Source organism: Phocoena phocoena, chromosome 5, assembly GCF_963924675.1.
Source record: "Phocoena phocoena chromosome 5, mPhoPho1.1, whole genome shotgun sequence".
Taxonomy (NCBI): domain Eukaryota; kingdom Metazoa; phylum Chordata; class Mammalia; order Artiodactyla; family Phocoenidae; genus Phocoena; species Phocoena phocoena.
The window spans coordinates 7404284-7692641 of record NC_089223.1 but is presented as its reverse complement, the minus strand read 5'-3'; the positions used below and the strand labels follow the sequence as shown (position 1 = coordinate 7692641).

The window sequence follows — 288358 nt, the reverse complement described above, 5'->3', positions numbered from 1 at the left end:
TATGGTTCTGTATTTGTTGGAAAGAAAGTCAGGTAAAGTTAACATCTTGGCAGAAGTACTAAGAGAAAGGCGTAGATTTTCTTTGCTTTTAGTAAAATGGATGTGTGAAAACCCATTACCAAACTGAAAAATCCCTACGTGCAAAAATATTCACAGCAAAGCGCAAAATGCTGGGCCAGGCTTCCTTTCTAACAGGTGGGGAATAGTTAGGAAAATTACAGTATGTTTGTCAATACAATATTGTGCAGGATCAAATAATTATAAATAAACAATCATACACACAGGAGATCACGAAACAGCATGGAAAACGAATACAGTATAACGTTAGGTAAGAAAAGCAGGATCTGAGCAGTGCACCCAGCGGCCCCGCGTATCTGTCTCTTGCGTCAATAGTGTTTGGACGGAACAGACCCAGGGACCACGCCCTTGCTCCAGCCTCTGAGCACCCTCAAACCTTTCCTCCGGTCACAACCTTCTGAATCAGCCACTCAGCGGTCCTCGGCCACTGGTCACAACCTTCTGAATCAGCCACTCAGCGGTCCTCGGCCACTGGGACCAGACAACAGCATTTTTTTTTTTTTTAATTGGTACGCGGGCCTCTCACTGTTGTGGCCTCTCCCGCTGCGGAGCACAGACACCGGACGCGCAGGCTCAGCGGCCATGGCTCACGGGCCCAGCCGCTCCACGGCACGTGGGATCTTCCCGGACCGGGGCACGAACCCGTGTCCCCTGCATCGGCAGGCGGACTCTCAACCACTGCGCCACCAGGGAAGCCCCCAACACCATTTTTTGAGACTAACTCCTTACCACCGATCAACCACAAGCTCCTAGATTCATCAAAATTATTCCAAGGTGGAGGCCACTGCCCCAGCGTGGTCAACATGCATCTGTAAGCTTCTGACACCTACCTCGCTCTGGGCTTCTATTTCAACCTCGACGATGTGGCTCCGGAGGGCTTGGGCCGCTTTTTCCGTGAATAGGCTGAGGAGAAGTGCTAGGGCCTAAGTGTCTCTTGAAAATGCAAAACCAGCATGGCGGCTGTGCCCTCTTCCAGGACGTGCAGAAGCCGTCTCAAGATGAATGGGGTAAAACCCAGGACGCTGTGGAGGCTGCCATTCTCGGGGAGAAGAACCTGAACCAGGCCCTTTCGCACCTGCAGGCCCTGGGTTCTGCCCCTGCAGATCCCACCTCTGTGACTTCCTGGAGAGCCGCTTCCTAGAAGAGCAGGTAAAGCTCATCAAGAAGATGGGCAAGGGCTTCCCTGGCGGCGCAGTGGTTGAGTGTCTGCCTGCCGATGCAGGGGACACGGGTTCTGTGCCCCGGTCCGGGAAGATCCCACATGCCGCGGAGCGGCTGGGCCCGTGAGCCATGGCCGCTGAGCCTGCGCGTCCGGAGCCTGTGCTCCGCAACGGGAGAGGCCACAACAGTGAGAGGCCCGCGTACCGCAAAAAAAAAAAAAAAAAAAAAAAAAAAAAAAAAAGAAGATGGGCAAGCACCTCTGCAGGCTGGCTGGTCCCCAGGCTGGGCTGGGCCAGCGTCTTTGAAAGGCTCACCCTCAAGCACGACTAGGCGCTTCCAGAGCCCAGCGGCCTCTGCAGAGATCCTCTGGTGTCAGGGCTTCTGCCTGAAGCCCCTCTCTGCAGCCGCTAGACAGCTTTTTAAACATCCTGGAGCCCTCTCCCAAGTCTTGGACCAATGGAAGCAATAAAGCTTTTTGCAGAAAAAAAAAAAAAAAGCAGGATTTCAAGTTTTATAATACTCTGCTCACAATTTTTAAAAAATGTATGAAAAAAATCTTGAATGAAATTACCAAAAATTAAAATAGTTTTATGAAGGTGGTAAAACAATGGATGGTGATCCTTCTTATTTTCCAAGTTTTCTGTAATGTATGATCACATTAATTTAAAAAACTTTATTCAGTATTGTTACATCAAATACTTAAATATGTTTCATTTTTTTTATTTAAAAAATTTGTTTATTTATTTTGGCCACGCCAAGCGGCTTGGAGGATCTTAGTTCCCCGACCAGGGATCAAACCCATGCCCCCTACAGTGGAAGTGCAGAGTCCTAACCACTGGACAGCCAGGGAATTCCCTGTTTCATTTATTTTAATTACAAGTTAAATATATTATTTTAAAATGCAATAAAAGTTGTACCTTATGGAGGGCTGAAATTTTTCTACATCTTCATCTGGATGGAGGTTACCTGAGTGTATACCTAATAAAAATACTTGTGTTATTTATGACTGACACAAGTTATGCATATTTATATATGTACATGTATATATGTTATACCTCAGTAAAAGAGTTTTTAAAATTGTAATCCACAGCACGTTATCTAAGGTATACTGGATAAATGAGGCTGACTGTAATTCTTTCTATATTTACCTTCATTTTATCAATACGACACAGTATGATATTCCTTATTTATTTTTTTTTTTTGCGGTACGCGGGCCTCTCACCGTTGTGGCCTCTCCCGCTGCGGAGCACAGGCTCCGGACGCGCAGGCTCAGCGGCCATGGCTCACGGGCCCAGCCGCTCCGCGGCATGTGGGATCTTCCCGGACCGGGGCACGAACACGCGTCCCCTGCATCGGCAGGCGGACTCTCAACCACTGCGCCACCAGGGAAGCCTGATATTCCTGATTTTTAACCTCAAAGACAAGACAAAAAAAAAAAAAAAAAAAAAAAATCTTACAGCATTCCTACCTATCATTGCCTGTTTACTGGAAAACCCTTGTCTCTGGAAATAGTACCAAGCTGTCTTGACTGAGAAATTGGAAGTCATGACAACAGGATGGCAGGTAATCCCTCAGCCCGTAAGATTTCTAGTAATAATAATAGAAATAAAGAGAGAAAAGACAGATTGAGACTGGGGATGAACTGCTATTTGAAAACATAAGAAAAATGATCTCTATTCATATTACCACTTGTCATTTTCTTGGTACTTTTTATTCGGAAATTCCTCACAGTGAGAACCTATAGGACACAGACACAAAATGCAGTAAGGTCAAATCTTTGTCAGAAGTGGTGCTGGGAAAACTGGACAGCTACGTGTAAAAGAATGAAACTAGAACATTCTCTAACACCATACACAAAAATAAACTCAAAATCGATTAAAGACCTAAATGTAAAACCGGACACTATAAAACTCTTAAAGGAAAGCATAGGCAGAACACTCTTTGACATAAATTGCAGCAGTATCTTTTTTGACCCACCTCCTAGAGTAATGAAAATAGAAACAAAAATAAACAAAAGGGACCTAATTAAGCTCAAAAACTTTTGCACAGCAAAGGAAACCGTAAACAAAACAAAAAGACAACCCACAGAATGGGAAAAAACATTTGCAAACAAAACGACCGACAAGGGATTAACCTCCAAAATATACAAACAGCTCATGAAGCTCAATGTCAAAAAAACAAACAACCCAATCAAAAAATGGGCAGAAGATCTAAATAGACATTTCTCCAAAGAAGATATACAGATGGCCAAAAAGGACATGAAAAGATGCTCAACATCACTAATTATTAGAGAAGTTCAAATCAAAACTACAATGAGGTAACCTCACACCACTCAGAACGGCCATCATCAAAAAGTCTACAAACAGTAAATGCTGGAGACGGTTCGAAGAAAAGGGAACAATGCTACACTGTTGGTGGGAATGTAAATTGGTATAGCCACTGTGGAGAACAGTATGGAGATTCCTAAAAAACTAAAAATAGAGCTACCATATGATCCAGCAATCCCACTCCTGGGCATATATCCAGAGAAAACCAAAATTTGAGAAGATACATGCACCCCAATGTTCACTGCAGCACTGTTTACAATAACCAAGACATGGAAGCAACCTAAATGTCCATCAACAGAGGAATGGATAAGGAAGATGTGGTACATATGTATAATGAATATTACTCAGCCATAAAAAAGAATGAAATAACGCCATTTTCAGCAGCATGGATGGACATAGAGATTATCATACTAAGTGAAGTAAGTCAGACAGAGAAAGACAAATGTATGATATCACTTATATGTGGAATCTAAAAAAATGATACAAATGAAGTTATTTATAAACAGAAACAGACTCACAGACGTAGAAAACAAACTTATGCTTTCCAAAGGGGAATGCTAGGGGGAGGGATAAATTCGGAGTTTGGAATTAACATATATATGCTACTATACATAAAATAGATAATCAACAAGGACCTACTGTATAGCACAGGGAACTCTACTCAATAATCTGTAATAAACTATATGGCAAAAAGAATCTGAAAAAGAATGGATATATGTATAACTGAATCACTTTGCTGTACACCTGAAAATAACACAACATTGTAAATCAACTATACTCTAATATAAACTAAAAATTAAATTTAAAAAATCTTTGTCAGAAATTAGCAATCAGAGCCAGAGCTAGAACATGAGAGTTTTCGAAACACAGTCCTGAGATTCAGATGTGCTAGCTATTCTGTGCTTCTTTAAAAGGCCAGATCCCAAGAATATCAGTCTTCTCAGTGGAAGCTGTCTTTTTATTAAAGTTGGGGTCCATTTAAATGTAAATTTTTGAGTTATTACTAGAAAGAGTATATCTAATATCTCAGACTGTAGGTAGCAGTCTCTCCCCAAAGCTACCTGACTGGAGATACTTCCTGATGAACAGGGATATCCTAATTCAAACAAATTGTAAATTTCAGGAACTGTTTTCAGGAAACGCTTAGCTTACTCTCTGTGACCTGGAACAATGCCCATTTGGAGATGTCAGCATAAAATGAGAAGTATTATATCACTTTCCCCTGTACCTCTGGCTCCTGTATGCACATGACTTTTTCACTATAAGCCTGTAAAGAAGGTCACTTACTTTCCCGTGTTTCTCATTCTTCACAATTATCACATAAGATGCTTGAAAATATTAAGTAATAATATTATTTGAAGACTCTAAATGCCAAGTGCCCAAATTTACCCTATTTCTTTTTTCCCCCAGCTTTATTGAGATATTATTGACATATAAGCTTAAGATATACAACATGATGATTTGATACCTGTATAAATTGCAAAATGTTTATCACACTAAGGTTGGCTAACACTTCTGTACCCTCCCATAATTACCATTTTTTTGTGTGTGATCCCTGATTTTTTATTTTTTAAATTATTTTATTATTTTTATTTTATTTTATTTTATTTTATTTTTTGCTAGCAGAGTTGCAGTCCTTTCAGGAGGCTCCAGCAGAGAATCTGTTCCCTTGCCTTTTCAGCTTCAGAAAAGAGCTTACTGGAATCAAGTGCAAGGACGGACTCCCCTGTCTCAGCTTGGATTGTATGCACACCTATGAACAAATCATTGTACCCAGGAGAAACTGTTACTCTTCCAAGGCTGGCATGCCTAACGTTTCTACTTCTGGAGCCGGTGAGTAGCTTTAACTCCATCTGAACTACATAATGTAATTCTTGAAGGGACTAGTCCTCCAGCACAAACAAGGAAAATGAGGTGCTTTTAGCAGTAGTAGGACTAAGCACTGGTCACGCAAAAACAAGCAAACACAAAAAACCAGTTGTCAGATTCACAGAGATTAAGAGAAAACACATTCACATTTTTGCTATACAGTCAACCAGGCTGCTCCATCCAAGGGTTACTGAGTACTGAGCACTGGGTGTTGCGAAAGATGCAAAGATAAGCGAGACAAAGCCCTACTCTCTAGGAGCAATCGTCCAAAGCTTTGCTTTCAAACTTTAGTGGGAATAAGGTTCCTTAGGGAACTTGTTTAAAATGCAGGTTCTGGGCTCTCTTCCAGACTTGTTAAATGAATTTTTGGCCCTGGGTTCTGAGAATCTTCATTGTCTTAAAGCAGGTGATTCTAATACAGGTGATCTCTGAACAATACTTTGAGAAACACGTGTATAGGAGGTGTCAGCACATACACATACACACAAAAACTGATGATACAAGGAAGAAGTGGAAATTCTCGAGAGTTTCAAATTGTGTGCTCCAAGGGTAAAGCAAGCAGGGCGTAGTCTCAGCTGTGAGAGATGAATGAAGATTTGGTGGCCATAAAGAGATACATTTTGGTTTTTAATAAGCAGATGAAAGAGCAAGGCGTTCTAAGTGAAGCAGTGTGAGTCAAAGCACAGACCCCTAGGGCCCTCAGTCATCCTTTTTAGAGAGTGGTCTGAATAGGATAAAAATTGCATTCTTGGTAGTAGGCTATAAAATAACTTAATGCCACCGAATCTGTATACTTAGAAATGGTTAAATGGTAAATTTTGTTATGTATATTTTACTTTTTTTTTTTTTTTTAAGTAACTTAAGACCTATTGGTGGACGGATTCTATCTATATGATAGAAATTCGGCCTGCGTCTGGAAGCCCTGATGGTTGGAATCCTCTCAACACTTAAAACACAGCAAATGATCTGGCCTTTTTTTGTTGTTTTTAAGTATTAATTTATTTATTTGGCTGCGCCAGGTCTTAGTTGCGGCATGCAGGTTCTTCAATGCAGCATGTGGGATCTAGTTCCCTGACCAGGGATCGAACCCAGACCCCCTGCATTGGGAGCACGGAGTCTTAACCGCTGGGCCACCAGGGAAGTCCCCAGGGTCGTGGTCTTTATCAGCAGGAACGTTGTGCAAATATTTCCTCCCTGCTTAGGCTCAGTCATCAGAAAGGATGGGGAGCCCTGGCACTGGGGCAGGATTCTGGAGGCTCCTGCTCTGCCAGCTGCAGACCTTCTGGCAGGGGTCCCGGGGGAGGGGCAGGGCATCCAGGGCAGTGAAAGGCACTTGGGGGTTCAGGGAAGCAACTGCTTTACCAACTGAAATGGAAGTGTTTCAATATTTTCAGAACTGGTCTGACTGTATCAGTGTAAACCGGCTGAACACCAACAATACTCCTGGGTGTTTGGGGCATTGTGTTCTATTTCCAGCACCTGTTGAGCTGCAGGAACGCTTAAAAAGAAGGCTGGATTTGTCTTTTCCTAGCATATCTTACCGAAATGGATCCTCCTCTACAGTTTCACTTTTCCTCTTCTCCAACCTTTCTACCTGCAGTGATCCCCATACACACACTCCCAGGCGCCCAGTTCCCAAGAGTATACCTCAACACCAACACCTGAATGTGTTTCAGGTGCTTCCCAAGTCCCCAGATCAGTCCTTCAGCACCTCCCTTACACACCTACCCCAGCTCTTCCCTTATATCAACTTGCCTGACAACCCACCCAAGAAACAGACTTGATAAATCAAGATGAAGACTTGTACTTCTAATGATGACCTGTGAAGGCCTCTGTTGTCCAGAGTGGTAGACACACCCCTGTTGCTGTAATTTCCAGGAGAATGGTTGCTGGGGTTAGGAGCTATTTTTGAGAATAGAGTCGTGTGACATCGCTCATCTCTTAAAGCACATCGTGAGGATTTCCACTCGCAGATGACATTTAGTACAGCCGCCCCTCAAATATCTTTGCCCAAAGGAGGCAGGATGACTAAGTCAAATGACATTCACCAAGAATCCCAGAACTCCAGTGACTGCAACCTCATTTTACATGATCTCAAATGTGTCAGTACGTGTTCTGTCTCTAACCCCTTTCCTTTCCCACACTCTCTCTTAGGCAATGAAACAATGGAATTAAAAAGGTGAAGTAGGGCTTCCCTGGTGGCGCAGTGGTTTAGAGTTCGCCCGCCGATGCAGGGGACGTGGGTTCGTGCCCCGGTCCGGGAAGATCCCACATGCCGTGGAGCGGCTGGGCCCGTGAGCCATGGCTGCTGAGCCTGCGCGTCCGGAGCCTGTGCTCCGCAAAGGGAGAGGCGACAACAGTGAGAGGCCTGCGTACCGCCAAAAAAAAAAAAAAAAAAAAAAGTAACCCTGTAGAATTTGAGGTACTGTTTCAAGTTGGGTGACACGGCCCACCCAGTCTCCTGACCACTCCTTGCTCCCAACCTTAAGGAACCCTGTAGAATTTGAGCTACTGTTTCAGGTTGGGTGGCACGGCCGCCCAGTCTGCTGACCACTCCTTGCTCCCAACCTTAAGCAGCACCAAGTGCTGTCGCTCCATCTTTGATTGATTGATTGATTTTTAAAGTCTTTATTGAATTTGTTACAACATTGCTTCTGTTTTGTGTTTTGGTTTTTTGGCCATGAGGCATGTGGGATCTCAGCTCCCCGACCAGGGATCAGATCGAACCCACACCCCCTGCATTGCAAGGTGAAGTCTTAACCACTGAACAACCAAGGAAGTCCCGCTCCATCTTTTAAAATGTCTCCATCCTCTCCTCTCCAATGCCTTAAGTGATTCATTGACTCTTGCTTAGATGGCTGCAATAGCTACCAACTTGTTCTTCCTTTTCTCAGGACCTTCTAACCTTGATATCCTTCAAAATGGTGCTAGAGATTCTCTAGAATACAGATCTGTACGCATCATCCCCCAGCTTAAACCCCTCTGAGCATGTCAGCAGTCACTGTTTTCGACTCAACCTCTGATCCTTAAGTCCTGCTATTTTCCACCCACCTACGTCATCATTGTCAGTAAACATTTTGCACTAGCGTGACTCCAGGCTTTTCCATGTGTTCTCTCTTTTCTATGGATTGATCTTCCTATTATTCTGTAACTAATAAGTTGCTATTTACCTTCAAGACACTAATAAAAAATTTCCCTTCTGTGTATAATCTTTCTCAGCAACCCTAGGCAAAACTCGTCATTTCTTCGTCTCTGCTTCCATTTCACTTGGTACATAGCCCTGCCTTTGCACTTAGCCGGTTGTGCTGGAATTGTGTGTTTATGGTCCTGTCTTTCTCAGTGGAATGTGATCCTCTCAGTGACAGAGACAGTGACTAATTCCTTGTTGGCCAGAACCGTGCCCACATGCCTGGCACATCAAAGATGTTTAATAACAGTGTGATGAGTGGATAAATGAATAAATGAGTGGATCAGGTGACATCTACATTGGTAGGAGAGTAAATACAGTTAAAAAAAGAAAAGGTAGCAAGTAGTATACAGGATCCACCAATAGCCTTGTGACTTTGGGTAAATTTCTTATTCCTTGTGCCTCAGTTTCCTCATCTACAAAATGGCGACAATAAACCTTCACGGTTGTGTGATGATTAAATTCATTAATAAACATAAAGTGCTTAGAAGAGTGCCTCTATGTGCATTAGCTGCTGTTGTTTTTTTTTTTCGTTTATGGAGAGAGAATTATTGTAAACTCCATGAGAGAGAGGCACTACGTCCTGACTTATCATTTAATTCCTAACATCTGCTACAATGCTTCATATAGAACAGGAACTCAATAAAGATTTGTGAATAAATATCAAAATAATTTTTAAAAGAACAAAAGAGAAAGGAATGAAAAAACAACCAACCAAACAAACAAACCAAAAAGGGCAAATGGGAATGCATTTGGCACAAAGTACAAAGATGCTAAGTCACTTCAGTTCTTCACCACTGGGCTAGATGATAAGGTGTACTTGGAGTCCCTGAATCTTTCCTTTAACCCTCATGAGAACTTTGACTCTGTCCACCTCAGTCAAGAGTGTTTTTTTAAAAGACAGTGATGGGGAGGGACTTCCCTGGAGGTCTAGTGGTTAAGACCCGGAGCTTCCACTGCAGGGAGTATGGGTTCAACCCCTGGTCGGGGAACTAAGATCCCTCATGCCCCTAGGTACAGCCAAAAACAACCCAAGAAAACCCCACAGAAAGACAGTGAGAGGGAAAAGGATACTGCATACAGGGAATGATTTAACACAAGACATTAAGAGCCAGGACAGCCTGTGTTTTCTTCTGCAGCCCACGGAATCATGACCTGCTGAAGCCACATGTTCTGATCCTCAGCTTGATCTATAAAAATCAAACTCTAGGGCTTCCCTGGTGGCGCAGTGGTTGGGGGTCTGCCTGCCGATGCAGGGGACACGGGTTCGTGCCCCGGTCCGGGAAGATCCCACATGCTGCGGAGCGGCTGGGCTCGTGAGCCATGGCCGCTGAGCCTGCGCATCCGGAGCCTGTGCGCCGCAACGGGAGAGGCCACAGCGGTGAGAGGCCCGCGTACCGCAAAAAAAAAAAAAAAAAAAAAAAAATCAAACTCTAAGTACGTGCATGCCTGCCTGCAACCAGGCTATGCGATCATGACTTCAACAATCACTTGTCACCTGCATCGCAGGAACAAAGTCAAAATGTAAGGGTATTGTCTCAGTTCACACTACTATACCAAATCACCATGGACTGGGTGGTTTAACAACAGAAGTTTCTAGAGGCTGGAACAGTTCTAGAGGCTGGAAGTCTGAGATCAGCCCAGCATGGTTAGGTTCCGGTGAGAACCCTCTTCTGGGTTACAGACTGTTGTCTTTTCATCATATCTTCATATGGCCGGAAGAGAGCCAGCTGGCCTCTTCTTATATAAGAAGAGCCTTCATCATGAGGGCTCCACCCTTATGACCTAATTACATCCCAAAGGCCCTACCTCCAAAACTATCACATTGTTATCAGGGTTTCAATATATGAGTTGGGGTGGGAGGTAGATGTAAATGTTCAGTCCACTGAAGGTGATTTGTTTCTTTATGTGTGGAGAGGAGGGGCAAAACTTCATCTCTCCCCATCTTAGGTTCTTAGGTTTTCGGCTGGGGTTCTTTAGCAAAAAGACAGATTAATAAGGGAAAAACAGTTTATTCATGGGTGCAGTACTCATCATGTGGGGAAAAACTTAACGTGAAGAGTAACTCGAAGTGGTGGCTGAGAAGTCTGGCTTTTATATGACATATTCAACAAAGAACAGTACATTTGTAGCAAAGTCACAGGACAAAGGAACATAGTTTTAGGCTTCCAAGTACAGCAAACTGTGGGGACGTAAATATATGGGAGGAAACTGATGAAGTCAGGTTTGTCTGTGGATTTCCCTGCTGCCGTCTCTGGGCTCGTAGAATTTATCTCCAGGAAAAGGAGAATTTATATCTTGCCTATAGGCGGAAAAGCGAGCAACTAGGGAGAGCCTTTCCTGTGTTCATTGCTCCTCAACTGCCTTAAGCTCAAAATAAAGTTTAGGTCAAAGAGGTTTATTTTGTGGTGATGTATTCTGGTCTCCTTCATTTACTACCCAAAAAGGCCAGGAGAAGGAGAAAAATAAATGGGAAGAATTACTCTGTCTCAGTCTACTAGTTTGAACCCCAAACTAGAAAAAGAAAGCCAAGGGAGAAAGTATAACCAGAGTATAAACTCCATGAGGAGACCGTCAAAGTATAAGTTTCAAAAAGTTAAAAATACCATTTTCATAAAAATATATAATGAACATATGTCAAAGATTTTATTCAACTAATTAATAGGGAGTCAGCAAGACGGTTAAGACTGATTCCTACTTAATGAAAGAATGTTAGAATAAGATTGCTACACTAGATATAAAACTGGTTAATGTTCTTCAAGGCAATTAATTGTAGCGTTTGGAGTTATCTTTTCTAATGGACAAAAATTATTTGCATCTTTATGGGAAAAAACATGTAACTTCACTATGATTGGGCCCTTTAATCAAGAGTAAACAGTGGACTTCCCTGGTGGTGCAGTGGTTAAGAATCCCCCTGCCAATGCAGGGGACACGGGTTTGAGCCATGGTCCGGGGCCGCAGAGCAACTAAGCCCACGAGCCACAACTACTGAAGCCCACGTGCCTAGAGCCGTGCTCCGCAACAAGAGAAGCCACCGCGATGAGAAGCCCGCGTGGCAATGAAGAGTAGCCCCTGCGCACAGCAACTAGAGAAAGCCTACATGCAGCAACAAAGGCCCAACGCAGCCAAAAATAAATAAATTAACTTAAAAAAAGTAAACAGTGATTTGAACAAGGTATATTCCCCCTAGATTATGAAATATTCCTTGGGTGTGCCTGATAAACAATGCCCTCCCATGACATTCAAAGTACGCTCATGTTTTTGCTTTATTTCCAAGGTTTAAATAATGTTTCTTGATAGAAAGGATTTTATTCTATTTTCTTCACTGCTGTGTTACTAGCCCCTAGAAGTAGTGCTCATAGAAAGGAATGAAATAATGCCATTTGCAGCAACATGGATGGACATGGAGATGATCATACTAAGCGAAGTAAGTCAAAAAGAGAAAGATAAATACCATGTGATATCACTTCTATGTGGAAGCTAAAATATGACACAAATGAACTTATCTACAAAACAGAAACAGACTCAGAGTCATAGAGAACAGACTCGTGGTTGCCAAGGGGGAGGGTTGGGGGAGGGTTGGACTGGGAGCTTGGGATTAGCAGATGCAAGCTATTATATATAGAATGGATAAACAACAAGGTCCTATTGTATAGCACCGGCAATTGTATTCAATATCCTGCAATAAACCGTACTGCAAAAGAATATGAAAAAGAATATGTATACATATATATAACTGAATCACTTTGCTGTTCACCAGAAACTAACACACCATTGTAAATCAACTCTACTTCAATAAAAAACAAACAAAAAAAAAGAAACTAGTAGGCTCTTGATAAATAGTCGTTGAATGAATGGTCTAAGAAAGCTTTTGTTAGTTGGTTGCTTATAACTCAGAATGCATTTTCCTCTAACGTAATGTTAGAGATTATGGTGGTTAGGTCTCTGGTCAGCCCACGAATCTTTCTATCCTGCAATGGCGCCAAGAGAGCCTGCTGCCAAGGGCAGGAATGTTTTCATGAGAAATACATTCATCTATTCAAAAGGGAGAAACAGGGAGTTACCTGGCCGTCCAGTGGTTAGGAGTCCACGCTTCTACTGCAGGGGGCACAGATTCGATCCCATGTCTGGGAACTGAGATCCCACAGACCACGCGGAACAGCCAAAAAATTGAGAACCATGGCCACATCTCTCCCACCTCCACACTTACATCCCCTCCAGCCCACCCACCAATCCCTACCCCAGAGACCTTTCTGAGACCTCAAGGTCTCTGTTGCTGGACAATGGTACGGGGAATTTCCCCAGCGATGCTGGCCGCTTTGTGCGTGGGCCTGCAGCAGGCTGTGGTTGAAGGAAAAGAAGGAGCGGGGAGCAGGTGGCCTTGGCTTTGAGGATGAGGTGCTGTGAGGCCTGGAACTCTGATTGTGTGACTCCCAGTATTGCTCTCGGTCATATGCTTTTAACTACCTTTCTTTTCTTCTGTAGGTTCCAACATGGACTTGCCTGCTTCCCTTTTACTATCACCATCTTATGTTCTGACCAGAGTCTATCTCTTCTGTGAACCACTGAAGGACAGAATGAGGTAAGGGGGTGGGCCTCAAAGTTCCAACCCTCTAATGACGCCTTGGTCTTTATGGCGATCAGCCCCCATCCTGAATCCACCAAGAGTGGCCTCATGGATTTAGAAACTGTGTACCAGGAACCAAGGACAAAGACCAAGTACCTATTTATCAGATACCCAGCTTCAACACATGAGAATTCATCTGCTTCATCTATACCTCCGCCCACTTTTCCCCAGCCCTCACCAGACTATTTTGAAGCCATCCATATTATAGAATTTCATTCATAATATTTCAATGTTTGGGACTTCCCTGGTGGTGCAGTGGTTAAGAGTCCGCCTGCCAATGCGGGGGACACGGGTTCGAGCCCTGGTCCAGGAAGATCCCACATGCCGCGGAGCGACTCAGCCTTGGCGCCACAACTACTGAGCCTGCGCTCTAGATCCCGCGAGCCACAACCACTGAGCCCGCGTGCTGCAACTGCTGAAGCCCGTGTGCCCTAGAGCCCGTGCTCCGCAACGAGAAGCCACCGCAACGAGAAGCCCGTGCACCGCAACGAAGAGTAGCCCCCACTCTCCACGACTAGAGAAAGCCTGCGTGCAGCAACGAAGACCCAACACGGCCAAAAATAAATAAAATAAATTTATTTTTAAAAAATTTCAATGTTTTTCTTTAGAAGATAAGAACTATAACAATAATACTATTACCACAGGTTTTGAAAGGTTAAAAATAATCCAAAAGTTCTGTACAGATTTGTAACTTGTTACATATTGCTAACTTGCCCTCTTAGAAGGGTGCAAAGGGGACTTCCCTGGTGGGCCAGTGGTTAAGAATCTGCCTTCCAATGCAGGAGATGCGGGTTTGATCCCTAGTCGGGGAACTAAGATCCCACATGCCACGGGGCAACTAAGCCCGAGTGCTGCAACTCCTGAGCCCACGTGCTCAGAAGCCGAGCACACAACTAGAGAGAAGTCCGCGTGCCGCAGTGAAGATCCTGCATGCCGCAACTAAGGTCTGATGCAGCTAAATAAATATAAATAAATAAATAAATACATGAAAAGCTCAATGAAGGTGACCAGATATAAAATAAATATTAAAAAAAAAAAAGAAGAAGGGTGCAAAGATTTACCCTTCCACCCCCAGTTTACAGCAGGGCCAGTCCCGATATTATCAATCTTTTTCATCTCCACCGACCTATGTCTCTTGAAAAGGATGCCTTTTTCTAAATCTCATTTCTTTGATTGTTAACGCGATTGAGCAACTTCTCATTTCGTACTGTCCGTTTATATTTCTTCTTTTATAAAATGACTATTCATGTCGTCTGTTGATTTTTCTATGCATCAATCTTATATTGATTGATAAGTTAAAATAGCAAGGATTTTAACACACATTGCAACATCTGTATTGTATATAGTAGAAAAAATTTTCAAATGAACTTCATTTTCAAATAATTGTTTAAACTATTCATGGCAGATCATACCATGGTACTCCATGTGGCCGTTAAAAAGTATATATTTGTCAAAACCCACAGAACGTACAACACCAAGAGTGAACTGTAATGTAAATCATGGACTTTGAGCGACAGCGATGTGTCAAGTCGGTTGTGACAAATCGATTGTGACAAATGTAACACTCTGGTGGGGAGATGTTGATAGTGAAGGGGCTGTGCATGGGCGACGGGGGCAGGGATATGGGAGAACTCTCTTACCTCCTACTCAATGCTGAGAACCTGAAACTGTTCTACAAAGTAAAGTCTACTTTTTTTTTTTTTTTTTTTTTTGCGGTACATGGGCCTCTCTCCATTGCGGCCTCTCCCGTTGCGGAGCAGAGACTCCGGACGCGCAGGCTCAGCGGCCATGGCTCACGGGCCCAGCCGCTCTGCGGCACGTGGGATCTTCCCGGACCGGGGCACGAACCCATGTCCCCTGCATCGGCAGGTGGACTCTCAACCACTGCGCCACCAGGGAAGCCCTAAAGTCTACTTTTTTTAAAGTATATATTGGTATGGACAGCTATTACCTAAAATTATGTATTAAATATTCATCTTGAGATCATTTCTCTCACTGAGTACACTATCTAAATACGAAAATATTACTTTGCACATACAATCCAACATAGTACAATCCTAGATTCAATAACGACTAACCACGAAATTCTATTAACATGCATTTTAAACTCCTCAATCATTTTGTTGAATCAACTTTTAAGTTTTTTTTAAAAAATAGGCTATTATTAAGAGCAGGGCTTGGTGCATCACAAAATTGAGTGGAAGGTACAGAGATTTCCCTTTTACCCCCTGCCCTACCACATTCATGACAGCCATTAACTTTATCTATATTGACATGGAGAGCCATTCATTATATATATGCGTGTGTGTGTGCGTGTGTATATGTGTATATATATATATATATATATATGTAAAGTAAAAACAAAATTAACAGAAGAATATGCATAATAAATAGGATACAATTTGAGCTTCAATATGTATATTTGTAATTGCATAGGAAATACTTAAGATAGCTAGCATATTTTATTGTTATCTCTTTTTCATGTAGAAAAACAGAAGCTCTGAGAAGTTAAATGACTTAACTAGGAACAATCAGCCATAAAGAATGATGCCAGGAGAGAAAACCAAGTCTTTCTGGCATGGAACCTGGCTTAGTCCATTTCAACATTAGGCAGGATGGTCTGAGGGAATGCCAGGAGCCACTGGCAGAATGATGCAAAAACTGGGGTTGTGGGTACATTTGTTTTAAGGAAAGTTTAAGGAAACCATGTGCATAGCTGGGCTAGTAGGAAAGCTGAGGGACATACCAAGAGCCATTGTGGAATCAATGGTTCAACCTCAGTTTAGAGCAAAACCAACCATTTTCCATTTCAGAGAGCCAAGGTTTAAATCCTGTTTTGGAGGAACCACCCCTGGCTACTGACCCTTAAAACAGTCAAGAAATTAGGTTGTCTCAGGATTCAGCCATAATCTTGCAACCTCTGTTATCTTATTGATAGAATTGTTTTGGCTTATCTAGCTCTAGGCCATCTGATACAGTCTCCTTATCCAAGGCAGAAATCCCTCCTACAGACTTATGATGGATACTTTTTCATCTTTACTAGCTCTATAAATTCTGACCTTTTTTTTTTTGGCCAGGCTGTGTGGCATGTGGGATCTTAGTTCCCCGACCAGATATTGGCCGTGCCCCCTGCAGTGGAAGCACGGAGACCTAACCACTGGACCGCCAGTGAATTCCCTGTGTGCACATTTTTATTGTATGGAAACAGTATTAAATATCTCCATCCAGTGTTTATATTTTTCCACTCAGCACTATATATTTAAGAGTCATCCATGCAGCTTTGCCCACATCTAACCTGATGCTACCCACAGAGCCGTTAGACTCCAGCACGTGCATCACATTTAACCTGTCTACTCACCCAGGAATGACCACCCACATAGACTCCAACCCCTTTCACCCTGGGCTGTGATGCCAGGAACATCGTCACACATGTTCCCACACAGACCCGTGTGAAAATTTCTTTGGAATATATACCAGGAGCAGAATTGCTGGGCCACAGAATACGTGTCTTCTTCACAAGACTAAATTATGACAGATTATTTCTCCAGAATGGCTGCGCTAGGTTAGATGCCCCCCAGCAGGGGAGGAGAGTATGTTCCTCTTTTCCCACGTCTCTTCCAACCCTCGACAGGATCCACATTTCTGATTTTTTGTCAGCCTGAAAGGTGTGAAGTGATATCCTTGTGAGTGTTTCAGTTTGCATTTCTCTGACTACTAGTGATTCTTGTTTGTATTAAGCGACTAACCCATGGTAAAGTCCGTGAACTGAGAAGGGTCAGATCGAACCTGCCATTCCAGGTGCATACGTTGTGCTGTTCCCGGGGGAAGGCCGACACCAGTTTTTAAACAGCCTGATTGCGATATAATTCACATACCACATAATTCGTCCGTTTAAAGGGCATGATTCAGAGTTGTGCAACCATCACCACCGTCACTTTTAGAGCACTTTTATCACCCCAAAGAAACCCTGTACCCATTAGCATTCATTCTCCATTGCTCCCCCAAACTCTCACGGCCCTCAGCTTTTGCAACCATGAAGCTACTTGTCTATACAGATCTACCTCTTCTGAACATTTCATATAAATGAATCACACAATATGTGGTATTTCGAGACTGGCTTCTCTCACCAAGCATAATGTTTTCGAGGTTCATCTGTGTCATAGCATGTATCCGTACTTCATTTCTTCTTACTGCTAAATAACACCCCGTTGTATGGATGTACCACATTTTCTTTATCTACTCATCAGCTGATGGACACTTGGGTTATCCCCGCTTTTTGGCTATTATGAGAAATGCTTCTGTGTACATGCCTGCACATACTTTTGTGTGTTGTGTCTTTTTTTTTTTTTTCTGTGTCTGTGTCTTAATTTCTCTTGGGTATATACTAGGAACTGCCGGGTCCAATGGTAACTCCATGTCTGACGCTTCTAGAAATTGCCATATTGCTTTCCACAGTAGCTGCACAATTTTATGTTCTCACCAGCAATGTATGAAGGTGCAAAGTTCTCCACATCCTTGTCTATAATACTTGTTATTGCCTATCTTTTTTTATTATAACCATCCTCACGGGTGGGAAGTAGCATTTTATTGTGGCTTTGATTTGCATTTCCCTAATGACTAATGACGTTGGGCATCTTTTCATGTGCTTGTGGACTATTTGTATATCTTCTTTGGAGAAATACATATTCAAATCTTTTGCCCACTTTTAAATTGGGTTGTCTTCTTATTACTGAGTTGCAAGAGTTCTTTATATATTCTGAATGCAAAAGATCCAGCAGTTCCTAGGTATATATACCCAAGAGTTTGTTCCCACAATACTTCTGACACCGAATGTGAGGGCTTTTTTTCCCCCACACCAACCAATTCTCCAACTCTCTGGACACCAAACAGGTGTCCCACACTTCAATTCAATTCTGATACTAATAATTACCTGGTGTAAGTGCAGTCTCACTTCAGGTTGTCACCTGTACTCCTAACCCACTAGCTATAAATCAAAGTTCCCATGACCCACCCTCCCAGGTTTGGTAATTTGTTAGAATGGCTCCTGGAACCCAGGAAAGTAGTTTAGTTACTGCTATTGATTTATTATAAGGATACAACTCAGGAACAGCCAAATAGAAAAGATGCATAGAGCAAGCCAGGGGGGATGGAGTGCAGAGCTTTTTCGCCCTCTCTGGATTATGCCACCCTCCCAGCACCTCCATGTGTTCACCAACCCAGAAGCTCCCGGAACCTTATCGTTTAGGGGTGTTCGTGGAAGTTTCATTATGCAGGCATGACTGATTAAGTCATGGTCATTGGTGATGAGCTCAATCTCCAGCCCCTCTCCCTTCCCTGGAGGTTGGAAGTAGGACTCAAAGTTGTAAACCTCTGATCAAGCCTTGGTCTTTCTGGCAACCAGCCCCCATCGTGAAGCTATCTAGAGGCCCAGCAAGAGTCACCTCATCAGAACAGAAGACGTTCCTCTCACTCGGGAAATTCCAAGGGATTTAGGAGCTCTGTGTCAGGAACTGGGGACAAAGACCCAATATGTGTTTATTTTTGTGCCACAGGTCGACGTAGATTGGATTGAAGAGGAGTAAAAGAAAGAAATCAAATTCCAGGTTGGTTATCAATTCAGTTTAATTCATTTCCCACATTAATAAACCTTACCTATGTGTAAGCTATTCTGATCCCTTCAAGAAGCTTACAATCGTAGCACAAACGAATGGACTGGAGACTCTTAAAACTGCGAAATACCAGAAGCAAGAACCGTTTGATAATTTCGGTGTCTCCAAGGCTTAGCAAGCGTCCTGCACAGTAGCTACTCCACAAACATTTGTTCAATATAACTGAACTGAGATAAGGAAGTAACTAAAAGATGTGGCAGAAAATATTAAGCGACACAAAAGTACAGGCCTCTCCCGGTACAGCTGTCTACACTAGTCTTGGAGTTTAAATAGGAGCAGAAGACGGAAAAAGCGGGGACAAATGTGAAAGAAATGAAGAGAGATGAAAGGAAGGACTTTAAAAACAGATCAACGACACCAGTGGTCAGATGAAGCAAATACGGAGGGGAAAGCCGGGTGGACCCTTGCCCTCAGGGACTCAGGACTTTTAAAAGGACTCTTGTAGAGATAATCAGGCTGAGCTCTATCTGCACCAGTAATGAAGGCTTCTGCCGATCTCCGGTGTTTTTAAGCAGCCCTACTGTTCTGTGCCACGCAGGTGTGAAGTAAACAACAGCAAACACTGAAGGGTATAAAAGGCCAAAATTGCTGAAGAGGAAGGCAGCAGAAACCATGTCACGAAGTGAGAACAGGGGTTAATTTTATGTTCTGTTTTCTTTTCTGCTTCCACGACTCACATGTGAACTGACTAATGGCCCTTGGAATTTTCTGACAGTGGCCAACTTCACATGGTATTTGTTTGATGCAGTTCCCCACAGGACAGTCCTCGATGCAGCAAAGGCTTTGCAAGGTAGACACACAGACGGCCAAAAGGCACATGAAAAGATGCTCAACATTGTTGGTTATTAGAGACATGCAAATCAAAACTACAATGAGGTATCACCTCATACCAGTCAGAGTGGCCATATCAAAAAGTCTACAAATAACAAATGCTGGAGAGGGTGGGGAGGAAAGGGAACCCTCCCGCACTGTTGGTGGGAATGTAAATTGATACAGCCACTATGGAGAACAGTATGGAGGCTCCTTAAAAAACTAAAAATAGAATTACCATATGACCCAGCAATCCCACTCCTGGGCATATACCCTGAGAATACCATAATTCAAAGAGTCATGTACCACAATGTTCATTGCAGCTCTATTTACAATAGCCAGGACACGGAAGCAACCTAAGTGTCCATGGACAGATGAATGGATAAAGAAGATGTGGTATATATACACAGTGGAATACTACTCAGCTATAAAAAAAGAATGAAGTAACGCCATTTGTAACAACATGGATGGACCCAGAGATTATCATACTAAGTATACTAAGTGAAGTACGTCAGACAGAGAAAGACAAATATCGTATGATATCGCTTGTATGCGGAATCTAAAAAAATGATACAAATGAACTTACTTACAAAAGAGAAATCAACTCACAGACTTTGAAAACAAACTTTTGATTACCAAAGGGGAAAGGTCAGGGGAGGGATAAATTAGGAGTTTGGGATTAAAAGGTACACCTTACTATACATAAAATAGATAACCAACAAGGACCTGCTGTATAGCACAGGGAACTCTACTCGATATCTTGTAATAAGTTATAATGGAAGATGATGTAAAGAAAAGAATATATATATACACATATATGTATGTATAATTGAATCACTTTGTTGTACATCTGAAACTAACACAACAGTGTAAATCAACTATATTTCAATAAAATTTTTTTTAAAAGAAAAAAAGGCTTTGCAAGGAATGGAAGGATTTATTCGTTCATTCATTCACCCATTCATTTAATAAATATACTTTGAGCAGTGGGCTCTGTTTTGATGTGGGGGATATTACAATTTAAATGAATATCCACTTCTCACAGAGCTCACAGTCTGGGGAGTGACAGACACAAATAAATGAATGAACGAGTAAACATCTGAGGTGCTGATAAACGCTCTGAACGTGGGGATCGGCAAGGGGATAGATGGTGAGGGACAGGTATTTTAGGTAGGTGATCAAGGAAGACCCCTCTAATACACTGCTGAGTGATCAGACAGCTGACGAGGTGAGAGAGTGGTCCGTTGAGCTGTCTCCTGTGGAGGGCCAGGGTGGCAGAACAGAGGTGCCCTGGGGAGAGGGGAAGATGGGCTCAGATCGGGAGCCAGGAATAAGTATATGACATCATTTATATTAACACACACACTCTATATTCCTGGCTTCCTTTCTGCTTTATTTTATGCTGTACATGATCAGCCTGAGCTTTTTAACCATGTTATACTATATTTGTAATTCCTCTCCAACACACTGTATTTTAAAAAGTTCACTTGCATTTTCCAAGGATGTCTGGCCCTCTAAATTCTGTCACAGATTCAGATTTTTTAAAAATGTATTCCTTTAGGAAAAGAGATTCAAAGGTATGTAGCTACCATATGGCCTAGCAACTTCACTCATATGCAGAATAATGAAAACGTGTCCACACAAAAACCTGCACGTGAATGTTTACACAGCAGCATTATTCATAATTCCCCCAAAGTGGAAACCACCTAAATGTCTATCACCTGATGAGGGAATAAACAAAATGTGGTGTCTGTCATCTTAAAAAATTGAAAATGCAAAACAGACCTTACAAAACATATGTGTAAGTGATCATCTGTCTGCAACAAACGTCAAAAATTTGCCTTCTCTCAGCAGAGTTGCCTCGGCAGTTGTACTTCTTACAAGGTGGCAGGACGTGGAAGCTGCCAGGCCTCTAAAAGGCTAGGAGTTGAGACAGTGTTTCTTCTCTGTATTTTATTGGTCAAAGCAGTTCCAGTCCAGCCCAGATTCAAGGGTGTGCAGAAATAGACTCCATCTCATGACTGGGCAGTAGCATGGGAGTACAGGAAGGGAAGAATTGGAGATAAACTAGCATGAGGACAGAATAGGTTGGGGAGCAAGAAACCAGATTTAAAATGTCAGAAGCCACTAACAACTAAAGGTCAAATTACATTTAAAATAGTTAAAAGTCAGCTATTATACACCGTAGTGGATTGATTTGTTGGTCTCAATTCTTTACCCCTCCCTGTACCCACACACTTACTTGATGCAGACTATACTTCCCTGTCGCCTGACTTTGGTCTTAGATATAAGTGTTATTTATCGATTGTTGCATACCAAACCCTTCCCAAACTTAGTGGCTTAAAATAGCTATGTCACAATTCTACGGTTTGGACAGGGGGTTCTTTTGCTGTTCCGACCTGGGCTCATTCGTGAAGTTACATTCAGCTAAATAGGCAGCTTGGGGGCTGAGCTAGGACAGCTGGGATGGCCAGGCCTCTCTCCACGTGGGCTTTCATCCATGAAGAGGCTCAACTGAGTTGGGTTTCCTCATCGTCATGTGGTGGCCACAGCATCCCAAGAGGGTGAGGGTGGAAATACAAGGCCATTTTAGGCTAGGGCTCACCGAGTCACAAAACTTCACTTCTATCACACTCTCCTGGTAAAGCAAGTCACAAGCCCATCTTCAAGAGGTAAAGAACATGTCTGGGAAATAAACTACCTCTTGATGGGAGGAGGCGAAAATAGGTTATGGCCACATTGAGTCTACGAGAGCATGTGACTTGCTTTGGCCAATGGCATGGAGACTGCAGTGACTATGCGCCGGTTCAAGTCTAGGCCTAGAAAATCCTCGAGTGTCTCCTTTTCTTGTGCTTCTGCCATCGTCATGTGAAGAAGTGCCTGGGGTAGCCCACCTGCCCAAGAATGAGGGACGCTCTGAGCAGAGCTGATCCGGCCAGTCTATAGTCCGGCAGTGAGATGCAGAGCTGCCCAGCCGAGCCACACTTAGGTCAGCCAGGTCACAGAAGCAAGAACATAATAAATGATTACTGTTTTAAGCCAATGAGTATTCGGGTGATTTGTTGCACAGCAATACTAATACATAGGGCAATTTTTAAGAGCAAATATTTGCAAATAAAATTTATATCCTGTCTTATATTTGCTTCTAACTGTATAAACTATATATATATATATGTCACTTTCAGAGGCTCCTCTAGTTAAAGGCAATAGAAGAAAAAACTGCTATCTTTGGGGAAACATCATTAGAGTTTCCACTACAACAGCACTTTCAGAAGCAAAACCCCCATCACAAATAATTGTATTCATTCATCAAATATTTACTGAGTGACCAGTATGTGTAAAATACTACACCTGAGACTGTGGTATCTACAGTGATGAATGTGCGTGTGTGTTATGATCAGGTTTGGTAGCTCTTAACAGAAATGGTTGTTATGGTTGCTCCATAGATCAGCTCACCAAAGATCTGACCTCCTATCTTACTGCTCTGCCACCTCTACCATGTCATATTATGACCCAAGATGATTCTTAAGTTCCAGCCGTCATATCCACAGTCCAGGAAAGGAGAATGACAGAAGGGCATGCCTCCTTCCTTTGTATTGTAACTTTCTGGAAGTCCATGTGTTTCTAATTACATCTTACGGCACGAATTTAACAGCAAGACCACACTAATTATACGGGAGGCTAGGAAATAAGCTTTTCTTTTTGCCAGCAGTATGCCCAGACGAAAATCAGGGGTCTGTTACTAAGGAGGAAGGGAAGAATGTATATTGAATCGGGCACCTAGCTGTCTCTGCCACAATACATAATGGATTTTATTTCCTGGGAGCAACTATATTAGTTTCTCAGTAATGACTATACTAGTAAATCTATTGATTTTTCAGTCCTGATCTATCCATTCCTGTTGTCAGCATTTTCATTAACATTTTTGGTATTTCTTATATATGTCCTATCATTATTCATGTTCACTTACGTTCAGTACCTATACACCTAGGATTTATATGTTCCTTAAAGACAGAGAATATCTATCTATCTATCTATCTCTATATCTCCACAGAACTCACTGCGGCTGCTAAATGGTGACTGAAGTCAATTATTAAGACAGTCCACCTTCCCCTCATGTTCCTTCTTCTGGAATAAAAAAGTCTGTAATATAAATTCCAGTCCTGTATTATTTATATAACACGTCTTGATCTTTCAAGATCAAGTGGATCTCCACTTGATCTCGTTAGACTTCTGGTTGATGAATAACTCACTTTTGATACAGAGAAAGCAGTGGGTCACCATGTATTCTGGACCCCATGCAGTTAGGTCAAATGGGGAAGTCCTTAACTTATATTATTGAGGCTCTTTCCTTCAATATTCTCCCATTATTCTGTCAAATACCCCTAGAATTTGCCCATTAGAAATTAATTTCTTTGTGTTAAGAAGTATCTATTTTCTCATTAAATGCATGGAAGGTTATCTTTATAAGCTATTCACCAGTCATTCACATTTTAGAGTATTTTGGAAAAAAAAGACATTGTCCTGGGTTTGTACAATGGCCAGTATCTCCAGGTGATCGACCCTGCCGGCTTTTTAATTTCCATGGCACCACTCATGCCCTCTCTTCTCTGTTTATCCAGTTGGGATTCCGTGGTCCATTGTTATAGTTTCTCACCTCCCTGCTTTATTATATCCATGTAGCTAAAGCTTAACCTGTTCAAATCTAACCCTTCACCTAAATTAGCCTCTGCACCCAAGTAGCTGAATGTGACTGGAGAAAGACATTAACACACACTAACTGGTCTCACACCAAATCATGAACCTAGCCTCAAGTGGGTCCTTAGATCTGTCCAGCTACCCTGCCAGCTCACCTGGGTCCTCCAACGCCTCCCCCATCCCAGATGACTAATGTGCTCCTTTTCTTGCAAGTCAGTCTTTCTTTCCCTTCAAATTATTCTCATCAGCATGCATACATGCTGTAATATTTTCCATCTTAAAAAAATACCCCTCTGTTACTGCCTCATTCCTATGTCCCACCTTAAAATCAAACTCCTCAAGTACTTTTAGAGTGTTTGCTCCTTTACTTCTCATTCTCTCTTGAACTCATGACAATCACGTTTATGTGCCCTCACTGCACTGACACTGATCTTGTCTGGGTCTTCAATGACCTTTACGTGGTCAAGCCTAACATCAAACAGCTGCTTACACTCTCCTTGAAATTTTCTTTATTGCATTTCTCTCACTTTTTATTGGATTTCCTCCTAGCTCATTACTATTCTTTCTCAGTCACCTTTGCCTGGACCTCTTCCTTTTGCCAACTTCTAAATTCTGCCAAATCCCAGCGCTTTGACCTCCAGCCTCCTCTCCTCTCCATCCATCTCACTCCCTAGGTGATCTCATCCTCGTGGTTTGAAATTCTGTCTGCACACTGGTGACTCCTGAATGTATGTCTTTCGCCTTGACTTCTCCCTGGAACTGACACAGGAGGGAAAGGGTCAGGGTACGACCTTTAAAAGAATGACATAGCCATAGGGCATGACAAAAACTGGTTAGAACCAACTAGGTCCGAGGTGGCAGGAGATCTGACTTCCAGTGGACTTTGAGTCTCATTATATCCTCGCTGTAATACATTAGCATATGCTAAATGGCACACCACCAGCACCACGACAGTTCTGAGGCCAACCATAAAAGCTCAAAAAGTGGGTGGTGGCCCAATTCCTGGAAATCTCTAACCCTTCTCCAAAATATTTGGAATAATCCTCCCAGTTATTAGACTATGCAATTATCCAGCCCGTAAAAACTAACCACTCCATATTTTGGGGCCTCTGAGCCTTCCGAGATGGCTCACTTCTGTCTCTGTAGTGTGTTTCTCCCAAGGCCGTTCACCTTTTGAAATGGACCGCATTCTGTCTGTGGAATGTGTATCTCTCTAAATAAATCCACTTCTTACCTATCACTTTGCCTCTCACTGAATTCTTTCGGCGATGAGACATAAAGAACATGAGCTTCCTTAAGTCCTGGGATCAGCTGTGTGACCTCAATTAAAAGACAGTGGGTTCAAGTCCCAACCTGAATTTTGACTGGGTTCGAGTCCAGGTCCGCGGGTTGAAGTCCTATCTGGGTTGTGTGATTTCAGAACCACAGATGAATATATCTAAGTCCTATGCAAAAGCTTTACTGTATGTTTACAGGACGTCACAAAGTTAACATCCTCAAGGTGAAACTCTCCATTCTCCTCCAACAACTTTCTACCTGGTCTCCTAGTTGCTACTTTTGCCTCTCCCAGGGTTCATTCCCTGCACAGCAACATGAGTGATCCTTTTCATCACAAATCAGTTCACAACCCTCACCTGCTGTCTCTCCCCAGGTCTTCTCAACAATGAGAATCAAGTCTAAATTCCTTTTCTTTTCTGTCCTTTCCTTTCCCTATCTTATCTTATCTCGGTCTACAACGTCTTACAGACTGGTTTCTCTCTGACCTCATTTCTGCTTAATTTCACTCATTATCTATGTTCCCGTCCTGCAGGCTTCCTTGCCACTCTGCTACGGCACCTTTGTGCATGCCCTTTCCTCTGCCTGGAATATTTTTCCTCCAAATATATGCAGGGTCTGTTCCCTCTCTTCCTTCATTATGGTTCCTGCCCCCCAATGCCAGGCTTTTCCCTCACTTCCACACCTCAAATAGCACATACTCCTTTCTCTATCCCATTATTCATCATTTATTTTTCTACAGACCATTCATCGTTACAGATATCAAAGAATATATTCATCTGTTTGGTTTTCTGTTCCTTCCTCTAGAGTATATGTTCCATGAGGACAGAAATTTTGTGTGTTTAGTTCACTGCTACATCCCCAGCTCCTGGAATAGTTTCTAGTACATAGGAGGATGCATTAAATATTATTGGAATGAATGAACAGCCATTTATTAAGCAAACAAAAGAGTTTTAATAGAGGAGAGGAGAAAGAAGAAAGACATTTTGTAAGCAGGAAACAGTGTCAGAGACCAGCGAGCTCAGGACCAGTTAGGGTGTTCTAGGCAAGGACAGGGAATAATAAAAATTCCTAACATTAACTAGGTTGTCTAAAGTCAAGAATGACTCTGATCACACACAGTATGAAGAGGCTGGATTAGTACTTGCCTGGGATACTAAAAATTTGGCCTATAATTCTAGCCTGTAGTTACCAGCTCTGTGGTGTTGGGCAAATCTCTTCACCTCTCAGAATTTGCATTTAATTTTCTGAAAAATAAAGGGGAGATGAAGAGGAGGAAAATAGTTCAAAGGTACCTCCCGGCTCTAAAATTCTTTGGTCATATACTGACTTCTGGACAGGCCGAAAAAATTCTGGGGCCTTTCCTCTCCCAGGCTACAAATTTAGTTCAGTGAGTTAAGAAGACAGAGGTGAAAGATCCCTGGCGGCAACCACTACTCCGTTAAGATCCTTATCGACAGTAAACAGTATGCTCTGCCTTCTCATGGGCCACACTGGGAAACCAAAACTCCTTCTGGAATAAAACTTTCTACATCAGTTCCTTAAAAACAGACAGTAGATTCACCTAATTCCAGCTTAGCAAGCCAACACTGCAAAACGGACGATGTCTGTTGTGTTTTCCCGCCCACTGAAGTCCTTGCCAGCGGGCTAGGCTTAGGCGAAGTCACTCCTCAGGTGCCATCTGTATTCTACTCTAGCTGGTCATTTTCTCCCGCTTCAGTGCTTCCGAGTGATGTGTTTGCCCCTTGCTCTTTCTCTAAACGCAGCAGGCCTCCAGTAGATGATACTAGCTAAGCCCTACCTGGTAAAACAGGAAACGCTCTTTCTTTTTTTCTTTCCACTTAGCTACAATCTATGTTCTTTTCTGGTGCATGAATTAGTCAGAAATTTAGGCTTATGTGTACAGTGTTTTTCACTTGTGGAACACATCGAAACAGAAAGCCAATTTTTGTCAATCTGCAAAGCCAACTTTGGTTAAAGTAATTTAAAGTCTTCAAAACAGAGATGACATACAGAGAGACACTGTGGTCAGCGGATGTGCTTTGGAGACTGAGCGTCCTAGGCTAATGCCTGCTTTCCACTCACTACTTCGTGGCCTGGGGCAAATCATTAACTTCTCTGTGCCTCAAACTTTCCTCGTCTGTGAAAGAGGGATAACACTACCTACATCAAAGAGCTGTTGTGTGGACATACATAAGGTTTCTGTAAAAAGTTGATTTCCAACAGATGTTAATGGCAGGCAAAGATATTTATGGAGGCAGCAGGAAGAACATATAAGGTATCAGTGAGTTCAGCTTTCACTTTTTTTTCTTGAGAGGTGAAGAGCACAGCAGTTAGGAACACAGACTCTGGGGCCGGGTGGCAAAAATTCAAGTCCTGGCAAGGCATCATTTATAAGCTATATGACCTCAGGCAAATTACTTAATCTATCTGTGCGCCTCACCTGTAAAATGGGGAAGATAATAATAACCTTATCTCATTGGGTTGTTAGAGTTGAATGAGTTAATACACGTAAAGAATTTAGAACAGTGCCTGGACAGAATAAGCATTTGTATGGGTTAGTGGGACGGTCAAGTTTATGTGTCAATTTGACTAGGCCAAGGTACCCAGATGTTTAGTCAAACATAAATCTAGATGTCTCTGTGAAGGTATTTGTAGATGGAATTAACATTTAAATCAGTAGGTTGAGTAAAGCAGATTTTACCCCCATAATGTGGATGGGCCTCATCCAGTCAGTTAAAGGCCTTAAGAGAAAGACTGACATCCCCCAAGGAAGAAGGCGATCTGCCCCCAGACTGCCTTGGGACGTGAGTGAGGCGGCGTCTCTTCCCTGGGTCTCCAGCCTGCGACTCTGCTGCGGGGCCTCTGTGCGTGCCCTCTCTTTTGCCTAGAATACTTTCCCTCCAAATATATGCAGGGTCTGTTCTCCCTCTTCAGATTCGGACTTGCCCGCTCCCACATCCCATGAGCCAATTCCTTAAATCTCAGTCTCTCTCTCTCAGCCCCGCCCACACACACATACCCCCCCCACACACACCCTATTGCTTGTTTCTCTGGAGAACCCTAACAGTTAGCAATTATTACTTCTGTTTGCAGCACGAAGTGATACTCTGTTCTGCTTCTTCTCTAAGAGCACAAGTAATCAGTAATCACACGGCAAATGTTCACTTTAATCCTTCTGTTTCTGAAGATTTAAGAAAACTAAGAGGAGAAGATTAAGGTTTGCCTAAGCAGAGGCAAGGGAGCAAGGCGGGTCAGAACCCTCACAGCAGGTTTAGGAAATGATGAGTTTGGGTGGAATGAGTGTCCGTTTAGGGAAGTAGTGGATCAGAAGGTTGCTGAAGGGCAGGAACAAGCTCGTGGAGAAGTGTGAATGCTAGCCTCAGAAGCTTAGAATTTTTTTTTTTAAACACTGTTGGAAATGGGGAGCTACTGAAGCTTCGTGAAACCGTGCTGTAAGATGAAAAATAGTACCAGTGGGTGTAGGATGAATTAGGAGGGAGAAGCCACAGAACGAGAGAACATGTAGAAAATATTTATGTAACCTTGCATTCACCAGTTGCATACAATTCAAAGAGCACTAAGCATCTATTTCTACACTATTTTCATTGGGTCACATTTCAGGCCATATGACAGTCCCTCATGTGGGCAGGCTGACATCCCCCTCTTGGTCCCCTTCCCTTTTTTCCCTTTGCTGTAACTCTGCCCTCTTCCCGAATCTCAGCGTTCTGCCTCTTCCCTGTGGTCTATGCAAAGGTAGGGTGGCGGCAGGGAACACCATTTCTATTGTCCTTTGCGACCCGGGGATATCTTTCCTGGTTTCATTCTGGGAAGATGATTGTCGATTCTTATTTTACGGGAAGGTATCTTCAAGAAAACCAGTCCCCTCTTGCTAACTTCCCATAGCATAATCATTATGTATTATTAGTTTATTTGAATTTTCACAACTTTTTCTGGAGTATTCTTGTATATAAAATCTAGAACACCCAAAGCCAAAGTAACATTTAAATGGTAAATGCTAAAGGCTGGTTTTCGAGTCTATATTTAACACTACCAGGGTTAAGAAACACAGTCCGGTACTTCCCCAGAGTATGCTAATTAACTGGGGGAAAAAATACTGTCTCTTCTGTCATTGGAAGGGAAACTGACCAATAGAAAAGCAGTTCAGCACCTACACCCACTCTGTATACCTAATGAGGTGTGTTTGTACATGCCAATAACTCATGCTTTGGGTTGCCTGACAACCAGTGACAAATGTGCCTTTCATCATCTCTTACAATGTTACTTTGGGATACTGAACTCTAATCTAAATGAGACTTAGGAATGAGTTTAGAAAATTAGTTATAATTTTCTAAAGTTATAAGCGTACATACTTCTGAAATTACAGATCTCAAAGACAATGGCAGTTTCTATTAACATTGCATGCATTTTTCTGTTGTTTATCCACTTGTATAAAACTAGTTATTCGAACATTCCCTTCATTCTACTGACAAGAAAAGTACTGAATATCCCTCATGAAGATTACAGGGAATTTTTGGCTTGTTTCAGCCATATCCTAATAGCAGTACATTAGCAGATATGACTTGGCAATAAACACTGAGTTTACATTCTTGAAGGTACAACTCTGACCGTGTAATTCTGTATCATTTCCCACAGCTGGAAGGGTACAATTTTAATTTTAATTTGTTTATATGTTGCTTTATAGGTGGACCGAACTTTTTTTAAAAAAAACTAGATATTTATTGGCTCCTCCAGTTCACTTCAAGTAAAATCTTCAAAGAATAATAACACTTTTTTTTTATGGGACATTTAATTCTCTGCTTAATTGAATTCTTGTAGCAGTTATGAAAGTCAGCCAAGGTGGGTTATATTTAGTATTATTTTACATCTGATAAAAGAGGGGCACAGCAAAGCTAGCTACTTGTCTGAGGCCGCCCATTGGTCAAAAGCAATGTTGGCATTCCAGACTCAGGCGAGGTATATTTTCTGTGAGTCCAAGATACTTCTCAAGAGTTAGAAACTTGTTTTTTCTTTCTCATTCTTTCTAGGTAGGCTTGTATAATATTCAGCAACTGAATAATCCCTAACGTAAGAGAAAGACAGAGACAGAAAGGGGAAGAGGAGCCACAACACTCCAAGAATAATACTTAGAGAAAGCCATACTTTTCCAGTTATAGCATTCACCATACCTAGATAAATGCCTACTATCTCCTCTGCCCCCTCCCAATTTTCATGAGAACAGAGACATTTATATTTTTCATTCATTGCTATAAACCCAGTAGAAACTTCATGAAAAGTTATTGAAAAAAATGAATGAAAATTTCTTTTTGAATAAAATTGCCCCAAGAAAACCTCAACCAAATGATTTTAAGTTGGAGCTACTACCTGTATGAGTCAGGACAGTCTAGGTTAAGTTAGCTCAAGATGTAGCAGCAAACAGTATCAGTGGCTCAAAACCAGAAAGGTTTGTTTCCTGCTCAGCTATCTGTCCACGATGGGTTGGCAGCAGGATTTGTTCTCCACAGGCAGTTACTCAGGAACTGGACGGAAGGAGAAGCAGTGATCTGGAACTTTTGTTAGTTGTAATGGCAGAGGGAAATAAGCCTTGAAGGGTCTTGCAGAGGATCATTAAATGCTCCAACTCAGAAACGCTGTCACCTCCACGCACAATTCACTGACCTAAACTAGTCACAGGCTCCCTTCCTTCCCACAGCACCACCCACGAAGGGGCCAGAAACTGCCTGGAAGGCGGAGAGCAGGAAATATTTGGCAAATGGAGCTAATGACTATCATATTCCATTTCCTTGATTTTGAGCTTTTGTAATTTAAGTAACAGAATGCAATTCTGTTTATAACTTTTTCTACATTTAGAAAATACGATTTTCCTCGTAACGGCCCTATATGAGAATGATGCATAATGAGATTAAATACTTGAATAGGGCCAAATAGAAAAGTCAGAGGTGGAAACGGAAAGAGAATTCAGATCTCTATAACAATAGTACTGGATGAAGCTCATTTATTCCATATTTGTGGGGAAAAAAGCAACAATTACATTCTAAAATAAAATCAGTGCTACAAGTTTTAATAGGGTTCAAAGATAAGATGTAAAAATTGTTTGTGTCAGGGTTTTGGCAATTATTCTGGTGACACACAGAAGGGACATCTGGGCTAGCAATTCTAGATAGAAAACCACCTGAACTGTGGAAAACTACACGCTAATATCTCACACTTTAGGCATGAGGCGAGAAGTAGCATCCGGAGTCTTACCTGGAGAACTGCTGATTCTAACAGAGGAAAAGAAAAAATGTTTCCTTTTACCGTCTTAGGTTCTCTGGCTGGGACCCTGGAAATTAAATTGACAAAAGACAAATAAAGAAGAGAAAAAACAGTTTTAATCCTGTAAGTATGAATGGAAATTTCATAAAGAAATGAGACTCTAGGAGACCAGATGATTGAGGTTTATATACTATTTTAGGCTAAACAAAGGAAAAGGGGCATCGGAGTTAGGGGAGGCAAGTTACAGGAATGCAAGGGGAGGAAACGTGTGTTAAGTAAGTGTTGTCTTGTTATGGAGAAAGGAGTCTGTCAGGTGCTAACAGTTATCTCTGGGAGTAGTGCTCTTTCTGGTACTTCCAGGAGCCACCATGAAAGATGGAAATTTCCTTTATAAATGTAAATTTCCTTTACTAAAGGGGAAATTAATACTCTATTTTTAGGCAGGAGGAGGTGAAGAGCTTTTTCTGCATCTCCTGGTCCTCAGTTGCCTTTAGCTCAAAATAATCCAAAGAGGGCTTCTCTGGTGGCGCAGTGGTTGAGAGTCCGCCTGCCGATGCAGGGGGACGCGGGTTCGTGACCCGGTCTGGGAGGATCCCACATGCCGCAGAGCGGCTGGGCCCGTGAGCCATGGCCGCTGAGCCTGCGCGTCCGGAGCCTGTGCTCCGCAACGGGAGAGGCCACAACAGTGAGAGGCCCGCGTACCGCAAAAAACAAAAATAATAATAACAATCCAAAGAGGTGTATTTTGGGGGTCACATATTCTGGTACCCTTCACTGACCATACAAAAATACCATCTCTAATGTTTTAACAAGAAAAAAAATTGTTTATTCATTAGTGAATATTAATAAAATTATCAATTCATTATTCCACAGTATTTGGCCCCCAGAAGCATTAGCAACTAATCAGGAAAATGGGTAGTGTTAAATTAATTAAACAAGAAGGCCCTTAGACTGAGGTGGTTTTAACGCCTTAGTAGCCTAAGTAAACAAACCAAAACCTAAATCTATAGTGCCCTAAGGTTAAGAAATGAAAACCTAAGGACAACCAACCACAAAGCCAAACAGACTTCCCCAAATAAGGTAACTGTTTAACCTGTAGCCAATCAAATCATTTTCTTGCTTGGCTTTCGCATCTTCTCTATAAAATCTTGCCTCTAGCTGCACTCCTAACCAATTCCGGTTTGGTGCTGAACAAGTCCAGTCAGTTTTTGCTCAAACTCTTAAAATGTGTAACACGCCTCAGTTCATCTTGTAACAGTTCCAGTCCAGTGGTTCATTAGCCTAAATCTCAAATGGTTTACATCCTCACTTTATATTTTATAAGGCCTCCTGCGACCTATCCACCCACAGCCTTGTGACCCATCTTGAGTATAATTTCCCGATAGTGACTATTATCAAATAGTTCAAGTCTTTAAAATATAAAGTGAAATAAAAAGGAGCTCAACTTAATGAAGTATGGAGTGTTGCATCCACTTGATTCTTTTGGACATTAGGCAGTGATCCCGCGTGTTGAGTATATGTACATTTGTACTACATTTAGCCATGCTTCAGAGATGCAAAAAGCAAAAATAAATAATTCTAAAGAAGTAAACTGCTGGCTTTATTCCTAATCAACTGTGGTAGGATGTGGAATGGTATGGTTTTCAAATATAACTCCAAGGACTGTATTAGCAGCAAACATATGCATATTCTTCAGGTCAGCCTAACTGACCTTGTTTATCATATGCCTGTGAATTACAGTCTATTATAATAAAAGGATGTAGCAAAGTCATGATGTTCTCAAATCCTGGACACGCAGTTTGCAGCTGCTTAAAAAGAAGGTCAAAATGCCATACACAGTTACAAGTGTTTTAGACTTCCAAACTTAAAATTTCTCACGTCAACAGTTCTTGTTGCCGAAAGTTTTCACATTTGTGAGAGCAAAGCCCTTGATGATCTGGGGTCTGTGTGTTTGAGATACTGCAATACATGGTACTATATTACTGATGAACAGATTCAAAAATAACTTAACTGTATTTAAAACTCAGCCACCAGATCGCTCCATCAAAAGAAAAGGCCCAAAGACACGTACTAGAATGTTTATAGTAGCACGATCTGTAATAGCTCCAAATGTTCATCAGAAGGATGAATTCAAAGGTATATTTACAGAATGAAATAACATGAATAATCTACAACTATATGCAACAGTATGGAAGAATCTCATAAGTATAAAGTTGAATAAAGGGCCAAACACAGAAGAACGTATACTTCGTGATTCTATATATATCAAGTCCAAAGACAGGCAAAACTAATCTATGTTGTTGAAAGTCATGATAGGCAACGACTGGAAGGCAGTATGATGGAGTCCCTGGGTGTTTATAATGTTCTGTTTCTTGATCTGGGTGGTGGATACACAGGTGTGTTCAGATTGTGAAAATTCACTGAGCTGTATACACTTGGGATATATGCACTTATACAGAGAGAGACACACACACACATAACAGGGTGGGAGAGGGCTTTCTGTAAATAAGATTGCCTTGTCTGATGGTTCAGATATGCATGTGTATGTGTGCATGTGTGTATATATATATATATATATATATGGCTTCAATAAAATGATAAAAGAACAGAAAATTCCAGGAAGCCCATGAAAATTGAATCACTCTCTAAACAGAATGCTCAATGAACTGGTTTCAGAACAGTTGTCCGGGGAACGGGATACCTAATATGTCAAAACAAGCTAATAATTTATCTTTAAAATCTCTGCTTTTCTCTACCTCCAGTGATATCACCATAGTTTAAAACAGGTCATCTCCCACCTTGGAGTTCCTCTGATTTAGTCTCCTAACCAGTCTCCCAATAACCTGTTCTACCTATTCACCTACACATTGACCAAAGCAGTTTAAAGTCTAAACCAGATCCTTTTTCTCCTTTGCATAAAATGCCTCAATAGAGTCTCATTATATTTAAAATGTAAAGCAAATTCCAAGTCTTGGCTACATCCTCTGGCCTCTGTCTACCTCATCTCCTTCTGTCATGCTGCTCTCTCCCTCCCTCTAAACTAGACCCACACTGGCCTTTCTGTTCTTCCAAAATGTCAAGCTGTCCCACCTCAGGACATTTGCTCTGCTGTCCCCTCTGCCCAGAACAATCACTTTCCAGGTGCCGTGGCTGACTGATCTTCTCACTCTTTGTTTAAACGTTATTAAGTTCTTATAGAACAACCCTCTCTAGCTAACCTCAACATCCTATTATCCTCTGTATCCACATCTGTTTATTTCCTTCCTTGACATGATTTGTTATTATGTCATTTGCTTGTTTACCTCTTTCTGTTCTCCCTCTTCCTCCTCTTTAGACTGGAAGCTTTATGAAGGCATCTATCATGTCTATTTGTGTCGAGATTTATCTCCAGTGCCTGGCACACAAAAGGTCCTCCCTAAACACACAGAAATACTTGTGGAATAAATGAATCAACATTCTCAAGGGGAGTCTCCTGGCTGTCCACTGATTAGGACTCCGCGCTTCCACTGCAGGGGGCAGGGGTTCCATCCCTGGTGGGGGAACTAAGAGCTCGCATGCCACGCGGTGCAGCCCAACCTCCCCCCCCAAAATAAATAAATAAATAAAAAGTGAAAAAAACCCACACATTCTCAAGGGATCACGAGATGCCTGTTCAGTCACGAAGAACGGTGCACCGTGAGTGTTTCAAAGAACAGCAATGAAACCAGATGTCTTTCATTACCTCCGCCCAGGCAAAGTGTTGGCATTCCGTTCTGGCTTTCCTAGTTGTCACTACCGCTCCACTGCCCCAAGCGACACACTGCCTCTCCTCAACCCCCTGGCGAGGTACCAAATTTCTCGACCTCACCCACCGCAGAGGCGCTCCCTCATTGGCCAGAGCGCCACGGCCTTCGGAAGGGTGGACATCCCCGCGAGCCACCACTGGCCCAAGTTGACGTCGCTCCGCGGTGCACTGCTGAAAGTCAGCCAAGTCCAACGGCCCTTGCGGGGAGGCTCGGTCCCGTCAGAACCTGTGATTGGCTGCGACCGAGAGCCCGGGAGGCGGGCGCGCCTCGTCGCTGAGCGCGGATTGGTCGGAGCTGCCATCAGTCAGCGGGAACAGACGTGCCCCTCTCCATCTGGCAGCTGCCCGAGAAAAATTCTCGAGAATTTCCAGCAGTTGAGCCAGTGGGTGTTCTAACTGCTTGCTCCAGAGACTGGAAACATCGGAGAAGGCAGTCTTATTTACAGAAAACCCCTCTCCCGCCTTCCGTTAGCTAATTAAAATTTTTCCAGGGACATTGCCATCACGAGGTAAGAGCCTGGAGAGTGTACTTCATTTATTTAACCGTTTATGATACTTACGGATGGGGGCACAGCCCACTGCTCCCGGTCCGCGGAATGGAGGGTAAACGGAGGAGGGTTCCCAAGGGAAGGGAGGGGTAGTATCTGTTTAGTTCCCCAGCCCCTTCAGTCCGAGCCCGGCGGTCAGTGCCTGGGTTCTCTGTGCGCAGCTTGCTTTCTTTTCGAGTTCTGGAGCAGCATGTCCGGGCGGGGCCCACCTTCGCTGAGCCACCGGCTGCCGGCATTTCCTGCGGAGCCTTCGCGCTCGGCATGAACTTGACTGCGAGCTGGAGGTTCCTGCCGAGCGAGGGTGGTGGGCCGGGCTGGAAGGAGGGAGGGGACCATGGAAGGGTCGATGGACGGGAAGCAGGGGCCGCCCGCCCTCGCTTCCCTTTAGCGAGGCCCCGAGTCGCCTAGCCCCAACCCCCGGACGCGAGGATGCTGCGGGGGTCAGCGCTTTGTCGCCGCTGCAGCTGCGGCCGGGCCGAGGGAGACGTGGCGGTGGCCGGAATCTGTCCGCGGAGACTGCGGTTGGGAGGCGGGGTCTGGGCGGCGGAAGGTGCGCGAGGGAACCCAGCCGGCAGCATTGCCGCGCGCTGCGCCGGTGGGAGGCTGCGCTTGCTGCGGTGTATCGCCCTGAGTCGCCTAGCTGTCCCGGCCAGCGAAACAAGCCCAGGATCCCGAACTGTCCAAGGGTGAGCTTTTCAGGGGATCGGAAGAGAGAAGGATGCAGAGCCCTAGCTGGGATCGATCTGAGGACGTGGGTCTTGCTTTGCCAAGAGCGCACTGTAATCTCAAGGCCTTGTGGCTGCTGACGTCTTCTTTCGCAGCCGCCGTCTGTAGATTAGAGATTTCCCAGGAGGTGACAAAGGCGAGACTCCGGGTGGCAACAGCCAGGGAATTTGGAGTCTCTAAAGCTCCACCGGCCTTTCTGAGCTTCAGACTGGAAATGTGCCGCAAGGCCTCTCCGGTCCTTGCACACTCCACCAGTGCGGAGGAAAGAAGGAGGTGGTCGGCGCTTTAGAATTGGGTAGCTAAGGTGACAGATTATGTTGGTCTTGAAAGACAGCAATAGTGTCGTAGTCTAGGGGAAAAAAAGTCTCAGTTATAATTTTTCAGGACTTTTTTCTTGGAACCTTAGTCGGTTTCTGTTGTCACCAACACAGGCACCTACTTCCCTTGACTGGAATCTTAGAGAAGAGGAAGAGTGGGAGAGGTGCTGGTGATAGAACGTAAAGGAAAATTCTTCTTCTTTTTTTAAAAAATTTACTGAAAATTTAATGTGTAGATCTCAACGTTGTATTAGGTGCTCTAGAGGAAATGAAAAAGGATAAAATACACACTTTATACTCAGTTGTTCTGAAAAATTCTTAAATGAAGGTTTGGAATATGGTCTGTATCCACATTAACTGAAATGTTTTACAAGATATTTATGGAATCAGAATGATGAATACTTTTCATTGCTCCCATGTTCTTTTCTCTATTCACACATCTAAATACATATGTTCACATCAAACCTAAGAGGAGTCATTGGAGGTTTCTGTTGTTCTTGTTTTCTCCCTCATGTAGACTAGTAGATTTTCTTTCCTTCCTCCTAGCAGGGTACTGGTAAAGAGGATATTGGAGCCCAAATTTCCTGAAATACATTTTGGAGGTTTCCATAATATTTGAATCGATTGGGATGATTTTTTTCTTTTTTCTAGAGTGCTTAAAGAATTATTTTAAGAATATTAAAATTACCTGTGTTTCCATTGTGTAAGTTACTGATATAAAGATACCTGAGTGCCACTTTCTAATGGGCAAATGTGAATACTTCGTTAAATATTTTTGCTAGAGGTATAAATCTAAGCAAGTTTCAGTAGTACTGATCCCTAGAACTCCTGAGTAATTTTGGCATGTGCTTAACGAGACAGCAACAAACTGCACTTTTTACCTGCTTTCAACAGTCAAGAGCAGCTTAACTCAAATCCCAAGTGCACGCTGCTCCCAGAGACTGGGAGCGCCTCCCTTTTCCAAAAGTACATTTGGACAGCTCCAAGGTGTTTAAATCATTGCGGGATTATGCAATTGGAATGAGATGAAAATGTAAAATAGGCGTAGCAGTCTTGTAGCTGTATATGTGGCTTTCTTCATCACTCCCTCCCTTTTATTTTTAAACAAAGTGTATACTTCAAAAGTTTACTAGAAACCAAATGCCTTTTTTTTTTTTTTTCCCCCTTTCTGATGCTTTTCACCTGAGATTTCCTACTCTCAGGATGTGGCTTTTCACCAGCGCTCTACTGTGGAATCTCTATGCCTACTCTCGTGGACTCACAACTTATTTCATTTAACCCTCTTTGCTGAGAATCCCCCCTGCTAGTCAGCGTTGTTCAATCAGGGGTCAACTTTGTTCAACTGTCATAGTTCTGTGTCAGGACTTTAAAGTATGAGATTAACCAAAAGCATTGAGGAGGAGGAAGATGGAGGCCTGGTCACACAAATGAATGTTAAAATGATGAAAATGGAAAGTATTTTCAGCGTTTATTTATTGTCAGTATGTAGAATATATGCAGGCTCACACTGACACGTTTTAAAAAATTCATGTGATTAAAGTAAATCATGAGCCATACATTTTGTGTTGATTGGGGAGTAAAAACAGTTTTGGTTTTGAATAACATATAACCTTCAAATAGAAGCAAAGGAGTAAACACTTCTTTTTTTGGTAATGGGATGTGGTTTCCCTTTGATAACCGGAGGTGCTATGTCTCCCCCGACCCCAGTATCGTCATAAAAGAAGTGAGTTTCAGACTTTAGTACATGATATTAGCTAAAAGGCCAAGAGGGAACGGCCTCCTAAGTCTTCTGTGACCCATTAATAGTTTGGGAGGCCATCTTCATTCTAAATTCTGAGCAGGCAGGGCTCAGATATCTTCCATTGCTTAGGTATCCAAGGGCGTTCTTTGGGACCTCATCCTTTCCTTCTACTGCTTTACTTACTGAAAGGAGTAATGGTCCTTCCTACACACAGCTAGACTGATTTCCAAAAACTTATTGAAAATGGTTGTTTCAAATCTGTAATGCATTTTCTTGTAGATGAATTCAAGCTGGGCTTTTTGTGTGTGTTCATGTGTGCCTTTTGGGGAGATACATTTTTTTCAAATTCATTTTTTTATTGTGAAACAATTCAGACATGCAGTTGAGAATGATATAACACCCGTATACCCTCTGCCGGCATTATCAAATCGTCACATTGTGCTATTTTTTACAGTTGGTTTTTAATTCATAAAGTAACAGAACGAAACACTATGGAGACGAATTTCCGCTTAGAACCTTATTTGTATGGCAAACTGCCAGAAACGCAGCCCTCCCTGCAGGGGTGTAGGAATTCTCCCTGCCAACGCCCTGGGGAGGCTTTCGGATGAGCTGCAGCTGTTAATGTAAATGCAGAGATCAGTGGCTTATAAATCAAGGCTGCTTGTCACACGTGCAGTTGCCCCCAGTTCCTGAGATCACACACACGACCCAATTTACATTAACTAGAATAATAAAGTTTAGTAAGTTGAGAAATCTTAAACTGAACTGAGATCCTAGATTGTATCTTTGCTAAAACTTGGGCACTCTCTTGAGTACAGAACTATCATAAATATTCTATTAACCAGTTTTCTTTTTTTTAATTTCTAACTCTTGTAAGAGACTTTGTTACTGTTAATATTTTTCCCCACCTTTTCTTCAGAGCAATGGAGTTAATGAAGGGAAGACCATTTAGTTACACCTGTTTTCTATATTCTCGCTACTCAAAGTGTGGGCCTGCCCGACCAGCAACTTGTTTGCAGGACCAGGGAGCAGGTTTGAAATACAGCATCTCAGGCCTCACCTGACAGACTGAATCGGAATTTACATTTTAGCAAGATCCCCAAGTGATTGTAGGTTAAAGTTGGAGAAGCACTTGTTCTATGTGAGCTGTGCACATTGTCAAGTTTTTATGGAATTTAAACCCTGTGAATGGGGTAGGTAAATCAATTTATTTTTGATCCACTATTCTTAGAAGTAGGCTGTTAAGTGCCACCTTCTTTACAGACTTAATTCTTGGTACTATCTAATGGTATATCAGTTATATTTGAAATCATTGATGGAGTCCCTCTCTCTCTCTCTCTCTCTCTCTCTCTCTCTCTCTCTCTCTCTTTTTCTCTGTTTCTTTCTACTCAGTTGCATCGTTTCTCTGGAAGACAGCCCATTGTTGTTCCATTGACGGTTCCCTAATTCCTGAGTCCTCTGGAGTTATGTCCACAGCTGCCTTACTTACTTTGGTTAGAAGTGCTGGAAACCAGGTGAGGAGGAAAGCGCTACTCGGTGCCCGCCTGCTGCCGGACGACAGGTGGGTGACGCCCACGTGCCACAGCTCCACTTCAGAGACCAGGTGTTCTCGGTTTGACCCTGATGGTAGCGGACGGCCAGCCACCTGGGATAATTTTGGCATCTGGGATAACCGCATTGATGAGCCGATTCTGCTGCCGCCCAGCATTAAGTATGGCAAGCCGATTCCCAAAGTCAGCTTGGCGAACGTGGGCTGCGCCTCGCAGATTGGCAAACGAAAAGAGAACGAAGACCGGTTTGGCTTTGCTCAGCTGACAGACGAAGTCCTGTACTTTGCAGTGTATGATGGCCATGGCGGACCGTCGGCGGCCGATTTCTGTCACACCCACATGGAGAAATGCATCCTGTACGTACAAATGATACAATGGCTTTCACTCTTTGCAGTGTGCCTTATGCTTCCTGTTTAAACTTTCACCTTTTGGCTGAGACATTCACTGCTTCTTTTTGTTTGTTTGTTTTTCTATGTATGTATGGCTGCATTGGGTCTTCGTTGCTGCTGTGCGTGGGCTTTCTCTAGCTGCGGTGAGCGGGGCTTACTCTTCGTTGCGGTGCGCGGGCTTCTCACTGCGGTGGCTTCTCTTGTTGCAAAGCACGGGCTCCAGGCGCACGGGCTTCAGTAGTTGTGGCTCGTGGGCTCAGTAGTTGTGGCTCGTGGGCTCTAGAGCACAGGCTCAGTAGTTTTGGCGCATGGGCTTAGTTACTCCGCGGCATGTGGGATCTTCCCGGACCAGGGCTCGAACCCGTGTCCCCTGCGTTGGCAGGCAGATTCTTAACCACTGTACCACCAGGGAAGTCCCAACATTCACTGTTAAGGTAGTTATTTGAGTGCTTTCACACTATTGTTTTATGAACAAGCAGTTGCTCAAGCATGCCAGTTATTACAGATGATTATTACCACTTCAGAAATATGTATGTTTTAACAACTCCCTTGGTGAGAGCATTGACCAGAATCTGCAGCCCTTGACTTGTGATCATTTCAAGTGAATTAACATAATAAAGTACATGATCTCATGTACTCTGAGAATCTATGAGTAACATTTACTCCTATCAGTGCAGGGCACACAGTGCTTCAGTAAGTGGTAATTATTCTTTCAAGTGGTATGAATAGCTCGGAATACTTGTTGAAAATAGCTTTAGATGACTGGCATTAGAATAGGGAAAATGCTTTTAATGAGGGTGCTTTGGAGCTCTTTAAAAAGTTTATTTACCGCAATTATTATTAATGTATTTTTGAGGGTCACACTACTGCTAGAATTAAAAGAGGGGGAGAACATGTGACAGTTATGACCACGTGACTCTTCTTCCCAAGCATAGTTATTCATCCCGTTCATCAGTTGATTTATATATATTTTGCCTTATTCCACAAAGGAACTCAGTGGCTTAAATTTAATATAAAGGAACTCTTGACTTCTCAGGGTTGCGATAGTGAGGATTAATTTTTTAAGGATGGAGACTTGGGCTTTTATTTGACTGTTTTTAAAGGCTTATCTCTGTGCCTGATTCTTTCTCAATTTGATTCGTTAATATATGGATCTGAAGCCTCTGAAAGGCAAGCCACGGAGGTCCATTGTATGGAATGACTCTGCTAGCTGGAGGGACCAAGAGGAAGGCTAGAAACCTGTAGTCAAATGACTGTTTGGGGCTCTTTTTTCCTCTCCACGAAGGGATTTGCTTCCTAAGGAGGAGAACTTGGAAACTGTGTTGACCTTGGCTTTTCTAGAAATAGATAAAGCCTTTGCAAGGCACGCCCACCTGTCTGCTGATGGTAAGTAAAGCAATCTCTTTCCTTACTGTCCTGGGGCATTTCAGGGAAGAAGGAAACACTTTAAGCCCTTTAGGGGTGGGAGTTTTAATGTAAGTTTATTTGTAAGGATACTTACGTTGAAAATGATTTTTTAAATGAAGAACCACTTTAAATGTTATTTGGAATCCAAACGAAATCCACTTTTAAATGAACTATATTGGAGATTGTTTTAGAAATTGGAGCTCCAAAATGGCTCTGATATTGAATTTCAATTTTAAAAAGATTAAAAAACATTTTTTAATCTGTTTGATTGCTTGTTTTATGGGCAAGAGGTCCGTACTATGAGAGGGTTTATTATTTTGGGTTTTTAAGAGGAATCTGATGAGCAAGTACTGAAATTCACTACGGGGTAATCTAATCTAGCCAGAGTAAATGTCCACATCAGAAGAAAATTGCTAATTGGTCCTCAATAGAAAAGGACAATGGCTAATATGCACTACTCTGTAAAATTAGAAGGAAGATCTTTTTTCTTCCATTTCTTAAAAAACCTTGATCGTGCAGCTTTCCCGTGGTAACTAGTTGACATTTTTTTAATTTGTTAAACACAAGGCCATGGCAGCTGAATTTTAGAATTTGTGTACTGTATGGCCTTACATTTTGAAAGTAAAATGTTTCTGATTTTGACTAAATTTATCAAAACCATTTCAGGAGAATGTAGCTGATGTTTTTTGGTTAGCTGGGCCCCCAGTTTATTGCTCATAAAGTTAACCTTGAAAACTTCTGTAGCAACCATTTAAATGTATGCATATAGACCTCATAACCGATTTGAAAACGAATCACGCAGTAACGTTAATCTGTGTTTTGTTCGTCCTTTTGTTTAAAGGAGGTCAAAGTGTACCACAGCAATGTTATTTTTGTAATTTTCAGTTGGAGTGCATAGGGCTGGAAATTTTTGCTATTTCACAGATGAGGAAGTGAAACTCAGAGAGAGGTAAAAGGTCAGTTGCAGAGTTAGGACTGAGATGTTCCTGGCACCCACCGTGGCCTCTCTCATGGGCGTATTTAAAGATGAGTATTAGAGAGGATGATTCTAGGATGGCTCTATTTGCCATTTTAAGAAGTTTTTCCTCCTCTTTTTCGAGAAACTTATCATCATCATACTTCTCCGAAAAGCATTAGAGTCCACTCTCTTTGTTCAGTTCAGGGATTTATTTTCTCGTTTGTAGATTATTCAGGCCCGTTTTCTCTTCTCCGTTCCTTAGGACCTTTTTTCCCCCTTCCAGCTGGCCCCTCACCTTGTGAAAATAAGGGTTGAGAGATGGTAGAGTTTAGCATAAGATTCTGTACTTGTTCCTCGTGGGTAAAGCATACAAAAGTGAAGAGATTCTGTACTGGTTCCTTGTGGGTAAAACGTACGAAAGTGAAGAGGACATCAAAACACTTTCTTATAGCTGTATTTTTATAACTCTGAATATTGGTATGCTTTTATCTCATCCATAAGCAGGTCGGCTGTGTATCACACCACGAAGTTTATTGGCTGTAGTGCAGGTGGCGTGCCCCAGCTGTTGTGTAAATAGGTAGAGCTCACTGGGCAAGGTTTTCAGAAAGGAATGTTCAACTTTACCATGGGAATGTGGCCAACAGTCAGAAACCATGAACCCTTCCTGGGTGCAGTTAGCCCTTTTGTAAAGGATCTACTTGACGAACATGCTTAAAACTGTGATAGGTTTGGTATAAAATGTGAGAGTACTCCTTTCATTTATTAAATAATAAATGACAGTTAAAGGGAATTTTGAACTTAGGGAGAGAATTGACTTAACTTGCCTACCTTAAAAGAACCTTTCTAAAGATACCTTTCTCACATCAATTCAGTTGTGCAAAGACAATCATAAAAATGTACTTCATTTCTAATAATGAAAATTTAGTTATTTAACTTAGTTCCTCTGTCACATACTTTGAGTTAATGATCTCAGACCTTTCATAAGATATTCTAAAGTTTATTTTTCATCTGATGGCCATTTGCTTGCGAGTATAATGGAGCATGACAGAACGATGGTTAGTGTACTACTAAAAGAAAAAGAAAGGGTCTGTTATGGCATTGTTGTTCTTAAGTCTTATTTTCGATGTATTCTTATAGATCAATTAGTCTGTGTGGTTTTTTTTTTTAAAGTAAGTATTTTGAGAACAACTTTAAATTTATTCTTAATCAGTTGCCAAGGCTTTCAAAGGTGGCAAAAATTGCCTTTTGATATTTGGGGGCTATTTTATCAAATATATTAAAGCCACTAAAGATAGGATGCTGTACGTCGTTTAACCTTTCAATATGCGGATTTAAAAAAAAAGCAGTGTACCACTTCAGATTTCAAAGTGATTATTTAAATTAAAAAACATTTTTTAGTTTTTAGTAAGAACTGAAGCAGTATCAGTATTATAAGAGCGAATAATATTCTTTTTGGCATAGCTGTGAGTAGGGCCCATGCTAGTTAAATAAAATTGTGAAGTAAGTGCAGTTTGCCCTCTCCAATTTCTTTCACCTTTTCTTTTAGCATCAGCTCCATTTTCCCTCCTTGAACCCTTTCTGTGATCAGCTTGAGGGTAGGGGCCATGGCTTATTCATTTTTGAATCTCCAGGGTTCAGCACCCTGTAGAGAGTCTGGAAGGTACTCAATAATTATTTGGACTAAACTGATCTCCACTGCCTACTCTTTCTTACCAAAGTTATTATAACTTATCCCTTGATTATCCTATAGCTGATTTAACCGAATTATTAATATAATGTGTATATTTTAATGAGTTATCACTTCTAGGGGGGATCTGAGTTTTGAGTAAGGAAAGCTGAAAAGAGATTGGTTAAACCATAGGAATGAATCACTAATGCTGGAATTTCAGGTAGGGAAGAGTGCCCCACGTCATACTATTAGCTTTCTCAAAAGAAAGTGAAAATAATAAAGTGAAAATAAAACACTCTCTTCTTTTTAAGACTTTCATCCAATATCTGCATAAAATACTTCCAATTACCTCATTAGCATTTAAAATATTTACTATTTCAGTTGAAAATGGGGGTAGTTGGAGGAGAATAAAATCAGAATGCCACTTATCAAGAAACAGCCCTTAAGAAATTCCTGGCTATTTTTATTGATTTGTTGTAGATGCATTTTCAATTTACCCTTATTTACAAATAGCTAATTTCATCATCATCGTTGAATATTTTGTATTCATTTTATACCAGTCATGTGTATTTTTACAATTAATGAAACCAGCCAGTAAGTTCAAGTGATGTCCCATTAGTCTATTGTTTAATGAACAAATTGTCACTCAAACCAGATGGTAGAAAACTTAGATGATATCCTATATATCCGATAAACTCTTCGAAGTGTTTCTAGATTGCTTAAGATTTGAAAGCAACAAAGCTCCCCAAGAGACAAATGGATCAAAAAGAGAAGACTTGCTCTGACGTTCAGAGTGGGAGACGTTGGTGGCAGCATTGTGAGTCTCATTGGAAACTTCCATGCTCTTCATGTTCCTTGATCTCTTTATGGAAGAATTACACTAAAAAATAACCAGTGTGAGAAATGCAATGTTTTTGATTTCCCTTCTTATGTTGGAGGCAGCCAAAAGCAAAAAAAAACAGGGACAGCATTGAAGAGACATTCTTATTGTGCTGTTACTGCTTCAGCTTGTCACTGATTTAGTGTTTATGATTCATACATGTCTAGAATGCCCATTTTTGATAAACACTGAAACTGTATTGGTTTATACATATTATTTTTTACACAGTTGAATAATTACTGGGGGGGGTTATACTTTGAAAAGTACGGCTTTACTCTTTGTGTTGCCATTCAAAATCTTGATCATTTTTCTTTTGATATATTGACCTGCGACACTGGAGGAAAGAGAGAGCTGCAGAAACTCCCATTTCACGAATTACATAAAATTGTAAACATTCATTAGAGCTCAAGAGCCTTGCTAGCCTTTATTTAAACAATTAATTTAATCTTCTACTCAAAAAATGCCTTATAGATACTAAAAGCCTTGCATTTAGCACCATTAACAAATAAGTCACTCCTTGTATCTGGTATAGGAGGTGCTTTGATTCCTTCTTGATTTATATTTAAATCCCAGTAATTTGGTGGTATACTGTAGTTCACATCCTCTCTGGTATGCTTGTCAGATACGAACTACTCAGTGCTCTACCCATGAATTCCCATGAATTTTCCCCTTTGTAACTGGGACAGTTCTGATATCGATACCAAACAAATTTACGGTGCATTTTTTTCAACTCAGTAAACGTACCGATTTACTCTTCAAGACTGACTGACCGACTATGTGTGTGTGCGTGAGTATATAGATGTGTGTCTGTGTTACCACAATATGTGTCTTGGTACACATCCATTTGTATATAGGTTTTCCTGCCTTGGGAAGCCACAAAACCAAGAAGTGTTGCTCTGTGATGAAAAACAGACTCAACTACAAAATACCATCAACTTTGGGCAAACTGAGTTTTGGAATCATTGATTTGGCATCTCCTGGAATATTATATAATCTGCTAGTGAAACTTTCACCAAAATAAAACCCTTCCCCTTATTTTGCAGCTCTTTCTCTACCCTCCCCTGTGTTGCAGGTTTGTAATGTTTGAGCACAATTCCTGGGTGAATTTCCTATTTGCCTCTGTGCGTGTTATTTGTGGCAGAGAACTGTACCTGGTCAGCAGCTCTAGACCTGGAGCCCGTGGACACTATATGCTGGGCTTCAGTGGAAAGAGAGATCTGCTTAATTTTGTCCCAGGTGAAGGAGTCCAGCGGTTCCTAGCCTGGACTACTGGAAGGTTCCCACATCCTCTTTGTCCCATTAGTTGAGATGACTTGCAGTAGAAAATGTCCAGTGAGTGTTAAGAACTTATTGAAAGATGTCTTGGTTTTATAGTTTTGTTGTTAGGGAAAAAAGTGAGAATTTTTACTTCCATGTTAAATGTTAATTGACAATAAATGCTGATTTAATATTTATATTCTTACATGCTTAGCAAACCAGAATCCACAGTTTTGAAAACTTTCCCATAAATCCTGGGATTTTGGAACTGTGAAGTTGGGTTGGTTAAAAACTCGAGCTCTTTTAAATTCCCAAATGGCAGAGCCATGAATTATAATCCTAAGCGGCTAAACTTGAAGTTTTCATTTATGAGGTTTTAACTCCTGATGTAGCCAATTCAAAACCACTTTTAAGAAAAAGCTGCTCCTGGGACTTCCCTGGTGGTGAAGACTCCGAGCTTGCGCTACAGGGGGCACCAGGTCGATCCCTGGTCAGGGAACTCAGATCCCGCGTGCTGCTGTGGAGCGCGGCCCAAAAAAAAAAAAAAAGAGAGAGAAAAGCTGCTCCTGTCAGTTTAAACAAAGGAGAATACTAAACTCCCTGGACAGGTAGCATCTGAGTAAACGCCTGTGTTTTCTCGCCTGGCTCTTCTCATCATTTGAAAAGATTACAGAAGTTCAACTGTAAAGCTTCCCCTGTATAATGTTTTAGGACACTCACAAGTTGACATTTGTAATATAAACATCACTGATCCACTAAAACGTTTGTGTTGTACAACTATGATATGTTATATATTTTAGTTTTGCCAAGACGATACTACTTTGGCACAGCTGTTCCAAAATCAAAGAGATAAATGGGAAGATAGTGGAACCATATACGCTCTCTCTCCATAAAGTAAATTCGGCACGGATATAGAAGATTAAGCAGGGTTTATTCATGGTTTTTTTCCATTTTCCTCTTCCGATTAAAGCAGGCATTTTAATATACTGATTGGAAAATACATGCATATATATCTTTCCAAAATGCATTACTGCTGTTTTTAAAATTGTCTTTAAAAAAAAAAGGGAAAGACTGAGCTGCAGTCAGTCACTTCCTAAATCTGCCTTTGAAGTCAAAATCATCTTTAGATGATCACCTGAGCATTTTACTTAGATGCTTTAAAGAATTAACCACGTTACTGAAGATAATACCTGCTTTAAATGCTATCTTTTTTGATTCTTTCCATTTGCTTTCCTTTTTAGCCCATAATTTCACAGTACTCTCACTTTGACAAGGCTCAATGCACCCTCAAAACTTTTAACAAGTAGGAAAGAACTCAGGGCAGACACTGTTAGAATACACACCAAAGAAAGATGCAAAGATGCCCTTTGGATTGGATGGAGGAAATAGCGGTGACCTCCAGCCAAGCAACGTATAATTTTGTTATTGGTTGGAGGAAATTAATATTCTTGGAGTGCTCTGGGCCCAGGGCTTGACCACAGGATTAGCACTTGGCAGCACTGTCCGGCATCTGGGGACAGACTGGTGGTTCGGTGGAACTACAAGCGTGAACTATACCAAGTTTATGGGAAACTAGAATGAATTTCATTCCCTGCCCTCCAGATTTACTCCTAATATAATGACGGCTGTACCTTTGTTTCACGTCTGGGGAGGACAAAGATGAGAAAAGAATGTGAACCTTTAACCGTTTTAGGATTTTTTTGGGTGAACATTTGTAAAATTAAAACAGGTGTAGAAGGAAAGAATATAAAATATAGTGCTTGAAGAGCCAATGAGGCACTTGGCATATCTTGCTTAGCCTATTAACTGATAATAATTTCACAGGACAGGGGTAAGAAATGGAAGAAAAAAGCTGAGTGCATAGATTTTAGAAAAGTTGGCTTGCCTGAATGGGCTCTGTAGACCTAAATCATCCTGCCATATTAGCCAATCTAATTAAAATGTAATACTCTTAATCCCAACACCTGATGTACACACAAAGGTGTAATAATGATCCATTCAAGTGAACCCTACTGTATATAAATAGAAGCCATTTGGAGACAGTGATGCATTTTTTACCAAATTAGGTTAGCAACTTTTTCTGTTTGCATGGAGCCTTGTTACTGAATTAAATACCTCTTTCTCTGCATGCGCTTACTTACATAGTTCATTTGCATTTTATTTGCATAGCTCTAGTTAAATTAGAATGATACATTTCAGCACTAGTTTAACATGCCTATGTTTTATCTTGTAATAAAAATTCCACATCCAATCATTTGACCGTCACTGACTTGTACTCTTTTTCATCGTGTCTGCAGCGACCCTTCTGACCTCTGGGACTACTGCAACAGTAGCCCTTTTGAGAGATGGTATTGAACTGGTTGTAGCCAGTGTTGGCGATAGCCGAGCTATTTTGTGCAGGAAAGGAAAACCCATGAAGCTGACAATTGACCATACTCCAGAAAGAAAAGATGAAAAAGAAAGGTACCACCTCCACTCATCAATTTTCTATAAGGATAGTATTTATATAGTTCAAGACAGAAATAAAACCTTGCATTTTAAACTGATTTTATGCTAAAGTTTAACGGAGCCTTGGTTTTCTGGGTATCACAACGTAGTCTTTTAACTTTTTTTTGACCAGGATTAAGAAATGTGGCGGTTTTATAGCTTGGAATAGTTTGGGACAGCCTCACGTGAACGGCAGACTTGCGATGACCAGGAGTCTTGGAGATCTGGATCTTAAAACCAGTGGTGTGATAGCAGAACCGGAAACAAAGAGGATTAAGGTAAGAGAGGACTTGCAAACCCTTGACACACAGGCAAGGAAGGAATGCAGGATTGTCTCCAGCCGCAGGCTTTCTTGGAAGCCTTAATTGAAGCCAGAATGACTTTTATTTTTAGTTTTTGAAAAAATATTCATTTTATTTATTTATTTATTGGTTTTGGGCTACATCGGGTCTTACTTGTGGCGCATGCGATCTTTTTGTTGTGGCACGCAGGCTCTTCCTCGCGGTGTGTGGGCTCCTCTCTCGTTGTGGCGCTCGGGCTCCAGAGAGCATGGTCTCAGTAGTTGCGGCGCACGGGCTTAGTTGCCCTGCGGCATGCAGGATCTCAGTTCCCCGCCCAGGGATTGAACCCGCGTCCCCTGCACTGGAAGGCGGATTCTTAACCACTGCACCACCAGGGAAGTCCCCAGAATGGCTTTTAAACAGAAGTTATTAATGGAAGGATAGATAAACTTTTCAGATAAAACAGGATAGTGCTTTCCTGGCCTAATGTATGAGGAAGTGTTGGCTTTGTGTCACCCTGCCGTGGAATTTGCCTGGAAGCATCACTGCACTGCCCTTGCTGACCTGCACCTCATCATTCAGCATCCCTCTCCCTTGGAAGCTGAGCCTGACTTCCTTTTCCCACCAAGCTAAATAATTGTCCCACCTCTCTTGTTGTGACATCTTCTGCTTGCTACTAATCATTGCCCCCACTACGCTACGCTTCCCCCAGCATACACCCAGTGGTGAGCTGACACTTCACCTGTGCAACCCCCAGCCTGCTCTAGTACCGGGCACATTATAGTGTAGGCGCCCAGTAACGGCAGCAAATGACTGTTAATTTACTGGACGATTTTATGTCTTATACATATCCCACTTATATTCATTTCGTCTAACAAATACTTACATAGCAGTTTACTATGTGCCAGGCTCTGTTCAAAATAGCTACTCCTACCCCATTTTACAGAGAAAACAAATCTGGAGCATATACACTTCAACCTACCTATGTTTGCCCTGTTGAAAAACAGAGGTGGGTTTCACACCCCGGGAGCCTGGCTCCAGAGACAGTGCTCTCAGCCATTACACCAAGCCGCCCGGTAGCATTTAGCTACCGGGCTTCTTCCTCCAGGGTGTTACTAAGTAAATGTTAGGCTTGTCCTCAGTGATTGATGCTAAATGTTGCCACTTTTGCCCTAAATGCAGGCCTTCCATTTTCACTCTGTTTGCCTACAAGCTCTGACACACGGCTGACCACTCGGAAAACAGATTAAATTGTTGCATTATGAAGATTATCCTCAGGCTGTCTGGTTTATAACCCTGTGCGTTTGGTTCTGACCGCAGCTACATCATGCTGATGACAGCTTCCTGGTCCTCACTACAGATGGCATTAACTTCATGGTAAACAGCCAGGAGATCTGTGACTTCGTCAATCAGTGCCACGATCCCAGTGAAGCCGCCCATGCAGTTACTGAACAGGTGACACAGCAGAGCTTCTGCTAGAGAAGTCCCAGGGCGGGGAGGAGAGCACAAAGCCAGGTGCAGGTTTCGCTGCAGCCTGGAGGGGCCACCACTGACTGCAGATTTCTTTGAAATCTTGTGTTTTAGCTTTACTATTACATGGAATTTTACACTTCATAATATTTCCAATTAAAAATGTTTTTACAATTCTTCCAAGTAGTTAAGTAAAATCAATATGCCAGGGAAATGAGCTATGTTTATTTTTTGGCTTTGTACACATCTTGAAATGACAGTAACAGCATTGGTAAATTATAACATTAGCAAATACTAATGTCACCGTGTGTCAGGCACTTTTCTACTCACATGTATTTAACTCATGTAATCATCATGATAACCCTCTGAGGCTGGAGCTAGAATTATCCCTTCTTCACAGAGGAAGAGAGCAGAGGCACAGAGGCCGAGACATTAAGTAACTTATTCAAGATGGCAAGATTGTCACGTTGCAGAACTGGTCTTCAAACCCAGACAGCCGAGCTCCTGAATCCAGCCACTGGACCATTTTAAACTAGACTGCTCCACATGAGTATCCAATGTAGAAACACTATAGCATAGTCAATTTCTGGTTTTGAAAAATGGGTGTGTAAAAACAAACAAATACACAAAGGTATATGGATGAGTGGTATGTCGGTGTGCCAGTCAGAGCTAAAATTTGGAAGCTGGATAATATCCAGTAAAAAAAAATGTAAAATTTCCATGTGTTAATACTCTGTTTGGATAGATAGTTCTTTTTTTTTTTTTTTAACTTTATTTATTTTATTTATTTATTTTTGGCTGCATTGGGTCTTCATTGCTGCATGCAGGCTTTCTCCAGTTGCGGCGAGCAGGGTCTACTCTTTGCTGCGGTGCACGGGCTTCTCATTGAGGTGGCTTCTCTGTTGCAGAGCATGGGTTCTAGGTGTGCGGGCGTCAGTAGTTGTGGCTCACGGGCTCTAGAGAGCAGGCTCAGTAGTTGTGGCTCATGGGCTCACTAGTTGTGGCTCACGGGCTCTAGAGCGCAGGCTCAGTAGTTGTGGTGCACGGGCTTAGTTGCTCCACGGCATGTGGGATCTTCCCGGACCAGGGCTCGAACCCGTGTTCCCTGAATTGGCAGGTGGATTCCCAACCACTGCGCCACCAGGGAACCCCTATATCATATATTTTCTATCAGTCTTTTTCTTCAGAGTTTTGACCTCAGGCTCTGAGGTATTTTCTTTTTTTTTTTAATAAATAAATTTATTTATTTATTTTTGGCTGCGTTCAGTCTTCGTTGCTGTGCGTGGGCGTTCTCTAGTTGCGGCGAGCAGGGACTACTTCCCGTTGCGGTGCGCAGCCTTCTCTTGTTGAGGAGCATGGGCTCTAGGCACGCGGGCTTCAGTAGTGTGGCTCGTGGGCTCTAGAGCGCAGGCTCAGTAGTTGTGGCTCGCGGGCTCGAGTGCAGGCTCAGTAGTTGTGGCTCGCGGGCTCGAGTGCAGGCTCAGTAGTTGTGGCTCGCGGGCTCGAGTGCAGGCTCAATAGTTGTGGCCCATGGGCTTAGTTGCTCCACGGCATGTGGGATCTTCCTGGACCAGGGATCGAACCGAGGAAGTCCCAGGCTCTGAGGTCTTTTGAAGTACATTTGCTGTAATCCCAAGCACTTACTAATGCTGACTATATAATTTGCTATTTGCATTAGTTCCTAAAATTGATTTATAATTCCACTGTAGGAAGTTTAGTTTATGCCAGTTTTCTATTTTGTATAGACTGTAATAAACTTCTTACAGTTTTATATCTTTATACACATCCACTTCCTTAGGTTATTATTTCTTTAAGCTAAATTCCTAAGAGCAGAATTGCTAGGTAAGAGCTAACACTGAATCCTTAACCCTGCATTATTCCCTATGCTAAATGCTTTACGTGTGTTTTCTTCTTCAGGAGCTACGTAGCTTGTACCTTAGTCCACTGGTGTATTTATTGCCAAAACCGCTACAGTGGCATATAGTTAATATAGTGGTTTGGGACATCAGTTATCCTATATGCAATTGATACAAACCACTGTGAAATAATTGTGTTAGTAACTGTGTTTGAAGCCAGTTTGGCCTTCCAGAGAAAGGCCATTTCTTTTTGTACAGACTCTGATTTCCATTGTTCATCTCTTCCTTCCTGCCGTAACTTGCAGGCAATACAGTATGGTACTGAAGACAACACTACTGCAGTAGTAGTGCCTTTTGGTGCTTGGGGAAAATACAAGACCTCTGAAATCAACTTCTCATTCAGCAGAAGCTTTGCCTCCAGTGGACGATGGGCCTGATCACTTGCTGGGACTTGGAGTTTCTGTGCAGTTTTTCACTGATTGTGTCAAGAAACTGATAAGATTTTTAGAAGTTGACTGTACCAAGGTGACCCTAGGACTCACTAGATCAGTACACACATCACTATAAACTTAGTAACCATCTACATAGTAGTTTTTCATAAATACCTGTCATATTTATGTTCAACTAACTGTACATACTCAGTATAAATACGTGTAATTCAGCTACTGTGAATGAGTCTCTGAGTGAGCAAATGAAGAATGGTTTTGACACACTCGCTGAGTGTTAAATTTCTATATGAATTTCTTTTGACCATTTCTGATCTTTATTCATTTGACCAGGTTCTTGCCTTCAAGTTCTTCAAAACTAGTCAGTATTTTGACAGCTACTCAATGGTTATCTGCAAGTGTTTATTTTTAATAACGGTACCAAGCATTAAGTATGAAAACTGAGTTCTCTGTTACTATATTTTGTACTCTGGATCACCTACTGGTGAATGTAACAACGCAGAAGAAATTAATTCAGCTAACATGACACTGCTAAGCTGTATACATATGTACAACAGTGCACTTACGTATTTCCACTGTGTCACCAGGTCTCTACTGCCCCCAGTCAATTCATTCCTGTTTTTCTGTAGGTAAGAATGCTGTATAGCTATGACTATTCCTTCATATCAGAAAAGAATGTCCAGGCTAAGAGTTCTTTGGTCAAAGCTATACAGAGTTACATACTGACAGTATCAAGTATTTTGTATAACGTTTCCATTTGTTATTCGAATTCTATGTTTTGTGTTTTGTATACAGAATGTTTATATTATCGCTTTTTGTATAGAGTAAGCAAGTCGGATAATTTGTCAGTAAAAATAATCCCACATTGACCGATAACTGCTACAGACATAGCTTGAGGTTTATGTCTCCTTTTTCTAAGACTCCTAAGAAAGAATAAATCTAAAAAAAAAAGCCTTATCTATTCCAGCTTGCTATGTAATTTAGGAGTATAAAACTATATTTCCTTATATCTGTATGTAAGTTTGCTGTTAAAATGTGAATCTCTACATGTGTGTATGGAATTACATCTGCAGTTTATTTCTGCAGACAGTGTAAATTTGTTGTATGTGTAGGTGTATGTACATATGTATATTTTAGACTAATGGAAAATGAAAGGGAACAATCCTGCATAGCTCCTTCACCAGTTAGCTTTCAATTATTGATATGTTTATCTCTAAGAACTCTTGACAAACTGAGGGAAGTTTCAGAGTGGAGAACCAATGGTTACTGGGAGATAAGGAAACAGATTAAAAATGGCTGTAGGAGATATTCTGTGGTGGGTAACTTCTGTGGAAAAACCTGGGAACAGAACAGCATTTGAAGCTACATTGCTATATTGTAATTTGCATATAAAATAATAGGATGTGAGAAAAATACTGAAGTGTTAAGAATGACGTGGAGTTCTGTGGAAACAAAAGAAAAACCAAAACGATAAAGTTGATGTACCTTCAACTCTTAGTTTTCAGGTTGACTTTTCTTTAAGTTTTACTCAAGGCTTATTAGAAGGAAGAGGGCACAACATCGATATTCGCATCTCACCTTTTTGGGAATGGAAGGAAAGAAATCTTGAGTTTTCCTGCCTGTATTAATCAGGAATTATCCTTTGGGAAAAAGTGGTATGGAAATATTTCAAGGTGTTTTTTTTTTTTTCAAGGAAGTTTGGTAAAAGAAAGAAAAACATTACAAGAAAGGATATGGTCTCCTATTCATTGCCTGGGAAGTGAGGAACCAAAGGTAGGCCAAGAAACCTGGAAAACTTTCTCCCTCTTCCTGAGTAGGGTCTTGGGACATAAACATGGAAGCTACATTTAGGAGTATGGAGAGTTTCCAAACTAACAAGCAAACAGAAACTCTAAAGCACAAGATGACCTGCTCAAAATGTAGGTTTTATTTTTGTTTTGAATTCTTCACATTGCTATTCCTCTCTTTTCCTTTAAAAAACCAGCGTGGGAGTGAGGTCGTTGACTTCGGAGGTTTAAGAGCCACTGATGTGTTGGGTGGATTGCCATCTGTGACAAAGAAGAATTTGTAGGACATGTAGGCCTTGGTCTGGAGTGGATTTTGCTCTGCTCAACCTGAAAGTTTTTAAAACCTGAAACTAGTCAGCTTCGACTAAAGCATAAAAACACACTAGTGTCTGTTTTTCAAGCCACGACGTTGAAGTATAACTTATAGATTATTATAATCCATAAAAGATAAGCATACAAGTATTAGGCTTTTAAGCCTATTACTGGGAATTATGCAAACAGTAGTGGAACAGAAGGACTGTTCGAAATAGTTTTTTGGCTATAACTGTGAATTTGCCATGTGGCTATTACCATGTGGGTATAGGTATGGTGTAAATTATATTAATGTAATTAAACTTAAATCAATTGTATTTATGTTTGCCTTTCATTTATATGTAGTATATAAATCATCTTTCTAAAATAAGTTGCCTAACTTTATTTGCCATCATTGATTTGGCAAAATATTCTTAAAATCCTTGTGATTTTTCACAAGTATAAATTCTTAAGTACCTTATATATTCAAGTGTAAATGCAGTCCTGCTTTCCATCAGCCGTTTATCTGTTACAGACCCTTGTGTTAAGTGCATCAAAGTTGTATGCACTTTTTCTGAAGAAAGAAAAAAATAAAGTTTTGGCAGGATCAGTTTTGAATTTCAGTACTCTATGATGGGAAATTACTTACTTTGAAGAATTCTTAGCATGTAATTTAAATAGAAATTATTTTTTCTAAGTGGAATTGAATTTTTTTTTAAACAAATCTTGGCAGAGAATGAGTAGGCCTCTGCTAACTCTTCAGTATCAGACAGGACATTTAGTTTTCTTTCTAAGAACGGACAAGGATTTAATTTCACAGTAATATTATAATAAGAAAATGCTTCAAGGTGCAGTGGGGGAAGGGATGGTTCAAGTTTAGCATTGAACCCTTAAACACAAACATATATTTGTATTTTCCTTTAGCACTTCAGTTCACATACCTGCGTCTGTGCAAAGTGATATAAAATTCTGGCTGGGTTACGTTTTACTGCATTTATTATATTCACTTATCTGGATGACTTCAGCAGAAATAAAAAGTCATGTCTTTAGAAGACAAACTGTGATGACCTGCCTGTTGCTTTTGGCATCTGGAATGAGGCTGCTTGACCCTCTGGCAGCTCCCCTTGGTTGTTAGATGGTTGAAATGGTCCACTGATGGTCATACTGCGCATTCGAGGCTGTGAAGTCATGGCGTTGTTCCGTCTCCAAGAATGACTCTTCTTCCACTGGATTCCTGTACAGAATTTAGCAGTTTGCTGTCTCCCAAATTAGTTTCTGCTAAAGTGCTCTTGTGTACATTTGTTTTATAATTTACCAAAGTACTAATTGGGTGTATAGCACTTCTGTAGTGGGCTGATGTAATTGCTGCTTTGACCATTGTTTTAAAAGTAAGTATTAGAGTAACTGTAAGATACGAGTAACTGTAGATATGAGTAAAATCATATCTCAGTGTTCAAAGCAACATTTAAATAAAGTACATGCATTAAACACTTTAAAATCAAATTGTGTTTATTTGGGATCCAGACTTTCCAATATTTATTATGTGACCCTGTGAACACTGATGTAAAGGAGTCAATGAATGTTTGGAAATTTTTTAGCAGCCAAATCCTGGCTGTTTGCAAAATTAATGTGAAGAATCTTTGAAAACATGATATACACACTTATCTATTCAAATCTTTTCGATTTGATTGCAAACAAGATTTATCTCTCATTTCCCTCTTCCAAAATATTTGTTGGTACATAAGAAGAAAATGGTTGTGATTTCTACAATATGCTGCCTGTGGTATATTTTACTGCAGCATTTCCATGTATTAAAAATTAGAAACAAGTGTTCAGTGGGAACTCAGCAATATGCATTTAATGTAAGCAATTTTTCATCAATTTTTTTTTTTTTTTTTTTTTTTTTGCGGTACGCGGGCTTCTCACTGTTGTGGCCTCTCCTGTCGCGGAGCACAGGCTCCGGACGCGCAGGCTCAGCAGCCATGGCTCACGGGCCCAGCCGCTCCACGGCACGTGGGATCTTCCCAGACCGGGGCACGAACCCATGTCCCCTGCATCGGTAGGCGGACTCTCAACCACTGCGCCACCAGGGAAGCCCCCAATGTAAGCAATTTTTAATGTTCTGCCATTGATTGAACAAAATGTCGTAGTTGCGATCTTTCGGCACAAGGATCTCTTCTAGAGCATCCCCTGAAGGTAACTTGGTGAACTCCATGGTGGCAGAGATCTATTTCATTTTGTTCAGACTCCTGACCTAGCACTTTTTATAAGTTCAGCAATGAGGATAAAATGTTTGCTAAATCAGTGAGTCAATGCATTCATTGAATCACACTGTTATTAATTTTATGTTAGTGGGGAAATGTGCATTAGATATTTTAAATAATAAGCCAAACATAGTATTTAATCGTGAAGGAATAGTATTTAACCTCTTTTGGTGCTTCCTTAAGACAATGATCAGTTATGCCTTGTAAAGTATAAGTTAGTATAAATATGGTTCAGAATCTTGTTCTGAACAAAACCTAAAGAGCAGTGCTGCATGGATGACTATAATCTTGTTTCTTTAAAAGGTGGAGAAAGGGATATGAATATTAAGGGTCTTTTATGTGCTATGCTCTTCTGCATATATTATCTCATTTAATCTTAACAACCATACAGGGAAGTCTTTCTAATTATCATTTTTATAGATGAAGAAATAAAGCCTTTAAGATAGCTAATAATAGCAAGGTCCAATCCAGACTCCTTTGACTTCAAAGTCTGTTTCTTCTCTTACCATACCTCCTTTATACACTAGCAAAAGCAAAACCAATTCACTACTATCAGACAGCTATTAACATCCATCTGCAGAAGGCTCTCTGGTGGACATGAAAAAGAGTGACATGGACACGATCCAGAAACTAACTCAGTGGATGAATGAACATAATAGAGACAGTAACTGAGCATTTGTCACCTAAAACTAGAGTAGAGAATTAAATAATGTTCCAGCAAAGAGTATAACTGGGGAACAAGTGAAGAACAGAATAATGCTTTAAACAGTACAGGGTTTAGATGGTCACTTACGGAAGTCCAATAAGTCAGTTTACCAACGGTAAGCATTTTTTGAGAACCTACTGCATATGTCCAAATGACACGAGGGTGGGTCTAGCAGGGCTTGGGGCTAGTGGTTGATAATATCCCTAGAACTTTGTCCGGAGACCGACAAGTGAGGAAAGTGAGTTATACCAGAAGGATATCAGTGTTCACCTGGACAGGTGAAGCCAGGATGTTTGGAGCCAAGAGAGATCTAACCAGTGAAGTCACTGAGCCTTTGTTCACATGTCAAGGGTAGGTTCTTTCAAGGGCCAGGAGACTTAACGTCATGTCTTAAGAGGCAGGCGGCCAAAGGCAGGACCGGTAACATATTTCGTGCCAAATGACAATGCCAGGTCCTTATTCAAGACAGCAACTGCAGAGCACTAAACCAAGTAGGGGGCCCCTCGAACAGCTGGATCCTGTGCAGGTCGTGCACCCATAACCAGAAGGAAAATACTCTGTAAGAGCAAATGCAGCAAAAGAAGGGAGCACATTCATTGCACACCCACGGCCTTTCGCCAGTGCGCGGGCACTTACCGAACAAGATGCACTGTGGTGCTTGGCCCCAGGCGGCGACTACGGCTGCTGCCCAGGATCCCTGGTTTCTGCCCACCGAACCAGGCAAAGCCCGAGCAGCTTGGCGCCCTGACTGCACAGGCAGAGATGAGAAACAGCGGTGGGCGGCGCTCTCCTCGCTCTCGGGAGCGGGAGGGGGGACTGCGCCGAGTCCCTGCATCCCCCGCCCGGCATCCTCGCCCCGCGCCCCTGCATCCCCGCGCCCCGGCTCCACTGGTCTGGCGGCTGCGCCTCGGGAGGGCCTGGCGGAGACCCGGACCTGCGGCGCCTGAAAGCGGGTCCGAACAGCTAGCTGCCCTTCCCGTCCCCCTTTGTCGCTCACTTCCTCCTCCCGTTACTTCCTCCGTCCCTTGCTTTTTCCCCTGCGGCGGATGCGCCGGCCGGACAGCGAATCTGCCTCAAATACCGAGGCTGAGCGAACCGCCCGCCGAGCCGCCCGCCGGCCCCGCCTCCTCCCGGCTCTTCCTCAGTGCGCGCCCGGCGGGTCTGGCGGAACTGGCCGTGGCCCCCGAACGTTCAGCGGCGATGGGAGGCCGGCTGTTCGGGAAGAGGACGTGACTGTCGGCGGCGAGGAGGCGCTCTTCTGCCCGGGGAAGCGCCTGGAGCGGAGAGCGGGTGAGAGCTGTCCCCGGGCGGTGTCCCCGCAGCCAGGGGGCTACTGTAGTTCCTCGGTCCTGGTGGTCGGTTCTGGGCAGCACAGCACAGCGTTTGCTAGGTACTAACTCCGCTTTGCAGGGAAAACTGAAGAGATCGAGGGATTGGTCTGAGGTTCCGTTGGCCTTTCTGTCCAGCCCAAACCCTCATTCCCAGGCACTGCCCTATTCGTAGCTCTTGCTTAAATGTTCGGCCTGGTGGCCATGTGTGTCCCAACTGACACTTCTTGCTGTTTGGACGACAGGATCCTGAATGGAGCCAATCCTTAGCTCTAGTCAACAACCAGTGAGATTCCTTCAAAAGTCTATACTAAGGGATGGACCGGCTCTCTAGCTGTATAATGGGAGGAGCTAGGTTTGAGAGAACTTGTCAACTGGCAGGGCCATTTCTAGATAACGCGCACACTTTTGACTTTGCAGAGAAGAGCTACTTCCCCAGAGGGGGACGGACGAGTGGAGGGAAGAGCTACCTCCGTCCCAGCAGAGCCTCAATTCCAACCCATGGCCAGTTTGGGAGGATTTCTGTACAGGCCCAAACTCCTACAGATAACAAAATACAAAAAGCAGCTACCAGAGGGTGCTGGCTAGGAATTCAAACCCAGCCCTGTTTCATCCCAAAGTTAATTATTTTCCACTACCAAAGTCAGGTAAGGTTAATAAGTACTTATGTATTAATAATTATGTGGAAAAAAATTCCAGAAGGGACCTGAGAACGCTGCAGCTGTTCATTGGAAACCAGGAGGGATAGAATAATTGGAAAATGTGTCAGGGGATGAAGGAGAGGACATAGTAAAAGCACATCAAGACTAAGACCAAGGGCTTCCCTGGTGGCGCAGTGGTTGAGAGTCCGCCTGCCGTTGCAGGGGACACGGGTTCGTGCCCCGGTCCGGGAATATCCCACATGCCGCGGAGCGGCTGGGCCCGTGAGCCATGGCCGCTGAGCCTGCGCATCCGGAGCCTGTGCTCTGCAACAGGAGAGACCACACAGTGAGAGCCCTGTGTACCGCAAAAAAAAAAAAAAAAAAAAAGACCAAGGCAAAAGGTAACCAAACTCTTAGACCACATTCCTGACTACATTTGAGGCTGCTGCTTCCCCATCTCTCATTTATTGCATCCTGCCTTCAACTCTACCACACCGATGAAACATCTGTCTCAGAGGTCCACAGTGACCTCTTACTGGATAAACATAGTGATTCATTTTAGTTTTTATTTTATTTGACATCTCTTCCACATTCAACATGCCTGGCTACTTCTGTCTCATTGATTCAGTCTCCTCTCAAGGCTTTCCTGTCACCACTTTTCTGGTTTTCTGTCTAAATATCCAGCAGCTGCTGTGATTGTCTCCTGCCCTTTGATTGTTGGTGTTCCCCAGGTTTACCTTTTTAAACCCATTAAACCTGTGTGGAGGGGAAACAACTAATTCAGGCTGCAACTGAAACAATAACCACCTGCCCTCTTCACTGGTGCTTTTCCTAAGAACAACCGTCATAGCTGGGCAGCAGAAGTGCTTTATGAATAATTGCCGTTTCTTCACACGGAATATTGAAAAACATTACTCTGGGGTCACAATTTAATCAAATCAGGAATTTTTACTGCTTCATCAAGGACAAAAAATCCACCCTCTTCTCACGGTGTACCCTCCTTGTGTGAGCCAATGCATTCTCATGACTTCACCCATCACGTGCATACTGATAACTTACGACTGTTTTCCCAGCCCAGATTTCTCTCCTGAGTTCCACGCTCAGATGCCCAGATATGGGCTGGAAATGTCTGCTCAGAGGTCCTATAGGTACCTCAGTTCAACATATGCAAAATGGAATTCCCACCCAAACCAGTCCTTCTAGTCTGCCCATCTTGATGAATGGCAGTGCCTCTCAGACCTTCACATCTGTAATTTTCCTCCTCCACATCTGTAATTTTCTCCTCCACTCCATCCTCACCGCCATTTCCTTAGATCCAGCTGATGCTGTGGCTTCCCAACTGATTGCCCTGCCTTCAGGGTCACCCCTTGTCCATTCTCCACTTGGTCATCACACACTCGTGTTTGCGTTTTTTCAGTCTCACCTCCCAGATAAAGTAAAAGTCGTTAGCATTGCATAAAAGACCCTACCTATGGGGCTTCCATGGTGGTGCAGTGGTTGAGAGTCCGCCTGCTGATGCAGGGGACACGGGTTCGTGCCCTGGTCCGGGAAGATCCCACATGCCGCGGGGCATCTGGGCCTGTGAGCCGTGGCCGCTGAGCCTGCGCGTCCGGAGCCTGTGCTCCGCAACGGGAGAGGCCACAACAGTGAGAGGCCCGCGTACTGCAAAAAAAAAAAAAAAAAAAAAGACCCTTCCTTCCCGGTCTGTTCCCTGCCCAGGCTGCACAGGCTCTGGACGGGCAGGCCCAGCGGCCACGGCTCACGTGCCCAGCCGCCCTGCGGCATGTGGGATCCTCCCGGACGGGGGCACGAACCCGCGTCCCCTATTCCAGCAGGCGGACCCTCAACCACTGCGCCACCCAGGGAAGCCCTCTCTGTGGGTTTTTGTTTTGTCCGTCCCCTTCTGTGCCTTCTTTCCCCTCTCACTACCTTTCTACTTTTTTTTTTTTTTTTTTTTTTTTTTTGCGGTACGCGGGCCTCTCACTTTGCGGCCTCTCCCGTTGCGGAGCACAGGCTTCGGACGCGCAGGCTCCGCGGCCATGGCTCACGGGCCCAGCTGCTCCGTGCCACGTGGGATCTTCCCGGACCGGGGCACGAACCCGTGTCCCCTGCATTGGCAGGCCGACTCTCAACCACTGCGCCACCAGCGAAGACCCTCTACTACTTTTTTTTTTTTTTTTTTAACTATCTCTCTCCCTGCCTGACTGAATTTCTTCTTAATATTCTCATACTTCTCCCTCACTCACCTAAAAAATGACTGATGGCTATGAACTTTAATAAACTTACAGAATAAGAAACTTAATAATGACTATTAAAGCCCTATTTTCTTTTTCCTAAACTGATTTCTGATCTCTGCCATGTTTAGGCATACTTTTTTTTATATTTAAAAATCAGTGAAAACATGCATGTTAATTTAGTTCTGATTTTCGTCACCTAATATAACTTTATACCGAAGGGGATCAGGATATGCCCCCCTACCCCCAATATGCCCCTTTGGCATGAGGATTCATTTGAGCTGAAGGCAGTTAAGAATCAACGGATTGCAGAAAGAAGCCTTCTCAGCATTTCCCTTATCTAAGAGCAGAGACTTCTAGAGAAATGAGGCTGTCATAAGTTCCCTCTTCAGGTTGAGCTTACTCCTAGGAGAGAGATCACAAGTAAATAGGCCAGAAATCTCCTCTCTGGGAGTTTCGTGGCCATGAAGGAGATGGAAAAGCCCACTTGCATAGTCATAAATATTATCACAGGCTTTCTTATCTCCAGTTTATTCTCCTAAAAATCCTTTTCTTTCCTATGGAAACCTACTTGTTTTTTCCATAGATTTTTCTCCATCTCCCTCTTTCCCCTACTAAGTTAGGTAGATAAGCCTCTGTCTTTAACCAGTTAGCTAGCTACTAGCTGCTTCCATATGGATAAGGCTTCTTTCTCCTGTTGTCTTTTTGTCAGTTTAATTCAGAGGTCCCCAAGAGCTCAACCTGAGGGTACAGCAAAAGTTTTTTCCTCCTCAAATACTTCACATGCCATGATCAATATAGACCATATGCTTGTTAATTTTTATGATTACGGCATCAGATACCACAGTTTGTCACATTGTCCTCTTGTGGGGCGCACTGATGTTTCTGATTTTTTCGTCTTTTTAAGTATCTCCTTCCTTTAGGACACTTCCCTTGCGTTCTCTGCTACATAAGATATATACAAACATACAAACGCATAATTATGGAAATGTATAAAATTTGCTGCATTTGTTGTGTAGATCTTCAGTCTTGTGAAAAAAAGTAAAACTGAGACAGGCTGGGACCCAGGACACTTAGCTGCAGTGCTGCGTTCTCGCACCTGGACACACCTCTCATCCAGCAACAAAATACGGAGAAACTCTACAGGACTAAAAATAACTGTGAGCATGCGCAGTTGGGGCAGATTCTGGACCCAAAAGATACAAAGAGACCCAAAAAAACCCCACTGCCACTTCTGAAGAGCTGGGACCAAAAACAGGGTGTTGGGGGCAACAGCACAGTAGTGAGCGTGCCCTGTGCACTCAGCAGCACCAGAGGGGTGGGCAAAACACCTAAGCTACCCCTCTGGCCCGACCCCTGGTCACAGCACTACCCCCACCCCGTTTAAGGAGCCAGCTCGCTCCCCGTCAGGGAGCAAGCAAGCAAGGGAACCTGTTCCTTGTTCTCTCACTCCCCCGTGCTGCTACAGGGGCCCCGATAAAGCCTTCTCATCTGGCCTCTAGTCAATTTCTATTGATTGCGGAAGGCCAAGAACCCTGGTCGGTATCAAAGCCAGGCCTCCTGAGAGTTTCTCTTCTCTATTGAGCTGATCACGGTACCAGTCCTGAACTATTGTACCCAGATTGCTTAAACACTAAACATTTACCAGCCGTTGCACAAACTTGCCAGGCAATCAAGAGGTGAGGTTGGTCTGCCCAGTAAAAAATGGTTGCTTTGATTTGAGCTTCCCTCTCCTAGAGCTTCTTGTGTAGCCGGTTCAGTACATAACGAGTTTGAAGAGCTCACGAGGAGAGTGTGTCACGATTACTGCTTTTCTGTTGTAGCTTTTGGCTTTTAAAATGCAGAAGCACCGTGGAAGCAGGTTTGGCGTTTCAAAGTTCTGCCAGAAGTGTGATTTTATTTTAAGTAATGTTCATAGCCTCAGTTTATGTTGTCATTTGTTCATAATGACGACTGTAAACCTCGGTTAAATGATTACTGTGTGAACAGTACCATACTCTAGGACTACAAAAGCCTAAGATATGGCCCTTAACTCTGAGTAGTTGATAATTGGCAAAGTGAGAAACCCAAACTATGAGTGCTGAGGGACTTGTACAGAACCATTGAGAGTCTTGATAATAAAAGCATGCAACATAGGATTTTTGACTCTTTGTAAACAACTCCTAAGTCTTGAGTTTGCTTCTAAATCTTAAAGAAAATTTGGAGCAACTTTTCCATACCCTGGAACATAGGAATAGATTATCATAAATTTACATGAATGCATTCTAGTGAATTCTGAAGACTCCATCATAAGCCAACATAGGCTGGGAAACAAAACAAAAGTTTGGGATAATATCAAAGGCCCTTCCATCATTTTCAAATGCTTAGCTAAGGACTGCTCTCTGTGACTGCCTCTCAGAGCACTGAGGAACGGTTAAAGCCGGGGGAAAAACAGGGCTGGCAAAATACTTGCCTGGGGATCACCTTCCCAACCTCCCCTCCCTCATAATTTGGACTGGCTTCCTCCCCACGCCATACTACGGATTCTGATAAAAGTCTTCTCTAGCTAAAGGACTTTACTGTTCTTTGAATTAGAGGATGAAGCTGGCTGTTTGAAACCTTTCTCACTTTCCCTATTCCAAAGGCTTCAATATCTGCTCAAACAAGATCAGGAATTCAAGTCCATCTACACCCTTAGGGACATACATATTATTGAAAGATAAAGGAGGCCTCCAAGAATTAGACATGATTTTTGCTACAACTCTTCACTTTTGCACAGTGCTTCCTTTATAAGAAATAAGGGACCTTCACTGGTTCTTTGCCTTCGTAAAGAAAGAGCTGGGGATTTCACAGAAGTTCCTAGGAGTGGTTGGTTTATTCCTAGTTGTCTGAAAAATAGGTGTTCCAGGGTAAGATAATATGCACTGTTAGATAGTGTGCCTAAGTCAGTAGAGGGGCTTCCATTTAAAAAGCTTCCTTCCCATAAGTTTTATCTTATTTAAGAGGTTTAAACCAGAGGTTTTCAAAACTTGTTCCACAGAACCTGGGGGGTCCTTAAACATTTTATTCTGACTTTTTGTTTGTGAGATTGTGGATATCTTTGATTTTAAAAATACATGAATATATTCTTGTGAAGATTTGTGAATTGATTAATATATTTTATCAAGTACCTACTGGTATACCAGGCACAATTCTGGGGACTAAGGCTATATCAATGAACAAAGCAAATAAAAATTCATGCCCACATAGAGCGTAATTCTAGTGGAAGGAGAAAAACAAACATAATAAGTAAGGAAATTACATAATATGTTAGAAAGTGGTAAGTGCTATTAACAAAAATATCATATGGTAGATCAAGAACGCTAGTATGAGGAACTGCATTTTTTTTTTGAATTCTCATAGTTGACTTTATTTTTTAAACATCTTTATCGGAGTATAATTGCTTTACAATGGTGTGTCAGTTTCTGCTTTATAACAAAGTGAATCAGTTATACATATACATATGTCCCCATATCTCTTCCCTCTTGCGTCTCCCTCCCTCCCACCCTCCCTGTCCCACCCCTCCAGGCGGTCACAAAGCACGGAGCTGATCTCCCTGTGCTATGCGGCTGCTTCCCACTAGCAATCTATTTTACATTCAGTAGTGTATATATGTCCATGCCACTCTCTCACTTCGTTCCAGCTTCCCCTTCCCCTTCCCTGTGTCCTCAAGTCCATTCTCTAGTAGGTCTGCGTCTTTATTCCCATCCTGCCCCTAGGTTCTTCAGAACCTTTTTTTTTTTTAGATTCCATATATGTGCGTTAGCATACGGTATTTGTTTTTCTCTTTCTGACTTACTTTACTCTGTATGACAGACTCTAGGTCCATCCACCTCACTACAAATAACTCAATTTCGTTTCTTTTTATGGCTGAGTAGTATGCCATTGTATATATGTACCACATCTTCTTTATCCATTCATCTGTTGATGGGCATTTAGGTTGCTTCCGTGACCTGGCTGTTGTAAATAGTGCTGCAATGAACATTGGTGTGCACGTGTCTTTTTGAATTATGGTTTTCTCAGGGTATATGCCCAGTAGTGGGATTGCTGGGTCATATGGTAGTTCTATTTTTAGTTTTTTAAGGAACCTCCATTCTGTTCTCCACAGTGGCTGTATCAACTTACATTCCCACCAAAAGTGCAAGAGGGGAACTGCAATTTTATGTTGGGAGGTCAGGTAGGCCTCATGAGAAGTTACCATTTGAAGAAAAACTTGGAGGAAGTGAAAGAATGAGCCAAATAGATAAATAGGGGAAGAACTTTCTAGGGAAAAGGAACAGCTAGGGCAGCGGCCATGAGGTGGGTCTGGGTATGTATATTTGAGGTATAACAGGGAGATATGTCTCACTACATTGCAATCGGTAAAGGGGAACATGAGATGAGAGGGATAGGGGTGGAAGATACAGATTACATGTAAAGGTCTTTGGCTTTTAATCTAAGAAAAAGAGGAAAATAGATGCATACGTGGTGGGAAGTCTTTAAACAACAGAGATGTATATGTTCAAAAAAGTATCCCCGCCTCCTAACCCCATACTTTCCAGACATTGCTGCCATTTTGAGTCATATCTTTCCAAAGGTTTTTCTATGTGATTACATACATAGATGGGTACATATAGAAATACATAGTTTTGTTTTGTGAGGGCATGTGTGTGTGTCTGTCTACATGGGTGCATTTTAACATAAGTGAACTTATATGCCCTGTGTTTATTAGCAACTTGCTTTTTATAATTAATATGTCTTGGAGATCTTTCTTTGTCAAGACAGTACATAAATTTCTATCTCATTCTTTTTTGTATAATATTCTGTTGTATGCATGCGCTCCATTTTGTTTAACCATATACCTTTATAGGTAAATATTTAGGTTCAAATTTCTCCCCTTTCCTCCCTTCCTCCTTTCCTCCCCATATTGAATTACTATTGTCTTAATATTACATTTAATAACATAAAATTACATGTTACATGAAACATGGGAGGAATTTGAAAATTAAAGTTTGTGTTACCTTCTTTCAGAAAAGCAGTATGTGTTTCCTAAATTGGGAGCACTTAGATTTACCTCAATGGAAAAAAGGCCTCAGTTACTTCTTAAGCAAGGACTTATCTAATGTTTATTGTTTGGAATAAATGGGAATCATGAGAATTTGAGCCCAGGTACTCTGAGCTTTGCTAAGAGTTTACTCAGTCAGCTTACCTAAGTCGACCATGGATCTATATCAGTTAGGAAGCAAGTGAGAGGCCCACGTACCGCAAAAAAAAAAATAAATAAAAGAACCCTGGAAGAGTTATTTCTTCATGATCAGAGTTTCTATTTGGGGTGATGAAAAAGTTTTGGAAATGGATAGTGGTGATGGTTACATAACATTGTAAATGTAATTAATGCCACTGAATCAGACACTTAAAAATGGCTAAAATTTTATGTTATATGTATTTTACCACAATAAAAATGATAAAAAGAAATAGATGGGACTTCCCTGGTGGCACAGTGGTTAAGAATCCGCCTGCCAATGCGGGGGACACGGGTTCGAACCCTGGTCCGGGAAGATCCCACATGCCAGGGAGCAACTAAGCCCGTGCATCACAGCTACAGAAGCCCACATGCCCTAGAGCCCGTTCTCCGCAACAAGAGAAGCCACCGCAATGAGAAGCCTGTGCACCGCAATGAAGAGTAGCCCCCGCTCTCCGCAACTAGAGAAAGCCTGCGCGCAGCAACGATGACCCAATGCAGCCAAAAGAATTTTTAAATATAAATAAATAAATTTTAAAAAGAAAAGAAAAAAAGAAATAGATGGAATTTCTTAACAGCTTGCATTTCATTTCAATAAATATTTATTGACTGCCTGAGCTGTGCTTAGGTATGCACGGTAGAGAGGAAAATCAGGATAGTGACTTGACTATAAAGAGGACTTCCAGCAAGGCGAGTTCAGTAATCGGCGTTTCACGTATCTCACGATATTGTCATTCCAGCTCTCTAAGGAAAGCACTATTGTTAACCACCATTTTATGTTGAGAAGCCTTGGATCAAAAAACTGGTCACGGGTGGTAAAGAGTGGAGCCAGAAGCTCTTAGTATGTGTCAGATTTTGTCACTCGACATCCTTCATGTTTTCGGAATCTGAAATGCCTATTTAATACAACCTTAACTTCCTGTTATACTTCTGGTTTAGAAAAGAACATTAGAAGGATAGCGGGTTCCAAATATAGTTCTTCTCTTCAAATCTCTAGTGGGCCTTTGCACTGAAACCTAATGCTGGCTGTGCTTTGGTTTCTTTCACTTCCTTTCCAAATCTGTGTTATCTTCCTGCTTGTATTCTTTTGCTAGAAGACAGAGCTTGTGAAAGGAGGCCCCTGTTACGTCACATCTAGCAAAAGACAGGAAGTTTACACAGAGCAAAACTATTTGCTAGAATCGGTTTTTATCCTTGCTAAAGTTGCCGTGAGTGTCGGAGATACTGTCGTCAGGATTCTCTTGCACAAAGGAAAAGATATAAAAATATCTCTCTGACACGTGAATTTCTTCCTTTTTTATCCCCTTGCCAGGAACGTCGGAAAAGGATCCCAGGCTGGTTAGAGGCATTAGGTTGTCTGTTTGAATCCCAGTGATCGAGAAGGAAATGTGGTTAATAACCAGCTAACAGTGGAGAAAAAAGGAACTCAAGGAGATAGGAGAACTGGACATTATCCCACGGCTAGCTTACTTGGAAAGCCTCAGTCTTTCTGGTAGTTGGAAGACCTAGCCGGGAGCTGGTAAGTTTCCTCTCTGGTGCTTCCTCTTGCACCTTGAGAGCTGGAAGGAAGGGAAGCTCCTGGACTTTAATAGACACGGACCTTGGTTGAAGTCTCTGTGGGAAAGCCCACAATAGTCCAAATCTTCTCAGTATCACCACTGCCTCTCTACCAAGGTGCTTTCCTTCCAGCATCACAGATCATAACGGAGGTGAGTTGTTTGTTTTTGTTTTTTTCAAATGTTCACACTGAGTGGAGAATCTTGATCCTCTTTTGGTATGTGCTTTTAACAAGTGTGTCAATTAAACCAGTACTTCTCGTACTTGAATGTGTGTATGAATCACCTGGAGATGTTGTTAAAAAGCGGCAGAATTCAGTGGGCCTGAGACTCTGCATATCTGACACGTTCCCAGGTGACCTCAGTGCTGCTGGCCCATGAACCACGGGTAACAACGGCTAACACCCTCTCGGTTTCTTGCTTTTGGGGGAAAGGGGTTGGGAGATGCTGGCAGAATGAAGGCATTTGGCTGAGCACATGATTTATGTAGAGTGCCTGGGAGGAAAATCAGACACCACTGTGCCCAGGTTGTACCTGCTTTGATGGACAGTCTCAGAGTTTGGGGGGTTGTGTTAAATAGTTCCTAGATGTGGTAAGCCACGTCACCCCAAGTGAGAGAGGATGTTGGTCTGCTCCTTAGACCGCATGGGTCACTTTGAGCAGAGCCAGAAACATTTTTGCAATTTTGGGGAATAAGTATCCACATCGTGCCTTAACTGGGGTAGCTAGCGGTCGTTTGAACGTTTCAGCTTCATTCGAAAATGACACACCTAGAAAAATAACTGGTGTCTTCCTCCTACCATTTGGAGGTGAAGATTGTAGAGCGTGCGAATCTGTGATGCAGTTTAAAGTCAGTTGGAGTATGGAATATGATTGATGTGTTTTCTCTTCTTGTGAGAGTGTTCCTCTTTAAATCGAGCAGCCCCCCTGTCCTAAATGATACATATTTATCAGAAAGTTGCTTTTAATCCGAAAGCCACAAGCCAAGAGGGCAAAAAATGAATAACAGGGAGGGTGCCTATTCTGTGCCTCTTGAGGGGAGAAACAAACAATGGAAGAAGAAAAGGGAAAGAAAGGCAAGTTGTGGCCAGGGAAGTCAGGTGTGCAAAGTGAACACAAGAAACCCCAGCGTGATAATAGATTTCTTTCCCTCACATGCATGGGAGTTTTTCTAGAGCAGTAGCTCGCGTCTTCCTCAGCTAGAAAAATGTGCTTGAGACAGAATAGGTAAATTTAAAATTGCATTTTTTTTTTGTTTTTTTTTGCGGTACGCGGGCCTCTCGCTGTTGTGGCCTCTCCTGTTGCGGAGCACAGGCTCCAGACGCGCAGCCTCAGCGGCCATGGCTCACGGGCCCAGCCGCTCCGCGGCATGTGGGATCTTCCCGGACCGGGGCACGAACCCGCGTCCCCTGCATCGGCAGGCGGACTCTCAACCACTGCGCCACCAGGGAAGCCCTAAAATTGCATTTTTGATGAACATGCTGGAACTATTTGTCATTGAGTCAAGGACAGTCAATGGAATCAAAGGTCAGTGGCGTGAACAGGCCTGGTGAGGCTCAGTATGAATCCATTAAACCATCCCAGACCGAGGGGTGTTGCTTCTGTTTGACATAAACGTCAAATAACATTCCTTTCCATTATGGAGCATAATGGAGGTGTTGCTTAAAATTTTAACAACTTACTTGGCACAAACGCTGACTCATCAAAACAGAAGCTGCTGTAAAGAGCCCACACCAAAGCAGACCACACTGATAGGCAGTAAGAAGCGCGCAGGCCTGAGTATCAGCCTAAGCTAAGCCTTCATGAACTTCTATGGGGGGAGAAATTGTAAAGCTACAGATGAGTTTAGAGACATATGATCATAGTCCTACCACCATCTGTCAGCGCTTTGGCCCCATTCTCTCAGGTGAGGCCACTTCCCTGACTTTCTAAGCCTGGAGCAACCCCTCATTCCGGCTGTGTTATCTCCTGCAACCTTCACTAAAGAAAGTAGGGATCTCTTCAGTCACTGCAAGTGACTCAAAATCCTATCCATTTCCTGAGCAGAAGGGAAAATGCGTATATTCTTTTGTAAACAGATACAGCAGAAAAGATCAACACGCTATCCTTCCACACAAAGCTTTGTCACATATCTCACCCTGCTTGATTTTTCACAGCCATCATGGGGTACACGTCAAGGGGATTATTAATTTTACCTGTCAGTGAAGAAACTGAGGCTCCAATTAAGCAATTTCTGAAAAGTCACACAGCTGGTTAGTAGGTGTGTTGGACTGAAATTTGGCCGTTTGCTGTAAGTTCAGGTTTATCCTGTACTTTTCTTCATCCTGTCAAGCATCCTCTCAAAACCTATGACAACCGTTATTGTTCTCTGCTAGGATTTGTTGACTTTTAATGTCAAAATTTGAAACGTTTGTGCATTAAAAAGAATCCTGTTTCTAGGATTGTCAGAATTATCCACGTTTGTCATAACCTTTGCATCCATGAGCGCCTCTACTCCCTAGGAATAAACATTTTAGAGCAGGGCTTTGCAGACTTTATTGTGATTGAAAATCACCTGGGGAGCTTGCTAAAACTCAGATTCCTGGGCCCTAACTTCAGAGATCTGATTCAGTAGGTCAGGGCCCAGGCCTGAGAATTCGCATGTCTAATAGCTCCCAGGTGATTTGAATGCTACCATCCAGAGACCATGCTTTTAGACTACAGGCATAGCTTCGGTCAGTATTTTTAAAGAACATATTTATGGTTTAGTGAGGAGGCTTTGTGTGCTGAACAACAGAGATTATAGAGTCAGAATTCCTGGGTTTGAATATTGATGCCATCACACTTATAAGCTGTGCGATCCTGGGGGACTTAACCATTCTGTGCCTCAGTTTCCTAATCTGTAAAATGGAGACAATGATACCACCTACCTCATATGGTGGTTGTGAGGATTAAATGACTTAACAGTGCCAGGCACAGACTATCTCTATGTGTCTTTGCTCTTATTATTTCTAAGTCTTGCTCAATTCATAATTATACTTTATAGTAGAAACACCAACAGCAAGAAGATATTGCGTGAGCAGGTATCAAATGTTGTTCTTTGATGTAGATGTTACCCCAGGACTTAATCATGAGTTACACATGTTCTTACGCGTGTATAAGTAGATGTCCTGAGCTGTCAGCTAGCGCTTCCCACCGAGGGGATAGAGAGCAGATGATGATGAGAAATTGGCAAGGGCCCGATCACACAAGGCTTTACATGTCATCTTAAAAGCTTGAACTTAACTCTGACGGCGACGGAAGACATCAATGTAGTTTGAAGCTGGGGAGTGCAATCAGAATTGCATTTTAGAAGTGTCTCCTGCTGCAGTATGGAGGCCAGTTTGGGAAAAGGTTAGACTACAGGCAGAGAGCTGTTTAAATAGACTGTTGCAACCGTCATGGAGAGAATTAATAAAGGCTCAAACGAAGGCAGTAGAGTAAAGCTCAGAGCAGGAATCCCATGGTTCAGGTGATGGAATGGAGCGTACGCCATGACTCGGAAAGGAAGTGTGATACTGTGTTAAACCTCCTTCGCTTATGCCTCTTCTCTCCATCGAAGCTCCAGGAGGCTGAGGACTGAGCCTAACTTCTATGTAGTCCCAGCCCCTAACTCCTAGTAGGTCTTTGATGGATGTTCGGTAGGTGAATGGATGAGGGAGAATAAATCAAATCCTCCTTGTGGTCAACAAGCGTCTATGTGATCTGGCCCCTGTATACCTCTCCAACCTCATCTCCCTTCTCTCTCATCTTTGTTCTTATCACACTGGCCTTCCTTAAGGCCTTTGAAAATGCCCAGCTGTGACCACCAGTCCAGAGGGTTTCAGACTACTGCCCTTGGGGCAAATTTGTCTTGCCACCTATTTTTTTTATTGAATGAAGTATTCTTTAAATTCTGTAGTGCTTCACAGTTTTCGAAAGTTTCACACAGATGATTTCATATATCCCATAATAACCCCCCTTTTTGTAATCCCCTCCTCCTGTATTGCCCCCCCTTCCCTCTCCCCACTGGTAACCACTAATTTGTTCTCTATACCTGTTAGTCTACTTCTTTTCTGTTATATTCACTAGTTTGTTGTATTGTTTAGATTCCACATATAAATGATATAATACAGTATTTGTCTTTCTCTGTCTGACTTATTTCACTTAGCAAAATGCCCTCCAAGTCCATCCACGTTGATGCAAATGGCAAAATTTCATTCTTTTTAATGAATGAATAGTATTCCATTCTACATATATACACCACATCTTCTTTTTCGATCCATCTGTTGAGGGACACTTAGGTTGCTTCTATACGTTGGCAATTGTACAGAATGCTGCTATGAACCCTGGGGTGCATGTATCGGTTTTTGTTTTTTTTGTGTTTTTTTGCATGTATCGTTTTGAATTAGGGTTTTGGGGGTTTTTTGCATATATACCCATCAGTGGAATTGCTGGGTCATATGATAGTTCTATTTTTAGTTTTTTGAGAACTCTCCATACTGTTCTCCACAGTGACTGCTCCAATTTACATTCCCACCAACAGTGAAGGAGGGTTCCCTTTTCCCCACACCCTCTCCACCTCTTGTTATTTGTGACAGGTGTGAGGTGATAGCTCATTGTGGTTTTGTTTTGCATTTCCCTGATGGTTAATGATTTTGCGAATCTCTTTCCACTTATTTTTATAAAGTTTTATTAGAACACAGCCACACCCATTTGATTATGTATTATCTATGGCTACTTTAGTGCTACAGTAGCAGGGTAGAGTAATTGTGACAGAGACCACATGGCCTGTGAAACCCAAAATGTTTACTGTCTTTCCTTTTACAGAAAAAATTTTGCCAATTCCCTGCTCTAGTTCTTTGGAATTGCTGTGGTCTCTGATTTAAAACTCTACCCTCGGGAATTCCCTGGCAGTCCAGTGGTTAAGACTTGGCGCTCTCAGTTCCCGGGGTACCGGTTCAATCCCTGGTCAGGGAACTAGGATCCCGTAAGCCGTGTGGTGCAGCCCCCCAAAAACAAACAATAAAACCTCTACCCTCAGCAAAGCTACAGTAATTGAAACTGTGGTGTTGGCATAAAGACATACAGACCAATGGAACAGAAGAGAGAGCCCAGAAATAAACTCTCATATATAGGGTCAAATGATTTTCTGCAGAGGTACCAAGACCATTCAGTGGGGAAAAGACAGCCTTTCCAACAAATGGTGCTGGGAAAACTGGATATCCACATGCAAAAGAATTAAGTTAGACCCTTATCTTATACCATATACAAAAATTAAGTTAAAATGCATCAAAGACCCAAACATAAGAGCTAAATGTGTAAAATTCTTAGATGAGGACATAGGGGAAGAGCTCATGACATTGGATTGGCAGTGATTTCTTGAATATGACACCAAAAGCACAGGCAGCAACAAAAAAAAACTAGATAAATTGGACTTCATCAAAATTTTAAAGTTTTATTCATCAAAAGACATTATTAAGAGAGTAAAAAGACAACCCACAGAATGGCAGAAAAATATTTGCAAATCGTATATCTGATGAGGGGTTAATATCTAGGATATAAAGAACTCTTACAGCTCAATAGCAATAAAAGCCAAACAACCCAATTTAAAAAGGGTAAAGGACTTGAAGAGACATTTCTCCAGAGAAGATATACAAATGGCCAATAAGCACATGAAAAGATGTTCAACACCACTAATCATTAGAGAAATGTAAAGTCAAAACCACGAGATATCACTTCATACCCACTAGGATGGCCCTAATTAAAAAAAAACAGGAAAACAACAAGTATTGGCATAGATGTGGAGAAACTGGAACCTTTGTGCTTTGCTAGTAGGACTGTAAAATGGTGTACCTGCTATGGAAAACAGTTTGGAAAACTGTATGGAAAACAGTATGGAAAACTCTGTCTCAAATTAAACAGAGTTCCCATATGATCCAGCAATTGCACTTCTGGGTTATATACCAAAAGAATTGAAGGAGGGCACTCAAACAGATATTTGTACACCCATATTCACAGTAGCACGATGCACGGTAGTCAAAAGGTGGAAGCAAACCAAGGGTCCATTGACCGATGAATACCACAAAATGGGGTATATGTATACAATGGAAAAGTATTTCTGCCTTAAAAATGTTGACACATTCTGCAGCATAGATGAATCATGATGACATTGTGCTAAGTGAAATATACCAGTTATCAAAGGACAGATACTGTGGGACTTCCCTGGTGGCGCAGTGGTTAGGAATCATCCTGCCAGTGCAGGGGACATGGGTTCGAGCCCTGGTCGGGGAAGATCCCACATGCCTCGGGGCTACTAAGCCCATGCAACACAACTACTGAACCTGTGCTCTAGAGCCCGCGAGCCACAACTACTGCGAATGCCATGACTGCTGAAGCCCGCACACCTAGAGCCCATGCTCTGCAACAAGAGAAGCCACCACAGTGAGAAGCCCGAGCCCCGCAACGAAGAGTAGCCCCCTTTCGCTGCAACTAGAGGAAGCCCGCACACAGGGTGCACGCAGCAACGAAGACCCAACGCGGCCGGAAATAAATAAATAACTTTATTTTAAAAAGACAAATATTGTATGATTTCACTTATATGCGGTACCTATAGTGGTCAAATTCATAGAAACAGAAAGTAGAATGGTGGCTGCCACCAGTAGGAGAGTGAAGTGAGCAGTTACTGCCTAATGGGGACAGAGTTTCAGTTTGGGAAAATGAAAAAAGTCCTGGAGATGATGGTGGTGATGGTTGCACAACAACGTGGATGTCCTTCATGTCACAAAACTCTGCCCTTAAAAATGGTAAATTTTGGTTTTAGATATTTTACCTCAATGAAAGGAAAAAACCCTCCTACCCTCAGGTCTTTGCATGGCTGGCTCTTACTTATTTTTCAGTTTTCAGCTAAAATGGTATCTCCTCAAGGAAACCTCCCATTACGTTATGTGACTTCCTGTAGGACATACCACTATCCGAAATGACCTTCTTGATACATTTATGTACATATTTATTATCTGGCTTCATTAGAATGTAAGCTTCCCGAGGATGGGGTCTTTGTTATTACAGTGTGTATCCTAATGCTTAGTTCTTGGCACATAATAGATGCTCAATAAATATTTGTGGTTTAGGGGAACAAAACCTCCTACCCTGAAATGTGTCTCCACGGCTTGAGAATTATTGGGGGCTGATTGTTTTTAAGAAATAAAAGGCTCAGGAAGTCTTTTTTACCTCCCCCTTAACTGCCTAAAAGAATTTAGATAAAGGGCCTGGTTCAGGAAGGACACTACCACCTGAGATATCTGTAAAGAATAGGGGCTAGGTGTGGTAGGGGGAAGTTGGCAGGGCCTGGAGACCAAAGTTTTCTCTGCATCTCATTGTCTGTGCACAGAATAGCAAACATTTGGTTACCAAACATTTGCTTTTCCATCTCCATGTGAATTGCCTTCTTCCCATTTGAAGTCCCTACCCCCTTTTCCTTATCTCAGATGGCGTATAAGCCTCAATTGCCTAACTTGTCCTTGGGCCTCATATTCTTTTAGAGGTCCTGTATGTACAAAATTAAATTTCCTTTTTTTTCCTGTTAATCTGTCTCATGCCAATTTAATTCCTAGACCAACTACAAGAACCTAGAACGGTAGAGAACACTTTTCTCACTCCCCAACTGTTGAATAAACTAATAAAAATAGCTTAGTGAAAAAAAAGGGCTCTAACTGGAGGTTGTGTTAATAAATGTACTCTGTGGGAGGTTTTTTTTTTTAATTGAAGTATATTGAAGTTGATTTACAATGTTGCGTTAATTTCTGCTGTACAGCAAAATGATTCAGTTATACATACATATATATACACACACATTCTTTTCTATATTTTTTTCCATTATGGTTTATCCCAGGATATTGAATATAGTTCCCTGTGCTATACAGTAGAACCTTGTTTATCCATTCTATATATAATAGTTTGCATCTACTAACCCCAGTCTCCCACTCCATCCCTCCCCAACCTCCACCCCGCTTGGCGATGACAAGTCTGTTCTCTGTGTCTGTGAGTCTGTTTCTGTTTCGTAGGTAAGTTCATTTGTGTCATATTTTAGATTCCACATATAAGTGATATCATACGGTATTTTTCTTTCTGACTTAACTTCACTTAGTATCATAATCTCTAGGTCCATCCAGGTAGCTGCAAAGGGCATTGTTTCATTCTTTTTTTACAGCTGAGTAATATTCCATTGTGTATATGTGCCACATCTTCTTTATCCATTCATCTGTCAATGGACACTTAGGTTGCTTCCATGTCCTGGCTATTGTAAATAGTACTGCAATGAATATTGTCAGTTTTTGAATTATGGTTTTGTCTGGATGTATGCCCAGGAGTGGGATTGCTGGATCATATGGCATCTCTATTTTCAGTTTTTTTGAGGAACCTCCATACTGTTTTCCATAGTGGCTACATCAACTAACATTGTCCACGGGAGTTTTAAATGTAAACTAGTCAAAAGTTAAAAGTCAAACCGAAAATTTAACTTCAGTTGTGTTAGCTGTGATGGTTGAGTGAGAAGGAGTGAAGAAGAAATCAATCAAACATATTTGTGTGAAGTATTTCCCTTCACTGACTCTGCATATGAACTTCCTTCTCACCCTCCCAATTCCCAGGACTTCAGTAATTCCCCTCTTTCATCTCCATGCATTGCCCATCATTTACCTGCTATCTATGACTGCTTTCATGCTACAGTGCCAGAGTGGAGTGGTTACAGCAAGGGCATGGCCCACAGCCTAAAATATTTATTATCTAGCCTTTCACAGAAAAAAACCTGCAACCAGTCTCTTATGTAGATAAAGATAATAGACTAGAGACATTTGTTTACTCTTCTCCAAGAACTTTAATGATATTCATGTAAGTCGGTCTAGAAATATGTATCGAGCACCTACTTACTATGTGTCAGGCACAGTCTTAGGCATGGGGGATAGAACAGTGAATGAAATAGAACCCAGCTCTTGTAAAGCTCACCTTCCAGTGGGAGAAGACAGATAATAAACAGTAACTAAATCTGTATAGTATAGTACGTTAGAGGGTGAGAAGTGCTAGAGAGAAACACATAGTAAAGGAAGGGGTAGTCAAGAAGGCAAAGGGAGGTTTTACAATTTTAAATAGAGCAGAGGAAAGCATGTAGGTCAAGGAAAGGGAGGCAGGCTTATGTCTAGCATGTTAGAGAAGCACCTAGGCAGCCAGTGTGGATGGAGGAATTATCCCTCTCTGTGTTCCCCACAGCGTCACATTCTGGCTCTGTGCTATATTGGCTGCTGGTTTAAGGCATGTACCCCGTGCTGTAGGTCAGCATCCCAACCTTGCCTCGTGTCCCAGCTGGCACTATAATCAAGCCTTCAACATGCCAGTTCACTGTTCTGTCAAGCCAGCTACTTCTACATGATGGGGTATGTAGTGGATTTTTAGAGCATGAACCTATTTCCAAACCTCTCTGACCACAGATATGCCCATGGTCAAAGACAGTATTGTGTGGTATACCATGACGATGGATGAGACATTCTGTGACTTCATGATGGTAGTGTTGGCAGAAGGCTCTGCAGGCAGGGAAAGTAGACTTTTACCCAGAAGATGTAGCCGTCCCTGAGGTCATAAAGAGCTGTTCCCTTTAGGGTGGAAGGAGTCCACCATAATCAACTGCTACTAGATAGCCACCTGTCACCCTGGACAGTGGTGCCGTAGCAGTGACTTAGTATTGGCTTCGGCTGTTGGCAGATTGGGTACAGTTACAGCAGTAGTTATAGCCACTTAGGGAAGCGAAAGCCACGTTATTAGCATACACTTTCTTCTGTGCTGCCGTGGCTACTTTGTATATGGACCCATTTAGCAAGCACTGGGATGCCTGGAAAAGGGGGCGTCCTGACATTCACAAAATGGATCCTCTGCTTTTTTGACAGCTCCCACCATCATGGATACCCTCTACTGGGTATATACATGACATACAAATATTCTCACACTTTCTGTCTACTCCAAAAGACCCATACGTGGTCCATCTTGTCACCAAGTTTTCAATTAGGTCTTTCTAAGTCCCCAACCAGCTGGCCAATCCAGTAGCCACTGCCCAGGAATCATTATAGATCTTTGTACCCCAGGCCATGAAATAAATAACCAGATACATCCCTCCAAGTTCTGTCCACTTGGAGGGCTTCATTCAGCATGGTCCTCTGTGGTCATGCCTGAGTGGGTTATGGTACAGTGGACATCCACTTCAGTCAGGGTGGCATCATTTGCAGATCTATCTGAGGACTAGACTTGTGCTTTATTCCTTCTGTGAACTGTTCACTGGGAATTCCCCAAGGGGACACTTGTGTAGGTTGAGGAAAATGTAGAGAAGGGATAGGAAAAGGTACCTTGGAAGTTGGAGCCAACTGGTCCTACATATTAATTGTGCCTTCTCGACCTGCTGGGGCCCAGCCTCCTTGATACTGGTTCCTTATTACAATAAAAATGTTGCTGTGTACATCCAGCTTTATGGTTCCTGATGGGAAATTCAGGTGGCATGGTCACTTGGTGCCATGTGGTCATGTGTTTAGTCTCAATCACGAGGGCTAGTAGCAAGCCAGGAGCTGCTTTTCAAGCAGAGAATATTTGTCATCAGAGGAGGCTCTGGCCTTACCAAACCCCTAGAGGTCTGTGCAGTGATCATTGAGCTTGCGTCAAGCTGTATATAGAACCTCTCTCTGCAACAGACACTTTTAATACCATTTAGCCTGCTAGGTCTTGAGCCCAGGTCTCTTGAAGCCTGGAGGGCTTTCTTATACCTGGCCCTACTCAAAAATGGTAGCTTTACAAGTTATCAAATGAATGGGTTGTACAAATATTGCATACATCACCTTCAAATTTGAAAGATTTGGCAAATATGGTGGAGGGAATCTAGAAGTCTCTTTTAATTGCTTCAGTTTATTTTTTCTTTTCTTTCTTGAGTTCAGTTAACATTGATTTATAACATTATAAAAGTTTCATGTGTACAACATTATATTTCTCTGCAAGCAATGACAGTTTTACTTCTTCCTTTCCAAATTGAATGCCTTTATTTCTTTTTCTTGCCTAATTGCCCTCGCTGTGACTTCCAATACTATGTTGAATAGGAGCAGTGAGAGTGGGAATCCTTTTCTGATATTAGAGGGATAGCTTTCAATTTTTCACCATTGAATATGATGCTAGCTGTGGGTTTGTCATGTATGGCCTTTATTATGTTGAGGTATGTCCCTACTATACCAATTTTACTGAGAGTTTTTATGATAAATCGGTATTGAATCTTGTCAAAACCTTTTTCTGCATCTATTGAGGTGATCATGTGGGTTTTATCCTTCATTTTGTTAATGTGGTGCATCACATTCGTTGATTTGCAAATGTTGAACCATCCTTGAGTCCCTGGAATAAATCCCACTTGCTCGTGGTGTATGATCTGTTTGATATATTGTTGAATTTGGTTTGCTAATATTTTGTTGAGGATTTTTGCATCTGTGTTCATCAGGGATATTAGCCTTTAATTTTCTTTTTTTGTGCTGTCTCTGTCTGGTTTTGGTATCAGGGCGATGGCCTCGTAAGATAAGTTAGGAAGTGTTCCCTTCTCTTCAATTTTTGGGACTATTTTGAGAAAGAGCTATTAAATCTTCTTTGAATGTTTGATAGAATTCGCCTGTGAAGCCACCTGGTCCTGGGCTTTGGTTTTGGGGAGCTTTTTGATTACTGCTTCAATCTCTGTACTAGTCATCAGTCTATTCCTATTTTCTGTTTCTTACTCATTCAGTCTTGGAAGGTTGTATGATTCTAAGAATTTATCCCATTTCTTCTAGGTTGTCCAATATGTTGGTGTATAGCTGTTCATAATGTTCTCTTATAACCCTTTGCATTTCTATGGTATCTGTTTTCATTTCTCCTCTTTCACTTTTGATTTTATCTACCAGAACCTTCTCTCTTTTTTTGTTAGTGAGTCTAGATAATGGTTTATCAATTTTGTTTATTTTTTTCAGAGAATCAGTTCTTAGATTCATTGATCTTTTCTGTTGTCTTTTTGGTCTCTATTTCATTTATTTCTGCTCCAATTTTTAGTATTTCCTTCCTTCTACTACTTTGGACTTCATTTGCTTTTCTTTTTCTGGTTTCTCTATGTGTAACGGTAGGTGGTTTGAGATTTTTCTTGTTCCTTGAGGTAGGCCTGTATTCCTATAAACTTCCCTCTTACCACCGCTTTTGCTGTATCCCATAGACTTGGGTCTGTCATAGTTTCATTTGTCTTCAAGTAATTTTTGATTTCTCCTTGAGTTTGTTGTTGACCCAATAATTGTTCAGTAGCACGTTGTTCAGTCTCCACATACTTGTGATTTTTCTGGATTTCTTCTTGTAGTTTATTTCTAGTTTCATTCCATTGTGATCAGAAAAGATGTTTGATATGCTTTTAATCTTCTTGAGTTTATTGAGACTTATTTTGCGTCCCAACATATGGTCTATTTTTGAGAACATTCCATGAGCACTTGAGAAGAGTGTGCATTCTGCTGCATTTCGATGGAGTGTTCTGTACAAGTCTATCAAATCCATCTGGTCTAAATTTTCATTTAAGGCTGCTGTTTCCTTGTAGACTTTCTGTTTGGATAATCTAGCCTTTGATGTAAGTGGGGTGTTAACGTCTCCTACATTATTTTGTTGCGATCAATTTCTCCCTTTAGGTCTGTTAATAATTTTTTTTAATCTATTTTGGTGCTCCTATGTTAGGTACATATATATTGATCACTATTATGACTTCTTGATGAATTGTTTCCTTTATACTGTCCATTTTGGTCTTTTGTTACCTTTTGGGCCTGAAGTCTATTTTGTCTGATGTGAGTATGTTTACACCTGCCTTCTATTGGCTTGAACTATCATCTTCCATCCCCTCACTTTTAGCCTGTATTTGTCTTTAGACCTGAGGTGTCTCCTGGAGGCAACATATACTAGGGTCTTTTTAAAAATCTATCCAGCCATTCTGTGTCTTTTGATCGGTGAATTCAATCTATATACATTTAGTGTGATTATTGATAGATGAGGCATTTTAGTTGGGTGGTTTTCTATGATATTTTTCTGAGTTTTCTCTTTTTCTGTGTTTCGTGTCTCTGCTTTATGTTTATGTTTTGTGGTTACCCTGAGGTTTGTATAAAAAGTCTCATAGATAAAGTAGTGCTTTTTCTGCTGCAAGCATTTTGTTTTCATTTACCTTTATGTTTTTGTTATTTCAGATTATAGCTTTTTATGTTGTGTTTGTCACCATACTGAGATAGCTAGTTATTTTTCTGCTTTCTTTTTTTTCCCCTTTAACCCTTTTACCATAATTAAGTGCTTAAAAACCTTTTCTGATAAAGAGTTACAATTTTCTAGTTCTGTTTATCACCTTGCTTAAAATTTTGTGTATTTCTGCCATTTTGTTTCTGGTAGAAAAGCTCCTTTCAACATTTCTTGTAAAGCAGTCTACTGATGATGAACTCCATCAAATTTGTCTGGGAAATTGTTTCTTCTTCATATACGAAAGGTAAGTGCTGGGTGGAGCGTTCTTGACTGACAGCTTTTATCTTTCAGTATCTGAGAATGTTGCACTCCTTCCTGGCCTGTAGGCTTTCTGCTGAGAGATCTGCTGATAGCATAATAGGGGTTCCTTTGTAGGTTACCATCCTTTTTTCTCTGGTTGTCCTTAAAATTCCTTTTTTTTTTAATCATTGACTTTTGACAGTTTTAATATAATGTGTCTTGAAGAAGGTCTTTTGCATTAAGGTACTCAGGTATTTTCTTAGCTTCATAGATTTGTATGTCCAGTTCCTTTACCATGTTTGGGAAGTCCTCACCTATTATGTCTTTAAATAATTTCTCTGCTCCCTTCTCTCTCTTTTCTCCTTCTGGGGTCCCCATTATCCTAATGTTGCCTTTCCCAAAAGAGTTGGATATCTCTCAAAGAATTTCCTAATATTTTTATCTTATTTCTCTCTCTTCTTCTACTTGTATGATTTCCAGATTTCTATCTTTAAGCTCACTAATTCCCTCTTCCATATGATCTGCTTAATTTCCAGTACTTTCTAATACATTCTTCATCTCGTTTATTGTGTTCTTCAGCCCCAGAATTTGTTTGGTTCTCTTTTAGAGGTTCAGTTTCTTTGGTAAAGTATTCGTTCTGTTCATTAATTTTATCCCTGAGCTCATTAAACTGCCTTTCTGAGTTTTCCTGTACCTTGTTGAGTTTCTTCAAGACAGCTAGTTCAAATTCTCTATCAGTTAGATCACAATATTCATGACTTTAAGTTTGGTTTCTGGAAAATTTCATTTTCTTTTCATGGTACAGTGTTACTCTGGTCCTTCGCGTTGCTTGATGAAGTATTCCTCTTCTGGTGCATTTGAAGTTAAATGACAGGTTAGCTGTTAGGGTCCTCTCTTTTGTTTTCCAGTAGACGGTGGTATCATACAAGTTTATGGTTTCTTTCACCTGAGCTGCCTCTGGTCATATTTGAGATTTAGCACTTTCCATTCTCAGCTGTCTCTGTAAGAGGTGTGGCTCCATGCCTTTGTTGTCACTTCTTGTTCCTCTGGGGTGGTTATTGCCTTGTTTCTGCCAGAACTGCTCTTGTCACTGGGACGGTGGGCCCTTTCCTTGCATCCAGGATCCCTTGAGACACAGGCTGCCCAGTGGGGGGAGGGAGACATTGGGAGGGGAGCTGGGGTCAAGCAGGTATCCCTACCATGCCTGGTGTTGTAAGGTTTGCAGGCTCTACCACTGCAGATGATGGGTGCAAGGGCTGGGGTCATGAGTACCTCAACCAGTGGAGGAACGGTGTCCCAGGCCCCATTGCCGCTGCTGCCCAGTAACCTGTGGCCATGGGCGCTAGTGCAGTTGGGAGGCCAGAGTCATGTGTGCCACTTCCCCTTCTGCTACTAGGTTCTCTGAAGCTATGGGCTCTGAGTGTGAGTTGCTAGAGTCCGTTCAGAGTCCCAGCATTAAGATTCATTATCATGAATTTAAAATCAGACAATCATAATTTTTATGTGTTTTTCTCCATCCATATTCAGGTGCAGGGGTGCAGGCACAGAGTGGGGGAGGTTTGAATTTAACTGGAGATTCTGGTTTTGCCAAGCAAGTGGCAACACAAAAGAGGAACAAGGGAGTTGAGGATGTTTGCAAGGGTATTATCATAATGAATGATCATGGAATTTCAGCTGGTATGGAGATTAAAGATACCAGTAGGGATGAGGCAGGGTGAAATATTTGTGAAGTTAATGATTATAGGTCCTTGTGGGGGGTTTGTTAGAGCTGGGTTACTAGAAGGAGCTAGGTGGAAAGGTGGGATATGGTGGTCAGAGAGCAAGACGCATAAAATGAGATTGCTAATGACTGTGTCCATGGCACGCCCTGGAGGTGTATAGCTGAAGCAGGGTGGAGAACAAGAACACTGGAGGAGAGAAGTTCAAGGTAGGCAGAGGCCAGCATGCTAGAAAAATCACTTATGAGTATGTTGAATTGACCAAGAGGTAAGACAGAAGTAGTGTTAGAGAGACTGACAGGGTGCCAGTTACTGATTAGTGGGGGAAGAGGTCCTGGAGTCCAAAGAAAGCAGCAGCCATGGAGAGTAGTCAGTGATAAAGTCTGGTGACATGAAATTCAAAGCTGAGATATGGAGGGAAGTTAGTAGATGATCCACTTTGGGATGTTCACATTTTGCAGTGGTTTCTTCTTTCAGAAGAAAGCTCTTTGGTTTCTGTAATGACTTTTTAAAAATAATTAATTAATCAATTAATTAATTTCCGGCTGTGTTGGGTCTTCGTTGCTGCTCACGGGCTTTCTCTAGCTGCGGTGAGCGGGGGCTACCCTTCATTGCAGCGTGCGGGCTTCTCACTGCGGTGGCTTCTCTTGTTGCGGAGCACGGGCTCTAGGCACACAGGCTCAGCAGTTGTGGCGCACGGGCTTAGTTGCTCCGCGGCATGTGGGATCTTCCGGGGCCAGGGATTGAACCTGGATCCCCTGCATGGGCAGGCAGATTCTCAGTGACTGCGCCACCAGGGGAGCCCCTGTAATGACTTTTTATACTTTAATCACAAGAGGGCACCAGAGTCTAGTGAAGGATTATTTTTGTTCTTATCTAAAGCTAAGGCAACCAACCACATTTACTTTGAGTGAGGGGGGCACGATTAATAATCACTTGGAGCTACATGTGTAAACTGGGACTTTCCTATGCAAACTGGGACATAAGCCCTGCACAGCATGAACATGGCCAATTTAATTATGAACTAGCTCTACACTAAAGGTTCTCATTCCCGAAGATCACTACAATACTTATGACACACAGGCAGATTAGAAAAAGTGGCCAAACTTGCTCTTATCTTGAAGAGAAGATCAAGAAAGACTTTCCTCTGCACCCCACCTCCTTAATTATATTTATTTCCATCCCATTTTTCCCCTCAGTGCGATCATAGTTTGACTATATCTTCAAGTAAGAGAATTGCTCTATCCCAAATTATCTTGGTCATTTGAAAGTAGTCTGAAGTGTTCTCTAACTTCCCATACCTCTTGGGACTTCCCTGGTGGCACAGTGGTTAAGAATCCACCTGCCAATGCAGGGGACACAGGTTTGATCCCTGGCTTAGGAAGATCCCACATGCTGCGGAGCAGCTAAGCCTGTGTGCCACAACTACTGAAGCCCGCGCACCTAGAGCCCATGCTCCGCAACGAGAGAAGCCACCGCAGTGAGAAGCCCGTGCACCACAACAAAGAGTAGCCCCCAGCTCGATGCAACTAGACAAAGCCTACATACAGCGACGAAGACCCAGCGCAACCAAAAATAAATTAAAAACAAACAAAAAGAAAACCAAAAGGAGAGCAGCTGTTAAAAACAAAAATTCTCATGGTTCTTTTCTGAATATCTTTTATCTTCTATATTACATGGTAATTATTTCTATACTTGTTTTATTTCTTCTTTCAAACATGACTTACATGCTGAGGACAGTAAAAAACAGATGTTGAAAATGGCTCTTTTTTTTTCCTTCCAGTTTTATTGAGATATAATTGACATCCAGCACTGTATAAGTTTGAGGTTTACAGCATTTGATTTACATGTATTATGAAGTGATTATCACAGTAAGTTTAGTCAACATCCATCATCTCATATAGATACAAAGTTAAAAGTCACCTTATTAACATAAATTCAAGTATGGTTGAAAGGGGATTGTTGTGAATAACAAACAATGCTCCCATGACTCCTATCACTCGGTAAATTACAAGAGTTTTAGAAGCTGTGTCAGGAACCGAGGACAAAGACCAAATATATATTTCTTACTGGATATCACACGTCCCTCTTGAAAACATACCATCAGCTTCCACTGGTGGGCACCTAGAGAATTTGAGGATGGGGGCTGGTTGCCTGAGAAACCAGCTATGTGATTAAAGGATTTCAGCCCCATCCCCCAACCTCCAGGGAGGAGAGGAGGCTGAAAGTTGGGTTCATCAGTCATCATTGACCAGTGATTTAATCAATCATGACTACATAATGGAACCTCCATAAAAACCCCTAACTGAAGGGGAGTTTTAGGGTTGGTGAACACATCAAGGTGCTGAGAGGGGGGTGTATCTAGAGAGGGCATGGAAGGGCGTGCTGCCTCTCCCATCCTGGCCCTATGCATCTCTTCTATTTGGCTGTTCCCGAGTTGTATCTTTCATACTAAACCAGTACCAATAAGTAAACTGTTTTCCCAAGTTCTGTGTGCTGTTCTAGCAGATTATCGAACTTGAGGAGGGGCCTGTGGGAACACCTGATGTCTTTTCATTTCACACTGGCAAATGCCTTGGGGCATTACACCTGGGTCTTTGGGTCTAGCCAAAGGGCACACTAACGAAGCTTAAATACATATGATTCTTACGGCAACATAATAGTTGGCCTTCCCCTACAGATTTTTTTTTAAGTGTTTCATCTCTCTTCTTTTTTAATATGTATTTATTTTGTTTATTTATTTTCTTTATTGTTTTTGGCTGCGTTGGGTCTTAGTTGCGGCACGTGGGATCTTTTGTTGCAGCACATGGGCTCTTCTTTGTAGCGCACAGGCTTCTGTCTCGTTATGGCGCGTGGGCTTCTCTCCAGTTGTGGTGTGCGGGTTCTTCTCTCTCTAGTTGAGGCACGCAAGCTCAGTAGTTGTGGCATGCGTGGGCTTAGTTGCCCCACAGTATGTGGGATCTTAGTTCCCGAGCAGGGATCGAACCTGCATCCCCTGCATTGAAAGGTAGATTCTTTACCACTGGACCACCAGGGAAGTCCCTCAGCTACAGATTAAAGCATGACCTACTGCATTATTTCTACTTCCCATCTCTACCTTTTTCCTGACCAGCACAGAGATTTCTTTCTCTTCATTCATTCCAGTGAAGAGGAAATTTAAGTTCTCCTATGTAGGCCACAAATAGTCACCACTTAGTGTTGAAGTCCTTTTATGGATTTTAAGATAAGCAGCCCTTACAAGGCAAAGCCAGGTGTTTCCTTAGGAATAAATTTTGGTCCATTTTAGCACATTAAAAGTGGGGGGAAAACAAATTGATCAAATCTAATCTTGTCTAATCTCAAACATTGTTTCTCAGAGTGTGGTCCACAGTCTACCTGCGTCAGAGTCAGAATCACCTGGTAATGTTTCTTTAAAGTCTAGATTCCTGGCTTCTTATCTACTGAGTCAAAATCTTGTTTGTGTGTGTATGTATTTTGTAAGAGTCTTTATTTATGAAAAGCACCAAAGTGATTCTGATGTATTCTAAGCCAGCTGTCACGGTTTTATAACTAGTTGAATCAGCTTAACTTTAGTTAGTGTGCCTATAGCTATATTCAGGACCTGCTAGGGACTTCCCTGTTAGCACAGTGGTTAAGAATCCACCTGCCAATACAGGGGACACGGGCTTGAGGCCTGGTCTGTGAAGATCCCACATGCTGTGGAGTAACTAAGCCCGTGTGCCACAACTACTGAAACCCATGTGCCTAGAGCCCGTGCTCCGCAACAAGAGAAGCCGCCGCAATGAGAAGCCCGCACACCACAATGAAGAGTAGCCCCCGCTCACCGCAACTAGAGAAAGCCTGTGCAGCAACGAAGACCCCACAGTGCCATAAATAAATAAATAAATTTATTTTAAAAATAAAACGAATTCCTCCTGATAACCAGTAGATAGCAAGACTATCTACTGATGCCACTCAAAGCAATAAAATTATCTTTTTTTTAAAAAAAAGACCTAATAGACAACTTGAATAGACCTATATCTTAAAGTACTTGAATCAACAATTAATAACCTTCCAAAACAGAAAGCACCAGATCGAGATGGGTTCACTGGGAAATTCCACCAAACATTTAAGGGAAAATTCTACCAATACTCTACCATCTCTTTCAGAAGATAGAAGCCAAGGGGATACTTCCTAACTCACTCTATGAGCATTATCCTTACACCAAAACCAGATAATGACATTACAAGAAAAGAAAACAAAGTACAGACCAATATCTCTTGTGACGTAGATGCAAAAATCCTCCATAAAATATTAGCAAATTGAATCCAACAGTGTATGAAAAGAATTATATACTATGTGGGATTACACACCCCAAATTTTACACAACGTGGCATGTATTTCAGGTAGGCAAGGCTGGCTCAATATTTGAACTAAATTATTGTAATCAGTCACATCAACAGGCTAAACAAGAAAAATCACATGATCATATCAAAAGATATAAAAAGCATTTGATAAAATGCAATACTCATTCATGGTAGAACCTCTCATCAATCCAGGAAGAGAGGAGAACTCCCTCAGCTTGATAAAGAACATCTACAAAAAGCCTACGGTCAACATCATACTTAATGGTGAGAAGCTAGACGCTTCTCAGGAACAAGGAACAAGGCAATGACGCTATCTCTCAACACTTTTTCAGTTATCGCACTGGGAGTCCTGGCAATGCAATAAGACAAGACGTTATGGCAATTGGGAAGGAAGAAATAAAACTGTTTTGGGCTGCAGATGACATGCTTGTCTATGTAGAAAATCCAAACAAATCATCAACAACAACAAGAGTAACAGCAACAAAATGGGAAAAGAATTTGAAGATGAATAGATACATGTGTATGTATAACTGAGTCACTTTGCTGTATACCTGAAGCTAACACAACAACTATACTCTAATATAAAATAAAAATTAAAAAACAACAACAACAAAAAACTCCTGGAACTAATAAATGATATAGCAAAAAGGTTGCAGGATGCAAGGTTAATAAGCCAAAAGTCAACCGCTTTTCTATATACTAGCAATGAACAAGTGTAATTTGAAGTTAAAAATACAACACCATTTACATTAGATCCTCAAAAGTGAAATACTCAGGTATAAATCTAACAAAATATGAACAAGATCTGTGTGATGAAAGCTACAAAACTCTGATGAAAGAAATCTAAGACTAACTAACTAAATACAGAGATATTCCATATTCATGGGTAGGAAGATTCAATATTGTCAAGATGTCAGTTCTTCCCAACTTGATCTATAGATTCAATGCAATCCCAATAAAAAAGTCAGCAAGTTGTTTTATAGATATCGACAAACTGATCCTAAAGTTCATATGGAGAGGCAAAAAAACCTGGCATAGCCAACATAATACTGAAGGAGAGGAACGAAGTTGGAGGGCTGAGACTACCTGACTTCAAGACTTACTCTAAAGCTACAGTAAGCAAGACAGTATGATATTGGTGCAACAAATAGATGATGGAGCAGAATAAAGCCCAGAAAAAGACACACATAAATGTAGTCCACTGATTTTTGACAAAGGAGCAAAGGCAATGCAAATGGCATAAAAATAGTCTTCAACAAATGGTGCTAGAACAAATGGACAGCCACAGGAAGGACAAAAAAAAAAAAAAGAATCTAAGTACAAACCTTACCCCCTTCACAAAAACTAAAGTGCATCATAGACCTAAATGGAAAAGGCAAAGCTATAAAACTCCAAGAAAATAACATAGCAGAAAATCTAGGTGAGCTTGGACACGATGATGACTTTTTAGATACAACACCGAAGACAGGACCCATGGAAGAAATTATTGATAGGCTAGGCTTCGTTAAAATTAAAAGCTTCTGGGGCTTCCGTGTTGGCACAGTGGTTGGGAGTCCGCCTGCCGATGCAGGGGACACGGGTTCTTGCCCCGGTCCGGGAAGATCCCACGTGCCGTGGAGTGGCTGGGCCCATGAACCATGGCCGCTGAGCCTGCATGTCCGGAGCCTGTGCTCCGCAATGGGAGAGGCCACAACAGTGAGAGGCCCGCGTAATGCAAAAAAAAAAAACAAACAAAAAAAAAACATAAAAGCTTCTGGTCTGTGAAAGACAATGTCAAGGGAATAAGGAGACAAGCCACAGACTGGGAGAAAATATCTACCAAACACATATCTGATAAAGGACTGTTATCCAAAATATACAAAGAACTCTTAAAACTCAACACTAAGAAAACAAACAACCCCATTAGAAAATGCCAAACACTTGAACACATACCTCACCAAAGAAGATATATTAGATGGCAGATAAGCATATGAAAAGATGCTCCACGACATGTCATTATGGAATTGCAAATTAAAACAGGAATAAGATACCACTACACACCTATCAAACAGGCAAAACTCTAAAACACTGACAGGGACTTCCCTGGTGGTGCAGTGGTTAAGAATCCGCCCGCCAATGCAGGGGACACGGGTTTGAGCCCTAGTCTGCAAAGATCCCACATGCCGTGGAGCAACTAAGCCCGTGCGCCACAACTACTGAGTCTGCGCTCTAGAGTCCGTGAGCCATAACTACTGAAGCCTGCGCACCTAGAGCCCGTGCTCCGCAACAAGAGAAGCCACTGCAGTGAGAAGCCCGCACACCGCAACCAAGAGTAGACCCCGCTCGCCGCAACTAGAGAAAGCCCGCGTGCAGCAGCGAAGACCCAACGCAGCCAAAAAATTTTAAAATAAAGTTATTCTAAAAAATTCTTTAAAAAAAACAAACACTGACAACATCAAGTGCTGTCCAAGAACTTTTCATTGTTGGTGGGAATTCAAATTGGTACAGCTACTTTGGAAGACAGTTTCCCAGTTTCTTACAAAACTAAACATACACTTACCACGGGATGTGGCAATCACGTTCCTCGGGATTTACCCAAATGAGTCGGAAACTTAGGTCCTCACCAAAACCTGAACACAGACGTTCATAGCAGCTCTAGTCATAACTGCCAGAACTTGGAAGCAACCAAGATGTCCTTCAGTAGGTGAATGGGTAAATAAACTGTGGTACATCCAGACAATGGAATATTATTCAGTGTCAAAAAGAAATGAGCTATCAAGCCGTGAAAAGACATGGAGGAAACAAATGCACGTTACTAAGTGAAAGAAGCCACTCTGGAAAGGCCACATACTGTATGCTTCCAACTACGTGACCTTCAGGGAAAGGCAGAAGTATGCAGACAGTAAAAAGTCAGTGGTTGCCGGGGGCAGCAGGACAGCAAGGAATGTGGAGCACAGAGGATTTTTAGGGCAGTGCAACTCTTCTGTGTGACAACCCAGTGGTGGATATCTTTGTCGAAGTCCATGTACACCACCAAGAGTAAACCCTAATGTAAACTATGGACTTGGGTGATAATGATATGTCCGTGTCTGTTCATCACTTGTAAGAACTGTTCCACTCTGGAGCGTTATGTTGATTTGGGAGAGGCTGTGCTTATAGAGGGCAAGGGGTATATGGGAACTCTGTACTCTCTTCTGTCTTGCTGTGAACCTAAAACTGCTCCAAAAATTAAAGTCTATTTAAAAGGAAAAAGAAAACATATAAGTATTTAATGAAGAGGCATGTATGTGTAAACAACACCACCGAAACCAGCATGACACGGAAATTATTCACTTCATGCCAGACTTTTTGGATCCCAGTTCTATGGCATCCTAATCTATCACCTTGGCCACCTTCCTGCTTCCTCATCTGTCACAAAGGAGACCCCTATCTCCTAGGTTGCTGAGAGGACAGAACGAATTAAACCATGTGAAGTGTTTAGAAAAGTGTCTGGTAGTTAGTAAGTATACAATAAATGTTAGCTATTATTGTTAATATTAAGCAACACAACATTTTATAAATGTATCATGCCAGGAGGTGTCATGTCTGTCTGTTGGGGAAAAAAAGGTACACATCTTCTTAATATAAGTATATGCCCTAAAATATGGTAGAAATAGCATAATGTGACAACATATGATCCATAGACCAGATAGTCTCTTTTGATACTCTTAATTAAAAGCAGCTATTTGGTGACCCTGTTATAATGTTAAGCAAAGCAATCATTAAAATATGCAAAAACATCATATACGTAAGTATGAGATTCAGGTTGAGGAGGTGCACAATTATGAAAATTGAGGGAGATAAAGATTCTTGGATGACATGAGTCAAAGTGAGATTTTGCAAATAAAATGTCAAATAACATGTTAGTCCAGAGATTCTTGAAGTGGGTTTTTAGGCAGGACATATCTGCCACAGGAACTGTTCTTTTTTTTTAATTGAGTAATGTATTTCGTACAACCAATGTTAAACTACATTAAGACTCTATTCTTTCGATTTTTTTTAGTTTCTTCTGTTATTTATATTCTAGGAATTCAGAAGATACAGAAAAGGAAATGAGAGGCAGCAAGAAAGCTACAATGGACAGGGCAGAGTGATTAGATGGTCTAGTCCCGTGGTTCTTGTGTCTTGATGTGTCAGAGTCACCTGGAAGCTACTAAGAAACACGAGGGCCCAGGTTCACTGAAACAGGAATGGGTCTGGTCTTTGTATTTTTACCAGATTTCCCAGGCGATTGTGGTAGGGACCAAGGTTTGATCTAGACGGTCTATCTAACTAATCTCTTCCTTACTGCTCAAGGCCCAGGAAGGCGCAGCATGGACATCAGCTGAGAGCCAGCTAGAAATGCGGAATCTTGCACCCCATCTCAGATCTACAGAGTCAGAATCTGCCTTTTTAGCCAGATCCTCGAGTGGTTCCATATGCACATTAAGGGTGGAGCAGCCTTGGATTTCAACCTGTCTGCAGGTTAGAATCCTCTGGGAGAGATTCCGATTTAATTGTGTGGGGTTGGCCTGGACTTCGGAGTTTTTAAAAGCTCCCCAGGCTATTTAAATTTCAGCCATGTTTGAAAAGAGATCATAGTAGCCAAAATCACAGCATGAATATAGGTGCGGTACTATCATGTTTAGCTCAAAGGGTCTTATTTTTAAATAAATTTATTTATTTGTTTACTTACTTATTTTTGGCTGCATTGGGTCTTTGCTGCTGTGCGCGGGCTTTCTCTAGTTACAGCGAGCGGGGGCTACTCTTCGTTGCGGTGTGCGGGCTTCTCATCGCGGTGGCTTCTCTTGTTGCGGAGCACAGGCTCTAGGCGCACGGGCTTCAGTAGTTGTGGCTTGCGGGCTCAGTAGTTGTGGCTCCCGGGCTCTAGAGTGCAGGCTCAGTAGTTGTGGTACACGGGCTTAGTTGCTCCGCGGCATGTGGGATCTTCCCGGACCAGGGCTCGAACCCGTGTCCCCTGCATTGGCAGGCGGATTCTCAACCACTGTGCCACCAGGGAAGTCCCGCTCAAAAGGCCTTTAACAACTGCAGTATTCTGTGGGCTGCCCCCAACGTGGTACTAATGGGACAATGTACATTAATGCCCCACAACAATTTAGATAGATTATATTTGTAGAATTATTTGTTTGAACAGTTTAGTAACATAAAACTCTCCTCAGTTTCTCTTTTCTCGTTCACTCCCACCCAGATTCCTTACCCTAGGAGAGTAGGTTTCCATTCAAATATATCTTTTTTTCTTTAAGATTTTTTTTTCTTGATAGGGACCATTTTTTAAAAGTCTTTGTTGAATTTGTTACAATATTGTTTCCGTTTTATGTTTTGGGGGGTTTTCTTGGCCGTGAGGCATGTGGGATTTTAGTTCCCCGACCAGGGGATGGACCCGCACCCCCTGCATTGGAAGGTGAAGTCTTAACCACTGGACAGCCAGGGAAGTCCCCTGTTCAACTATATATTTAATAAAACTGTTTGGCATTCAGCAAAGTATCAGTAAAATGAGACTCCGTTCATAACCATTGAAAACACTGAGGATGATACAGAAGATTGTACTGCAGCTTATTCAGGGACTGGAGAGGTGAGGACAGAAAGGCGGATGGATCTGAGGAGGAGGTAAAAAGATGAAGGAACTGAGGGAAAGCAGAGAGAGTGAAGAACACTTGCTTTTTCTTTTTGGTTTTGTAAACTCTTGATGACAACTGGATTCTAGCCACTGGATTCAATGACCCAAAGCTGCAGCCAGCTGACAACCATGGCTTGTTTACAAAGAAAGTCATAGTTAACAAATTGTGGGATGGTTTCTTCCACGTGGTTTAATTAGCGTGTTCCAATATTGAGGCTCCAAGATGACATGACAGCTACACCCGAGGAACTAGGTTTTCTTTAAACCTCATAAAGAAAAAGCGCGGCTGAATGTTATTGATGGTATCAAAGTAAAATTTTGATCCCAGTGGCACAAGGTCAATCTTTATAGATTACCCAGAGATACTGACTTTCTGTTTTTGCACCAGAAAGTCTTAAAGCAGCAGCCAGACCAAAGGTGTCTCTGTTCCTGAAAAGAGAAGATAACCCTCTAAATATAATTACATACTTCCTTTTAATCACTTTGCAGAGCTTCCATTTTTCTCTAGTTTTCTTCTCTTCAAGTAGGAAAGAATTTTGTTTGCTTCGGAAGGAGCCAACATACTCTACCTAGAAAGAACTCAGGCAAGTCAGTCCCCGACTGCAAGAATAACAGGTATGGGATATTGGTTATATTTGCTTAGTGTACCATTCGGGTGCAAAGGATGACTTTACTATAGACGTTCAGTAATCAACAGTGTGGGCGTAAAGTTGCTCACCCCCAGTGGCCCCATGCGTCTCTGTGTATGTCATAGTTTTGTACATCTTCAGCGGATTTCAGGTTCTGGGTCAGCTGGCCTCATTTGGCACAGTAAGAAAACTCCATTTTATTTTATTTGTTCTGTTGCCTACAATAAAGGGGGTAGTTGACAGTGTTTTGAAGGAATAGAGGACTTTGGTTGCTTTTGGTAAAAAGAGATCGGTTATTCTGTCCATCATAGAATGATTAATTGCATGGTTCTGGGGGATTAGGATACTGATAGGAGTATTTGATTTCATAATTTTAAGAATAGTTGGTTCTGCATGGAAATAGACTTGAGTTCTTCAGCTGCTGCAGTATTTGTCAGTGAAATACAAAATATGTTTGTGATTCCACAGACCAGGAAGGCCAGGCTGGCCTGAACAGTGCTACTCAGCTTCCTAAGAGTGTTGCCAATTCTTTGCTTTGGCTTTGCTTTCCTAAAGCTGCTTCCCCCTCGGCCAGGAGCTGTTCACCCTTTCCCTAAGCACGTCTACCAGCTGGGGCGCATTAGGAAATGGCCAAACAATTCCTTTAGTTCTGTTTCCTTTAACTTCCACTGGCAGAGAACTTGACAGCCTGTCCTCTTTCCTGAAACACAATCACTAAAGCTGTTTGTGTCTCGGGCTCTTCTCTACAAAATGGTTGAAAAGTCTTCCAAAGACCCCAGCAGACTGCAACATACCAGCTCATCACTGCGCACATTATCCCTCAAGATATGGGTTGCTTGACTTTCTCTGAGTTTATTTGGTAAAGCCAGGATTCTAGTCTTAAAAATACATAAGCATTAAACCCCTTGGGCATGTGCTTCAATTACATTTTCAGTTGCAAAAATTCTTTTCTGTCTTGGAAAAGTAGGGGTCTAAACTTTTTTCACACTGCCTTCTGATATGCACACTGATTCCAACTCACTTGGTGTAAAAAAATATATACATATATGAAAATATAAACAACCCACAGATGCATACTTCATTTTGAAAATTTACTCTCTTCCTTCACTTTCACCAACATACTTTTATCTCCCCTTTCAATGTGGTAACCTGTCCCATCACTTCTTCCTTCACAGTGCTTCAGAAATGTATGTCTTTCTAAAACCTGTGAACTTAGTTTAGCTTACCTTTTATTCCTTTATATCTGGACTGTTTTCTAACTACTGTATTCTCTGCCAACAGTGCTCACTTCTTTAGTCTAACTTAAACCATCCTACACCTTGTCCCTAGTATAATCTTTATTCTAGAGCCACCAAACTCTTTCATCTATCCTTACTGTTGAAAACCCATTCATTCTTCTCCCTATGGAAAGAATCAGGACCAAATTCCTGAGCCTGGGAAAAACAACCGTCACAGCGTGGAGCTAAGAGGCCTTTCCTCACTCTTCTTTTGTAAACAGCTGGGCTGCAGTGTGAGAGGATCTTAAAATCACATCTGTTATTTTCTCACTTCCATTCCTTTGGCACACACAGTCTTTTGTCTGCTTCTCAGACCTTTCCCCATTCTTACATCTTCAAACCTAATATGTTTTTCAAGGCCAAGGTCCTTAAAGACCAGCCTCCTCCATAAAGACTTTTTGACCCCTGTAGCCTACAGCAGTCTCCTACTTTGAGCTCTTAACACTTATTCTCACTTGCATTTATTTAGCAACTTATCACTTACTTCCTCTTGTATGTCTTCAAAACCACTGTCTCCTATTATCATTTAACTTTGGGATGTTTATATCTTATCCCCTCAACTAAATCATGAACGCCTTCATTCATTTATTAACGTTAACTGGGTTTTACCAAGTGCCAGGTACTGTGCTATAGCTGTGGGGAGAAAGTTTGTTTTCTCCTTACCGTGCAGTTCTCAAAGCAGAATTTTTTTTAATGTGTAACAAGTAGGTTTCAGGCATGATGCTCTAGCAGAGACTTCTGCTACACTCCTCAGTGTCCGGTGGAGAAATCTGTCAAAGGTACTGAAGTATATTAAAAGGATAATTTTTATTAACTCTTCCTGGGTCTTCAACACTATGGACTTCCCAGTTATTGCATGAGTTCAGTTAGACTCCCTACCTACTGGTGCTTTTATAAAAATTGTATTTTAACATCACCATTAGAAGCAGATTCTGTAAGATGGTGTGATATGGTTAACTATTAAGTGGTATAAACAGGGATGGATCCTAGGCTCCTTTTTTTTTTTTTTTTTTTTGGGATGCGGGCCTCTCACTGCTGTGGCCTCTCCCGTTGCGGAGCACAGGCTCCAGACGCGCAGGCTCAGCGGCCATGGCTCACGGGCCCAGCCGCTCCGCGGCATGTGGGATCTCCCGGGACCGGGGCACGAACCCGCGTCCCCTGCATCGGCAGGCGGACTCCCAACCACTGTGCCACCAGGGAAGCCCCTAGGCTCCTTTTTAACTGAAATCTTAGTGATAAGGAACTGTGATCAGTTCGAAAAACTACCCTTCTTCCACTGAGACTAGAGACAAGCAGCCTGCTATGGGCTGATGGGATATACTAAATTTGAGCTTTTTTGATCTTCTCAAGGGATGTTTTGGGGGGCTGAAAAGCCTATTCAGGAGTTTCCTTGAATTTTAGAAATTAATATTTGGAGATCAAAGTTATAAATTCAAGGCTCTAGTTTTCCTCAAGTCTGTAAATTCAGTTCACTGATGCGATTGCTCTATTTAGAAGTCTAACACATTTTGTTATTCACTTCTAAGAGCCCTTTCAGTAATGTTTGGTCTAATTTATAAACTCATTTAATTTAACACTTCCAAACACTTCATATGTGGAAGAAGGAAATTCAGTTTCCCTAGTGTGTTGGGGGACCCCTAGACCACCCCGACCTTCAGATTCACTGGAAGGATTTACAGACTTCAGCGTGTAGGTCTACTCATAGCTAAGGTTTATTATAGCAACATAGTAAAGATACACAGGCAGATTGTAAGGGAAAGACAAAGGCAGAGGAGGACTCCATCTGTAAGCTTCCCTGTGCTCTTTCCCTCCCACAAGGGGCCACACAGGACATGCTCTTCCCCCGGCAATGGAAACTCAACATGGGTGCAGTGTATATTTTTAAATTTAATTTTTATTTTATACTGGAGTATAGTTGATTTACAATGTTGTGTTAGTTTCAGGTGTACAGCAGAGTGATTCAGTTACTCATATACATATATCCATTCTTTTTCAAATTCTTTTCCCATATAGGTTATCACAGAGTATTGAGTAGAGTTCCCTGTGCTATCCAGTAGGTCCTTGTTGACATGTGCAGTATTTTGGCCTGGGGAAGCCACTCGAGACTTAGAGCCCAAGGTTTTTATTGGGTGCTGAGTATGTAGGCACGCTCTGCCTAGTAGGCGTGCTCTGCCTAGCATGCACCAAAATTCCAGACTCCCCAAATGCGAGCAGGCATTCAGCCTAAACCGTATTGTTTGCACAAGCAGTCTAGGCAAAGTGAACCATCCTTATCAGTTAACTACTGCATAGGAACACTCCGTGACTCGACTTCCAGGTGCCAACCAAGGGCCAATCTCCAGAGCAGACGTTTCTAAGGATAGCAGTCTCAGACCTGCTTGTGTGAACTCTTTTCTGCATACTTAGGTACTCCTATTTTCTAATTTAACGAAATAAGCTTTCCCGATTGCTCAAATAATGCATATGAAGAAAATAATTGAAATGATAATTATGGTAAACCCTAGTTCTTTTAATTTTATTTATTTATTTTTATTTTTTGAATATTTATTTATTTATTTTGGCCGTGCTGAGTCTTGTGGCGCATGGGATCTTCATTGCGTTGTGCGGGATCTCTAGTTGTGGCATGCGGGGTCTTTAGTTGCAGCATGCAGACTTCTTAGTTGCGGCATGCAGACTCTCAGTTGCAGCATGCGGGATCTTTAGTTGTAGCATGCGGACTCTTAGTTGCAGCATGCATGTGGGATCTAGTTCCCCAACCAGGGATTGAACCCAGGCCCCCTGCGTTGGGAGCACAGAGTCTTATCCACTGGACCACCAGGGAAGTCCCCAACACTAGTTCTGTTAAATGTCCTGTTATTTGCTACAAATTTAGTAGGATTTCAACTTTAAATCAAAAGCCTAAATCACTTATTTAATTACACGTTTGAAATTGGACTAATGGACCAAATTCTATTAAATAATGTAAATTTATAAAATAGCAAATAGATAAAAATTCTTTAATATCAAAGTATTAACATGTATTTGATTATCTTAAACATTTCTAGGATTAATTCCAGTTCTTCCTAGAATGAAAGATGCTTTAACACTAAGGAAACTATGTCACCCCTAACACTGCTGGCAGATATCTTAGCTGGTATGGTAGCGTGACCTGGAACTGGAGATTTCTGCAGAGGTTGAGTTCTTGCCCTGACCTTGAATTGTGGTTGATTAGGTAACTTAAAGGTGAGTTATTGTGATATCCCTGCATTTAGGTTACATATTAGCTAATTCTTCTGACTGCTGGCTGAAGTCTGCAATTTACACTAGTTTAAACATTGACAGGACGATGCATTTTTTTTTTTAATTGTGGCAGAGGAAACTTAATCTAATTGTTTATTTTGGTCTAAATTTAAAGCTTTTTGGACTTAATGAAATTCTTCATTCTTTCATATTCTTGCTATCTTTTAGGACCATACATTTTTGGAATATTTATTATTCTAAATATTATTAGAATATTAATATTATTATATTATTAGAATACTGGGTATGCATTTATGGTTTTACCTGTGTGATCACAACTTTCAAAGTAATTTTTCCCCTTACGTGGTTTTTTTTAAAAATAGATTCTTTAAAAGAGCAGTTTTAGGTTTATAGCAAAATTGAGTGGAAGGTACAGAGATTTTCCGTATGTCCTCTGCTCACTACCCCGAACACAGTCTCCTCCATTAGTGATATTCCCCATCAGAGTGGTGCATTTGTTCCAGTCAGTGAACCTACATTGACACATCATCACCCCAAGTCCATAGTTTACATTAGGGTTTACTCTTGGTGGTGTACATGGACTTCGACAAAGATATCCACCACTGTGGTGTCACACAGAAGAGTTGCACTGCCCTAAAAATCCTCTGTGCTCCACATTCCTTGCTTTCCTGCTGCCCCCGGCAACCACTGACTTTTTACTGTCTGCATACTTCTGCCTTTCCCTGAAGGTCACGTAGTTGGAAGCATACAGTATGTGGCCTTTCCAGAGTGGCTTCTTTCACTTAGTAACGTGCATTTGTTTCCTCCATGTCTTTTCACGGCTTGATAGCTCATTTCTTTTTGACACTGAATAATATTCCATTGTCTGGATGTACCACAGTTTATTTATCCATCCACCTACTGAAGGACATCTTGGTTGCTTCCAAGTTCTGGCAGTTATGACTAGAGCTGCTATGAACGTCTGTGTTCAGGTTTTGGTGAGGACCTAAGTTTCCGACTCATTTGGGTAAATCCCGAGGAACGTGATTGCCACATCCCGTGGTAAGTGTATGTTTAGTTTTGTAAGAAACTGGGAAACTGTCTTCCAAAGTAGCTGTACCAATTTGAATTCCCACCAGCAATGAATGAAAGTTCTTGGACAGCATTTGATGTTGTCAGTGTTTTAGAGTTTGGAATTTTTTTTTTTTTTTTTTGGTTGCTCCACGCAGCGTGCAGGATCTTAGTTCCCTGACCAGGGGTTGAATCCCGGTCCTGGGAGTGAATGTGCAGTGTCCTAACCACTGGACCACCAGGGAATTCCCTAGAGTTTGGCCTTTTTAACAGGTGTGTAGTGGTACCTCATTCTTGTTTTAATTTGCAGTTCCATAATAGCATGATGTGGAACATCTTTTCATATGCTTATTTGCCATCTGTATATCTTCTTTGGTGAGGTATTTGTTCAGGTGTTTGGCCCATTTTTTAATGGAGTCGTTTGTCCTCTTAGTATTGAGTTTTAAGAGTTCTTTGCATATTTTGTATAATAATCCTTTATTAGATACGTCTTTTGTAGGTATTTTCTTCCAGTATGTGCCTTGGTTCTTCATTGATTTTCTCTGTTGATTTCCTGTTTTCAACTTCATTATTTCTGCTCTAATTTTACTTTTTCTTTCTTTTTTTTTTTGGCCACCCTGTGGCACGTGGGATCTTAGTTCCCTGACCAGGGATTGAACCTGGACCCCCTGCATTGGAAGCACAGAGTCTTAACCCCTGGATGGCCAGAGAAGTCCTGAATTTTACTTTTTCCTTTTCTCTGCTTTGTATTTAATTTTCTCATTTCCTAAGGGTGAAACTCAGAGGACCCATTTTAGATCTTTCTTCCTTGCTAAAATTAGTACATTCAATGCTATAAATTCTCCTCTAAGCTCTGCTTTTGCTGCATTCCACAAGTCTTGATAAGTTGTATTTTCCTTTTCATTTAGTTCAGAATCTTTCTAATTTCTCTTGAGATTTCTTCTTTACCTATATGTTATTTAAAGCGTATTGTTTAATACAAACAGAAGAAAAACAGACTCATTGATACAGAGAAGAAACAGGTGGTTGCCAGAGGAAAGGGTGCTGGATGGTGAGAAATTGGTGAAGGGGATTAAGAGGTACAAACTTCCAGTCATAAAATGAATAAACCATGGGGATGTAATATACAGCGTAGAGAATATGGTCAATAATATCGTAATAACTTCGAATGGGGACAGCTGGTTACTAGACTTATTGTGGTGACCATTTCGTAATGTATGCAAATGTCAAATCACCATGTAGTACACCTGAAACTAGCAAAATATTGCATGCCAACTATATTTTAATTAAACTAAATAAAATAAGACTGCGTTGTTTAATTTCCAAATATTTTCAGATTCTGTAGCTGTCTTTCTGTTATTGACTTCTAGTTGAAATTCATTGTGGTCTGAGTGCAGGCATTGTATGATTTCTATTCTTTTAAAATTATTAAAGTGTGTTTTATGGCCCAGAATGTGATCTGTCTTGGTGAGTGTTCCATGTAAGCTTGAGAAGAATGTGTGATCTGCTACTTCTGGAGGAAGCAGTCTCTAGACGTCAATTATATCCAGTTGATTGATGGTGCTCTTGCATTCAATTATGATCTTTCTTAATTTTTGACTGCTGGGAATGTCCATTCTGACAGGGGTATTAAAGTCTTCAACTACAATTGTGGTTTTATCTGTTTCTCCTTGCAGTTCTATCAGCTTTGCTTCGTGTGTTTTGATTCTCTGTTGTTAGGTACATACGCATTAAAGATTGTTATGACTTCTTGGAGAATTGACCCCGTTATCATTATGGAGTGTCACGTTTTATCCCTGGTAATTTTCCTTGCTTTGAAGTCAGCTCTGTCTGAAATTAATATAGGTACTCCTACTTTCCTTGATTAGTGTTAGCATGGTATATCTTTCTTTATCCATTTATTTTTATTTATTTATTATGTTTTTTTGCGGTACGCGGGCCTCTCACTGTTGTAGCCTCTCCCGTTGCGGAGCAAAGGCCCCGGACGCACAGGCTCAGCAGCCATGGCTCACGGGCCCAGCCGCTCCGCGGCATGTGGGATCTTCCCGGACCGGGGCACGAACCCGCGTCCCCTGCATTGGCAGGCGGGCTCTCAACCACTGTGCCACCAGGGAAGCCCCCCATTTATTTTAAAATATATATGCCTGTATATATTTAAAGTGGGCTTTTTTTAAGGCAACATGTAGTTGAATCTTATTGTTTGATACATTTTGACTATTTCTGTCTTAATTGTTGTGTTTAGACCATTGATGTTTGAAGCAATTATTAATATATTTTGATTAGTATATACCACGTTTATTATTGTTTTCTATTCATTACCCTTGTTCTTTGTTACTGTTTTCGTCTTCCACTCTTTTTCTGTAACTTGTGGTCTTAGTTGAGTGTTTTATATGATTCCATTTTCTCTCCTTTCTTAGCATATCAATTACAGTCTTTTTAAAACTTTTTTTAGTGGTTGCCCTCAAATTTGCCATATACATTGCAATATACAACTAATCCTAGTTCACTTTCGGATAACACTGTACCACTTCTTGGGTTGTGTAATTACCTTATAATAACAAAATATTCCTGATTCCTCCCTCCCATCCCTTGTATCATTGTTGATATTCTGTTATCTGTTAGACTATTAAGAATAAGAAAGATAAAAGGATTTTTTGTTTTTATTCACATCTTTATTGGAGTATAATTGCTTTACAATGGTGTGTTAGTTTCTGCTGTATAACAAAGTGAAGCCACTATACATATACATATATCCCCGTATCTCCTTCCTCTTGTGTCTCCCTCCCACCCTCCCTATCCTACCCTTCTAGGTGGACACAGGGCACCGAGCTGATCTCCCTGTGCTATGTGCTGCTTCCCACTAGCTATCGATTTTACATTTGGTAGTGTATATATGTCCATGCCACTCTCTCACTTAGTCCCAGCTTCCCCGCCCCCTCCGTGCCCTGAAGTCTGTTCTCTACGTCTGCATCTTTATTCCTGCCCTGCCACTAGGTTCATCAGTACCTCTTTTTAAAATTCCATATATATGCGTTAGCATACTGTATTTTTCTCTCTTTTTTTTTCTCTGATAAAAGGTTTTTATTTACCTTCATTTCTTCTTTCTCTAATGTTCTTTCTTTATGTAGGTCCAAGTTTCTGACGTATATCAATTTCCTTCTCTCTAAAGAACTTCTTTTTAACATTTCCTGCAAGGCAGATGTACTGGCCACAAATTCCCTCAGTGTTTGTCTAAGAAAGTCTTCATTTCTTCTTCGTTTTTGAAGGATAGTTTTGCAGGGTACAGAATTTTAGGTTGGTTTTTTTTCTCTCTCAACATTTTAAATATTTTCCTGTACGTTCTTCTGGTTTACATGGTTTCTGAGGAGCAGTAGGAGGTAATTCTTTGCTTCTCTATAGGTAAGAGGCTCTTTTCCTATGGCTTCGTTCAAGATGTTTTTCTTTGTCTTTGATTTTCTGCAGTTTGGATATGATATGCCTAGGTGTAGTTTATTTGGCATTCAGCCTGCCTGGTGTTCTCTGAGCTTCCCGTGGTTTTGTGCTGTTATGGACTGAATGTTTGTGTCCCCCCCCAAAATTCATAGGTTGAAATCCTAACCCACTTGTGATGGTATTAAGAGGTGGTGGTGGGGCGTCTTTGAGAAGTAATTAGGTCATGATGGTGGAGCCTTCATAAGTGGGATTAGTGCTCTTATAACAAGAGCTATGAGAGCTTGCTCTCACTCTCTTTACTGTCTGCCATGGGAGGATACAGCAAACCAGGACACAGTTTTTCATTGGAACCGAATCTCCTGGCACCTTGATCTTGTACTTCTCAGCCTCCAGAACTGTGAAAAATAAATGTTTATTGTTTAATTAAGTCATCCAGTCTATAGTAACTTGTTATAGCAGCCCAAGCTGACTAAGACATGTGGTCCTACCCTGGCACTGGTTCCCACAGAGGTTCTTGTTTGTGGGTTTCTGCTCTAAGTGCAATTTTAGGAAAGCAGTTTGTCCCATGGACTCACTTCTCTGACAGACCTAAGAAAAGTTATTGAATTTTCAATCTCTTCAGCTGTTCTATTTGTTGTTAGGAAAGAGTGCTGCCTTCCAAGGTCTTTACATATCTGGCTGAAAATTGGGAGTCTGCTTGAATGGTTTTAAATGCCAATTTCTGTCCTCAACGGTGATGGCAGACACACTTTTTTGTATGTTTCTATGTCTGAATTAGTTGTCAAATGATTCATTGCTCAAGCAGCAAAAATTAGTACTTGGTAGTGTGGGGAAGGGGAAATTTCCCCCTTAACCCCTCTTGAGTTCTTTTGGCTGGTCTAATAATTGAATTAACACAAGACAAATTAACAGGAAAATAATTTAATTTGTACACACAAAGGTCTCATAGAAATAGGACTCCCCCTCCCCCAAGCAACCAAGCAGACGGTTTATATATTATTTTTAGACAAAGAAACAATTATTTGCAAAGATTTAACAAAACAAAAGGGGCTTGTTCTTGGGGTAGCCGACTAATGAAGAAGTAACAAAGTTAGTTTACACAGCTTTCTCAGCCTTGGATTCCCTAACTCTGTTGATAAGGGTGCTCTCTATCCTCCTGGTGTAGGGAGAGTACCTTCACACACTCGATTTATTTCCCACTTGCACAGGGAAAGAGAGGAGTCAGAGTGTTCGTTTTCTTTTCTTTTTTTTTAATATTGTTTTTTTCACCGGCTGTTTCTCAAGTAACATTCAAGATAATTAGAATTCCACTGAGGCATATTTTGGGGTGTCCTGTGGCTGGGCCCCAATAGTTCCCTCCTCTGAAACTTCCCTGGAAGTTTTACGTATTAAAAATTGAGCTGTTCCGTTTCAAAGTCTCTTAGTCTTGACAATAGGTCACTTCCGTTAAACTCATTCAGGAGGTGGTAGTGCAGTTGGGTTCCCAAAGTTAGGCCTATGGCGCAAGCAGGTATTTAATGAGAGGCATTTCTATGGAGACAAAAGAAAAACAGTGGTTAATAATTGGATCAAATTATAGATACGTTTTTGAGTTCTCAGGGTAGCCAGGTGAGAAGATTTCTGGATTTCAGGGTTGAAGCAGCTTTTGTAGTTTGAATGTCTTTGATGATGTCATCTGACGTTCAGGTAAACTTTCTGAGTGGCCCATATAGCAACAGGCATGAGGAAGATTGTCTAAACGTGAGTTATTGTGGTGATTTTCCCAAAACTTATTTTAAAACATCTAGCTTCAGTTTCTAGGACTTTTAGGAAAAAGGACAGTTTTAGTTCTCAATGATTCCAAGTTAAAAGGGAGGGAGAAAATTAAAAGTGCTAGCCTGGGGACTTCCCTGGTGGCACAGTGGTTAAGAATCCACCTGCCAATGAAGGGGACACGGGTTCGAGCCCTGGTCCGGGAAGATCCCACATGCCACGGAGCAACTAAGCCCGTGCACCACAACTACTGAGCCAGCGCTCTAGAGCCCACGAGCCACAACTACTGAAGCCCGCACGCCTAGAGCCCGTGCTCCGCAACAAGAGAAGCCACTGCAATGAGAAGCCCGTGCACCACAACGAAGAGCAGCCCCTGCTCGCCCACGGACAGCAACGAAGACACAGCACAGCCAAATAAATAAATAAATAAATGTCAGTTTGGAGAGTTGTAGCCAAATATTGGAGGAAACTAGAAAAATTCAGGGTTCAGTCCAGTTTTCAGAAAATAACAAAACCTCAAGGGAAATTAATAGCACCAGAATCTAAGATCCACAAGTGTGTATTTTAGTTCCTGCTGAAGCTTATTTTTTCTTTAAAATCACCCTCATTTTTACCAAAGATAGCCACACTAAGGCTAATTTGTTTGCAAAATAAGTCTAGATTCAACAAACTTGGCCTGCTTAGTTACAGAAGTGCAGCAAGAATAGCGGTTGACCGTATAGGCTCTTTTAAATCTGCTTCACTGGAATTGTTCATAAGGAATCTCCAGACTGAACTTTTTTTTTTTTTAATCTTTTGGCTGTGCTGCCCGGCATGTGGGATCTTAGTTCCCCAGCTAGGGATTGAACCTGTGCCCCCTGCATTGGGAGCACAGAGTCTTAACCACTGGACTGCCAGGGAAGGCCCCTCCAGATTGAACTTTTAACAGCCTCTTGAGGCTAAGAAGCCAAGTCAAACGTTTGTCATCAGAATTTGCCTGCAGTACCCATAGATTTGGGTGAATTCCTCTCTTCTTGAGGTCCCTAAAATATCCTGAGGTTCCTGGGCCTGCCAGAAAGTGTGACCTTCCTTACTCACCTGGTAAGGCACAGGGAACCCTGTAAGCAAGGTACCAGGCTGTTTCTCCAAAGGGCTTTGTTGCCTCCATAGAGTCAATCTTATTTTGTCAAAGTTGTCTGGTCATAGCTGAGTCTGTATATGTCTCTCTCAAATATGCTCTTCCAGTCAAAACTTTAGTAATATAATCATTTTCCAACTGTGTCCTGTTATAAGGAGAACAAATTTTTTCTTTTTTTGTGGTACGCGGGCCCCTCACTGTTGTGGCCTCTCCCGTTACGGAGCACAGGCTCCGGACGCGCAGGCTCAGCGGCCATGGCTCACGGGCCCAGCTGCTCCGCGGCATGTGGAATCTTCCCGGACTGGGGCACAAATCTGTGTCCCCTGCATCGTCAGGCGGACTCTCAACCACTGCGCCACCAGGGAAGCCCAAGGAGAACAGATTCTTATTGAACATATGCAAATAACTCTATTGCCAAGAAAAGAATATTCACTGAGAGTTTCTGAATTCTGGAGGGATCAGGTAGAGAGGAAAAAGATAAATGTTCCAATTCTGCTTACAAAGATATAATTTACCAAATTGCTCTAAGTCATAATTAGCTTGAAAGAAAAGAGAAAAAGGTTTTCTTAAGTTTGAAGAAACAAAATGTTAAAAATATCTGCAATGTTTCAAGTTCTTAAAATCATAAAAAATTATGATCATTTTCCTCATTTCATTTAGTCCTTTGTAATTCTTGTTCTGCTTAATCTTTTGTTAGAAGTTTTATGAAGTCATCAGTTTCTCTATTCTGTAAATTTTTATCCAGTTCAATGATATAATTTGAAAGTCACCAAAAACTTGTATTCTAGAGTACTTGTTAGGTTCCTGTTCATGAATTTCTCTGAAGGTGAAACACATTTGCAGGAAGTTTTTGTAAAAGCATCTGAATGAAACACTAATTGTAAATGATAAAAGACTTTAAAATGTCCTTTTAAAATGTCCTATTTAAGATCTGATTCATTATAATAGAATTGACAAGGAAATTTGGTTATCTCTCTGACACACATTTTAAGACAATAACTAGAATCATGACTGATAACATTAATTAGGACATGCCCAAATTTTAGGAATTTCTTAAAATTTTAGAGCATTTATATTAATAACATTTACCCAAACAATATAACCTAAGAAGTTTAACATCATTTATTTGACAATGCTTCCTATGTAATTTAACCTACCCAATTAACCTAACTAGTTTAAATCTCTCTTTTATAAGAAGAGAAGACAAATCTTTACAGGTGTTCCAGGAACTCAGAGAACTCCACAGTTATTTCTAGGTCAATAAGACTTCATTTAGAGTTATGATATCTGGGAAGATTGTCAAAAATATCAAAAAGGTTTTAAAACACTTGGTCAAATAGGATCATAGGTCACTGTGAAACCATACTTAGTTATCCATTTAATCAGAGCGACAAAGACTTCTCAGGCAAACACATAAAGTTAAATAGTTGTAAAAGGCCTTAGCTCTTTTAATATTGAACAGACTCAGTTCTTTTTTTTAATTAAGTAATCAGAGACCTGATAAAGACAAAATATAGAATCTATATTTTTCTAGATAGATTACATTAAAGGTAAAGAAAACCTTTGTTTGCAGTTTCTCATTGAAAGTAGACCAATGACCTAAAAAAAGACTCTGTCCTATTTTAAAAAAATATTTATTTATTTATGTATCTATTTATTTATTTGGTTGTGCCAGGTCTTAGTTGCAGCACATGGGATCTTTAGTTGTGCATGTGGGATCTTTTAGTTGCAGCATGGGGAATCTAGTTCCCTGACCAGGAATTGAACCTGGGCCCCCTGCATTGGGAGCACCGAGTCTTAGCCACTGGACCACTAGGGGAAAAAGGCCTCTTTCCCTCTATTTTTTCTCTTTTATTTCAGTTGGTAGAACTGAATTAATCCAGGCTCAGTCTCAGGCGATTGAGGGCTATGTTTACATTTCAAAGATAAGATTTTAAGGGACAGAGAATGAAAATATAAGTTTTCTCCTAGGAGTTTTGGAGTATATTTGTCTATTGTCATAAGTCTTAGAGTAATTATTATTAACTTTTTTCCTTAAATACAGGACAATTTTGCTCCAATATCCTGATCTTTTTATAGTATCCACAAGCATTTTGAGAGAAATAGGCAAGGTTTGGGGATTGGTAAAGATAAACAGGCCTTAACTTGTTTCTAAAGTTGCATTTCTGGTTTTCGTAGAGATTTGCAAGACAAAGATAGTTGTTTCTGTTAGCCCTTGACTATTAGCTTCCAGCTATCTATTTCTTGGTTATTTGTAGGAGGGCCTGGGGAATTGCTAAGAAGATGGGGTGATTTTTTTTCTTATTATTGAAGTATAGTTGATTTATAATTTTATATTAGTTTCAGGTATACAGCAAAGGGATTCAGTATTTTTATAGGTTATACTCCATTAAAAGTTATTATAATGCTATAATTCCCTTTGCTGTACAATATATCCTTGTTCCTTATCTATTTTATGCATAGTAGTTTGTATCTCTTAATACCATACCCCTAATTTGCTTCTACTCCCTCCCTCTCCCCTTTGGTAACCACAGCTTTGTTTTCTATATCTATGAGTCTGTTTCTGTTTTGCATATACATTCATTTGTATTATATTTTAGATTCCCCATATAAGTGATATCATACGGTGTTTGACTTATTTCACTAAAGATGATATTCTCTAGGTCCATCCACTTTGCTGCAAATGACAGAATTCCATTCTTCTTTATGGCTGAATAATATTCCATTACACACACACACACACACACACACACACACACACACACACACCACTTCTTTTTTATCTAGTTGTCTGTTGATAGGCATTTGGGTTGCTTCCATACTTTGGCTATTGTAAATAGTGCTGCTGTGAACATTGGGGTACATGTATCTTTTCAAACTGTATTTTCACTTTTTTTCCAGATATATACACAGGAGTGGGATTGCTTGATCATGTGGTCATTCTACTTTTAGTTTTTTGAGGAACCTCCATACTGTTCTCCATAGTGGCTGTATCAGCTTACATTCCCACCAATGCAAGAGGGTTCCCTTTCTCCACATGAACAGCGTTTGTTATTTATACACTTTTTTTTTTTTTTTTTTTGCGGTACGCGGGCCTCTCACTGTTGTGGCCTCTCCCGTTGCGGAGCACAGGCTCCGGACGCGCAGGCTCCGCGGCCATGGCTCACGGGCCCAGCCGCTCAGCGGCCTGTGGGATCCTCCCGGACCGGGACACGAACCCGTGTCCCCTGCATCGGCAGGCGGACTCTCAACCTCTGCACCGCCAGGGAAGCCCTTATTTATACACTTTCTGTTGATAGGCATTCTTACAGGTGTGAGATGATATCTCATTGTTGTTTTGATTTGCATTTCTTTACTAATCAGTGATATTTAGCATCTCTTCATGTGCTTGTTAGCCATCTGTATGTCTTCTTTGAAAAAAACGTCTGTTCAGATCTTCTGCCCAGTGATTTTTTTAAAGAAGGGAAATCATGCTGGATCTTTGTTTTAGGTCTGACTTCTGTTCTTTCATCTTTTTCAAAAATATATTTATTTATTTATTTGGTTGCACTGGGTCTTAGTTGTGGCAGTCCGACTCCTTAGCTGTGGCATGCGAACTCTTAGTTGTGGCATGCATATGAGATCTAGTTCCCCGAACAGGGATCAAACCTGGGTCCCCTGCGTTGGGAGCACAGAATCTTAACCACTGTGCCACCAGGGAAGTCCCTGTTCTTTCATCTTAATAAGAGATTCCCTAAGGCTAGCTGTTACACTTTGTGTGTGTGTTGTCCTTTCACTTTGATCTTCCCATAAGTACCAATATGACAGTTGTTTATGATGAGAGCTCTAATATTTTTCCTTTTAAATATAGCCAATTTAAAGGATTCATTGCTTGGCCGTTGATGGGTAGAATCTTATGTTTCAAACAGTGACTCAAACCAATAAGCCTTTTTTAATGGCTTAACCAAAGATGCAAGAGGCATCTCATAAGAAAGTATGTAGCCCTCACAAGATCCACAAAGTTCATTCCCAGAGTTAATCTAAGAAAGTAAAAGCCTTTTCATCACTACAGTTGGTAAGAATGGTATAGTGAAAATAGTGTCCCTGGTTTCCCACAAGAACATGGGATGCCTCCAGTTATAGGCCTACTGATCTGTGACACTGGGCAGGTGCTACTGGATCGGGACTTTTCTAGCACTAACAAGCAGTGAAGGTTGAGACAACAAAGGCCCTTTATGGACTAGGATCCCTTGTGATAAATTCCCCTGAGAGCCGGCATGGCTGGACAAGGAAAGTGCCGTTTATGACTTTGTGTCTCGGGACCCCAGTCTATTCCGCTGGCCACCAGACGCACCCCAGTAAGTACTACTTTCAGATGGTGGAGACCAGAGAGAACATTCTCACTGGTCATAAAGCCGAGCTCTCAAGACATAGAACAGATGGAAGAAAAGCCTCGTCCAGTTTTTACATAGGGGACCTACAGCAAAGTTTGTCTAAATAGATACTGGTCTGGTGAGAACTGTTAACTCACCCGTCTGTGAGGCCATCTCACAGACTGGCTTATAAAGGGCCTCTGCCTGCCTGCTATTCTGCCTATGGCTTTTCCTCCTTACGAGAAATTGCGCAACAGAGACAAAGAAAAACAGTGGCCATCTCTGGGAGGAAACGATTAATAAAGATCAAAGTACTCATTCACCAAATACCAGCACTGCTATTTCCCAAGGAAGCAGTTCCATGAATATCTTCTCCTCTTAATCTAGGTTTAGAAAGGGAGAAAAAGGACTCTCACCACTTCTTCCTTCCATTGGACCCCGCAGGCAGAGATCTGGGAGACTGATGTGGTGAGAACCCTTACCTTCTGCTGACCTTTGTCAGAGGTCCCTGGATTTCTCTGCTGCAGCCTTGGGGTGGGGGTAGAGTGCACCCCCAGACAGAATGCAGCCAGTGTCCTGCCAACTACGCCAGCTGTTGGGAAGGGGAGATTTCCCCCTTACCCCTCTTGAGTTCTTTTGTCTGATCTAATAATTTGATTGACACAAGACAGATTAACAGGAGAAAAAAAACAATTTAATTCGTATGCATGAATGTCTCTAGTAAATGGAACCCGTGAAGTAACCAAAGCAGGCTGTTTATATATCATACTCAGACCAAGAAACAACTATTTGCAAAGGTTTGACAAAACTAAGGGGCTTGTGCTTGGGGTAGCGGACTAATGAAGAGGTAACAAAGTTTACACAGCTTTCTCAGACTTGAATTCCCTAACTCTGTTGATAAGGATGCTTTCTGTCCTCCTGGTACAGGGAGGATACATTCACGTAGGAGATTCATTTCCCACTTTTAGGGAGAAAGAGGAGGATCTGAGTGGGTTGTTTTTTTTTTAATATCATTTTTTTCCCACCAGCTATTTTTCATGTAACTTTAATTTAAAATAATCATTATGCCATTGAGGCATATTTTGCGGTAGCCTGCCCTGGGCCCCAACAGTAAGCAGTACTGAGGTAAGATCAACTTAGTTAAGAGGCTGGCCTCACTTATGTGGGCCCAGAAACTGGATCTTTTCACTGTATACTCGTGCTGTTGGAGCTCATAGTTGCCAATTCACGACAATTAAACTCAAGAAATTGAGGTATGAATCAGAAGGCTGATTAATTGATTTTCTTACGGGACATTCCTTCCTATGACTGAAGTACTCAAGTCACCTGCTTCTGTGTATCAGCGTAAAGCTAAGTGTACACACTTGAGAGCTTTTCCATCCCAGTAATGGAAAATGCTTGTGTGAGCTGTCTCAACCCATAACGGAGAAAAACATCTTTAGGGACTGGAAGTTTCATATTGCCCTGATCCAGTGTTAAAAGTGTAGTTAAGGATTCTCAAACTCTAATAATTGTGGCTAGTAATAATAAAGACATGATTTACGGGATGGTTCTTATGTGCCAGGAACTCGGCTAAGCACTTAATCCTCACAGAATCTCCAGAGATAAAGATGATGACACTTCGGTAGATTAGGGATGTTAAATCCCGTTCATCCTGCAGTGCCAGCTCTGCTTTACCAAAAGTGGCCCACTAGGCACTCAAATTCCACAAATCAAGCTCACCCACACAATTAGTAAAACCCAGAGGCAGGATTCAGAGGTAGCACTCTCTGAGCCCACCATATACTATGTTGGACTGTTTTTAGTTTCTGTATAGACCACATCCTTGTGTTAACACATCAGTTTTTCTGATAGGCTACTCTAAAACTAGTTACAAAGGATTCAGTTTTAGCTTTGGCCAGTTAATAAAGATGATTGTGAAAAGTTTTCCACGAAATTTTATAACCTAGTATGAAAATTAATAAAGTGAAACTCACTAAAATGAAGTTGGGAGACCAGAAGGGGGAGCTCTCACCCAGTACAACTCCACATCAATTACAGGAAGAATTGTCAAGTTCAGAGCCCAAAAGAAGAATCAACAGAAAACAATCATCACTTACAGCCCCCAACAGGAATAGGTGTGCATTGCACCTCCTAGAAGAAATCCACTACCCTAGCAACTCAGCGAATGAGAAACCGTCATGACCCCGAACTGTCACTTTTCTCCCGTGGACTTTCATTCAAAACAACCTCTCCCAACTTCCCCTCTTTTCTTTATAAAATAATGTTCCTCTCCTTTGTTCACTGGACTTGCCTATGGTTTGCGCCATGGCATGTTTGTCCCAAATTGTAATTTTCTGCTATCCCCCGATAAACCCATTTTTTGTCAGTGAAAGAACTGACTTTGATCTTTAAGATCAATACTAGGATATTTTAAACATATAAAATAGTGGAGACTATTGGACTTCCCTGGTGGCGCAGTGGTTGAGAATCCGCCTACCAATGCAGCGAACACGGGTTCGAGCCCTGGTCCGGGAAGATCCCACATGCCGTGGAGCAACTAAGCCCGTGCGCCAGAACGACTGAGCCAGCGCTCTAGAGCCCGCGACCCACAACTACTGAAGCCCGTGTGCCTAGAGCCCGTGCTACGCAACAAGAGAAGCCACTGCAATGAGAAGCATGCGCACTGCAACAAAGAGTAGCCCCCGCTCGCCGCAACTAGAGAAAGCCCGCGCGCAGCAATGAAGACCAAATGCAGCCAAAAAAAATATATATAGATATATATAGATATATACATACATATATATATACATATGTATATATCAATCAAGTCACTTTTCGTCTCAAAACCCTCCACTGGTTTTCTACATTTAAATAAAAGCTCAAAGAACCAATGAGCCACTAGGCCCTATACCATCTGCCTCCCCATTAGCCATCACTCCATCTCCCTCCCTTTACCAATACCCTAGCCCGTTTATATTGTGCCTTGAAGATGCCAAGCACTTCCAGTCTGAGAGTTTTGGGCCTGCTGCCCCCTCTGTAGCACCACTCTGATCTCAGTATTCTCATTAGAATTAAGTTTAGTTGTAAGACTGTGGTATAAAACAATATAGATGTCTACCTCTCATGTTCAAGAAATCCAGAGGGAGGCATTCCAGAGAGAGTATAACAATCCCCTGGTTTCAAGAACTCTCACTCCTTCTATCTTGTTGCTTTGCCATATGTAGCTTCTGTTCTCAGTCATCTCATGGTCCAAGATAGCTACAGGAACTCTGGTATGTTTGGACTCCAGCCCACAGGAAAGAGGAAGCAGGAAAGAGTATGTTTCTAAGAAATGTTGGATAAAGGAGGAAATGGAACACCTGATTTTTTTTTTAATGTTTTTTTAAGTTAAACCTTTGCTGTCTAAGTAGAATCCCATCACCCTTCATGGGAGCCTCAGAGGACAATAATAAAGTATTCTTTTGAACTGAACTTATTTCTTTTAACTTTTTTTTAATGGGTTTTATTTATTTATGTATGTATTTATTTATTTAAGGCTGCTTTGAGTCTCCATTGCTGCACGCGGGCTTTCTCTAGTTGTGGCGAGCAGGGGCTACTCTTTGTTGTGGTGCACGGGCTTCTCATTGCCGTGGCTTCTCTTGTTGTGGAGCTCTAGGTGTGTGGGCTTCAGTAGTTGTGGCACATGGGCTTCAGTAGTTGTGGCTCACGGGCTCTAGAGCACAGGCTCAGTAGTTGTGGCTCATGGGCTTAGTTGCTCCGCGGCATGTGGATCTTCCCGCACCAGGGTTCGAACCCGTTTCCCCTGCATTGGCAGGTGGATTCTTAACCACTGCGCCACCAGGGAAGCCCTGAACTTATTTCTAATCACTCCACTCGTAAAAATGTAGTTAAGCTTGATCTTTTTGTACCACCTGTGGCCGAGGAGAATTTAGATCTTTTTTTGTTTTAGCAACAGAAATGTTTTTTAAACTTAAAAATAAATGCACAACTCCAATATATTAAAAATATATTTATTATTATTTATATGTTAAAAATTATACATTTACTTATTAGGAAGTAAGTCAGTAAAAGCAGTATTTTTGATGAGCACAAAAATGTTGTGGAAAGTATTTATTATAGATGCAGAAAGCCTCCGAAATAAATTTATTTCTGTATTTGGTTGTGAAGTATCAAGAAAAATCTGATTCACAGACTGTTAGTCGGAAATGGCTTTTGTATTGTTTTGTTCATCTTACAATTTTATGATTTTCTCTGATTATAAACAGAGATGACAAGAGAAGATATATTCTGAGATACATATAAAAATGACACAAATTAACACATAGGCTCCCAGTGTGGTAGATAGTACAGGAGAGGGTACAGTAAGTATGTTTATATACAATTTCTTAAATGTCTTAAATGAATAGATAAATACATATATACCCATATATATTTAGGATGAACATATTGTTGTTTATTGGCTTTAAACTGCTTTAAAACTGCTTTATTGAAATTTAGATACTATACATTTTAAGTGTACAATTCAATGAATTATAGTAAATTAATAGAGTTGTGTAACCATTACTGATCTAATTTTAGAACCTTTCTATCACCTCAGAAAGCTCACAACAAACTTATGCTTACTGGTGCCAGTTGCACCCCAAAATATATAAACAGCTCATGCAGCTCAATATCAAAAAAACAAACAACCCAATCAAAATATGGGCAGAAGACCTAAATAGACATTTCACCAGAGAAGACATACAGATGGCCAAGAGGCACATGAAAAGCTACTCAACATCACTAATTATTACAGAAATGAAAATCAAAACTACAATGAGGTATCACCTCACACCGGTTAGAATGGGCATCATCAGAAAATCTACAAACAGTAAATGCTGGAGGGGGTGTGGAGAAAAGGGAAGGCTCTTGCACTGTTGGTGGGAATGTAAAATGATACAGCCACTATGGAGAACAGTATGGAGGTTCCTTAAAAAACTACAAATAGAACTACCATATGACCCAGCAATCCCACTCCTGGGCATATACCCAGAGAAAACCATAATTCAAAATGACGCATGCACCCCAATGTTCACTGCAGCGCTATTTACAATAGCCAGGTCATGGAAGCAACCTAAATGCCCATTGACCCACGAATGGATAAAGAAGATGTGGTACATATATACAATGGAATATTACTCAGCCATAAAAAGGAATGAAATTGGGTCATTTGCAGAGATGTGGATGGACCTAGAGACTGTCATACAGAGTGAAGTAAGTCAGAAAGAGAAAAACAAATATCGTATATTAATGCGTATATGTGGAATCTAGAAAAATGGTACAGATGAACCAGTTTGCAAGGCAGAAGTAGACACACAGATGTAGTGAACAAACGTATGGACGCCAAGTGGGGAAAGTGGTGGGGTGGTGGTGGTGGGATGAATTGGGAGATTGGGATTGACATGTATACACTGATGTGTATAAAATAGATGACTAATAAAAAAAGAAAAAAAATACAGGTGAGACATACCTGGTGGACTAGGCAGGTATGGAACAGGCCCTGGAAGGTAGCAGACCTTCCTGGTGGACTAGGCAGGTATGGAACAGGCCCTGGAAGGTAGCTGGAAAGAAGTGATACAAAGGATGGGTTTGGGCAAAAGCCCAATGAGGCTGTAGAGGTTTCTTCCTTGACTAGCAGAGGAGGTCTCCCTGCCAGCTGTGTGGGCGAGCCAGGAGTGGAACCCACGCGGTTCTCTGTGGCTGACCCTACTGCTGCAGCAGGAGGAGGGCCAAGAGAACCAAGGTTCCCTTGCGGAGATCCGTGCAGTTTGGATTGATGTGTACATCAATGCATTCAGCACCACCTCCTAGGCCTTTCTCCCTTTAAGAAGAAGCGGGCCTAAGACAGGGGTTGAGGCTCCTCTGTTTCTATCTGGGACTGGAAGATTTATGCACTGGTCAAAGTGTGTTGGGAACTTGATGGCATTCAAAGTTGTCAAACCTGGGACTTCCCTGGTGGTCCAGTGGCTAAGACTCTGTGCTTCCACTGCAGGGGGCACAGGTTCGATCCCTGGTTGGGGAACTAAGATCCTGCATGCGGCATGGTGCGGCTATAATAAAATAAAAATAAAGTTGTCAAACCTGTCAGCCCCTTGTGACAGTGGGGCACAAGTCAATGCAGTGCCTAGAATCCCCCATCAGCATAGTCAAAAAGTTACTTTGGATGTGGAAACAAATCTCTAATTGGACTATGGACTGATTCGAGTATATGGGTGGGCTCTTTTGAGCCAGTCACACAAGATGCTGTAACTGATAACTGCTGAATGCACTATAGGAAGAGTTGTGTTGAAAAAAATTTTTTTCTTGCCTGTCTGTAACATTCCTCTTTCCCACCCCAAACGCTAAGGTACTTTCTGACTCTATAGCTTTGCTTTCTCTGGGCATCTCATTAAGTTGAATCCTGTAATCTTTTTGTCTGGCTTCTTTCACTTAGCATGTTCTTGAAATTCGCCCATCTTGTAGCACGGATTATTAATTTTTTTTTTTTTTTTTTTGCGGTACGCGGGCCTCTCACTGTTGTGGCCTCTCCCGCTGCGGAACACAGGCTCCGGACGCGCAGGCTCAGCGGCCATGGCTCACGGGCCCAGCCGCTCCGCGGCATGTGGGATCTTCCCGGACCGGGGCGCGAACCCGCGTCCCCTGCATCGGCAGGCGGACTCTCAACCACGGCGCCACCAGGGGAGCCCGGATTATTAACTTTTATTGCTGAACAATATTCTACCGTATGGACATACCAAATTTTGTTTATCTATACTCACCAGTTGGTGCACATTCAGGTTTTTTCCAATTTTCGGTTATTAGGAATAATGCTACATTTGCTTACAGGCCTTTGTGTGAATATATGTTGTTATTTCTCTTGGATAGATTGCTAGGAGTGAATTTCCAGAGTCACATGGCAAATTCATGTTTAACTTTTAAAGAAACCTTCACATTGTTTTCCAAAGTAATTGTATCACTTTACGTTCCCACCAGCAATGTGTGAGGGTTCCAGTTTCTTCAGATTCTCTCACCAGGAGTTGTTATTGTGTCTTTTTGCATATAGCCATTCTAGTGGTGTGAAGTGGTATCTCACTGTGATTTTAATTTGTATTTCCCCAATGACCATCAAGCATATTTTCATGTGCTTATTGGCCATTCATAGATCTTTGATGAAATGTCTATTTAAATTTTTTGCCCATTTTAAAACTGGGTTATTTATCTTCTTGGTATTGAGTTGTAAGTGTTTTTTATATATTCTGAATACAAGCTGTTCCTCTATCCTATACATTTTTTTAAAGGCATGTGCAATATTTACATTTTTAATTTCATTTACAGAATGGAACCAAAATGCATAAATGTTATTTATATTGGGGGGAATCCATGTTATGAATAGAAGTTGTTTATGAGATATATGATTTGCAAATATTTTCTCTCTGTCACTTGTCCATTCATTTTCTTAATGGTGAAAATAGTTTAAAAACAATATTTGCGGGCTTCCCTGGTGGCGCAGTGGTTGAGAGTCCGCCTGCCGATGCAGGGGACACGGGTTCGTGCCCCGGTCCGGGAAGATCCCACATGCCACGGAGCGGCTGGGTCCGTGAGCCAATGCCGCTGAGCCTGTGCGTCTGGAGCCTGTGCTCCGCAACGGGAGAGGCCACAACAGTGAGAGGCCCGCGTACCGCAAAAAAAAAAAAAAAAAACAATATTTGCATAAAAGGTTTGTGGAGTCCTGGAGCCTCTCCATGGTACCCCAGGATTATCAGACCATAATCTGAAACCTACGGCTAGGAAGCGTTTCACCGGCATTTAAACTCAGCAAGCTGTGTAACTCATCTTCAGCAGAATCATGGACTGATGGAGTTGGAAGGGGCCTTGCAATTAACCAAATGCCCTTCTAATTTTTTAAATAAACTCCTGAACGTTTGAATGACTTAATTGCAATGCCTGTATGCAAGGTTTTATGGAACCCTGGAGGCACAGCTTGGATTTGAGGACAAACAAAAACATCAGGGGTCAAGAGTTCAGCTAAGGCCAGAGTACAAAGTGAAAAAAAATCAGCATTTCCTGATAAGACTAGGGATTTATTCTCTGGCTCACGATAAAAAAATTTAAGCATCAAAGAAGGGTAAGGAAGAACTCTAAACTCTGTAGAAACCAGGCTTTAAAAATAGAAATCCACCTCAATAACTGTTGTAAATACTAAGAAAAAAAAAAATTCATGCGGTTAAGGGAACTGTGTTGTGTTCAGTATTTTAGGGTTAACTTTGCACATTTATCTCAGGCTACTGATTACCTCCTTTGCATTTATGATTTATGTACATTTCTTTCTGTATACCCCTTTAAACTTATTCATTCATTTAACAATGAATTTATTGAGTACCTATTATAAAGCTACAAACTGGCCTTAAAAATTAATTCTCACTCTTATAAGGAAAATACATAAGTAAGCAGTTATAAAATTATGGACTAAGTGTATATTTTATAAGTAGGTGTATTTTTGAGTATAAGAATGCCATGAAACAAAAAGTTATTTCTTTGAAAAGATCAACAAATCTTTAGCTACATTGACTAAGGAAAGAGAGAAATTACTAATAATATAAAAGAATACTACATGGGCTTCCCTGGTGGCGCAGTGGTTGAGAGTCCGCCTGCCGATGCAGGGGACATGGGTTCGTGCCCCGGTCCGGGAGGATCCCACATGCCGTGGAGCAGCTGGGCCCGTGAGCCATGCCCGCTGAGCCTGCACGTCCGGAGCCTGTGCTCCGCAACGGGAGAGGCCACAACAGTGAGAGGCCCGCGTACCGCAAAAAAAAAAAAAACAACAACAACAAGGCCCAAAACTATATGCTGCCTCTGTGAGACTCATCTCATCTCTCAACACAAACATAGGCCCCAAGTGAAGAAATGGAAGATGACCCTCCAAGAAAATGGCAGCCAAAAGAAAGCAAGTGTGGCAATTCTCAAATCAGTTGAAATAGACTTCAAGACAAAAAAGGCAATAAGAAACAAATATAGACATTAAATAATGATAAAAGGGACAGTCCATCAAGAAAACATTTATTAATATATATGCATCTAACATAGGAGCACCAAAATATATGAAAGCAATTATTAAGAGACCTAAAGGGAGAACTTGACAGCAACATAATAATAGTAGGGGGCTTTAACACCCCACTTACATCAATAGATATATCATCTAGACAGAAAGTCAACAAGGAATCATCAGCCTTAAAGGAAACATTGGACCAGATAAACTTAATAGATATATAAAGAATATTTCATCCGAAAGCAAGAGAATACACACTCTTCACAAGTGCAAGTGGAACATTCCTAAGGATAGACCCTATGTGGGGACACAAAACAAGTCTCAGTAAATTCAAGAAGATTAAAATCATGTCAGGCTTCTTTTCTGATCTTAATGGAATGAAACTAGAAATCAGCTACAAGAAGAAAGCTGGAAAAATCACAGATGTGTGGAGTCTACAAAGCATTGCCACTGAACAACTGTTGGGTCAACAAAGAAATCAAAGTAGAAATTTTAAAAACCTGAAGAAAAATGAAAATGAAAATATAACATATCAAAATTATGAGATTCAGCAAAATAGATACTAAGAGAGAAGTTTATAGCATACAAGCCTACCTCAAGAAACAAGAAAAATCTCAAACAATTTAACCTGACACCTAAAGGAGCTAGAAGAAGAACAAATGAAGCCCAAAGTCAGTAGAAAGAAGGAAATAATAAAAATCAGAGTAGAAATAAATGAAATAGAGACTAAAATGACAGTAGAAAAGATCAGTGAAACTAAGAGCTGGTTCTTTGAAGAGATATAACAAAATGGAGAAACCTTTAGCTAGACTCAGTAAGAAAGAAGAGAGAAGGCTCAAATAAAATCAGAAATGAGGGGCTTCCTTGATGGCGCAGTGGTTGGGAGTCCGCCTGCCGATGCAGGGGACACGGGTTCGTGCCTCGGTCTGGGAAGATCCCACATGCCGTGGAGCGGCTGGGCCCGTGAGCCATGGCCGCTGAGCCTGCGCGTCCGGAGCCTGTGCTCCGCAATAGGAGTGGCCACAACAGTGAGAGGCCTGCGTACCGCAAAGAAAAAAAAAAAATCAGAAATGAAAAAGGAGAAGTTCCAATGAAGACCACCGAAATACAAAGGATTATAAGTGACTACCATGAACAGCTATCCATCAACAAATTGGACAACCTAGAAGAAATGGATAAATTCTCAGAATTATACAACCTTCCAAGACTGAATCATGAAGAAATAAAAAATCTGAATAGACCAATCACTAGTAAGGAGATTGAAACAGTAATCAAAAACGTCCCCCCAAATAAGAGTACAGGATCAGACAGCTTCATTGGTAAATTCTACCAAATAGTCAAAGAATATTTGATACCTGTCCTTCTCAAACTCTTCCAAAAATTTGAAGAGGAGGGAACACTACGTAACACATTTTATGAGGCCAACATCACCCTGATGCCAAAACTAGACAAGGACAACACAACAAAAGAAAATCACAGACCAGTATTTCTGATGAACATAGATGCAAAAATCCTCAACCAAATTATTAGCAAACCAAATTTAATTTGTGTAGCCTCTATGGAAAACAATATGGAGGTTCCTCAAAAAATTAAGAATAGACCTGTCATGTGATCCAGCTATTCCACTTCTGGGAATTTATGCAAAGAATATGAAAACACTAATTCTAAAAGATATATGCACCCCCATCCCTGTGTTCATTGCAGCATTATTTACAATAGTGAAGATATGGAAACAACCTAAGTGCCCATTGATAAATGAATGGATAGAGAAGATGTGGTGTATATATATAAAGGAATACTACTCAGCCATAAAAAAAGATGAAATCTTGCCATTTGTGACAATATGGATGAATGTTGAGGGTATTACGCTAAATGAAATAAGTGAGACAAACACCGTATGATTTCACTCATCTGTGGAACTAAAAAGTAAAACAAATGAACAATTATAACAAAACAGAAACAAACTAACAGATACAGAGAACAAACTAGTGGTTACCAGAGGGGAGAGGAGTGGTGAGAGGGGCAAACAGGTAAAGGTGACCAAGAGGTACAAACTACTGGGTATAAAATAAATAAATTACAAGGATGTAATGTACAGCACAGGGAATAGTGTCAATATTTTATAATAATATTGTATAGAGTATAATCTATAAAAATATTAAATTACCATGTTGTACACTTATTATAATATTGTAAGTCAACTATACTTTGATTAAAAAATTTTTTTAAATATATAGAAACTATATTATTATTGTCTTAATGTCTAAAAGGATCAAATAAAATAATTTATAACATAGTTAAAAAAACAAAACATTGCAGTACTGGCATAAGAAGAGACATATAGACTAATAGAATAGACTAGAGAGCCCAAGAATAAACACTTGTATGGTCGTTTGATTTTCAACAAAGGTACCAAGATCACTCAATGGGAAAAGGACAGTCTTTTTCAAGAAATGGTGTTGGGTCCTGATTTCAAAGTATACTACAAAGCTACAGTAATCAAAACAGTATGGTACTGGCACAAAAACAGACACATAGATCAGTGGAACAGAATAGAGAGCCCCAAAATAAATCCATAAATAAATATGGTGAATTAGTCTATGACAAAGGAGGCAAGAATATACAATGGGGAAAAGACAGCCTCTTCAGTAAATGGTGTTGGGAAAACTGGACAGCTACATGCAAAAGAATTAAACTAGACTACTTTCTCACACTGTGTAGAAAAATAAACTCAAAATGGATTAAAGACTTCAATATAAGACCTGAAACTATACAACTCCTGGAAGAAAACAGGGGGTATGCTTTTTGACATCAGTCTTAGCAATAGTTTTTTGGATCTGTCTCCTCAAGCAAGGGAAACAAAAGCAAAAATAAACAAATAGGACCACATCAAACTAAAAAGCTTTTGCACAGCAAAAGAAACTCAACAAAATGAAAAGGTAGCCTACTGAACAGGAGAAGATACTTGCAAACAATATATCTGGTAAGGGGTTAATCTCCAAAATATACAAAGAGGGACTTCCCTGGTTAGGACTCTGCGCTTCCACTGCAAGGGGTGAGGGTTCGATCACTGGTCAGGGAACTGGGATCTGCATGCCACATAAACAAAGCCAAACAAAAACAAAAACAAAAGCTTAGACAGTTCAACAACAAAAAAAACAAAGAAAACAAACAACCTGATTAAAAAAATGGGCAGACATTTGCAGCAACATGGATGAACCTGGAGATTATCATATTAAGTGAAGTAAGCCAGACAGAGAAAGAGAAAAGCAAGTATCATATGGTATTGCTTATATGCAGAATCCAAAAAAAAAAAAAAAAAAAAGATACAAATGAACGGAATGGAATCCACCTGCCAATGCAGGGGACACAGGTTTGATCCCTGGTCCGGGAAGATCCCACATGCCGCGGAGTAACTAGGCCTGTGCACCACAACTACTGAGGCCCGCGCACCCTAGCACTGGCACACCACAACTACTGAAGCCCATGTGCTCTAGGGCCCACATGCCGCAGCTACTGAGCCCACGTGCTACAACTACTGAAGCCCGCGCGCCTAGAGCCTGTGCTCCTCAACAAGAGAAGCCACCGCAGTGAGAAGCCCACACACCGCAACAAGAAGAGTAGCCCGTGCTCGCCGCAACTAGAGAAAGCCTGCACACAGCAACGAAGACCCAGTGCAGCCAAAAAAAGGTATCAGTTGGTTTCCTGCTTTGAAAGATGAGAATGACTCATGTTTCTTTCCGCCTCCTTTCACCTCCCCCTTAGCTTTTAAGATTTGTAAGTTTTTATGTTTATAATAGTTATATTATGTGTATAAACATAATTTCCATGGTGAGAAGTATTATTTTCTATATAAATGTATTTTAATGCATATTACCAATCTTTTTACTTATTTTTTTCCAGAGTTCTTTATTTTTATCTCTCTGTTAATTAGCTGGGTCTTGTTGTTAGTTGGTTTTTTTTTTCCATCTAGAGTTCATGGATGCTCTCTGCTCTGACTTCTTTAATGGTCAAGGATATTTGTCATCACTTGGCATGGTGGATAAGGCACATGGAGAAATGCTATGACTCCAAGGAAATTAGGCATAAGATAAGTACATTTCATTATTAGGGAAAGTGTGACATTTAAAATTAAATTTACTTTAAACGTTGTAGGCTACTCTTTGATTTAATTATTATATTTATAATCTGCCTATAAAAAGGAAGTAAATAGCTTAAATTAAAAGAGTTGGTGAGGGACTTCCCTGGTGGTCCAGTGGTTAAGAATCTGCCTTCCAATGCAGAGACGCGGGTTTGATCCCTGGTCGGGGAACTAAGATCCCACATGCCGTGGGAAAGCTAAGCCTGTGCGCCACAACTGCTGAGCCCTCACACCACAACTAGAGAGGAGCCGGCGCTCTGCAACAAAGATCCCACGTGCCGCAACTAAGACTCAGTGCAGCCAAATAAATAAATATTAAAAAAAAAAGAGTTGGTGAAAGATGATATATGAGATAAATATGAAAATTACTAAGATAGAGTCCATATCTTTGGACATATGAAAATATGTATGAAATACATATGAAAATATTTATGAATAAAATTATTTGGCCTCTGAAATTTGTCTCAAAATAATCTGTGGGAGAGGGAGAAAAGAGAAGTATCAATGAAACAAAGACAGGCTACTAGCTGAGATCAGCACATAGGCGTTCATCATACTGTTCTCTCTACTTGTGAAATGCTTGGAAATTTCCATAGTAGGAAGAAAAAGTGAAGAAGATGACAGATACATTTGAGGACTTCTATTTTCAGTGATATTGCAGTTAGAGACCCTGAAACTACCCAGCTACGTGATATCTAAAAATGCTTGGTAAAATTTTAAAACCACTCTTAAATGATTAGATGAGTCCACTAAGATCAGAATGGAGTAAACTAAATTTTAGAGCCTTGGATACCCTGAGGCCTACAGTCGTTTTTATTGAGACTCTGAACTGCATTGCTCAGAGGGGACAGGGACAAAGCCTGAATTCACATAAAATAGAAGCATAATGCCTGGGCCCAGGAGAGGTGCACCCTCAGAAAGGGCGAACTAAAATGGAAACCCACCCTGCAAAGGTGAACCACAAGAACACATTTCTATCTTGGGCTGGGCTATGAATGAAAGTTAAAAAAAAAAAAAAAAAAAAAAGCACGTCCTTTGAGAACTTGTAGCCACTGGCCAGACCTCAGGTAGTTTGGGACCCAGTCCACCTTCTTTGTATGATCCCAAAACACAAGCCTATAATTTAAAGAATATCAGGGTAGGTAATATCCCCAGGTGTCTAAGAGAAGCAAAAACAGACTTTCCCAGATGAGCATACCCTCAACCAGGCCTCAAGGAATTTCCTAGAGACAATTAACAAAAAACTCACAATAAAATATTATAAAACAGAAATCCAGCAAGCCACAGATAACAGAACTAGAACCACAGAGAGGTCAGCTTTTATAATTAATTATCAGAATTAAAATTTAAAAATAAGTCTGCTTGAAATGTTTTCAGATTTAAAAAGGACATTGAAAACATGAGCGAGAGAATAGGAGACTAATAATTAGGCCAATTTGAAGAAGAACAAAATATTACTTTTAGAAATTAAAAAAAAAGAAACTTACTAAAATTAAGAATTCAAATGGATAGAAAGTTAAACGAAAGATTAATAGAAATGTATACGCGATAGTGAGAGGCCCCACACACCACGATGAAGAGTGGCCCCCGCTCGCCGCAACTAGAGAAAGCCCTCGCACAGAAACGAAGACCCAACGCAGCCAAAAATAAAATAAATAAATAAATATTTAACTGTATAGAGTATTAGTGACCAGGAAGATATATCTGAGGAAATTATCCAAAGTATAGCCACAGGGAGGTAAGATGTGGACATCGTAAGGAGGATTAAGAGCCGCAGAGGAGCAGGAAGAAGGCCCAACAGACTGCATCTGTGTCTTCCTGTTTCCTACAAATGGAGCAGCCCACTGGCTACATCCCTAGCCGGAACTTAAAAGCACTTTTTTTTTTTTTAAGGATCAACATAATTTTTTTCATTATCAGTCTTACAAATTACTGAGGTGGGGCAAGGCTAGGATTGTAGCTTGAATCTCACTTTTTTTTTTTTTTCTTTTTTTTGCGGTACGCGGGCCTCTCACTGTTGTGGCCTCTCCCGTTGCGGAGCACAGGCTCCGGACGCACAGGCCCAGTGGCCATGGCTCACGGGCCCAGGCGCTGCGCGGCATGTGGGATCCTCCCGGACCGGGGCACGAACCCGTGTCTCCTGCATCGGCAGGCGATATCTCAACCACTGCGCCACCAGGGAATCTCGAATCTCATATTTTTGTTGAGAAACAATCTGATTGGGGAAGCTGTGTCACTGAGCAGAGGGCCGTGGAGGCGTCCCAGGTTCCGAGCCGTGTTAGAGACCTTCCCAGAGGCAACAGGGGAGACCAGGCACTTCACAGTCAGAGGTCTACTCCAGGGGTTCTCGGTGTCCACTGCCCCCCTTTAGGGAGGCACGGGGAGGCACGATGGGCTTTGGGAGCTTCACCCCGCAGGTGCTTTGTCTCTGTCTTAGCATTCCCATCCACAGCACACAGCCCCAGGCAGAGTTGGGCGGTGCTTTGTCCCACGAACCTCCACCCTTTTATAAGTGGGCAGACCCATCACTGGTCTAGGCTTCAAGCAGAGAGCCTGGCTCCAGTCCCCTGCTTTGTGTCCTTGGAGTTCCCTTTATTCAGCCAAACTCCTTACCACCATTACCTGCTTCTAGACTCAAGGCCTTCAACCCACAAGCTTGGTAATTAACATTCTGGGTTCCTTTCATGGAGATACTCGTCTTGGTTTTGCCACCGACTGGACGTTGTTGTTTTTCTTCTTTTACTTTGATCCATTCTGACTGAGGGGATTTTGAAGGGTAAATGAATTTATTCTACATTCTCTCTTCAAAGAAATTTTTGAGAAGTTTTGACGGGAAATAATAGTGTCCTTATTTCTTATATCTGCAATAATGAGCATAAGTCATGTACTGTGTGACCTAGGGCAAGTTGTGTAACCTCACTGTGCTTCAGTTTCATCATCTGCAAGACAGAGATTTTAGTAGAACCCGCTAAGGACATCGTGGTGAAGACGAGATGAGGTTTAAAAAACAACTGCACCAAACCTAAAGGCACTTAGAACACTGTCTGGCAAGCAGCAAGTACTCAGTAAACATTAGCTGTTATTATTGGTACTGGGTAAAAAGCGAGGTTACCTTATGTTTTCCAAATATACATTATTTTATTTTTATTTTTATTCAACCCAGTGACATAGGTATTATCACCCTTAATTTGAGGTAAGAAAGTGAGGCACCCAAGGGTCAAATAGCAAAAATCGTAGCGGTGACATGAACCTTGGGTACATCTAGATTGGCTGTTGGCTTTGTTACGCAGAGAAGGATGAATGTATGTTTCTTGGTCTAATATGGGTGATGACATAGAGAAGACTAAGACGTCGTTCCGGGTGAGGCTGTAAGGTTTTGGCTCTGTTGATATTAACTATTATAATAGATGGCATGACAGCCAGCAGTGAAAAAAGTCTAAGGCATTATATAATGAATCGCGTGTCATTTAATGCTCATTACACTTTAACTTCAGTTGCTCCCAGGCTCCCACGAATGAACTCTTATCTCTACAGGCAATAAAATGTTTATAGCAGTCAGTAATGTATCAAATGATAAAGGTCAGTCTCAACGAAACCCTCTTCCATTTTTACAACATTCAGGTAAGGGTAGATAAACCCCTGCATTACGTAAGATAAACTCACTTTTATTTTTCAGTCAATAAATATCAAGTATGTGTCTGTTCAAGGCCCTGAGAAAGGCAACACTGAGGAAATACACTTAGGTGGAAGACACGCTTTCGATCTTAGTAATTCCCATTAACGATCCACAAGGTATTCAGCTTCTCAGGTTTGAGATCTTAAAGTCAGCTCCGGCTTCTTTAGTCTCTCACTTTCAATGTTTTATCCATTACCAGGAACTGTAAATTCTTACTTTATGATGTTTCTTTTGTGTCTCTTTCCTCACAAATTTTTTCCACCGTTGCTCTAGTTCAGTATTTTTTTCATTTCCAGACTGATCACTGCCTTCCCACATTCCCCCAACCATTCTATACATGAACAGATTAATCTTCCTAAAACACCACTTTGACAATGGCATCCCTCTACACTAAACTTTCAGTGTTTTCTCACTCTCAAGGTAAGTCTACAGTCCTTGGTTTGGCATTCAAGCCTTCCATAATTTGGCCCCAGAAGATACTCTCCCATTTCTATTAGTACGTTACCGAGAATGGAGCCTTTGAACTGCTCTTTGTTGGAGAGTTTCCATGAACAAATGTTGTATGCATGTTCTGCAATGATGAAACCTACTTAATCAACTTGTTTTAATCTAGCATCTCCCCATCTTTTTTTTACACATAACACATATCCATAAAGTCCTATGTTTAAGTAAACTTTTAAATTACAGTATAACATAATACAGAAAAAGTAAAGAAAATCTAAGTAAACAATTTGATGTATATTTACAAAGTGAACATACCTGTATATCTGCCACCCAGACCCCCATATATATATTTTTGTTTGTTTGTTTATTATCAATATCTCAGGAGTCTCCCTTATGATCCACCCTGGTCATTGCCCCTTTCAAAGGTAACTACTCATCTTACTTTTATCCCTGTACATGAATTTTGTCTATTTTGGTTTCTTTTTTTGGCTTGTTTGCTTATTTTTATTGAAATAGAATTGACATATAACATACACAAATATGTATGTGTATATATATATATTTGATCTGAGTAACAGATATACAAGTGTGTTTACTTTGTAAATACACGTCAAGCTGTTTACTTAGATTTTCTGTACTCTTCCTATATGTGTGTTATACTTCCATTAAAAAGTTTACTTCAACTAAAGACTTTATAGACATGTGAAATTTACTTTGGTGGACTCTCAACATCTAAACTTTCAGTCTGTTTTGCAGGGACAAATGTTACAACCTCTGTCCCACTTTGTAACTCTGCAGGTTAATTATCTGTACCTACCTAATTATATACATTTTTTCCTCTGCTATGCTCATTTTTTTAGGGCTTGACTACCTCTGTGAACTTTACAAACAAATGAGTTATTTGGTCTCTTGTCTGCTATATAAAGAAAATTATATGAATCAAGGTGGTCCAGCCGCACATCTGGCCTCAACACCTCCACCATCCCCTGCTGCCCGCCCCCCGCCCCAACTTATGTTGTCTCTCTCTGTATTAATGCCACCTTCTCTTCTCTTTTCTCTTCTCTTCTCTTCTCTTCTCCGTACCTATAAAAACATTGACAACCGGTTTTGGTATTTCTCTTCTTTCCAAGATGTCACTACTTTGGCAGAGTCTGTGTTTATTTAGATGACCAACCCATCACCCTAGCTTCTGTGCTATTTGATCTTCTCAACTTAATCTTCAGTGTAGGCAGAATTCTAAAGATCCCCTTCTCCCCCAGGGTCCAAGATTCCACTGGTATGTAACCAAACATTAATCTGGGTACTGCTCTGAGTAAATGTGAAGTTGTGATTGAAGTCCAAATGAGTTCACCCCAAAATATCTAGATTATAGTGAGATTATCTAGATGGGCCTGATGTAATCACACAAGCCCTTCAAAAGGAGGAAGGCGAAATCCAAGAGATTAGAAGTTTGAGAGCCTGCTTTGAAGTTGGAGGGGAGTCACATGAGAAGGAATGTGGGCAGCCTGAAGCAGCTGGTTGACTGATAGCAAGGAAACGAGGACCTCAGTCCTAAAACTGCAAGGAGTTGGATTCTGCCAACAGCCTGTCCTTGGAAGTAGATTCTTCAGATAAGAGCCCGGTGGCTCATGCTTCGATTTGGCCCCATGATACCCTAAGCAGAGCCAAGCCTAGCCCACCTAGATTCCTGACCTCCAGAATTTTGAAATAATTAATGAGTATTGTTTTAAGATGCTAAACTGATGGCAGGTTCTCAGCACTAGAAGATAAATATACCTTCCTTCCATTTCCAGAATTTTACTGTCACGTTGAAACCATGGGACCTTGTCAAATCCTGGAGTGCCAGTATTATATGCCAGCTTCCTATTCAGTGACTTCACCGTTCAGTTTCAGCTCTTCAGCCTGCAAGTGACCCCGCTATAGGCTCCCTTTCTACCTGTCTCCTCCTGGATTCACTTTCCCATGATGAACCACTTCACCCGCTCAAACCCATGCTCCATTTTTCTGTTGCCTTACCCACCCAGCAAAAACACATCCTTGAATTAATTCAACCTTCTAACCGGCTCTATCTTTACTTCTTTGTGATTGGGAAAGCCATGCCCATTTGTGGCTTTGATAGCACCACTTTTATAGAGTCCAGTCTTAGGGGTCCTTGGTGTTGCTCTGTAGTCTCTCTCTGGGTCCCTTGGAAGAATAACTTTTCCTCTGCCAATAGGTCTAGTGGGGCTGGGGGAGGAATGAAAGTTAATTGACCACAAACCGATTAAAGGAGAAAAGATCAGGTTCTGGGGCTTACAGACCAGCTTACCAGGGGAAAGGAGGGTGGAGAGAAAGGGATTCTATGGGAAAACAAAGGACTTTTAGGAAAGACAAGTGGGCTTTTAGGGAAAGAGAGAAGTAGGACAGTTTGTGATGTTGGTTTATGCAATTTCTTATCCAGGTGTGCGTGGTTGGTCTTCTGCCAGGCACTGAAGCCCCTCTGAGAGGATTTATAGCAGCTTCACTCTCTGAAGGCCCTGCTTTTAGTCAGATAAGGGAAGCTTCAAAAAACAAACAAAAAAAAAGCTTCTTTCTGCAACAGCTGTATCTCATATGGCTTCAGTTTAAATAGTCCTCATAGGAGCTCTGTGGGTCCCTACATGTGTATCTTCTTGGTTTCCTTAGGGCCGTGTGGTAAGGAGAATAATGACCTGCCAAAGATGTCCATGTCCTAATACCCAGAATGTGAATGTGCTAAGTTACCGAATCAGATGACTTTAAAATAAGGAGATTACCCTGGTTTATCTGGTCGGTCTAATGTCATTATAAGGGTCCTTAAAGGTAGAACGGGGAGGTAGAAGATGAGAGTCAGAGAAAGAGATGTGATGACAGAAGCAGGGTCTGAGAGATGCTGTGTTGTTGGCTGGAGGAGGGGGCCATAGCCCAGGAACTCAGGAAGCCTCTGAAACCTGGAAGAGTTTCCAGAAAGGAACCCAGAACTGCTAGCAGCTTTGGTTTTAGCCCAGTGAAGCCCACGTTGGACTTCTGATCTACAGAAGTGCCAGGTAATACGTTTTCGTTGCTTTAAAGCCACCAGTTTTGTGGTAGTTTGTTACTGCCGCCACAGGAAATGAATACAGGCCTACTCCAGTATTCATCATGTTTTCAGATCCCTGATCTTCTCATTCGCGCCCATACTCCCAGCAGATCCCCCAACTTCAGAAAGAAGGTGGAGTTGTAGGCCATACATTTCTTTCAATCTTCTCTCTTTTCCCTTCTTAAAACATTTATTATGAGGACGCCCCCTGACTCCCTTCCCCTTTGCCACAATTTAAAAAAGATATAGGGCTTCCCTGGTGGCGCAGTGGTTGAGAGTCCGCCTGCCGATGCAGGGGAGACGGGTTCGTGCCCCAGTCCGGGAAGATCCCACATGCCGCGGAGCAGCTGGGCCCGTAAGCCATGGCCGCTGAGCCTGCGCGTCCGGAGCCTGTGCTCCGCGACGGGAGAGGCCACAGCAGTGAGAGGCCCGTGTACCGCAAAAAAAAAAAAAAAAAAAATATATATATTTTTGGCTTTTCTAACACTAATTCGTCTGAATTCTAATTCCACTCTGCTTTCTAAGGTACCTGATTATAGCAGTTAACCACCTTTTCTTCTTTATGGCTTGTCCTCTTGGCATGGACACATATTCTGGCCTGTAATTTAAACCAAACAATAAATATTTTCTCTGAACCCCAAGATAGTCTTTAGGTATACTCCTTTCTCTCACCTTCCTTTTATAGTGAGACCTTTGGGAAGAGTTGTCTATACCCTGTTCCTGTTTTATCCCTTACTCGTCAGTGCTCAAGCAACTACAGACTGAACAGTCTCTCACGGAGTGAACCAAAGGCCCCTGGTAGCTGTAAGTAGAGCCATGGGGGGTCATGGTGCGTACGGCCTCTTGCACCGTTTTTTTATTTGCTTCAACTTAAGTAGTAATGAAAATAAATATACTGGGATCCAGTACAAACATTATATACGTAGCCCAAATGCCCCCAGGCCCATAATAAGCCCTGCCTGAAACCTGAACTTGCTAAGGGGGAATTGACCCTGAGTTCACCACTTGGAGTAAGCACTGAGGAATGGACTGGTTCCTTACCAGCTCCTTGCACTTGGTGGCCAGGCAGGCAGATAGACTGAGAGCTCAGGGTGGCTCGGAGAGCTTTGGAGGATATTAAGAATCCTATGAGAAGGATGAAGAGAGCTTCTCATAGGTCCATATAAGAGCTTTGGTAGTAGAGTGCCTGATTGATGGAGTTCTAGGCCCAGGAAGTTTGTTCCTTTAATGAGAAGACTTTTTGATTTTGCTTTGGTTGCCATGCTATATAACATATAAATCATATCCTTTATCAACGTTAAACAAATTTGTAACGGTCTGTTGCTGACATTCCGTCAAGCAGTGATACCCCTGTTAGAACCATACAAGCAAACACCCCTCACTGGTGTGACGATTGGAAAGTACTATGCTTCCCCTCTCCCCGACAAGTCTCCCAGTTATTTTTGGAGTTTTCAAAAGGGAGACTCAAATGACTTCATGAATGAGACTATCGGCTCCCTTTACCTGAAGGCATCTTTCTTGAATCATCTAGTTATGTCCATGTGCACTACCTACAAAAACACATGGTGACACCTCAGGCCTTCCGGCGCCCATTTAAGATCTCCAATGTGTGCGTCAAGGATGTGGACGCCAGACGGCCCCAAAGCTTTCCAGTTGGGACTGTAAAGAAATCCTAACTTTGATAATTCTGTGGCTTGACTGCAAGGCACATAAAACGTGACAGTGACTTCAACCAGCTTGGAGATGGTCCAGCAGGTCAGTGATATCAGAGATCCAGGCTCTTTCTGTTTATTATTATGCCATCTAAGAAATTAATAGAAAGAAATGGGGGGCTTCCCTGGTGGCGCAGTGGTTGAGAATTTGCCTGTCAATGCAGGGGACACGGGTTTGAGCCCTGGTCTGGGAAGATCCCACATGCCACGGAGCAACTGGGCCCGTGAGCCACAACCACTGAGCCTGCGTGTCTGGAGCCTGTGCTCCGCAACAAGAAAGGCCTACGCATTGCAATGAAGAGTGGCCCCCGCTCGCTGCAACTAGTGAAAGCCCTCGCACAGAAACGAAGACCCAACACAGCCAAAAAATAAATAAATAAATAAATTTTAAAAAAAAGAAAAAAGAAAGAAAGAAATGGGGGGAAACTTTACATTGAAAATTTACAAACAAACCACAAACGATCATTAAACATTAAAAAAGCTTATTCTAAGTCAACGTAATATAAATTAAAACACTGATATGCCATTTGTTACCTATCAAATTAAAAAAAATTATTATTCTGTCTAGTATTTGTGAGAATTTAGGGCAACAAGCAATCTTTAAATTGTTAGGAGACTGAATTTGGCACAAACTTTTTGTGGGAAATTTAGCTGTATGTCTTAAAATTTTTCAAATGAGCATAGCTTTTGCCTCAGCAATTCCCTGTCTCGAATTTACCTGAGTGTGCCATGACACAGCTGCAGAGATGTTTTGTGAATAATAGGAAGATTGGTTAAATTAATTATGGTACGTAACAAGAGAACTGAATACCACGTGCCCGCAGGGAACCATGTTTGCAATATAACAGTTTGACAAAATAATAACAGCTACTGCTATTGAGTGCTATCTAATGACTTTGCACACATTGTCCCATTTAATCTTTGTAACTACCCTGAGAGATCCTTTCCCCTGATTACCAATAACCACTTCAAGACTAAGTAACTAGTTCAAGTCTCCAGGGTTTGGGAAAGCCAGGATTCAGACACAGGCTATCTGACTCCAGAGATGATGACGTTCATCCCTGTACTTTGTATATAAACCCAATTTTGTTTTTTCAAAAAACAATGTATGCAGAGAAAAAGACTAAAAGCAGATGGTATGTGGCTGATGGGTTACAGGGGATTTTCATTTTCTTACTTGATACGTAATAAGAGAGAAAAAATTTAGTTAAATGGAAAAGAAAAAGTGCCAGATTAGGAACACATTCAGGGACTTCCCTGATGGTCCAGACTCTGCAGTCCCACTGCAGGGATTAGGGGTTGCATCCCGCATGCCGCACAGTGCGGCAGGGAGGAAAAAAAAAAAAAAAGAATAACCAGGCTCTATGAATACTGGGCAGTTACTCTATTCAGAGAGGTTGTGAGGTGGAGAGCAGGGAGAACAGAGGGCAATGGTCTGAGAAACTGACTCACCCATTTAGCCTAACTTTTGACCTTGTGTAAAATGGCCTCCTTTGGACCAGGTGACTCATATGTAAAATTAGGACCATCATCTTCAGGTTCCCCCCTCCCTAATATTGTTACCTAAAATACCCAAACACAAAATGAGAAGACAGGGCATTTGAAAATAAGTAGCCCGAAGTAAAATGCTAATTTATAAGTTAAAATGACTCTTTATAATGCCATACATTTATGAAATGCTGGCTTTAATCTGAATTTCTCAAACAATTGGATGGCAGTGATCAGCTTAAGAACGTATTGGGATGAGGTTAGGAACTCTCTCCCCGAATCCGCACACTTTCCAGCGTTTCTACACCATCAGTGTATTGAACAGAAGTACTGGTATTTATGACAGGAGTGTGAGGGGCACATTTAAACTGTTCATAGTACTATTTTCATTCAGCAAGTTTTGTCTCCTCCACCCCTAGATTCAGTTCCTGATTTTATTGGCCCTGGGGCGCGCGCACCTGATTTCTCAGAAGCTCATTCATTAGAGACCGCCTACTTGCTCTGGGGGTGGACAACGTGTGAGACAGAAAAAAAAAAAAAAAAAAAAAAAAATCCAAGAAACAAAACTCGGTGTCCGCTTCCCCTGGTGCTTAGGAGCGTGGGACACCGGCAGTGGCCAAATCCATCCGGGTCAGACCAGGTATTGATCGGCCCGGGTAGCGTCCTGGGGCTTCCAGGGCAGGCCAGGTATTGATGGGCCCTGGTAGCGTCCTGGGGCTTCCAGGGCCAATCGCCCCAGTCCGTTTCGTGCGAGCCCCGGAGGACAGGAGCTGTGGCTTTGTCCCTGCGGGCTCCGGGATAGTCATCTCCGTCAGCCGGTCCCCGCGGGCAGGTGACGGTGTGGTCCAGCGCCAGGCTGGATGCGCTCACACAGCCCTCGCCCGCGTTCCACCTGAGCACCGGGCCCTTATCAGCGGCTAGGCAGGCGGCGCCACGCCTCCCGCCGGCCTTCGGGCACCGACCCCGAGGGAGCTGGGGTGCGAGAGAGGGGCCCCGCCCTGCGCTCTTTCCGCTCGCCGCCCGCTTCCCCTCGACAGTGACAGTCATCCGGGGCCAGCGCCTTCCCAGGCCGGCCCGCGGCGCCGGTGAGTGCGGGGCTCGCGGGGAGCGCGCGGGCGCGGCGGCTGGGCTGCCCGCCGGGGCGTGGGCGTCGGTGGGAGAACGTCGCCCCTCGGGCGGGCGCGGCCTGGCTCCTGGGTCCTGGGTCCTGTGCCGCTACGCGCCGGGTCCCGAGCGCGCGCGCCAGGCGCAAGAGGGAGCCAGACTGGGCGGACGCTGGAAGGAGGCCGCCTGGAAAGGGGCGCGTAGTGCGGGCGCTTGCTCTCCTTGTTGAGTGGGAGCTGCTTCGGTCGGGTATGTTTGGAAGGTCCCGCTGACTCAGCTTAGCGTTTATGTAAACGAGTGTTAGTGCTCTGCCTCTGAGCATCACGGCACCGCAGACTGAAGCCCTTGGTTAAATTAAACGGAACCACTGTTTAACTGAGCGAGTAAACTGTGAAAGCCGTTTGGGATGTGTGTGCCATGAAAGGTCCGTGGCTGTTGCGTGTATACAGTTGGTAGAGAATAGAAAACTGTACAACTGAGATGACTAGGTTTTATTTAGTCCCTCCCAGCCAGTTTCATTTGAAAGTAAGTATGAAACAGACTGAAAATATAGACTCTTTTCTTTTTTTTTTTTAAAACCAGAAAACAGTGTCTTGGTGCAACCGATTCCATGTCTGGTAGTGTGTGTTAGCCGGTTGGTAAAACTCTTGCCTTTCCTCGAAGGTATGAAGCTAGAGTTGACACTGGGTGGATTAAAACTTATTGAGTATGGAAATAGGAGAGAAATGTGTTAATATTGGTGCTTTTAAAGGGATTAGCCAATATATTCTATGTCTTTTTCTCCCCAGGACATAAAATGTGTCCACAACTTTGGATGGTTTGCCAAAGAGTTATATTGAGCTGCCTTTTGTAATTTTTCTGTGGGTAGTTGACTTTTAATGATTAACTTCAAAAAATTAACCAGCTTATTTCAATACTTATTAAAAATAATACTGGAGAAGTTAGAACAATACAGAGAAACATATGACCAAAAAATTAGATTGTAAATCTAGCCAACAGGTAAAAAAATACCTGTAATGTTGCCTCATTTTATTTTCTTGCCCAATAGTAGAAATATAAAAGCTCATTACACTTTCAGGAAAAAAAAAAAGATTCATAGTAACAAATGTTACTATGGTCATCTTTGTTCCAGACCCTGGGCATTCAGCAAGAGCTCCCATAGGAGACATTCTGTTGCATCAAAATGGTATGAAAATACACTGAACAGCCAAAATCAATTTCTGCATTATTTTTATTAAGCATTCAAGAACATTTGAGGCAAGCATAAGTGTTACAGATGGAAAGTAAAATGCACCAAGAGAAGAGTCACCATGGGGGAGCACATTAGAATGGATGTGGACAGTAAATTAAAGTTACGTCTTGGAAGCTAAAATAAAAAGGGACCGATCAGTCACACAATTCAGTGAGGATAAAGACAGGAAATATATGAGATCCTTAGAGAAGATTTTCCTGGCATCTGCTTCTGAGGCAAATGTCTTGTGTCACAGAGGGATGCAGAGGAGACTGAAGGATGGCGGTGGGAGAGTCTGGGTGCCCATCCCATAGTACATGCCAATAGTGCATTTTCTAGGACTGCTTGCTGTAGTTGTCATTGTCCTTGCCGTAAGTATTATGAGAAACGCTTGTAGGTTGCTAAGCCCCTATGGTCACAAATGCTGCAGTTTGATAGTTTGGGCTTATTTGGGAGTAAATCTAGATTTTATAGAGGGATAGGTGGACCTCATGTCTTAAGATACTCTGTATTTCTCTCTCTAGCTTTTTAAAAAATTTAATTAATTAATTTTTGGCTGCATTGGGTCTCCGTCGCTGTGTGTTGGCTTTCTCTAGCTGCGGTGCGCAGGCTTCTCGTTGCGGTGGCTTCTCTTGTTGCAGAGCACGGGCTCTAGGCACGTGCGCTTCAGTAGTTGTGGCTCGAGGGCTAAGCTGCTCCACGGCATGTGGGATATTCGCGGACCAGGGATCGAACCCGTGTCCGTCCTGCTTTGGCAGGCGGATTCTTAACCGCTGCTCTACAAGGGAAGCCCCCTCTCTAGCGTTTCTGACAGCAGTTGATATCAAGTGGGAAGTTTTGTTCTCTGTTGCTTATTGGGGTTATAGGTTAGGGTTGAGATTTTTTAGTGAAAATTAAAGAACTTGAATGGCCATCCTCTCTATAGGATATTATAGGTCTACAGGAAGCTAAAGTTTATCCTTTAAAAAATCAGTTCCCACTTCACTCCAGGATGTGAACCAAGAAACTGTCTAGCTGAATTGGGCCTCATAGTTTTGTGTTATTTTCCCAACAGCAGTTTTATGAGATCTAATTTATGAGAACATATCATTGAGTTCACACCTATGTAAAGTGTACAGTCATCACATTTTCATCATCCTCTCCCCTAAAAACCCATTAACACTCACTCCCCTTTCTCACCGCAGCCTCCTCGCCCCCTCTTGTTTTTTGGAAGCCGGTATTCTCCTTCACTAGGAGACTGTTAGAAAGTGGACATCTAATTTTTGGGCCACACAGTTAGCTTGTTTATAGAAATAAATAAAACATCCAGAGAATCGCAGCATTGAAAGTAGTGTTCTGTCATTTAAACTGGGGTTGGTGCGTGTGGGTAAAGCAGAAGTGCTGCCCTTATCCCAGTTTCAAGGAAGAAGTTTTGTTTTCGGCAAGAAGGGTGGAATGAAATCTTGGCAAGGTCAGAAACCCCGTTGAAAACGCTGCTCACTAGCTCAGTCCCTTTGGGCTTGCAACTGAAAAGACCTGTTACTCTTTTTTTTTTAAATTATTTTTAGAGAGTTTTTTTTTTTCTTTGATTTTATTTACTGGTGGCTGCGTTGGGTCCTCAGTTCTGCGCGCAGGTTTTCTCCAGCTGCGGCGAGCGGGGCTACGGTGCGCGGTGGCTCCTCTTGTTGCGGAGCATGGGCTCTAGGCACGTGGGATCAGTAGTTGTGGCTCGAGGGGTCTAGGGCGGAGGCTCAGTAGTTGTGGTGCATGGGCGACCAGGGCTCAAAACCCGTGTCCTCTGCATTGGCAGGCGGATTCTTAACCACTGTGCCACCAGGGGAGTCCAGACCTGTTACTCTTTAGAACAAGGTTTGGCTGGAAATTTGTGCTTAGGCCCAGGTAGCATTAGGTAGTTCTCTATCATTTCACAGGCATTGAGTTTTTACCCAGAGGCAGAAAGATGGAAGTCTCTAGAAAGCAGCAGGCCCTCTGATCTCTCTCTGAAGACACTTGAGCTGAGTGTCTCACAAAGAAAGAGTAATAAAGACTGCCTGAGAGGTACCCACACCTCGGATGCCTTTGCACAGGAGGTCTGCCTCTTCTTTTCCTGTCCTGCACAGCCCTACCCTGGCCGCACCCTGAGCCCACCCTGGGGGAAGGGAAAGAGGGATAGAAAAGTTAGAGGGACAACAGGATCCTTAGAAAGGGAGAAGAAAGTATTTCATTTTACTCCTCTTCCTCCATCATCCCATATTAGTTTGGAATGCCTTAAGAGATGATCAGGTCCTCAGAATTAATAAAAGCGGCCGTTAACTGTGGTGAGTGCTTGCAGTCTGCAGGAAGTTTTTACATTCATTCTCATTTTTTTGCTCACACCAAACCTTTCAGGGAGATATTGGAGTTTCATATTTATAGAGAAGGAGGCTGACAATTCACAGGGTCATTTATAGCTGGGACAGAAAGACTGTGTTGAACTTTATTAAAGTTCACCAGTCCTTCCTTTCTTTTTTCTTTTAAACTTAGCCTGGCCATCTGTTTCTGTTTCCTTCCATGTTCACAGAGCAGCTCATTTTAAAGGCATGCAGGGACGTGAAAAGAGCATGTGATCTGGTGGGAGTAGGGAGGCCCAGACCTAACTTAGGTCTAATCAACTGTGCCCTTTCTTCATTTTCTACTTTTGATGAAGTCTTGTCATCTCTCTGGGCCACAGTTTCTTCATGGGACCAGAGAATATATGAGTTTGAATGGGAGAGGTCTGATTTTCTTTGAGCCCACAAGTGGCATATGGGTTAGTTGAAAGTGCCAGATGAGTTCTACAGACTGTCAGGTGTACTGAGAACACTTAGTATTCTTATCTGACCCATCAGTGAAGGGTTCTGCAAACCAGCCATGTGCCTTGTTTTAGAAATCTTTCTGATCCACCTTTCTCCTGTTTCATAACACAGGGAGACTGTTATATGTCTTTCCAGTGATATCTCATATGATAGTTACCTCAAATAGAACACGTGTACTTCAGAAACCACAAAGCCATGGGCTAACTGTAGTTAAAAACCTAATTTGAGTCGTACCTTAAATCTGATAGTACTGTTATTATCATGCCAAACCGTTCACTGCTTCCATCGGAATCTAAGCTATGAGTACAATATGTTTGACGTGTGCAATGTTGATTTACGCCCAGTTATTACTAGCAGCCTAGGGCCAGGTGACTCATTCCAGTTGCTACAGTGTAGATCCATCCTTGCTACTTTTAGCTCCTTCCTGGAGCTACAAACCCCTCATTGTGTTCTGATTTCATCCTTAGATATATACCTTCCCTCTCCCCCAGTGAGATGTGTTCTATCTTGCTTCCTAAGTGGAAGCAAGCAAAAATTCAAGTGGTTTGAATTTTTCAACAAAAATCAAATTGCTGTTCTCCTCTCCCTCCATATGTTATGAGAAACAAGGGAAAGAGATCTTTGATGTGTTAGTCTTTATAAAACAATGCTTTTCAGAATAGATACAGCCGTGGCTGGGTTGGTTTTAAAGAGCAAAGATAGCAATTTAAGTCTAATATTACACTTGCGTTATAAACATTGAAAAATATTGGGGTTATTTCATTATTTATTTTGGAATTATTTTTAGACTTGTTGCAAAAAAAACGGTACAGAGAGTTCCTATAGCATCTTACGTAAACTGTAGTACCATTGTTGAAACTAATGGATTAACATTGGTAAATGCTATTAACTAAACTATAGACTTACTTGGATTTCATCGGCTTTTCACTCTCCTTTTTCTGTTCAGGATCCAGCCTAGGAGTTAACATTGCGTTTGATTGCTGTGTATCATTAGTTTCCTCCAAACTATGACAACTCATCAACCTTCTGTTCTGTGGTTTTTCCTGACCTTGACACTTCTGAAGCGTACTGTTCAGTTATTTTTTAGGATGTCCCTGAGTTAGTACTCAGTATTTTCTCATGACTAGGTTGAAGCTATCCATTTTGGGAAGAAATACTAGAAGTAATCCCAGTGCATCATAGCAGAGGTACATGATGTCTTATGACTTTTGTAGACCTTGGTTAAGTGCTGTTTGTCAGGTCCCCGATGGAAAGTTATCATTTTTCCTTTTGTATATAGTAGATATCTTGGGAGAGAAACTTGGACCATGCAAATATCTTGTTTCTCCTTAAATCTTTTTTTTTTTTTTAATTTATTTTATTTATTTTTGGCTGCATTGGGTCTTCGTTGCCGTGAGCAGGCTTTCTCTAGTTGCGGTGCATGGGCTTCACATTGCAGTTGCGTGTAGAGCACGGGCTCTAGGCACACGAGCTTCAGTAGTTTTGGCACGTGGGCTCAGTAGTTGTGGCTCATGGGCTCTAGAGCGCAGGCTCAGTAGTTGTGGCACACAGGCTTAGTTGCTCCGCAGCATGTGGGATCTTCCTGGACCAGGGCTCGAACCCATGTCCCCTGAGTTGGCAGGCGGATTCTTAACCACTGAGCCACCAGGGAAGCCCCTCTCCTTAAATCTTTATTCACTAGTTTTAGCATCCATTGGTGGAACTTGATGTACATGCTACTGTGTTGTTCTAATGGTGATTTAAAAATTGTTTTTCTCATTCCTTCGATGTTTATTAAAGAGAATTCTTCTGTAAGGAAGAGCTTTTCCTTCACCATTTATTTATTCAACTATTTGTATCAGTACAGACTCATGGATATTTATTTTATTATATAGGTTATAATCTGATACTGTCATTATTTAATTTACTGCTCAAATTGTTCCATCTTTAGCCACTGGGAGCTCTTTTTTTAGGTTGGCCCCTGTGCCCTTTTGACATACCACCTCCCTATCCCCATTTTTTAAAAAGCATTTCCTTACTTTCTGGTATCATGAAATGTTCCAGGCTCATTTTTGTATTTTCCATGCCCCAACCCTGGCATCAACCATTTCTCCAAGGCACTCTGGTTCCTTGTTTTGGAGGCTGTTATAAGAAACCAAGATGTGGGTACTAGGTGTGTTGCTGGGAGTTGCTTTGATATTTTTAAGTTTCATAGATTTGTGACCTAGCAAATGCATCTCTACGAGGCAAGTAATGCCTTAAATTTCAAACACTCTAGAGGCCCTGACTGTATTTGCCAATTTGGGTTCAGTCTCTTGTGGGAAAGAAATGAAATTGGCAGAGTTTAGAGCGTTAAAATTTCCCACTTTTTCCCCAATGATGACCCATAAGTGCTTATAAAACAATGAACACATTAATTTTTATTTTTTCAGGCTCTGATAAGGAAGTAGGATTTTTTTTAGCTTATTAACTTATTTAAACTATGTCCCGACCAATGGCTCAATATATGTGAAGGGCAGATATGTACAGATCGTATCTTTTTTTTTTTTAATTTTATTGAAGTTTAGTTGATCCACAATGTTGTGTTAATTTCTTATGTACAGCAAAATGACTCAGTTGTGTGTGTGTATATGTATATATATATTCTTTTTCATATTCTTTTTTCCATTATGGTGTGTCACAGAATATTGAATACAGTTCCCTGTGCTATACAATAAGACCTTGTTGTTTATCCGTCTTACGTATAATAGTTTGCCTCTGCTAATCCCAAAGTCCCATTCCTTCCCTCCGCTATGCCCCCTCCCCATTGGCAGCCACAGGTCTGTTCTCTATATCTGTGAGTCTGTTTCTGTTTCATAGATATGTTGATTTGTATTGTATTTTAGGTTCCACATATAAGTGATATCCCATGGTATTTGTCTTTCCCTTTCTGACTTACTTCGCTTAGTATGATAATCTCTAGGCCCATCCATGTTGCTACAGATGGCATTATTTCATTCTTTATGGCTGAGTAGTATTCCATTGTATATATGGAATCTTCTTACCCATCTTCTTTACCCATTCATCTGTTGATGGACATTTAAGTTGTTTCCATGTCTTGGCTGTTGTAAATAGTGCTGCTATGAACATAGGGGTACATGTATCTTTTTGAATTATAGTCTTGTCTGGGTATATACCCAGGAGTGGGATTGCTGGATCATATGGCAACCCTATTTTTAATTTTTTGAGGAACCTCCATACTGTTTTCCATAGTGGCTGCACCGAAAGTATTTCTTTTTAACTTTCAGTAATCATATTAGTGATGGTAGTATTAATATTTTATCACTCTGAAATTATTACGTACGTAATGGGCAATAAAACAAAGAAATAATTATGAGATATTCAGATTCTATCATCTCCCGAGTGTTGAGAATCATTATTCTTTGTGTGGAAGAAAGAAGATACAGATGTAATATAAAAGTGGTTATGTGCAAACCCCATAGTCTTGAATTCAAATCAGAAGTGCCAGTCAGTATATATTCATGTTATGGACATCTGTTCATATCACTTTTTTTTGGCAGAAGTTAAATTCCTTTATTTATTTTTAACACAAATTAACCATATGCTCTAGAAGCCAGGTTGGGTGACAGAGTGAAATAAGATTTTTTTTTTTTTTTAAGGGCAAAGATTTTATTTATTTATTTATTTTTCTTTAAGGGTTTAACGCCCTTTTTTTTTTTAAACATCTTTATTGGAGTATAATTGCTTTACAATGTTGTGTTGAGATCATATCTTTCAGATGTGCAAAATGTCTTCAAATGAATTGTGAGGTCCTGGCCCCCGCCTCCCCACCTCCTGCCTCCCCCAGTCTTGGGGCAAGCCGTTGAGCCTACTTTCTCATTCTGAAAAGAAGGGTTTTAGGCAAGATCTTCATTTCTCTTGTCTTTTTGTGTGCTCAGAGGGCCCCGTAATATCCAGAGGATTTAGACACTCTGCCTATATTTTAGTTATAATTTTAGTGTCTGTTGATTGAGTTCACAGTGATAAAAAGATTCAGTTAAATTTCAGATCCATATTTATGTCAATCATGCTAGCTTACTTCTGATATTGAAATTTATTTACTCAATTAAACTTTATTTTAATCTTAGCCAGTCCTGACCATGTACAGAACTCTTTTCTCAAGGTTCCATTTCCACATACCTTCTGTAACTTTCTTTTTACTTTCAGATTTTGTCCTACGCTTTTCCTTTCTTTCTCTCTCTCCAGGACAAAATTACTTTCTTTTCCCTCAACAAAATGTGTTTCCACTTTATATACCTTTTTTCCTTTCATTCAAAGATGTTTTCCTTACCAATTTTAGTTGTCTCAATTACATATATTAACCAGAATTCTCATCTTTTAAAAACCTTAATCTCTAGTGAAAACTAAGAAGTAAGCAATTATAAACTGTCTTCCACGTTATTATTCTGTAGATTGGCAAAATCACAAATACTCTTTATGATTTCTAAAAAATAGGTGCTTTTTTTAATAGAAAAATTTTCAGTGCGACATCAAACATTTTTATCAATAAACCTAAGTATCTTTAGTTTCTCCGTAAAAGGCAGCCTATGTTGAGTGATGTTTCAGTATCTTATTTTATTTGGGAAGGATCTGGACGTTTAATAAATTTCCATCATTTAACTTAGCAAAACTCTGAAGTTTTAAGTCACCAAAAATCTGGAGAAACTATTTTTTAAGTAGACATACCATAAAACATAATTATTCTTAAAGAATTTACCTAAAAGCTCTTACCCCATTTATATCTATTGAATTACAGTTGTGTTTAGATTACCCATGAAAACTTCGTGAGACATTAGACCAAGTCAGCCATCATTTCAAGAGATTTTTCTTGATGAATTTAACAGAGATAATATGACCTATTTAACTTTTAGTAAACCGAGGTGTAATAAAAGTAAGACATGTCTGTATTAATTAAACCAACAAATTTAAACTTTAAAACTGGATATTAACTTAATATTTCCCAGATCACATGAACTTGAAATTTGGGTTAGTTTTTTTATTATATTTAAAGATACTCAATTTGAAAGTGCTTACTTTTAAGTCAATTAAATACAGGTCTTTTATAAAGTTAATTTTGATAATATTATCTGGAGGTATGGACATATCATATGTATAATGTACACATGGACATATAAACAGATATAAATAGAGATCTTATAGCTTCATTTCAAAACTTAGTCATGAATCAGTTATTACATTATAAACTTACTAGTCTATAAGTAATATTTGGAATAAGTTAAATTTATTTGCTCAGATGACTAAAGCTTTTCACTATTGTCGAAAAGATTTTTAAGATTTGTATCTGTCCTTGATAAATCCTGAAGGAGGCTGTGAATTAGATTTGGTGAGGGAGCCTTTCCAGCAGTTTGAGTTTAACAAGGCCTCCCTCTTTTTCCCTTTTTTTTTTTTTTTTTTTTTTTTTTGGTGGAGGGAAGGGGGTTCAGGTTCTACCTGATTGAGCTAATTAGGCTCAGTCTCAGGTCCTTGTGGGCTGTACTTACATTTCTGATTTGTAGAGATTTGCAAGACAAAGACAGTTGCTTTTAATTCCCCAGAGAACTGGTCTGCCACCTAAATGATATTGAAAGATTGATTTGCCCAACTACATTTTCTTTAATTTGCTTTTTTATATCAGTAAGATTTCCAACTACACTGAAAATCAAGAGTTCTATGTTCTCGAACTTTAGGGTTCAATCTATCATGCCTTCCAAACTTTGCACAGGGCATTCAACAAAGGCCCTCAGATTCTAAGTGTACAAATTAAAACCAGAGCAATTTACCCTAGGGGCAAAAAAAAAAAAGTCTCCATTATTGTTTTTATTAGTCCCTGAATATTAGCTCCCAGTTCTATTTCATATTGTGTGGGCTCAGATAACCTTATTGATTTTCCTTAGTATTTTTAAGCAATATTGTCTGAGGGGCAGATTTATCCACCCTATCTTATTATACCAGGCAAGGGAAGCATTCCCCAGTGAGACCTAATGTTTATCCCATAATATAATTGGTAGAAGAGATGTAACCATCTTATATAAAGCCCATTCAAATATACCAACTTTTATAAAGGTTCATCTCAATTCTATCAACTCTTATATCTTTAATTTTGGCCTCCATTAAGACCCCATCAACTAGGCTTGGTCTTACAAGGAGTCCCAGTGTCTACTTAAAAAAAATGCACAGCGTGAGTGTTGCCAGTTAAGTTTTATTTGGGGCAAAATGAGGACTGCAGCCCCGTAGACAGCATTTCATAGAGCTCTGAGAAACTGCTCCAAAGAGGCGGGGGTGGGGGGGAGGTCAGTATATACCTGATTTTGGTGAAGGGGGAATACATGCAATCAAGCACATATTTTTTGCAGAAGGTTTCTGCTAGTCACGAGGAGCAGATGCCACCATGAAGGATTTTGGTGCTTTTCTAGGTATGAGGAGATACAAGAATTGTGCTCATAAAATCGGCTCCTGAAAATATCTAACTCTCTGAAGACCTGTTCTGCCAGCTGTTCCCAGAGCACAGAGGGCTTCATTTCTGCTCTCCGCCCTGAACTCCTTTCAGGGGGTGTTGAAAATCAGCAGCTCCAGCAGTACATGACTTATCCTTGTAGAGGTAGTTGGCAAGTGCCAATGGAAAGTGCCAATTTGTTGTTGACCCTAGAAACCTTTCTTTTTATCCCCCGACCATTTTATCTATGTTTGTGTAAAAGGCTTTGGGGTCCTGACTTGAGGAGTTGAGCCAACTTGATTAATTGGCCTGTTGCCCCAAGCAATTGCTGGTCAGGTATCTCAGTGTAATTTTCTAGCAGACTTTTTTTTTTTTTGATGTGGACCATTTTTTTTTTTTAAGTCTTTATTGAATTTGTTACAATATTGCTTCTGTTTTGTGTTTTGGTTTTTTGGCCTTGAGGTATGTGGGATCCTAGCTCCTTGACCAGGGATTGAACCTGGGCTGGAACCCACACCCGCTGCATTAGAAGGCGAAGTCTTAACCACTGGACCACCAAGGAAGTCCCCAGCAGCCTTTTAAAAACATGTATATTGTAAACTGGGGTAAATAGAGTAGACTTGTTTGGGGCTCTTTAGTATTGGGGACCAATGGAGGTCCCTTTGGCCATCCAACCTTAGTGTTGTATCAAAACATTTATTTTAATTCCATTAATGTCTGTTTTACTTATCCCATTTCTTAACCATCTAAAGATTTTTATCCTTTTAGGATAAGTCCCTTTAAAATTTCCACCTTGTTGGGAAGACATCTCTAGACTTTCCTCTCAGTTTCTTATTCCTTTGTTAATCAACCTGATTAACAATTAATCTAATGCTTTTATTAGCATCTGTGAGACCCATTGAGGGGAAACTGACCACAGATGCAGCTTCCCAAACTGTTTTTTTGTTGTTGCTGTTTATTTGTTTTAAACTAAGGGAGTTGTTAAGGTTAGCCGTTATATTTTTTTGTATTTGCTTTCTGCTTCGGTACCAATAAAACAGTTTATAGTGAGAGCCCTCTGAAATTTTACTAATTTAGAAGTCTCTCCAATTTAAAAGATCCATTGTCTGGCCATTGTCAGAGCTCTCAAAACACGGGGGGCCGGGGGAGGGGCGGGGGGGAGGAAAAGAGGCATAAGATCAGGTAGAACATTTACATCTCAAAGACCCAGGGAGAGAAATGCAAGCTCCTCCCAGAAGGGCTTTTGTTCCTTTAAGGTAGGAATTCTGAAAAGATGTTTTACCAAGCTGGCTTTTTGTAGCTGCACCGGACAGCTAGAATGTTTTTAGTTAATTAATTTTGGAATGTTAAAAGAATCAATTGGGGTTCTTTTAACCTTCATTTTGGAATGTTAGAATAATCCCAATTGGGCCATTTTTAGGGTGAGATTTCCTTTAATTCCCAACTAAGGAGGTATTTGTAGGAATAAATTCTGTATGGGTATGTTGCAGCAGAAATAGAAATGAAGTTTTTCCTCTCCTGAGAACAAGGAAAGTAAAGGGGACAGTGAACAGGCTAGAGAAGAAACATAACCTGGCCTGAAAGAGCTAATCACTCCTTGTTTTATTTTAACTTAACTAATCTGTAGTGTCTGTAACTAGGTTGGTACTTCACAAAGCTAACCTCTCACTCTCTGGCCCTATGTCAATTACATCCTGCCCCTGTCACCCCTGACTCTGTGTGAGTTACATCTTGCGCCTGTCACTGCCTAACTTTACGTAAATTCCCTATGCTCCCTGGCCGCAAACCACCCCCTGTAGCTTTTGCATTTCAGAAAGAAGGTCTCGCAGGCCAATAAACCAGAGACAGACGGACCCAATTACCGGGCCGCCTGACGCCACGATGACTGTTTTGAAATAATGCAAGGAGAAAAAGAATGCAAGACCTTCACTACTTTGATCCTTATCATATACCACAGACTGCGAGTCCCGCATATAAAATCTTCTCCGATTCCCCAGTGGTGGTGGAGGGGAGGAGGGGCACAGTTTTTGGAGGCACTAGCCCACTGTGTCCCCTCTTGGCTTAGCAAAGAAATAAAACCACTTTTTTCTCTTTTCTCCTAAATGCTGTCTCCGTATTTCTATTCGGCGCTGGCGTACAGAAGCCGAGATTTCAGCAACAAATGCATAATAAAATCTTCCCAGTGTCTCTCCACTGTGGTAACCCGCTCACGTCTTTAAACTGAGCAGAATCTCCCCAGTGTCATTCATCTGGGGTAACCCAGGTACCTCTTCTTGAAAGTAAGTTCAAGGAAAGTCTTCTCTTCCAACGAGGAGTTTATCCACCACCAAATAAAGCTTAGGATCATCAGCCAGTCGTAGGAAATCCCAGACCCAGAAGAGACTTAACCTAAATGCGTCTGGAGGCGGCCGGGCACAAGAGGCCTTTGCTGGTAGCAAGGCTCCAGAGCCTCCTAGAGTTCAGGCGAAGGAGAGAAGTCTGCTCTGGGTCCCTTTGTTGTTCACTAAAACGGTCGGCTGAAGAAAAACGCACCACCTAAAAGTCGCAAGTTAAGTTTTATTTGAGGACCTTACTGAAGACTGAAGCTCAGGAGACAGCCTCTTGGAGAGCTCTGAGGAACTGCTCCAAAGAGATAAAGGACTAGCCAGGACATCTAGGAGTTTTTGCTGAACAACAACAAAAAAAACAAAAACAAAAAGCAAACCGTGTAGTCAGACGTCAAAGACGACTGATAGTCACAAGAGGCAGACATCACAGGTTAATGATTCTAGTGCTTTTCGATGTATGGGAAGATACCAGCACCTGGGCTCATGGTACTAATTCCTTAGGTATGCATGTGAACTATCTAGGGCCAGTGCCCAGAACACACAGTGCTTCCTCTTTTTCTCTAACTTCCCCTCGGTGTGCACCATGGGGGCTTGGTGGAGGGGCATCGGGAGGTGTGGGGATGGTGGCGGCAGGGCGGGTGGCCAGAGCCTGGTTTGCTGCAATGATGGGCAGCACTTCTTGTTTCCTGGGACGGCGGGCAGCATTCCCTGTCCACGTCTGTCAGTTCCCTCTTCAGCGTAAGTGAGTGTGAGTGTAAACGTAAATGTAAAATGAGTATAAACGTAAAAAACATAAGTGGGTTTCCGTGGGCCTGAGGCTGGACCATTATACTTGCCCCTGCTTTTCCCTGCCTGGGCAGAGTCGGGGGAGGTGGGGTTCTTTTGGAATGGGCTGGACGGCAGAGACTCACTATAAAACCTCCACTGGCCGTGACCTTGCTGTGGCAGTAGGTGCCTTTTGCCTGCTGGCGTCCTTCCTCCCAGCCCCACCTTCTTGTGGGCAAAGGGCTGCAGACCGGGGATACTCCTGGCGTCCTAAGGTATATATCTGAATACACTCTTCCTTAGAAGCCAGGTACTGTTCTTACTTACAGTTTCTGAGTGCTTGTCTCGTGTCTGGTAGTGTCTCTAGGGCAAAACATGCCCAGCTGTCATAGGCTGGGAGGAGGGGTGCGGGACGGTGTTCCCATCTGGGCTCTTGGATGGCTGCAGTAGCCTCTAGGTGGTCTCCCTGCTCTGTTCCCCTGCCCCCCATTCCCAAGTCAGAGTGATCTTTTTAAACATAGTTCCATTTTGTCGTTGCGCCACCCAGAACTTTTTGGTGACTTCCAGTCTCATTTGGAGCCAAGTCCAAAGTTCTTGCAGTGGCCCGAGGCGCGGGCACTGCCAGAGCTGACCCGAACCTCTGACTTCCTGTCCTACGCTCTCCCTCCCTCTGCCTCAGCCCCGCTGGCCTTGCAGTTCCTTAGACTGACACTTGGACTTGGTGTCACGCCTCCAGAGAGCCACCCTCAGGTTTCTGCTCAAAGGCCTCATTGGAAAGGCCTCCCCTGACCACTTTTTCTCTTCTGCTTTAATTTTTTCTCTGTTGCACTGTTGCCCCTGACATTTTTCATACATAACCTCATTGATGGCAGGGATGTTTGTATGTTTTTGTTTTGTTCACTCCTGTATCCCCAGTGCCTGTCACGTAGTAGAAGTCTAATGAGTATTAGTGAATGAATTTTAATTCAACAGATGAGAAACAGGCTTAGAGAGGCTAAACAATGCCTCCAAGGTAACTGGCTAGTACGTTTAAGGGCTGGAGAAACTCGAATCCCATACGTTTGATGATAGGTGTTAGGTAGCATTTTACAAACAGCCTTTGGAGGGAACATCACAATTTCATCCGGGAAACTGCTGATCCAAAGATGAAGAAACTTTGGGATGTAACATATACGTAAGTTGCCCTTAGTCTAACTCTTCATTTTTACTCGCAATTTGACTAAATATTTTCTAGAAGTTTCAGTTTTCTGTCGCAGATTAAGACAAATTTGGGCAGAATCCTTGCAAATTTTGTCAGAATGCAAAAGTAAAAATGAATAGCAGGGGTTAGGGATGCACCCCCGTACAGTCAGAAGTCCAGGTATAACTTTTGACTCCTCCAAAACTTAACACACAGTTTGTATGTTACACGTATCTCTGCATATATTTTATGCATTCATGACATACCTAACTTCATTTTTTTTTCAATATTTCTAGGCTACATAGTTTGCAAGTCTTTTCAAATTGTTGCAAATCTTAAAAAAAAAATTTTCTAATATAGTTATGGAAAAGAAATCCACATATAAGTGGACCTGCACAGTTCAAACCTGTGTTGTTTAAGGTGTTGCCAAATGCAAGTTGAGGTGCCCAACGTACAGTGAGGTCAAACAAACTGAAACATCGGAGTTTGGAGCAGAGGAAGGTTTATTGCAAGGGCCAAGCAAGGAGAATGGGCATTTTGTGCTCAAAAGACCGGAACTCCCTGATGGTTTTCGGAGAAGTGTTTTTTATAGGCAAAATTTAGGGTGAGGGCTGCAGGGTGTGTGACTTTCTTCTGATTGGTTGGTGGTGAGGTAACAGGGCGGTGCTCCAGGAATCTAGTGCTCAGCCTGAAGTTACCCTTGTCCAGCCAGGTGGGGGGGCCTCAGTTCCTGTAGAAGAGCTCAAAGATATTGTAATATATATCCCTTGAGGAGGAACCAGGACCCTGCCCCCAGGGTTGCACTATTGTTTCTTTTTTTGTTGTTTTTAATACATTTATTTATTCATTTATTTATTTTTGGCTGTGTTGGGTCTTCGTTGCTGCGCGCGGGCTTTCTCTAGTTGCGGGGAGCAGGGGCTACTCTTCATTGAGGTGCACAGGCTTCTCACTGCGGTGGCTTCTCTTGTTGCGGAGCACGGGCTCTAGGCACACGGGCTTCAGTAGTTGTGGCTCGCGGGCTCTAGAGCGCAGGCTCAGTAGTTGTGATGCACGGGCTTAGTTGCACTACCGCATGTGGGATCTTCCCAGACCAGGGCCCAAACCCGTGTCCCCTGCACTGGCAGGCGGATTCTCAACCACTGCGCCACCAGGGAAGTCCCTGCACTATTGTCTCTTTACTGCCTTTCCATTGTTTCTGGTTCCTTCACTCTTCTAAGTAGTAACTGTTTGAATCTGCCTCTTGGAACTCAGGGAAGGTCTAGGAGACTGAAGCCTTTTCCTACAAATAAGAAACCACCGGCACAGAAAGGCTTTTGTTCCCAGGAGGACCCCTCCTGCTGGGTTTCAAAGGGTCAGCTGTATTTACTTTATGTGCACTTGTATCTATTTAAAGGGAGGATTAAGTTTAAATTGAAAAAGGGACAGAAAACAGATCTGTGGTTGTCAGGGACTTGGGGGGAGGGAGACGGAATTTGTTTGGGATGATGGAAATGGTCTGTGTCTTAATTTTGGTGGTAACATGACTGTATACATATATTTATTTATTTATTTATTTATAAATACTTATTTGGCTGTGCCAGGTCTTAGTTGCAGCACACAGGATCTTTGTTGCGGCACGTGGGAATCTTTAGTTGCGGCACGTGGGAATCTTTAGTTGCGGCATGCGAACTCTTATTTGCATCATGTGAGATTTAGTTCCCTGACCAGGGATGGAACCTGGGGCCCCCTACATTGGGAGCGTGGAGTCTTAGCCGCTGGACCACCAGGGAAGTCCCATGACTGTATACATCTTCAAAGTCCAAAAACTGTACTTAAGGAGGATAAGTTTTACTGTTTACAACACTGTTTACTGTTGACGTGTTTTTTTTTTTTAAAGGTGGTATTTTATTTTATTATTTATTTATTTTTTTAAATTACATTTTGCAACTTTTTGTTTTTTAATTAATTAATTAATTTGGCTGTGTTGGGTCTTCGTTTCTATGCGAGGGCTTTCTCTAGTTGTGGCAAGTGGGGGCCACTCTTCATCGCGGTGCGCGGGCCTCTCCCAATCGTGGCCTCTCATGTTGCGGAGCACAGGCTCCAGACGCGCAGGCTCAGTAGTTGCGGCTCACGGGCCTAGTTGCTCCGCGGCATGTGGGATCTTCCCAGACCAGGGCTCGAACCCGTGTCCCCTGCGTTGGCAGGCAGATTCTCAACCACTGCGCCACCAGGGAAGCCCCATGTTGACGTGTTTTTAATAAACATGACAAAAAACAAAGATTAGGCTGAACCATGAGTATAGTTGGCATTATATTGGAAGGAATGTTCCCCCATTTTTTGTTACCTGTACCTTTTTTCCATAAGTCACTAGTTCCCTGTAGATCCCTCACTGGCCTTTCGGAGTATCTCCTCTGTGCTGGAAGGATGGGGATGTGTAGGACGAGTGAGAGGAGGGCTGAAGGGACCTGCTGAGCTTCCAGAGTCAAGTCTTCACTCCCTGCAGGGCGTATGTCACCCTTTGATGGTCTTTGCTTACTTTTGCGGCCTCATTTTCTTAACTGCCCCGTCCCCAGAGCTGCACTCTAGTATGACGGACAGCATGCATTTCCCAGCACAATCTCTTTCAATTTAATGGTGTTACTTTCCTTTACTAGGACAACTTTCTTCTCTTTTCTCTTCTTCCCGTACAACTGGTTAGTCTCCTCTAGGAGGCCATGTGCTGCTTCATGAAGGATGGCACTGGTCTTAATCTCTCAAGTGAATTTGAGGCTGCAGTCAAAGGAATGGGGAAGGACATTGCTGGCCGGAAGAATGTCCTGCCTTGAAACGGGATAATTATTTTTTCTGTGAACTCCAGCTGTGTTAATATATTGAGTTCTTAGGTGGTGTTCATTAAGATTTGTCCTTACCTTTCATAGATTCCAGGCAGAATCTTCTGTGGCGTGTATTTTCGTTCTTTCTAATTTGGACATGTGGTTTACTAATGCTACCAGGACCTAACTTCTCTAAACAGGACGCTTAGTGACTTCCTGTTGTTAGAATATCTTTATGAAACCGCTTTGCTTGATACAGGGATGTGGCATCTTGCGATTTAGTCTTTCATTCAGTGGGAATAATCGGGAACAGGGTATGAAGAGCTCCAGAGGATACAAAGATAATAGATGTTAGGTCCCTGCTTTTACAACAGCCTGTGTGGGCAAATTTTTAGCTTGCAAATGCAAATGTGGCTCTCTGAAGTGGCAGGTTTCCAGTAAAGTCTAAAGGAGATACTTTAAAATATCATTCTTTTACTTGTAATTTGGGAGATGGCTGAAGGTCAGAAGGGTGCGAGAGGAAGGTTCCTACACTATGAGCTGGGGCTAGAAGAACACTTTAGTGCTAGTTTGTTTGGTGAGCTGTGATCCACGTGCTGGTCATACACTGTTAGAGAGATCTTTGTGACTCTTAGAGGAAAGCCCTGGAGGGTGGCTGGCAGGGTTATATTTTATTTGAATTAATTATTTTTCTTTCATTAGCCTACCTTTGGTGTTTGAAATTCTGAATAAAGCTGTCTGACATTCACCATGAGAATGTTATGAAATTTCTGTTAATTGTTAGGGAACTGTGGACCGAAACCACCAGCCTTGGCCAAGCGCAAGCAGGATAACTGCTTGCCAGAGTTGTCTCACAGCAGGAGGTCCTCATAAAGAATGAGGTGTTGCCTCCAAAAGCTAACTGGGAGAATCCGGGAGGGGCCAGAAGGAGGAGGGAGGAGACGATACGTCCTGCCAACCTCCCAGAAGCCTCCTCGCTGGAATCCATCTTGGCTGAGAGATGCGCGCGCCCCCAGGGAGGACCCTGAGTCAGAGTGATGGGCCAGAGACAACCCAGAAACGACCCCCGTTCCCGTGAAGCCTGAGACCGCGAGCCACGTGGCAGACCAGTTCTCCTGGGGTCCCTTACCCTGCCGCTCTCCACCTGGCAGCCCTAATAAAGTCTTGTCAGCATGTGTGTCTCTTTGGACAATTCATTTCTGAGTGTCAGAGCAGAGCCCACTCTCGGGCCCTGGAAGGGGTCCCCCTTTCTGCAAAAACACGGTCAAAAATGTTTTGGTAAAATGTGAATTCTGTTTGGGGATCAGATCTAATTCCTTAGGGATTCACCTCATTTGTTTTCGCTTGAGGAAAGTGATGTAATTCAATTTAGCATTTGTTCAGAAGACAGTTCTAAAATAAGAAGCATTGCCTTTTTTCAGCCATTGTATACTTAATCATTTTATAGATTTGTTATTCTCAACCTGAAATATATAGCACTATCCTGTTTTTGAAATAAAAACAGTACACTTTTGTGCTGTTTTAAAACTCAGGAATGAACTTATTTGATAACAGCATATAGCAAGTATATGCACCTTTTTCTTGTCTTCTTTTTTCTGATGCAGGATGCATATGAGAGTGGGTGGCGTGACCTCAGTGTTCAAGTATATGTATCTTTTATGGGGTTATAAAATTGGTTAGTTACCAAGTAACCCAAGAATGAGGAAATACATTTTTAAGAAGTAAACAGTCTAGACCTGTGTTGTCCAGTATGGTAACTGTTAGGCACTTGTGGCTATTTAAATTTAAGTGAATAAGTTACATCACGTAAAACATTCACCAGCTACATTTCGAGCGCTGAGTAGCAGTAGCCACATGTGTCCAGGGGACAGCACTATTTTATTTTCCCCGTGCATGTTACTATAGAATGTGGAAAGAAGCGTAGGTACTTTTCCATCTGACCTCCAATTATCTTGAACACAAGAGAATCACTTCCTTGGGCCTTATTTATAGCATTTTTACACATCAAGAACCAGATTACCATCCATAAAATAAGTGATTTGTTGTGTAATTTGTGAGAATAAATGGAGTGGGTAATTTTTTTTTTTTTTTTGGCTGTACTGCATGGCAGGCGGGATCTTAGTTCCCCAACCAGGGATCAAACCCGAGCCCCCTGCAGTGGAAGCACAGAGTCCTAACCGAGGACTTCCAGGGAATTGCAGGGAGTTGGTAATTTTTAACTTTGTCAAATTATGTATCTCTTGGCTGGTGCTTTCTAATCGCCACTATTGTAAACATATCCTTAGGACTCAGTCCTTTGAGTCCTTGGCGATCCTCTCTTAGGTGCAGAGGAGGGGAGGAAAAACTTTTCCTCTACTCTTTTAGGTTCCGTTTTTGGGGGCCTGCAAATTAAACCAACAAAAGATTAACGAGGGAGAGAAAGGTTAGATTCAATCATGTGGAAAAGGAATTCACAGAAAAATGTAACTCAAAGGAGTGGTTAGAATTTGAGCTTAAATACCATCTTCATAGAAGGAGAGGGGGAGAAGGGCACTTATGGGAACACAAATGACTTTCAGGAAAGATAACTGGGCCTTTAGGAGAATAGATGGGAAATAGATAATTTTTTGACAGGTCTGTTTAGGTGTGGTACAGATTTCTCTTTGTCTTAGGTGGTAAGAGTCAATTTTCCCTGGTTGCTTCTGGGGAGAGGACTTATGACAATTTGCATGAGGGCGTGCTCTGCTTCTAGGCAGGTAAGGGATTTCAGGAACTCAAATGCCTTCAGCTCAAAATAACTTTTATGCCACAGTGGTGTTTCAACAGCCACTCCCCTTCTGATCCAGTTTCAGGGTCTTCATACCACTTGGTGTGTATCTCTAGGTCCTCTCCTGTCAGCATCCAACCGTCCGCTGTATCTCTGCTTGAATGTCTCAAAAGCATATGTCCTAAACCGAGCTTCCTGATCTTGTCCTGAAATCAAAGTGAAGAAAATGTTTCCAGGAGAGAATATTCAGCTTTCAGTGTTGCTGGTGGTTTGACTAAGAATTGATCATTAATACATTCAAAATCACATAATTAGCTGTACTTTCAAAGGGTGAAGTTTATGGTCGGTGAATTACATTTTAATCAGAAAAGTCATTGGATATGTCACTTTGGCAGTCACCTAATATTGTCAGCAGTGGTTTTGGTGTGAGGCTGAGGTGGGATGGAAGCCTGATTGGAGTGGTTTTAAGAGGGACTTAGGAGGGAGAGTGTAACGGATGGACAGGAGGTGTGGGAGTTGTTGTTGGTTTTTTTTTTTTTTTTTTTTTGCGGTACGCGGGCCTCTCACTGCCGCGGCCTCTCCCGTTGCGGAGCACAGGCTCCGGACGCGCAGGCTCAGCAGCCATGGCTCACGGGCCCAGCCGCTCCGCGGCATGTGGGATCTTCCCGGACCGGGGCACGAACCCGTGTCCCCTGCATCGGCAGGCGGACTCTCAACCACTGCACCACCAGGGAAGCCCATTGTTGTTGGTTTTTTTTAAAGAAAAAGAAAGTGACTCCAAGGGGCTGTTAGAATTTGGGGCTTATATACCATCTTCATAGAAGGGGAGGGGGAGAAGGGAGAAGAATTACAGAATTTTATAATCAGGAGAGAAGGAAAAAATTGATGCAGGGGAGAAAAAGTGAGGGGTGGTGGAAGATAACTGGGTAGATGTCCTTGAGTAAGCAACAGGGAATGAAAAGCAGAGCATAAGTAGAAGATTAACTTAGGTGGGAACTGTGGCAGTCCTAGGGGAGCTGTCCTCTGATAAGTAGAGGGAGTGGGCTGGAAAGATAGATGGATAAAAGATGGAAGAGTTAAGTGGGTGTTAAGACAGTGTCTTGATTCACGGTGCCAAGGTGGGCAGCATGTATGGCTGAGATAGTAGGGAGGCACGGGCCTTCCAGGAGAGAAGGCCAAGGGGCTGGTGAACCAAGGACAACGGATCTTCTTATGGATTTTGACACTTACTGCACCTGCCAAAATCCGAAACCTTACAGTTGTGTATGACAGTGTAAATCCCTTGATGCCTCTTGAAAAGCAGTTCACAGCTAATCAAATGTGGGTCTGTAGCATGTTTTAAAAATCATAGAGCAATACATTATTGACTACTGAAGACCCCCAAGAAGGCTTTGTGGTTTGTCATCCACGAGAGTCTTGTATATGCTTCTCAGTTTTTAACCAAAGATCTGTCTCTCCCTCAGATGTCTCACAGGCATCTAAACCTTACCGCGTGGGAACAGAGCCCTGGAACTTTTGAGGTCCCCTCTGTCATTACCCAGGCCCATCCCTTTGTCCAAGCGTGTCTCACCTGGTTTTCTGCAGGAGCCTCCTGACTGGGCCTTGCTTCCACACTTGCCACACAGCAGCCAGAGTGGTGGGGTCTTTTTTGTTTGTCTGTTTTATAGATTTAATTAATTAATTAATTAATTTTTGGCTGCCTTGGGTCTTCGTCGCTGCGCGCAGGCTTCCTCTGGTTGCGGCGAGCGGGGGCTACTCTTCGTTGTGGTGCACGGGCTTCTCACTGCAGTGGCTTCTCTTGTTGGCGGCACACGGGCTTCAGTAGTTGTGGCTCGCGGGCTCTAGAGCGCAGGCTCAGTAGCTGTGGCGCACGGGCTTAGCTGCTTCGCGGCATGTGGGATCTTCCCGGATCGGGGCTCGAACTGTGTCCCCTGCGTTGGCAGGTGGATTCTTAACCACTGCGCCACCAGGGAAGCCCTGAGACATTGTATTTTTAAAATTTTGTAATCATTACTGTAACTTTTTTGTTTCATCATAGAGTAATATATTGTTCCATATTGGTGTTAGAAATAAGTTTGTTGTTTGGTATAATGTGCTTCAGCTGGATGGTGTACCTTAGTTATGCCTGCTAATCTCTTGAGTTGTGACACATGAATAACTAAGACCCTGTTGTCTTCCTGAGGAAGATTACTAGAATCCTAGTGAGGAATCCAGCACCTCCTAGCAGTGTGAATCACAGACTTAAGCCCAGCACAGTGAAGTCAAACTCGGTATGCACACACTTTTAAAATTGTGATTGTATCTATAAGCTTTAGCCCTCTCTCTTGGATGGATGGATAGATGGACGGGCATGGATAATCTTTCTTGGGTACTTTAGTTCCAGTTGGTGCCTTTTATTAGCAGAAAATTTCACAAAAATTTTGTATGAATGTCTGTCTTGAGCCAATGACCTGTTTACATTCAAGTGGTACGTTATTTGGTTCTCTTAATGAGCCTCGGGACAGGGTTAGAAAGTGTCTTTGGTGGCTGAACATCAAATGGGGATGGAGGCCGGAGAAGCAATTGCTCGTATCAGACTGGCATAGTTTGGCTTTTGAAGGCATGGGGGATGGCTGAAGAAGTTCATAAAGTCAATAAGGTCTCTAGATTACTTGGACCTTGAGCCTTCTTTCACTGCTTTAAGAGAGTAGGATTTTAGCTAATTATTACCATTCATTGTGTTCACAGATTAAAACCAAGCTCTTCTAATTTCCTGGGACCAGTCTCTAAGTGGTTTCCTACTTTTGCAGTTTCCAAGATTGAATAGTGTTTTAAGTGTGACAACAATAGAGCAGTTTGGGGGTACAGGAACAATTACAGATTATTTTGGTGTGGGGGCTGTTCTACTATGATATTCTCAGGCATGGTTTTCTTGTATGTATCCTGCTTGTATGTATCCTAGAGCTTTTTCAATCTGTGGCTTGATACCTCTTTTATGTAGAAAAAAGCCTACTTTTTCAGTCTGGTGTTTTTTTGTTTTCTTTTCCATGGTGATACGTGGAATTTTCATACACTCTTCAATCTGTATGTTTTCTACATACCAGCCTACCAGTTCACTAATTCTTTCCTAATCTGTGTCTAAACTGCTAATAAACTCATCTATTGATTTTTTAAAAAAATACAGATTCTGGTTCTTTGGTGGTAGTCTATCTTTTCATTTATTTTCTTAGACGTATCCCTCAGTTATTTTAACGCAGATGTCTGATGACTCCAATCTGCAATATCTATGGGTCTATTTCTATTTTCTTCTTGTGGAACATTAGGTCTTATTTGCTGGCATGCTTGGTAATTTTTGATTGAAAATTTGGATGATAATAAGTTTCAGAGTGATTTAAGTTTCTTATAGCAAAGCATGAGTGGATCACTTTGGTTGAGTAGAAGCTGGTCTATTTCTGGGTTGCCCATATTTCCAGGTCATAGGCCTAGTGGGATCTCAGAAACTTCAGGTTTTCAACTGGTAGGTTCACAGCTCCAAACTTGGTCTCCCTAACACTGAGAGGCTACTTAAATATTTGTTCAGCTTTTTGGCCTCTAGCAGCTTCCGTCTGCCTGGTTTTCCTGAGTTTCGCCCCATGGATGTGCACTTTGCCTCGAGGGGAAAAGGGCACAGAGTGCTGGCTGTGCCTTCAGCCTCCTTCCTTTCCAGGAACTTGGCAGCTCAAGTCCTGGCTGCTTTGCTGGCTCTCATTAATGAGCGCTCTTCAAAGAGCTGCATCTTACATTTTGTCTACTTCTACAGTTGTTCTTAGGAGACCGATTGGTTTGGACCAGCTACTCTACCAGAGCCAGAGAGAAAGTTCTTCATGGATTGTTTTGATTTTTAAAAATTAAAACTAGTTTTATGGAAGTTTCACATTTCAAACCTGTTTCACAAGCTGTTAAGTTCACTTTAAGGTCTTACTCTAAATCCTTTAAAGGGGCCTTTTTAAATTTGTTTAATGAAATATTTTCAACTTCATTTATACATTTAATCCTCACTTTTTGTTTTAACTTCTTTAAGTGCTTAACTACTGATTTGATTTTCTCCATTATTTTTGTACATAATTCGAAACCTTCCTAGAATTTAAGTATGTTTGCTCATTAAGGAAATGATTTTGTCATTCCAAAGAAGTTTGGAGTTTATCTTCCTAGTAGATTGAAGGAGAATATAAAGTCTGGAGCTTTTTTTTTTTTTTATGCAATTAATTTTATTGTAAATGTTCTATTAGAATTTTGGTAGATATTTTCATAAATGAAGAACCTTTGTCACATGAAGAATCTTTGCCATGTGCGTAATCATTCTTTCATTACATATTACAAATCTATTTTATTAAATATATGGATTAAAGTACGAGTACTAAATCTGACCTTTCCTGTACATTCTTCCCATTCTACAGCACACTTCACTATAACAGATTACACCCAAGAGCTCTCAAACAGTTCAGACATTCCTAGCCTTACAGTCCAATACTGAACCTAATAAACTGAGCTTAACTTGCAAAAGCGAGAGGTGGTCTGCGGCCCATGCCCGGCGTCTTACCAAGTCGGCCACCCTGCACAAGGAGTCCGAGAGCTCGTCAAAGATGAGCAGGGTCTGGGGCCCCGGCGGTGCGGAGCGCACGTGGCCCACCAGCTGCTCTGTTTTCCTCAAGGCCTTCTCCTGGGCGACACGGAATCCTTCTGGGGCACTGAGCTCAGGAACTCCAAACAGGCCCTGAAACCCAAAGTTCCCACTGATAACTAAAAACATGACCTGGGGGTATGGAATACAAATACTTTCTTCATAAACAAAATCTTGGTTTTCGTTGATGTTTCATATCATCATGACACCTGTCATCACAGGTATCACTTTCACATTCCCCGCGACATTCCACATATATGACACTGAAAATGTTTTAGAATGTAATTTTTTTTCAATTTTTAGTATTTTAGAAAAAACAAAAATAGAACGATACGGGTTCAAAATGCAGCTCGGTCACTACCATGAAACCTAACTCACAGAGTAGCAAGGATTAAATGATACATGTTTAAAAAAACCATTCTAACAGTGCCTGGCACACAGAAAGCATTTAACAGATGTCAGCTGTAACCGCCATCACCTGTGTGACCCTGGTCACGTTCTCTCCCCTCCTTGGCCTAATTTCTTCATCAGGCATGAAGGGATGACGATATGTGCTGTGTCTCACAGCACGGACACAGGAACGAGGTTAGTAAGTTCTCAGGACCCTGCCCCGCACTGAGTGAGGTCCAGGGCACAGCATCAAGCGCTCCACAGAGAATAAAATAGGGACGGTGAGTTGATTTCTGAGCACATATATATTTTAGGAAGATTCAGTAAACAGGCTAAACCAAGTCATAGGCTGAAACTGGCAGCAGATTTTATACCTTCCAAAAGCATTTCAACACCTTGATAAAGATAAATATCACTAATCTAATGGGAAGGAAGGACCATCTTCTTGTACCGGTTCGATTGCACTTGTTTTGATGCCCAGGAAGGCAGACAAAACCCCCAAGCACAACACATCCATGGCAGGCCAGAAGTGTACCATGCACTTTACATAGGTTCTCTCATGTAAATCACACAATCCTAGAGCACAAACAACTGTCAATCTCCTTTTCACGGATAAGGTAACACTTTCAGAGGTTAAAGGCACGTGTCTGTGGTCACTAGCGACCAGTGGGAAAGCCGCAACTTGAGCTCGCGGCAAGCATCCCTAAAGCCCACACGTTCTCCACGCCCGTGGACTGCAGCTGGCGTTGGAAAGTCTTGCCTCTGCAGAAGGCCAGCTCCGGGGATGGGGAACCCCGCTCTTCACCGTTTTAACCAGCTGCCCAACGCAGTGCCTAACGCAGGCGGGAACTCACGAATGAGGCAGATTACCAGGGCCAGACCCACTGTGTAGACAGCTTTGCATCAGCAGGTGCCTCACGTGGCGATTGCGGGAAATACCAAGAGGTGAAGCGTTCCGGCCTGACAGGGCCCACTGTTTCCGGCGCTCGCCCAACAGGTCCAGGCGGCGGTGCCCACCGGGCATCAGCTGGTGCTGACCCACCGGACCTGGAGCCCGGCCTCGAGGCCGCCTGAAGTCTGGAGCTTGCTTTATTTATTTATTTATTAACATCTTTATTGGAGTATAATTGCTTTACAATGGTGTATTAGCTTCTGCTTTATAACAAAGTGAATCAGCTATACATATACCTGTATCCCTATATCCCCCCTCTCTTGCGTCTTCCTCCCACCCTCCCTATCCCACCCCTCTAGGTGGTCACAAAGCACCGAGCTGACCTCCCTGTGCTATGCGGCTGCTTCCCACTAGCTATCTATTTTACATTTGGTAGTGTATATATGTCCATGCCACTCTCTCACTTTGTCCCAGCTTACCCTTCCCCACTCCCCATATCCTTAAGTCCATTCTCTAGTAGGTCTGCATCTTTATTCCCATCTTGCCCAAGTCTGGAGCTTTAAATTCAAATAAATCTCTCTTATCCCTGACTGCCTGGCCAACCCCCTTTTTGTAATAACTGTGTCATAGACTCAAACAAAAACGGGGTGATGGTGATCATGTGGTCTGTCCCTGATCTTGAGTCGTATCGTAATACACTTTTCAAGTCAGATCTAACTCCCGTTCATCTTTTTTCTGCTTCATGAGTTTTGAGAAATTTTCATACTCTCCCTATTTACTTATTAGATGTTTAATTGACACCTAATTGGAGTGTATGTATTCAGAGTTGTGTCTGCCTCCCTAATATAGGTTTCAAGGTTGTTCTTATTGCCGTGATGTGGCCTATTTATTGGAAATGGAGCTATTTATTGCATTGAGGTTTACAATGGACTTGTTTAAAATTTTTAAAAATATATTTCATTGAATCCAATATATGCAAAATATTTTTACTTAAACATGTAATCAATATAAAAATGACCAATGAGGCATTTTACATTAAAATTTTTTTGGTGTCTGTTTAGAATTTAAATTGAGATATAATTGATACATAATATTATATTAGTTTCAGGCATACAACATAATGACTTAAAATTTGTATGTACTGTGAAATGATCACCACAGTAAGTCTACGGAATAGCCATCACACACCAAAGTCACAAATTTTTTCTTCTTATGATAAGAACTTTTAAGATCTCTCTTAGCAGCTTTCAGATATACGGTACGGTATTATTAGCTAGAGTCACCACGTTGCAGATTATATCCTCAGGACTTAACTTATTTTATAACTGGAAGTTTGTGCCAAAACCGAATTGTTTTAAGTGTACTCTTAACTACTGTTTACCGTCTCATTTACTGTCAACTTACTGTTGCTTTTCCCTCTACAGAGAGGCAGAAACACTCCAGATGTCTTCCAGTAGTTACCAAGTTTCTGTCCCAATGTCAAAAAGAAACACCAGTTGCATCCCGGACACAGCCTCCAATGACCTGAAGACGTTTACTGGAGGAGCTGTGTTAAGTTTTCATAACATCTGCTATCGAGTAACAGTGAAGAGTGGCTTTCTACTTTGTCGGAAAACAGTTGAGAAAGAAATACTAAAGAATGTCAAGTATGTGCATGAACTTTTATTTCAACAGGTTCATTGACATGCAGTGAACCTGGCAGGTTTTGCTTATTGCAGATGAAGGTGTACAAGTCTATACAGATGTACGGACACATGCTTCCATTTCATTTGGCTAAACTTGCAGTGAAACAGTTGGATCACATGTTAGGTGTGTGTAAATGTAAGACAACTATAGCTTAGCTTAAGTTATGCTGTTGAAGTCCAAAGTGATAAGAGAATTTAGGATCCAAATTAATACACTTATTTATATTTTAGAATCCAAGTCAACATAAAACTATGATTTTTATTCTCCTCATCCAGCAACTAATTAATCTCATGGTGGTAGAGTGGGCTGTAGAGTGGGGAGAGAAATGGGCATTCAGATAGAATCTACTGGGTCCCAGGTATCTCTCTTTCATATATTATAGCCTTTAGGGTTTTCATGTTTTTCTGATTTCCAGAGAACTGAGCTGGATTCTACCTCTCTGTGGAGTAGGGAGTGAATCTAGGTTTGCTTAGGTAGCGTGGCCTCTGTGTTTTGTTAATTTCTTTGTTTAATTGGGGAAATAATTATTCCTAGACAAAGGAAGCAACTTTTTCGGCTTTCCAAGCCTGGAGGAGTGGTTTGATAAGAGCCCTTTGGCCAGGTATGGCTACAAACCTATATGGAATCAGACATCTCTCCTATCGTCTGGGTGCATTATATGGGACTGTGGTCTTTTCTGTTACTGGCAGCCAGCTGCTTGCAGAGGGCTGGGAGATGACAAATAGGGGAGAAAAGTTTTGGATGTGGGTGGGGAAGAAACAATGGGGATCTGAGACTGGGTTACTGGAAGCCAGATGCTGTGTAGAATTAGATAGTGTTTTCTCCATGCAGTAACACAGACTGTCATGCCTGCCTCCTTGATGCTTTCTTGTGTAAAGAAACCCTGAGTATGAGAATGAGGAGAGGAATGGTAGATGAAAAGCTTTTATCTTTTGCCACATGCCTAGACTGGAGTCACCTGACCTTTCTGAAAAGCTGACAAGTTTTTTTGTGGAGCATACTAATCAAGAAAAATGCTGGTCACTTCAGATTTTGTGCTGATAAGTGGAAGGTAACAGACGATTTGAGTATGTGCAGGTTGAATAAATTTAAAATATATGCTGCTCCAGGGTTCGTTTACCTTGCTTATGTTTTTTTTTTTGCGGTACGCGGGTCTCTCACTGTTGTGGCCTCTCCCGTTGTGGAGCACAGGCTCCGGACGCGCAGGCTCAGCGGCCATGGCTCAGCGGGCCCAGCCGCTCCGCGGCACGTGGGATCTTCCCACACCGGGGCACGAACCCGTGTCCCCTAGCATTAGGCAGGCGGATGCTCAACCACTGCGCCACCAGGGAAGCCCCTACCTTGCTTATGTTTTAAAGCTAGTAAATTAGTAACTTGATACAGTAACAGTGTCACCTGCTGAAGGCTTCGTAATGTTTTTTATGGTTCAGTGGCGTGTGTTTCAGCAACAGATGAGTTCACCCTTACATGCATTCCTAGGTTCATAAAAACTCAGTCAAATCTTGTAATCCTTTCAAATTTTACAGTTAAAAGGATACCAGGGGTCGTTTTTCTTGCTTACTCACGTTTCTTATTTAGGCAGTAATGTTTCTTATCTTTTCCCCCATCTGCGGGCTTCAACTAAGTAGAGTTTCTGGGATGGGGAAAAGGGTGCTCTCATTTGTCTTTTTTTTTTTTTTTTTAATTAATTAATTTTTGGCTGTGTTGGGTCTTCGTTGCTGCGCGGGGGCTACTCTTTGTTATGGTGTGCGGGCTGCTCACCACGGTGGCTTCTTTTGGTGTGGAGCATGGGCTCTAGGGACGCGGGCTTCAGTAGTTGTGGCTCACGGGCTTAGTTGCTCCACGGCATGTGGGATCTTCCCAGACCAGGACTCGAACCCATGTCCCCTGCATTGACAGGAGGATTCTTAACCACTGAGCCACCAGGGAAGTCCTGTCATTATTCATCTTGATCCTTTATTGTTCCTGACTTGGTCAGTGGGAGACTTTCAAGGTAGGTTCTGTATTTTGTTTTGTGTTTTAACTCATTCTTTTGACATATACTCTCATTCTTTGAATATTTTGTTGGCACGGCAAGAATTTTCGGACTCACTGTGTACTCACCCTGCGTCAGACCTGGAATCAGCTGATGTTCCTTTATGTGGAGGATGGTATTTACAAACCAAGATCTGGGTGTCGGGAATGTTTGTTGCTATTAGGATCTTATAGCTTCTAGGCTTTCTCGGTGGACAGACCTAGGTAGGGACTGACTATATGTATGTTTCAATATACCCACACGTGTGCTTATACACATATCTAAAACTTTCTGTATCTGTGTATGGAGATGAAAACCCGTGACTTCTCATTAATACATCCTCCAATTTATATCTAACACTCCAAGGTTCTTTCCACATTTCCATGTTTGTAAAACATCTCAAAAAGTGAAGAACCTGGTTCTCGTTGTCTTTAATGTACTCATTGGTTTGCTCAATCAATCTTCTTACTCCTCAGTGTACGCAGTCTCCCGCCCTTCCACCCGTTTCCTCTCCTCCTCCTCCCTCCCTTTGCAGCCTGTGTTCTTGGGTGCTGGCTGCACCTCTACCCACTTTCATCACCTTCGCACTGAGAAGGGAAGCGGAAGTCTAATAGAAATGATTGACATATTTGAACGTAAAATAACGAGTAGGGAATGTCACTCAGTTTTCTTTCTAGTCAGACTGCACCTATTTTCCATACACTTTTCCTACTTCTTAACATTTGTTTTTACTGAAAACATTTCTTTTGGTTTTCCTATAAGTAATTGTCATTTATGGAAATGTTGAGACTCACTTATTCAACAACTGTCCAGTGTCTGTGGGGTGCTTGACCTTGTGCAAGATGCTAGTGACACAGATATGTCCTCTGTCCTGAGAAACCTTCTCGTCTAATGGGGGATTCAGACGACTAGAGCACCTCACTGTGTCATTCTACTGTGATAGAAGGGTTAGGAGACACGGTGGACATCCCTAACCCTAAATCAGAGATTCAGGGGTGTGGGGAGAGAGAAGGTGAAGATTGTGTGCACAAGTGTGTGTGTGTGTGTGTGTGTAGGGGACAGTAGGGTAGGGTAGGGAGAGGCCATGCTCCAAGCATTGGGAATGGCATTGACTGCTCCTTTATAAACCGAGACCAAAGGATTAACCATTATCCACTAAAAAAGTAATACATGTGATGTGACTCCTTTAGCTAGGTTTCACTTCGTGTGTCCAGTATTCAGGGGTCTTCCCTTGTAGACCACTGTGCTACATACTTTTGGGCTGAGGCTTAATACAAGATGACATAACTCTGGTTGGCAGGGTTTTACAGTTTAGTGAGGGGGACTTTGCTGCGTGTAAATGCTGTAAAGCAGTATATAAGGGTGGGAAATCGGTTTTGAGGGATGATAGTAGGACGGGGGGTAGGGTGGGGAGACAAGGGAATTGTAGACCATCGACTGCTTTTTCTGTGAAGGGCCTGGCCTGATGGTAGATATCTTCAGCTTTATGGGCCATCCATCTGTGTTGCAACTACTCATCCCCGTCATTGTAGCATGAAAGCAGCCATAGACAATAACGCAAATGAAGGAGTAGAGCTCTGTTCCAGTAACACTTTGTTTATGAAAACAGAAGACAGGTGACCAGCTGTAGTTTGCTGATCCCTGGACTAGAATGTAGATTCCACAAGGGCTAGGACTTTTGTTTTATTCTCAGCTCAGTCCCATGTCCTAGAAGAGTAATCTTGTTATACATAGTAGACATGAGATAACTGTGTTTAATAAATGAAGGGAGAATTAGCCACTGCTCCAAACTGGAACCGTTGCAGTTGTAATTCCACACTGCTGTCGTTTTCTGTCATGCTAGGGCTTAGTGCCAAAGTAAACCCAACTGAGGGACCTGTAAAATTCTTTGTCTTAGAACGTTTACATTCAGTTTGGGATTAGTTATTTCGGATTGCTTGGTCTCGATTTGAGGAGATATTTTTAAAACCTGGAAAGGTTTTCTGGCAGCAGAGTTTTAGTGAACAACAAGCTTGTATCTCGTGATTTTAGAAGCTGTTACTAGATAGCTACTGATAAAGAAAGTGCATCAAGAGCTATTGATAGATGCATCTTGAAAGTTCACCCAGCCATTAGCATGTCTTTTTTACATCTGTGGGGAAAGTCACTGAAAGAATAAGAGATTTTTCTGTTTTCCACCTTGTTCCTGGTTTACCTAATTCATTTATTTTTGTTCAGTGTTTCAGCTAATGCGCAGAGTGAAAGGTACATGTCACCCTAGCACCAGCCATTTCACAGTTGTGACGATGCAAACACAATAGTCAGTAAGTGCTGAGGTCCTCCTGGATGGAAGCACCGGGGTACTTTGTAAAGTTCATCACTCACAACAATTGTGTAATCATAGAACTGGCGTCTGTGAAAATCATGATCTGGGAATGGAATAGCCTTTGGCTTTGGACCATCCACTTGGAATAGGTACTATTTTCTCTGTGGAATAAATTTTGATTTACCTACCAGTTCCAAAGAGAGATTGCATTTAGTCACCAGGGTTTTGAAAGGGCTTTTCAGGCCTCTGTTTCATCATGCCTACATAACTGCGGAGGCCTTGCCCTTAATTTTCCTTTTTCCAGTCCATCCTCCTTAGTCATTCTACTGGCTACCGTTAGGATAAGTATTTGCTTTCTTCTTGAGACTCAACACAGTCAAAACTGCCTTAATTTTTTCTACCCTTCTGCTTTCTTATTTTATTATTATTATTTTTTTGTGGTATGCGGGCCTCTCTCTGCCGTGGCCTCTCCTGTTGCGGAGCACAGGCTCCGGACGCGCAGGCTCCGCGGCCATGGCTCACGGGCCCAGCCGCTCCGCGGCATGTGGGATCTTCCCGGACCGGGGCACGAACCCGTGTCCCCTGCATCGGCAGGCGGACTCTCAACCACTGCGCCACCAGGGAAGCCCAGCCCTTCTGCTTTCTATCTGAATTTTCACCACCCTCAAACATCTACTTAGTCTGTTTGGAAGCATGCTGTGTGTACACCATGTCTATATATCCTTAAAGGTTGTCTCCTTTAGAAAGTGGCATCTACCACTTCTAAACGGAGAATTTTCCAGTCCACTTATCTCATACTTTACAAGGAAGAAGACGATATATCTTGAGAGTGTATGTTTTACTTTTCTAATTTGATTAAGAATTTTGTGAGGGGTAAGACTTGGTGATATTTTCTTTTTAACCCCCTGAGGTGCTTTATTCCAGCCATTGAATTTCTCTTTCAGCTATACTGTTTCTTTGTCTGACTAGATTTGTACAGTGAGAACACTTCTACTGGTGATTCTAGAAGTCCATTGACTTACTAACTGTGTAGCCCGAGGTAGCAAGTCAGGTGACACGAAGACACTAGTCATCTGGTGTCACTCAGAACTTGTTAATGCACTTTACACCGTGAAAGAGGAGTAAGTGTAGCAGAGATGCTTCACCAGAGTCAGTTACATCAGGGAACCAGTGTGGAGAATAAGGGAAGGGAATTTAGAGGGACCCAAGTCATTTTTCTTATAAGTCCTGACTTGTGGTTAACATTCTTTGTCTGCTAGATTTTTGTTAATTGACATTTCGGTTTCTTTTTCCTTTAACGGTTGATTTGTGGGTTTTTTTTTCCCCTGTCTATAATTTTATCAGCCTTCATTGAGTGTATTAAATGCAAACCCTGAATTAATAGAACTGGTTGTAAAGTGGTCTAATAACTTGATATATTTCTGTATTTACAGTGGGATCATGAAACCTGGCCTCAATGCCATTCTGGGACCCACAGGTGGAGGCAAATCTTCGTGAGTATAACAGTATAAGTAAACTTTTTCTTTGTAGTTTTAGTGTGTGGTTTTTAATAAATTGGTTTATGGTTGCCATAAATATTATGTCAGTTTCAGGTGTACTACATAGTGTTTTTTTTTTTTACATCTTTATTGGAGTATAATTGCTTTACAATGGTGTGTTAGTTTCTGCTTTATAACAAAGTGAATCAGTTACACATAAACATATATCCCCATATCTCTTCCCTCTTGCGTCTCCCTCCCTCCCTCCCACCCTCCCTATCCCACCCCTCTAGGTGGTCACAAAGCACCGAGCTGATCTCCCTGTGCTATGCGGCTGCTTCCCACTAGCTATCTACTTTACGTTTGGTAGTGTATATATGTCCATGCCACTCTCTCACTTCATCCCAGCTTACCCTTCCCCCTCTCCATATCCTCAAGTCCATTCTCTAGTAGGTCTGTGTCTTTATTCCTGTCTTACCCCTAGGTTCTTCATGACATTTTTTTTTTTAATTCCATATATATGTGTTAGCATACAGTATTTGTCTTTCTCTTTCTGACTTACTTCACTCTGTATGACAGACTCTAGGTCCATCCACCTCACTACAAATAACTCAATTTCGTTTCTTTTTATGGCTGAGTAATATTCCATTGTATATATGTGCCACATCTTCTTTATCCATTCATCTGATGATGGACACTTAGGTTGTTTCCATCTCCTGGCTCTTGTAAATAGAGCTGCAATGAACATTTTGGTACGTGACTCTTTTTGAATTATAGTTTTCTCAGGGCATGCTGGGTCATATGTTTGTTCTATTTGTAGTTTCTTAAGGAACCTCCATAGTGTTCTCCATAGTGGCTGTACCAATTCACATTCCCACCAGCAGTGCAAGAGTGTTCCCTTTTCTCCACACCCTCTCCAGCATTTGTTTCTAGATCTTTTGATGATGGCCATTCTGACTGGTGTGAGATGATACCTCATTGTAGTTTTGATTTGCATTTCTCTGATGATTAATGATGTTGAGCATTCTTTCATGTGTTTGTTGGCAATCTGTATATCTTCTTCGGAGAAATGTCTGTTTAGGTCTTCTGCCCATTTTTGGATTGGGTTGTTTGTTTTTTTGTTATTGAGCTGCATGAGCTGCTTGTAAATTTTGGAGATTAATTCTTTTTGACATTTGACATTTGCATTCCTTATGAATGATCACCATGATAAGTCTAGCCATCTGTCTCCATATAAAGTTATTACAATATTATTGGCCCTGTTCCTTATGCTGTATGTTACATCCCCATGGCTTATTTATTTTATAACTGGAGGTTTGTGCCTCTTAAATCTCCTTCACCTATTCTTTTCTTTTTAAATTTTATTTATTTGTTTATTTATTTTTGGCTACGTTGGGTCTTTGTTGCTGTGCTCGGGCTTTCTCTAGTTGCGTCGAGCAGGGGCTACTCTTCATGGCGGTGCGCGGGCTTCTCATCGCGGTAGCTTCTTTTGTTGCAGAGCACGGGCTCTAGGCGTGCGGGCTTCAGTAGTTGTGGCTCGCGGGCTCAGTAGTTGTGGCTCACGGGCTCTAGAGCACAGGCTCAGTAGCTGTGGCGCACGGGCTTAGTTGCTCCACGGCATGTGGGATCTTCCCAGACCAGGGCTCGAACCCTTGTCCCCTGCATTGGCAGGCGGATTCTTAACCACTGCGCCACCAGGGAAGCCCCCCACCTCCAGTTTTAGTGTGCTTTTAAAGATCACTCTTATGTGAGCAGGTATTTCTTGAACATTTTCTGCATGTCTTGTCTGGTTCTAGTTGCTGTGGATAATGGGCAGTTGTGCTAGTTTGGGGTTCTGTCCTAAGGGCCAGGAAGGTCTTACTAGGTCAGCTTTACTAAGAGGACATGATAAGGTGATTGGCATATAGCTGTCAGCTATGAGTTGAGCTATGGAGAGGAAAAGGAGGGGGATAAAATTGAAAGTCGGGACATGGAGCCAAAGGCATAAGTGAAGGCTTGTGTCTTAGACAAAGGAGCACATTACCTACCTTGGAACGCCCGAGGTCAGACAGCCTGGAGGGCAGTTTGGGTAGTCTGTGCTGGATCAGCCTGCAGTGCTTTGCTTTCACGGTTTTGGGCTTTATTGTAGCATATGGTTTAAAAAAAAGGAAGGTGAGATTCAAAATATATCTATATGTTTAGTTGAACCATATAACTTCTTGGTCAGTTAATTTTCGAACTTGAGCAGAATTTGGATTCAGATTAGCTGAGAGGTAAAGCCTTGAGTTGGAGGGAATAAATAACAATAACAGATGTCTTTTTATAGGTTGTTAGATGTCTTAGCTGCAAGGAAAGATCCACATGGATTATCTGGAGATGTTTTGATCAATGGAGCACCTCGACCTGCCAATTTTAAATGTAACTCAGGTTACGTGGTACAAGTAAGTATTTGTGGATTTGTAGTTTAGATTTCTTCTGTTTCTATATTGGCAAGTGCCTTGGCTAATAGTTGAGTGTGCTTCCAATTGACTACGGGACATACTCGTAGAAACAACTTCTCTTCGCACCAGCTTTTCATGATCTCCCATAAAATTCAGGATAGTATTAAATGAAAAGTCAGGGAGAATCTGGAATATATGATCCTTGTAAGGACAATGATATCAATTCTTGTTATCCTATCATTTCTAAAAAACATTACTGTTCTACTTTTTTCCTTCACCTTCACCTCTCTCCTTCACCTAGGTTAGAACAATATTTTGGCAAATCCTTGTATCAAGCAGTGTGGAAATGTTTGCTAGTAATAATCACAATTACCTGTGTTCTCTTTGGGCGTACAGGTAGGGAAGGAAAATTATTTCATCAGGCTTTGCAGCTGTTATACGGAGTTAGTTGTAATTTGTATAATTGCAAGTATAATTCATTATAATTTGTATAATTCATTATTCGCTAGAACTTTCCTTGGGTATGTTATTTTTGTGGGTAAGTTACATATACCAAAGAGTGAGGGTATTAGAAAAGACCTGCTATGTCTTGTTAAAACGCCATTTTGCTTTAAGGATGATGTCGTGATGGGAACTCTGACAGTGAGAGAAAACTTACAGTTCTCGGCAGCTCTTCGGCTTCCAACAACTATGACAAATCATGAAAAAAATGAACGGATTAACATGGTCATTCAAGAGTTAGGTCTGGATAAAGTGGCGGATTCCAAGGTAATGTGGAAAACGTGTCATAGCCAGCGAATCGGACTCACCTGTGTGGGTAGTATAACTTGTTCAGAAGTTTTCTATAATATGTATAGTAAAGAGTCGCTGCTTTCTGTAACCATGAGAAAAGTGACTACTTACTTAATATGAAGATGGAAGTTAACCAGGTTAAAAAACCTAAAAATGATTGAATCCTGGAAATGAAGTGTGGCAGTGTGGTCCAGTATGTGGAAGTGTTCTTTGCAAAGAACACGTGGCCCTTTCTGTGTGATTACAGCCCTTGGTCTTCTCCCACCCTGATCATTTGTCACGTCTCATTCCGTGTCTTCACGCTAACTTTCCTTCTTCCTATTTTCTTTTCCCCTTTTAGCTGTCCTTCTTCTGTTCCTCCGGGGGACTTTGTTCCATTGCCTTTGAGAGGTGTATTTCTGGAATTGGTACATGATGAAAATCCAAGGGTTCCTGATCTGTATGTTTCACTTTGCTGCAGTTTGGCTTCCCAAGTTATATCCAGTCAAATTAGGGTTTATTTCTAATTTGTGTGGCATCCAAGTTGTTTTTCTAGAGCCTTTCTTTTGGCACTTTTGGCTTCCCTTCCTCCCTCCCTCCCTCACTGCCCCTCCCCCTTTCTTCTGCCAGTATTTACTTACAGACTGTTAGGTGCTGGGCTCTTTTAGATTTTTGAGATAAAAGTTGCCAGCAAGAGAGAAAAGTAACTCCCTTTGTGGGTTATACAGGATCGGGAAGAAGAAATGAAATGAACGAGTGAACTTTACAGTCGGTGACTAGGTATGAAAGCTTTGCTGGGAAAACACCTGAAGCTTTCCGTGAAGATGAGCTTTTTAGATTGTGATGGCTCTAGTTTAGTCCCCCCATGATATCCTTTACGTAGACGTAACAAAGAATGGGGGTATCCTGCTGGCTGCTGTTTCATATGATACTTTCTGACATTATTTAACGTAAAGTATATTTTGCTGTAGTTTGTTTGGAAAAATAACTCTGAGATGCCACCAGTTTCCACTAAATTCTTCCTGTAAGCAACTGGGTTTTCCTTTGTGTTAGCTCTGCTTATTACTTGATTTTCTTCCCAATAAGGTGTTTACCATTCTTTACCCTTAGGTAAAAGTTCTCTACCAACAGGCAGTTATCGCCCTAAGTTCCTTCCGTGGATTTCCAGAGAAAAATAAGCTGAAGGGAGTTGTTGACTTAGAATGTATTTATCTAATTCGTTGAAGTACTTCATTTAAATTTTTTTACTTTCTATGAAATTTTAAGCATAACAAATGTAGAGAGTATAGTCTGATTACTCAGTTGTTACGGAGTCCAAGCTTGAACAGCTTGCTGCGTGACAGGTCAGTAAATTGAGAGATGAGTTGTTGGGACAAGGAATAGCGACTTTATTTGGTAAGCCAGCAGACCAAGAGCATGGTGGACTCGTGTCCCAAAGAACCATCTTACCTAAGTTAGAATTCAGGCTTCTTTTATACTAAACGGGGAGGGAGTTGGTTGGTTGGTTGCTGTTGCAGACTTCTTCCTGTTGGAATCCTTTGTTCTTACAGCTGTCCATGTGGATCTGGTCACAATGTTCCCATAAACGTCCAACAAGACAAATGTTATTCTCTGCCCTGTAACTTTTTATCTCTATGTAAATGGAAAAGTGCTACACCTTGAAAGGTCAGAGCCTTGACAATGGGCTATCCTGTATATTTCAGGCTTTAGGCAACATTCTTTCATAAAAGGTGCAGAGCCAGCATGACTAAGCACGGGGAAGCAGAGCACAAAGGTTAGAGCTAAAGGAATAGATTCAATATGGAGTCAGGTTTGTTTTTCTCTGTTACATAGTGATGATATGATTATAGTATACTTAATATAATGGCACGATTACTAATAACATTTACCTAGATTTCCCAGTTGTTAATCTTTTCCCATAATTACTTCAGCTTCTTTTCTCTGAAGTATTTTAAAGAAAGTTGTAAATTTCATGACATTTCACTCTTGAATACGGATTATGCGTCTTAAAAAAAAAGATACTTACCTACATTACCACAATACCGTTATCAACTAACAGAGTTAACTGTGTTAATATCAGCGATGTGGAGCCATATTCATCCACATTTCCCCATGTCGTCTCCAGAATGTCTGGCACAGCCCAATTGTTAGAGGATCCAGTCAAGGGCATGAACAGCACTTACTGATTATCTCTTTGAAGACTCTTAATATAAGGATTATTTCCTGTCTCCTTTCTCCCCCAGAACCTTTCTGGTCCCCTACCACACAGTGACACTGACTAGTTGAAAGACCCAGCCAGTTACCCTGTAGAATAGTCTACCTTCTGAATTTGTCTGAAAGAATGAGCCGGGAATTCTGCAGCAAGTTAGGGTATAGGAGGGCTCAATTTGGTAAACCTCATGGTGATTTAAGAGGTGCTAATGTGGTGTGATAGAAAGTGAACTTTCCTAGCTGCCCAGCTGCACTGAGGACTTTGGGCGGGGCGGGGGCAGGGAAGGGGGCGTCAGGAGGCTGTAAGAAAGACTAACAAATGATAGATGCTTTCAGCAGCTTTTCTACTCCTATCTTCGGCTCCCGTTTTGGTCTGTGGCTTCACTCCGTCAGGGCCATATCTTTTAGTGTTCTGGCTTAACTGTCTTAAAATGAAATATATGGCTTGATGAGAAACATATAGAACTGTTAAAAGCATGGGTTTCATATCAGGCTTAGCCACTTACCAGCTGTGACCTGAGCCTCAGTTTACTCCTCAAATTAAAGAGAAACCTACCTCTTTGCCCACATAGTCATTTATTTGCTGTTCAGAATAAATGAGGATAATGAGATAAGGTGCCTCTTATAGGGTTGGCACATACATGTTGGGAGCTCAACAAACGATAATGGCTGTGGTTTTTATTGTTAATAACAATAATATTTGTGTTTTAGGTTGGAACTCAGTTTATCCGTGGTGTGTCTGGAGGAGAAAGAAAAAGGACTAGTATTGCAATGGAGCTTATTACTGATCCATCCATCTTGTTCCTGGATGAGCCCACAACTGGCTTAGATTCAAGCACAGCAAATGCTGTCCTTTTGCTTCTGAAGAGGTAAACGCTAGGGGAACATTATTCTTTCATTCATCCAATATATGGTGACCTACTATGTGCCAGGTATTATTCTTGGTGCAAGGGACTCAGCAGTAAGCACCACAGACAAAAATTTCTTCCTTCTTTGTTGGAGGGAAACAGTCAATTAACAAATGTAAGCGTTGTATGAAAAATGAAGCAGGCTAAGAGAGTAGCAAAAGATGGCTATGGTGGGATAGAGGTGCTGTATCACATATGGGATGGTCAGGGAAGACCTCAACGAGGTGACGCTTGAGCTGGAGCAAGGGAGCGAGACCTGGATATATGGGAGCAGAGAGTTCTAGTGGAAGGGGACAGCTGTGGCCCTGGGGCAGAGTATGCCTGCTGATGTGTTCGGAACCCAGTGACCTCAGGAGGGGTGGGGACTCTTATTGATTACTTTGCTCAGGCTGCCATAACCTAGTACCGCAGACTGGGTGGTTAGCTTAAAACAGAAGTTTAGTTTTTCAAATTTTTGGAGGCTATATGTCTAAGATCAGGGAGTTGGCAGGATTGTTTCTTCTGAGGCCTCTCTCCTTGGCTTGCAGGTAGCTGTCTTCTCTCTGTGTCCTTACTGTATCTTCCCGTGGTGTGTCTGTGTCCCAATCTCCTCTTCCTATAAGGACACTGGTCCTTATTGGATTGTGGCACCCACATGACCTTATTTAACCAAAATTACCTCTTTAAAGACCCTATCTCCAAATACAGTTATATTCTGAAGTGCTGGGGGTTAGGACTTCAACATGAATTTTGGGGACACACAGTTCGGTCCATAACAGTTAGAACGGGACATGAGATGGAATTGAGTGGGTGGCAGATTATATAGACTGTAGGCTGCTATAAGAGCTGTGGCTTTTAATGTCTCTAGGGGACATGGGAAGCTTTCAGAGAGTTTTAGAACGGAGGACTGGTAACTGTCTGGAGAAAAGGCTGTATAATTGGGCAAGGGTGAGTGGCAGCAGTCCAGTCAGGAGGCTGTTTGTATTAGCTCGTTTGAGATTTGCTGACTTTGACTAGGATGGTAGTGTTAAGGTTGGGAGAAGTCGGGGGTTTCTCTCTGTTTTGAAAACAGAATCAACAGGATTAGCTTAGAATTGGATATAGGGTGTGATTATCGAGAGAATGACTTCTAAGATTTGGGGCCTTGAAAAATGGAAGAATGGAGTAAAGAATAACAATTCCTTTTTTTTAAAAATTAAAAAAAATTTTTTAATTTAAAAAATTTAATTTTTTAAATTAAAATTTTATTTCAAATTTTTGGCTGCTTTGGGTCTTCATTGTTGCTTGAAGGCTTTCTGTAGTTGCGGCGAGCGGGGGCTACCCTTCGTTGCGGTGAACAGGCTTCTCATTGTGGAGAAGTGAGCTCTAGGCGTGAGGGCTTAAGTCATTATGGCGTGTAGGCTCAGTAGTTGTGGCTCGTGGACTCTAGAGCACAGGCTCAGTAGTTGTGGTGCACGGGCTTAGTTGCTCTGTGGCGTATGGGATTGTCCCAGACCAGGGCTCAAACCCGTGTCCCCTGCATTGGCAGGTGGATTCTTAACCACAGCGCCACCAGGGAAGTCCCAAGAATGTCTTTTACAAAGAAAGAAGATGGTAGGAGAATCACGGTTATAAGAGAAATTTCAAAAGTCTTGGACACCTTTTTTTAAAATTAATTTTTTAAAAGTTTCAGTGTTACGAAACAGTTACAACAGTAGCACAAAGAAATCCCATCTCCCCTTACCTAGATTCCCCAACTGTTGTTACCTTTTAACTACATTTACTCTCCCTCCATCCCCTCACCACCACCACCCGCCCCCCCCGCAACCATAGACCTTTTCCTGAAATCATGTACCATCACCCCTAGATACTCTGGCCTGCAACTCCAAAAAACAAGGACACTGCTCCTACATTACTGCCTTGCACACCTTCCAGCCACGGAGTCAGCTCTGATGCCATTGCCACCATCCAGTCCGTGGACTCCAGTCAGACTTCACCAGCTGCCCCAGAAGTGTCTCTTTTTCATTTCTGGCTCAGGATTCTCTCCAGAAACCTTCCTTTTTAAAAATCTTTTCTAATCCTGAACAGTTCTTTACTCTTTGCCTCTTATGTCCTCACACATATGCGAGAGTATATTTCATAGGGTCCGTCCCTGGATGGTGTTTCCTCGTGACCAGACTCAGGCTATGAATTCTTGGCAGAGATACAACAGACATGATGCTGTTTTCTTTCTTTTTTTCCTCCCTTTTCTTCTAAGCCATGTGACTGAGAGGGTCTTGGTGCTCCGGCCTGGTGTCAGGCCTGAGCCTCTGAGGTGGGAGAGCTGAGTTCAGGACACTCGACCACCAGAGACCTCCCGGTTCCATGTAATATCAATCGGCGAGAGCTCTCCCAGAGAGCTCTCAATGCTAAGACCCAGCTCCACCCAACAGCCAGCAAGCTACACTGCTGGACACCCTATGCCAAACAACTAGCAAGACAGGAACACACCCCATCCATTAGCAGAGAGGCTGCCTAAAATCATACTAAGTTCACATATACCCCAAAACACACCATTGGACACAGCCCTGCCCACCAGAAAGACAAGTTCCAGCCCCACCCACCAGAGCACAGGCACCAGTCCCCTCCACTGGGAAGCCTACACAACCCAGTCCCCTCCACCAGGAAGCCTACACAACCCACTGACCCAAACGTAGCCACTGGGGGCAGACACCAAAAACAATGGGAACTAACCTGCAGCCTGTGAAAAGGAGACCCCAAACACAGTAAGTTAAGCAAAATGAGAAGACAGAAAAATATGCAGCAGATGAAGGAACAAGGTAAAAACCCACCAGACCAAACAAATGAAGAGGAAATAGGCAGTCTACGTGAAAAAGAATTCAGAGTAATGATAGTAAAGATGATCCAAAATCTTGGAAATAGAATGGAGAAAATGCAAGAAACGTTTAACAAGGACGTAGAAGAACTAAAGAGCAAACAAACAATGAAGAACAACACAATAAATGAAATTAAAAATTCTCTAGAAGGAATCAGTAGCAGAATAACTGAGGCAGAAGAACGGATAAGTGACCTGGAAGATAAAATAGTGGAAATAACTACTGTAGGGCAGAATAAAGAAAAAAGAATGAAAAGAATTGAGGACAGTCTCATGAGACCTCTGGGACAACATTAAATGCACCAACATTTGAATTATCGGGGCCCCAGAAGAAGAAGAGAAAACGAAAGGGACTGAGAAAATATTTGAAGAGATTATAGTTGAAAACTTCCCTAATACGGGAAAGGAAATAGTCAGTTAAGTCCAGGAAGCGCAGAGAGTCCCATACAGGATAAATCCAAGGACAAACATGCCAAGACACATATTAATCAAATGATCCAAAATTAAATACAAGAAAAAATATTGAAAGCAGCAAGGGAAAAACAACAAATAACATACAAGGGAATCCCCATAAGGTTAACAGCTGATCTTTCAGCAGAAACTCTGCAAGCCAGAAGGGTGTGGCAGGACATATTTAAAGTGATGAAAGGGAAAAACCTACAACCAAGATTACTTTACCCAGCAAAGATCTCATTCAGATTCGACAGAGAAATTAAAACCTTTACAGGCAAGCAAAGGTTAAGGGAATTCAGCACCACCAAACCAGCTTTACAACAAATGCTAAAGGAACTTCTCTAGGCAGGAAACACAAGGGAAGGAAAAGACCTACAAAAACAACCCCAAAACAATTAAGAAAACGGTAATAGGAACATACATGTCGATAATTACCTTAAATGTAAATGGATTAAATGCTCCAACCAAAAGACATAGACTGGCTGAATGGATATAAAAACAAGACCCGTACATAGGCTGTCTACAAGAGACCCACTTCAGACCTAGGGACACATACAGACTGAAAGTGAAGAGATGGAAAAAGATATTCCATGCAAATGGAAATCAAAAGAAAGCTGGAGTAGCAATTCTCATATCAGACAAAATAGACTTTAAAATAAAGACTGTTACAAGAGACAAAGAAGAGCACTGCATAATGATCAACGGATCAATCCAAGATGAAGATACGACAATTGTAAATATTTATGCACCCAACGTAGGAACACCTCAATACATAAGGCATATGCTAACAGCCATAAACGGGGAAATCGACAGTAACACAATCCTAGTAGGGGACTTTAACACCCCACTTTCACCAATGGACAGATCATCCAAAATGAAAAGAAATAAAGAAACACAAGCTTTAAATGACACATTAAACAAGATGGACTTAATTGATATTTGTAGGACATTCCACCCAAAAACAGCAGAATACACTTCTCAAGTGCTCATGGACCATTCTCCAGGATAGATCATATCTTGGGTCACAAATCAAGCCTTGGTAAATTTAAGAAAATTGAAATCGTATCAGTATCTTTTCTGACCACAACGCTATGAGACTAGATATCAATTAGAGGAAAAAAATTGTAAAAAATACAAACACATGGAGGCTAGACAGTACGCTACTAAATAACCAAGAGATCACTGAAGAAATCAAAGAGGAAATCAAAAAGAACCTAGAAACAAATGACAATGAAAACACGACAACCCAAAACCTATGAGATGCAACAAAAGCAGTTCTAAGACGGAAGTTTATAGCAATACAATCCCACCTCAAGAAACAAGAAAAATCTCAAGTAAACAACATAACCTTACATCTAAAGCAATTAGAGAAAGAGCAAACAAACCCCAAAGTTAGTAGAAGGAAAGAAATTGTAAAGATCAGATCAGAAATAAGTGAAAAAGAAATGAAGGGAACAATAGCAAAGATCAGTAAAACTAAAAGCTGGTTCTTTGAGAAGATAAACAACATTGATAAACCATTAGCCAGACTCATCAAGAAAAAAAGGGAGAAGACTCAAATCAATAGAATTAGAAATGAAAAAGGAGAAATAACAACTGACCCTGCAGAAATACAAGTCATGAGGGACTAATACAAGCAACTATATGCCAATGAAATGGACAACCTGGAAGAAATGGACAAATTCTTAGAAAAGCACAACCTTCCAAGACGGAACCAGGAAGAAACAGAAAATATAAACAGACCAATCACAAGCACTGACATTGAAACTGTGATTAAAAATCTTCCAAGAAACAAAAGCCCAGGGCCAGATGGCTTCACAGGCGAATTCTATCAAACATTTAGAGAAGAGCTAACACCTATTCTTCTCAAACTCTTCCAAAATATAGCAGAGGGAGGAACACTCCCAAACTCATTCTATGAGGCCACCATCACCCTAATAGCAAAACCGGACAAAGATGTCACAAAAAAAAGAAAACTACAGACCAGTATCACTGATGAACATAGATGCAGAAATCCTCAACAAAATACTAGCAAACAGAATCCAACAGCACATTAAAAGGGTCATATACCACGATCGAGTGGGGTTTATCGCAGGAATGCTAGGATACTTCAGTATACACAAGTCAATCAATGTGATACTCCATATTAACAAACTGAAGGAGAAAAACCATATGATAATAGATGCAGAAAAAGCTTTCGATAAAATTCAACAGCCACTTATGATAAAAACTCTCCAGAAAGTAGGCATAGGGGGAACTTAGTGCAACATAATAAAGGCCATATGTGACAAACCCACAGCCAACATCGTTCTCAGTGGTGAAAAACTGAAACCATTTCCTCTAAAATCAGGAACAAGTGAAGGATGCCCATTCTCACCACTGTTATTCAACAGAGTTATGGAAGTTTTAGCCACAGCAATCAGAGAAGAAAAAGAAATAAAAGGAATACAAGTCAGAAAAGAAGAAATAAAACTGTTACTGTTTGCAGATGACCTGATACTATACATAGAGAATCCTAAAGATGCTACCAGAAAACTACTAGAGCTAATCAATGAATTTGGTAAAGTAGCAGGGTACAAAAATTTGGATAGTAGGATACACAGAAATCTCTTGCATTCCTATACACTAATGATGAAAAGTCTGAAAGAGAAATTAAGGAAACACTTCCATGTACCATTGCAACAAAAAGAATAAAATACTGAGGAATAAACTTACCTAAGGAGACAAAAGACCTGTATTCAGGGAACCAAAAGACACTGATGAAAGAAATTAAAGATGATACAAACAGATGGAGAGGTATACCATGTTCTTTGATTGGAAGAATCAACACTGTGAAAATGACTCTACTACCCAAAGCAATCTACAGATTCAGTGTAATCCCTATGAAACTACCAATGGCATTTTTCACAGAACCAGAACAAAAAATTTCACAATTTGTTTGGAAACACAAAAGACCCCGAATAGCCAAAACTGTCTTGGGAAAGAAAAATGGAGCTGGAGGAATCAGGCTCCCTGACTTCAGCCTATACTACAAAGCTACAGTAATCAAGACAGTATGGTACTGGCACAAAACCAGAAATATAGATCAGTGGAACAGGAGAGAATGCCCAGAGATAAACCCACGCACATATGGTTACCTTATCTTTGATAAAGGAGGCAAGAATATACAATGGAGAAAAGACAGCCTCTTCAATAAGTGGTGCTGGGAAAACTGGACAGCTACATGTAAAAGAATGAAATTAGAACACTCCCTAACACCTTACACAAAAATCAACTCAAAATGGATTAAAGACCTAAGTGTAAGGCCAGACGCTATAAAATTCTTAGAGGAAAGCATAGGCAGAACACTCTATGACATAAATCACAGCAAGATCCTTTTGGAACCACCTCCTAGAGAAATGGAAATAAAAGCAAAAATAAACAAATGGGACCTAATGAAACTTAAAAGCTTTTCACAGCAAAGGAAACATAAGCAAGATCAAAAGACCACCCTCAGAATGGGAAAAAATATTTGCCAATGAAGAAACTGACAAAGGATTAATCTCCAAAATTTACAAGCAGCTTATGCAGCTCAATATCAAAAAAACAACACAACTCAATCCAAAAATGGGCAGAAGATCTAAATAGACATTTCTCCAAAGAAGATATACAGACTGCCGACAAACCACTGTTGGTGGGAATGTAAATTGATACAGCCACTATGGAGAACAATATGGAGGTTCCTTAAAAAACTAAAAATGGAACTACCATATGACCCAGAAATCCCACTACTGGGCATATACCCTGAGAAAACCAAAATTCAAAGAGTCATGTACCACAATGTTCACTGCAGCACCATTTACAATAGCCAGGACATGGAAGCAACCTAAGTGTCTATCGACAGATGAATGGATAAAGAAGATGTGGCACATATATACAGTGGAATATTACTCAGCCATAAAGAGAAACAAAATTGAGTTATTTGTAGTGAGGTGGTTGGACCTAGAGTCTGTCATACAGAGTGAAGAAAGTCAGAAAGAGAAAAACAAATACCATATGCTATCACATATATATGGAGTCTAAAAAAAAAAAAGAAAAAAGAAAGGTTCTGATGAACCTAGGGGCAGGACAGGAATAAAGACACAGACATAGAGAATGGGCTTGAGGACACGGGGAGAGGGAAGGGTAAGCTGGTGCGAAGTGAGAGAGTGGCACTGACATATATACACTACCAAATGTAAAATAGATAGCTGGTGGGAAGCAGCTACATAGCACAGGGAGATCAGCTCGGTGCTCTGTGACCACCTAGAGGGGTGGGATAGGGAGGGTGGGAGGGAGATGCAAGGGGGAGGAGATATGGGGATATATGTATACATATAGCTGATTCACTTTGTTATACAGCACAGACTAACACAACATTGTATAGCAATTATACTCTAATAGAGATGTAAATGAATGAATAAATAAATCAATAAAAGAAATGATGCTGTGTTCTCAGTGCATAACATCGGGGATGCATGATTTTGACTTCTCCCATCATGGGTGATGTTAACCTTTATCAGCTGGTCTTGTTGGTATCTGCTGGGTCTGTCTGCTGTGAAATAACTATTTTTCCATTTGTAATTGATTAGTATTTTTTCAGCGGAGATAATCAGATATTAGGCCAATATCCTGTTCCTCATCAAATCTCCACCCACCTATACTCACAACTCCTGCCCGTCAGCTACTAGTGTGAGGGTTGCCAAGTGGTGATTTCCTTTTTACATCATTCGTTCTACATATGTTAGTTGGCATCCTCCTGTAAAAGTGTTTTCTTCTTTTTCTGTTCATTTATGTTTACTCATTTTCTTCTTTTGTTCAATGGGTTATAATCTGTTATTCTTATTTGTTTTTATGGCCAAATTCACCCTGACTTTGGCCAGTGGAAGCCTCTTCAGTCTGGCCTTTGTGCCCTTCTGACGTGTCCCTATCATTCTCCAAGCAGTTCTTTACTTCATGGTCAGCAAGATGTTCCAGGCTCATCTTGAACTTTTCCTGTGTCAGATGTTCCTCCAAGGAGCCCTGGTTCCTTCTGGCGTAGTTACGATTTAGAAACCGAGATCTGATTACTTCATGTGCTCACTGCTACAGGAGTGTCAGTGCTTCTAGACCCACTTAGCAGACAGACCTAGGAAATACACGTGTATGTGTATCTGTATATATATAACATAGAAATACATATCTGTATTTTATTTGGAAATATGTATTTACTATAAATATGTTGTGTGTGTATATAGTTTGAATAGAAATGATACATATAAACATATTTGTACCTGTTGCTCTATTAGTATGTACATGTTAAAAAACCCCGTGAGTTTATAATATTTCCAATTCTGATCTAACACTTGAGTGTTCTTTTTAGTCTTTGCCCTTTCCATGTTTTTAAGTGACTTTTCAGACAATGAGAAACTTGGCTCCCATTATCTCAATATGTTTACTTTCTTGCTCAGTCAGCTAATTTTTTTTAAAAATAAATTTATTTATTTATTTTTGGCTGCATTGCATCTTCGTTGCTGTGCAGGGGCTTTCTCTAGTTGCGGCGAGCAGGGGCTACTCTTCGTTGCGGTGCGCTGGCTTCTCATCGCGGTGGCCCCTCTTTAGCGGAGCACGGGCTCTGGAGCGCAGGCTCAGTAGTTGTGGCGCACAGGCTTAGTTGCTCCACGGCATGTGGGATCTTCCCGGACCAGGGCTTGAACCCGTGTACCCTGCATTGGCAGGCGGATTCTTAACAACTGCAACACCAGGGAAGTCCGTCGGTCAACTTACTTAGTTGTTCAATTGAATCAGTCTCCCCATCAGTCTGGCCATTCTTCCCTCTGCTCACCACCTCTGGGACAGTAACCCTCCCCGCCCCCATTTTTTAAAGGCTGCCAGACACACCACCTTCATATGGCTTCCCCTCCTTCTCTTTTCCTTGCTTCCTCTGATGCCCATGCCCTCATAAGCAAGTCTCTATGCTAAAATAAGAAGAAATGGGAAGATGGGAAAATGTTTAAGTTTGAAATGTCGATTGCACATGTAAGTGAAGATGCTACTTACATGTTACTTACACGTAAGTAACAGGTCTGGGATTCAGGATCAGAGCATACATCCCTGATATCTTTATTATCTGTAAGCATGTTAACAGTGTTCCTTGGAGGATGATGACTTGACATAGAATACTGGACTAGGTTATGTTTCATTATGCTTTGGACTAGTTAGCACACAAACATCTTTCCTCACACTGGAGAGCACTAACCTAGTTGTCTCACATTCCACCGTGTACACTAATCACTTAGGGTCTTTGTTAAAAATGCAGATTCTGGGGCTTCCCTGGTGGCGCAGTGGTTGAGAGTCCGCCTGCCGATGCAGGGGACGCGGGTTTGTGCCCCGGTCCGGGAAGATCCCACATGCCGCGGATCGGCTGGGCCCGTGAGCCGTGGCCGCTGAGACTGTGCTTCCGGAGCCTGTGCTCCACAACGGGAGAGGCCACAGCAGTGAGAGGTCCGCGTACCGCAAAAAAAAAAATGAAGATTCTGAGTCTAGAGCTCTGAGGTGGAGGCCAAGATTCTCCACTTCTAATAGGAGATACTGATACTGATGCCTCAGTGGTCCTCAGACCACACGTGGAGTACAGAGTCCTCACACCAGTCCGCCTCCCTGCTGCCAGTCCTTTACTGGATCCTTACTGTCTACTGACTAACGTTCCACCTCTGAGTGACGAGATTTATCATGGGCCTGCTTTTTGATGCAGTCTTTTTTTCAGTCCCCGCCTCCACACATACACCTCAGCTCTGCCACGACATTGAACTACTTGTAGTTTCTGGAGTAGACCTTGTTATCGCATGCTTTGTTTGCCATCTTCCTCATCCTGACTGCCCTTTCTCTTCTTGGCTTACTCCTGTCGGCCCCTTTGATACACTACTTACATCATCTTCAGACTGGGTCAGTCTCCTGTTTGGCTTACAGGGCACCCTCAGCTAATTCTATTCCACCTTGTATTGAAATGATTGGTCTGTTGGCCTGTCTTCTTTGAGGCAGAACAAACTTTCTTGGCTAGCATATAGTAAGTGCTTAGAAAATGCTTGAATTGATGTGATTCTTCTCATAAAGTGTTTTCAATAATACCAGATTTTGCATAGTGATTTTGGCCTTTGTTTCTTCTACCCATAAGTAGTAACTCCTGTATAAAGATAGGAGTTACTGTCCTTTGGCCATGGTATTAGACCAGGGATCAGATCCCAGCCCTGCTCCTTCTAACTGTGACACTTTGAGCCATTGCTTAATTCTCTAAGCCTTATCTGTTATAGAACAGTAATAATTATTATTGGTACTGCCTCATAACAATATTGTGTACATTTAGATGAGGTCATCTATAAAGTATTTAGCAAAGATCTAGTCAGTACTCAGTAATGTTAATTGTATTATTAGGGCAGAAGAATGAAAACCAGTTCCTAAAGAGCCAGAAGACTTAAATGATCAATGAGGATGGGGCATATGACCATTGTTTTAATATTTAGTTCATAATAAGTTTTAAAACTTGAGTGTACTTACAGATTACCTGGGTGCTAGTTAAAAATAGGGTTCCATAGACCCAATAGGTCTGAGTAGACTGTCCAGGGATCTGTATTTTTAATTAATATTCTGATTCTAGACTACCCATGGAACACCCTTTAGAAACCGTAGTGTTTCATGAAAGCACTGAATTTAGGTTCTCTACCTATCAGACAGGTAATATGAGATGAGAATTTAGTAAGAGAAAATCAAGTTGGAAGAGGGACAAATGATCTAAAGGCAGGAATAATAAAATATGTTGCCAAAAAATGCACGTTTCAGATGTTTAATGACTCGTTATCTCCTCACTTTTAATTCAGGATGTCTAAACAAGGACGGACAATCATCTTCTCCATTCATCAGCCTCGTTATTCCATCTTCAAGTTGTTCGATAGCCTTACCTTGTTGGCCTCAGGAAGATTAATGTTCCACGGGCCTGCTCAGGAGGCCTTGGGTTACTTTGCATCCACTGGTATGGTTGACTTCTTTATGAAGTAAGATCCTTCATTAATAGTATCCTAAAGGAGAACAAAGGGGTCGCCTGGAGCACTGTTTCATCTTTGAGTAGACACACCATGGTTTCCACTACTCCGAAACATCTTCAGTTAGTTTAATGCTGGTTCTTCACTCTGCAGTGCCAGCTTGTTATTTAGGTGTCTTTTTCTGTCCTGTTTGAGTGTGTGTGTGAGTGTGAGTGTGTGTGTATTTCTGCTGGGTCTGCATCTGTTCTCCTTCTCGGTTCTGGTGACCTTTCCCTAACAGTTCAATAAATAGATTGGTCTCACAGCCAGTTATCTGTCAGTTGAATATTCTTGGAAAGGCCTAATGTCCCTACATTATTTGTCTTCTTGACCATGATACAGATTAGGCTTTATCATATTTTTCCCTTACGTGGGATGTTGATCTACCTTGATTGGGAGTTCGTGGAGATGCTACTTAATTTTCTGGTAACGTTAGATTGCGGATTTAGCGTGTGTGTGAATTGCCTGTTGCTATAATGGCTAATTGTAAGTCTGACTTCGATGGGCCAACATTCTGATGGCTCTGGACTGCCTGGTTCTGTTTAAATGGAAATATGTCATTTTTTTGTGACTTACGCAATCTGCTTCATCTTAGAGATCCTTGGATACGATTATAGATGATGCTCCATGAACTCAAATATAGTTTAAATATAGTTTTAACCACATTTTAAAATGTTTTGGTTTAATCTCTATCATTTAAAACTAAGAAGCCTTGCATGGGTCTAGGGAGTTTAGGGGGGCTGAACCTAAGGGTCAGACTACAGGCCAAGCCGAGTTCAGATAACCGTGCTGCTTGCTGCACGACAGGCCGGTGTATCAGGAGATGAGTTGTTGGGACAAGGAATAGAGACTTTATTCAGAAAGCCAGCAGACCGAGAAGGTGGGGGACTACTGTCCCAAAGAACCATCTTCCCCATGTTAGGATTCAGGCTTCTTTTATACTAAAAGCGAAGGGGGTGCGGTTGCTTGTTGAAAACTTCTTAGTGTCGGAATCCTTTGTTCTTGAAGCTGTCCATGTAGGTCTGGTCATGGTGTTCCTGTAAACCTCCAACGAGACAAACGTTATTCTCTGTTCTGCAACTTTTTATCTCTATACGAATGGAAAAGTGTTCCACCTTTAAAGATCGGACCCTTGAGAATGGGCTGTCCTGAATATTTCAGGCTATAGGCAACATTCTTAACTTGTAGCAGAAGCAATAGAATACAAAGGTTAAGGTAAAAGAAACAGATCCAATATGGAGTCAGATTTGTTCTTCCCTATTACAGTGCCACAAGAAGTCAAGGTAAGCGTTCAGCTGTGCTGTGCCAGCCACATTCCCTTGAGAATGATGTTCTGGTGATTTGGTCTCTATATTGGAATTACAGGAGCATAGAAGAGGCCCATTTGGACCTGAGTTTAATAGGGGCAAAAGCAATCATTGCTGAAGTGGGTGCTGGCATTCTAGCAGTCCCCAGGTGAACTTGGAGAGCAGAACATACCCCAGGCCTCTCCCAAACACAGTCCTGCTATGCCTTAGCTGGCTTTAAGGAACATTAGTTCTTCGATAGCTTTTTTTTTTTTTCTTGGACTTATATCTAGATTTCTGAAGAAGTTCTGATAAGCACCAGGGCATATTGGTAGCTGTTTCAGGTCTCCTGAATTGTGATGGGTAAGGACCAAGCACTGACAGAAGACTTACTAAGAGTCCAAGGTTGGTTTGGAGTGTGCTGTTTTGTGAAGAGTCAGAAAACTGTTGAAATACTGTGCGATTAAAAGGAAGCGGTAAATCAGTGAGGGGAGAAGAGAGAAGAAAAGAGGGAGAAAGTGTTAGATCCTGTCTCTCCCAGCAACACCTCCCTCACCCACTGAGTCCTTATTTCCCAAGACTGTCACGTTTGTGTACCTGAGTTACCTTCTCTTGCAGGTTACCACTGTGAGCCCTATAATAACCCTGCAGACTTCTTCCTGGACGTCATTAATGGAGACTCCTGTGCTGTGGTGTTAAACAGAGAAGACACAGACGGTGAAGGTACGCAGATGTGTTGAGAGCCACAGATTATTGCCTAATTGAGTTGGCTGAAGCTTAGCAACGTGGTAGCTCACTAAAACATGGCTGTGTGAATTTACATCAACGCTGTCCTCTGATGCTGGTTGTCCCAGTTTGTTTGGCTGCTGTAACAAAAATACCATAGACTGGGTGGTTTAAACAAGAAACATTTATTTCTCACAGTTCCGGAGGCTGGAAGTCCAAGATCAAGGTGCCAGCAGATTCGGTGTCTGTTGAGGACCTGCTTCCTGGTTCATAGATGAGCGACCATATTATTGCCTCCTCATGTGGTGGGAGTGTGGAGGGAGCCCTCTGGGGCCTCTTTCATAAGGGCACTAATCCCACTCCTGAGGGGTCCACCCTCATGACCTAATCATCCCTCAAAGGCCTTGCCTTCAGATACCATCACATTGGGGATTGGGTTTCAGCATATGAAGTTTTGGGGCACACAAACATTCAATCTCATAGCATCAGTCAACACAGATTTTGTTGTCTGTGAGAGTGCTGTTTTTGATTTAATCTGTAAATGAGCATTTATAGGATGGTGTCAGTTCTAAGGGTAGTTCCCATTTTTTAAAAAGTGCCCATTGTTTACATAGTGGCCCCTTGGTATCCATGGGGGATTGGTTTCAGAACTCCCCCCCTCCCCTCCCCGCAGATAACAGAATCCAAGGGTGCTCAGGTCCCTTACAGCAGGCCCTCCCTATCCCCTGGGTTCAACATCTGTGGATACAGAGGGCCAACCGTATAGTGTTTAGAAATAAGAAACTTGACAGTTTATGCATTTGCACATTGTAAAAAGCCAGGTTTTTTATTAGGAATTATAACTCCATATGGTGAGAAGTCTATTTTAAAAGATTTAGGGTCCAAATGTTATAATTAGGAAAAGATCAGTGAGTTTGCTGTATCCGTAAGTTTACGGAAGTAGGCCAATTTACTCTGTTTTTCTACTTTGTAAAGCAGTGACAGCTCTCATAACTTTTTATACTCAAGCTTTAGAATTAAGGTACTAGGGAAGACTCTAAGGGGTTACAGAAAAATGGACTAAATCAGCTGTTATTTTGTTAAGAACGTTTCCCTTCTTTATCCACTTTTATTCCAAAGCCAAGGAGACTGAAGAGCCTTCCAAGACAGATACTCCACTTATAGGAAAATTAACTGAGTTTTATGCCAACTCCTCCTTCTTCAAGGAAACAAAAGCTGAGTTAGAGCAACTCTCAGGGGGTCAGAAAAAGAAGAAGATTTCAGTCTACAAGGAGATCACCTATGCCACCTCCTTCTGTCATCAGCTTAGATGGATTTCCAGGCGTTCATTCAAAAACTTACTGGGTAATCCCCAGGCTTCTATAGCTCAGGTAACGTGGCAGAGTCTTCTAATTATGCTGTAAAATACTCATTTGGGGGCATTAGGTTCTGATACAATCTATTTTAGGATATGCTCACCTTCTACCCACACTTTTATGTATTTATTTATCCCCATTCCATTTGGGGTATAGAAACAAGTAAAACCCAATTAAGTTTTTACTTACAGAAGATTTCTTTTTTATTTTTATCTTTTTTTGTGTGTGTGGTACGCGGGCCTCTCACTGTTGTGACCTCTCCCGTTGCGGAGCACAGGCTCTGGACGCATAGGCTCAGCGGCCATGGCTCACGGGCCCAGCTGCTCCGCGGCATGTGGGATCTTCCCGGACCGGGGCACAAACCCGCGTCCCCTGCATCGGCAGGCGGACTCTCAACCACTGCGCCACCAGGGAAGCCCTTTTTCTGTTATTCTTAAGCCCTCTGTCATCCAAAATCCTCATATTCCCAGTTCATTGGTCCATCCTTTCTAAGGAAGTCAGTTTAGCCAGTTTTTTGGGGGTTGGCCGATTTTATTATCACTGAACTTCTGCCAAGTGCTAAAAGATGGCATGTTGTCATCTCCAGTGAAACATCACTGACTTCTTACCACACACGCACCATCATTTTCATACCGCAGTACTTCCGCCACCTAAGTATTAACGCCGAGAGCCTATATCCCTCTTTGAGACATACTGCTAATTGCTCCAGACAGTTCTGTACTTGTTATTTGGCATTTCTGTCAGAACATGAACACTTCTGTGTACTTGCAATCAAGGGTACGTTTTTATCCTTTTAGAGTAGATTTGATGTCATTTGGGAACAAATTCTGTTAAGTAAGGTCAACCTGGTTATCCGTCGTTCAACTGTGAGATGATATACGGCAGGTGATTCTTAGTTTGATTTATGCATTAGATTTTTTTATTTGGAAAATAAATTTCTCTTGCCTCTAAAAGTGGTTTCTTAAATGCCTTGTCCAAGTCACATACTGTCGGCCCTCAGTACCCTGGGTTCCACACACGCTGAGGTTGGAGGAACCCATGGGTGCGGAGGACTGACTGTACAACTCCATTTTATGTAAGGGGTTGGATCATCTGTGGATTTTGATATCCACGAGGATCCTGGAGCCAGTCCCCTGCCGCTACCAAGGGATGACTCCATATGGCAGTTCTGGCAGGGGCGATTGGAATGTGGGGCTCTTTGTAATAGTACACCAGGTTTCTGCACCTTCTGGAGCTAGGCTCTCTTCAGATGCAAACCCCGTGCCTAGTGCCTCCAAGTTGCACGTTCAGCCTACTTACCTCCTCAGTGACCTCAGTTCCACAAAAGAAATCCCAGCAATGTTCAGAGCAGTGGCAATCTTGCAGAACAGGGATAGAACCTCGCATCTCCCTGAGCATCTGCATGGGGTGGGGGGGACTCTTCTTCAGATGTGTCAATGCTGGAATGTTAGCTTAAGACAGGAGTAGGCAAACCTTTTTTCTAAAGGGTCACAGGGTAAATACTTTTGGCTCTGCAGCTCACATGGTCATTATCTCAAGTAGTCAAGTCTGCCGTTTTAACAAGAAAGCAGCCATAGATACATTTAAAAAAATGAACATGGCTGTGTTCCAATCAAACTTTATTCACGGACACTGAAATATGAATTGTATGTAAATTTCATGTGGCAAGAAATATTCTTTTTTTTTTTTCAACCATGAATAAAATGGTAAAAAACCATGCTTGCTCGTGGACTGAACGAGGCCTGGGGGCCATAGCTCGCTGACTTCCGGTTTGGGGTTTTTTTATAGTCTTGTGAGTGTGTCTTCTATTTCTCTAAGTGTTTGAATGTGGAGCTATTAAAATGTTTTATGGCTTCCTGTTGATAAATCTGGTGTGGGTAGTCTTACAGCCATACTTAGGTTTGAACGAGTCATTTACACGAGTTAGACTTTGCTTCTGGTAATGCATTTAACCAAAGGTTGTCTTTGGAAGATACTGGAATGAATGGATTATCTGTATGAGAAGATTCAATGTTCATTTAATGTGCCAAAGGTTTCCTGATCAAATCAACTTGGAAAATACTATCATATCTCTTGGAGATTCATTGTTTCTATTAGCACATTTAACATTTGGCTATGGATTAATTTTTTCACTGACAGCCATAATCATCCCTTAGAATCCACCTTGAGAAATGTTGACAAACACATTTGAAAAAAGATAGAATAACACATTTAGGAAATTTCTTTTCAAAAGAAGCCAGCTGCACAGAACTCATAGGATAGAATTTCTTTGCTCCATTAAGCAATGTTTAGTTTTCCTGTTTATTTTCTTCTCCTTAATGTAAGAAGGAAAAACATAGACGCACCTTGTAAAACCATGACAAAATTATGAGATTAATCATTTTGTCAATATGTTTGAAAAGTTTCCTTGAAAATACTTTTAGAATTTTGAAACCTTTAGGAAACATCCAAATGATAAAACTGACAGTCCGTTAACGTAAGTTACTAAGTTTGAATGTAGAAGAAACAAAGCCTGTGGAGTGTCCAGTTTTAAAAGTCTGACTATTCTTATAGTTATACAGGGTGAAAGTATAGACTTTGTGTACATGTGCATGCACACATGCTGATGGGATTATTATTCTTTATTTTGGAAGCTTGATCTGTTGACGTGAAGTATAGTATATATATATATATATTTTTATAAATTTATTTTTATTTATTTATTTTTGGCTGCATGGGGTCTTCGCTGTTGCACGCGGGCTTTCTCTAGTTGCGGCGAGTGGGGGCTACTCTTCGTCGCGGTGCGCGGGCTTCTCATTGCGGTGGCTTCTCTTGTTGCAGAGCACGGGCTCTAGGTGCACAGGCTTCGGTAGTGGCTCACGGGCTCTAGAGCGCAGGCTCACTAGTTGTGGCGCACGGGCTTAGTTGCTCCGCGGCATGTGGGATCTTTCTGGACCAGGGCTTGAACCTGTGTCCGTTGCATTGGCAGGCAGATTCTTAACCACTGCACAACCAGGGAAGCCCAAAGTATAGTATATTTTGAAGGTAATTAAAATATGCCAGGGTAATAGATTTTCTTTTTTCAAATTTCTGACTGTCTTTTTTAGCAAGGCAATTTTTTTTTTTTTTTTTTTTTTTTGCAGTGTGCGGGCCTCTCACTGTTGTGGCCTCTCCCGTTGCGGAGCACAGGCTCTGGACGCACAGGCTCAGCGGCCATGGCTCACGGGCCCAGCCGCTCCGGGGCATGTGGGATCTTCCCAGACCGGGGCACGAACCCGTGTCCCCTGCATCGGCAGGCAGACTCTCAACCACTGCGCCACCGGGGAAGCCCCAGCAAGGCAATTTTTAAGGACATCTCAATTCATATTCTTTCCAGACTGGTCTTCGTGAGCTAGTCTTCACAGGTCATGATCCTGTTTTGCAGTTTTGTTTGCTTCATGCCAAAAGTGTCTTGACAAGTTACGTCAAGTCTTGATACTACCGCACTGTTGTAGTACTGAGGTGTTTTTTTGTTTTGTTTTGTTTTTAAACTTTGAAGGTTCCAAGGTACATCGTGGAGTATTTTGTTTTCTTTAGGTTATCATTTACTATATTTTTAAATTCATTTAATTAAATTTAATTCTAAAAGTACAATAAGTAGAATTTCCTTAAATAAATTATAATGTAACCCTTAACCCTTCGCTTATAGAAGTGTCCTTAAGAGACAGTTTGTCAGTCTTAAAAACCAAAGTGATGTTTATCCAGTCTTCTTAGGAGTCATCAGACAAGAGTGAGCGGGTGAAGGTAGGTCAGAGTGGCAAAGCATTGGCAGCTTAGTCCTGCTGTTGTCTGTAGGCCCTCCGGGCTGAGGTTGCTGGAGAAGCAGTGACAGGAGGGTGGGTAATGGATGCACTCGGGTGCCCTCAGAGAAAGCTGGCTGAATGCTTTGGTGACAGTGACAGTGCACTTTTCCAGTGCAGGCGGGGACTCTCCCGACCCCTACTTCCTTATTTTGCAAAATTACATTGTTAGAATTTTTTTCAGGTGTGCTTTAAAATTTTTGTTCATTTTTATTTATTTTTCATGTTAAGAGTAAAGATATCCTGTTTTTATTGGAGCCTCTTGAAATATCACACCATGCACGCTCACTAGCACAAAGGTTGAGAGTTCAGGCCACAACTCTTAGCCACTCGGACGTTATTTTACCCCCCAGACAATTCTGCTACACTCTGCGGCATTCCCAGGCCCAGTAGCCTGAACTGGACCATGAACTGGCAGGGCCTGGTAAAGCACTGGGAGAAATCTTAGCTTTTCTACTGTGTCGCCTGTCAGTCTCCCTAGCACACAGATAAATTATTTTCATTTCAATTTAAAAAGTAGTCTAATAACATACACTGTTTTATATTTTCCCAAGGACTACTATGGCCAAGCCATTTAAAATACCTATATCAATGGAGAGTTTCATTATGTAGCCAGATATATTTTAATAATAATGTGTTAAGTTTTTACCTTTAATTGAAATTCTTTTTTTTCTTTTTGAAAAGATAATTGTAACAATCGTTCTGGGACTGGTTATAGGTGCCATTTTCTACGATCTAAAGAATGATCCTGCGGGAATCCAGAACAGGTGAGTAAGTCTGGACCTTGACTTTGAGAATGTGCTGTTACTTTTCTTTCAAGCTTATGAAAATCCATTACGAATTTGAATGTGAGATAAGCAAAGGGTAAATTGAAGAGTAGGATAAGTCAGAGAATTGAAAGCTGAATGGAAGAATCAATTATTTAGTGCTAAAATATACAGAACATAAAACTTACCCTCGTAACCAATTTTCAGTGTCCAGTTCAGTGGCATTAATTACATTCACGTTATTGTTCAGCCCTCCCCACCTTCCAACTCCAGAACTTTTTCGTCTTCCCAAACTGTATCTCTGTACCCACTGAGCAGCAGTTCCCCGTTCTCCCTTTCCCCAGCCCCTGGAAATCACCATTATACTTTCTGTCTGTGATTTTAACTATTCTAAGTACCTCATGTAAGTGGAATCATGGAGTATTTGTCTTTTTGGTGACTGCCTTTATCGCCCTTAGCATAATATCTTCAAGGTTCATTCATGGTGTAGCATGTGTCAGAACTTCTTTCTTTTTAAAGACTGAATAATACTCCATTGTATGGATATACCACATTTTGTGTATCGATTTATCTGTCCATGGACACTGGTTTGTTTCCACTTTTTGGCTGTTGTGTATTATGCTGCTATGAACATGGATGTACCAATAAATATCTGTTTGAGTCTCTGCTTTAAATTCTTTTGGGTATATACCCAGAAGTGGAATTACTGGATCATTTGGTAATTCCATTAATTTTTTGAAGAACTGCTATCCTGTCTTCTACAGTAGCTACCTATGTTGCATGTCTACCAGTAGTGCACAGGGTTTCAGTTTCTCCCCAACCTTACCAACACTTATTTTTTCTTTTGTTTTCTTTTTTGTTTTTTAATAGCTACCCTCATTAGTGAACAGTGGTATCTCATTGTGGTTTTGATTTGCATTTCCCTAATGATTATCGTATTCTTGAGCATCTTTTCACGTGCACATTGGCCATTTGTGTTTCTTCTTTGGAAGCATGTCTATTGAAGTTCTTTAACCATCTTTTAATTGGATTTTTTGAAGATTGTTGAGCTGTTAAATTCCTTATGTATTCTGGATATGAACCCCTTATCGGATATAAATTTGCAAGTATTTTCTGGCATTCTGTGTGTTGTCTTTTCATTCTGTTGGTGTGTCCTTTTTTAAAAAAATATATTTCTTTATTTAATTATTTATTTTGGCTGCACCGGATCTTAGTTACGGCACGTGGGATCATTTAGTTGCGGCGTGTGGACTTCTTAGTTGTGGCCTGCAGCCTCCTGAGTTGCGGCATGCATGCGGGATCTAGTTCTCCCACCGGGGATTGAACCTGGGCCCTCTGCATTGGGAGCGCAGAGTCTGACCCACTGGACCACCAGGGAAGTCCCTGTTGGTGTGTCCTTTGATGCGCAAAAGTTTTAAAATTTGACATAGTTCAGTTTATCTGATTTTTTCTTTTGTTGGCTGTGAGTTAATTTCCTTTTAAGGTTTTGATTTGTTTGACGTGGGGTGGTGGTGGGGACTCAGTTTTTCCTGTTGTAGGGTTAGTACTTAACGTTAGTTTACCTTACCTGGTTTCGGTCATAACGTGCCCTTAAAGCTATGTTTCCTGATGAGACTTTGTAAGGGACCACAACATGCTCTGAATAGAGGTGCTGAGCAGAGTGGAAGACCACAGAGTTCTTCTTGGCTTTATTTATCGAGAGCCGCCCTGGGCCTGCACTGTCCTCCGGGCTTTACATCCAGGGTCTCAGGTTACCCTCCCAGCCAAAGAAGTGGATGGTTTTATCCCCGTTTCACTATTGAGCAAAGTTGTAGTAGCTTAAGTTGAATCTGTTTTGATATCTGGAAAAGGATGATTGTTTATGAAAGGAAGAACGAGCATAAAAGTCAATTCTTCACTCGGGTAAAGTAAGATATCTCCTGTGGGGCATCAGATAGTGAGATAATTATTGGAGCTTCTTTCCAGAGTTATGTTGTTTTTCTTTTTATCTTCCCCGAGGGCTGTGTTCTTCTCTGGTTTATTTGAAACTTGCTAGTAATTGATGGTTTGTACCCTTTGTAGAGGCCATATTTTCGTGAAGCACAGAGTATATAACACAAGAATCTAGAGCCTGTGGGTCTTTTGTGTTGTGCAATGGGAAGCATTTGGAAAAAGATACTGGGGAGCCTGTCCGCAACTGGAATTTAAGACAGGAACTGGAAATCTAGTGATTAAAGCTCTTGGTAGAAGAATCCAGAGAAATTTATAAGAGTGTTAACTGTTTCTTCAAGTGTTGTCTGGAAAAATAGAGCTTTGGAGCTATTTGAATTTGTATTTTTGACTTAAGCTTACTGCCACTTTTTATCATTTGAAATTGCCCTGGAGTCCAGTGTGGTTTGGTTCTCTTTTTGTGGGAATGAATTATTCCAGGGAGATGCTCTCTTTGTTCTTTCTCTAACCTGTATAATGATGTGTGGAATATGAGCTTCTTTGACCTAACAACTACCTTACAGAGTTGTGGAGATAGCTAAACAAATAAATGTATATTAAGGGAAGAGATATTTTAAGAATATTTGCATCAATAAGCAGATATTACAGACATGAATTACCACCTTGAAAAGAACTAGAATACATTAAATTCTTTAACAATAAAATCTGTTTAGTATAAAATAAATTATCTTATGATTTAGGAGGAATTTCACTATGTACTAGTTCAAAATCTTTGTGAGCATTATTGTACTGTTAGATGTAACACTTAACAAATTGAGCTGAATTGTTGCCATGTCCTGTGTTTCTGAAATTAGCTTTTATGTTGATATTAGGCTTATTTGTGTGCAGAAAGTAGCATAGTTGCTTGCATTATAGGCCTGGCTTTTTCCCATTTATTTATCGTATAAACATTTACTTATTTATTTATTTATTTAGCTGCGTCGGGTCTTAGTTGTGGCATGCGGGATCTTTAGCTGCGGTGCACGGACTCTTCATTGTGGTGTATGGGCTTCCCTCGAGTTGTGGTGTGCAGGCTCCAGAGCACATGGGCTCAGTAGTTACAGTGCACGAGCTTCTCTTTAGTTGTGGTGCGTGGGCTCCAGGGCACGCGGGCCCAGTAGTTGCAGTGCACAGACTTAGTTGCCCTGAGACATGTGGGATCTTAGTTCCTCGACCAGGGATCGAACCCGCATCCCCTGCATTGGAAGGTGGATTCTTTTTTTTTTTTTTCTTTTAATAAATAAATAAATTTTTGGCTGCATTAGATCTCCGTTGCTGCACGCGGGCTTTCTCTAGTTGTGGCGAGTGGGGGCTACTCTTCCTTGCGGTGCGTGGGCTTCTCATTGCGGTGGCTTCTCTTGTTGCAGAGCATGGGCTCTAGGCGCACAGGCTTCAGTAGTTGTGGCACGTGGGCTTAGGGCGCAGGCTCAGTAGTTGTGGCGCTCGGGATTAGCTGCTCTGCGCCATGTGGGATCTTGCCAGACCAGGGCTCGAACCCGTGTCCCCTGCACTGGCAGGCGGATTCTTAACCACTGCGCCACCAGGGAAGTCCCTAAACATTTACTTTTAAAACAGCCTGTTCCTTAAGTTCTTCATTTTGGGAGGAGGGAGTGTTATAACCAATTACTGAGTATCTGTGGACTCTTTTTTTTTAGAGGGTTATACACTTGGGTTTACATTTTTTAAAATTCTCTTATTTGTGTGTCATTTAAATGACGTGCTGCCTCATCTCTTTTCGTTTCAACTCACATCCTCGATGTCAATTAAATCATTAGGTTAGGAAGGAAAGCCCAACAGTGTTTCAGGACTGTGGGCATGCTTTCATGAAATTCATATTTCTGTCGAAGTGTAGATTAACTGAGTACTTTCCTTTTTAAACCAGTTATTTTACCGAGAGAGAAGCATTAATAGTCTTCCTTCTCTCATAGGTGCACAAATTAGTTTTTCCTTTATGAGCATTATTTTGGGGGGTTTTTTTTTTGAGCCCATTGGAAAGAAACCCCATTGGTTGGTGGGTGGTCAAGGAGACTATCAAGGCTGTGCTGGTGGTTGTGAGACGGATGTATACAATAAGATGTCCCTCCACAGTCTTTCATTTTGCCTCGTCGCAGTTTCTTCTTTACTCGACTTTTGAAGAAGTGGCTAATAGAGGTTTTTAACCTTCGCAAGCTTTATTTGGCTCACTGTTTCTCTGTTCATACATTAGGAGCTGCAGCTGGCATTTTGTTAGTTAACATCCAGGGTGATAGTATTTTTATGACCTATGTAATTGTCAGCTTGGCTGCCATAGACTGTGCCAAAGACCCACAGACTGGGTGGCTTAAAGCACAGAAATTCATTTCTCGCGGTTCTGGGAATCAGGTTGCCAGCATGGTCGGGTTCTGAAGAGGGCCCTCTTCTGATTTGCTGCCTTCTGGCTGTGTCCTTGCGTGGCAGAGAGCGAGCTCTGATGTCTCTCCCTTTTCTTCTAAGGGCACTAATCCATTGCGAGGGCCCTACCCTCATGACCTCGTCTAAACCGGACCACCTCCCAAAGTCACCATCTCTAAATGCCGTCACTCTGAGGGTTAGGGCTTCGGCACAGGAATTTGGGGAGCACGCAATTCAGTCCGTAGCAAACTGGGTCATGAATTTCAAACTGTGCTATGTGGAGTCCCAGGGGTATCACTGTGGAGACACAGGGGTGAGGGAGTGACCTGATGGGGCTCATGCTTCCCTCTCAGTTTCAACCAGAACAGTCGTTTGTTTAATGTGTTAAGATATCATTCGAGGGAAGAGTTTTGCAGGTAGGAAAAGGACCTAAGAATGTTTAATTGACTGCAGTGCTTTCGTTCCCTCTCTCTCATCACAGAGCCGGGGTACTCTTCTTCCTGACCACCAACCAGTGTTTCAGCAGTGCGTCGGCCGTGGAGCTCCTGGTGGTCGAGAAGAAGCTCTTTATGTGAGTAGGTCTCTGTTTCAGGAAGGGGGCTACTGGTCAAACTGGTCATATCCAGAATCAGGCCATGGCTTGGTTCTTGGGGATTACCAGTGTTCACTCAGAGGCTGGGAGGAGAGTCACGAGCACATGGGGCCTGATGCCAAGGGAAAAAGGAGTTTCGAGTTCAGGGCCTCGCCCGCAAATCCACTGCTGCAGAGAAAGCAAGGAATAAAGCGGCTGAAAAGGAAGAAGTCACGATGACTGTCACAAGGAAAGTTTGAGGGGCTTGGTAGAGAGAAGGTAGTGAGCTGAACAGTAAATTCAAGGTGAGGAGTAAAGTTGACCAAGAATGTAGACCAAGCCCTCAGTGGAAGGGAGAACGGAAGGGCCAGAGGACAGCCTTAAAATAAAGGTGGGCTGTTTTGTTTCTTGTGTTTTTCCAAGTTGGAAGAGATTTGCATGTTTACATGTTGCATAAAGGAATCATTAGAGAGGGGAAGAATGAAGATCTTGGTGGAATAGTTTGGATTTACAGGAGGAAGCTGTCAGGAAGAGGAGGGATCTAGAACTTCAGAGGGAAGAAAAGAGGATTTGAGAGCTGACAGGGGTGTGTGGTTGGCAGGCATGATCATGGAAAGAAGTGCCATTTTCTTTTTTTTATCATGATAGTGGAAGAAGTAAAAACAGATTAGTGACCCAAAGCTGCATTTGAGGCTCGGAGAATAGCAATACCACCTTTTCATAATTAGAAGCAGGGAAAAAGAAAAGCCTCTGTGACCGCTGAGATCAGCTTCTGACATGCTGGCCTTCAAGGAGAGCCACTGTCGGAAGAGAGGGAGGCGATGCAGGACCCATCCTCCTGGAGTGTGTGTTCGGAGGGCGAACTGGCCGGCATTTGGAGGGAGTTACGCAATGAGAAGAGGGGTCACTGCACAGAGCCTTGGGGGGTGATAACCCAGGGGAGGCACGTGCTGACAGGGATGAAGGGTGGTGGGTTAGCCTCGAGGACGTGGAAGCTGTAGTTCTTAGATCCAGGGTGGCAGCAGAAATAGGTATAGCCAAGTGGTCTAATCTTCTGGTCTTTGCCTTCTTAAACTAACGTAGGATGTGTGCTGTGAATCTCTGTTTTTAGACATGAATATATCAGTGGATATTACAGAGTGTCATCTTACTTCTTTGGAAAACTGTTGTCTGATTTACTGCCCATGAGGATGTTACCAAGTATTATATTTACTAGCATAACATACTTCCTGTTAGGTAAGCCGTGAAACGAAAGGTATGTGTTTTTAGTTTCGGATGTGAGGGGACTTTTTGCAGGCGTGCTTTGGTTCTCAAAACTGTAAATCAAGTCCTGAGATAAGGAAGCATCTGTTCATTATGTATGCTCTGGAATAACTGTTCTCTGAGGAGATTTTTGCAAGACTTTTTCCAAAGTAATTTTAAAACTATTTATAAAACTATATTTTATAAACAGATACTCTGTGTCATATACAAACATGGAAATAATTCCTAAAACTATTTGACACTATGTTGGAGGAGCTGGAGCTGGGATATTTATTACTTATCTATTTATATTTTTATATGCGTGTGTGTGTGTGTGTGTGTGTGTGTGTGTGTGTGTGTGTGTGTGTGTGTATGAAGCTAATGAAAGATAGTGACTTCTGGTAATAAAAATATTTGTTCGATAGGTGTAGACAGATTGATTTTTTTATGTCTTGTGTTTAGACTACACCCCAGGCTCATTGTATCAGAATTTCCATATATTTCTCACATACACACGCACCAGAAATATTTCTTTTCTGACAAAGCACTATTGATTGAGTGTAAAATTCCATTTTACAAATAAGAGGTGTGTCGTAAAGAATTAGGCATAGATCCTACATCCTCAGACTCCTAACTGGTGTTCTTATGGCTGTTCCAAAATCTTCAGATTTTTGTATGACCCACAGTATTAGCCTATTTTCGTTGACAAAGCAGTTTTATGAAACTTAATTTAACCCTGTCCTCAATCCCAGAGTTACAGGGTGATTTGTCTTGGGAGACTTGGATTATGGACACATCCCCCAGATTTTAAAACCACTGGGAAGGCGTGTAATCCTGACCTTCCCAGTTTCTTCACTAATACAACAAACAGTGAGTAATGGGGTGATGTCTAGGTAAAATGAATGTGGTCTTGGCAAGTTTCCTTCTTAGAAGAGAAGGCAGTAGAATGCTGGCCAGTTGTGTTGCCTGCAGCTCTCCACCTCAGGCACTCAGAAATTGTTAATAATTACAAATAAAGAAGCATGAGTGTTACGTGGAAAAGTGCTTACGCAGTGAGCCCGTAAAAGAAAACTGCAGGACTTCCACAGTGGCGCAGTGGTTAAGAATCCACCTGCCGATGCAGGAGACACAGGTTCGATCCCTGGTCTGGGAAGATCCCACATGCCGCGGAGCAGCTAAGCCCGTGCGCCACAACTACTGAGCCCGTGCTCCGCAACAAGAGAAGCCCCCGCAATGAGAGGCCCGTGCACTGCAACCAAGAGTAGCCCCCGCTCGCCGCAACTAGAGGAAGCCCGCGTGCAGCAACGAAGATGCAACACAGCCAAAAATAAAATAAATATATTTTTTTAAAAACAGAAAACTGCATATAGCATATAGCTTCCTACAGTTATATCGGGGGGAACAGTGAAAGTGGTGACCCGGGGTGGTTGGATAGAGGATGGACTTTTTTCCATCTGATCCTAGTTTCTCAAAATACTATAGTGTTAAAAAAAAAAAAAAAAAATACTATAGTGTTCTTTGCACCGTGACGTAGACAGTTGGATTAACCCCCTCTTTGCTCCCCAAGGATTGAAACCACAGGTGGAGGCCTTCTTCATCATGATGTTTACCCTGATGATGGTGGCGTATTCAGCCAGTTCAATGGCACTGGCCATAGCAGCAGGTCAGAGCGTGGTATCCATAGCAACGCTTCTCATGACCATCTCTTTTGTGTTTATGATGGTGAGTATGAACTGGGCTTCCCTGAGACGTAATTATTTCCCTTTGTTCTCCCCCCGGATTCACCTATCCTGTAAAAAAAAATCCTTTTGCTTTAAGGAGGCCGTATATTGAAGTATAGCTTATATTATTAGAGAACGTACCAGCTTTTTCTTCACCTTACCCAGCCTTCTTTGCTACTGTTCTAAGATAGTTGTTATGACCTTAGTTAACATGTTGTTACCGATGAGCTTTAAAAAGATGCCTCTTGGTGACATATCGTGAAAGCTTGATCAACTGGAACTTGGAAAAACCAGAAAAATTTTGATTTTTCAAATTTAAAAAAATTGTAGAAATGACAGGCTCATTGTTTGACTTCCCTGCTGGTGTGAGAGAACTGCTGGCTTGTTTAACTGGCCGCTGAGCTGGTTTGGTTGGAGGAACTACTCTCCAAGCCAGGGAGGAACTTAGTTCCGTGAAAACAGCAGCGTGCGGCATGGGCCTATCTTGTGTCCCTCCAGTATTTTGAAAAGGAGTGTTTTAAAAATACTGAACAACTCCAGTACTAGGTCCCCTCCTTTCTGGGCTCCTGCATTCCTTTATGTCAATATATTTCTGTTTACCTTTTTTAAACAGCTATTTAATCCTAACCTCACGTGGCCCTACGTTTTTTTAAATTAATTTTTGGCTGCATTGGGTCTTTGTCGCTGTGCACAGGCTTTCTCTAGTTGCGGCGAGTGGGGGCTACTCTTTGTTGCAGTGCGCAGGCTTCTCATTGTGGTGGCTTCTCTTGTTGCGGAGCACGGGCTCCAGGTGCGGCAGGCTTCAGTAGTTGTGGCACGCGGGCTCAGTAGTTGTGGCTCACGGGCTGTAGAGCGCAGGCTCAGTAGTTGTGGCACACGGGCTTAGTTGCTCCGCGGCATGTGGGATCTTCCCGGACCAGGGCTCGAACCTGTGTCTCCTGCATTGGCAGGCGGATTCTTAACCACTGCGCCACCAGGGAAGTCCCCACAGCCCTACATTTTGCACGCACAAAGGTGATTCAATAGGTGAAGGGAACCAGTTATCACATTTCCTCACTAACATCAAGTAAACAGGAATGTGTAGCCTATTTACTTAATCCACATGCCCTTTCTGCTAGAGTAGCAGTACCTGTCTTTAAAAGGTAGGTAATTAGCACCAACTCTTGTCAAAGTTTAATTCTTCCATTTCTGAGTTTGAAAAGTACCAACCTGAACAGTATTGAGAAAGTGATCAATTTTGTGTATATTTTCTATAATGTCATCTAATAAATAAGATGTTCTTCAAATACAAAAATGTTTCATTTGATATATTAGATGCTTGGATTTGTTTTTATTTAAGGGTTTGTGTATAGAACTTTATAAACCAGTCATAAGACCGTATTTTACTCAGAGATGCTGTCTTATGTTTTGAGCACTTGGTTAAGTCAAGTTTAAAACTATGTAGTCACACCAGGAACACTGTCATTGTTATGCCCGTCCCAGCATGCCTTGTGCCAGTTAGGAGATGTTTTACGTGAACCTGTTCTCGTGTAGCCATCTCTTGCTGGAGCAGACCTTCCTGGAATTTCCATTGTAATACTGCTTTTTGGTAGCTTTAAATGAAGGTATTGACCATATTTTATGCTGTGCTTTACCATATTATGCTGTGTACCAGTTCCAGTCTTTGGGTTATTTTAAGCATGCATTTTGAACCCAAAATTATTCCTAAAGTCACACAGAGATAGAATGCAAACCCTTGTAAATATTACTGTGTTAATGGAAATAGGGGCATGAGGTGCTCAGGATACGTTCGGGTGTGTTTATTGGTGGGAACATATAGTTGGTTGTATCATTAGAGCAGTCAGTACTTACTGACCTTCCACTGTGTGCAGTTACAGAGAAAGTAAAAGCCTCAACAATTAAAAAGCTTCCAGTTAAATAAAATGTATATTGTTATTCCTTTAGAACCCTAAACAGCCTCAGCTCTAGAGAGATACACATATACAAAGAGGATAAGGTAAGTCTTCAGAGTAGTGGAAGGGATTTCAAGGCAGAAGTGTTCACAAGGCCGTCGGGGACTTAAGGAGGGTATTTGCTAGAATTCTTCATGAAATCACTCCACCAGTTCTGATTCTTGGTACTTGTTTTTTGTAGATATTTTCAGGGCTGTTGGTAAATCTCAGAACCGTTGTGCCTTGGCTCTCATGGCTTCAGTACTTCAGCATTCCTCGATATGGCTTTATGGTATGTTCTCCTTGTCTGTCGCTTTGACTGGTTCATTGTTCCCATTGCTGGGAACAACCAGAGTAAAGCCTAAGCATCTCATGTCCCCAGCCATGGGCTGTGCAAGTTTTAGGACAATGAAGGAGAGCTTCCTGTTAAGCCTTGGGTCACCTTGATAATCACCTGGGGTTTCTCCAGTCGCCCTGTTGTTTGAGGGAGGTGAAGGATGGGGAGATAACTTAGAGTAAAGGACAAAGATTACTAATTGATATAAAAAATACAGTGTTTCAGTTCATTAAAGAAATTAATGAGAGGATGGGAGCCTAGAATACATTTTTGTGTGTGTGTGTGTGTGTGGTACGCGAGCCTCTCACTGTTGTGGCCCCTCCCATTGCGGAGCACAGGCTCCGGACGTGTAGGCTCAGCGGCCATGGCTCACGGGCCCAGCCGCTCCGCGGCATGCGGGATCCTCCCGGACCAGGGCACGAACCCGTGTCCCCTGCATCGGCAGGCGGACTCTCAACCACTGCGCCACCAGGGAAGCCCTAGAATACATATTCTAACTTGAAAGGGAAATTAGAAGAAAAACAAAGACCATACCGTACAGCCACTACTGGCTTTAGAAAGCTAATCAACTCCAGAGAAAACTGTACCTTAATATAATATAATTAAGTTTCTAATTCCCAAGAATTATAAGTGGTTTGGATGAGAACAAACCGGAACAATACAAAAGATTGTTACTATAAATTAACAATAGTCATTGAGTACCACTGTATCATTTTAATTATAGTGTTTATGGGGTTATAAAATTGGGGAGAGAAGAAGGAAAGAACTGTGGGATAATATAGCCAGAGATCTCTCCTCTTGGCTTTTGTATTAGAGCCAGAATCCCAACCCTTGGCCTCTTGATTGCCAGGAAAAATAATTTTACTTACTTTGGTGTGACAAAGACTGTGAACGTGAAGCTTGGTTTGTTTTTAGAAATAGCAACAGAGATTAAACTCAGGGGATGTGATTGTGATAATTCTTTGGAAACTTTCTGAAATTTAAAACTGTTTTCCTTGCCCTGTTCCCACTTGTGTTACAGGCTTTGCAGCATAATGAATTTTTGGGACAAAACTTCTGCCCAGGACTCAATGTAACAACAAACAGTACCTGTAGCTATGCAACGTGAGTTTGCGTTCAGTGTCTTAATGGGTTTGCTTACTGTTGTGGTGTGATGCAGGAACACCACTGGGCTTAGAGCTGGGGAGTCCTTTCAGGGACACTGACTTCTCTGAGCCTGGATGTTCTCATCTATAAAGTGGGTTGTACGCTAATGCACGTGAAAGTGCGCTACAACTCCTAGGTATTCTATTATGGTCAAAATCGTATTTCAGTTGGAGAAATGTTTCTTATGTGTTACTTGTTTGTTTGGGGCACTTTTAAAAGATCCTTCTGCAGTTTGGATTGTGGGTTTGAGTTTTTCTTTTTTAGAACATTTGAGTTTGAAATGAGCTGCTTTGATATTTGTAGCACGGCCTTAACAGTATCAGAAGTGTGCGGATTATACAAAGCGTATGGATCCATGAACTTACGATCCCTGGGAGCTCAGCCCACGGCAGTAAGAGCTGAAGGGCAGCAGGAGTTGGGGAGAGTGAACGTTTTCCTGAACAGTCCTGACTCACGCCTCTTCCTCCTGCAGTGAGGAGACAACATGAAATCAAAGTCTGCACAGGGTTCTTTTGTTTCTTTTTTTAACTGACTGGGAACACTCCCTGTTCAAGGATGTCTCCTCTAAAGAAAGAACCACATATTTCAGTAAGCAGAGAAGGAAATCCCATTTTTTGTATAATAAACAAAAATGCAGAATTTAATCAAATTAGGTGTTGTTTTAAAATCAAGCAACACTTTCCTTTTCAGTGTTGGTTGTTAATGGTGTGATTTTGATACATTAATTAATGAGAGAAAAGAGAACGCTGGTAGCCTAACTCATGAATATTCAAGTAGAACAGAAGTCATTCTTAATAATAGGACAAATTGCTATTTAGAAGTATTGCCAGAAAACCTCTGTGAAGAGAAGCTTTCTTCATCCTGCCCACTCCCTTTTGGTCTGGGTATAACTTTTTTTTTTTTTTAACTGCCAGATTCCAAGAGCACAAAAACGGTACCAGGCGATAGTTATGCTTGTGCCGGGTATTTTTGGTACCAGGTCCTTTTCGAATCTGTGTCGGGGCTACTCCATCCTGCTCTGCTCCAGCCCCACTAAGGCTTTTTCCCTGGTTTTAGAACTCGCAGCCTGTGTTTCTTTTGTACGGCTAACCTGTGGATAATAAGCTCTCTAAAGAGCTTTGATCATCTTTGTAAGGGCCGTAGATATCATCTGCTCAAGCTGAGACTTTCCCCATCAGGTGTTTAGTGAAAAATTCCTTGATGAATGTTTCTGCCCTTTGAGGAGGGCAGCATCATGGACTTGGAAACAAGTGAACTCGGGGAGGCTGGCAACTTGGTTCAAAGTATGAGTCTGTAAATTTCGCCAAGTTCCTTAAACTTTAGTCTCCTCACCTTTTAAATTTGGTTTGTTTTAGGGATTACCTAAACTATTATATGCAGGTCGCTTCATTGTATCTAGCAGAATCTAGCAGTAAGCACTCAATGACTGTTTTCTGTATACTTTTATGATGCATATGGCCGACCTGTGGGCCCCCGTCACATCCCAATAAAATAGAGTTATAAAGCTAAAACACACAGACACCCACCCACCCACCAAAAAACCCGCCCAAACTGTTTTCTGTTATAAATGAAGGGATGGATATTTAAGACGTGGTAACCTGTAGGCTTTTTTAAGGAACAGTGAATTTATTGAGTGAAATTTGACAGATGCTAAGAATGAAGTCATATTCTTTTTCTGTTGAATTTCAGATGTACTGGCGAAGAATTTCTGGAAAGCCAGGGCATCGATCTCTCACCTTGGGGCCTGTGGAAGAATCACGTAGCCTTGGCATGCATGATTGTTATCTTCCTTACAATTGCCTACCTGAAACTGTTATTCCTTAAAAAATTCTCCTAAATTCCTCTTTGACTTACATGATTTACCCCACATTAAAAAGGGAGCACCTTGATTTCAGTATTCAGTGACTTTTTGGTTGTCTTCTTTTCACTTGCCATCATACTGTTTTTCAGCAAGGATTATTTTCAACAGAAACACTTATAGAAATCACAGTGAACTGAATTATACTTGAAAGAATCCAAGTCATAAACTAGTGACATTATGTACCTCATATTAGTTCATCTAGTCAGACAGTAACCACAGGGAAGAAATCTCGTTTAATTTACTGACCTTAAAAAAATCGAGTTCTAGAAACTTGTGACAAGTTACTAATATTTCTGGTATTGGTTTCTTCCTCCCCTTTAAAATGAATAGCTTCAATATTTATATGAATCTATGATCTTCCATTATTTAATAAATAATAAATAACAAATACATTGATGCTGCAGTAGAAGTATGAAATCCAAACCTTGTTGGCAAAACCCAGTGTCATTTGTGGGGTAAAAAAGCCATTATGATAGAAAAAGATTTTTTTTTTTTTTTTAAAGAAGATGTTGGAGGGTAGGAGTTTATTAATTTATTTATTTTTGCTGTGTTGGGTCTTCGTTTCTGTGCGAGGGCTTTCTCTAGTTGTGGCGAGCGGGGGCCACTCTTCATCGCGGTGTGTGGGCCTCTCACTATGGCGGCCTCTCTCGTCGCGGAGCACAGGCTCCAGATGCGCAGGCTCAGTAGTTGCGGTTCGCGGGCCTAGTTGCTCCGCGGCATGTGGGATCCTCCCCGACCAGGGCTCGAACCCGTGTCCCCTGTATTGGCAGGCAGATTCTCAACCACTGCGCCACCAGGGAAGCCCGATAGAAAAAGCTTTGATGAGCCTTCTAATGTTAAAACTTACTGAAGTTTCCCTCTAGTGGAATTAGAATATCTCAGGGGTCTCAGCTGGGTTTTGGACTACAGGTGTAGAGGGCCAGGAGTCTGGTGACTTACCCTCCTGGGGGGTAGTTCAGTGGTTTGTGATCTCGGTGTGCATGATAATCTCTTGAGGAATTTTGCTCCAATACAGACGTCTGGGCTCCGTGAGCCACACTGCATTATGGTCTCCAGGGCCACCTGCATAAAGAACTGTCCACGGCAGGATTGGTGATTTCTATGATCCTTCCCAGCTCTGAAAATTTTAGACTTAACGATAGAATAACTGGGCTTATACAGGTTTTTTCCTTCCTTACATATACATCTCATTTACTTACACATCTTCTTTTCATTCTGACCTTTCCCAGTAATAGGGAAGTGTTCTTAAACTTTTTTACTGGAGGGTAACATAGGGAAAAGTACAATCCAGTGAGGAGGAACACACCTGTGCAACCAACAATGTCAAGAAATAGGACGTTACCAGTGCACAGAAGCCCCCGCCGAGCTCCCCTTCCAATACTGCTTCCTCTCTTCTGAGTTATTTTTGAAATGACACTTGTATACTCCCCTCTGTTGCTATTATCAGAACGTCACTGCAGCTCACTTTTGTGTTCCTGTGTGTATAGATACATCCTTAATTAAGCCTCCCACTCCCGTTAATAAACTATCCATTTTGGAATAATTTTAGATTTATTAGAAGAGTTGCAAAAATTATGCAGAAAGTTCCTGTATACCCTTTGCCCAGCTTCCTTTAATGTTAACATTTTATGTACCATGATGCATGTCAAAACTGAGAAATTGGGACTTCCCTGGCAGTCCAGTGGTTAAGACTCTGCCCTTCCAATGCAGGGGCGTGGGTTCGATCCCTGGTTGAGGAACTAAGATCTTACATGCCATGGGACGCGGCCTAAAAAAAACAAAAGCAGAAACTAAGAAGTAGGGACTTTCCTGGTGACGCAGTGGTTAAGAATCCACCTGCCAGTGCAGGGGACATGGGTTCGAGCCCTGGTCCAGGAAGATCTCACATGCCACGCAGCACCTAACCCTGTGCGCCACAACTACTGAGCCTGCGCTCTAGAGCCCACGTGCCACAACTAGTGAGCCCGTGAGCCACAACTACTGAGCTCATGAGCCACAACTACTGAAGCCCATGTGCCTAGAGCCCACGTGCCACAAGAAGAGAAGCCACCGCAATGAGAAGCCCGCGCACCGCAACGAAGAGTAGCCCCCCACTCGCCGCAACTAGAGAAAGCCCATGCACAGCAACGAAGACCCAACGCAGCCAATAAATAAATAAGTATTTTTAAAAAGTTTTTTTTTAAAAAAAAAGACCATGTGGCATGCTTATGTAAGGAAGGAAGAAAGGAAGGAAAGACATTTTTTTTTTTCCCCTGCTGACTTAGAATCTCTGAGGAGTGGAACTGGAAATCCAGGTGATTCTTTGGGAGATACTGAGGGTTGTAATAAGGAGCTAAGACCATTTAACGTACATTTATTATGATTCGATCTTGATCCAGTCACAACTGTGCAACAGTTGTGTTCAAAGCCATCTATGTTGTATCCACCTAAATATCAGAATCACATTTAGAACTAAGTGAGCGCGTTAACATCGCCGGATCTCCAAACCTTTTTTAACCCGCAGAATCATTCTTATACCCGGCAACCCCACAGAACAGCCTTCCGGTCATGACGGTTGAAAGCGGTGCTGCTCGGATCCAGGTGAGGATGTGGCCTCTTGGTTTGGCCCCGTTTCTTTGCCAAGCAGGAGAGCTGAGGCATTGTCTCAGTGATTGAAAGGCTTGACTGTGTACTGTTTGGAAAATCTCAAGCTGTTCCATCTTCGTTTTGCAGATGAGGAAACTTGGGTTTCAGAGACTGTGACTAGCCAAATACTCTGTGGCAGGTTATTTCCTTGCTGAGATTTGGAACGTACTGCCGTAGTACCAGTGCCCAGTCTGTGGGAGTCCCTTCTGTAAACATGTGCAGAAGCCAGGATGGGGACAGTGGCTCCAATATAAGCTGGAAAGTTGTACCTAAAAGAAGTTCAGGATCTGTGAGGTGAATACAGGGTCTGTTTATCTCTACAGTTAGGCAAAAGTTCCCCCACTTCCCACTTTGTCATTCTCCATTTCCCAGGTCTGTGGACTTGATGAACTTAGTCTGTATCTTTCTTATCCACAAAATAGGGATCCTCATAGTGTCTGCCTCCATGGAGGTGTGAAGATTAAATAAGGTAATGCCTGGGGTGCATGTAAAGTGGCTGGAAGTACCTGACTCATAGGACGCGCTCCACACGTCTTAGCAATTACTGTTACATCCCACAGGACGTCACAGTGGTTACTGGCATCACGCCAGTTCATGCATGACCCCCTTGGCGGGGACTGGAGTAGTGCCGTCCTCCAGGATTGTTCTGTGCATCAAACCAGGGCTGGTGGGCCAAATCCAGCCCACTGCCTATTATTTGTAAATAAAACCTTACTGGAACATAGCTATGCTCATGCCTATTTGTATGATCTGTGGCTGCTTTTGCACCATGATGGCAAAGTAGTTGCAAGAGACCATTATGGCCCGTAAAGCCTAAAATATTCACTATCTGGCCTTTTATGGAAAGTTTGCAGACCCTCGCATTAAACCAAGAGTGCCTGTTCCCAACAGTTAGAACACACAGGTCCATGTGCCAAACGACAGTGGCCTCTCTCAGTATCATTCCCATTAAACCCATTTGCAGAATTTATGCTTCCTGTCTCTGTAGCTTTAGGCACTGCTGTACTGGAGTTCCTGAATCCTCAAGAGTGAGGGTACATTTCCACCTGGGAATACAGCAGGGGCTCCACTAAACCCGAAACTAGCAGTATGTCTGCCACTTAGTCACTTTGAGATCCTCACACCGGTGGAACAGCAGGCAAAGGAAGCAGTTACTGCATCGTCATCTCTGTCAGGAGGGGCTAGACTTCACAGCTACATAATGGGGCAGGGGATTCACAGAGGGAACTTGGTGTTTCCATGCTAGGTGGTCATAGTTAACAGGCAGTCTGGTAAAGGACTAGGGAACCAAGGGCTCTGTGCCCTTAGCGATGAAGGTGTGAATCATTCTAACAGGCAAGCAACCTAGTACAACTGAAGTTCTGGCCAAGCATGAGGAACCTCTAAAAAGGACGGTAGAGGAGAGAAGTAAGAAGTAATTCTGGGCTTGTGGCCAGCAGCAGCAGTGAGGACTAAGCAGCTCCACTGCCCCTCCTGTATTGTGTTTTCTAGAGATTCTTGCTGACCTCCCTCAAAAAGTCCAGAGTGCACTTAATGGGGGCATGAGTGCACCGGCATGGTGAATGGGGTAGATGGAATAGATGGCGCTGCCGCTGTGTCATATCTCCTCTGCACCTCTGTTGGGTCGCGGCTGTGGTGGACGGCTCCACGTGAGCTCAGATCATGTTGACGTCAATTACCCCTCCTCCAGCCTGCACCACAAATCTCTTCACTTTTCTGCGCTAGGGCCTTCTCCAAAGCTGAAGGAAACTGCTCAGCCCGCGTGCAAGTGTAGCCTGAAACTGCAGGGGTGTTAACACCCCAGGAGCGCCCGTCAACCAGCAGGGATCAGAGCCAGTGGACAAATGCCCCAGGCTTATGTTCTTCAGATAAGGAATTACAGGAGGCATTCCGCAGCCTTCTCAGAGGTGGAGTTGGGCTTCTGTGCCTACAGAGTCAACTGCAATGACACACCTGTATATGAATTTCCTCCTTTCCTGGCTCACTCTTGTTTCCTACTCCAGGTTCCTAGTATCACCTGAACTCAAGTCCTTGCCTTGGTTTTCTTTTAGAGGATCACAAGCTAAAACATATTCCTGTTAAGACCAGAAACAAGACAAGCATGTCTACTATTATTGCTAGCCTCTAACACGGTACTGTCCGTATTTACAAATGAGCTGGTCTTCTACATAGAAAACCCAAAGAATCAACGCAGAATCTATTAGAGGTAGTATAGGAGTTCAACAAGTATGATATATGTAAGATTAATTTATAAAAAAAGTAGTAATTTTCCTTTATGTCAGCAATAATGAACTAGAAAATATAATGGAAGACAAGATACTGTTCATAGTAGCAATAAAACCATATTAAAGAATGCATAAAATCTTTAAGAAATTTAAGGAAACAGGGCATTAAGGAAGTTCTGAATAGATGAAGAGTTCTGTTTCTGATATTGTAAACACGTCAGTTCTACCCAAACTAATAAATAAATTCAATGCAGTTCCAACTAAATTTCAGCAGGACTTTCTGCTCTCTTTCCTCCTCCCCTACCCTCATGCCCCGGTACCCATCAAACTTGTTCTGACATTTATATGGAAAAATAACAGTACACAAAAATAGCCTAGTCAATAAAAAGAGGGCCAAAGAGGAGAACACATATGAAGACCTTAGCACATATGAAGGAGGACATACTACAGAGTCATAATAAAAACTATTGTGCAGGAACATTCAGAGATGGGTGTAAGAGGCTAAAGGATTCAAAAATAGATACATATGTACATGAACCTGAAATATATCAGTGATGCCATGAACAAGTAAAGAAAATGACCTATTTAATAGAGAGTACTGATATAACTGGCTCAATTCTGTGGAGAAAAATACCTATGGACCTTATGCAAAGTTACTCTTAAGATGTATTCAAAGTGAAAGTAAAACTGTAAGTTTGATAAATAAAAGTTTGTGACCTTACAAAGGTCTCTTTAAAACCCCCAAAACAATACAGGAAAAAAAAATACTGATGGATATTACTATTAACACATGAACACCAAGGAAACACTGACAAAATTACCAGTCTGATGAGAGATATGAACAATCCAAAACTGATAAGGGATTACTATTTAAATCACACAAGGAACTTATGCAAATCAACAAAATAGACCATGACCCAGTGGAAAAACAGACAACGAAGAGAAACACACCTGTTTCCCATTAGATCAAAGTGTACTATCTTAAAGATCTGAATGGGCAATTCACAAAAAGGAAACCCAAATGTTGAACAACTATATAAGGCAACGTTCAACCTTATTAGGAATCAGAGAAATGCAAAATAAAATGACACCTTATTTCAAAACCATTCAGTTACAAAGATTAGGAAGCTGGATGGTACCAATGCTGGAGAGGGTCTGGGTAGAACTGGTACTTTCATGCATGTAGTGAAATTGTAGACTTGCTGCCGTTATTCTGGAGGGCAACCTGCCAGTTCTGGGTGAAATTAAACGTTTCTATGCCTGGGACTCAGCATCCCACCTCTTGTTACGAACCCATGGAGGAACTCAGGAAAAGTCAACAGGGGAATCACGTATGAAGATTTTGAAACAGCACAAGTATCAGAGCCAACCATTCACTATAGGAATGCGTAAGTACAATGCAGTGGCTGTACGTTAGGAAACACTAATATAATCATCAGAATAACTTACCAGAGGTACCTACTGCGGAAGAAGTAATGTGTCGATCGTTGTTTCTGAACATGGAAAGATGCCTTTTGCAAAGTCTAAGCCTTTACCATTAGTCCCGTGATACAAGACAAATTACCCAACTGCTTCTACTTAAGAAACAGACAACTCTTACATCTGCTATTAAGTCTTTATTAGGAAGTAAAGTGCTCAGTATTACACATTAATGAAACTCTTGATTGTTGAGAGACTTGCATATGTAACAACTTCTTAATGATACCAATATAGAGGAGAAGATGATAGGGGAGGGAGAAGGAGGTAATTCTCCGTGACTAAAGAAGAAGAAAAAATACGTAACTTATGAGTAAAGAGAAAGAACTCTGCAAAATTTTACAGGTGAAATGAAAAACAGTATGATAATAAGTATCATAAAGACTTTCTAGTGACCATAATTGATATATGGCACATGGTCAGTACACATGGATGCCACACAATGGCTGCACTTCAAATTGAAGTTTGTTTACATGTAACAACATGGTACACATACATAAATACGTACACTCAATATCCCTGGAATGCAAACTTTAGTACCTAGTAATAAAGAACTTTGTGTAGCATATTCAAAAGAAAGCAAAGATGGAGATGAGCCGTGGGAAATAACTGTTAAAGAAACCCAATCTGTAGCACTTCTGTAGAAGCCAGCTAAAAAAGGCTGGTTTGCTCATGTTCTCTTTGAAGATTTGACTGACATATGCTACCAGTTAAATAAACAACGATGTGAGTTTAAACTACAGTATTAGAAACAGGCCTCGCGGCTATTCCCCAGGTGAGCGTTATTCACCAGCACTGCATCCTCTCTTGCTCTCAAAGGTCAGCTTACTCAGTTTTGAAAAATAAGATTTTCAGTTTTTGTTGAGAAATAGGTTTCTTCCCCATAAATTTGGTGAGGCCCCCTCCTATTGAAAAAAACAAACAAACAAACAAATGCTGCAAACTCAAAAACTTTAGCTTATACCTTCTGATAACGGTTGAACTTCCAGTAACCAAAACTCCTTTTCATTAAATTAAGCTCCACTTGGGTTATAAATTCTAGTTTTGAAACGCAGCGTCAAGGGAATTTGAGTTCTGTGTTCTTAAATTGGTATAAAACTCAAACCTTAGTTTTATAATATTTTATATGAATTTCAAAAGTCCTTAATATTTTGTGTAAAATGAACATATTTACTCAGTTAAAACGTTCAGTACATCCTAAAAGATTTAGTAAGTTGACCTTCCTAGATTAGTTGCAACATTAAATTCAGTTGCAAAGAAGTTGAGCCACATGGGAAAAGACTATACGGATGAATCTTTATATTAAACTAATTATTAGAAAAAAATCAAATTTAGTGATTTGGCTCCTTCCAATTCTACTGTGTTATGGTCAGAGATGACACTGCAACCCACAATTGGTCTTTAGTGGTTTCATGCAGCTCGTTTCAAATGAGTGAAAACAGTGTCAAAATTAAGAGAAATGGTTAGTCCCCCCAGGCATTAGATATGATAAAATAACAAAAAAGCATAGTGTTCAACAACATTTATCGTAACCATTCATACAAATTCTAGCATAATGACTACATACCCATTCTATGGTTTGGGGTTCTTTTCTAGCTCTTTTAGAAAAGTGCACCCCAGGAAGGTAGTTGAAATAAAAGGCTCCTTTCTTAAAAGCAAGCTATGTATTAAGCCCATGAGTGAAGCCTCAGTGGAAAGGAATGCCCCTATTTTCCCTTCACACACTCGGCAAAAATGACAATACTGATTTTTGTGATTGGAGATAAAAAACTCAGAAGCCTTTTCACAGTTCTTTTTTTAGCTTCAAAAGGCCACTTCATTGTCAACTGAGGAGACTCAGTTATGGTACCAAGTGGGCATACCACTCAATATACTTTACAAAGATTTTCTTTTCTGTACTCAATATTTACACCTGGATTTCTTAGATGAGAAAAAGAAAAAACATCTTCTTTGATCCATGGGCAAAGTTTATCTAAAATAAATTAAAGTGCAGAAGAACTAACGATGGGTCACGAAGGCCAGCATCACGTATGGTGGTCAGGGCATATAAATAGTACCTGTCACGCAACTCAGGACAGTCGCCTTCTCACCTACGAAGAACACATACAGTAGCACATGTCCTACACGTGGATATGGGAACTCCCGTTTCCACCTCCACCTTCCATTCCTTCTGCAGACTGGGAGGAAGAAGGGCGGGAGCTCCTGGGGCGAGGCTGACCATTTGGTCCCACCGGTGTGCCTACACCAGGACTTATTTGGGAAGCTGCATCATCGGATTCCCAGCGTTCCAACTCTTCCCGCACCAGTCGTTCCATCTGTTCCCTGTGGATTTCACTGTCACGACCCAGCCTTTCATCCTAATCAAGGAAGGAGAAACCAAGAAGTTGAGGCAGAGTGATGCACCCTCTCGTACTTAGAAGTTGCCTTAGGAAATCTGGGGACCCAATCATCTGTACTTAGGTAAGGCTGGAGCAATAACACCAGCCTTAATGGCGATTCTGAGAAGCAATGGAGTAATTTATAGTAATAAATTTATAGTAATTTATAGTAATAAATTTATAGTAATTTATAGTAATAAATTTATAGTAATTTATAGTAATTCTACAGTCCGGTTAAGGCAGTTCGCATCAGTGTGAGGAGTATTAAGAAAGCAGCACCTCTGGGTTATCATTTTATCTGCACTGATCTGCAGGTACAGGGAAAAAACATCCTCTCAGATTAAGGGTTACAAACTATGACCCTGACACTTTATAGCATCAGGGTGTTTCTGTTTCAGACGACCACTGACCTCAGCCACTCCGTCCAGCAGCCTTCCCAGCACCTCCCTTCTCTTCAGTTTGGCCCGCTCCATGATCTCCAGCTTCACTATCACAGCATCAATCTTGGACACAATGCTGCCGATGGAGTGTTCCATTCGGTCCACCCGTCTCACTAGGCTGCAGGAAACGTGGTTGAGAGGGGCAAAGCCACCTTGTGTTGCTGGCTTTTCGGCCCAGTTGGTTTGTCAAATGGAACTGCTAAGATTTTTTTTTTTTCTTAAACAAGATTATGATCTAAAACACTTTCTAAATAGTCTCAAACTTTAGAGAGAAACTCTTACACACTGCTGGTGGGAACGCTAAATGGCACAACCTTTTTGCAAGTCAACACTGTATCAGAAGTACGCCTATCAGAGAAAGGTATGGCCTGTTCTTTCTTTCAGATATTCCATTTTTTGAAAAGTTTTAAAGGACGTAAGTATGTGCGTAATTTTTGGCTACAGGGATATAGGGTTCTGCTTATTAATAGTGGGTCACTGAAAAATGGTTACTTTAAAAATTAATCGACGATTGCTTAAATATACTATTCTTCATCTATACAACAGAATTCTAAGAAGACACCAGAAATTATACTGTGACAATATTTAATGCAACAGAACGATGTTCACATTCTAATGATGAAATAGAAGGATGTCAGCTATAATGTAAATAAAGAAGTTAGAAAATAGTATGCTCACTTACGATCCTATTATTTTGAATAAACAAAATGCTATATAAATACTTTAAAGACATTTAATAGGAGACAAAACTTCTGGAATGGTGGCATGAGAGCCCTGGAGGCCCTCTCCCCATCGAAACAACCATAACTTGTGAGAATTATTCTTTTTTTTTTTAATTTCTGGAAATTTTCTTAAGGGCATACAACAAACGAAGAAGCTTTTATTTAAGAAAATCCACTAAAGCAGCTGCACAGCACAGGGGATCTGCTCGGTGCTTTGTGACCACCTAGAGGGGTGGGACAGGGAGGGTGGGAGGGAGACGCAAGAGGGAGGGGATATGGGGATATATGTATACGTACAGCTGATTCACTCTGTTATACAGCAGAAACTAACACAATACTGTAAAGCAATTATACTCCAATAAAGATGTTTAAAAAAGAAAAAGAAAATCCACTAAATTTCAGTAAGAATACGAGTGAGTGATACTGGAGCCACAATCTGCCCTCTCTCTTGCTCCCTAGGTCAGTGTGACAGAGCTCCACTGGGGGTGGGTGCGGCAAAGAACACCCACTCCTATCCCGTCAGCTCCTAGTGGGGGGCTACACTATCTCCCAGGGAGCGGCAGGCTGCCAGCACTTCTCATCCCTATGCCTCCACCTCCAAGTCCACGATGCAGAGGCTCTAATCCAGGCAAGAGTGGATGAGAGGCAGAAGGCTCTTTTCTCCCACTCAGCTTCCAACGGTAGGGCGGATTTTCCATGCTGGGAGAGGTGAGCTGAGAACGCCAAAGGCTGCCATCCCAGCCCAGCGCCTTATTCATGAAGCAGGGGTGTCACTGTGAGAGAGATGGGCCAGCCGCTAGTTCTGGAGCAGTGGCACAGAAGTTTTGCCTAGGGGGAGAATCAGGCCATAGGACAGAGCTCCAAAGCTTCCCCAAGTGAACTTGCTTTAACTTGGAACAAACTGTGGGTAAAATCAAGCCTAAGAATGTTCTCGAAAATGGGAGACCGCAGTGGTAAGCAGTTAAGAGGAGGCCGGTCACTTCACGAGGCCATCAAGTTAAACTGTTTACCCGCAAGTGTACCAGAAAGAGCCAGGGACAGAGACAGCCAAGAAGACAGCTAAAGACCGGCTTCAAAACCTACCCCTGCAAAGGGACCTGAATCTCACTGCATCACACTGTGAAGAAATCTGTATCCCAAGACATTATTGGAAACAATAGGCCGATCAGCCAACAATTAGCAGAACTGAAGGGGCAGACGTAATATCAACAGAGGCAGAAGGCTTAACAGAGAGAAGAGGAAAAGGGAGAAGACAATGCAAGCCCTGCTAAAACCTCTGTCTTCCCAGGATGACGGTGTGCATGGTCAGGGTGTGACCTCTGAGAAGTGACATCAGCAGCTTCACAATGCGGGGGAAACAGACTTCACTAAAAAACAAACACACAAATGACAACAAAAACAAGCTCCGGGGGGAAGGGGAATTTATACATATATACGATATTATTTAACGTCTCCAGGTTTCAAAAAAAAAAAAAAATTACGAGACACAAAGAAAGAGGAAAATGTGACCCATACACAGGAAAAAAAAAAGCGGGCAATAGAAACTTCCTTTGAGAAGGCCCAGATACAGACGGACTCAGTAGACAAGTCAAGGTAGCTGTTCTAAATATATTCAAAGAACGAAATGAAATCACGCGTAAAGGAAAATAAAGGGCAGTATGATGGTCCTGCCTCATCAGGTACAGAATATCAATAAAGGGAGAGAGACTGTTAGAAAGAACCAGACAGAAATGCTGGAGTGAAAAGAGTAAGACATGAAGTGAAAAATTCACTAGAGGGTCTCAAGACTACATATGAGGCAGCAGAAGAAAACCCAGCAAACTTGAAGATAGATGGGCAGAAACTATGCAATCTAAAGAAAGAACGGAGAGAAAAAAGGATGAAGAAAAATGAACAGAGCCTAAGAGAAACATGGGATATCATTAAGACCCCAACTACACATAATGGGAGTCCCAGAAGAAAAGGAGGGAGAGAAAGGAGCAGAAAAACATTTGAAGACACAGTGGTTGAAAACTTCCTATATCTGATGAACATATTATGCATCCAAGAAGTTTAATAAACTCCAAGTAGGATAAATGCAAAGAGATCTACACTCAGATATATAGGAAAAATACTGAAAGACAAAGGCGAAGAAAAAAATCTTGAAAGCAGCAAGAGAAAAATGACTCGTCACATACAAGGGAACCTCAGTAAGACTAACATCTGTCTTCTTGTTAGAGACAGTGGGGGCTAGAAGGTAATGAAGGTGAAATAAAAATATCCCAGATAAAGAAAAAGTGAGAGAATTCATGCTAGCAGGCCTGCCTTAGAAAAGATACTAAAGGAAGCTCTTCAGGCCAAAAGCAAGTGATTCCAGATAGTCATTAGAATCCACATAAAAAACCAGAGAGCACTGGTAATGGTAATTATTTAACTATAAAGGATAGTATAAATGCATATTTCTTCTTTTTTCTCTTAACTGATTTAAAAAGCAATTGTAGAAGACAATATGTGCATACTTATATTATTGGGTCTATAACATATAAAAATGTAATAGTATATTTGATAATAACAGGACAAATGAGGTAGGTAAGAGCAAAGTTGCATTGGAATACAGAAATGATATCAGATAGTAACTTGAATCCACAGGAACGAACGAAGAGAACCAGGAATGGTAAGTAAGAAGGTTAATACAACAAACTCTATGTACTTATCTCTTGTTTCTTGTCTCAGCTCCTTTAAAAGATATAACATTATATAAAGTGATAATTATAAGAATGTAATGTTGGGTTTGTAATACACATAGGTAAATGTGTATAATAATGGCACAAAAAGGGAGCGGAGTTGATAGTTATATAGAAATGATATTTCTATATCTCACTGGATTAATTAACAGTATAAATATGAAGTAGATTCTGATAAGTTGATTTGTATATGTTAAGTCCTAGAGCAGCCACTAAGAAAATAACTAAAAAATATTGTGAAAAAAATCATTAAAGGAATTAAAATGTTACACCAGAAAATATTTACTTTATGTAAAAGAAAGCAGCAAAGAAGGAAAAGAGGAACAAAAAAGACCTATAGAAAACAAAAAATAAAATGGCAAAACTAAATCCAATTATAGCAATAATAACATTAAATATAAATGGAGTAAACATTCTAATTAAAAGGCAGAGATTGTCAGATTGGATAAAAAGACCAGATCCAGCTATATGCTGTGTAAAGGAGACACACTTTAGATTCCAAGATACAAACAGGTTGAAAGTAAAAGGATGGAAAAAGATATATCATGCAAAAAGCAACCATAAGAAAGTTGGAGTTGCTATAGTAATGTCAGATAAAAAAGACTTCAAAACAAAAAAATTTACTAGAGATAAAGTTGGACATTTTATAATGACAATAGGGTCAATCAGTTAGGAAGATACACCAATTATAAACACGTATGCACCTAACAAGAGAATTCAAAATATACAAAGTAAAACCTCACAGAAATGAAGTCGATAATTTAATAATAAGAGTTGGGGAATTTAATACCCCACTTTCAAAAAGTGGATAAAACTAGGCAGAACAACAAGGAAATAAAAGAACTGAATAACACTAAAAACCAAGTAGACCTAAAAAAACATCTATAGAATATTCCACTCAACAACAGAACATACCTCAAACGCACATGGAACATTCTCCAGGATATACCATATGCTAGGCCATAAAAACATAAAAGAATAAACACATGTAAATGGAGACAAAAACACCACAATGTTAACTGACATTTTTGGTTGCTGAGAATATGAGAGATTTTAATATTTTCTTTTGTTTTTCTTTATTTGCTAATTTTCCTATAATGAACATATTACTTTTATAAAAAGAAAAAACACCAATAAAAGTTATAAAAAAGAACTGATGATTAGTAATGGAAAAGACAAATTGAGAGAGGTGGGAAGAACTACTGAGTGTCATTTTGATTCCTGTCAACTCAAATTCTGCCAATTCCTTTATACTTACACTTGAAACTCTTCGTAAGAAACCCCACTGGAGATGCTTCCCCTCCTTCTGGAGCTATGCCCACTGTCTTCATCATCATCCTCCTCAGAGTCATCCAGGCTTCGAGGGAAACTTCGGCTGCTCATGGGGCGTGGTAAAGAGCTGTGATCCAAGTCCAGGTCCTCCTGGAGAACATGGTATCACTGAGTGATGAGCAGGAACCCCCAGACTCCACAGAAGCTTCACTGAGGGCATGGGCAAATGGGAAATGGGTGTGTGCCATTTACCCAGGATTTCTGTGAGGTTAACACCAGACTGTGATTCTCACACTTTTCAATTTTAGATTGGCAAATTTTCAAAACAGATTTTAATGACCAGCAAGAAGCTGCTAACTTTTTGTTTGGACAAGAAAGAACAGTAAAAACAGAGCAAAGCAGAGAAAAAAGTAAATGAAGAAATATATTATCTTTTCATAAAAGTTAACATAGGTAATAGCTACAAAGGAAGGAAGGATACAATCTTAGAATAAGAACTGTATTAAATACAGCCACGTGAAAATATTACTCATTGTCTTCTTGTTCATATTTCACTATGACTGAAGTTTTTCACCTATTGGCACTGTTCGGTGGAGCAGCATTTGGAAACCACTGTTCTGTACTGTCTACTCATAGGAAACTAACTTTTTTGTGTGACATTAATTTGTATTTTCTGTACCTCAATTACCATGATTTTTTGTTTGTTTGTTTAACCATTTATTCATTTATTTAATAAATGTATTTAGTTTTATTTATTTATTTTTGGTTGCATTGGGTCTTTGTTGCTGGGCGTGGGGCTATCTCTAGCTGCAGCAAGCAGGGGCTACTCTCCCTTGTGGTGCCCAGGCTTCTCACTGTGGTGGCTTCTCTTGTTGTGGAGCACGGGCTCTAGGTGCGCAGGCTTCAGTAGTTGTGGCACGCGGGCTCAGTAGTTGTGGTGCATGGGCTTAGTTACTCTGTGGCATGTGGGATCTTCCTGGACCAGGGCTCGAACCCGAGTCCCGTGCACTGGCAGGCGGATTCTTAACCACTATGCCACCAGGGAAGCCCTTAACCATCTATTTTTAAAGTTAAAGCTTTAAATTATGTTTTCTGATTATAAAAGCTCATGTAAGTTTATTTTTAACAGTTTCATTGTAAGTATTCAAATGGAAGGCAGCTGTTAGTTTTATTTTATTATAAATGATAATTTAAAGAACAACTAATTAATTGTATCTCTCCTGAGAAATCTTTTTTTCCCATTCTCACGGACACTGTGAAGTATATAACCACTCAGGTTTCCCCTCAAGTGGCTTTACTAGAAAGCTTAGGGCTAAATTTGTTGCTCAATCTTATTAAGCATATGTATTTTTGTGGAATGCGTTTTTTTTTAGTTTCATTCACATTCAGTTTTATATCTCAGTTTTGTTTTGCTTCACTCTTCTATTTTTTTACATTTATGCTAACATTGCATTTTAATATATATATATTTTAACTTTTATTTTCTCTTGGAGTGTAGCCGATTAACGATGTCGTGACAGTTTCAGGTGCACAGCAAAGGGACTCAGCCACACATACACACGCATCCACTCTCCCCCAAACTCCCATCCTTTTTGGAGTAAGCAGGGTACTACTACATCAACTGAGAGAGAGAGAGAGAGAGGAAGAAGGAAACAGAGAAGACACACACACACGCTCTCAGTAATCCACTACTTAGTAAGGTGTTTGAAACATGGTAGGTAAAGAATCAATCATGTGCTCCTAAACTAGACCCACCCTCTCTTTTTCCAGGTCGTCTCTCATCTGCTGGTGCTCACGTTCTGTCAGTTCTTGGTCTCCATCCTGGTCGTACTTTGTGAATATTGCCTCAATCTCTGCATCAGTATGGCCCTTCCTGAAATTAGTGAGAGGTTACAGATGAACTCATTCATGTACATGGTCCAGCCCAAACACAGAGACATCCACATGCAGGAGGAAAGGAGAAACTGCTGAGTCAGGGCCAGTCCTCCTCTTACAATACATTCCAGAAAGACACCCACCTCTGAAAAAGAAGTGTCTTCATGAGCACTTGCGTCAGCCTATCACCAAGGATTTACCTTTACACAAGGACTTTCCCAGGGCCACAGAAATTGTGATTCTTACCCTTTGAGATCTTGTCGAAGTTCATCAAAGTTTAACTTGCCTCCCCCCTGCCGCAGACTCTCTGAAATGTCATCCACGGTATTTTTCTTCAGTTTTAGTTTGACCAAGGCTTTATGGTAGCCCTGTTGGAAAGAAAAGACTTGATTTAGTTTATCCTCCTTTTGCATTTGCTCTGCCTTCCAATTACAGTGGTAACTACTGTAAACCCAGTGGCAAGAACAGTGCCTGATGTAAGTGGGCCACAAAACAAGTATGTGTTGGATGAATGATGGATGCATCCCGAGTTGTCTGTGAAGCTCTTGTGGGAGAGTTATATGGGAAGAGTGAGGGTCTTTCCATAAATCAAGAGCTAGGGGCCTTTTGGTTTGTATTCACGTTTAGGTTAGAGGAATGAAAATCACTGTGTTCCACAGCTGTCTGTCTCAGAATATGTAGGAATGTGCAACAGTTCTTAAGAAACTGTTCTTAAGAAACTGGTAATTTCCTTACATATGTCACGTGTGTGAAAAAATTTTGGTGACTCACTAACAAACGTAGTAAGGTAGATAGCTAGTGGGAAGCAGCCGCACGGCACAGGGATATCGGCTCGGTGCTTTGTGACAGCCTGGAGGGGTGGGATAGGGAGGGTGGGAGGGAGGGAGATGCAAGAGGGAAGACATATGGGAACATATGTATATGTATAACTGATTCACTTTGTTATAAAGCAGAAACTAACACACCATTGTAAAGCAATTACACCCCAATAAAGATGTTAAAAAAAAAAAAATTTCGGTGACATGGAGACGAGGATCTTTCACGCATACATGGCAGGCAGACCTTGCTATGCACGGCAGCACGGGGCTGTGCAAACCACCGTGCAACGTGTGAAGCGATGCAAACGATCAATAGGAAAAATTATGATTGTTCTGTAACCTTTAAAACTTCTGTCAAAATGTTAAAACGTTAAAAACTCCCTTGGTGTTGGTTATAAATTTTACGGAAATTTAAAAAATAGTAAAATGAATATTTTAGTACGTTGACATTTTAATCAGTAGAAACATCGAAAATTAAAGTTTTACTTGTTTGTTAAAAAACTTATCCAGAGCAGTGTGAACAGTGCTTGCATTCTTCTTGTTGTTGTGTAACTTACAATATAGAGTGAGCATCTTTTCTACGTCTTGATGAGTTATCATAATCCTTTCTTAACCTGTATCAGCTTCCAACATTTTATCCCTTGCACTTTCAAAGTTGTGAAATATCTCCAAGAGCTCCTTTAATGTGAAGTTTGTTGCCAGTGTGATTTCCTCTGAGACACCTTTATCCTACTCATCACAGTCACTTTCCTCATTTATGCTGATAAATTTGCCTTCACTGAGTTCTTCTGGCTGCCGTCTAGCTCTCGAATGGTGGCAGTGTGAACGCTCCCCTGGCCAGCTACGTATTTCTTCTGTAAATCCATTACGTTTGTTTTTAATTTCACTTCCAGTGTTATCACTCCTTGTTTCTTTCCTATACTTTCTTCTTTGCTGGCCTATTCTCTATTTTAGTTATGCATCTTTGTAAAATGTCACATGGTTTATCGCTGGGAGATAAGGGCACAACTACAAGTTTTGTACGTAAACTGAATAGCAGATGCTCAGTGACCATCCTTGACTTTGAAAGAAGGGACGTTATTAGTGAAGTTCGTCCTTCGTGCTATTACTCACAGCTAATATACTGTAACAACTGAAATTTGAACTACGTTGAGAGGCTCGAATTACTTAACTGAAATCACTGATACCGTGCACGTCAGAACCGAAGTACAAAGTGAGGACTGCTTGTGTTACCCCGGGGATTTGCTAGCATGTAATCGACTATTATGCAAAGTTCAGGGTAACACAAACGTTAGGTCCTGTCCAAGGGACTTTGTTTTACACAGCGGAAGTTCTCTCACAGACAACATTGTCCTGTGGTTTGAACCAAACGGAAAAATATTATGCTTAAGGAGCCACTGTGCGTTCGCTGAATGGTGACAGGGAACAAGCTGTGTACTTCAGATGCAGTTACTTGTTGTTGTTTAAGTTTTATATTTTAAATCAAGCATAGAAGTCACATTAAGAAGAACAAAGCTGCCCAGCTTTCCTGCCCCGCCCTTCCATTAACAAGTAAACACTTCCTGAGAAGGTGCGTAAGTGAAAGTTCTCAGGCCCTTAGGTCGCGGCCTTGATCCAAGGACTTTTTCCTTTGACTATTTTAACACTTCCCTGGAAGGTCAGGGTAAAGAGTGAACAACAGAATATTTGCCTCTAAAACGTCTTTCCCTTTTTTTTTTTTTTTTTAATCGTAATTAAGATAGACGAAGGGAAAATGTCTTTATATAATCTTCCCTTCCCGTTTATTCTGAACTCTGGATCTGAAAGTGAGAGCCGACTAGAGGAGATACCAAAATAAATAGGGGATGAACCCAGGAGCTCAGCTCTTAAGAGGCAAAAGAGATTATTGAGAATTTAATTCTAGGGCACTAAAGGATTCCCAGAATTTAAGTTCAAGCTAGCATTATATCCATCTCTATCTCCGGCATAGAGAACATTTAAATTATTCCTGGAACATAGCAATCTACTCTTTAAGTGGTGTCAATGGATCAATGTTGATTTGGCAATCTGGCTGAAACAATGTTCGTTTTATATAGAAAATAAAACGATTCTGAGAATTAGGGCTTGTCATACCTTTCTGACAAGATCCGAGAGTTCCATTTCAGCTTTCTGCTGGGCCAAATCAGATTTAACTTCAGAGTAAGTATCATTGATGATGGCCAAAAACATATTCTGTTTGTAAATCAAAGGAAGGTAGAGATTAAAGAAGAAACCTAGATATATTTTGTTAACATCAATCTAAAATTTGACATGTCTTTTTTTTTTTTTTTAACAATTTAGGTATTTTACGAAGTCATCAATTAATAGTTTGCTACCAAATTCTTTGGGAAAATTAGTTTTTCCATTGTCATGGCAAGGGAAAATGCAATATATATTCTTACTTACAAAACCATACATTGATATATTTTGCAAAAAGAGACAATAATGAAATAGAACAAAATATTAATGTATTTACCTATGAATGGTGGGATTATTTCATTATTTTTGATTATCTATGTTCTCTACATTTTTTCATCTGACATAAATTATTAGAGGTGTAGAACTCTAAAGAGCTCCTCAAATTTCAACAGTCAATACAGACAAGTGGAATTCTACGCTTATTCCAAATATTGTTATAATAGTTGAGATTCCAGAACACATTTTAAGGAGATAAAAAGACCTCTGCAAACAGAAACATGGTAGGCCTAGTAGAAAGAGAGTCAAGAAAAGCTTAATGCTAAAGACAGACTTTGGAGTCGAGCAAACTTGGGTTTCTGTCTTGGCGCTGCTACTCCTAATTTGAAAATTTGTTTGTTTTTACATTTATAAAATGGGAGAAATAGTAGTACGTCCCCTACAGATTTGTTGTAAGGATTAATGAGTTCATCTACGTAAAGTGCTTAGGACAGGGCCTAATGGATGGCAAGTGCTACATAATTTATAGCTATTATTATTATTCAGTGGTGGTTAGTTCATTTTCCTGACTTGTCCCTTCCCCACTATAATGGGTTATATTTCTAACACCTATTTCCAACGGGTTTCTCAAAGCATCACACCTACGGATCAGGCCCTTCTTTAACATGCCCTTCCATTGTTTTTCCTTTTTAGCATGTAACTATGGTTTGTGACTGTACAGTTGTGTACTACGTCTGTTCTCCCCACAAGTCTGTGGAATCTTCATGAGGGGAGGGTTGGTATCTATTTTCCTTACCACTTGCATCCCCAGTACCCAGCACATTGCCTGGAATATAGTGGCTCAGTAAATATTTATTGAATGACTGATGAATGAACAAATGAGAGCTCTAGTATTTTAATGAGCTACTAAATCTCTAAGAATTAAGGAGGAATGCCGTTTAAGATTCTGTAGCAGAAATGAGAACAGAATATAAAACACACGTAAGTTCCTGGCTTAATGCTTGATTCTAAGGGTGGACAGTTGCAGTCAGTGGACCATGTCCCACCTTCGCCCATCCAACACAGGCATCTAATGTTCCATTTCTGTTTCCAAATGATGGTTAGCTAATGCCTGCAAGTGTCTTAGTTGAAATGGATTAAAGTGTGTGTCCTCTGAAGAGATTTCAAAAAATGGAAAGTGACTGAGAACGGCTCTCGAAGGTGTGGGGAGAGGAAGTTCACCTCGTCTCCATCCTGTCTCACAAGCTTCACTTAATTGTGGGATGGACTTTGCAACAGGAGGTCTTTCCCTGTTGATGGCAGGGCTTTTGCCTCCTGACTCAGCTGAGCCTCCGCATGCCACTGTGGCTTTTTAAGTGGCGGCAATACGTTAACACCCGCAGTCATCTCAGAACAGTGGCCAGCCCCGCACTTGGCTTGCCATTAAAAAAAAAAAAAAATCCGTATTGACAGTAGCTTCCTCTCTCTCTGGAGGGTACAGGGAGAACAGTTCCTTTTTGTTCAGTGGTACAAATAAATATTTCAGTATAAACACAAAAACTAAGAGCTTTTCACGTTCTAGTGATTGATCTGATAAAATAACTGAATAACGTAGGTGCACTGCCTACTAGAGGACAATATTCAAACAAGCCCACACTGGAGCATTTCCAATTGCCACCATCACGTCCCTCACTTGGCAGACTGACGTACAAAGAACACTTAGGTGGCCTGAGATTTTTATTCTCTTAGTAGACATTCAGGGATTCAGCTGCTCCAGAATTCAAAGTACTACCAATGTTAGAGAGTAACAAAGGCTTACTCTTCCCTCTTTTTTTTTCTTTAATATATAACAGGAAAGAGAAACTTTTTTTTTTTTTTTTTTTTTTGCGGTAAGCGGGCCTCTCACTGTTGTGGCCTCTCCCGTTGCGGAGCACAGGCTCTGGACGCGCAGGCTCAGTGGCCATGGCTCACGAGCCCAGCCGCTCTGCAGCATGTGGGACCTTCCCGGACCGGGGCACGAACCCGCGTCCCCTGCATCGGCAGGCGGACTCTCAACCACTGCGCCACCAGGGAAGCCCTAAAACTAATAATGATACATGCATATAGCAAGATATAAATGGATTTTCATGCTATTCCTGATTCTTTGAGTACCATTAAAGTACATCTAATTCTCAATCAGTAAATACATATACTTAAGCACTAAATACCTGGACGAACTCTGGAGCTCTTACAACTGAATTAATGAACTTTATACAAAGGATCTTTAGAAAATCCATTAAAAATGGAAACAATGTTTTTTTTCTTCAAATGGTTAAGATTTTATTTTCTTAAGGAAAATCTTAAGTGTTAGTGTTTAAATGAAAAATACCCATGCCTAGGTTAAGCTCACTTAGTTTAATACTTTCTTAGTGGAGTGGACAAACAAATGTATAAATGTTAACATGAAGAAAAAAGTGCCTTTTAAAAAATCTTAATTAATTTAAGGCCAAAATGTTAAAAATATGCATCTGTACCAAATCAAAAGAATAAAAGGATTATTTGTGAAAATAATACTTAAAGCCATTTCCATTCATTGTGAGATTTAGTTTTAAATTAAAATTTGAATACTTTTTGTAGGCAGTCTCTAGATATATTAAATATGAGTAAGTTAAAACAACCTATCTTGATCTTGAGACGCAATAATTCACTCAAATGTTACTCCTGACACCCTGCATCTGGCTGGCTTTGTCAGTTTCTATTTTTAAAAAAGAAAAGAAGAAGGAGAGAAATGAAAAGTCACTCAAGCGAGTAACCACAAAAGTGCTGACACTCGTGTTAAAAAAAAGCATGTAAGCGTATTCTACTTCTTAAAGGGCAAAGCACTAGTTTAGGAAACTATACATTTGCACTTGATCTACTTCTTTTTTTTGCACTGAGTACATATATAAATGAAAGATCCTGGAAAAAATACTTGGTGAAGACTTAAAACTGTGAGTGAATGAGAAGTAAAATAAAATATGTTTCCTGATACCCACGTTTTTTACTACTTCCTGAGTCTTTAAAAAACTGATAGGGAATAAAGTGCGAGAGAAAAGAAGAGATGATGATTTATGATGGTGATACATGAAGTGTAAAGCACCTCGGTACAAACAACAAGTGTACATACCAAAAGGATGAAGAACATAAAGAACACAAACGTAGTGAAATAAATTGGTCCCAAAACTCGATTAGCTTCCTCCATCTCTGCGAAGTTGACGTCACCCAAAATGATACGGAATTGAGTGAAGCTACAAAAACAAAACAAAGCACAACACCACAGTACGAAAACAAAGAACGTCCGGCATTCTTCTGACATAACATTTCTTAAAAGATGATTTCATACTTTTGGACCTTTTGTTTTTTAATCAGCGTGGAAAGCTGCCAAATAACAGAAACGTGTCAACCCCTTCGGAAAACTCGTTACTCATATGAGCCACTAGAGCCTTCTAAAATCAAAAGAATATGCTTTCGTGCTAACTATGTTATTTCCATTTGGTAAAAAGAAAATATATTATTAGATGGCTTATAAAGCAATAGGCTCGAAGAAAGTAAGACGTAATCTGGGTAAAATATGGTAACCCTAAACCTTCACAATGGTCACCCTGAGTCTAAATTTAAAATCTCGTAAGAAAAAAAGATTTTTGAAGGATAGTCAAAATTGTACATGTACGAAGATGCACTATTTCAATGCACCTAGAGTGGGGTTGAGAATTGCTGCACGTTGCCAGATGCTGGGTCTTTATCAGTACAGTTGTTTCCATTCCTGACTTTCATCAGACAGCAACATGAATCAGGGTTCCTCATGCACAAAGCCCCATTAACTCCTATTATCACGATCATCTTATTTCCTAACTAACTCCTTTCTAAGTGACATGGAAGTCTGAAATGGTTTTTCATATCCTATTCGAGAACTTTGGAAAAAGACTGAAAATTCCTGTATTGGTTTGAGCTTCTCCTGGAATATTAGAAATACCCTTTTCTTCTTAGAAAATAGGCTGAAGTTTGAAGTTTATGGCAACATTATTTAATAGGAATAAAAGTATAGGCAAAGGTCTCTTAAATGCTACCATCTGCATGTGGTGCTAAGACCTCAGTCTTTGGAACAGAGTTGGTTTACTATAGCTGTTCTTCTATATCTTACTACTTTCGGGCTCTGTCTTAAACATTAATGTTTCAGAAGGTATTGTCATCTTTGCATTGATGGGTCAATGTTTCTGGGAAAGAGAATTAATTCTTTTTTGTTGTTGTTTTTTTATTTTGTTTTGTTTTTTTGCAGTACGTGGGCCTCTCACTGTTGTGGCCTCTCCCGTTGCGGAGCACAGGCTCCGGACGGGCAGGCTCAGCGGCCATGGCGCACGGGTCCAGCCGCTCCGCGGCATGTGGGATCCTCCCGGACCGGGGCACGAACCCGTGTCCCCTGCATCGGCAGGCGGACTCTCAACCACTGCGCCACCAGGGAAGCCCTAATTCTCATTTTAAACAACTACTTTTAAGTACTTGGTAGTTAAATAGCCACCGTGAAGGTTTATTTAACCTCGAGAAGGCAGCACTGTCTATGATGAAATTTTTCTTCTTAATTTCATACTTACATACACTCTTGGAAAGTACTGAAGTCATCAACCTGAGTGCCAAAGACAAGGTATGCCAACTGAGCGTATGCTAAGAAAATAATGAAGAACATAATTGCAAAGCCAAAGAGGTCTTTGGCACACCGAGACATGGTTGTGGAGAGCTGACTCATGGTCCTGTTAAAGTTGATGAATTTGAAGAGCTGTAAAAGAGAGGGGAGATGAGACACGAGGATGAATGAGTAAACAAACTGCGGTATATACGTGTGATGGGTCATTATTCAGCCCTATGAAGGAAGGAAATTTTGATTTGCTACAACACGAATGAAACTTGAAAGCACTGTGCTAAGTGAAATAAGCCAGACACGAAAAGACAAGTATTGCATGATTCCACTTACGTGAGGTACCTAGAGTAGGGAAATTCACAGAGACAGAGGAGAACAGAAGTTACCAGGAGCTGGAGGGAGGGGGAAACGGAGAGTCAGTGTTGAATGGATAAAAACGTTGCAGCTGGGACGATGAAAAAGTTCTGGACGCGCACAGTGGTGATGGTTGTACAACACTGACAGCACTGTGAAGGTACTTAATGCCACTGAGTTGTTCACTTAAAAGCAGTTAAAATGGAAAATTCTGTTATGTATATTTTACAACAGAAAGAAAGAGAGGACAAAAATGACTTGCTTTTTTTCAAATCCAGCCACTTATATTTTCTCATTTATAGTGAAAACAAGTTTAATTATAATTAAAATGACCATTGATATTTTTCTCCTGGAAAGAATAAAACAAAGGAGGAAAAAACCCCACAAATGAAAACTAGCTAGATAAATGACAAGGAGCTACTGTGTAGCACAGGGAACTATACTCAACATCTTGTAATAACCTATAATGGAAAAGAATCTGAAAAAGAATGTATGTACGTACATAGGTATGTAACGGAATCACTTTGCTGTACACCTGAAACTAACACAACGTTGCGAATTAACTGTACTTCAATAAAAACAAAAAGAGTTAACATAAAAAAACACTAGTTAAGGGACTTCCCTGGCGGTCCAGGGGTTAAGACTTCACCTTCCCATACAGGGGGTGTGGGTTCGATCCCTGGTCGGGGAGCTAAGATCCCACATGCCTGGCGGCCAAAAAAAACAAAACATAAAACAGAAGCAATATTGTAACAAATTCAACAAAGACTTTAAAATTGGTCCACATCCAAAAAAGAAAAAACGTCTTTAAAAAGAAGACACTAGTTAAAAAAACCTCCAGAAAATACTTATTGTATATTAACAGTCACTTATCGTGCATGAAGTTTGTGCCAGGCATTGGCCAGGGCTTGGAGTGAGGATCTGAACCGGGCTCTATCTGACTGCACAGCCACACGGCGCATTTCTGTAGACGAGGCACAGAGGATACTGCCCAGGTTCGGCAGCTCGAGCCCAGAGGGCAGGACACACTGCACGGCTCTAGCTAGGAGTCTCGGCGGAAGGAAGTGGGCAGATCCGTTAGAAGCTGAGCTCCAATCTCTGCCTTAAAGAACCTAATGGTTCACAAGGTCTTGGGGGCAAGATGTTTACAGGCGAAGCACTAAACGAGACGAACACCCTGAGGCACACACTGAAAGGAAATCTCTAGAATTGTACTTAAAGACCTCTTATAAAGCACATCTGGCACAACAAAATGTTTCTGACGGCTGTTGTAATCACATTACTTGACACAATTCCTAGTAGTATTTCTAGGAGATCTTGATTATTGTTCTGTTTTGTGATAAAGGTACGGTACGTTAGTGATGGTTTCTCTTGAACGAACATATAACTGAATAAACAGCACGAGAGATACAGGACGAGGTCTAAGCGCCCTCTGATAAATCTCAGGCCTTCCAGATGTGAATAACAATTCGGGAAAATAAGTGACTGTTTGGAAAGTACCTTCTAGAACGGGGCTCTTCAACAGAATTTTCTCTGATGATGGAAATGCTCTGTATTTCCGCTATCTAATACAGTGGCCACTAGCCACATATAGACACTGAACACTGAAAATGCGGCCAGAGTGACTGAGGAACTGAGTGTTTAATTGCATGTCATTTTAATTAATTTAAATTAAAATCGAAATAGTTACTGGTGGCTGACAGCTACTATCTGGATGGCACAATCATAGAACTTAAGTGGTGACAGGTTGGCAGCTGCCCTCAAAAACAATGACATTTCCTCAATCTCCAGAATTGAGGCTCATCGTATATGAAGTGACCTGAGCTTTCACACACGAGGAAAGGCACACGGTGCCTTGGGAGAAGAAGGAAATGAGTCGTGAAGGTACTACTCGGAGGACCTGTCTGTCCCAATCTCAATTCTAGGTAAAGCTTCTCCGGCCTCCACCCGGAAAGGAGGCAATCCTTCTGGAGAACATTGCCAGTGCAGGATCTCTCCCTTTCCTTTCCCCACCCTTCCCCTCCTTTCTCTTAGTTCCTTTTCCTTCACCTGGTTCACCCCACTTACGGTGAAACTTGAACCTGTCTCTGGGTTAGCACAGCCAGGGGACCCCAGGCCCAGGTGACACACAAAGGTCTCTTAACGCATTTGTTAAATGAAACCTCCAAAGACAGGTCTTCCAAGAGTGCAGGTAGCAGGCAGACAGTGAGATGTACCGTCACGTGAGTATTGCTAGCTGACTTCACTTGTAAACGTGGGGCTGGCTGCTTACACTCGGCCACAGAAACCAATTCAAGTCCTTCAACATTTTGTGTGACTCACGTTAATAAAAAGATGAAAACGATATTAAAGATCTGAACCTGAAATTTATAAATTACCTTAATCCAGACAAAAAATACTATGACAGCAGCTATGTTGTTGAACTGTATTTGCCAGTATGCCAGATTCTCAAAGTTGGGGAAAGCATTTTGATCTTCTAGAAACTGGAGGAGCACCTCCACATTCGATGTTCTGTGTATGTTAATTCCTGCAGCTACCACTGACAGCTGGAAGACAAAAGATTTAGATATTATTGCAGTGTTCTAGAAATATATCACTTACCTTAAAATGACTAGTTTATCTTCCTTCACAAATGTATTAATTCTAGGGCTCACCATTCTACTCACCCAACGGCATGCATAAATTAAGTCACTCACACGGAGGGAAAGTGTAAAAAAGTAAAAGAATATATCGCTCGCACTTCCTTGGTTAGGAATAGAAACACAGTGAGCACACGTGTGCACGCATGTGCCTGCACACGCGCGTGCACACACCCGGGAGACGTCACTTTATTACAAAAGGAAACCCAAACAGGAACGCCTTCTGTTTTATTCCGCCACCTTCATGTAAATCACTTTCCAGCCTTGTGCTTTCCCAGGCCTCGTCTCGCTCTCTGTTTTTATTTGCGGGGTTTCTTTTTTTTCATCTTCCAGCCATCTATTCTTTCCTTTATTCAACAAACACATGGTGGATATCTGTGTACACAGCACCGTGCGAAGGCTCAAGAGGAACAAATACAAGTGGAAAGTACAAACCTCGTCCTCGAGAAGCTTATACTCTGGTTCAAGAGCAGATAAACACTCAGAGACGAAGAGTACAAAAACCTTCTAAGAAGCTGGCATCACACCACACAGGGGAAGGGTGAAACAAGACATGCTCAAAGGAGCGCCCGTGACAGGGAAGAATGAGCTTGGTCTTAGATGGCGGGAACGAAGGGCACAGAGGGCTCGACAAGGCTTGCAGTGGGTACATGAGAGCCAAGGGTTCCCCACTTGCTTCCTTCTGTCCTTTAACTCATGACCATACAACTCTTCACATCTGCTTTGGTTCTGGCCTATAAAAATCCGAGGGGAACGCTGGGCCCGCCTTGCACCCATCACCACTGGATTAACGTGTATGTGTGTAAAGTGCTAGGGGTCAGCCATAACCACCGGGCCCCCACATGGACCCCGAATCCACGGCGTGCGGGCTACGGCAGGTGCCGTGACCTCTGCGGTCCATCTCTCTCTTCTCGCGGATGATGGCCAAGGACCACCGCATCAGCCCTTCTTGAGATGCCTGTCTGGTGATTATCAGAGTCAGGGCCTGCCTGTCTGCCAGCCTCGGCTGCAAAAGCCAACCTCACCACCTTCCTCGTCTGCCCTGTGAAGGGTTCCCAGACTTAGTCTAGTATTTTTGCACTGGTGGTAGGAATACTTCCCTTGAGCTCTCTGGAATACCCTAATAAGTGTTTTTCTGCATGGACTTCACTGAGAAAAAAGGGCTGACTGACTGAATCTAAAAATAACCCTTTACCGACTCTCACTAGGTACCCTTTGTTTTTGCTCTGCCCAGGGCAAATGGAATAAAAATATGGAATAAAAATATGGAATACGTGGTCATTTATACAATGCCATAGAAATACACTAAATGTCCTGAGCCTCTTCCTTCAAAATAGAGAATGAGAGAGAAGAAGAGAGGAAAGAGGTTTGGTGGGCATTTGGGTCGTTACGTGGCTCTGAGTTTTCTTTGAGATTCTCATCTCTTATCTACGAAAGAACTTTCTTTCTCTGGCATAAGCTTCACGGAAAGCGTGCCCTATTTCTATTTCTAAAGGGTCAGAGACGGTTTCAGAGGAGAAGTAGGCTTCCAGTAGCCGCTCCCTGTTCTCATGGAAGCACACGCCTGAGCTGTTGTCTTGTCGGCGCTGAGAAGCACTTGCAAAAGTCTGCAGCTGCAGAGCCAAGAGACTAGCCTCACTTTCCATGACGTCATCAGCTATTTTTCCCGCGGTCTCCAAGGTGGGCACGAGGCAATTCACTGGGGTGTGAGATAGAAACATTAAAACTTCTAGGCAGGTGATGTGAAAGTGCTAGAATTCTACTTGTCTTTATTTTTATCCAAATACTTCAAATTCTATGCTGTGTATGTTTTTACAGATGTACTTATTACACCACTACACACACACACACACTTTATAAATAAAAACACACTAGGGTGTGGCATTTCATTGATATGTGTACATAATCAAAAAGTCGAATGCCGCTGACTAGCCCTTTGCTCACATTGAAGGTATTTGGTTAAAAAAAAAAAGAAAACATTAATTAGCATAATACCACACCCACTTTTTTACCATTATTCTCAATGACAGAAACATAAACGTATCCATGGAAACTAAAAAAGCAGAGTTTGCATCCTTAGGGCTCCAAATAATAATTGTTTTCCAGAATGATTTTCAGTGTATATGAACTGCAGTCTGCCATCGTGCGGTACAGAAATATTTTGAAAAATTATCTCCCATATCATCGCCTTTCCTGCCTCCTTAAGTACGGAAATTCTTCTGTAATTCTGTTCATTATTAATATGTTGAGAATTTGGGAATCAAGAGTTTAGCTACAGGAATTCTGTGATGTTACACAGCCATCGTGAAAGAAGGGGTGCACTTCTAACTGCATCAGGATCAGGTGGGTTCCATGCTGTATTCTACAGGAACGTGTATTTTATGTAAAAGTTATTTCTGAAGTACACATGTATGTGGCGTGAGGGCGGTGGCAGAGTGGCTAAGAGGGTTATCGTGAGGACTAAATGAACCGCCGTAGAGGAAAAGCACAAGGAACTGTGCCTAGCACAGACAGCTTCTGAAATGTTAGCAATTATTGTTATTACTGCACCTATTAATACCGTTATTGCCACGCAATACACACATACAGCTTGTTTATGTCTTAAGTCTCCTTTTACTTACATATGAATAACATTTTTTCTATATTTAATAGCATGTTAAAATACATTAAGTAACATACTTTCTATATATTACCAACTCACTCTAGTGATGATTTGATAATGACTTGATGTAAATGCTTCACAAAGCCAAACGAACTTTTGGCTGGGGAGGAACAATACTGGTTAAGAAGCAGGATAATAGAAGAGAGAATGCTAACAGGATAACGCATCACTGACTAAGATTTCAGAGGGGCAGCTCTGTCGCTGCACAGTGGAAAGGATGGACTTTTAAGCACGTAACCATTAAGCATGTTGTTATATGCTCTAATGTGTAAGAGACTAGCAGAAGATTATGTGTTATTGCTGAAGGGAGAAAAGCTTGCAAAAATACATCTTACAGTAAGGCCTCTGGAAGGAAGTAATTAAGATGATGCTGAAGAGAAACCGTCTTGAACAAGTGTTGGAATTTGTAACAGAGTCACGGGCAGGCAAGGGCTCCACAAGGGGTCACAGTCTTAACTCAATCATAACTCTGCCTTATGGTTTCCTGCACCTCCTACAGAAAACGCTGATAACCATCATTTACATTTTGTACACTGTGGACTATCTGCAGGACATTTGAAACTGCAAGGGGGTTTTCTCTGCCACCTCCAAAATTTCCGGGATGTTTCTTTATGCTGTAACTTTACACACGTGCAGAAAGATATAAACTGATTTTTGCTGTAGTCGAAGAAAAATATCATTAGCCAAAGCAGAATACACAAAATTGCTTTCTCCCCGCATCTCGTATGGCATGCCAAAGCCAAATACGAATTACTAACCCATTCTTGTTATTAGTGTGGCCAAGTGAGAGCTTATTGTAAATGCCTCTCCACTTCCATACGCAGAAGGGTCACTCATGCAACGTGAGAAAGTTAGTAACAGTGATGTTGATGTTATAGAGGAGAACCTTTAGATTCTCCTTCAGGAAGGTCAAGACGCACAGCACTGAGGGGAGCGAAGACTCTAACACATTTGTATAACAGGGTAGGGGATTTGGTGTTGTTCTCAAACCTACCACAATGATCACAACATCCAGACAATTCCAGAAACTCCTGAAATAGTGCAGCTTGTGAATGCGAATTTCCAGTATCTCTTCCACCACATAGTAAAGGATAAAGAAACAAAAGATAATCTCACAGGCTGCCAGGAAGAAATCGAAAGTCGTGACATATCGGATCAGCTTTACAGGCTGAAACTGCCAAGATGGAATCACACCGCCTGTTGCTGGGAATTCGACCAATAACCTGCGTTGCAATAAGAACAGTTAACACAACTAACAACGTCAACAGTGACAACAACACATGGATGCAGCCGGGAAAAAACATCGTCTATTCTGTCCCTGCTCTAAATAAAACTGAGACCACAAGTCACTCCAAACTAGTGGCAAAATGTTTTTATCACAGCCGGTAACTCCATCTTTGTAGAATTTTGTGTTACAAAAAGAACAAGCCTTCCCAAGGCGTCCCAGACCAAAGAGATTATTCGTCCTCCGTCTCCCATTTACGCTTCTGGTATTGAGACCACTCAAAATGCTATACACTTATTTTTAAATGTAGAAGTTAATCAACAAACAAGACTTTATAGGACTGTGATTAAATGCAAGTCCTTCAACTGGGTAATAAAGAACATAAGAAATATATGTCATCAATCAAGACATGTATGGCCTGGTTGAGAAGCAGGATGTCTCTTTCATATACATATAAAGACAGGGAATGAGTTTCTCATTCGTGCATTTGGTGACACCTAACCAGCATCAAATAATTTGCCTACAGGGACCATTTTGCTATCGGAACTTCTCAGAGCCTTATAGTGGATTGGTGCCCAGTAAACGTCTGACTGTCTGTAACACTGACATATGCTTTTACGTTCACAGTGATGGCGCTGATCTTTAGTGCTTTCTAATAACTGAAGTGAAGATGCTTCTTGCCAAATTCCCCATTGTAGGTGTCACACTGAGAAGGTGAAACGATTCACTTAATGGTACAATTTCCCTTCACACTAGAAACAGACTCTCTAGATCCTTAACTTGAAGGCTTTTAAAAGATCTCCAGTCAGCGATCAGGTGTAACCATCTCTCCCGTTACAGGATGGACAGGACAGGTGGCCACTCCTAGAACCTAAGAATCTAGGGCTCAAGCGTGAGCAATAATCAAGTATAGGCAAGGACTATAGCAACTGAGAACTGGTCAAAGATGTGTGAAACGTCTTCCTTCCCTGGCACTGTCAACCTCCTGTTTTCTTCCTATTCAATACGCTGGAGCGTAGGGGTGAGAACCAGAAACTCAGGAGGGCACTACTGAGACAGAGCCTTATGGCCGCCTCTACAAGGGCAGGAAGCAGCCTCTGTGTGCTGAGTCATCTCTCTCTGCCTGTTCTGGTCCTGCATCGTCAACCCCTCCAGAAATTGAGGCAACAATGTAGAGAAATGAAGCAACCGCCTTGACAATATTCACTCTTAAAGTATGGGGGGGGAGTGGGAGACATACTCATTTATACCTTCTATAAATAGATATTTCCTTAAACGTCAGTCAGAGTTGCCTGCCTGCGTGTATCCTCTTTCCGTGCTCACTGGAATCGTCAGCAGAAGTCCAACAATAATTGCAATAGATTTTCATTCATTTCTAGTCATAACTACTACTTGACTTAATGTGATATTGTTTTCTGCAAAAGTTATTAGATATAAAGACTGGGAAAGTCCAACTGGCTATGTAAAGCACAGCTGAGTTTAGCCTCAAAAATAATCACAGAATAAGGCTATTATGAGAATGCAGCCTTCTTATTTGGTGGGTAAATACGTGTGCAAGTAATTCATGTCAGCAGCGTCTGGATGTTGCTGCCATATTCACCAGGAGGATTAAAGCGGGTGAATCCTGGATCCCCCTTGCCTTGTTCTACGTGTTTTATAGCACATATTACCTTCTAACATGCTATCTAATTAATTTGTTTCCTTTGCTTATTGTTTATCACCTAATATCTCCTCCTGGTTGAATGTGAGCTCTACAAGGGCAGAGATCTTTATTCTGTCCACTGATGCATCCCAAGAGCCTTGAACAGTGCCTGGCACATATTAAGTGCCCAACAAATGTTTGCTGAATGAATGAATGAACAAGAGGTCCCAGACAAGCCGGTGGGATCTCTGTCAGTTTCCTCACTGTCACCAGAATGGTCATGATGACAAACATCACAGAGTCTGCAGAAGGAACTTTATGTGCCTTTGGTAATTCTTGAGCGTAAGCAGGTACCGGGGCACCCTACTGAGCACAGGCGTAGCCCCTGACGACTGTGCTCGTGTTCTAATCGCGTGCGCATCATCGGAGAACGGGAAACTCAGGGAAATGAGTCAAGATACGATGCCTGGGGGCCTTGGTAGCAGAGCATGGAGCAGTGATCATCCTCGTGACGGGAAAGGACTGATGTCAGCAAAACGCGGTGCTTTATCTGGGACGGTTCCAGCCTTGGGATGAACCTGGACCAGACTTGAGGTTCTTCCTGACTCATAATATCCCCGGATCCTAACTCCCTTCCTCCAAGAATCCCTATCCCAGTAAGCTTTTTGGTTTTCACCCCTCCTTGCTGTCAGCTCTGATCCTTGAAACTCTCATTTAGCCAACTGCAGGCAATGATTTTCTGGTCTAACTCCAGACTAGGACGTATATACAGACACACAGAAGTGGGAGGCACGAGTGCCCTTTATACACACCTGATCACACAGAACAGATTAATGTTGCCATTGTACACTGAGAAGTCAATAAAAGTTGCCCGGGTTCCCCGGTCCAGCCAGACATTTTTCTTGAGGTTAGCAATCTGAGCGGCTGTTTCCTCTCTTGTTCTTGACAGATCCAGGTAATAACCAGCTCCGCTGTAAGTTGCAATCATTCCCCAGTGGCTGCTCCCATTCAAGTCTTTTTCACTTGTGTAGATCCAACTAATTCAAAGACAAAACGAACAGGTGAAAATCAGTGGAACACCTGGGGCAATTACGAAGACAGAGTACAGTAACAAATAACTGTGAGTCTCATCGAGCTGGGTGGTGTGCTTGCCATGGCGCTTTGTGTTTTCTTACATCATCCTCATGTAGCTATTATGCCCATTTTAGGAATAAGGGCCCTGAGGCTTAGTGAGGTCAACTGAGTCTCAGATCTTTTGAAGGTAGAGTCAGGGACCCACCCCAGGACGGTCTGCCTTCAGAGGCCTGTGCTGTTAGCCCTCAGTTTATATGGTTGCCTTTCAGGGTGACTTACTTAGGGACTAGCTGACCCTAGGCCCCCCAAGAATTGCAGCCAAAAGAGGTATGAGTTCATCAAATGCCACCGTCAGCAGCTCAACTAAATACGACTCCACATGACATTTGGGAGTTTAATCCACAAACGTTTACAGGGCTCTCAGGAACCAGACGCGTCTTTGGTATTAATGAGGATAGAAAGATGAACTAAGATCCTTTCTCTCCCAAATTTATAATAAGTGCGGAGAGAAAAGTTGTAATTAAACACCGAAAATACAAGGTAGGTGATAAGAACCAAAAAAGAATCAGAAAAATTGCTTGGGCCAAGCAGAGGGAAGCTAGCCTTCTTTGGAGGTTCAGCGATGATGGGAAAGGTGAACCAGAGAAGGCTTTGGAAGAAGCCACGTTGAACCTAGGCTGTGAAAGGTAAGCAGGATTCAGACTTAGGCAGGTGGATGGGGAGAGTGTTTTTAAGCCTGAGCCAGGCGGGGCCGGAGAAGTACAAGGCATCCGCCAGTAGTTCGGTTTGGCGCCCGTATGATGAAGGAGAGAAGGCTGAAAGGTGGACTCTGGTCAGATGGTGAGGGGGCAGGCGTGAAGGGGTCACCGAAGGGAAGGTCTCTGGGAGGCACAGAACGGGGTTACCTGGGGTGGTGAGGAAAGAGAGAGGACGATTGCGTGGAAAAGAGTTAACACAGCGGGTCCGAGACCGCCTTTCCTTAAAGCATCCAGGTTGGACTCGGTTGGCATCTGGAATTTCAGTGATAAACGGCTCCCTACACTGATATAAAACTTCCTCTGACCAGAAGGAGAGGCTCACAGTGCCTAGGCTTCTGTACAAACAAGGTGGCTTACGCCCACGCCTGCTTCCCTTCTGGGAGTCTGAGATTTGGGGATGTGCCGGGCAGAGCCTGCCTATGTAACCAGCACCCAGAAACACATGGGAGGCACCAAGTCTCTGCTGAGCTTCTCAGACAGACAATGCTTCCTACATGCTGTCACAACTCGTTACTGGAGGAAGACGCATGTCTTGTGTGGCTCCACTGGGAGAGGACCTTTACAACCTGGCACCTGGTTCCCTCCAGACTTTGCCCCATGAGCCTGTCCCTTCCGCTGCTTTTGCGTATTTCCTTTCACTGTAGTAAAGCTCAGCCATGAATATATGCTGAATCCTGGGAGCCCTTCCAGAGAATCGCTAAACTCCGTGAGGCTGGTCTCAGGGACCCCCCGACACAGCTGAGTCAACTGTCCTTGCAAGAACCAATGAGGCCTGAACTAGAGCAGTGAGGTGGGAAGGACAAGGGAGGGCTGAGACAGGGCCACGGAGGTGACTGTCAACAGAGCCTGGCACTGATTTGGAAGCTGGGGCAAGGGAGAGGGGACTTCTGAAAAAAGACTCCAGTCCCTTTTTGGGTAATGCAAAGATGGTGGTGCCATGAACAGGAGGAAGGACAGATTCGACAGGAAAGTGATGAGTTCCGGGACTTCCCTGGGGGTCCCGTGGCTAAGACTCTGCGCTCCCAATGCAGGGGGCACGGGTTCGATCCCTGGTTGGGGAAACTAAGATCCCGCATGCCAAATGGCATGGCCAAAAATAAACAAACAAACAAATAAATAAATAATAAATGATAACAAGTGATGAGTTCAGTTTGGGGCATATTGAATTATCGGAGCTGGTGGGACATACAGGTAGCATACACACTCACCTTCTATCAGACTCTGGCAGGACCTGGGATGGTTTAAATACACACAAGAAGGATCCCTTCAGTAGCCTACCCTGTAGTGAAAATCACTTATAAGCGTCTTGGATGTTCTAGGCACTGTTCAAAGCTTTGGAAATACAGCAGTGAACAAAACAGAGTCCCTGCCCTCAAGAAGCTTGAATTCTGACAGGGAACTGAGGGCAGCAGGCAGCCACTCTAGCAACATAACTAATATGGAAGAAGCAATGTGGCGTCATAAAAGAAACATGGGTTTTGGAGTCAAGCTGGTCCCATTTACTAGCGGTGATGTTTTTTCATCTATAAAATGGAGCTGATACCTATTTCAGAGTTGTTCTGTGAAAAGTAGAGATAATGCATGAATTCACTTCTCAGATAGCATCTAGCATGGAATAGAGGCTGCATGAATCTCTCTTCCCAATGGCATGAGATGAGATAAAATATTAGACAAGGTACCATAGTTCAAGTGCAAACTTATGCTTTGCAGGAACTGGAAAAAGGAGCATTAGTGAGCAAAATCACTATCACAGCCTGGAAAACATGCCTCTTGAGATTCAGTCTTTTTACTCTAAATCTTCGGATGTTTAGTAAGTTTGTTCCTTATGGGTCCAGGTACGAAAGAGGGTGTGTACTGGACGACAGACGAAGAATCTGGTTATGGAAAAGGTGTTTGTCCTCATTGCGTATTAACTAATCTGGATTCTGGTGTCTCAGTTCTCAAGAAAGGGATCTAGATGAACTGAAAGAATTAGTTTAGTGAAACTTAGAAGACAATTCTATCCACAGTGACTCACCCAGGGCCCGTGCCCCAAGATGTCCACCTTGGGACAACCTGAGAACTCTTCTCACTTTTTGTAATAATTCTAGAAATAAGGACTGTCCTCCCTTAATACACAGGATGTTTTAAGTATGTTGACAAAGAGCACCCAAAATCCCTGCGAATACACACAATGCAGACACGTACTCAAAATCGAAAACACACATTTGGGAAGGACAGGCTTTAAACCAGACAGAAGAACTGCCTCAATTTAAGTAATTGTAGTGTGAACACAAACTTATTTCTAAGAGCTAATACAAAAGAATTTCTGTACCAAAAACCTTCCTAGTAACAACCTAGTGAACCATGTTACTGGATTTATAAAAGTAGGATCCAGGCACCTTAAAAGAAACCTCTGAAGGTGAAGGCAGCTTCCTTCCTGTGGGGATATGGTCAGCAATTTTGCCTTCTGAAAAATAAGTATGCAGAAGCTGAAAGGGGGTAAAAAGTACAGAAAACTTGAGAAGCCAAAGTTTGGCCACGGCCTTAAGTACAAGCATTGAAGGCATCTTCTCCTTGGTGAAGGGCTTAGAGAACGAATGAATGAATGTCCGTGACAGCCCAGGGCCCCGAGCCACAGACACTTACGCGGTTCCATTTCTCGGACCGAATGGAGCCCTGTCTTCACTGCTGACAGAGTAGACATCATAGCACTCTTTAATCTCATCTCTCAAGTCCAGGGGGATGGAACAGGATCCATTTCTGACTCTGAGTTGCCGTATACGTGGTACCCCTAAGAGGAGGTTCTCGTAGTAGATGAAGCTTCGGTCGTCGCCTTCAGTCCTGTTGCTGGGTTGCATCTTCCAGTAGAGCCCATCCAACAAAGCGCCTTCTGCAAACTGAAAGCAAAGGCACCATTTTTGAAAAACTCTCAGCTCAGAGGCTGCCTGCCTCCTTCCTGGGATGTTTGTGTGACCAACAGTTTGGCAACTCTGTGAACAGGGTAGAGTGTCAAGGGTGGGTTTTGTTGTCAGAGAGACTGGACCCTGCTCCAGTCCTGCTCCGTCATTTCCTTGCTAGCTGTGAGGCCTCGAGCATCTGTAATACCTATCTTTCGTATGGTGGCTACACCTGGCACAGAATGGGCACACTTCATACGTGGCGACTCTTGATTTTTACTCCAGGACTAAAGGCTGGGGAGACAACGAATCCATAACCATGATCAATTCCACTTTCCCTTATTAAAACAGCATCCCACATAATCATGGTTCACCATCACTGGAGAGGAAAAGATGATAGTTTTGAAAACCAGTCTGCTATCTGATGGATCTTTTAATTGTCTGGATTATTTTGTCACAGGGTGAATGAACTCTCTAACTTCTCATCCCCCACTCCTTCCCTCCATTTTTAGAGTGTGGCATTCATTATCACAGAACTGTATACATGTGAGAAGTTTCTCATTAGTTTGCCTGTAGGAAAGACAGACCCAGCCATTTCTCAGTGTTTTATCCTTATCAGACAATCAATAGAGATGGAGTGATTTGCCCCCTTGAGGTGGAAAAGATTCATATTATACAAGTGTGGTTTTGGATGTCAAGTATTTTTAGGCATTATTTAGTATATTTAGGTTCTTGTGACCCAGTTCCTCTATCTTTAAAATCAACAGCTCTGACCCCAGGGTTTACTAAGAATTTTAGCAAGTATTTCCCCAGAAGGAAGTAATCATTTCCTTTCCAATTTCCCTCCCCATTCTCTTAGATTCGGAACACATCTTCCAGATCAGTTTAGTATTTTTCCTATGGTATCCCTCATTGCTTATCCTGTAACACTAATGTTGGAATTTGTGACAAGTTGGGGAGGGCTGGGTTGAATTTTACATTAGAGATCTTTGAAAGAATGTGCCTGCCTTGTATCAGGCACAGTTCTGGGGTACATTCCAACACCAGCAAAGACACAAAAACAAAAAACGAAGCAAGACAACACAATGAAATTCCGCCCTTGTGGGCCTGAACTGAATTTACGAAGCTAAATGAACAATTTTCAAGAGCAAGAGGTCATTTGCAAATACCTTCCAGAAGTCTTCCACTGAAGAAAGAGTTTTAAAGTTAGTTTTCTCCGCTTTGGACACCGGGGTGTCCAGGAAGAGCTGGGACATGATCCGGGTGTAGTAGTACACACTGGAGCTCATCATCCCATAGGTCACTGGAAGAGAGAAAGGGCCAAATGAACTCTGCCAGGGACCCTGCGCACGCACTCACACGATCCCGGCGGACGGGCCGACAGCCATCCCGCCTTCCTTCCCTGCATCGTTGTTCCAGGATCCCTCCCCAGCTCTCTGGCTTATACAAGAAATGAAATAACACTGGCTTCCATGAAACAAAACTGGCTTAACCACTGAGCACCGGATTAAGATCAGGTGCCCCCTCCTTGCCACTTGGGACTTCCGAGACGCCCTTCGACTTCGCCTCCCACCACCTCCCGGAGCACCCTCCCTGCCCGAGAGCCCTACGCCCCAGCAGACGCCACGCCGAGCCCCACATTCTCCGGCTGTGCGCCTGCCGCCCCCTCTGCCTACGACGGCGTGGGCAGCCCACTCTCGTCTTGTTCCCACATCAACTCGCCATTCTCGTGTGCCCTGCTCTGCACCCTGAGGCTGACCGCTGCAGACCGACTGGACTCCCCTGTCTTCTGGTTTCCGGTGCATTCAGCCCACAGGAGGCCACACAGGAGACCTGGCGGCCCGAGGAGAGAGCAAGCTGGGTTTGTTCTCCCTGCTCCCACGCCCTCACTGCCTGGGTGCAGTTTGCTGGGGACCCTCTAACGGTGACCACCGCTGCTGGGGGCATCTCTTCTCCCCCAGCCACACCAGGTTCACACCACGCCATTCCCTACCCTTGTCCCTCCAGGCCCGGATGTGGGAATCTTGCCCAAGAGCCTCGTGTCCCCTCGTTGGCTCCTATAACCCTGCCGCCACACCTCTGTAAACGGTCCTTTCGCTGAGCTCCCACAATTGCCACTGTGAGTCTCCCATCTCTTTCCTTCTGGGATGCTAACAGACGCATCTGCCTCCCAGCCACCTACCAGCTGGTGCGTGGCACACTCTAAACTCAAGCCACACCCCTGACGTGAAGACCTGCCGATCTTACCAGCACATTCTGAATGGTCCCGGAGAAAGGTGGGGCGATCACGTACAGGCTCAGCAGGTCACAGGAGATCAGGCTTTGAGTCTGGGTCATGCCTCTTACTTGCTGTATGAGCTGTACAAGTTGCTCAGACTCTCTAAGCTTTAGTTGCCTCTTCTGTAAGGAGTAATTAGCTATCTCATGGGAGTTTTTGGTGCTTAAAAATATATATAACTAAACGGGACTTCCCTCGTGGTTCAGTGGTTAAGAATCCGCCTTCCAACGCAGGGGAGGCAGGTTCGAACCCTGGTCGGGGAACTAAGATCCCACATGCCACGGGGCAACGAAGCCCGCACGCTGCAACTACTGAGCCCGCGTCCTCTGGAACCTGTGTGCCACAACTAGAGAGCCCGTGTGCCACAAAGCAGAGCCCACACACCGCAACAAAGACCCAACACAGACAAAATTAAAAATAAATAAATAAATAAAGGGAAAGAAGAGGCAGAACAACATTTCTTAAAAAAAAAAAAACAAACTGAAAATTACCCAATACAGTGGCTGACACTTAAATGTCCAATAATGGTGGTTCTTCCTCCTTAACCAGATCGCTACAACATTATCTATTGAAAATTTCAGCACTTTAACGAGTGCTGTCTTATGCCGAACTCTAATGACTGCAGGTATCATACGCTTTGATACCTAAAATAGATGACAAAACACTTCAAGAGGAAGGAAGTACTTCCTTTTATGCTTCTTTTGACCACAGAGGTTTTCTAGGTCTTTTGAGCACAGTTCTCAACACCCAGCAAGCAGTGATGACTTAGCTGATTCTGTAAGTCTTCAGGCAGCATGCAATGCATTTTAAAACCTCGTAATAAGTGATTTGGGGATTACATCTTTCCTTCACCTAGTCCCCTTCCCTACCCAAACATCATAGAGAATTAAGATCAAAAGAGAGGAGTGGATGACAGTGATCCAAACACACGTGTGTCTGCGAGTCACCTCGAGCACTCAGTCAGTGAAGCAATAAACACACACAACCACGTGGCTTGTGTGCCGCATCTAGAGGGGAAGGGACCTCTTCCAGTCCTCACAGTTAGGTTCCATCACCTGTCATCCTATGACCCACTAATTAGGACAACAACACTCCTCTTCCAGTGTTACACAACCTGTCACCTCTTAAGACTGCATTGGACTGGAGTTCAGGGTTTTGGACTTTCAATCCATTGATGGGACAAGGTGTTGGACATGAAGATGCACAAGATGTGATCTCTGGGGCTTCCCTGGTGGCGCAGTGGTTGAGAGTCCGCCTGCCGATGCAGGGGACGCGGGTTCGTGCCCCGGTCCGGGAAGATCCCACATGCCGTGGAGCAGCTGGGCCCGTGAGCCATGGCTGCTGAGCCTGCGCTTCCGGAGCCTGTGCTCCGCAGCGGGAGAGGCCGCAACAGTGAGAGGCCCGTGGACCGCAAAAAAAAAAAAAAAAAAAAAGATGTGATCTCTGTCCTCAAGAGGTGCTCACGGTGTCCCCAGCGGGAGCACTGCCTACCAGCTCCCACAGAGGGGTGGACAAGGTATGATGTGTTCTGCAAAGGCCTTCTTCAGATCCAAAGCTGATACCATGCTAAAGAGGGGTCGTGAAGGCTCCCCAAAGCCGACTAAATGATTATTACATTGACTTTTGGAATTAATTTGAAATTAGAATTTTCTTTGGATTGGCTGGTTAATGTAGATCACTCTTAAATTTTTTTTGGTTGTTGAAAAAGAATTATGACAAATTATTTAAATTTTTTGATTTATAAATATGCAATATGTATGTATTTTAGCCACTGATTTAAAAATCCATCTCCTTTATTGTCCTGTACTTTTAATACTGATTGCTTTTGAAATTCTCAGGACCTGTATGGAATTTGAGAACTTCACTGAAAGGGAAGGGATACATCCTCTTGGCTATGCAGTGCCACCTGCTGGACATCCAGAGAAACAATGCCACCTAGTGTTGAAGGGGATGACGAGTCTAACAGCTTCAGTCAGCTAACGTTAACTCCGTCCCTCCCTTGTGCCAGGCAGTGGGCTGGTCCGAGGGATATCTTCAAGTGACAGCTCCACACACTCCAGGGGTCAGCTGCATCACGAGTCCAGCTAGGCTGGAGCTAAAGGACCCCCCCGGGATTTGAAATCAGAACGATTTGGGTTTGAGTTTAAGATTTCCTTCACCCTTAAGTCAGCCTCCGTGTTCATAATTGTGGGTCTCGGTATCTTGGGATCTTGGACAAGTATTTAATTTTTCTGAGCCTGAGTTTCACTATCTAGAAAATGGGAATAATAACATCTAAGGCTTTTGGGTAGTTCACTGGGAGAAATGTTATGTGAACACAGATTTTGCATACTGTTAAATGCAACAGAAATGTAAGACCGTTACATCGTTTCTGTCCCTGATAGGCAAAGCCCACTCGGAAGGTAACATACACTCTTTAAATGGACTGAATTGTAAAGAAGAAAGTTACATCATGAAATAACCATAAACGAGGATCAGAAAGGAGAGGAAAATATTTTAAAAATATAAGGTAAAGGACACATATATCCTACGTGCATATATTTTTCTGCTATTTAGTTCTCGTCTTAACTCTCAGATTCGATTTTCTATGAAATAAGCCAGAGAAGAAAACATTATCACAGCATCACCAACTACTCAGCATGTAAACTAACTAAAGCTGTCTTAAAACATGGTCTCGGGCTTCCCTGGTGGCGCAGTAGTTGAGAGTCCGCCTGCCGATGCAGGGGACACGGGTTCATGCCCCAGTCCGGGAAGATCCCACATGTCGCCGAGGGGCTGGGCCCGTGAGCCATGGCCGCTGAGCCTGCGCGTCCGGAGCCTGTGCTCCGCAACGGGAGAGGCCGCAGCAGTGAGAGGCCCGCGTACCACAAAAAAAAACCCCAAAAAAACCAAAAACAAATAAAAAATCATGGTCTCCTTTGAAAATAGTCTACAGACACCATTTTCTTCTTAATATGGCTGAAAAAATATAGACTTAAATACTAAAAACTATGTAAAGGGGACTGCGCTGTATAAACTCCAGATCAGTGGAGTAAAAAGCAAAGAAAAAATTTCCAGTGTAACAAAAAGAAGAGAAATGAAAAATACCAAGAAAGTGTAAAAGAGAGGAAAAAATAAGATGGCAGAAATCTGACAAAAGCATGAAATGTAAAGAGCTTACACTTACTAGATCATAGTCTTAAATATTGGTTAAAAAATTTTAAAATGTATCTTTAGAATTTGTATGAGACCCATTCAAAATGAAGTTAAAAATAAAGGAATGAGAAGATATATATTAGGTGTTAAGTGGTATTGCAATCATCTGACAAAGGAGATTATAAGGTGAGTACTGAGTTAAAGAAAAAGATGATCTTTTATTGATAAATGATACTTTACACAATGATATAACTAGAATGAACTTTTATGTATTGAATAACAATATCAAGATATATAAAGCAACGTCTTCTAGTAACAGAAGGAGAATTACCAAAACCACAATAACACTTAGAAACAAATTTACGTCTCTCAATCTTTGACAGAGAAAGAAGATAAAAATGATCTCGGGACATTAGGGGTTTTATAATAGAACATACAACTTAATGTATTACATAGATATCAAACTTTATACTGTATCAGAAGAGATCACTCACATTCTTTTTCAAGGTTTGGGGAGAGGCATTCATGGGGGTGATGTTAATAGTAAACCAGATAGAGAACGTGAGCAAAGCATGTTTGGATGGACAGGGTGAGTCCAGGTTGAGAAATGTTAAGGATGCCCCTGAGATGCACCGGTGGAAAGGTCCAGTAAAAGCTGGCACAAGATTCGTGGTCCATGAGAGGTCGAGAGGAACTTGGGAGCGCCAGCGTACAGGACCAGCTGAAGCTGCAGGGAAGATCCCTTGAAGAGAAAGGCAAAGACCCAGTCACAGAAAATTGTCTGTCTAAACACATCTCAGAGAGAAAAAAATGAAGAAAGTGAATAGAGTAAGGAGGGATACAGAAAGAGAGGGAGTCACAGAAGCCAAAGAGGGAAGTTTGTAGAATACCAAATGTCTCATTTGGGACCAAATGAGAGAGAAAGGCTAAAAGGAGCCCATAAAATTTGGCAATTAAGATGTCCCTGGTGACCTGGGTGAGGGCGTTTTAGGAGGCACAGTGAGGCTGCAGAATAAACCAGAGAGGTGAATTAAAATGATTAACACTCCCAAATATTTTAATGCAGTCTTGGTTAAAATTCAAAGGTAAGTAACAAGTTGTGATGGAAATCTTTGAGGGATAGAGGTTGTCAACACAAGTGCTTTTGTGAATGCCTGCCTGTAGTAAGTAGTGTAATTTTTTTTTTTAAAACAAGAGAGAAGAGCATGTAATATTTACATAGAAGTTACCATGAAGAAATAAAGAGAAAGCTATGCACGTGGAGTAAAGGCCATGTTTAAAGTAATATTTATATATGAATATACATTTCTTGTTATTGTAGGTTTTTTTTTTTTTTTTTTTTTTACGGTATGCGGGCCTTTCACTGCTGGGGCCCCTCCCGTTGCGGAGCACAGGCTCCGGACGCGCAGGCCCAGCGGCCATGGCTCACGGACCCAGCCGCTCCGCGGCATGTGGGATCCTCCCGGACCGGGGCACGAACCTGCGTCCCCTGCATCAGCAGGTGGACTCCCAACCACTGTGCCACCAGGGAAGCCCGTTATTGTAGTTTTTGTCCAGTACTGAAAAGGTCAGAGAGCTTTCCAGCCATAGTTGGTCTTTAGCAGTTACTTCCCATGGACTGTAGCCTGTGAACTTAAGACTGCACGTGAATTCAAAAAGAGTCATGTACCAAAATGTTCACTGCAGCTCTATTTACAATAGCCAGGAGATGGAAGCAACCTAAATGTCCATCATCGGATGAATGGATAAAGAAGATGTGGCACATATATACAATGGAATATTACTCAGCCATAAAAAGAAACGAAATTGAGTTATTTGTAGTGAGGTGGATGGACCTAGAGTCTGTCACACAGAGTGAAGTAAGTCAGAAAGAGAAAAACAAATACCGTATGCTAACACATATATATGGAAGCTAAAAACACAAAACAAATAAACAAACAAAAATGGTCATGAAGAACCTAGGGGCAAGATGGGAATAAAGACGCAGCTTAGGTGCACTGATATTTATGAGAATATCAGAACCAGTTTATGTTTGTGGTTTGGGGAAAAATTATTTGTGCTGGGGAGAATGTTGTGGAGGTGAGGGGAATTGAGTTGGGGGTTATTTTCTCATTTTTTTGGTACATTTGGAAGAGTGACAATAAATGCATCCCCTTAAACAAAAAAGGGGGGGACTCTGATAAACTGGAGGGAGTTTCTATCAGGTGGGTTGTTCAAAGGCATGTCTCCGATCACATGATCAACAGCTAAGGGAACTGGAAAGGTTTAACCTAGAGAAGACTTGGAGGAGATTGAACGTCTGTCTCCAAACTCCTGGCACGCTAAGCTGGAGGAGAGACATGGGAAAGGTCCCTGGTATTAGGCTGGCTTAGAGAGTAGAACTAAGACGGGAAGTTAGATGACGACAGACTTTGGTTTTTCATAAGGAAGAACTTTCTAACACAGCCATAGAAAAATAAAATGAACTATTTCAAAGGAGTCAGTCCCTTAACCTGGAACTCTTGCCCAACTGGAGGCAGGATGACTGACCTTTTGGGAAGGATGTTGCAGGGGGGAGTTTTAGCATTCAGTGGAGGTTTGATCCATGACTGCCAAGATTCCTTCTTACCCAGAGATTCTACAATATTTTGAAAAAAAAACTTTGCCTATGTAAAAAATGTAGCTGATATAAGAAGCAAAAATGTTATTAGTGTGAAAAAGAACAAAAAGCATAAAAATTCTAAAATAAACAAGAAAACGCTAGTTAGTTATATGACAAGCTTGTTTCCTAAAACTCTAGCTACTCAGTTTATTTATCTAGCCTAGTTCCCAAAGCTGGTCAGTGTATCTGAAAATTCACTTCTCTGGGCCGTATCTGGAAGGCTTTGATTTAGTAGATCCAGGCAAACTACAATTATAAAAGAAATTCTCTTGGTGATTCTGATGTTTAGGCAATTTTGGGGAACAATGAAATTTTAGACTTATAGGAGCACCTATATTTTGCATAAAATCTGTGTATGAATGTATGTGTCATGCTCGAAAAAAATTAGTAATAATAATGATTCTAACCTACCTGTTAAAATTTAAGGCCCCTGAAGTTTAATATTTAAGCACCATTTCTACGCTGGAAGCAAACTTCACTTCAGCATTTACTCTAAGTTCTAACAGCTCAGAACATAAAAGTTAAAAAATATCACATCTCTTGCTTCATAACTTTTAATTTTTTATTCTAAGTTTTCAGCATTTCTTAGATAACATTTCAGTTTTCAGTTTTATTTCTAGGTTTTCAGCATTTCTTAGATAACATGCTTTTAAAGGTAATGAGAGAGATTCCTTCCTAAACAAACAACAGAAAAGTTCAGAAAATTAGGAAGAAAAAAGCAAGAAAACGAATGTTGTTCATACATATATACTTTTTAGCTTAAATAACTTTTTCTCTTTTTCTTAAGTTCCCACTTGGATAGTCAAATTCTCAGAAAATGTGAGAAGTCATGCCCTGTTTGAGTCTCATTAAGAGCTTACTAGTATTAGTAAAAACCAGTGCGGGGATATTAAATAAATCAATATTCAATTTCTTAAAATTACCAATATCAAAAGCTTAAATGTTTCCTTAATCTTTTATGTTCAACTTATATCTTCTTATAAATCTAGTAAACAAAAAACATTTTTAAAGGAAGCTTTTAGCACTTAGTCAATTAAATTCAAGGTGGTCAATTTTAATGTAATAAGAATGGCATTATTAAAGTATTGATTAAATCAGGACTCTCTCCATTTACAAAGAAGGGAACTTTTTCCACGGTTGATGCTGGTTTTTAAGCATTTCTAAGTGTACACTGTAAGAACAAACTCCTTTTCCTGAGGAATATGCTAAGAGGTCCTGGTGGTCATAAATGTGCTTCCTGTCTGTTCTCATAAAGGGCTTTAGAGAGGACACGACAGAACTCCATCAACCAATATCCTTTGATTCAGAGGATAAGTCCTTTGCCCGTGACCTTCTGGACTTGGAGGCAAACGGTTTCTAAGAGTTGTTTCTGGCTAAGGCATCCCTCCCCTCCCAGACAATGCAGGAATGTACTGAAAGAAGAAAGGAGAAAGAAAACAGAAAGAGATGAGTCTGCAGTAAGTTTCCTATGGAGTAAAAATCTACAATTATTGAAGATTTGGAAGAAATGATTAGTTAGAGTGAAGGCATCCACACAACACATCCGAATCCAAAAAAAGCGGACTTTTAAATATAAATAGACAGAAAAGCAATATTAGGTGACATTATTTGTATTTTCTGAAAGTTAAACTTGGAAAATAATCCCTGTGTACACTTCACGTTACTTGATGTAATAACAGTAATGCTGTAATTATTGTTAAGAATCTAATACAAAAATCCTTTTACTTGGTTACTTGGTGTCTGGCAGGTCGCCCTGTGCATCTCATAGTGAAAATGGTCACAACTGACAACAAACCGGCCAAATAATGCCGAATTTTGATCAGTGTTTACCAGAGGAGAGAGGAGAGCTTTACCAAATTGTAAATTGGAATTGATAACAGAGAAGAGAACTCCTGAATTCACCGTTACTGGTGCATCTACAATTCCTCTGAATCATGATTTTGACAGGTCAAATATTTTCAAAACTCTAGTGGAAGAAAATGTTCTACTTACGGATGCACAAGACTATCAGAAAAAGGAGATATGTGGCCAGTTCCCGTAAAACACTTTTCAGGTGTTTCTCTCGGTCAGCGCTGCTTTCCTCCATGAGCCTTGTTCCCCAGAGACCTTAAAAATAGTAATAAAAGAAGTCATTTTATTTTTTAAAAATCTCATGAATGGCAAAAGGAAAAACACATAAAAAACAGTATACCTTTAAGGGAGATGCTCCTGGATTTTTTTTTTAGCATGCTCTAAAGGCAACCGAGAAATGGTTTTAGCAGGAATACCTTTAATTTAGGAATACATCAGCCGCTACTATCCCCCCAGATGTGCAAAACACAAGGCAATGATCTGATCATTGTCTAAACTCCCAACCTCATTAGAAAATATCTTAGTAAAAATTTAGAAAGAGAAGAGGAAATTTAGGTTTAATAATTATGCATACACATCAGTCCTTCCTATATGCGGGAGGAATTACCGTGTTACTAAATTAATTATCCTCGTTAGTACATGATGTAACATTGCAAACAATACTTTTTAGGTCACTCCTGATGAAAAGAGGTCCTGGTCGGAGCACCGTTTCATTATGGAAACATCTATCAAGCTTCTAACACACCGGTGTGAAATCTCTGCTCTGTACCCATTTTTGCTTTTTAAGAAATTCAGTGCTGACTGATTACACTAAACACGCTTAGCTGATCAGTTTTTTAAAAATGCCAATTAACGTATGATTTTTAAATGAAAAGCAACAAACTCATCTGCCTTCCCTCTCTCTTTGGAGAAAGGGTAAAAGCAGCAACCGTGCTCCATATTTTAGCAGATGGAAAAAGCGTTGGGCCGGCTGAGCGAAGATGACATAAGCCATGGTGAGCTGCCTGGAGAGAGATCCCACAGTTGTGGACGCAGCCAGCAGACAGACATGGTGGCCGTCCAAACCCCAGCTAGTGAGCAGTGTGGTCAAGTCACACTGCTGGTTACTTGGAAGAGCCTTAGTGTTTTCCAAAAAAGACAAACCTCTCAATTCTTTCTGTTAGATTAGGTCAGCTGTTAATGGCAAACTGCCTCACACTTCTATCCCACAGACTTTAACCCCTTCCATCACAGAAACTCACAGAGCCACTGATGCCACAATCCAGCCACACAGAGAACAAGGGGAAAATGGTATATGGTCTTGCACTTGGAAGAAATGACTTCATTGCTAGTGTCTATGTACTTTTTAAGTCTTATAATCATACATTAGTTCTACTCCTAAATTGGGGTATTTCGTTTCCTTTTCTTCTTTTCTCCCAAATTTCCTTTAGGAGAAATCAGCAACCGCCCTCAAAGACACTGGGTTACGCGTCCTAGGTTTCACCACGCCGGAAGGGAAGCATGACTTATGACCAGGTTTGCTTCTGCCAACACCTGGTGGTTGTGTCAGGGGATTACTCACTCAGAAGAAATGCACCAAGCAGAATGTTTGCTCGCTGAAACTCCATCATAGTAAAGAATTATTACGAACTTAGATGACATGGAAAATTACAGCTCAGAATAACACAGAGGCAGCCAAATATTAGGCTCAGTAGCCCTGGATAAAACCACACCATTTCTCTGGGCGTATTTCTTTTGGAGGCCAGGCCTAAAATATACGCATAAGTGGAAATCGCTAGTCCCTTGGCCATCCGCAGAGACTGCTGCTTTGTCTCACTTGGTCAGTGATTTCACTCTTTCCCATGGTTTATAAACAATTATGCAATAAGGAAAAGTCATGGTTCTTACTATTTGCAAATGGTTTTGCTTGACCTATAAACAGAAAACACCAAACTCCTATCGAATTTTCTTCAGGCTAAATTTGCAACCGTCTGTGGCAATTTAATTCTAGCCCTTGAATGAAACATTTCAAATGAAAAGAAACAAGCCCTTTTATTTATATTTTATGTGAGTATATTTCTATGCATTTACTTTTTTCTAAATTTCTCTAGCTACCTCCTCAAATACTTATTGCTTTACAAATGTCATCCAGTTTCCCCACTGGGTGTGTACGTAGTAGGGTCAGTCTTAGGATACGGGGATCCCTTCACATCCTGATGGGTGAGAAACGCTGCATCCACAAATGGAAAAAACAGCTGTCCTGTAGCCAACTACTTCCCATGTTTAGTTATCATCAGGGATGATAGAATAAGAATGGTGAAGGGCAGCGTTCACGTCCAAAATGGGAGCGTTCTTCAAAAACAACTGTTGTCTTTTCCCACCATCATCCCAGCTGAGGAGGGAGTGCCTCCAGGCACTCACGTTCAATACATAACGTGTCTCCATCTGTTAGGAGAACACGATTATGAGGGGACACGGGACAATATGCCATTTCCTTCCTGTGTAAGAAGGTGCTTAGTCAATGCCAGAGCCCAAAGTCGGAGCACATCACCTCAACAATAAGTGTTACTTATTAATATGCATATTAATTAACATGCAATTTATTTGCAATTAATATGCAAATTAATATGCATAAACTCTGAGGTGGGTAATCCAAAACACCAAAAAGGTCTCCAACATAAATAACTGACTTTGGAAAAAATGCCATTTTGCAACTCTTTTATCCAAATGCTTCCAAACCCTTTTTATTTTGCAATATATATTAAAAAAAAATCACAAAGAGAGAACAATATAATGAACTCCCATGTACCCCCCACCCAGCTTCAACAGTTATCAACTCAACACCAACCCGGATTCATGGAAACCCTCACCCACTCGTCAATTATTTTGAAGCTAATTCCAGCGACTGTATCATTTCACCTGTTAATATCTCAGTTCCATGGTAAAAACAATTCAGTGTGGCTCTTTTGCCTCACATTAACCCTGTCCCATCTGAACCACATTAACCCACTGTGACTCACTGATCGTGACAAGGTGCAGTGTGGAGGTCTGGAATCCAAGCTGTGTTCAAATGAAGGGTCAGCCACTTAGGAGCTGTGAGACCTTGCCTAACGCCATGAGCCTCTACTTCCTCATTTGGAAATGAGGTAAGGGTACCTCTCTGTGGGGTTGTTCTGGGAATTAGAAAGATTATGTGTACAGCAGTAGAGTGGCGGCAAGAGGCCCTTTTATGGCTTCAGAAACAGGTCCAAATCTGAAATGTCCTACTTCTGACGCCTAGTTGGTCCAGATTTGAGAATGGCGTGGAGACCCAAATCCATATGGACCTTGAAGCCATTGTGAATTGCCTGACCAAATTCTCATTGCACTCACATGATAAAAGAATCCTGTTTTGGGGCTGAGACACATGTGGGCCTTGCTGAGGTAGATATATACAATCCTTCTTCATAGTGATTTGAATTGCAGGGACACCTTCAGAAAGGGAAGTGACTTTTTACTACTGGTCCCTTTTCTACAGAATAGTCAGTTGCTACCTTATGATACTGACGCTTGAATCTCAAATTTCTTAGGCAGCCCCCTCCTGAGATGCAGACAGGTATGTGCCACAGCTAATGGCGTGATCTACCTGCATATTCCACAGACAGCTCACACTCACATGCCCCAAACTGAGCTTTCTCTTTTTTTCCTTTCTCTAGAAACCTATTTGCCCTGTGTGGGTTAATGGTACCAACTCAGAAACATGGGTTTCATCCTAGAACAGGCCCTTTTCATGACCCTCACATGGAGGTGGTCCACAATTCTGATGGTTTCTCTCTTGCATCTAGCGCTCTTCCATCCCAGCTCACAATCCTCAGTGCAACTGACACTTTTATCACTGTATCACCTTTGTCACTTTATCCTGACCTATTCTCCCAGCATTTGGCGTTATGCACCTCACCCCATTCTCTACATTCTTGCTAGAATCATCTTCAGATTGGCATGATATCATATCAGCCCCCTGCTTGAAGCCCTCACTGACTCCGCCTACAGGAAAAAGTACCAATGAGCTACAAGCATGCTTTGTCTTACTTCTCTATTTTTCCCTCCTCCAGCTCCCCCCTGAATCCTTCAAAACATAACTCAAGATTCACTTCTTCTGGGCTTCCCTGGTGGCGCAGTGGTTAAGAGTCCGCCTGCCAATGCAGAGGACACGGGTTCGAGCCCTGGTCTGGGAAGATCCCACATGCCGCAGAGCGACTAGCCCTGTGCGTCACAATTACTGAGCCTGCGCGTCTGGAGCCTGTGCTCCGCAATGGGAGAGGCCACGATAGTGAGAGGCCCGCGCACTGCGATGAGGAGTGGCCCCCACTTGCCGCAATTAGGGAAAGCCCTCGCAGAGAAACGAAGAGCCAACACAGCCAAAAATAAAAATAAATAAATAAATAAAAAATTAAAAAAAAAAAAAAGATTCACTTCTTCTAACCTCCCCAGGTAGAGCAGGTCCTTTCTTCTTTGGGTCCCTCCCACAACTGGGACCTGGCATTGCAATGATTTACTTACACTTCTCACCCCGCTACTAAACTCTAAACTCCTTGGGAGTTGGGATCTTGTATTATTCATCTCTGTATCCCTAGTACCTACCACAAGGGAGATGCTCAATGAATGTTTGTTGACTGCACAAATTGTGATACTAGCATAGCCTTATCACACCCTGCAGAGTGGCAACCTTCCCTCAAAAAAAAATCCCCATGCGATGAAAATACAACATCTCACTTGTTCACAATTATAGTGCAAATAAAAAGGGAAAAGGAAGCAATTATGGAGTGAGGGTTCAATTAAAAATAAAGGGAAAGTCACAATAGCCAAAAGGTAGAAACCACCCCAGTGTTCATCAACTGATGAATGGATAAACAAAATGTGGTATATACATACAAGGGAATACTATTCAGTCATCAAAAATGAATGAAGTTCAGATACATGGTACAACTTGGATAAACCTCAAGAACGTTATACTAAGTGAAATAAGCCAGATATGAAAGGACAAATACTGTGTGATTCCACTAATATGAGGTACCCAGTATAGAAAAATCCATAGAGTCAGAAAGAGGAAGAGAGGCTGGGGGTGTGGGGAAGAGGAGGGGAAGTTATTGTTTAATGGGCAGACCTTCTATTTGGGATGATAAAAAAGATCTGGATATGGACGGTGATGATACAATATAGTGAGTGGGAGAGGAGGTATCTATTTGTTATAGCAGCTTAGCCCACCCTGACCAATACAGCTAGTTCTTTATGATTTCTCCAGGAAAACAAACAAAAAACCAACCAAGCATATATGTCTGAAATAACAAACAGAAAGTGACTTTAGTACCTGGATATATCCATAAAACACATTCAACTTTGGAAATTCAGAAAATATGATAACTCATGTAGAGTCTCAAATTTTATCTCTGCATTAAGAAGCGTTTGCTAAGAGAAAAGTAAACGAGATCATTGGGTTGGGGAAACCTTTTAGTCTGGAGCAGTCTTTCCATCTTTCAGCCTTCCTTTGCTTCTTTCGGGGCAGGCCTCCGTCAGCCCTTCACTGGCGGCCTCCTACCTGGTCCTCCCGCTTCCCTGTCTCCTTCTGCAAAGCTCTCCTGCCCAGCACACTGCTTGACTCGTATTCCCTTTCAACGTGCTCTGCCCCTGCTCAAAACTTTCCAACTGCTTCCTAATATTTAGGGGTAAATTCTTAATTCCTTAGCTAGACACAATTTCCTCCCATCATCAGGCCTCAAACATTTCTTCATTGCTATCTTACTCCTGCTAAGAGGATAGATCTATTTAGTGTCCAAGGAGAGAAATGACCATTTGCTGTCCAGCTCAGATTCATGTCATTTAACAACAACGCAGGGTATGCTGAAGCTAGAAGGGACCTTGAAGATTAGGTTCAACTCTTCCATTTTATACATGAGGAACAGAGGCCAGGAAGTCTGAGTGAGTTATGGAAAGTCACAAAAGGTTGGAGACCTCCAGGGAAGCTCCTGACCACTCCAATTTGAGTAATTGCTCCTACCTTTAGAAATTCCAAGTCACTCTCTCTTCTGACCCTGAGCACTACTTATACAATGTATATAAGATTTTTGTCATCGGTATCCCAAGAGGGGGAAAAAAAAAAATCACAACTCATTCATGGTTATTCATTTCACTTTTCTGGGTTTCTGTCCATAGGAAAATGGTGATGTGCTATTTTTTTTTTTTTGTAGCACCTAGTATAGTCACTAATTATTTAACAAATGTTACTTAATAAGTGACAAGAGTATCAATTATATTTCTTCATAAAGAATTAAAATAAAATTTATTCTAAATTTTTCTGTAAAAAAGATTTTCATGATTCTATTCTCCTACTAATTAGACCACTGATAAGGTTTGACTAGAAGGTTTACTGTTACCTTGTTCATTGTAAATTTTCTGAAACTTTTCTTTAAAAGTGATAAACTTATACATACACTCATATATTTCATTTCATTATATTCCATTACTGAGTTTATTCAAAGAACATTAAGTGTTATCAAATACTTAAGCTGAATTAACAGGATCATGACTTTCCATTATTTATTAACTTATAAGAAACTCCTCTCACTTCAGTGAATACTTTAAAAAGCACAATTAAAACAATTAAACAACCTGAAAAGAGTATGAGAGTTTCTTACTAATCTACCCACACAGGTTATCCAAAAAGGATCTTTTGGTCCCCACCATGCTCTGAATCAAATTAACTAGCATAATCACTGTGTAAGAGTACCAAAATGTACACTTTTAGAATCTATGATTTAATTTCTATTTATGAAGCACTCACAACATGGCAGAGACTTGCTACACGTTTTATGTTTCACCTCATTTAATCCTCCCAAGTCAAGAACTAAGTATTATGATTATCTCTTTAAAAAAAAATCCAAAAACTGGGGATCAGAGAGGTTAGGCAATTTGCTCGAGGTCATGTAGCCAATGTGTGGTAGAACTGGGGTTCGGGTGCAGGCCTGACTTGGTGTTAGTCATGTTGCTGTAAAAACACCTGGATAGCTTTTTGTGCAAGATTTTCAAAACTGACAGGAAGAGAAGGGAAAGGAAATTTTCAAAAGAACTAAGAATGGAAAACTCTTAAAAGTAGAGGTTAAAGTCACTTGGATGGCAAGAGCCAATGCAACTCTTTTCCAAAGATGCCTCTTGACAAAACTTTGCAAAAACAGGATCCCATTTGCTCTTGGAAAATTTGTGTCCTCTTAATAGGCACTGGCAATTTTGAAAATTCCTTTCCTGCCTTTTGGAGAGCTGGGTGCACCGAACTCTGACACATTTCCACACAGCTGGTATCTGATGACCTCACTGTCTCATTGGAATTTCAAAGAACGTTAACTTAGTTATTTAAAAACATACTTTCAAGTTTTTTAAACAACATTAGCATTTACTTTGCAACTGTTTTAGAAAAATACCTAGACTTAGAAATGGCCGAATAACTGTTTCCTAGACAGTTTATTCTATTCGTGGCGTTCTTAACAGCTCCCTCTCCCCCAAACAACCAGACACCGCCAAAACAACATCAATGACTATCCAGTGACACCCTTCCACAACTAGGACACTGTACTGCGTACCCATTCCGGAAAGGGGTAAGGGGCAATAGGGCATCCAGGACAGTGAAAGGCCATGGGTACTAGCACATAAGTTTTCTTTTCATTTAGTGAAATTCGCAAATATGCAGTTGCAACCACCATTAGTTGCCTTAGAATATTTTTTTCCCTACAAGGAAAAAAACCCCCCAAACTCCAGATGTACCCCTTCGCTCTAATACGGCTTTCACTTATTTCCAAAGGTAAACATAAGCTGACACATCTTTTAGAAGAAGCAGGTATCCAATAAATTTGCACCAACAAGGGCGCAGTGGAATTCCGTGCTGGGTACCGGAAATAGAACGGAATTAGCAGAGGTGCGGAAGACGCTTCTTAGGGAGGCGGGGACGCAATGGGAACGCGAGCGGGAGCCCTGGAGAGCTGCCCTCCGCGGGCGATGGCTCTGGCGGCGCCCGCACTTCTGGTTTGTGCATCAGCCGCCGAGGGTCGCGCTCTTACCTCGCAGCCCGCGAACCAGCCTCTCGGCCCAGGCCACTCGGGGCAGCTGCCCGTCCAGGGGGAGGTGGCGATGCAGCGGGTCCCCGCCGCCGCCGCCGCCGCCGGCCGGGCTGGGGCTCGGCGCGCCCTGGTCCTCTCGCTGGCGCCGCCTCCCGTTCGGAGGGCCCGCGCCGTGGTAGCCCCCCAGCCCCCTGCCCCTGGCGCACACAGAGCTCACAGCTGAGGAGGCGACCGACCTCCGGCTGCCCGGGCGCCACTCTACGTCCATCTCCACCACCATTCCCCCTTCTTCTCCCTCCACCTCCTCTTCCTCCTCCTCCTCCTCCTCCTCGGCCTCGAAGCCCGGGTTGTCGCGGCTCCACGCCTGCCGCGAGCACGACGAGAGCGGAGGAGATGGGGAAGCCGAGGCTCCGGCCGGGGGGTCCCGCGCGGCCGCCTGCCGGATGCGCTCCATCTCGATCTCCAGGCCCCTCTGCTCGCGGAGGCCGACCGGGCCGGCGAAGCCGGCGCCCGCGGCCCGCCCGCCCGCCATCAGCCGGCCCGGGCCCGCCGCTCGGGGCGCCGGCGTCCGCTTCGCGTCCCCGGGCTGCTGCGGCTGCACGCGGCTCGAGTTCACCATCGCGGTCACTGGCGCCCGGCGCGCCGTCGCCCCATGCCGCGCTCGGCGCTGTCCGCCGCAGGAGCCATGTTCCTTTCTTCCCGGGGCCCGCCGCCTCCTGCTCTCCGCCCCCGAGCTCCCCAGAGTCCCGCGTCCCTCGCCCGCCCCCTCGGCCCGCCTCCCCCCGCCTCGCCTCGCCTCGCCTCGCCTCGCCCAGCGGCCGCGGCGCGCTGCAGGGGGAGGCGCGAGGCAGCCGCCCCCGCGGCCGGCGCGCTGGGCGAGCGGCGCCTGGGCCCGTGTCCCAAGTGCAGCCGGGGCCCGGGCGTCCCCATTCCGTTCGGGTGGGAGGGCTTCCGGAGTTGGCACTGCCCGCGTCACCCAGAGCGGTGCTTGGGTCCCCGCTAGCCGCCAGCCACTTCTGCCTCGGTTGACCGCGGTGCAAGGAGAGAGGGAAACCCCTTTGTGAGACGGCGTGAACAAGCGAGATCCAGCCCGAGCCGGTCTGCAGCAGGGTCAAAGGTCGTTCCTCCGTTTGAAAACTACCAGCAAACTCCTAACAGAGTCCTAGTGCTGACTTCCTTGGCCTTTGGCGCGCTCACCCCCCGCCCCAATCCAGCTGCTTTTTGGAGGGTTTCCTGACTCTCTGGTTGGCTCCTCTGTCCACGCGTTGCGGGGACCCCGAGGATTCGGCCGCGGGGCTCTTGGATCGCTGATGCTCCGCAGAGCTCGACCGCCCCCTTCCCACCCCCTCCCCGTCTGTGAGTCACGGAATCCCGCCTCAGGCCCCAGGTCCAGAGCTTTATTCCCGCTCTCCGGAGCACACCCAGCTGGACGCTCTGCGGTTGTCTCAAACTTCACCCATCCCAAGGGAAGTTTGTTATCTTTTCCCTTCTTCTTTTAAGCCTGCTTCACCTCCTGTATCCCCAGTTGAGATCTGAGGCATCGTCACTCCCCAAAGTACACTTCATGATAACCTCATCTGTCTGCTCTTCGCCTCCAACACCTCATTTCCCCCAAATCGTGTTACTTTTGCCCCACAAAGGTCTCTCTGATTAGGACCTCTGTTATTCATTCCCCTTGTCAATGATTTAGTCCAGGGCCCTTACGGCTTGTTTTATGCTGCGTTGGAACAACGGATCTGTCAACTCCACCATCATTTTTCACTTCTGGGTACCCGCTGTTTCCAAACTGGGTTCGGAACCAAACCTGCTCATGTCACATTGATGCTTAGACACCCGTGGAGGCTTCTGACAGCTTAAAAGGTAAAATTTAATTTCTGTAGTTTGGCTTGGTAAATTTTCATAATCTGCTGCTATATATTTTTTGCTAGGGCTGTCGTAACAAAGTACCACAGACTGGGTGTCTCAGACGACAGACATTTATTTTCTCACAGTTCTAGAGGCTGGAAGTCTAAGGTCAAGGTGTTGGCAGGGTTGGTTTCTTCTGAGGTCTCCGTCCTTGTTTTGTAGGTGGCCGTCTTCGCCTTGTGTCTTCACATGGTCGTCCCTCTGTATGTGTCTGTGCCTCAATTTCCTCTTCTGAGGACACCAGCCAGATTGGATTAGGGCCCACTCTAATGATCGCATTTTAACTTAATTACCTTTTAAAAGACCCAGTCTCCAAATACAGTCACATTCTGAGGTACTCTGGTTGGAGGGGTTAGGGTTAGACTTCAACATGGGAATTTCTGAGGGGGACACAATTCAGCCCAGTACAGCTCCCAACCTGCTTTTCCAGCATGGTTTCCCACCTGTGCAGCTCCCTTTGCTGCTTCCCTGTGCCCTCATAGCATGCTGCTCGTATTTAGGTAATCACGGCCACCCATCACCTAATCCTGTAGTTTATCTATTCAGGTATCTGTGTCCTTCACTTAACTATGAGCTTCTCAAGGGCAGGGCTGATGCAGTCCATCCAGTCTCCTTCAGAAGACATTTCCTGCACACTGAATTAGGAGCTGGCATGTAGAGCACAGTATGACACAGCCCCTGCTCTCAAGAGGAGACAGACAAATAAACTGGAAATAACTGTCCTGGGTAAGGGCTGTGATGCCTGTTGTCTGAGGAGCCTCTACAGGTGCCGGTGCCCCTAACAGAGCACTGCCAGATTGCATCTTCAAAGGATTCCCAACAGACACCTGGCCAGAGGAGAGCCAGGCCTGAGAAAAAAGAGCAGAATCTCAGCCAAAGTATTCTGCTGGAGAATAGGTCTAGTTTAGTATTCTTAAAACATGTTTCTCAACATCAGTGTGGCACTTGTTAAGAATACACATTCCACATCCCCACTCCAACCTTATGGATTCAGAAACTGCAGGATTTCAGGCCTGAAATTCTGAATCTTCTCTGAGAATTCTGGATCATCCTAAGTTCGAGAAGCACCCATATGTTCCACATGCGTCGTGGGGTTTCATGAAACATTTCCCTCGTATTCCTAGCGCTTCATTGTCACCAGTGGCGCCATCTTCTGCAATCCCAGGCCTAGAAGAAACTTCAGTGGTCTTTGAGTCAGACTAACTCTTTGTCTTGTGCCTACACTGTGCTACTTCTGAACCCTGGTTCAGTTCCTGCTCTGCCACTTCCTAGCTGTGTGACCTTGGGCAAGTGGCTTTACCTCGTTGTGCCGGAAAATGGAAATAATAATAGCGTTCGCCTCACAGGGTTGTTGTGAAGATTAGGTGAATTAATACATGTAAGGCATGGGGAACACTTCGTGGCACATGGTAAATGCTCAAGTGTTAGCATTATGAGCTCTTATAGCTTACTTAGGATAAGTATTTTCATCTATTAGAATTGCATATTTGGAAGTCTTTGTCCTAACCAGACTATGAGCTTCTTGAGGATGGACACTCCGTGACCAAGACAGAGGATTCCATTACAAATATTTATTGAGCACCTAGTAGGAGCCAGGCACAACGCCAGGACAGAGTGCAAGCAATGACACTAGTGAAAAGCCCCGCCATTAAAGAGCTTGCATTCCCCGCGGATTGGTCGGGGAAATGAATGAGTCTAGTCAGGTACTGTCATTTTAAGGCACACAGCTAGACCTCTGGCTATGACAGGGGTTCCTAATTCTTCATGTAGAGGTCTTTTTAACTTTCGCATACCACCACTTCTCCTGCAGGCTCCAGGGGCCCTTGGAATAGCTTATGCCCACTTGAAGCTATTGTGTTCCCTGCTCAAAATGCTGGTTTTAGTTTAGTGATATTTGTCTCCCAAGGATATTTTGATTTTCCAGAGTTCAAGGTTTAGAAGACAATAGACTTCTGCTTGCTCATTTCTTGTTTGTTCTTCCTGTTTTCTGCTAGCAGCCCTAGGGTCCAGAGACATAAGGAGACTGAATGGAAAAACAATAATATCAAGGAATAATAAACAAATTAATTCAAGTGCTATCCATGTATTCAGTTCAAATTCTGTGCATTTACTATACATAGTAAATAACATTATTATTTTAGTCAGAATATGCAAAACAAAATACTCTTTGGACACATCCTTCAGGGAGTTATCATCTCAAGGGAGAGATACACACACTGAGTCTAAATAACAATAGACGGGAGAATATGATTTAGTGTCAAGTCAGTAGTGAAGGTTTTCAGCATGGGAGGGGTTGAGAGGAGAGACCGCCCATCTTCAGGCTGGCGTGGGAAGCGCAGGTAGGCAGGCCAGATCGTGGAAGGCCTCAGATGCATCGTTAGGAGTACAGACTTTATTCTGTAATTGATGATAATAACATGCCCCCTTTCTGTAGTGTCAATTATTTAAATCAAAATCTGAAATATTCTTTCTAAGACTATACCCCGTCCCTCAAAGAATACAGATTGATTGAAAACGTGTCCGCACATACATAGTTCAGATTTAGATGTGTGCTTACCTGAAACTCAAATCACAAATCGTTGAAAGAAATACGCTTTTTAAAAATGCACAGCAATATTTGTGTAATATGACTTGGATAGTATTTGATCCACAGCATCTTTAAATCCTACATTGTAGGAGTTTCTCTACTAATTTCAGTCTTAGACTTCATAAACCCTTCCCCAGCTGTCCAATATATTTCCTGCTCAAATATTTATTCATTCTTTCTGGCTGACCAATATTCTCTTTCCTGCTTTTACCTTGACTCTTTTTGCCCCTTCAGAGCTCCTAGCTTTTGCTCAAGCAGGCCCTGAGGTTGTAAATTTCTCTCCCTTCCCACAGAATTCCTTCCTTTATAGTACCCATCGTAAAACTCTATTTCTCATAAGAAGTTATCCCTTATTAAATAAGTGAGATATACAAACATATTTTTCTTCATCTGGTTGCTACATCCTATTGCCATATTACAAATTTCAGTAATCTATAGGGCCTGAAATACTGTGTGGGATAGATAATGTAGCTTGGATACTATTTGGTTTTGTTTCATCTGTGTGGTCGATTCTTCTGGGGACACACTTATAAAACCTCACCTATTAGTGCCACTGAGGACCTTCAGAGAAGTCATTTAAAAGGCAACTTTAAAAACAGTCTAGGCTAATTTAATACTTAGCATTCTCTACACCTCTGACTTCTGTACTTTAGAATGGCCTGTTTGTTTCCTGTTTTGCTTTTATTTTCCAATTTGAAGTGATGAAGCAGATGCAAGCAGAAGTACCCATTGGTCCCACAGATTCCACCTTCAAAAGGAAATCCAAAAGGAGCCTCTGTTTTGTGTGGCGTTGCTTAGCAACCCACCCAAACAAACACGTTTCTCTCTCAATTTTTTTTCTCAGCCCTTATTTATTCAAGAACATTGTAAAATAAGTTTTTAATCACTTGACATCTGAAATCAGAAGAAAATTTGGTGTTTGGGGCTTTATAAGAACTGCCAACCATGCTAAAATGTTTACTTTATTTCTCACTTTACTGCTCTAATAATGCAAGGCTGGGATTTGTGGTATTCCTCTAAATGTCTGGAGTTTGGTTTGGATATATCCCTGCCTCTGCGGGGGTAACCTTGGAGCCATCGTTGGTTGGCACTGTGATTTTTGATGATCTAATCTCTCTCAGTTTTCTTCTCTGAATAATATGGTTAAATACCAACCTTACAAATCCCTGCAGAATTTTCGTTGAAGACATAATGAGGGAATATTAATAAATTCACCAAACACATATAGAATATCCACTAGACGCCAGGTACCATGTGGAATTCTGGCGAGGCAAAGATAAGACATGACTCCTACCTTCAAGGGGATCAAGTCTTACATGTCAACAATGCCACTTACACCGTAAATTAATATAATATTGAAAATTAACAATACCTCAGTAAAAAACAAAAACAAAAAAGGCGTGCCCGGAAACATTTTTACATCACTCCCAAGCTCTCTTCTACATTGAAAAGACTTAAGAATCTTTCCAGACTCAGGCATCATTTCCTTTTGGAAACTTCCTTAGCCACAAACCTGGCCCCCCTGCTTGAATTTTTTTTTCTTGTTTTTTTTTAAACTGTTTGTTTTATATTGGAGTATAGTTGATTAACAATGTTGTGTTAGTTTCAGGTGTACGGCAAAGTGATTCAGTTATACATATACATGTATCTATTCTTTTTCAAATTCCTTTCCCGTTTAGGTTGTTACATAATATTGAGCAGAGTTCCCTGTCCCATACAATAGGTCTTTGTTAGTTATCCATTTTACATATCTCCCTGCTTGAATTTACTTGCCATCTACCTTGCAAACCTTTATCACAACATTTACCACCTTATATTGAAAATGTCTGTTAACATAGTCTTCCTGAGTCGGACTGTAAAGTCCTGGAGAGCGGAGACCCTGCCTCATTTCGTTTGTAGTTCAGCAACCCAGCAGCCATTTCCCTTTCTTATTATAACGGTAATCAAATTTTCTCGGGAAACAATCCTCTCCGTTCTGAGTCCCTGAGTGCCGCAGGTGTGGCTGACACCACTGCTAAGCTCCCAAGTGGTGGGTGTGGATCTCAGGCTTGGCCAACCAGAGTATCATGTCCCCTTGACACCTGTGAATGGTATTTAAGAACAGGCATGGGAGCTGGTTCTATCCAATGGAAATCAGAACAGATTTTTTTTTTTTTTTGAATTCTTGGAAGAGAAAAGCTTTTCTTCCCACCAGATTTGGAGTTGTAAGGATGTAAGTCTAGACAAGTTGGCAGCCAAAATGTTTATGCTAGAGGAATAATGGAACAATATATATACATGAAAATATGTATAATGTGAAGACTGGAAGAATACCAAAATGGAATTAGTGATAATGTTTGAGTGGCCATGCTATTCAAGAACATTGTAAAATACATTTTTATAATTTGCCATATTCTAGTTTTGTCAGATGCAGATATATGTCTTTAGCCACATTCAAAAGAATTTTGAAGAATATAGGGCCAAGAATAGAGCTCTTTGGAATATTGTGTGAGGCTTTTCTCTTTACCAACTCAAACTTATTCATTATTACCATTTGGGTGTAGTTATTCAAAAGTTTTGAATACAACTCTACTTTCACTAGCCCAGATTTCCAAAAGGATGTCAGAATTTTTTCCAAAGCCTTTCGATGCCAACATGGGTGATGCTTACAGCTTTCCCAGATCTAGCAGACTTTACAGAATGTCTGCTTTCTAACCACCTAGCATAATCTTAGATATGATTAGGGTGCGCAAGAAGTTGTCTTTGCCTTCAAGGCCCGTATAATTAGCTTGCAAATACAAGCTATACACAGATAAAGCAATTACCCAGTGAGTGCTGTATGACACTCCTCTGGGAAGGCTTTTATTGTTGTTGTTTTTGTTGTTATTGTTTTGGAGTCTAGCTCCTAGGTGAGTCCTAGGAGATGGAGAATATGACCAGGTTCTGATGACATAATTTGAGCCCCTGAAACCAGCACTAATTGAAGTTAGATCTAACCCTGGCCTTCGATAGCCAAGAATTTCTTTTTTGATTAATTTAAGTTTGGGTTTCTGTCGCTTGCAACTGGAGTAGTACTAGCTAATAGATTTGAATAGAAGTGGATCATACAGACTGGTAAGAGTTGTGTCAATGATATGCATAAGATGCTATATGAACACACAATTGGGCCCTCTCGTCTGAGCTGAGTGGGCTCAATAGGGCATACAGGGTGGCTAGTAGGCTAACCCACTCTGCAAGTGTTAAGAGATTAGAGATTTGGGGGGATGCCGAACCATAATTTTCTTTCTTAGTGTCTTTGACATCTTTACTATAAATACTATTCCAAAGGACCTTTTAAAGATGTCTTTTCATTCTTATAGTATTTTTTAATAGCATAAGTTCATAGTTTTGATAATGTCCAATTTGTGAATTTTTTTCTTTGGATTGTACATTTGGTATCATATTTAAGAAACCTTTGCTTCACTTAAGGTCATGAACATTTTCTCCCATATTTTCTTCTAGAAGTTTTATAATTTCAGGTTTTACATTTCAGCACATAATCCATTTAAAGATAACTTTTGTTTATGGTGTGAGGTATGAATAGAAGGTTGTTGTTTGTGGTTTTTTTTGCATATGGATATCCAATTGTTGCAGCACTATTGGTTGAAAAGACTATCCTTTCTCTACCGAATCATCTTTGCACCATTATTGAGAATCAGTTGACCATATATGAGTGTTTATTTCTAGATGATCTGTTCTGTTCTTTTGATTTATGTGCTTAACCTTTTAGTAATACCTTCCTGCTTTGGTTACAGTAGCTTCCCTCACTCTTCCTCACAGGCTATATAAGAGCTTTTAAATTTGTACATTTTAATGGTCTAATTGTATTGAATGACTCTTTCTGGTTCCAGTCCCTACTTTGGTATGACCCATAAAGGGCTGTTGCTCATCAGTTGACCATAGAGCATTAGTGAGCTATGTTGGGTTTCTGTCTCAATGATATTTTGAAATTACTTACAAATGTAAATTTTAATGTCAATCATCAATTCTTTAAATGAATCAAGCAATTATTTTATTAATTCATCAATTTTTTTTCAGTAGCCTTTGACTCTTCTTCTGAAAGATAAGGACATTAGCAAATGTATACTCTCCACGAACACTTTTTAAAATTAACAATAACTTTTATGTAGCCAAAGTCTATAAACTTTCATTTTTAACCTAAAATAATAAAGATAATATTTACTTTATACATTTAAGTGTATTCAGTACTCATTACCAGTACTTTTTTTTTTTTTTTTTGCGGTACGCAGGCCTCTCACTGTTGTGGCCTCTTCTGTTGCGGAGCACAGGCTGCAGACGCGCAGGCTCAGCGGCCATGGCTCACGGGCCCAGCCGCAGCGCGGCACGTGGGAGCCTCCCGGTCCGGGGCACGAACCCGTGTCCACTGCATCGGCAGGCGGACTCTCAACCACTGTGCCACCAGGGAAGCTTCTACCAGTACTTTTTAAATATGAGTTCCCTTTCCTTGAGTTCCTTCTCTCTATTTAGTTTTTTGGGATAGATTTTTTATCAAGCAGTTCTTTTTTTGTTGTTTTTTTTAAGGCGGACGCATTAAAGCTTCATTGTTCCCAGAATACGTACAAAATTGAGAATGCCTTTCTGTTGCCATAAACATAAAACAAATGGGCTGGGCACAATATTTTTGGCTCAATCTTTTTTTTCCTGTTTGCAGGATTCTGGAAACATTTCTCCACCTTCCTCTGTCATTAAATGTTGCTGTGGAGAAGTAAGAGGTCTGATTAAACCCACATTTTTTTTTCTCTCAGCCCTAGCAGGTGACTTGATTTTTCTTTCCAAAAGTTACCTGTTTAGTGAGTTTTTTAAAGAGTACACATTTGGGTCGATCATTCTGCATAATTGTTTTTCTGGGAAATACTGTACAGGTTTAATCAGTAAATTAAAATTTTCATTTATTTTAGAAAAGCTTTCTACTTTTATAATTTTGAAATATTCTGTTTCATTTGTTTTGTTCCCTTAATCCAAGGATACCGATAATGCATATGTTGGAGCTACTGTTTAATTTCTGTATTATCCTCTTTCTAGTGGTTTCTGTCATTTTCTGGTTTTGTTTTTAATAGGATTTTTACAAATCATGTCCCCCATGTTACTGTACTTTTCATATTTTTGTAGTTTTAAATGTGGCTTTCATTTCCCTAATTATTTATTTTAAGTCCTTAATTCCTTTCACGAATTATGCCAGCTCACTTTTCATTTCCACATGGTCATATATTTTATTTGATCTTTTTCATTCTTTTTTTTAAAGTTAAAATTACTTTTAAAGGATTTCTGTTCCTGGCCCTGATGGAGCAACAGAAACATATTTACCCACTTACCTTAAACAAATAAGAAACTGGTCAAAATTTATGATGAATGGTTTCAAACATTGGACAATGGACAGTGATGAATAGTAATCCTTGAAAGAAGATAAACAAACAACGTGAGTCCTATGGTTTCTCCAGTAATTCCCTAGAGAGTGATTCCAGGCTGCTGTGCAGTCTCCCTTAGTTGAGAAGACAGAGTAAGTTGAGAATTTGGGGAAGCCAAGGTGGATGGAATTCACAGAGTACCAGAGAGGAGAGAGCCACCCAGAGAAAGAGCTCCAGAGATCTCCAGGGTGTTGCCCTTGAGTCTTCAAAGCATTTGAAGAATCTGCCTGAGGCAAGAGGAAGAATTACCAGAAAGGAGCAGGTGGAAAAATCTGCTTATAAGGGAAACACATAAAACAAAGAGAAACAAAAACGTTGTAGGATTTATTATTGTTATTATTTTTATCATTATCGGAATCTGTCTTTGAACAGAGGGGCTTCATCTATTTACATTTATTTTTTCCAGCATTATTGCGATATGATTTACAGATAAAAATTGTACATAATTGGGTGGTATGATGCGATTTTTTAAAAAAGTTGTACAATATGGTGATTTAATATACATATTTATTGTGAAATTATTATCATAATCAAGTTAATTAACACACCCATTACTTCACATAATTACCTTGTGTAACTATGTAGGTGTGTGTTTCATGGTGAGAACACTTAAGACCTACTCTCTTAGCAAATTTCAAGTAAATGCAGTATTATTAACTATAATCACCATGCTGTACATTAGATTTCCAGAACTTATTCACCTTATTACTGAAAGTTTGTACCCTTGAACCAACATCTTCTCATTTCCACCACACCCCAGCCAGCCCTGGAAATGACTGGTTCTATGAGTTTGAATATTTTAGAGTCCACGTATAGTTGAGGTCATACAGTATTTGTCTTTCTGTGTCTGACTTATTTCACTTAGCATAATGTCCTCTGGGTTCATCCATATCATTGCAAACAGCGTGATTGCCTTGTTTTTTAATGACTGAATAATATTCCATTGTGTGTGTGTGTGTGCATATATATATATATATATATATATGTACACACACACAATGTTTTCTTTATCCATTCATCTGTTGATGGACTTATGTAGTTTCCGTATCTTGGCTATCGTGAATAATGATGCAATGAACATGGGAATGCAGATATCTGTTTGTGATATACTGATCTCATTTCGTTTCGATATATATCCAGTAGTGGATTGTTGGCTCATACAGCAGTTCTATTTTTAATTTTTTAGGAACCTCCGTACTGTTATTCATAAAGGCTGTGCCAGTTTACATTTCCACCAACACTGTATAATGCTCTGTGTGATGCATTTTGAGTTAACTTTTGTGTATGGTATAAGATAAGGGTCTAATTTCATTCTTTTGCATGTGGACATCCAGTTTTCCCAGCATTGTTTTCTGAAGAGATTATCCTTTCCCTATTGAGTATTATTGGTGCCCTTGAAAGATCTGTTGACCATATATTTATTTCTCAGCTCCCAGTTCTGTTCCATTGGTCTATGTGTCTTTTTATGCCGGTACCATAAAATAGTTTGAAATCAGGAAGTGATGCCTACAGCTTTGCTTTTCTTTCTCAAGATTGCTTTGAGAGGTTTTGCTAGATGTATCTGTAAAGACTTCATTGTACATCTCTTAAGAATAAAGCCTGATCCACTTTCATAAACATAATGCAATGATCACACCTAAGAAAACCATTAATAATTCCATAATATCATCTAACGTACTGTGTATATTCAAATTGCCATAATTGTTCCTCAAAAGTGTTGTGTAGTTTATTTCTTTTTTAATCCAGGAGTCAGTCAAAGTTCCTGTTTTGCCCTTGGTTATACCTGTTTAAGCTTTTAATCTAGTATCCTCCCTCACCGACTCCCTCCTTTTTCTCTCGTCACATTGACTTTTTTTGTAGTCCTGAAAGATTTAGAAAAGAAAAATACGCTCAGGTTGCTCAGTTAATTTGAAGGTCAGACAAACAATGAATCATCTTTTAGTATCATATGCCCCTTGCTTACACTAGAAGATGATTTGTTGTCCTTCCGAAATTCAGATTTAAGTGAGTGTCCTGTATTTTATATGGCAACCCTACTTTTCAGAAAGTTGAAGTCTGTTGCATTACAGAGTAGCTCAATTTCTAGATTTGTTTGTTTTCTTCTGATTTGAATCGGTTAAACATTTTTTACAAAAGCATTTCACAGGTGACGGTGCGTCTTCTTATTGTGTCACATTAGAAGGTACACATCTAATAGTCCCATTAGTGAGGCTGTTTGATTACTGGATGAAGAGGGTGACTACTAAATCTCTTTAGTTAAAAGCATCTTCTTCCTTTGGAATTAGTAATTAGTTGAGTGGTGTTCTGAGACCAGGTGAATATCCCGTTCCCCATAACCTTCTGTGCAATGATTTTAACATTCATTAGGGATCATTTCCTGAATCAATACTACACTGTAGGTTGCAAAATGATTTTGCAATTTTATTATTTCTCCTACATTTATTGTAAGTTGGCATTCATCTGCAAAGAAGATCTTTCTTTTATGCTCTCTCTTCTACTATCACTATATACTAATGGAATTAAGAAATCCAGTTTGTTATTATCTGTTACTGCCATTATTCTTTTTACTCTCAAATTACTCCAGTTTTGGCCAATGGAAGTTCCCTTCAAATCTGCTCTTTGGTCCCCCGTATATCATTCCATTTTGTCTTTGGATGCTTTCTTGCTTTCTATTATTAAAGAGGCTTCCCAGGCTTAATTTTTAACTCATTTTGCCCAAGACCATGAATAAGCCTTTTCCTCAAAGAGCCTGCGACAGCTATCAGTTTACTGCTGCTCTTCTCAGGGTCCATTGCCTCTGTGCCACTTTGTGATACTGGAGTTGGATCCTGTAATCGTGTTTCCTTTGCCAGCTGGCACAATGGCAAGCTTTGTCAGCAGAGGGCACTGGAAGGACGCTGCGGGGAACAGGCTGCCTGGGCTGGTGGGCGTCCTCATCCTCTCTTTTTGCTCCTAAAGGACAGGTGCTGTGACGTGCTTGCAGAGCATCCAGTACAGCTCACTCTCCAGCTGGTTTCGCCGGCATCCCGGCGGGCAGTTCCCTGCTCAGTCCTGGACCATCAAGTTTCCTGCTTGCCAGCCTCAGTGTACTGGCACTCCGGTGGGAAGTGCCCTATTTGGCGACTTCAGCCCACCAGCTATGGACCAGGTCTGGCCCAGGATGACACCGCAAACTGCTCTGTCATCCCCTAGGCTGCAGCTATCTCAGTTTGGGGGAGACGGCCTCTCTATCTCCAAATCATTCCTTATTTGAGCACTCTCAATCCTATGGTATCGTTAAGGTTTTTTTTTTTTTAATCTCCGGTGCTTAACCCCCTGTTTCTAGTTAATAATTCTTTATGTTAAATTTTCCCTGTTTAAATTACTGGTGTGTTTCTTGTCTTCTCACTGAACCTTGACTGATACAGTACAGAGGATGGTCTTTAATGGTACCACCATTCAAAAATGCAATTTCGGGATTACCTTGGTCATGCCTTTGGATTTGAGTACACTGCTGGGCCACTTGCCAATGGGAAATGGGATGCTTACGTCTGATGGGACACCACAACACAATTAATCAAGCTATCACCTATGGCTGATTGTGATGAAGTGCCAACAAAAGCGCGTACATTGGAAGCCCAGTGTAATGATGACAACAGGATGGTGGTATCTTAGTCTGTTTGGGCTACTACAGACTGGGTGCCTTATAAACACCATTTCTTTCTAACAGTTCTGGACGCTGGAAAGTCCAAGATCAAAGTATCAGTAGATTTGGTGTCTAATGAGGACTTGCTTTTTGGTTCACTCTATTTGCTGGTACCACAGTGTTTTTATCAGAGAGGCTTTATAGTCTGATTGAATATTTGTTAGGGCTAATCCTCCCTTATTGCTTTTATTTTTCAGGATTTTCCTTCATATTGTTGTATGTTTATTTTCCCATATGAACTGTAGAATTAGCTTGCATCGCTCCAGGGGGAAAAATTTACTTTTATTTTATTTAGAATCACATTGCATTGATAGATTGTTGAGGGAGAATTGACATCTTTATGATGTTGAATTTTCCTGTATGAGAACAAACAATGTCTTTCTGTTTGTTTAAGGCCTCTTTTTTGTCCTATAGGAGTGTTTCACAGTTTTCCAAAACAGTTTTGGCACATTTCCTGTTAAGTATTTTATCTTTTATTTTGTTTGTTTCTATATTAAATGACATCATACCTTTTGAATGGTCACTGTTAGTACTTTTTCTGTATATGTCCTTAGCTAAATTTTATACCATGCTATATTTCAGAACTGGTTAGTTTTATTTTTAGTACTGATTCTCTGTTTTCTAGGTGTTGTGTTATATAATCTACATAAAGTTATAAATTAATTATTTCTCAATTCTTATGCATCTAAATGTTTATTATTTTTAGCTTATATCTCCAAACCTATGTTATACAGTGGTGGAGAGAGAGGACATACTTGCTTTGTCCTTGATCTTAATGGGAATGCCTGTAATGTTTCTTCATTAGGTATGGTGCAGGTTTGGGGCTGAGACATAAAATATTTCATCATGTCAAGGAAGTGTCCCTTAATTTTTATTTTATTTTTATGAAACTATGAATGAGTGTTGAAATTTGTCAAGGGCTGTGTTACACTTTATTATTTGTTCACGATTCTTTTTTCCCTTCCTCGTTCATGATTCACGGTGTGAGGACTGTACTTACCCTGCACACTGATATTGGGTTTGATCATACGACTTGCTCTGTCTTTAATTTTTTTTTTTTTTTTTTTTTTTGCGGTACTCGGGCCTCTCACTGTTGTGGCCTTTTCCGTTGCGGAGCACAGGCTCCGGACGCGCAGGCTCAGTGGCCATGGCTCACGGGCCCAGCCGCTCCGTGGCACGTGGGATCTTCCCGGACCGGGACACGAACCCGTGTCCCCTGCATCGGCAGGCGGACTCTCAACCACTGCGCCACCAGGGAAGCCCTGTCTTTAATTTTTTTAACTTAAGTATAGTTGGTTTACAATGTTTCAGGTGTATGGCAAGATGATTCAGTTATATATATATATATATATATATATATATATATATTTGTGTGTGTATATGTATATATATATATATATATATATATATATATGTTCTTTTTCAGATTCTTTTCCCTTATAGGTTATTACAAGATATTGAATACAGTTCCCTGTACTATAGAGTAAGTCCTTGTTGTTTATCTGTTATATAGTGTGTATCTGCTAATCCCAAATTTCTAATTTAGCCCTCCCCCCCTTTCCCCTTTGGTAACCATAAGTTTGTTTTCTACGTGTATGACTTGCTTTGAACAAAGGGGTTTGATCAAAAGTGACAGTGTGTCAGTTCTAAGCCCAAAGCATCATAAGTTTCTGCTCACCTGTCTTCTGTTCCTGCCTCTACCATCAGAAAGACAGACATGCCCTGGATAGTTGATCCTAGATAGAGAGATGTATGGAGCAGACCTGAATCCATCCTGCAGCCTGAAGTATAACCCCTGCAAACCCACAGACTGTTGAAGGAGAAAAAGAAAAATATTTGATGTCCTAAGCTACTTAGATATTGAGGGTGTTTGTTACTCATTATTTTCACAGGAATAGCTGACTGATACAAATTCTTTGTTATCATCTATAAGTCTAATCATATGACATCTTTCTCCCTAGATCTAACTATATGGTGAATTATAGGAATGAATTTACCAATATTGAAGCATCATTTTTTGGGTATAAATCCCCCTTGATTATGATGCCTTCTTTAAACTTGATTTTAGATTCTGTTTATTTAGAATTTTTCCACTGCTACTTATGAGTGAGACTGATTTATACGTGTGTGTGTGTGTGTGTGTGTGTGTGTGTGCACATTTGCAATCATTACCAGGTTTGAGTGTCAAAGTAATACTTGTTTCATAAAGATCACTTGAGAGTTTTCTTTTTCTGCTACAATTTAAATGGTATTAGGGTTATTTGGTCTTTGAAGTTTTGATAAAATTCCACTGTAAAGTCATTTGGGTCTAGTTTTTATAGTTAGTTCTTTTTTTTTTTTTTTGCTGTCCGCGGGCGTCTCACTGTTGTGGCCCCTCCCGTTGCGGAGCACAGGCTCCGGACGCACAGGCTCAGCGGCCATGGCTCAGGGGCCCAGCCGCTCCGCGGCATGTGGGATTCTCCCGGTCTGGGGCATGAACCCGTGTCCCCTGCATCGGCAGGCGGACTCACAACCACTGCGCCACCAGGGAAGCCCTATAGTTAGTTCTTTGATAACTTTTTGTCTTTCCACTATAGAAGTTTGTCTATTTGTCTTTTCTATGATTAACAAAGTTAATTTTGGTAAATTGTATTTTCCTGGGAAATAATCTAATTCATCTAGGTTTTCCGTTTAACTTGGACTGAGTTGTGCAAAATATTATAAGTTGCTTCTGATTTGTAAAACTTCCTCATGTCCTTGGTTATCTCCTTGTTTTTATTTCTTATTTGTGCTTTCTACCCTTCTTCCTTTATTGGGTTAGCTAGTGGTTTATCTGTGGTGCTGATTTTTTTTTTTTAACAAAGAACCAGCATTTTGATTTATTAATTTCTACTATTTTTTCTGTTCCCTATTACTTTTAACTTTATTATATCCTTCCCTGTGCTTTCTTTTGCTTTACTTTGTTGCTCTTTTCTAATTTTTAAGATGGCAACTCAATATCCTTATTTTCATTCTTTTATTGTTGCTGCAGGAATTGAAGGCTATGGATTTTCTGTGATCACTGGCTTAACTGTACTCTAGTGAGTTTATGTTTTCATTAGAACTATTTTTTAGAAATTCTGCAATTAAAAATTTTCCCCTTTTGTCCCAAGAGTTGTTTAATAGAGAAGTTTTAGATTTCCAATGAGATTTCTAGCTTTAAGAAGAGCAGAGGAGCAAGGTATAGAAATAAGGCCCTTGCTCCACTTCAGGTTTCCAGAACTTTTAGTTTTGAATGAAGTTGAAAATTTTGATTACTAGCTTTTAGGTTTTTTTCCAGTACAAAGGGACTATTTGTTTATTATCTACAAGTGATCAGAATAGCTATGGGACTTACCAAGTTGTAATCCAAGGGCAAGGAAGCATAAATTCACTGAGAAAATGAATGGAGAATGGTAAAAACCAATAAAATTGATTTGTGATTGCATCTAATCCTTCATTAGCTTTTACATCAGCTTTGTGAAAATTAGAAAAAGTTTGCTCTCACTCAGTGGAAGTGGCCTACAGAGCCCTGCATAGTTGGAGGAGTTCTGGCTGAATATCAACCTCCACTTGACTCCTGTTTCCTTGACTGGGAACTTTAGCTCAGCCAGGGGCTGTATGTTTGATCCAGAAGGTCTTAGATTGCTGTCTACTAAGTCCAGCACATTAATTAAAATAATTACATGTATTAATTGCTAGGCAACTGTAGGGAATCAAATAAGAAATGCAATTGACACCACCAAACTCTCATTACATTCGAGATATAAGATTTATTCACACCAACAAAAATAATCACAACAAAATATAAACTAATTTAAAAAACAAAAGATCATAGTGACATGAAATTTTATATTCTCAAGTGTGTAAAAGGTTTTTTTGCTTCTACACAAACTTCTTTTCATAAAAGGGTAGCAAACATTAAAATGCAATGATGGTTTGCATTTCTTATATGGAAAGAACATAGGCTAAACCCTGAAGCTTTTAGTGTACAAGGGTGTTACCATCAAGTCACACACTAAACTAATGATCAAAACCATGATCTGTTTCCAGATCCACACACACATATATTCACCAACTAAGCAGAGAAATAAGCATTTCATATTCTGTCCCACTCTGCTATAATGTATTTTTTCTTTTTACGAAAAGCAAAGTAGGAAACTGTATTTTTCTCCTTTTAATTGACCTCAGAAGACGCACTATCCAATTCATGAGAAACACGAAGTTTCAGGTGTTTGTCTTCTTCACTCTTAAGGTCTGGGACTAGCTTGTCTTCGCGGCTATGGGATTCTTGGCTGTGGAATTCACGGCTGACTTTGGAATTATCCTGACTCTCAATCACATCGGAATGCTCATTGCTGTCATCCTCGGCCTTCAGCTTGAATTCTTTGGAATGCTCGTGGCTGTGGGTTTCCATACTGCGGTCATCCGGCTGACTCGTCTCCTGACTGTCCTTCCCACGGCTGTCCCAGTCAGAAGCCCTGTGGAGGCGCTGGGCAACCAGGATGGCCTTGGGTGCATCACCCACCTCCTCGCTCTCCACGTGTGACGTGACGTCCTCCTCTGTGGCATCTGGATACTGAATCACAGAACAAACGGGAGAAGAATTCAATAAACAGCCAGAGATGGGAACCCTGTAATTTTCTTCTGCTTTTTAACTTTCAGGCCAATGTATTCTCTAACAATGTCTAAATTTGGCTGAAGCAAAAAAATAATACTAGCATGTTACTTTTTTTCAAACTAAGTCCTTTCATTATGTCATCTCCTTTAGTTTAATAGGTACATCAATTTTGTATGAGAGGAAACCCATGAGGAAGGTCTCATTATCTGTTTTACATAAAGGGAAAATGAAGCGAAAGTTAAAAGTAAAGGGACTAGTACACGGCAGGGCTATGTGCTAAATCCAGATCCTTTTTTAATTTAAAAAAGCGAATAGACGGCTTCCCCAGAGGCGCAGTGGTGAAGAGTCCGCCTGCCAGTGCAGGGGACACGGGTTCGAACCCTGGGCAGGGAAGATCCCACATGCCGTGGAGCAACTAAGCCCATGCGCCACAACTACTGAGCCTGCACCCTAGAGCCCGCGAGCCACAACTACTGAGCCCCTGCGCCACAACTACTGAAGCCCACGTGCCTAGAGCCCCTGCTCGCCACAACTAGAGAAAGCCTATGCGCAGCAACAAAGACCTGACACAGCCAAAAATAAATCAATTTAAAAAAATAAATAAATGAAAAAGCAAATAGAATAAGTGCTTTATAACCAGGATTTGGAAAAATAGCATTGTGATTGAGAGACAAAATTAGGGAGAAATTATGTGGACTTTAATACAAAAACCAATAAGTGGGAAAAGGTTTTGTATTCAATGATCATAAAGTAATAATCCTTGCTGAATGAATGAACAAATGAGCATGCAGACCCTTGTTCCCTAGAATTGGGCTCTACTCATAACCATCTCATGTGTCTTGTTCAAGGATTTACCTGGACTTCAGATCTGCGGAACATCTTTTTCGACCTCAGTCCGTAAGCCACACTATCACCTCGGCCTTCGTATGTGTCTCCGGTCGGGACAGGTGGAGTGAAGACGGAGGTTGCTGGAATGTCAGTGGGGAAATCAGTGACCACTTCATCAGATTCATCAGAATGGTGAGACTCATCGGAATGGTCAGTGTCATTGGAGTCATTTGTGTCAGTGTCCTGGCTGTCTCCATCCTCTTCGTCATCCACAGTGTCTGTGTGCTCAGGGCTTTCATCGGACTTACTCGAGAGGGTCTAAAAATCAAGATGATCGGAAAAATTGGTGTAAAGGTTTTTATTTTCCTTTAGCCTTTACGGTGCCTTAGTCTTTTACTATATTTAGTTTCAGAATCCTTTTTTCTTTTAAGTCTTTATTGAATTTGTTACAATATTGCTTCTGTTTTGGTGTTTTGGCCATGAGGCACGTGGGACCCTAGCTCCCTGACCAGGGATTGAACCCGTACCCCCTGCCTTGGAAGGCGAAGTCTTAACCTCCAGAATGCCAGGGAAGTCCCAGTGTCAGAATCTTTGTATTCACAACAAAGCACTCAATGGCTTTTAAGAGCTAAAGTGAGCATCTTCCAATTTCCCTTTTAACACAAGGATAAATGGAATCCTATTCTGAGTCATTTTTCTTGCTCTTTCATAAACATTATTTTCAAGCCAAATGTATGAGTTATAAATTTATATCGATAACATGTTTTTCCTTGTTCATTTTAGACACTATTTAATTTACCAAATTCAATAATGCGGTAAATACAGGTACATAATTGTGAGATTTTTTCTATGACAATTCTCAGGAGATTAGAGCATCCATGTATTAATGCTCACCCCCAAACCTAAAACTCCTCCCTATTAGCCTGGATAATCAAAAGGCGACTGTGTTATCCATGTGTATAAACTGCAGCTCAATTAACCAGTTAATGTCTATTACACTTCTGATTGCAAATATATTGGGTCATTTATCTAACTTTCCTTATTAGAAATTCTTAGCATCTTCAAATAGAATCTTAAGGAAAACAAATTTAAGTTATCCCTTTGCTCAGCAAATATATTACTAATTCCAATAAAAAGAATAGTTATTAAATAAACCATTATGTTAGCAACAGAAACGTTCCTGGAGTCAAAGTCTTGGCTGTGGTAGGCATTAATTAGATGCTTACCAGATATTAGATGACAGCAAGAAAATATCTTAAATGAATCGCAAGAGGCTTAGTATTTCAAACAACAGACATTAGTAAACATCTCCTGCCACACTAAACTTATTTTAAACCTGGTATTTCTGACATTTAGTAAACACTTGTGTTTTTTGTGAGCAAGTTTTAGACAGGAAAATTTTTTTTCTTTCTTTCTTTTTTTTATGGTTGGCTGAGCTCATGTTAGGAAGGGAGGGTGGGCCTCAAGATGGTGGGTCTCCAGGTTTTGAGGAGAAAGTTCCTAGTTCCTGTTGTTCCCTTGGATGGTGGTGGCAGAGTCACTCAGAGAAACGAGACAAATATGAATCGGGCTACCAGGAGCCCATCCCATAATATTTCTCCCATACTCGCACCTCCACTCCACTAAGTAAAGACTCTACTTCCACCATCCCTGACCTAGAGCCCACCATACTGTTGGCCCAGTATAATCAGGTCTGCAGAAATTTCAAGGCTTTGGGTAGGGGTGTGATGCGCCCCTGGAATTTCAGGCCGGTGGATAAACAGGGCATTTACTGGAGAATTTTAATGGAATTTTGCCAGAATTGAACCCAGGCAATGTCACCAGGAGAAAGAGTTGCTTCCTTAGTTCCTCCAAGACATGATGGACCTTGGATTCAAAGTGGAACCTCACCTCTTGCTTGTTATCAGTTTCCTCAGAGGACACAGTATTCTGAAGAAAGAAAGGTACAAATCAGTGTACATCATACTCTCTTAACTTTTTTATTCAAAAGTTAGCCTTTTCCATACAAAGCAGGTCTTATTTTTTAGCCTCATTGGTGGATGGCTTAGCAGGAAGACAACATGACAGATCAATTGGTGTCCTAAGTTCACCTTTACCAACAGGCAGGAAAGATCCATTTAACAAGCCCAAATGGCCTGCTCGGTGGCTACTTTTTGTGGTGGTTGTTCTTTAATTGTGAGAATTTTAATATTTAGAATAAATTAAAATTAAAAATACCTGTGGTTCTAGGAAAGTCTGCTTCTGAGATGGGTCAGGCTTTAGCCATGTGGCTACAGCATCTGGGTATTTGTTGTAAAGCTACAAAAAAGAGTTGCATATTTGTCATTATTAAGAAAAAGAAACAGGGATCTCTAAGTGATAAGCTGAAAAAAACAACTATACTTCCCCAATCTTGATGGATAAGCATAATATGCATTATTCAGTCAACTAGAGCCTGAGCTGTATCTTTCATAATTTATTCTTTCTGGTAGAGTCATTTAACAAACCCTTACGTAGCACTTATTGTGAGGCAGGCACACTTTCAAAGTAATTTACAAATACTAATTCATTTAATCCTGGGATAGGTATCAGTATTATTACTCCCATTTTACAGATCAGGAGAAACCCAGCCACAATGAAGTTAAGTGATAGTAAGTGGCAGAGCCAGGGCTCAAATCCAGTGGCTCTTCACATTGATGATACACTGTGCTTTTCTGTTCTACATTTGTTAGCTGAAATTCCTCTCAGATGAAATACAGCTAAAGCAGAGGGGCCCTTAATTTGTGTTGATCTTCCTTGTTTCCTGTCTCTGTGGAACAAGGAGAAACTCTCTAAGGCTGTGCTGTCCAGTATGCCATTCTCTAGCCATGAAACACATGGCTATTCAAATTTAAGTTAATTAAAAAAAAATTAGTTCCTCGGTTGCACCAGAGTGTTCAATAGTCACACGTGTCTAGTGGCTACCTTAGTGGGCAGTGCAGAAATATAATATCAACACCATTGCATAAAAGTTCTATTGCTTTAAGGTGCCGAAGACATGAATGGAATGGCCTTTACTTAGCCAAGTCATTTATCTGGAAAATGATAATAATATGCTAATGCAGAGGAGTGGAAATTGCTCTGAATAAGTGTCATCTGGTGGGCTGTACGGCCCAGGGCGATCACTTCACATCTCTGTCATGGAGAAAAGTTATCCTGGGGGTTCCAAGAATTCCTTCACAGCCACAAAGGAGGAGAAGCGCAGGAAGGAAACCAGTCAGTAGCACTTTGGGTTTCCCCATGGTTGGCTCTAACCAGAGGAGCTTCATATTGGGCTTCTATGACAGCTTTTGCTGAAAGAATGGGTTCCTTGACTAAAAAATGTGAAAACTACTAGTCTAGATGAGTTCAAAGTTTCCCTCTTCTTTTTCTTTAAAAATATATATTTATATAAATACTATACAGATAAATGTTATGATTGATTACATTTAATATACATATTTATTCGGATGATACCTGTAATACAGGCTTTATCTGTATTTATAAGATAAATTTATAATTTTTAAAAAGTAATATGAAGAACAAATAGATAAGAAAAACAAACTAATATCTACCCAGTAGTCATATCCCTCATAGATAACCGGTGTTCATCTTCAGGGGTGTGTCTTTATAGACTTTCCGTATTTCCTACTAGCTCTAGATTTCTAGGATTCTAGAAGGTTGAGCCCTTCACTTATCTCCTAAATCACACTTAACCACTTATACAGCGGTGGCTTCATGTGCAGTATTTTATTCTATTAAAAAGGCACTAATTCTTGCCTCAAAAAGTGTGATCACTATTTTCTCTGGAAATGTTAATTTTCTGACTTATTGCTGTGATTCAATACTCGTGTTCTTAAATCACTTACTTCTACCCACTTGCACACCCAAACACAAGCAGCAATACTTCTCCTAACATCTTCATTAAGCAATCTAATTGCAGTGACCCCAGGCAGCTCTATACTGGCCTTTATTCTGTTTATCTGGAATTGAACTCTGTGTGCCTTTTTGTCCAAGCTCCTTGGGACAATGCCCGTTTGTTGTTTGGCTGGCATGCTTTCACTCTGTGGAGGGGCAGGTACATCTACGGTGCTGGTTGAATAATTATAATAAAGAATTTGATTTGGTCTTACGTTTGTCTAGAAAAATGTGATCTAACGTCATCGGATAAGCACAATAGATACAAACGGCATAAACGACTTTCTGTCTATAATGGGCTTCTTAGCAAATATCTTAGGAGATATTGTGAACATTATGGTTATGCCAACTCTCCAATATGTGAGGTGAATTTTAAACTTAGCTTGCCACTAAGTAAAGCAAAAGATGGAATTTTTTACTTCTAGAACAGTATGTTGACTCATGGAAACAAAAAGTCACACAACTTCACAGAACTCATTTTACATAAATGATAGGCCTAGAGCACCATTTTATTATATTAAAACATCTAGTTTGGTTTTAAGAGACTAAAAGCAGTTCTGTGCTTGGTACTGGTCTAGAACCATAGCAGGCACTCAATAAATACTTATAAGTTATTTTGTTTGACTATGAAAATAAGTAAAATTGCCATACATTTGTAGCACATCTTCCAGCAGTTGCAAAAATAATTTAACTATATGATAAACCTAAAAGATGCTCACCTGCTTTTCCTCAGAGCTGCCAGAGTCAGTCTGTTTAACCTTTGAAACAGAGAAGGTGAAGAAAGATTACAGTGTGAACGTGTTCGTAGCACCTTGAAACACACAATTCATTTATTTTGAGGAATTTTCTTTAAGATTCAGCTGTACTCACTGGAAGGGCGGAGGTGATGCCCAAGAGGCAGAAGCAAATCACTGCAATTCTCATCGTAATCAATGTTCCTGCAAAATATTTTGTAAGAAATATTTGATCTTTTCCTAGGGTAAAACAGTGATGCTTTTTTAGGCTACCACATTACAAAATCGTCACAAATAAATATATATTTTCTGTAGAAATACTCTTTACTTCTTAGAGGAAAATTTTCTTCTTAATATTATGATCTTTTGAGTTAGTATTTGTAATGCCACCTCCTCTATTCTCCATCTCTTCCTATTAGGCAAGGAGACAGGAATTTTACAAGTCTATATTTATTCAACTTGAAAATTTAGAGTTTCAGAGATTATGCCGTTGCTACCTCATGTCACCAGCCATCTAAACCTAAAAACAGATCAACAGTAATTGAGTTCAAATAATAAGCTGGAATGGGAATATTTATTTTTCAGAGAAGAAAAACACAAAGAGAAAGAGAGAAAATAAAGCTGTGAAAGAAACTTACTTTCTCCATTTTCCAGCATGCATTTCTAATGCGATTTTCAACTTAAATTATTTAAAAGGTGTTACTTAGGTGAAATGAAGCTATCTCTAAAGTTTGTAATTTAAGTAAGGTATTCTAGAAATTTGAAACAAGAAAGAAAAACACTGAAAA

The 288358-nt window shown here is 41.6% G+C and overlaps 4 protein-coding genes across 9 annotated transcripts; 2 read left to right on the top strand and 2 right to left on the bottom strand.

The window, feature by feature from the left end:
- The first annotated feature begins 36146 nt into the window (after positions 1-36146).
- On the top strand, positions 36147-53947 carry PPM1K (protein phosphatase, Mg2+/Mn2+ dependent 1K). The gene is made up of 7 exons (XM_065877981.1): positions 36147-36270; positions 40486-40999; positions 42318-42418; positions 49501-49666; positions 49824-49968; positions 51292-51426; positions 53603-53947. Exons 2-7 carry the CDS (start codon positions 40560-40562, stop codon positions 53732-53734), a joined length of 1119 nt encoding a protein of 372 aa, XP_065734053.1. The 5' UTR covers positions 36147-36270; positions 40486-40559; the 3' UTR covers positions 53735-53947.
- Positions 53948-69605: 15658 nt separating this feature from the next.
- Positions 69606-209080, top strand: ABCG2 (ATP binding cassette subfamily G member 2 (JR blood group)). 3 transcript variants are annotated; one of them, XM_065877124.1, is made up of 16 exons: positions 69606-69946; positions 164213-164432; positions 170225-170284; positions 172575-172689; positions 173305-173457; positions 176383-176540; positions 187737-187888; positions 189842-189946; positions 191069-191319; positions 195807-195889; positions 200709-200798; positions 201910-202034; positions 203608-203762; positions 205895-205984; positions 207051-207133; positions 208865-209080. In XM_065877124.1, the coding sequence occupies exons 2-16, from the start codon at positions 164230-164232 to the stop codon at positions 209010-209012; spliced, it is 1971 nt and encodes a 656-aa protein (XP_065733196.1). In that variant the 5' UTR covers positions 69606-69946; positions 164213-164229; the 3' UTR covers positions 209013-209080. The 3 variants fall into 3 exon arrangements, with proteins under 3 accessions (XP_065733196.1, XP_065733195.1, XP_065733194.1); XM_065877123.1 differs by lacking the exon at positions 69606-69946 and adding an exon at positions 136466-136545; XM_065877122.1 differs by lacking the exon at positions 69606-69946 and having other exon boundaries at positions 164230-164432; positions 189842-189940.
- Positions 209081-215479: 6399 nt separating this feature from the next.
- PKD2 (polycystin 2, transient receptor potential cation channel) lies at positions 215480-264534 on the bottom strand. Its single transcript, XM_065877606.1, has 15 exons — positions 263855-264534; positions 255933-256046; positions 247056-247189; positions 245636-245886; positions 241988-242212; positions 239303-239531; positions 235386-235553; positions 232610-232791; positions 231148-231268; positions 227703-227801; positions 225019-225140; positions 224653-224770; positions 222884-223047; positions 218151-218298; positions 215480-217719 (listed from the first exon to the last, which is right to left on the bottom strand). Exons 1-15 carry the CDS (start codon positions 264471-264473, stop codon positions 217483-217485), a joined length of 2931 nt encoding a protein of 976 aa, XP_065733678.1. The 5' UTR covers positions 264474-264534; the 3' UTR covers positions 215480-217482.
- A 17115-nt stretch (positions 264535-281649) lies between these two features.
- Positions 281650-287760, bottom strand: SPP1 (secreted phosphoprotein 1). 4 transcript variants are annotated; one of them, XM_065877411.1, is made up of 6 exons: positions 287707-287760; positions 287556-287594; positions 285139-285219; positions 284812-284850; positions 282949-283239; positions 281650-282051 (listed from the first exon to the last, which is right to left on the bottom strand). In XM_065877411.1, exons 1-6 carry the CDS (start codon positions 287758-287760, stop codon positions 281650-281652), a joined length of 906 nt encoding a protein of 301 aa, XP_065733483.1. The 4 variants fall into 4 exon arrangements, with proteins under 4 accessions (XP_065733483.1, XP_065733484.1, XP_065733485.1 ...); XM_065877412.1 differs by lacking the exon at positions 284812-284850; XM_065877413.1 differs by lacking the exon at positions 285139-285219.
- Between the last annotated feature and the right edge of the window lie 598 nt (positions 287761-288358).

Coding starts and splice junctions, on each gene's coding strand:
- PPM1K (XM_065877981.1), top strand. CDS start 40,560: ATGTCCACAGCTGCCTTACTTACTTTGGTTAGAAGTGCTGGAAACCAG. Junction 41,000..42,317: donor CACATGGAGAAATGCATCCT/GTACGTACAAAT, acceptor CTCTCCACGAAG/GGATTTGCTTCCTAAGGAGG. Junction 51,427..53,602: donor CCCATGCAGTTACTGAACAG/GTGACACAGCAG, acceptor CGTAACTTGCAG/GCAATACAGTATGGTACTGA.
- ABCG2 (XM_065877124.1), top strand. CDS start 164,230: ATGTCTTCCAGTAGTTACCAAGTTTCTGTCCCAATGTCAAAAAGAAAC. Junction 191,320..195,806: donor CCCAGGCTTCTATAGCTCAG/GTAACGTGGCAG, acceptor CTTTTTGAAAAG/ATAATTGTAACAATCGTTCT. Junction 207,134..208,864: donor AGTACCTGTAGCTATGCAAC/GTGAGTTTGCGT, acceptor GTTGAATTTCAG/ATGTACTGGCGAAGAATTTC.
- PKD2 (XM_065877606.1), bottom strand. CDS start 264,473: ATGGTGAACTCGAGCCGCGTGCAGCCGCAGCAGCCCGGGGACGCGAAG. Junction 227,802..231,147: donor TTATGTTCTTCATCCTTTTG/GTATGTACACTT, acceptor ATTTACAAACAG/AATATGTTTTTGGCCATCAT. Junction 218,299..222,883: donor TCTTACGAAGAGTTTCAAGT/GTAAGTATAAAG, acceptor CGTTTCCTGCAG/CCTAGTGAGACGGGTGGACC.
- SPP1 (XM_065877411.1), bottom strand. CDS start 287,760: ATGAGAATTGCAGTGATTTGCTTCTGCCTCTTGGGCATCACCTCCGCC. Junction 287,595..287,706: donor GCATCACCTCCGCCCTTCCA/GTGAGTACAGCT, acceptor TCTGTTTCAAAG/GTTAAACAGACTGACTCTGG. Junction 284,851..285,138: donor AGACTTTCCTAGAACCACAG/GTATTTTTAATT, acceptor TTCTTTCTTCAG/AATACTGTGTCCTCTGAGGA.